The sequence below is a fragment of the Phaenicophaeus curvirostris genome, chromosome 12 (genome assembly GCF_032191515.1).
Source record: "Phaenicophaeus curvirostris isolate KB17595 chromosome 12, BPBGC_Pcur_1.0, whole genome shotgun sequence".
Lineage (NCBI taxonomy): Eukaryota > Metazoa > Chordata > Aves > Cuculiformes > Cuculidae > Phaenicophaeus > Phaenicophaeus curvirostris.
The window spans coordinates 5,242,776-5,531,133 of NC_091403.1; the positions used below are offsets into that span (position 1 = coordinate 5,242,776).

At 40.1% G+C, this 288,358-nt stretch overlaps 1 protein-coding gene across 13 annotated transcripts; it reads left to right on the forward strand.

The window, feature by feature from the left end:
• Positions 1-95,774: 95,774 nt before the first annotated feature.
• Positions 95,775-228,688, forward strand: SEMA6D (semaphorin 6D). Of its 13 annotated transcripts, none has more exons than XM_069867062.1 (19): positions 95,775-95,859; positions 213,715-213,871; positions 214,249-214,360; positions 214,965-215,025; positions 215,128-215,190; positions 215,281-215,382; positions 215,603-215,693; positions 215,970-216,089; positions 216,518-216,606; positions 217,356-217,573; positions 217,683-217,814; positions 218,011-218,166; positions 218,250-218,423; positions 219,159-219,299; positions 219,401-219,478; positions 220,302-220,393; positions 220,741-220,797; positions 222,650-222,817; positions 224,979-228,688. In XM_069867062.1, exons 2-19 carry the CDS (start codon positions 213,763-213,765, stop codon positions 226,280-226,282), a joined length of 3,267 nt encoding a protein of 1,088 aa, XP_069723163.1. In that variant the 5' UTR covers positions 95,775-95,859; positions 213,715-213,762; the 3' UTR covers positions 226,283-228,688. The 13 variants fall into 13 exon arrangements, with proteins under 13 accessions (XP_069723163.1, XP_069723159.1, XP_069723165.1 ...); XM_069867058.1 differs by lacking the exon at positions 95,775-95,859 and adding an exon at positions 196,337-196,392; XM_069867064.1 differs by lacking the exon at positions 95,775-95,859 and adding an exon at positions 196,337-196,392 and having other exon boundaries at positions 220,332-220,393.
• Positions 228,689-288,358: the final 59,670 nt, after the last annotated feature.

A 288,358-nucleotide genomic window follows, 5' to 3' on the forward strand; every position in this document is an offset into this window, starting at 1 on the left:
TTCTACCTCTTCTTCTTTCTAGAAGGATCATGGCAGCACTAATGAAGGTTAAGTAGACTGAGGAATGATTTGTAGAATATCTGTGGGAGATCTCAGATACATGTAGCTTATAAAAAAAGCTTTGTAGCACCTTCCACATCATGTGTCATGTCAGGTGAAAAGAAGTCTTTCTTCAATTCCCCAGGCATTTCAAATATAATTACTCTAAATACAATGGGTGAAGAATTCGATTAGTTACAAGTCAAGTGTTCAAAGGCATTCTTTTCTCTCCTCCTGTTTTATTATATTTGGCTGTTTTTTCACTGTCTTTTTTTTTTAAAAGTGCAATTGTGTTGAGTTCTGTATTGAAATCATAATTAAAACAGAAGCTGTAGGACTGTGTAAGACCTGCAGTGTCCCAGGTCAGTTGACTGCACATGAGCTGGATGACAGGCCTTCCTTCACTAGATATGCAATCCAGGTCTAATCTGCATCTTTGGTGTTAAGAGCAAGACAGCGCCAGGATTCTCTTAGCAGACAAAGGAAAATAAAAAAACATTGACTTTTCCCTATATCTATTCATGGACTTGTCCGAATATGGAACTGAAGAAGGAACTGTGGACTATAAAAGGATTTCAGTAGATTTGGAGTCATCCCGTGAGAATTTATGAGGTGAGCCATGTTGACCTTATTGTGAACTGCAAATAGAGTACAGTTAGCTTAATAGTGAAATGCCTGTAGTGCCCACAGGAAGGAAAATAATAGCTCATGATAGCCATCTCTTTGCAAAGACTTGACTTAAAGGATAATACCAAAACTATTAATTTTGATATTTTTGTTGTGGCTATGAACCCACAAAACTTGTTTTGTCGTGTAATGGAACAAGCCTATGACAGAGACTAACAAAAGACTTTACTGTGGCTGAAGGAAAGACATTTACTTACTGCAGAAAAATGGCTATCGAGAAAGCAAATTAAAACATGATGATTGTTTGAATATGCCTGACAAAGTTAGCTTTGCCTACGTTGCAATCAAGCTGGCGAGGTGTAAGAGGGGCACATATATAATATATATATAATGCAGTCTCAGGAACCTGTGATTATAGTTTTATTTCCACTGCTAATATATATGGTGTTTTGTAATTTAAATGGGTTTTCTGACCAGCATACGTATCTCCTAAATGGAAGAAGTCCACAAGTGCTTGAATTCAGAAGTGTGCATAGTCATATGCATGGTTTGACAGTTTCTTAGCAGTTTTGGCATTTCTTCCCAAAAGAGACAAAAGGTCCGACAGCTGGGGATGGAGGCAATCTGAAAACTCGGAAAGGAAGCATGTCCAGTGAACTGCAGAGCCATAATAGATATGCATCAATTTTATGAGTTCTCTGTAGTGTGTGTTTAGACTCCATCCTGAGCACTTATCTCCAAACCCTAAATGAGGGAAGGAAAGCTAGTTCTCTTGTACATGAGATTTTCGTTAAATTAAAGAAAAAGCAATGCTGCTTTTACCCAGAGCAGGAGAACTTCAACTTTAGAAATTGTGGGCCCACACTTCTAAGAGACTGACATGTCTATTCTTTCCACTGCTGAAAGGAAAGTCATGGACATTATACCAGTATCAAACACTAGGTCAATTTGTGAGAGAAACACACTGATGCCAAAACAAAATCCTTGAAGCTCAGATGCTGGGCAAAATAGTCACATTGGAAGGCAACCTACGAGAGCACTCATAGTAGCTAACAAAAAATTCAAGAGGAATCATATAAAAAAATGGAAAGGATATTTGTAGCAGAAAATATAAATGTAGCAAAATATTAAAAATTGAAAGCCTTATAGCACTAGGACAGGAGGGAGAGTTTTAGAGTCCTATGCAGTCTGGTTGCTAATATATGGCTGTGAGAGCTGGAGCTACCCAAAGTGTAAAATCAAACGCTCCCTAAAAAAGCAGACGTATGTAAAAGATTCAGATTCCAGATAAACATACTTTAAAACAACATGGAAAGATGAGAAATCAAAATCACCATCCAGCAGTTTATCTCCATCACTGTGTACTTCAGATGCCAGGACACAGACACTCACTCAGAGTTGTCAAGTACAAACTTTCCGCTGTTAACGAAAAGAGGCAGTGCAAGAGAAGCCCTTGGAAAACCCTTTAGCAAGCAGGATGCATTAGCAAGGCAGTCACAACTCTGTAGGGCACTTGGAAACAGCAGCAAATCTCACAAGTAGAGAAGACTAGTTTCTGACCTGTTCACTTACATTGGCAAGGAGTTATTAAGCCAAAGAATACATTCATTGAAAGCGACTACATCCTTAGGTCAAAATAGCCAATTTCTTGGTTAATTCAAGTGAACAGAATCTTCTCCTAAGACTTTGAATTCTCTGGCACTTTTAGCTAACCAAAGCTATTTAATAACAGAGGTTTCATTTGCATACAGAGAACAGAACTTGTCAGAAACCTCAGGATCCTTAGATAGTATATAGGAGATTAGCAGATAAGGGCTATGGGTTCAGTGTATCCCAGTTTATTTGCTACATGGATTGTGAAAGGCATTTCCTCCTCATGACTGAGAGATCAGCAATCCCGATGAAAGATCCTAAACGTGACCTTCCCCTTTTACTGTTTTGAAAGCTGGTGGGACGGCTGCTTGGTTCCTATGTGTTGAGAGAGAGAAAATGCCCATCCTGCACTTGGAGAGCTCTGTTGTGACCGTGGCCTCTGTAGGGCAGCTGGAGCAAGAAGGTGGTGTACAGGGAGGACTGCTGTCTGTGGCAGGATGAATAATATATCTACTATAGGTTTGGACACCTGGTCCTAGGTTGCAGAGAGGATACATAGGCTGTAATCCCAAAAGAGAGCGCTTTATTTGAACCTGAGTGCCCTTCATCTCTATAATCCAATGTATTTTCAGTGTCTCCATTAGATGGACAGAAAGATACCCAGTACAAGGCTCGGTTGCTTTTTAGAAGCTGTGCTAAGCAATTCTGCTTTGGTGGAATTTATTCTGAGGAGTAAATAAATAATTAAACCTGACAAACGTGCTTTTCAAAACTCTGAGGAACTGCACATCGCCTGCTGGCACTTCTGAATTTAGAGTGCTGCATATCGAATTGTTTCTGCTCTCCTGTATTTCGCTTCGCTTTCAAAAGCTTTTTCTACTGCAATTTGTAAAACATCTTGTGGGCAATTCCTCTGCTTGCAGCCTTGCCTGTCACATTGCTTTTCCTTCACAAATAGTATAAGTAAATAGAGAACGACTGTCTGGGATGATATGGGTTCTTTTGTTGATATTGCATATGGACAGACTTGTGTTGTAAACTGGTTACCACCTGTTTTCTTCTGAAAACAGAAAAGACATTTTCTTCTTTCTTATAAAATACATGAAACAGCTAATTAATTTTGCTCATATCCACTCATTTACATAATAAATCCTCATAGGACCACATGCCGAACTGTTAGTCACAATCCTCAGTAATCCATTAAGATTTTGCATGTGTTTAATAGCAGTGTTTTGGAAAGGGGCAGGGGGAGGGGTGGCAGGGTAGTGCCACATTGTGATCCTAAGTCCTAGAAGTCCTGCAAAGTGGTCACACTCTGTTTTGGAGTGACATTTCTATTGTATCACTGTGTATGTCCTCGGAGATCAAATCTTACCACTTGAATGTCTGGTACCACTGAGCTGTTCCTCTTGCAGACAGGTTGGGCAGCATTGTTTCCAGTCTTTACACACGTGTTTCTTCCAGGGAATTTGGAGTCTGACACAGGTTGCCCTGTAGAAACTGGGAGGCTGTACTCGAACTTCTGGTTCTGCAAAATCAATGAGATCTGTTGTACAGGGACTGAAGGCTTGTTGATAACTTTTGAAATGTGGAGTTTTCACTCTTTGCTCTTTCATTCTTTACCTCCCAACAGTGCACAAAATGAGAAAATAAATTTCCTTCCTTCTGCCCCATCAAAATGTTACCAACTCTTTCTGTGCTGTCTCAGTAAATTATTAATCATATTGAGAGCTGTGAGACATTTGTGCCACAAACACCATTCTTGCTGTGCTTACTTTTTTATCAGGGAATTATCGAGTCAACAGCATCCCTGTCATGGCCTCACTGGGATGTTGAACAGAATGGCACCACTGAGTGATTTAGCCCCAAAAGAAGTTGAAGCTTAATTGTAACTAAATTTAAAAATTTCAAATTTTCTGTCCTTTCTCAAATCCTTGGCATTTCCTTTATATCCATCAGTCAGTACGTGATTAGGTATGTTCTATTTTCCAGAATCTTGTCAGTTATGATAATAAAATACATGCTCATGAATCTGCCTAGAGGAGGTTTTAAATTAATCCATGCACATTTATAAATTCAGGTGAACGTATAATTCTTAATATCCTGCATAGCTGCGTGATAAATAATTGTCATTGACTTTCCTCATTTTTAATTTCAGTGACAAAAATCTTGTTGCCATACATCTGTGTAGCAGGAAGAGTAGCAAGGCACAGCAGAATACAGCTGTTCATCGTATTTTGAAGGATTTTTTTTATGTTAGCTATCAAATCAATTTTTACACCTTGTTAAGAGCATTTCTCTGTGGAATTTTTAAGGGGAAAACGAATTGTGTAAAATGTTATGTTTAATTATTCTCTTTAGTCAGTGGCACACAGGGAATATGGGTTTGAGGGGTCCCAGACAGATAGTGCAGCCTTGAGGAAAGCCTTGAATGGGTGCAGTTTCTCATGTCCAAGGAAATTGTGTGGTGGTGGGAGCAGAGAGGACTGTCTCTGTCATCTTTTGCCTGGGGCTGATAATGCAGGGGTGCAAACATCCCCTGGGCAGTGGTCTTTGGACTTCAAATGGAACTGGCAATGCTTGGTAGGTCAGTCTGGTTTTGCTCTGGAACAAATCACAGTCTTGCTCAACGAGTTCCTCTATTTCCTACCAAAAGAATCAGCACAGATCCTGAGTTTAGCAGCCATCTTCTGATGTGCCAAGAAAATTATGAAATGGGTGCTAACTATGGTATCTGAGTGCAAGTAAAGGCCTTTAATATCCCATAATATGTAGCTACCCAAAAGTAATTCCAACAAGGTAACAGGTTAATTACATATTTCTATCTAAATACTTGTGTAATTTTAAAGGAGTATTTTTCCCAAGGTGGTCATAAATTGCAAAGGTAGATAGCATTAGGCAATTACCATTTTGAAGAATAGATGTTGTCACCATTAAAAGTGGCTACTTGGGACATATAATAGCAGTGTCACATTCATCACAGCATCTAAGAGACAGGATGCTTAAATGCAGAGAGAAGGCTATTAATGCAGAAAGGTTTTAAAACTGCCATCAGATCTCTTGTAGTCAATACAGGTGCTTTACATAAAAATTGCCTGCACTGATGATAAGGTAACTTGTCTGAGCTCAAATCGTTGGAGAACAATCAAATATGATAAATGATTGCCAGGTGCTGCCATTTTCAAAGCAGAGACGCAAACTTAAGATAATAGAGCTAAGACGATTCACAGAAACTTCAAGGGGTGACCTCTTCAAGTATTGTGTGATTCCTGACACTCAGTCAATGAAAATTATACCTGACTTTTATAGGCAATAACAGGTTTATCTTCAATACATCCATAACCATTTCTATGTGGTAGACACAGTGTATACTTAAAACCAACTCTATACACCTAACAATGAAAATTATTATTTAGAATAGCTACACTCGCTACAGAGACTCGCATAAAATATTATCAGACCATCTGTACTGAGCAATTGCAGATGTTGTTAACTTTGTTTGTGGTCGAGGGTGCGCAGCACTGCTGCAAATGATGCCTGAGTGAAGTTCAAATTCATCACATTAGCAGAGTAGGTATTCCAAGTGAAGTATAATTTTGCTTTTATAATACAAAATTGCGATGAATATTGTATACTTTTATGTTCAGGAAATTTCTGTGAGCTCACATGCAGCAGGCTGAAAATATGCCTTTTTTTTTTTTCAAAAAGAAAGGAAACACCTGTTTCGGGACCAATTATTAACTTCATAGAACTATCAGTCCTAATTACTAAATAGCTGCAGGATTCTCATTTAAGCAAAATTAACCATACTTGAAAACTAAACTTAGAATGTAAATGATGCAATCATTCATAATTCATTCTGCCACAGTACACAAAAGCAAAGCCTAGAGTCGGCTGTTCCTAAGTCCTTTGTGCAAATACAGCCAATACTAGATTTTTAAAAGCTGTTAAGGAGAAATACATCTTTTAAGGGTATTATTCTTTTACCCAATGTTTTAAAACTGGTATTAGATTTGATGTATCTGCTTTAAGAGAAAGAGTTGATAGAAAAGGCAGTGTTATAAGCATTCTGCCTTTGAGCATAGCGATCTGTGTTTGCTGCTCAACAGAATATTAGCTGCTCATTAAAGAATCTTGTATTACCATTTGCAAGACCCATACTTACTGGTAACTGGTAAGTTAAATTTTAAATCTGACAGTAGATAATATCTACTGCCCATACATTAGTGGAATCAATGATCCAAGGTAATCCAAGGATAATTTCTCAGGCAAGCTAACTGAGGGCAAGACCTCAAGATCTCAAATACAGCTACAGCTCTCCTGGGGAAGAAGAGGAGACTCTCAATATCAATCCTTGATTTGCAGGTCTCAGCCTTTTTGCAGGCTAGAGTAACCACACAAATTAGTTGTCCAAGCTCAGACTGAGGTTTGCTGCTGTTACCCTTATCAATGGAAATTCACTATAATAACTGAATATCAATTCATTTTATATGTCATTTTTATGTGAAATTACTTCTTGCACTCAAACAAATAGCAACCTATGCAGACATAAATATTAAACCCACAGAAAGTTGGTTACTCAGTACAATACATTCTAGAGCAGCAATTCTACAGTGTATAGTGTTATTCATGTGCAAAGTTTAGCTGGAGCTCCGAAGTTTAATGTCTGTAGTATTTCTGTGTACCAGTACTAGATAATTTGTAAGACACTATTAATCCTGTGAGTACCTTGGGAAAGAATTTGCAATAAAAACTATATTAATCAAATTTAGTCCTTCTTTCTGTTTTCAAATTGATTGAACAGAATGTAAGATCTTCGTATTTGTTTGCCATCAGTTACGCTTTATCAAATACTACGGTGAGGAGAACTGAGTCACAAATTGTTGGCTGATGTTGTAAATATATATAAATATAATGCACTCCTCCTACATGTACAGTAATTTCATATGTCAGATATCTGTGTGATCCATCACTTCAGAAAACATTATTAAATTCCCTTTACCTTAACCCTTTTTCAACTCAAAATGTTACATTTCTCCAAAATTGCTTTCCACTTACATCCCTCGCGATAAAACTGTTTTTCATGTGTTTCTACACTATCTAACCATTTGCAGTCTATCTCTTTATCTGGCAGTGACAGTGTCCTATCTAGTGGCAATCAGATCCATGCTGGGCTAGCAGTCTCAGTGGTCCCTATGTGTATAGCACTGACAAGATGACTGGATACATATTATCCTGAAACATTCTTTGCCATTTAAGCTGATCTAGAACTTTCTGTTTACTCTTGTTTACTTCTGCTTGTGCAACTTCAGACTGGTAATATCACCTATTGCTTCTGTTTCTTTATTTGCAGTGTAAATGATATTAAATGGGGACTTCTTGCAGGTGGTCCCTGCATGAGCACATCGTTGGTTGAAGATAGATGGTACAAGAGGATGTTATAGATTAGAGCAAACCAGAGATTCTTGTCCTTCCTGTCGTACTGAATACTTGCATAATCATAGAATCATAGAATAGTTTGGTTTGGAAGGGACCTTAAAGATCATCCAGTTCCAACCCCCCTGCCATGGGCAGGGACACCTCCCACTGAATCAGGGGCTCAAACTCCATCTAACCTGACCTTGAACCCCTCCAGGGATGGGGCAGCCACAGCTTCTCTGGGCAACCTGGGCCAGGGCCTCACCACCCTCATGGTGAAGAAATTCTTCCTCATGTCTAGTCTAAATGTGCCCCTCTCCAGTTCATACTCATTCAGGGTTTTGCTTGAAGTAAGGTTTGGGAAGAGCTGAATTCCCTAGAAGGTGTGCTGAGATTTTTAATTTAACTCTGATTACTGCAACAAAGACAATGTATTTGCATTTCGAGAGCAGGAAAAGCAATATTTAAATGAAACTTAATCCCACATTTTGAAAACCTGCAAATGACTTGAACTCTGTTGCTAGTCACTTTAGATTTCATTAAAGAATAATGGCATGAAAAAATAGCAAGCCACAGTATTCCCTCATAATTTGAAAATATAACATTACAGATAATCGAATGTAATTGTCCAGAGGTTCATGGAAATGTTTCCACAGACAATAATTTATGTAACAAGAAAGAAACCCCCACTGTCCTCTTAGAAGGGTTAAAGGTGAGAACGTGGGAATATAAACTATGCTATGCAATCAAATTCTTGACATAATTGCATTTGGGTTTGTGTTTTGTGTGTCAAAGCTGCATGAGAGCATGTGTCCTAAAAGAGGTATTTACTTTAAAGAAATCTTTCTGCAGGTGTATTAGAAAACATGAAAGGAACTATGTAAAAGTTCAAGCATTCAGCATGTTTAACCATTTATGAGTTGTTCATTAATATTTTATTGACTATTGCTCAAAAGAACAGGGAAAATGCTACTCACCAATTCAAAGAATGTAAGTGATCCTTAGTTTAATGATTTAGCGTATAAGCTTTATGAAATTATGAAATGTGTTGGTTGCTATGGTGCATAGGCATTTCTCTGACAGAATAGATGGAAAAGTAACACATTGCCCATTTCATTCTCTTGCATGAAGAATATAATTCCTTTTGGATCCTTTTGAGTCTGTCCAACCTTTTTCTTCTACAGACTTGATTTCCTGTCCTTACTCTTTCTTACTGGATAGTACTCTTTGCTAGTGGCAAAAATGCATCCAGCAATCGAATCACCCCCTTTTCGGAAGTGGGCAACCTTACGATGCACTTTTCTAAAGTATCTGTTGCATTTACAGCAGTTGAACCGTGACAGATTTTGAAAGATTGAGAAAAAATATTGCTATTTTTGCCAGCAGGAAGTGTTTCATGAATGCAAAAGCTGTAGAGAAAATAGAGTTCAAATTCATACCGTAGAGGGTATTTTTACCACCTTGTGTATAATACACTCTACATCATAATCTCTCCCTAATTTCTGTCGTACTCTTTATGATATACACTTCCATGAACCATTCATGATAATAATAACTAAAACAAATAGTGGCTGTTATTTTCACTGTGATTATTTTAAAACGCCAGGTAAGTATAACAGATTGTGCTGGTTGTCTGTATAGACTCTGAAACAGATTCTCGGTAAAAGAGGTACAACTCAAGTTACTGAAACATGTCAAATCATTTGTGCGAATGGAACACTAAAACTGTATTGTAATCTGGTAGAAGAAAATCAGAGGGGACAGCATGCAATAGTAAGGGCATTTCAATGTGTAGACAATTCAGAAGAGAACAGTCTGAGAACATTGCAGATAAATGTGCTAGCAGGAAAATCCAAAGGTGCACCTTTGGCAATATGTACAGATCATCAAGTCCAACCAAAGAAGAGATGAGCAAATCCTCAGCACGTAACTAAACAAAAAAATTAGAGTTTGGGAGAAAAATGCTGAAACTAGCATGCAAATAGTAACAAGAGATCAATAAAGTTCCTCGTAGTTTTCTATTTAAAAGCCAGTTTGCCCCAAATGGGATATTTCTGGTTTTAACCTGAAATTGTCACTCTTGGCAAACCTGATTGGGACAAAAAAAAAAAAAAAAAGACAGAGTATGTGAATGAAAATTCATCATCAAGTGAGGGTAATGTCATGAAGTTTCAGTAGGGCTAAAGGGGAAGCCTGAATCTTTTCTGCAAAGGTGTAGATACATGCATAAAATACCTACCACTAAAACTCATGGGTAAGGCAAAGATTGGGAGAACAGTAACAATGAAGACAGGGTATCCACACAAAAATAATGTAAATAGCCTTTTAAGCTGCCTTAATGAAGTGCTTTAAGACAGGCAGATGCGAAGTTATTCATTCTGAGAACAGAGAATTTTAAGAATTTTCCTTCTCTCTCTGTACTATCTTGTAAAATTTTGCCAAGAATCTTTTAAACTAACTTCATGTCTGGACAGATTTTATTGTAATTTATCAGCATTTACTGTCTGGATTATTATTAAGTGGCAGTGTCTTTTAAAACAAGACAGAATAGTTAGTTGCCCTTTTACTGGTATTTTATGTCCAGGATATGAAATAAGTCTTGACTTCCACTTTCAAGCTCTTTTTTAATCTGAAGCTTTATCACAAGAATAACAAGCCATTGTGTGGCATTATCTGCTTGGAAACAATTCTGCTATTAATGTCTAGTTGTATTCTGCAATCTCAGGCAATTTCATGTGCATTCACTGAGTCTGATTCTCTAGGACTCTGAGTTTGGAATAATATTTTGTGACAATTTTGGTTAAGGGTAAATTAGGGCAGTTAAAGTTAAATAAAACGTACATTAGGAAAGAATCAGACCTTTAAATTTTCTTTGCAAAACCTTGTTATATTCCCCTTATTACAGATATTCTGCCTTCTACTTACTTTTACATATTTGGGTTAATATTGCAACTCTAAGAGCTACACAGTTCAGATTTTTTAAATGGAAGCTTAAATTTTCAGGCATTATTCTGTAAAAAGAATAAAATTTTGTTTCCATTATACCGGAGCACGTAAAGATTCAACTACATGTTGTCTATTCTAAGTTGAAATATTTTAAATGTAAATACTACTTCATCATGACAAAGAATGATACTTGAGACACTGAAATGGCTAATGTAGCTAGAAAGCCACATTCTCGTGAACAATTTATTTCCTGTTACCAACAAGGAGAAGTAATGATGGAATAGACATTTAAGTTTCATACCTAAGAATCCTGCCATCCACATTTAAAAGCGTGGAGATTTTCTAGGTAGAGATTACATTGTCTGCAGGACACCTGCCTTCTGGCTGGAGTAGAGGAGGTTTTGATTGTTTTGGCTTATTGTTAAAGCTAGTACATAAGTTCTAAAGCAAAGCAAAACCAGGCTGGGCTAAATATTGCAGAAAAAGATCACATCAAAACCAACATGCAGTGCAGAAAAGATAAAGCGCCATGCCAAGAAGTTCAGATAGCAGGACATGGACACAAAGCCTAAACCAGTGTATCTGCAGTAGAGAGAAAGAAAACAAATGCTTACAGGAGATGAAGAGTCATGAGGCAAACCCAAGGACTTCATATTCCCACAGCAATAACTATCAGAAATAAAAAAAAGGAGGTGTGGGGAGGGAAATGGCTGAACCTACAGTGCTTAAGAATATTGAGAATTCCAGGGAGTGAGCAAACATCTGCCTTATGACCTTAACTGTTGCACAAATGCTTGATTTAAATGCTCTGCTGGAAAAAAAAAAAATTAAAAAAAAATAGCTGCTATATTTGCAACTGAGCTATTAGATCACAAACCAATTCAATTGCCACTGAATCATGGGACCAGCTGCAATATGAGCCCCAGAAATATTGATAATATTACAAATATTACACTAGAGAAATGTAGCTGAGAGCTGGTGATACACAGTATGTGTACTCTGAGTCCTGTAAGCAAAAACAAGCTGTTAATAAGAAATCTGTGAAACAAGCAACATTATCTCTTGGAGTCTGTAACAGCTGACAGGCAGGAACACCTTGCTGAGCAACAGCGTAGCGTGAAAAAGAGCAATTTGCTCACCAAATGCCATCAAAAACACTGCAAAGTGCAAGAGGGGGGACAACAGCATCCCAGGTTGATGGAGATCATCCACTCCTCCAGCAGCCCTAATAATACAATTGAAGAAGAAACAGGCATCTCTTCAAAGAAAAGGAATTGTTACTTCTGAAACATGCACAGTGTGGATCTGCCTCCCAATAGTGGTGACACAGTTTTCTTGGTAAACTAGAGACTGACAGTGGCTCAGAAACACTTACAACTGGAGAATAGCCTTGCTTGTGAGCAGCCCCTGAGGGGCTCTTGCCTGCTTTGCTGACATTCAGGAGTGGTCGTTTTGTGCTAAATTACACAAGCTCTCCTGACAAAGTTTTCTTCATCCTGTGATAAGGACCTCTGGAAATGAGTAACTATGGATACTTCCAGGAAAGATTCTAGTTTACACTGAACTTAGTTTAAACTGACTGAGGGACTGCCCAGATGTTAAGAGCAGAGCAGATAATAGTTTTATTTCAGGAAATGGAAAGGGCAAGGAAAAAGTTATGCAGTGCTGTGACATTAAGTTACAGTGACTTCTACCTGAGGAAAGTAAGAACGTAAGCCTGAAGGGAGAAAAGCTGATAATAAGTTTCCCTTCTTTGGATAGTCGATTTCTTTGTCCATCCATAACATAAGAAAGGTACCAGGAAACGTATCACCACGAGAGGTAAAAGCACCTTAATGCTATGGGCTCAGATCACTTTCTTGTCAGTGGTTTGCCTCCACATTCCTGTATCCAGGGCGAGAGCCACACACCAGCCTGCAAAGCAGAGCATCACCTTCTCTTGCTGGAGTCTTGTTGAACTCCACGTGGAAATAAGTGCTTATTGAGAAGCACGAGCAGGACTCCAGTCTCCCTCTTCTCACCTGAGAGGAGACTCTGATCTAATTCCTGCTTCAGTTAATGTCATTTGTACATATTGAAATAGTATTGGCAGGAAAAATGTCTTCTCTCTTCTTACACCCCTAAATAACTTAAAACTTAGTAGATCAACAAGGAGAATTCAAATTCACTCAGGCAGAGAACAGAATTAAACCTGGATCTAGTACATGATTTAGCATTTATCTAGCCTTTAAGACAATAGAAGAAAAGTCGATGAAAATTATTCTGGCCCACTTGTGAATTTTATCCTGAAAATACCCAAAAAAACACATTCCGTAAAGATAATCCAAATCTGCAACTATTTGAGGGTACTAAGTGAAACTGCATCTTTGTTGAATCTAATGCATGGAAAAAAATAATTCACGCAGCTTTTATATACATAAGGAGAACTAAGCAAAAATTCTAGGCAATTTAATCACTGACATTATAAGACAGAAACATGCTCACAACTTGAGACGAGATATTCTCAAGAAAGAGCAAGAGAGGGGAGAGCTGCTGTTTTCCAGTAATGAATGTTCAAATGAGATCATTTGTGTGATGGCAAGGGAAGTGCAAAGAGTACAGAGACTGGCAGTAGAAAGAAACTTCTGCCCCATGTGGTCAAGGTGTCACTCCGCAAAGCGGACACAGGATCCAAATGCACAAGCTGACCTGGCTGCGGTACGTTCAGACAAGAATTGTAATCAGAAAACTGAAGATGCTAAAGTCTACTGAAATGCCTTGTTCAGACAACGTTAAACTGGGGTGAGGTATGAATGATTTGTTGCCAAATGGGAATCTCAGTGACAGAAATCTTCTCAGTACCCTTTTCGCCTTCTGCAGAATCAGCAGGAGTGACAGCCAAGAGACGGGTAGTGATGGCAGAATGGATAGAAAAGGATCCCTCTCTTGAGGTACTGGACCGTCACAACACAAAGAAATTTATTACACAGCTTGTGCTGAAACTGATGTGCTCCAAGCAGGATTCTGTTCCCTCTCTGATGACTGTAGCCCCTGTGGTGAGTTGACCTTGTCTGGCTGCCAGCTGCCCACCCAGCCACGCTCTCATTCCTTTCATTAGCAGGACAGGGGAGAAAATAAGATGGAAAATCTTGGAGGCTGTGATAAAGACAGTGGGATCGCTTACCAATTACTGTCATGGACAAAACAAACTTAATTCGGGGAAAATTTATTTAATTTCTTGCCAATTAAAAATAGAGTTGGATAGTGAAAAGCAAAGCCAAAAACCACCTCCATCCCCCCAAGGCTCACTTTGGTGCCTCACCCTTGACTCCTTTACTTCTTCCCCACCTTGAGCTTCTTGACGGGCTCCATGTGGCTGGTCATGTGGCTACTGGGGAGCAGGCTGGGACCAGCTGTGTCCTGCACGGGGCAGCCCTGCTCTCTCCTCACAGAGGCAGCCCCTGTGCTACTGAAACCTAGAGATGTGCACCCAGCTCAGCCTGGAGGAGGAGGATGAAGTCTGCACAAGGCAGACGAGCACGATAAGCAAAGCCGGTGGGCCAGGAGAGGGAGGTGCCAGGTATCCACGCGTGAGCAGGGCGTTATCCAGCATCAACATCCATGCAAAGCAGTGGCCACCATGCCAAGCACGGTCCTCCTAGCTGGGTCTGGTTCATGATAGCAATGACGGGTAAATCAAATGCAATCGCAAAACAACGTCCAACAGTGAGTCCATTCTCAAAATCAAAGACAGAACAGGGAGTCTTAGCACCTCAGCTTGTTTGGAAGAGTAGAAAGACATGGGGTTTGGAAACTTGCAAGACGCCACCAAGAAAAATTGGAACAGCGACAACGCTGAGGCAAATCCCCCACCACAAGTAATAACACAGTGACAGACTGATTCAGCGCGTGTTTTTACAGGAGACGGGGCCCAAACAGAGCGAGAAGGGCTGTGGAAAAGACAAGCCCTCAGGTGGGCTCTGGGCTGGCAGGCAGAGCTCAGCACGACAGGACAAGTGACAAAGGCTGCAGCTGATGGAAAAGGAAGCAGAAAAGATCTTGGAGGAGATAACAGAAAGTCAGCCCCCCTGCCTCTGGCTTGAAGCCAAGCTGCTGTTGCAGAATCTGAGAAACGTGATTGTCACTAGAGGACTTAGCATCCTCCTCCCTGCACAAGTATCACTTTCCTGTCTAGCAACCCCCTTCCTTGTTTGCAGAGGAGCCTGTACCTGGAGAAGGAGGTGATGATTTCCTCAACAGATTATGCTCGAAGATAAGCTGCAAAATAATTACTCTACTGTATATGCTAGCTTCTATTTCTTTCCAAAGGGAGTATCTGGATTCTGAACTCAGATTAGAACTGCCAAAATAATCAATTTAGTAGGTATTTGGTGGCTGCGGAGGTGTTTTTTCTTCAGGGAAAATGACAGTAAAACAAAGAGATTCAAACCAGACATTATGTTGCGGTCCCCCCCCAATTAGATTCTGATAATCAATAGAGGCTGCAAAATTGACCTTATATTTATGTTTCAGTCTCAGATTTAAAGCCAACTCTCTGATGTCGGCCGAGAGGCTTCTGAGAAGTCATTGTCGCAGAACCTCCTAAGAACGCAAACCCAAACCAAAGCAGAGGAGTCGGAGTCAGAGGCTTTTGCTGCTGGACTTGCTGGGTTCTGTGCTCAAGCTCGGTCGCAGGTGCCGGGGAGGAGCGGCGGCACCTGGGAACCCGCAGCTCCTCGGGAGCCGAAAGTTCTCCAGGATGCCAAGCGGGAGAAGTAAACCTTTTTTTTTTTTTTTCACTTTTCACCGGGAAATCTCCGCTCGGTACCCCCTGCCCCCCGCGGCACCGCCGAGCGAGCATCCTCCGGGATAACGGAGCGAGGGGACAAAGGGGCGCGGCGGGGCCGGGGCGGGGGGTCCCCGCGGGGGCTCGGGGTGGGGTGAGGGTCCCCTCGGGGGGTCGGTGGGGGCTCGGTGGGGGGGGGGGGGGGGCAGGTCCGGTCCCCCCGGGGGGGTGCGGGGCGGGGCGCGGGGCGGGGGCTGCGGAGCGCGGGGCGGGGGCGCCGCTCGCCAGCCGCCGAGTTCGCCGCTCGCCCACAGCCGCGCCCGGAGCCGCGTTCCCTCGCCTGCCCCTCCCTCCCTCCCTTTGGCCGCTGTAAGTCTTGTCTGTCCGTCCGTCCGTCCTCCCGGGTCTCGCTCGCGGCGCCGCGGGGCTGGGGGGGCGTCGAGCCGCGGCGTTTCCGAGCATCGCGGCTGCTCTCGGTCCTTCCTCAGCTTGTTTGTGCTTTGCGGTTTCTCCTCTCCGGCTGGAGGCTCGGCTTATCCCTCTCGCCTGTTTCTTTTAAATGACGTTAGCGCCTTCTCGGCTCTCTCGGGGCGGCAGCGGCCGCGCTGCTGTGGGTCTGGGTCTCGGGTTCCATCGCTGAGATGAAGGAGCCGGGTCCCCTGCTCCCCCCCCCCCAGCCTCGCCCCGCACCTGCGAGCGCCTCTCCCGAGCCCTGCCCCGGCGATCACTTTGGTGGCTGCACCCACAAAGGAGTTTTGGGTTTTTTTTTTTATTTTATCTGTGCGAGGTAGCGGGGATTCAAATTATCTCCTATAAGAAATGGGTCCGACTCGTGCCCCTGAGCGCATCCAGCGATGCTGGGGGCTCGTCTCGGACCTGGCCGCCTTCAGTGCTTTGTGTTTGATGGTCTTTGATGGTCCTTGATGGGTTTGTGAAGTGCGTTGGTCTACCAAGCCTCAGAGTTGTTTAGCTCCTGGAGCAGCGCCTCTGCCTAACGTGGAGTTCGATTTCAAAGGGAATAAATCCGTGATACGGAGCTGCTGTTGTAATTATGGGAAGTGATAGGTAATTTCTTGGAAGAAAGCTTGGAGTGGTTTATAAAATGGGGTGTAAGGTTTTCTGCAGGAATGTTTGCGTTATTTATCATCCATGTAGCTATTTAATCCCTTTTCTGCTGTAGAAGCAATTTGTTTTCATTTTCCATTTTTATTGCCCTTTCCATAATGATCTTCTATTGACTGAATTAATTTCTTTCCTGTCACTGTGGGTATTGGTCCCTATTCCAATTCTTAGCAGCACTTGTAACTACAGTTCAGTTTTTGCCTTCATCTTAACAACAACAAGAAAACCCTATAGGCAGTGCGCTTATTCATTTCACAACTCTGAATTTATAGGATGCGTGCACTATTGATCCCTTTATTGTTCGTTTGTCTTCTTTTTCAAATATTAATATAGCTTGGCCCATTTCAGGCAGGTCTTGATTGAGAAGGTGAATTAAAGAATACATTGGTTGCCTTTAATGAGCATTTTAGCTACTCCCATTGTGTGTTCTCCAATTACAATATGATGCGAGTTGTAAGTCTGCACATCTCTTCTCCCCTCCCGCCCCTCCTCACTTATATTTTTTCTCTTTACCAAATACTTCGTAATTAGCAAGCCTAGTTTTCACATAAGAGAAACTTGGTTAAATACGATGCTAAAATACACAGAATTGCTATGAGGTTGTTTTTTTTTTTCCTCCCATAAGAAAATAAGAAGGGAGTTAATATGTGTGTAAGGAAAGGTTTCATAGGCAGGCAGAGAACCAGAGATTTCTTTCTTTTGGAAAAGAACCCTTACCAATGTTTATTGAATTTGCTCCTCTACATGAAGAAAAGAACTGTTGTTTTGTTATCTAGCAGCTGTAGGAAGATTGACAGCTACAAATTGCAAATCTATGAAGGGGATCTGTCCATGACATGATTTTTAGTTCATTTAGATAGTTATCCTACACATCTTGTCATTTGCAAAATTATATAAACAAGATCAGTAAGTTTGTGAAGAAGCTATAAATGCAGTGAATGTGCTGCAAAGATTTTGAAGCTCTTTGGGATAATTAGCAGAGCATGGTCTTGCCTGAAATGACATTAATACGGTTAATTTAAATTCAAATACGAACACACCATTGTAAACATTACATTGTAGAAAAGAAATACATATTTTGAAACATGCTAGCTCTGTCAGAAAAAACATTAAGTGTAATAGTCTTTTTGTTAAGATAAAGAGAACATCATTGATGTTGTGGCGTGCTTTGCATTTTTAAACAGAATCTAATGAATTACAAACATTCATTATGCTACGAGCAATTGCTGAAACTTCTCAGGACCCCAAAATAGAGAGTTATCTGTATACTGATACTCGCATGTTTGCTGATTATGGTTTGGCTGTAAAACCAGAAAGAAATAAAAAAGCTATTGTCTGAAAGGAATTCTCTGCTAGCTCCAAATCCTTTATTGGTCTACTTCTATCTTGTAAATTTATGTTTAAATATCTCAGTGTGTTCAGGTTATGGAACTTTCTGTTGAGAGTGTGGGAAAGCTACAGGATGGGGCTGGGAGCAGTTTTTGGATCTTGGAAGAGTTAAGGGCATATAATCTTCTGCGGAAGGTCAGGTTTACCAAATGCCTGAGAAAGAACATCGCTGAAATTTTCAAAGGTCAAAAACAGTGATGTGATAATTTTAAAGGACATCTTGTATAAATATCGCTTATCTTAACATGTAAAAATATGAAAAAAGAAATTTCTCGGTCTGTGTTTTTATCTCGGTGTTTATTTTAACAATTCACTCATTCTTAAATATGATATTGGTAACACAGTTACTGTTCTTCTTATGCTGTTTCATTCTTTGTGGACTCTAGAATGAGCCCTTAGCAATGGTCTGTATTTATAGGCCCAAGCCAACTTAGAACTTTTGCATGCCTCAATTTGTGACTATTCTTGGCGCTGCACATAGAAGACTATCACTTTCCAAAAATGGATTTCTTTGAAACATGTGGGTCTGTGGAGTTCATTTTCGCTTTCCCTCTTGTTTGGTTCCCGTGTGCGCATGGCAGAGGTCATGGTCATGGTCAGCAGAACGACATAGAGCTCATCTCTGCTGGCTGCCTTGACCACCAGCACTGTAGGTTGAGCTGCTTGTGGTCCAAAAGGCTGCTTGGCTTGGGTCAGCTAAAACTAGATCCTTTTGGGGGTGTATTTGGAGTGGGAGGGTGACATCCTCTGCTGTCCCCACCAAAGACAGGCACTGACAGTTTATTACTGAACTCTGCTGCTATTTACAGCTGGTTTGAATTTATTTTTAAATACTGTCTCTTAATCCTTTATTTATAAAGCACTATAGTTTTAAATTAACTCAAACCTGAGTGGATTAAAAACGCAGGTGACCCTTACTATAAACAACAATATCAATGAGATGACAAAATGCATAGGGAGGAGAATACCTACCAGTTTATCTGTTGGTTTGTGTTGCTTTCCATGTGGTGTTACAGCTGTGCTGATTATCCTGGTGCTCCAGGTGATTCTTCTTGAACTAATTGTGGTGGGACTGAAGCGGGGATTGCAACAGAGTGTACACCTGCAGGAACTCTAGGTCACAAACCAAGACCTAGGTTTGGTCTGAAGGAATCAAGTATTGTTGATCCTCCAAGGAAGTGCTTAGCATTCATCTATTTCCAGATGAGAAAGCAGTCAGTAAGGACGTTTGTTACATGGTGAGTGAAGCTTTAATGGAGAAGAGTCTTTAGCTCGGATTATGGTGATATTACGGATGATTTCATTGTGAACTAATGTAAATGGTGTCTAGAAAACCAGACAGATATTCAAAATGCAATTATAAATCAAAAGTAGAGAAATGAAAAGAAGGATGCAGTATTTTTGAAGGCTGATACCTGGCAGTGATACAGGGCTAGAAACAAATGTTGTTCTATGAAAGAGCTAGGGATTTCTTTTTTTCTGATGGGATAAAACACCTAGTTCTTCCCTTGTAAGCTGAAGATCACTTGACTTCATCATACAATTCAAATGTTAGAGATTGCTTTCTTTGGCAAGGAAGTGTCATTGTATTTCTCAGTGTGTTCTGCTCCTGTGTCAGGCCTGCGAATGCACTAAGTGCTTACGATGCTATTAACCAAGGGACTGTTCCTTTAGGTCAAGTAGGAAAGATCTCCACTTGGAATAGAGGCTTTTGAGTCCTTTCTTCCAGAGTAGGAGGAGTTCCTATCAGTTTTGCGGTAGTATTTTTAAATCGCTTCAATTACATATTCTTAACTTTGTTTCACTAATGGTAGGTCACCTTTCAGTCTCTACGACCTTTTTCAGTGAGGTTATCTTCCTCTGAAGCCACCCTGCCTGTTCTGTTAGGTTGTAATTCCTTTTACAAAGTCATCTTTTGCCTCCCTTTATTCTGTTACTTCTGCTTTTGATCATCTTCCCACAATTCTCAGAAATATTTTGTATTCATTAATCCTTACCTTTCCCACTGACATACCACTTCTGTCTCCCTTAGTCTATCCAAAGAAACCAATTCCTTCTACTCCAAATGTTTGATTTGCTCAATAGCTCTAAGAACTCTTTACACCTACAACTTTTTCTCCCACTTCAAAGCTAGTAATGACAATGTGACAGCACACATTTTCTTTCTCCAGCTGTAGCATGCATCTGTAACTCTAGTATTATACTTCTGAACGTGATTTTTCATGCCACTAACACTGCACATAAAGCTGTCCCCGTGAATAGAGCTCATCCTGACAAGTAGTATTACTGCGGAAATGAGTGAACCATCCATGTTCTTGAAAGCGAGCAGAATTGATGCTTAAGGACTTGTTCCGTGTGTGAGAGCAGAACCGTCACCCGGATCATCTAAGAGACATATGTGATACGAATTTTCTGTGTTAAAAAGTTAACTGACAAACTGCTAATGGGCTCTTATCTATTTGCTCCTAGAACAAAAAGAACCTGTCTTCTCGAGTTAGAAGGCTGTGCCCCTTTACCTTGCTAGTCTTCCAAGGCTCAGAATTCTCTCTTGAGATCCATTCCTTTCTACAGAGCTTCGTTCTTATCTACAACATGTATTAGAAGGCTCTTTGAGAGCCTGAAGTACAGAATTCTGCTATATTGCAGCTGCTCTAGAAAATGCATTCTCTTCATGGATGGTAGCTTCTTGCTAGCTGATCATGGGAAACCTTATTGTAGTTCCAATACTAGCCAAATTTACAAAGTTTACTTGTTGGTAAGGGCTAAGGAAGAGAGTTAGTTGTTTGTAAGGAAAATTACCAGTACAGAGTCAGGCGTAGCCAACCTGAAAATGTCAGATTGTAAAGTTCAGCATTTTTGAATTGGGGTTGAGGTGGGAGAGACCCATTTATACTTTGCCTTTTCAAGCAAGTTTTTTTTTTTCCACTTTCCCATAATTCAAAAAACAGGTGAATGAACCTGTCTGAGGCTGTAAAATTAAAAAGAAAAATCACCTCTGGAAGGAAGACAAACTAACCATTTCAGGAAGCAAAAGATCAAGATGGGATATTTTGACTATAAATAAGAAATTACACAAACATCATTAGCATGAAAATGAGGGTTTAAAGTACAGAGTCCAGTGAAGTGATAAGTTCCTTTGTAATTCACCTTCATCCCAGTTTTGTTTTCCATTCCTAGTTTGCTTCTCCATACATCACTGATTTCTTTTAACAGCCCTCTCCTCCTCTCTCCTCTCCTCCTCTACAGGTTGGCTGATCTCTCTGTTTCTTTATTACTCTCATTTTCACTTCCCATACGATCTTACTAGTCTGCTCTATAGTCTCCTTGCTCCTTTTCTATTCTGGTAGTGAGTCCACTCTTGTTCCCATTTGAAAGCTAATAAAAACCTGCTCTTTTTTCCAAGTTGCTTGAGATTGTGAGGACAGAAGTTTTACCTGCTCGTTGTCTGGGTAGCCAAAGCTGTGCTGGCTCCACCTAATTTAAAACAAAAACCAAAAAAACACCCAAACCCCCAAACAAGCAACAATTTCATGAGAGTTTTGCCATGTCCCTGAACATGTAAGTTAAATTATGTTGAACATGTGCTGAATTTCCAGGAAACACAGCTGCTAAACTCTAAATCCCTATAGAGAATTTCACACACTTATAAAGTAGACAAGCTTCTCTTCTTCTAAGTGAAGAATTCATCTTTTTCATTAGGACACGTTAGAAATGTTATTGTTTCGATCAATAGACAAGTGTTTCCACCAATGCAGGAAAGCATCCAGATTTTCTCAGGAAAGTATGACCATTTTCTCTTGGCATACTATATATAATGAACTGTGAAATTTTGGTGAAGCACTTATTGAAGAAGCTTAAGGAAAAGGCTTTCTCTTTCCCCAGAGTAAAATGTCAGTATGAGGACACTTTTGCAAAACAACACTTAGATGTACTTATAACAGCATCCTGTAATAGGAAATGTTGAGCAGCCCTAGGAAGGCACACAGCTTCCATTCTACCCTTGATGCTTCACGGGTAGTCTGGAATGTTTTTCTGCGTGCACGTCCCCAGGCCTGCTAGGATGTGCCTGTGCTTGCACTGTATTGATATGAAAGCCAGTTAAGTAAGAAAAACAATGTGAACTAGCACAAGCAGAGTGCTCTGCTACTAGATCTCCTCCATAAAGTGTAGTTCAAAAATTCCAAAAAAAAAAAAAATACTTCTGTACACGGTACACCTGTGAGTGTCTTGGTGAATGGAGCTGTATTCTGAAAAGCAATTACATCTGTGGGTATACACCGAGCATGTCTACAGGCGTATGGGTGAGAGGGAGAAAATACGTGATAATGTAGGCGTCAAGTTGGATTGCTACTGAAATCTCTTAGATGACTGCATTACTCACAATTGGAAGAGGTATATACATTGATGGATAGATGCAGAGAGTGAAAGAGATTGGTACGTATGTAGGCATTTATCTGCTTGAAAATAAGATAGAGTGAAGAAGAAATACAGTTAAATCTTAAAGCACTGCAGTCTGAGTAGTAACACTGTTCTGTAATCGTTTTACCCTGTAGAAATGTTCACATAGGTGGTTGAGCTCATTATCTACAAGTACAGAGTTTCTGAAGATGGCAATTAATTTCCAAATAGAGATTTACCTTATTAGGCACTCGATTGCTTAAAAAAAAAAGTTTTACAATTTAATTTTGTATGTGATGAGAGGAAATATGTTATTTTTATGAGGCTTTTAGCTTTACTTAAAATATAAAGGTAGAACTCTTCTTACCTGTGCATCGTTCCAGTGTGCTGTGAGGATCTAACATATATACTCATTGAGAAGTTGTTGAAAATGTTGTTACCACTTTGCTTTCTGGCAGTCTGTGATCCAGTTTGTCAAATGAATTTTCGTGATTGCCTTGCAGCATATGTGGTGTACTTAAAAATGTCATAATCACCTCTCTGAAATGTTGGGGAGGGGAGAAGAACAGAGAGATAAAAGAAAATGGGCAAAAATTCAGCTTTGTATTGCACGTATAATATAAAGAAAATGGTATTGTGTAAAGGCAGCACAAAAAAAATATAACAAATGTTGTAATGAGAGCAATCAAGTCCTTCAAAAGGCTGGATAGTGGTTGTACCAGGGAGGGGGAGGGGAGAGCTCCACAGATTGCTATGTATAACATTGAACGTGTATTTGTTTTTATTCAGCAAGCTAAACTTAAACCAAGGGCTGCACTTGTCTGACTTTCGCTTGAATATAAATATGTGAGTTGTCAGTTCTACAGGAGTTTTAAACGTGGGGTGCTTGCTAAAGTCAGCAGGTGTCCCTCTGCCTCTAAGTTCACTGTTCAAAATTGCTTTAAAGATCAAAAAATACTTCATTTCTACTATTCTGATATTTAATATCTTTTAGAGTGTGTGTAAATAATTGTCAGCTTTGCCTTTCTACAGAATTTACAGCCTGCACCAGGTTTGTTACCTACACTGAATCAGGGAGAAATGTTTTTCCTATGTGTTATTCCGTTTGGGTTATAACTAGTCTTAAGCTATTGTTTCTTCTATGCTAACTTATAGTCTCCTTACCAAAATCACACTTACCGTTTTCATCAGGAATCTGCGGAGGGCAAAGATGTAAACTCTTATCAAACAGAGGGGGTTTCACAGAGAAGTGAGAAAACACTTTGCAAGATTCATGGTATGAATTAAGCTGCTAGTTGATTAGCTTTTGCAGCTATTTTTCCAACAACTCAAGAAAGGCCAATGTGTGGTACGATAAATCTAGAGATCTTAGAGGCTGATATTCCTGTATCTTAGCCTTTTGATTTTCAAATGTCAGTAGTGATTATAAATTAGAAGATTCTGCTTGGCATTCTGGGTCTTGTGCCTTTGAAGCCAGGCTGTGGAGAGAGCACCATGGTTGTTGCCTTTTGGCTGAACCCCTAAGAACTCTCTGCTGAAAAAATTCTCTTATATAGGAAAAGACCTTCTCGGTTTGTTGCCAGGAGGTGTCACTACAGCTCAGGACTAACTATTTTGTCCCTTGAGACACACTTCAGTAGTTTCAAGGTCTCATTTCAGTGCTGGTGTCATCAGGTGCAATAATGTACTGCTCTTTATCATATGTCTGAAGAAGGAATACTGAAATTGTGCAGTCAACTAAGTAATATTAGCATCATCTCTTTACTTGTCTGTGTGTGCTGGATGTGTTGTCCATCAGAAATACCCTTACTACATTGATACCAAAATACGCATGCAATATGATACGTGCACATCCTTCCTTTGGGGAATTAGTGCTTACACAGAGCTATCTGATGCAGTCATTTGTACTCCATCTCTCAGGATTGTAGCAGAATTTCAGCAATCACTGATCGAATGTATTACGCTAGAATTAGCATGGCAAGAGATCTGTTGAAAACAAGGAGGGTGAAAGTGTCAGTCTAAGGGAGATGGAGCCATAAGTAGGTTTGGGAATCATATCCTTAAATGCTACTGATACCTGCCTTTCAAAACAATTTAAATCATTTATTTTAATGCATGAGAAGCTTTTTATTCTCAATCAGTTGCACAGCATATTATATGTATTTTATACAGCCTGCTAATGAGCTGAAGGCTTGTTAATTATATGTGTGTGGAATGACATAGCTGTTGAATTATGCACATTATTTTCCTTTACAACGAAGCCTTCCTATTAACTGTATCCATCCTGGTTAAAAATGTACAGCTCGTGTTGTTATTGTTATTTCTAACTCATCTACTGCCACTTCATTATCATCAGTCTTAAGTTTTTGGTGGTATGAATAGTCAGTCTGAAAGCTGGAAGAGTTGGATAGGTGATAAAAAAGTATAATGTTTAAAAGCAGCTTCCTATGCTGCATAAAACAGCTGTTGGGAATTTATATCCCCTGAAATAAAAGGGAAAAAAAAAAAGTTTATTAAAGGAGAGTGCAATCTGTAATGCTTCACTTAATTTTCTTTCTTTGGCTGTCTGGTTTGTAATTCATTACACTTTCCCTATTCGATATTGTCTTCTTGATGGGGGGGGGGAGGAACCAACCAACCAACCAACCAAAAAAAACCCACAACCCCCTAAAAAACCCAAACCTCCCAACAGCCAAAAAAGAAGTTATACATGTTATTTACAGCAAAATATTCTATTACATTAGATCAACGTTGTGAGCGTTAGAATCTAAGTAGAGAGGTGCACTACGTCCTGAATTTATTACCCTTACAAAGAATATAAAATCTAACAGTGAAGCTGATCAGCTGTTTCTTACCTTGGGTAATTCCAGAGAGCTACAAAAATTTGTGATCCAGGTGATACCAGTTACTTACTAAACAGCACGTTTTTATGTAAACTTGGTGTCTAGGGTAGAATTTAAATCATTATGTGGAAATAAGATTTTCAAAACCTCTCTTTCTTTTTACTATGAATTATTGATATTAACAAATACTGATATCTAGCTTGGTATGCATTGAATGGGGGTGATATTTAATTTATATATATTTGAGGTCATCCTTGTAGATCTAGGGGTAAACATATAGATGATTGAAGTGAACTGGTATACCTTTGCTTTTATCAAGAGGTCTAAGCTCAATTCAGTTAGATTGTGAGGTTGCTGTTGAAGCCTGGCCATGTACTGCTCCTTAGTGTATGTGTGTGATCAGAACAGGGAGAGTGTAACTTTCAAGCCTCCGTTGGTGAGAGATGTGCAAAAATAATGAAGAACTGTATGGAAAACTTTCAAAATGGTCAGTTGAAAGTTAGGAGTGTCTGTCACTACTTTATCTTCCCTTGGTGCTTTCAAGTTTCATTCTGACATTTAAAGTGATGGGTTTGATTTAGGAGCCTTAAGTGGATGGAGATCAGCTTATGTTAGCAGTTTTCTCAAGTCATTATCACACTGCCAGTGTCAGAAGCTCCACATGTTCTGGGACTTGCTGCTCGAGTGTGTTTCCATTAAAGAGCAGTTCCATTTGCCGTGCTATGTCATCATAGTAATATTACACATGCAATAAAAGGATGCACAGCTTTATTTGATATCTTGTATTTTTTAGTTTGTCAGCTTAGATAAGGGAGTTGTATATGGCTAAAATAAGTGGAAGAAAGGCATTGAACTGTCTTGATCACAGGCCCTGGCTCCAACAAATAACGTATTTGTAATACTGTCCCTTGAAAACCAGATTAAAAATTGTGTGTGTTCACACTCAGAGCTTCATTAGTGAATCTGACTAAGGACCTTCAATGTTTTTTCTCTAGTTGTTGAGTATTTTTTATGATTCATAAGCAACCAAAAAGAAAAGCTGCAATGTGTCAGAGTATGTGCATCTTAGACATGTTCTTCTGGGGAGAGGGACTGCCCCAAAACAAAAAAATATCGTAAACTAGTTTGAAGGCTTCTTCAGTCTTCGTTGTTTATGCAAAGTGTGTTCCAGGAGATTTCATCTGTTGCCCTAACATCAGCTTGTTTCAAATAAGCCATGAAATGACTATTAGGCAGATTATCAGCCTTAAAGGATTATATGCATCTTTCATCGTAGGTGCTGCTGCAACATAAACACGGTAACAATAATCAGCTTAGTTAAGTTCATCCAGGTGGTCTAAAGGCAGAAGTGCATTTTCCTTCTATCTTCAACAGCAGAATAGGTGATTATGTAGGCAATAATTAGGAAAATTGCTTAGAGATGTTTTGAAGTCTTATGTTCTAGGTTTTGTTTTCCTCATTTTAATCTACTGATTGTATGACAAGAGCATGAAGAACTTCCATTTTCTTACCTGCTTTGTAAAGGAGAGTGGTGTATCGTGGCAGGATGGTGAGTGGATTTCCATTCCTACCTAGCTGATGACCTTGCAGCCATTCAAGTTTTGTTTAGAAAACCTTCTTTCCTTTCCAATACACAACATTGATGTTTCTCTTCCTGCTGTTGAAACATAGTATTTTTGCAGGTAAAGAGACTCTATGACTGTTCGCTTCCATGGCCTGGAAACTGGAGGGAGCAGTAGAGCTAGGTGGTGGCCAGCTGGTGGCTGGTAGTAGAGTAGCTGGTGGCTCTCAGTGGCTTCTTCATATTCTTTGGGCGAGCTGTCTGCTGCAGAGCCAACGGAGTGCTAAGGATTTATCAGACACGTCACAGCTTTGTAGTTAAGACTGAGGGTCAGGTCCAAAATAACTTTTAACCACTGTACGTTTCCTAGTAACTTGGGATTTGGCCTTCCTTAACAGATCCATTCTGGTTTCCTCGAGTTGTTAAATGTCTAAATTAGTTTGTTTCTTTGAAATAAATTACTTCCTTCAGCGGTAGTAAATGTAGGTTCCAGGTTCTTTAAGGGATTGATACTATACCAAATATTTTTATACATGGAAATAACTGTAAAATCAGAAAAGGAAAATGGAGCTGTGCGATTACTTGCTGGGGTTCGGTGACTGAGTTATCTTTAAGTGTGTCATTATAGGGCTTAATTAACTGCTCGCCAGACTTTGCAGATCAGTGTCAATTATTCATAAACAATATAGCGTACAAATTATTGTACAGTCTTGGAGAAAATTCATGTAACCAAGAAAATGTCTGTGGTAAGCAGTCATTTCTCTTGTCATTTAAATATTTTCCTTTCTCCAGAATTCTCCTGCGTGTTTTCTATGACTGGTATAAACCCACAAGTTTTTATTTTGTCAAAAGGTATTGTTATTAAGAACAGTTATGGCAAAATGCTACAATATAAGGCTACAGAAGTAAACAAGGGAAGTTTTAAGACTTGAAATATTATAAAGCCACAGAAGCTGTGGTTAACTGGAGAGTTTAAAAAAGTGGGGGGTTCTGTTTTCCTTTTTTTTATCATGTATTCAGAGAAGAACTTGTGCAATTTGCATTTCTTGAATGCTCACTCTTGCTAATTTATGTCAGGACAATTTGTTTCTACATTAGGTGGCTTTGTTTAGGACAGTGCTTAGAAGACTATTCAAATCTGAATATTAAACTCTCCACAAAGTAAGTTTCAAAGTAGGAAACCAGGAAGAATGAATAGAATGTTATAAAGCGCCTTCAATAAGCCTGAAGTCTCTCTATACAGCAACAAGATTATTTACTACAATATTTTGAGGTAATTGATTGATTTCATCTGGCTGAGATGAAAGTACATTCAGGACAGTGCATTTTCAGACTTTTTGCCGTGACCTTGTTTTTGATTCCTCTTTATGGATTGTCCAGATAGAGGTGTCAACGTGGTGTTTTATTACAGAGAGCACTGGTATTTAAGAAATGCAGGCGGAAAAAAAAGCTTTATTTTTCCACCCCTAAGCTGTGCCACAAATAAATTGCAAGCAGAATGAGCGAGAGACTGATTCTACTTGAATTGTTGTTGAAGGGGGGCATTTTATGCTTCTCTCTCTCGTGTAAATCCAATTTGATTTTTTGGAAATGAGATGCTGCTTGCCCTCAAAAATCTGTACTAGCTCTCCTCATTGTAATAGGTTTTGCTTATAATAACACACAACATACTCTGTGTTTTGCCGCAGATGGGTCTGCTGGGAATGGAGTGGAAACATAGATTAGTGGGACAATGTAAAGATTTTGCACTTTTCGCTTCTTCTGTAGTGCTTGCGTTTGAGATAAATGACGGACTCCAGGACACCAATTCTCCTCCTCATTTGCACTTTCTCTAGGCACTAAGAGAAAGATTCAGAAGCCTAAACATAGACCTCTAATGCCATTCTAGATGCTTTGGTACCTGAGATATCTGTCAGGGCTAGCAAGTGTGACGGATGACTTAATGCCTTCTTTAGCAGCACTTGAAAGCCATGGTGGGATACCCTCAGGCATCAAATAGCAATAGGTGCCTCTGCTTAGGTACCTGCATTGCTCCTTAATGCTCTGCTGTAAAATGAAGTAAATCGGGTAAAAATGATTTAAACAATTGTACTGGTATGTTTGTATGTGTTTAAGAAATTACCTGGGGTAATTTGGTAGTGAAAGTTAGCAATAAAAATGATATTTAAGCTAAATTTCCTTTCATTTCTGTTTAAATCGTTTTAAAAATTGCTTGTAGTACAATCCCTACAAATTTGCAGTTGTATAACAAGTGAGGTGGAGGCTTTGGTTTTACGTGATCTAGATCGCCACTCATATTAAACTTGGTTTATGCTGAACTACTGAAATTGCTGCTTTATGAAGTAACTAGTGTCAAACTCGCATCACTAGATTCAGGGAGATTTCCAGCAATTTGGATCAAAATGACTGGTGCTGTTGTGGGGCTAAGACTGTAGTTTGTCCGGTGCAACACTGATCAGGCAGAGCCTGTGCCCAGGGGTACTCCTAGTAGTGCCCCTGCGTTGTTGTTAGAGTGTCTTCATACACTTGTACTGTGTGATCCTTCAGATTTTATCACAGACAAAAAAAACAGGGTCTGGGAGAAGTGAGATTCAAGTTCTCTCTTACAGTAGATGAGAAATACGGAGGCTGCCTGCCACCTCAAAGACTGCCTTGGATGTGCTGTCAGTTTAGAAGTAGCAGCACAATTTCTTATTTTGAGGCACTCAATAGCCAGGTAATGTAGATCTTTAAACAGATTCAATAAATTCTAAATAACGGTGTTCTGGAAGTAGTAGTTACCCGTTGAGCTCTATGATCAAAAAGAAATGTTGAGTATTCCAGTATTATATTATGTATTTACATTCTTCGCAGTTGACGTATAGTTAAACAATAAGGCACAACAGGCATTAATCCCTTTGAAATATACTCCTGATGTCAAAGACGTTGTTGGGAATGAGCTAAAGGGTGTGTTACTTTAACTACCTGCCTGGTACAATAATCTTTTATAAATTCATTACCTGGGGCGTCTCATTGCTATTATGAAACGGTAATTTAAATAAATAAATGAAAACCTCAAAGAGTTGCTCTTCAATTTACAGAGGGTTTTAACAGAAGTTTGGCATCACTGGTAACTAGTAAGGAAAGTTAGATTTAAGTTCTGCATTCTGAAGATGTCTCATTCGCACCAAGTCTACCGTGTGGCATGGTCACAGCTACCAGAACTATCAAAAATTCAAAGCAACTGTGGTCAGTAGTTCAAGTAACTTTTCTTATACATGCTATCCATAATTTGTTCCAAGCAAAGCCAGAAATAATTTGTGCTTTAAAAACAGTGAGAGTGCTGAAAACCATAATACAGTGCAAGCCTTTTTGAAGCTTCCCCGTACGGATCATCTAGTTAAACAGTATGTTATTACAAACTACGGGAGGAGCAAACAAAAGTAGGAGCAGACTTCTTGTTACTTTTTTTTGTCTAGTATGCAATCACAGTTAGTACAAGATGTTTTTATTTTAAAATATGGGAGTGTGTATATTCATAGATTTTAACATCTGTTCTTTTCCAATTGTTTTCTTACTAGCTATTCTTAAATATTTCAGAGAAAACCCAAGGGCTTATTAAAATTTTACTAAGAAAGCTTATTTTTTTCAGAGTGCACAAGATGTTACCTCTAAAGAAATATTAGTGAACTACTACTTTCTCTTGACTGTAATGGTTTTATAATTGTACTTCCTCATAAAGGAAATCTGCACAGGCTCATTGTTTTTCAAGTATTTTCTGGGTAAAAGCTAATCTTGCCCTGAAATGTGGACAGATGGGAATAACCATTGCAAGCATTCCTTATGATGTTTTCTGTGCAAAAATTAGTTTTGTGGGTTTTCTTGATTTTTATTTTGAGGAGAAAAACGAAACAACAAGTCCATACACATCCTGCTGTCTTTTGGGTGCTCTCTATGCTGGTAAGCTGGAGAAGGACAGGGCATTTTCATAGGCTGGAAGTGTTGACTGCAGAATTGACATGGAAAAAAAGTGGTGTATTATGAGATTTCAGAATTAAGCAGGCACGGATGTATTCGTGTTACGCTTTTTTTTTTATGGAGTAATATCTTGTCAGATATAGACTCTGGAAAGGTCTTTTCCATTAGGACCACAAGGATCTTTTTCTTGTAGTCTTCACTGTGGTGTATGATTTGTTTCCTAGAGCTGTTTGGAATATTTATTTTAATTGGTTACTTGCACAGGAATAAAAAATACAGACAAACCCAAAGGTTTTGTCCATATAGTGTTTCTGACATTTTAGGTTTTAGTGCTAGTGCTAAAATCCTCTTTATTTTCTTGTTTTAGGATTAAGTTACCTGTAGAATATTTTGTGGTAGGCAAAGGAGCCTGGGGAAGGGGGTCCTCTTGTGGAGCTGGCTTGATAATGTCTGTTTGGAAGCCTGTGCTATCCTATGAATTCAGTTATTTCTCATCGTGCTTTTGTACTCTTGACTAGAGATCCAGTATTTCATAAATATGATTTTTTTTAAAAAAAGCAAAGTAGCGTGCAATAACGTAACTCCTGCAATGCTGAAGAATGTAAGATAGAAATGTTCACGTTAATCTAATGGCAAACAGAAATTCCAAAAGTTTTGCAGTATCTCAAATCGAATGGCTAATCCGAAATAATTAAAATAGAACGGTATGTATTCCTTACCCTTGTCAGCAGACAGCTGACTGAAGTATTAGGAATTCATATATCATCCTTAAATTTATTTATTTATGCTCAGCTGGACAGCAGATACTGTCTGCCTATTTACTTATTTATTTAAATATCTAATCCTCTCCAAGTCCTACTAAGCTCTTGGCTGCAAGTTTTTCTTGTAGGAAACTCCCCAAGTTAGTCATGCGCTGTGCAAAAATACTGCCTTCCCTCTATTTTGCATGTTTTGCCTTCGAATTTTGTTGTATTTCTCCTTTACTCTGTGGGAAATGTCTGATTCAGCTTTTCAGTGCAATTTATTGTTCTGCGTAGCTTCATTATATTAGATCTTGCACATTTGCCTCTTACGGAAACTGGACTGATCTTCAAAGCCTTCTTCTGTGCCTCCAGTCATTTTCACTGCCTCTCCCTGGACCTCTTCAATATTTTCTAGTGTTGATTCGTGTAATTGCATTATCGTATTTTGAATCTTTATTCTATTTCTCTGTGTACTAATGTTTTTTTTCCTGCGTGCTTGCAGTTGAGATTGAAGCTAATGTGTAAGCAAGACTATGCAGCAGCTCGTTCTGGCAAATGGCACTGAACCTCCTTTAATACATGGGTTTAGAAACCATCGTAGCAAGCTCTGCTGCCTTCCAGGTTTTCCATTTGGTTTCTTCATTTTGACTTCAGCCAGGACCCAAAAGCACTTACCTCCAGTGCAGGAGGAGGGATTTTATTCTTGATTCCTAACTCTTAGACCCTGGGGGTGTCACTGGGAAGTCCACCTGCCTCGGAGCTGTCAGGAGGAATCTTCCTAGTCTGGCTTCTCTGCCTCCTCCTGCTCATAAACCCATTGTGAGCTACCTTGAGGACTTAAAGATATGGAAAACTGCCATGTGCAAAAAAAGTGGGGTTTTTCCCATGTTCGTAACGCTGAACTGGCTTAACTGCAGAGGCCGGGGAGGGCTGAATAACCCTATTGACAAGAGCTAGTTGTTAAAGCTTGTGTGGTAGAGCTGCACACAGAGCAGTCCATAGTGTTCCTTCTGGAGTGCCTTGCCTTGCGTGTCAGCTTATTAATTCTTATTAATTTGCTATAGTAGTTTGTGTTACAATATAACATGTCTTCTGTAAAGGCAGGGCAATTCATTATGTTACTCTGCCTTCACCCCATTTTGCCTTGGTAATCATATTATGGGATACTTAGGAAGGGGAAGAAATAGTAGCACCTTTACTGAGGCTCTGAATAGTAAACTAGAAAACTGATTAGGTCATTCAAACTGAGGATTTTTAGTTTAATTTTGTTTTTCTCTCAGTCTTTCCAGTATGAGAATGTAATATCAGTTGCTTCTGCTCCTTTGGTGTAGTTTAGACCTTTCAAATCCTCTTTGAGCTGCATAAGTAGCAGAATTAATGCTTGTAAAACTGGAAATATTTTGTCTTTCATGATGAGAGAAACCAGATAAGTGGAATTCTTTTATAGAATACCTGAGACCTTATTAAAGCCAGCCAGATCTGTAGCTGCAGGAACTCTTCGAGAGGGTAAGCAGTCAAATCAGTTTTATATAAACCTTAAAACCCACATTCCAGTAAACCAGAAGTACTTTTTTGGTAGTTGTGTGTGAAGTCAGTTCAAAATAATTACAAAAAAAAGGCCACTGTAGCGTATATACTGATGCATGTCAAATTAATCCTTTAAACTGCTTGAGGGCTATTAAAATAGTTCTCTGCTTTCCAAATCAGATTTTTCTTTCGGGGAGAAAAAGCATGAAAGACTGAAATTTTTTGAATGTAATTAGCCATCACTTGCAGTGCTAGCTATTTGCTTTTTTTCAGCAAGCTCTAATTCGTTTATTCCACACCCGATAATATTACATACGCTGAAGGAACTTGCAAGGAACTCCCATGTTATTAAGTGTTTGACTGGTGAGAAGTGTTGAAGCATTTAAAAAAGAGGAATTGTGAGAGGAGAAAGCAATTCCTGAGGATTTTTACAAATATGTGGATGCGGATATACAACACAATCCATCAGGTAGTGTTCTGATGTCATTTAACTGTAGAAACAATAACCTGGCACAGTTCTCAAGAGACATGAGAGTTTGTAGGAAGTAATTATTCTTATGTCATGATGCTGCCCTTTCTAAATGGATTTTAAGATGCAAGATACTATACATTATTCCTGCTCTAAGTGTAAAATTATTAACTGTTGGATCTTCACGTTTTGAGAGACGTACTGTTATTTGGCAGTTTCTTTATCATAGAATCATTTGGGTTGGAAGGGACCTTAAAGATCATCTAGTTCCAACCCCCCTCCCATGGACAGGGTTAACTCCAACTCTATCAGGCTGCCCATGACATGAACAGTGGAATCGAGGGACAGGGACACCTTCCACGGGATCAGGTTGCTCAAAGCCTCATCCAAACTGGCCTTGAACACCTCCAGGGTTGACTTCTCTGGGCAACCTGTGCTAGTGCCTCACCACACTCATAGGAAAATATTTGTTCCTAATATTTTATCTAAATCTTTCCTCTTTCAGCTTAAAATGTATGTATGTATGTATTATGTATGTATGTGTGTTAGTGTGTATACAAACAACAAAATTGGAATAATAATTGTGAATAATACACTAGAGGCTTTCTTTTGAGTATGTTATTGCAGTATTTATTGATGTGGGGAACGTACAAAAGTACTTTTAGTCATTGAGTATGAATCTTCCATGTTGTAAGAAAGTCCTCCTGAACTGTGTTTTATTTTGTACGTGTATGTATACATAATACCAGTCTCGCAGAGAAAAGGATTAAAGTATTATTTTAAGCACAGAATAAACTCATATTTTTTCCCTATGGCAAGAATGGATGTTATGGGGGAAAAGGAACCATATTTCAAGTAAGGGAATAGATATTCCATTCTTTTAACTTAGTGCACAGAACTGACCTTTCCTATGAAAACTCAATTCACTGCAGAAATGGCTTATGTGGTTTGCAGGTCTTACACAACACACACACTCTGTTAAACTCATGAAAATTCAGTTACAAACAGGCGACAGCGTGAACTGCTTGGAAACATAATAATTTTTGCATGTGCTGGTCTCGAATGTTTATCAGACTTCCATAGTACTTATTGATCTACTAAAGAACTAATAAAAAGAATTTAGATCCTAGACTAAAATATGGAAATTGTAATCATACCCTTTGCGTGCAATCAATAGATGCCTTTCAACATTTCCTCTATTGCTGAAAGCAAGTCTGCAGTGTAACACAGTTTTAATTCCCCTGCTTAGAGATTGCATTTAGTACAAGCTAGTAAGGAAGCACATTTATAGAGGAAGGGAGCTGAATGCAAAGAGGTTACAGGTGCATTATAAGGTCAGCGTTTTCCTGTGCAAATCACTGCATAGCATTGAGCATTGCCTACTTCATATCCTCCTTTAAGAGGAAATTATGCAGTAAACGTTTAGGTAATGCCTGAAGACAGCAAATCAAAGTCATTGACGTAAGCAGATACGATCCCACTGTGATCTGTCCATTGTGATCTGTAGTTTTGAGGCTTGGTATTAACTCTAAAAGGAGCTAAAAAAAGCGAGATGAGCAAAAAGCAGGGACAGCACATGAAATTGATTTTTGACAAGTGAAAAACTGCTCAAACTGGAAGAACTTCATGTACGCATTGCTTCTTTCTCTTCAGCCTCACGTACAGCAATGCTCCACCATCAGCTTTCTTTCAGGTGATAAATCATTTTGTGGTCTCATCTACTTACTGACTTCTAGTGTATGTGGAATAAGGTAGCAGAACCTATCCTTGGTAAACGTAATTATATCTCTCTGTGACTGTGAGAAATCATCTTTTTGTCTCAGAAAAGATTGCCTGCATCTAAGGCAGACCTATGAAGTCACAAAAAACCCAGGAAGGGAAGGAACAAGCTTGCATGCAGAAGCGTAATGCTGCCATTTTAAGGAATTTGCTCATCCACTTAAGAAGGAACGAGAGGCACTGGCAGTTCTCAATGTCTGTGTCTCCTACTTGGTGTCACAGTAACTTGGAAACATCCAGATATTATCAGAAACCCAGGACCAAGCGTGTCCTATTCTAGTGTACAGAAAATGAGAATTTTAGGGAACTTCAGGCCTTCATTGAAAAGAACATGTCATGTCTTTTATGTCCCGTAAATAATCTTGATTGTATTTGCGAAATAAATTCTGTAGAGTAGCATAGAATATTAAAATCCAAGTTAGATATTATATTTAAGGGGAATGGCAAAACTGACTTCAATTAGGTCATTTTTCACACTGAATCTCTAGGGTGCTAGGAAAAGAAAAATGGTTTGTTGGGGAGGAAAAAAGCCCGTACCCAAAGACGGTACTGAATTTGGAGCCAATGCTGATCCAGTCTTCATGTTTTAACAACTGCTAGAGCTCTGGTACGTTTTATTCTGTGTTTTCTAGGGGATTTTTCCTTTTTTTTTATTTGCCTTTGGCCCTGTCAGTGTGTTGTTTTGAGTGTAGTTTGATGGAATTGTGACTTGCATGTTTGTTTATTGATTGATGTTAACGGTGAGTTAAAATGCAACTGCACAGTGTAAAACATAATATCTTATTAGAATGGAAATTCTGGGGTTTTTTGAATTTTTTTTTTTTTTTCATCTCTCCAGTCCAGGTGTAGCTTTATCTTGTCCTTATGCTTCCACTGGCAGTCATCCCATGCCTGATCTTTGGTCTAATATTGCAGAAGCAAATTGTTACGTTCAAGGGACAAAACAACCTGGTTAATATTGTCAAAACATTTGTCAATTTTTCACATTAGGTGCAAATTAAAAGGAATATTTCACTAAGCAGAGCTACTAATAGGAGCTATATTAATAACGAAAGATAATTTAACAGGATGACTGCACAAGCAGAACAAGCCTTTGAAAAGGTCCGAACTTATGACTGTGACTGAATAAACCCATTAATTCCTTACACATTTCCATTCTCATTCCAGGCAATCAAAATGAAAACATGCAGCCCTTTATTATAGGGAAGGAAGATGTGCTGTATTCAGAATATCACAATACAAACATGGTTGCCTATAAAATGTCATGAAGACAAGCAACACCATATTTTTAGATCAGAAAAAAAAAGCATGTATTCTGTGGTGGATGTTTTGCTTACAGAACTCCCTGTACTGATCATATTTCAGGTGCATCATGCTGAAAATGTTTAACAAATAGTAGCAAATGATTGAAAATTAAGAAAAACGTACAATCTTCCTGATTTCTGATGTGCAATGGGGAAACAAATAGAACTATTGAAGCGTTACAGCTTTTGTTCTGCTCTTGATCTAACTACTTTTGCACATTTTCAGACGTGCCAGTGTAACATTGGAGGAGTCGCTCAAATATAAATATATATATACTTGAGAGAGCTGCTGTGATATGTTGATATGTCACTTTTTGTTGTTTCTTTGTAGACCAATTCTGTCATTAGGCAGTAGACCAGAAAGAATGGGTCTTTCTTAAAAACAAAACAACTGATGAATTACTGGGGCTAGATTTGCAATGAAAGAGTAGGGGTAGATAAAAGGAGCTGTAACTCATTCCCTCATCTTTTGTTGTCCATTTCTGACCTGCTTTAGCTGAACCAAGGTCCTAAATGACTTAAAACATCTGCATAATTGGAATCTGTGTTGCTATTCTCTACCCCTGCTATTTTCTCACAGTGTAACAAGGGGAAAAAAAGTCTAATATAACTCTTCCTTATTGCTCCTTATAGCAATTTTACAAATGAATGGGAATTCTTCTCTTGATCTCCACTGCTGAAAAATATGGTAGGAGTTGTTGCCTGAATACTTGATAGATACAAATAAATTTGATATGAAAGCAAAATATGGAGAAAGAAAATAGTGAACAAGAAGGATTGTCTTAACAGGAGGAACGAGGTATGGGGGGCAAAGGAGACGTAAGAATAGAAAGTTTACAACTGAGGAAGAGAAGATGAGGTAACTAATGGGGGCAATATACTTTTTAAAGGGATGTAGGAAGAATCCTACACTGAAACCTGTACAGTGAAGGAAGGTGAGAAAAAAAAAAAGAGAAATTGAAAGAGGATGGTCATTTCAGTCTCTTAAACTAATAATTTCTCAACTTCTTCCTCTAAAGCTTCTTTTTAATGTCAAGCAAATTAGAGAATACATTGAAAAGGTTTGCTGTGAAAGTGGCTGACAGCAATTGGAAAATTTGGAGGTAATGCTAACACTATCTCTACTAGCTATTGTGCTGCTTTGTTACTGGGGTGGCTTGCACTTGTTGTCCTAATCTTTAATACAAGACTTATTGTGCTTCCTGTCAGAAATAGGACACAATACCCAAATTGGTACACCAATTACTTCTCTTATCATTCCTTGTTTAGACTTTGCTTCGGGTACTTTTATATGAGAATTTCTGAAATCTTGAAATTAAACCTCTAGTTATTAGACATGATGCTTCAGACGGTGTGGAGGGAGTAACTCCTCTTCGTTCTGTGTTTGATAGATGCTTCCCCACATATATACTAGAATGGCCTTGAATTAGTTCATATAGGTTTTTGCCTCGAGGAGAACAACGAGGTTAGGTAGATGAGTATGATTCTTTGTCTATTGACAGTATTTTTAAACATTCCTTCCTTGGGCTGTGGCAAAACACGCTAAATAAATGATAGAAACCATACCTTACAAAGTGCACACCAACCATTTGAGCTACAGAGAGGGCTTCCCAGGTAGTTGAGAGTTTGTGTGTGTGAACTATTTGACTGGGGAGGGCATGAGGGGCTGATGGTGTTATCCTGTGGCCAGTTTTCTCAGACCATTATTCACATACTCGGCAGTGGAGGTGAATAGTGTCCAGTAGTATCTAAAAACAAAACCAATAATCACTACAATTCACATCACACTGTGGCTGAACTGTTAGCTAGTAGCTTGATCCAAAAATGGGAGAAACTACTGGTTTTCCAAGTAGTTGTATTACTAGTCCTTAAGTCTTATCGCAGCAATTTGTAGTGATGAAACATAACATTGTAATGGTAAAAAGTGCTAATTTCATCTCTGATCAAACAGATATACTGACTGATTAAATACTTGGTCAGACTCTTCTAAAGGCCAGTTTTGCTGCATGCTTCCAAAAAACCAGAAAATAATTAGTCAGCGACCTCACCACATATAGGAAAATGAAGAAATAAAGTGGCTTGATTTGATCTTAAACTGTAAAGAGACTATTACTTGTATGCAGGATGTCCTTATTTTTCTATGTATGTCAAAGATAATATGAGATAATATAATTTGCTCACTCACTGCTTTAAGAGCAAAAAGAAATGTTTCAGATGAAATGGTGATAACTGTGTTGTCCTCGTTCTGAAGCTGATCCATTAAACTGTAGGAAAATACCTGTCAGGAGAGGCACTTTGAGAAAGGAGGCACATTGACCAGTTGGGGCTTATGCTGCTGGGAAAACCAGATATGACGATGGAGCTGTTTATCATAGCTGAAATGACTTCTGGGTCTGAAAGGGTTGATTATTCCACAGAATGTCTTCCGTGTTTCATGTTTTCTGCTGTAAATATTTATTACTCTCATATTTTGTTTGTTGTTTCTAAATATAATGAGGTTTTGTAGCATAAGCAACCTCCCTGCTCTGGCAGCCCAAGAAGAGACAGTGAGTGCAAGGGCAGTGTCAGGAGAAACCCAGCAAGCCTGTGATGTGACACTTAGTCTAATATACTGCCATGTTATTCCTGCAGAAGTTTGCTAATTAGTCATTAAACTAAAGCTATCCCTACAATCTTGTCTAAAATGTCACATGAATAACATTCACTCAAAACCAACAGACAAAGATGGTAAATTTCTTTTTTTTTTTCCAAGCTGTCAACATAATTTTGTGTTATTTTATGTGGTGCCTTTCAGTCTCTGAGCGCAGTACGTGCCCTTTTTACCAACTGGCATGAATTTTAAGTGGGTGAAACACTGGGACTTAAGTGCTGGAGCAACAGACTTATGTGTAGCCAGGGTTGCTATATAACTACATATCCTTCGAGCGCTGATGCTTTTTAAAGTGCTTGCTAGACTGGGTGCAAGATCTGTGTGGGGAAATAACTGGGGCAATGCTCTACCCTGGGTGTTTTGGGGTTGGAAAGAGATGGCCTGCATTTCACACTGTCTTCTTCTGTGCCTTTAAATAATGTTATTCAATTATTTTTGTATGGTACTGTAAACAAGTACTGCTTAGGAGGAAGGGGAATATATGTACCAGCCTCTCGTGACCTAGCTGCAGAGAGACTCAGGCTGCGTAGAGATTCAGTAGCAGATGAATGGTGTCTACGCTTAATGGGATTTCTCTCTTTCTGTTTTTAGTGCTATTTTTAACTGAATTAATAGCCAGTTAACTTGCTGCAAGCTACAAAGCTTTGTAGTCTGCCCTAGGGGACAGACATTTGGAGAGTGCCCAGTGAGTAACCTTTAGAGAGATGTTAACTATTCTTAATTATTTGACTGTTACTAAAAATGTAAGACTCGCTGAAGCACTGGGAACCAGCAGGCACCTCTGTGGGACTGGGCATGCAGGCTGCTCTTGTGTCCGGCCAGAAGGTTCTTGTCCCCATAGACTTGTGACCAAACATCTTTCACTGATAACCAGCTCCAGTTTCAGGGCACTGAACTTCAACAGTTGTCTCACAAAGTCTTGCATTTGGCCCAGCTTCATGTACTTTTTTTTCCTGTGAGAAATTATGCTTGAAGTTCCTGTCTCCCAATGTGAAGTTCAGCTGTTCCGTCAGTTGTGCCTTTTCAGTGCTTGGCTGGATGACTACATTTTATGGGTTGAATATGGAAAAGCTGCTAGCTTCTGTTATTTTTTGTTTTGTTTTGTTTTTTAAAAATACAAAAACCAAAATACAATGAAAACCACCCCCCAAAATTGCAGAAATGCCGCCCCTGCAACTGTCATCAGTTGAGGTAATTCTTATCGATGGTTCTGTACTGTATAGGAGCAAGCAGTTATTGTATATGTATTCATTTTTGTTTGGTTTTCTGTTGTTGTTTTTCCCAAAATGAATGCAAAATGTTCAATGGTGCAGTAAAGAACCACAGACCTATTTGAGGAGTGGAGAAAATACCTGCAGTGAGATATTTGATCCACACCAGTGAATTTTATCAAAATTTTATTTGGAGATAACTTGATTAAGATGTCTATATTTGCTGTAGGCAGAAAAACAATGCACAGGAAGAGAAATTTAATGAGGAAGGACAAAGAAAGTTCACATCTGAAAGAGGACTTGGTATTTTCTTTAAATAGAAAATCTGATTAACTATTGAAACAAGATATTGACAGATGCAGTGAATTTTGTAGGTTGTAATGATGTTGATTTGGAAGCTTAGGCTTGAGGAACTTGCCAGACTTTTAAAGTTAGGCTTCTGTTGATACTTTTAAATTCTTAGGGATGACCCTTTCCTCAAACTTGTAATTGAAAATACTCAAAAGATGTTATAATTTAAAAGAAAATCTTGGGCTTTGTAGACTACCTAAGGATTCATTTGTTGTCCTTTTGTAGATCACAGCAGAAGAGCCATTGTGTTACTCAAAATAAGACCTAATTTAGTCAAAAAGCAGCTATTTTGGTTATTGGACTCATAATTGAATTAAATGAAGGTCAGATTTAAATAGCTGGTGATCATTTTGGCTTTAAACTCTTGTAAGATAAGGAATAGTGTTACCCTTCCTAAATCAAAAAAATAACGAGAATGTGAAAGTCCTAAAATCTAGGAAGATCTAAGTGGAAGGACTCTGCAAACTATCTAATGTTCCCTTGGCCGTAGTTACTCAAGCAACTGATAAACACGTTGACAGCAGCCGTGAGCTCTTAGGGTAGAACAGATGTGGCTGAGAGATTGAAACAGATCATTCCGTAGCAAAGAAGTAGAAACCAGCCATTGTTGAGGAGACGTGGAAGTGGTCAGCTTTATATGGGGAAATGTTCATATGAATGAAAACTTTTCTTTTTTTCCAGCAGTATTTGGAGGATGATTCAACAAAACTTGGAGGAGTAAGAAACATCATTTATCTTTTTCCTCTCAGCCTTTCATCAGGAGAGAACAGGATATTGATGTCTGGAGTCTATCTAAGCACCTGTCAGTCAATTAAAATTCACTGACAATCTGCAGACAAAAGCATTTCACTTGACTCTGTGTTGCTGAACTTGCAATATAGTGATGCGGTTGGTGCAGTCAATTCTGACAGCTTGCTTGGGCCGACAGTAGCTTGCCCAGTTTTCTGCTTTCTGGCCTTGTGCCTTTTAGCAGCATCCCATGAGTCTGGCTATGTCAATATTCCCCCCATTTTATCTCCTGAAATAGCTGTTAGTTGCTGATACACCTATTGTGAGTCACTGGAGATGCTAATATTCCTACCGGCCTGTGGTCTCTTGCACTCCGTGTCTTTCATCCAGCGATGGTGCCACACTGGACAAAGGTTCCCTTGCCTGCCATTTACTTCCAGGAAAGCTTCGGTCCAGTAGTTCTGTTTGTAAAAGGAAAACTTTTATAGCTGAATTACTTTTATTTTAAGGCAGTCTCTCTGGTAATAGTATTCCTCTAAGAAAATTGAAACCGAAATCTTGTTTTCAAACCTAGTTTGTTCTTTCATTTTTGTGTGACCTGTATTCAGGTGAGATACCGGCTTTTTCACTGGATCTGACCTCAGGGAAAAAGTTGAGGGTGGCTGTGACTCATATTTTAAGACAAGTTGGATCCTAAAAACTGCTTATGTGAATACTGCTTATGTTGTGGTAGGTGGGGTCTTTATAGAGATTTTAAGATCTGCTGTTGTGGAAAATTTGTGCATTTAACGTGTAATAATGGGAGTTCTATTTCTCAGCACTCTCTGCTACATGTGGTGGGTGGTAGATGTTTGGAGTTTGAGCATCGCATTCAGCAAGAGCAGGATTAGGTCCTTTGTGTGTAAGCATGTCACTAGTTATCAAAAAGCTTGTGGTCGTTTGGTCCCCTGGTTTCAGCAAGTGGTTACGGAATGAGGTGCCTGCAATGCATTTTCAATACTTCTGTCAAAGGCAGATTCAATTTATTGAAGTGACGTACTATGCTTTTTCCACAATGACTTTTGGGCCTCAACCAGCAGCCGTTTAAGTATGTGGAAAGCTCCCATTGACTTTAATTAGGGCTGGCTTAGTTGCACGCTGAAGAAGACTTAATTGCTGTTTGAAGCTAAGACATAACAGTGAGAGGTACTTTATAACTACCAGAGGTAAACAAATGCTATTAGAATGATTTTATTTGTGTGTAAGTAGGAAGTACAATTGTCTGTATAATCCTTCTTACCATTTTTATTATCTTTTATCTAGTAATAAATAAAATAAACTCGCCTTTAAATTGTTGAGTAACTACACCATGATTGCACTTTAGTATGACATGAAAGTGATGCTGTCATACTACCTCATCTTAAGTTTTAAAGATGGAACCCCAAGGCATTATTTTCTTTTGGCTTTGACTGTCTTTGTATTAAATTTTAAGAAGGTGAAATGTGTGTAGCTCTGGGTTCTCCTAAACATGAACTTTTCATCACTTGCATTATTGCTTTTAATGACAGGGTTTTTTATATTAGAAATGTTAAAGAATACAATACATTGCAGTGAAATGGAAGAGAGTGGGAATTCAGAGGAGTTCTCTTAACTAGGTATTCTTAACTAGGTCTGGGATACCTTTTGGATACCATAAAGCCTTCCTCAATTAAATTTTATGAGGAGGATGAGACTTCCCCCAGCATATGACAGTTGAACTGACAGGGGGATATTACGGATGTTAAATTCCTATTAATGTTAATCAGAATTACACGTGCGCATTCTGAAATTAATAAACAAGCTGATATTGCCTCGGATGGCCTCAGTTTATTTCCACATTTTGTAATCCATCCGAAATGCCTCAAGGTTCTGCAAACAGCACCTGTTTCTCCAAAGTGCACATACATGTGGAATTGGATACAGCCAGGAAAGGAAAACCAGGTAGTGAATGCAAAGAATACAGTAGCATGACCAAGGCAAAAGCAAGCAACATTATTTTTCCTGTAGAGCTATTAATAAATAAGTTCAGAGATGGCATATATACACCAGGAAGGGAAATTACACAAAATGGGAATCCAAGCTGGAGTGTTTAGATTAGTGGATGAGAAGCAGCGTGTACTTGATGTTGCATTACATTTGTATGTGACTTGGTTTAGGAAGTGTATTTGGTTGGTAATAACAGATTTTGTCACTTGAGTCAAGGAGGGGATAGATTTTTCTCTCTTGTTGGTTGAAGGGTTCTGGAGCAGAGTAGTTTATTTGTGACCCATTGGGGCAGTTATGGTGACCTCGCCCCCAAGTGTAGAGGTCGCTGTTAAGATCTGGAAGAAGAACGAAAGAGATCTTAGGGTTGAACCATAAGGTTCTTGCGAAAGATGTACTGAAATTTGAGAGGAAGAGAAAATCAGGAGGAAACGGGGCCAAGGGAGGGAAATATATTGAATGGTATATGATCAGTGCTTTTAAGCTAGGTCTGAGGGTGAAACAGGAGGCTAGAATATTGACTGTTACTAAGCTTTTTGCTAAGACTCGTGTTATAATTCTAGGAATGGCCAAGTGTATTGCAAGACAAAAGAGCAGGACATATGTGACCTATTGGGGATAATGGTATGGAGATGGCAATGAGATTGAGGAGAAAAAGTTACTGGGGCAAACTGGGGATAAAATAGGAAGAGTGATGAAAAACTTAGGTCTTCTTGATAGGGAAGAGGTGGAAAACAACAAAGGATGATTTAAGGAAAATCAGCTTACATTTTCATATATTCTCTGAAGGAATCATTAGGTGCACAGATAAAAGAGCAAGACAAGGTTATAAAAGAGAGAGAATAGGTTTCAAAAGAAAAAAGACAAAGATAGCATAAAGAAATCTAGATTTACAAGGATAGCATTCTGCCAGGGTAGAGAATTAGAGTATTTTAGCTAGGAGGATGTCAGAGCTGAAGGGCAAAAGCATTTATAGAGAAAGATGTCAAGTTGGTCAATTCTTTCCTGCCAGGAATGCTCACAGCAACACATAATAACAGAGAACACAGATGCTGTGGATGAATGGGGACTGTAGGCTTGCAAAGCAGGCATTACTTTTGTAGGGAGAGAAGAGAGGATTGTAGTTAGGAGTACAGCCTGGGGAAATTCAGGACACAGAAATAGACCTGAAGAAAACGAGGAAAGAGGATGCTTGGAACAGAAGTCAAGTCAGCATTATGTGTTAGCTGGAAGTCGTTGCGCAGATGTATATGAAAGAAGTGACTGGAAGCATGTCGGATATTAAGAAAGACTTGGTAATTTTGTCAGAGTCTTTCCAATTTTGGGACATGGTGCATGTTAACACACCTCACTCCCCCTTAAAAAAAAAAAAAAAGAAATGTAAAATTGGAACCACATTTATGGGACCCAAAAAAATAGTAGTGTATTGTAGTGAAGATATTTATTTAGTACCTTTTGGCTATATAAAATTGGTTTTGCAGTGTTTTTAGGATTCTTCATAAAATAAAGACTTACTAAATTTGCTTGACAGCTGTGGCGTAAGGTGAATGAACTAAGTTGTGCTTGGGTTTTTGGGGGTTTGTTTTGTTTTATTTTGGGTTTTGTTTTTTTTTTTCCTTTTAAACAACTTTTGGCAGTTCCCTATCTTTTATTTTAAGCAGATTGGACTCAAACCCAATTATTACATTCAAGATCCCTGGAAACTTTGATGGTATCTGGCTATCTTGAGTTTTGTAAGAAGTGTGCTAGGGTCCAGTTTGTGGTCTAATTGAATGTCGGTTTAGCGAGCTGGGTCTGCTCTCTGAGTTACAAGTGGCTGCAGTGGTAATTAAGGCACTGAGAGGTGGCACAGTTTCTCTTTTATTGTGTGACATGGACAGTGAGCCATACTGCGGAGTGTTAATGAGAAGGGAGCTGTGCAGACTGAATTACTGCTGTTGAGCCTTGCGAACTAAACTAATAGAATTCTAAGTAATGGTTAAGTTTTTGAAATGTCACTATTTGGATCCTCTACAGGGACTTTAAACATGAGTGGCTGCATTGACAGGACAAAAATATTTATCTTTCATGGGTTTGGGGGCTTTTTTTTAGCATGATATCTCAGAATGTTTTCATTCAACCTCGAGGGAGTCTCATTGAATTTCACTTTTTCCTTTCTTGTCCCATTTCAAGCCATGGCAGATTCTTTTCCTTTACAAAGAGCAGTTAGCAAGACGTGGTTTATGCACAGGGAACACGCCACTATTTTTTTATTTTGCTAGGGGAGAGGATTGATTTCCTTTCATTTTTTTTCATTAGTTCCCTAATTCTATTCAGCTTTGTTTGCTGACTGTAGTTTTGCTCTCTCTGCTTCTGAATGTGATACAGGAGTTCAGTTACTTTGCTGTGTTGGTGGCTGTAGTTGATGGTTGCTACAGGAATCCGTGCGGCAGCATCACTCAAAGGGTGTCACCAGCCATTTCCAGCAGTACCTGCTGGAATAATATATGCATATTCCTCTTTGTTCTCTTCTCCCTTCCTGTCTAAGGAGCACGTCTTCTGTTTCTTTGTCACTTCATTTGTCATCTTTACCTTCTGACTGAAAGAAAATATTTCATCTGATTTTTGTAGTTGTTTTTTCTCCCCATTGTATGCAAGACTCAGATATTTGGAGTGCCCTGGGTTGACTGAGGGCTGTACTGCAGTAGCAGATTTCTGTTTTGATCTGACTGCTGTCAACCAGTTAAGCGACTATTTTCTTTAAGTACAAAGCAGCCTAGAAATTTCTTTGACGTTAAAAAGTAAAACTTTTGGCGAAGGACTTTAAATGAAGAGGGCATTGTTAGGCTGGAATGAAGCCAATGCTTTGTGATCATAAATGTGATGTATGGAGTTACTGGTTTTCTTTTGCTTGTTCCCAAGTCACTTTCCAAATGCGCTGAGGGCAGGCTCAGCGTTACCATTTACTGCTTCCATGCAAATGCTCATCTTGCATTGATAAAGTCAAATAGAATCAGTAGTAGGACTTTTCTTCTTATCTGCTTTAGCAGTTTGATTGTCTTTCAGCAGTCTTTAATTGTGCTTTCTTCTTTGCCCATCAAGTCTGCCCACTTTACTTTGCTGTTAATTTTATTCTTATTTTTAAGCCCTCTTTTCAAAAGTTTCTGTTATTGCTGTAGACTGTTTTACTCGAAGATATGTTCTTGTGTTGCACTTTTCAAGGGGAATGTAGTTGTCTTCAAAGAGAAATATAGTCTTGGATTTCTTTACAAATGAGAGGAAAATTCACTGAATGCTTGATGTACTTACCAGTGGTCAATTATAAGGAAACTTCTGACAAATTTGATCTGGTCTGTGCTTAGAAATGATTACTTGTTTGCTTATTTATTATAAATTTTAAAATTTCAGACTTGGGCAAGTTGAAAAACTGCCTGCAAGAAGAAACTATGTAAAATAGAAGCCAACAGACTTCTACATTGCTACAACATGTAAATAAATTGCATTGGGTCTGTTATGTTCTATTCATTATGGCTGGAACCTTTCAATATTTATGCCTGTATGTAACTGCTTATTTGAGTAAAGGCTTCCTATTTGTGTGTATACTAGTGAGAAAGACCCTTGGATGTTACAAAAGCTTTACACAACTGTGGTGCAGATCTTGTTACCTTTATCTAAAACTTTAGTTCTCTATTCATTCAATGATAACGTAGTATGTGGCCTAGCTTAATATGTGTGAATTGTTTGGGTATTTTGCTTTCTTAAGAATTAATCTTTTCCAGGTATGACTGAGCATCCCTCATCCTGGAAAAGATTTATCACAGGACAAGTTTAAAGCTTTGTAACTCTATTTTCTATGTGGTTGGCTATTTTGTTCTAGATACTTAAATGTGAGGAGCAAACATAAAGGCAATCTCAGTGAATAATGTCCTCCAGCTCCTGAAGGAAAAAAATCTGAAAACCGTCTAACTTAAATAAGAATGGGATTTTAGGACTAAGTGGATGCTTAAGACAGACAGCATATAATTCAGGAAGGATACTTGTGAGGAAGGAACAGATGTCACAAAAAAGAGGCAGAAAAAAACCCCAAGAAGTGGTAGGAGTGTGGCACTGAGGAGCTGGGACAGTGATGAAGTACTTGATTATACCAAAACATTTGAAGATAGAGCCGCAGTATACCTTAGTAGCATAATGTCCCTATATGTATGCAGCCTTCATAGTAAATATTATGTATGACCTATTAAAAGTGAGAAAGCTTATAGAATGCCCAGTGGAAATCCATCTAGAAATTCAGGCAGTGAAGAAACAATCATCTGGAAATTGCCTGAGATAAGGAAGATTAAAGAAAAATGTTTTTTTTCAAAGGAATCAGGATTTAGTTTTCTCTTTACATAGGCTCATTATGGAGGAAAAGAGGTGCATCTTGTTTCCAATAAAGAGTAATAGTTAAGAAGGTTCATGCTGGGCTCTTTCTCCTCGCCAGTTTATCACCTGACTGTGATGAACTGAGCCATGACCACACAACCATCAAAAAATTTTATCAGCCTAGGACTATGAATGTTCAGAAAGACCAATACATTTATTTGAAAATGAAGAAAAGCACAGTCCTTGCAAGCATGCTGGTCACTTCTTTAGAGTTTAAAAGGATAAAATTAGCTCATAGCAATGTTGATGGGTGGTTCACATGGTACCTTGAGTGTTAGCTGTACCAGTCAGTACACTGTTGTGCCAACACATTGTAAAAAAGGAGTTTTTACATTGAAGAAGGAAGACGTGCAAGTAGCAAATTTGTGTTCAATGAGTCTCCTCTCCTACAAATGTGTTTGTCACTCTTCTGCTTTGGAATGATGGGCAGAGGGAACCTGTTACCTATAGCTGTCACTACGCCAGGTGATTCTGGGCATGTATAATAGGCTAATACCCACCTCTCATGGAGTCTCTCAGAGCAGTTGTTGGTAGCTTACCTTTCCAAGATCACTTGTTCATCCCTTTCTTCTCAGTTCATGCCTTTAATGATGCTGAAGACAATTGGGTTTTGACTGTGTCATTTGGGGATGAAGCAGCAGCACAGAGTAATTGAGGGCCCCGTGGATCTGAGAAGTTTGATGTTAGTAAGACTGGAAGAAGGTAAGTTGACTTTCCTGGTTCAGTTTCATTTTGAGACCAAGCAATTAGTGGATGGAGGAAGGAGGTTGGGGAGCAGTGAGGGGCAGGGAGAGATCACCTTGTTAACCGGTTAGATCTGAACGTTTCTGAGGGACAGTAGGTATAGGGTCATATGTGGCTGTTCTTAAATATTTTTCTGCATGGGACAATACTGCAGTGGTATTCAACATTGAAATTAATGTCTGGATGTGTAAACCTGGATTTCCACAGAGGTTCTGATCTGTTTTGTTCCACATTTAGAATTTGGAGGGTGGGGGTAGGTGTATTACATAAAATTATAATAAACTAAACCTAGAAGTAATGGCAAAAACGTATGGTAGGGAATATACTAACGCAGCAGTATGGAAAGCTAACATTACTACTGGTGTTTACTCTTTTGAGACTTCAAATGTGCAGCTTTATTATTGCATTAACATAGTTTTCTTACTTGACTCCAAAGAGCAGGAAAAAGTTGCCTATACATATTAGTGTAAACTAAGAAAAAATATTAAATGTTCTCTATTGAAATGGGAGCTGAGGTACAGAGAGTTCTGCTGAACTCCAGCCATACTCTTCCATAGAATATCAATTTATACTGGGGGCCGGGGGTGGTGGTGGCACCTGTTTAAGAAACAGCGTCTTTTTTTTTTTTTTTCCCCTCACACAGTGTGTGTAGGTAGCTGAAATATGATAAGCATGAAAAATGTGTGTGTAAACACATCAAACAACGTCGTATTTCTTTCCTCTCACAACACTCCAGGCACATCAAAATTAATCTTGCTCGTGTATCCCAAATTCACGTCAGTGGATCTTGAATGCGTAAAGTATGCAGAGTCAAATCCCCAGTTCAGTCTACAGCTAAATAAAAAAATATCAGTTATAATATTAACAGCCCTGACACTAATGGGTGCAAAAACATGGCAGAACACAAATTTAGATCTTATGACTCCATTGCAGTTTATTAATGTATTGGAAATGATGGTCAGCATCTGTCTTGTCTCTTTTACTGCTAATCAAGTTTGATTTGCAATAGTTGACATTATAAATTAGAAATAAATAAAAGTTTTTCTCATATCTAAATGGGGTCTTCCACATTCTGGAAATGTTTTATGAAAAACAAGTTAAATTGGCTTTTGGCTATTGCATTAAGACCAAGAGGGATCCCAAGAAAACTTTGTCCTTCTTATGGTATAGAAAGCCTAGTAGCTGTATAGCCATATAATACAGGAGTGCAACTCATTGATGCTTGAGTAGGTGAATAGAAAACTACACGAGAAAAAAACATCAATTGAAAAACAACTTTTGTGTCCCTATATAGTTTACAGCAACATATGGAATCCAGAGCTACATGTAATATGTTCTTTTAGAAGACAATAATATATTTCTGTGGTAGTATTTAGATCAAAATGCAAAACTTAGGAGAGAAAATAATCTCTTTTGTTTAAGAGATGTGTAGATAGTGTAGTAAATACCTACACAAACTGTCATCACTTGTAATTTATAAACCTTTGGCAGACAATTATCCTTACAGGGTTTTTTTAGCACCTTCATTTTTCTGTTAACACACATGAACCTAGTAAATTGTAAAGAAGTTTAACTATGAAGAATGGGGAGGAAGCTGAATATACTAAAATGCATTATTATTATTATTTTTTATTATTATTGTTGTTATTATTATTTTGCCCCTAAGTAGAATTGAGAAATCTAATAAAGACTAAGAAATGGAAGATAATGTAGTAGTGTAATTAAGCTTCACAAGTCATGGGTGATCATCTCAAACATACTGATAGAAACCACTGTTCTTCTGAGTTCCCCAAGATATCTCAGTTTACACAAATGTAACGAGATTTTCAATAAGCTTGCAATGAGTGAGCTGTGACAAGTGAGGAATCCTGCACAACAGGAGCTCACAAGGTAACCAGAACCCTTTCAGAGCTCCATATAATTTGCAAGGGAGATGAGGTGATGTCCTGCCTAACCAAATGCTCTGTGGTGTCGGTATAACAGCTGCCCAGGCTGGAATCTGGGTAGGACACTGTGGTGTCAAGACCCTGACTTTCCAGACCAACTCTGTTACATGTAAGCATAGAAGTAAAACCCGACTGCAGTTGGAAACGCTTACTAGTTCGTGCCCTCATTTTTGTACAGGGAGATTCACTGCAACGTATCCTAAATTAAGATTTCCAGCTACATAACATTCATAGATACTGCTGGAATTGGTTCAGGGGCAGAATTGGTTGAGCAGTCAACGGTGAAAGGAGAGCCCTGTGCCTTGAACCATGAGGGATAAAACTAAATGAAATCGGTCCCGCGGGTCCCCAGCATATGAACAGAATTACAGAAGTCACAAAACAATATCTTTCAACGTAATTATTTTATTTACTTCCAAAGCACAGATTTCTAAGGAGAACTGAATTTAGACAAAATTCTTTTTCTTTTTGTGGAAGCAGAGCTGTATTTTAATTTCTAAGAAAAGCAGGTATTTGCTGGTATTGTGGAAACCCAAAGGCTACTTTTCTACAACTAACTACCACTAATGCACGAGTATGTAATCTTTGAAGGCTGCGTTCACTCAAATTAAAGAGCAAATTATGCACGTCCACAATGTTATTCAGTGTAGTTTTGATTGCTTTGGGATATTTATCTTTGACAACAAGAGTAAAGTTGATCAGCACAACCAAGAAACAACAGTTTCTTTAGTTTTATCAGCAGGAGGGCTTTGTTATGGGCAACAACTTTAAAAATTATCTCAGGAGGTGGGATTAATCTGGGGAAATGAAACTAGTTAAACTGACATTTAATGAGGTTCAGGTAAATCAAAGACAGGGAATTATATTATCCTTTCAGATTATGTAGCAGACTGGTACTACAGAACCGGAAAGAAGCATGACTTATCATCTGAATAACCTCGTATTCTCTCAAAAGGCCTGCTTTTTATATTGTTATGTATTAGTTAACAAAAGAAATTATGCAAAAAATAGAGTGCATTAATGCTAGCCAGATAAATTCTTATTGTGTACAGCTGTACAGGAAACAAATCCAAAGTTAATGCTTACATTTATCAGATATTTTCCATTAACTCTCTATGTAACAAATGATCAGCTATTGTATGTAATATCCAATCTCCAGAAGTCTTAATGATCATGAACGTGCGCAGTAGGAGATGAGCATAAAATTAGCACTGATGCAGCTATTGAAAAGTCTCAAAAGATTCTGATATCCTGGTACATAAATTGGTCTGCAGAATATATCTGAACTTTGTCAAAACCCCCAGGCTAGCAGGATTCAGGCATACTTATGTTCCCCTGGGGTGTCATCGCTATCTTCTTAGACCCTGTTTATTGTTTTGTACTAATCTTCAAATTCAACAAAATAATTTATAAAGCTCTAGGGGACATGTTCCCAGCTGACTTATCTTATAGGATCAAACTTTCAAAAGGATTCAAGTTGCTGAGTGAGTCCTGGGCAAGGGTGGATGAAGTGTTTTCATATCCTCTGCATCCTATCGCTACATGTCTCTGGAAAAAGTCCCTCCTCAGCTTTCCAGTAGCCCTTCCAAGTACTGGAAGGTTGCTCTAAGGTCTCCTCGGACACCTTACCCAGGCTCCTGGGAGGCAGCAGGCTTCTATATGAGTAGCTTCTGCTTGACATATTGGACCCTCTGTTCTCTGCAGCAGAGTCACCTACAACTTTGACTTGCATTTTCCTCCTTGTGGCAGCTGTAGTAATATTGGGGTCATTCTGATCTTGGTCCCCCTTCTGGTATAGATGAATCATCACCCACATCGTCCTCTGGTCAGTCTTCCACAGCTACAGCCTTGTATCTATTGTGGAGAGGCACATGGGGAGGCGTGGGCAAGGAGGGGCATTATCACATCATGATTTGATGTTGTCTGGTACTTGCTGTAAATTAATTTTTTTTTAATATAAGAAGAAAACCCAACTATTTAGTGACAATGTCGTGTTTCTGTGACTTTCCTCAACCCAGCTCTTGTCATAGGATCACACTGAATTGCAGCTCTTCCCTGTTTTACGCTACTGAATGCTTCAGTTTTTAAGATATCAAACAGGATTCTCAGAAATCCAAGCATATTTTTAAAAGAATCTGTTAGCCCTGTAGGGAATATCGTCACCAAAATGGAATATTTCCAAGATGAAGCAAACTCCTTAAATAGTCTGAAATTAATTCTGAATTTTTTCGGCACCAGAGTTTGGGATAAAGTGTTTTCTTTCATACTTCTCTGACATCTCTTCAAACTGCCTTGTTTGTCCCTACTGGATACAACTTCCTGCTACTTGCGAAGCAGTAATTATCCTAATTATGCTTCAGCATTTAAAGCCATCTTCTGGAAGATGATTTACAAGAATTACATAAAAGAGATCTATATACAATGACACACTTGCTTGTTTGGCCTGAAGCATTTTATGTTTTCCAGCTTAATCGGAATTCTTATGATGAGCAGAGAAGTTCTAATGAGTTTCTGCATGGGTCTGAGCCTGAAGTTGCATTCAGAACTATACTTGGCCAGTCTTCAGTCTGTGACGAGCTGAGGTGGTAAAGCAAGCCTCTGTATTCCTCTGACTCACCATAAGGTGTTTATTGTGATGATACAAGGTCACAGATCTATCACTATGTTCAAGTTTCTACTAGTTAAAAATGAGAAAATACCAAGTGGAAGCTAAAAATAGTATCAAGAACAAGTAGATTGATACACTGGTGTGAACCAACGTGTGATTATTTTTCCTAAGAGGTGAATTCAAAGAAAATGTGGAACTGAGGTAATCTACAGAAGGCACTGAAGGATTTCTACCTCTGCTTTTTGATATCATAGCTGAAGCCTGGGTCACAGGTCTAGATCTCTGGGCGTTAGGAGGAGATACAGCTTCATGAAATTTTGAGGAAAAAAAATGCTGCCATAGTATCTTCTTCTTTATCAGATACAGTTACCAAAACAGCTGAAAATTGTTGGTGGGACAACAGATGGCAGTAATTTGATTTATGCCTCTTTGGAGTTTTCTAGTTGTACCCAAGATTAGTTGCAACTTTGTTCTTCCTGTGTGTTTTGGAAAGTTTGCCTTTAAAGCATAGACAATGTTTATAGTAACTGATATTCCAAGATAATATAGTAATGAGTGTCATGATTCAGTGAGCTTGAATCAATCCTGAAAAGCCTGCGGGCATGTGACAATATGCTTGATTTAAATTTGAAAACCATTTCAGAACACTCCAGTCGTCCATAGAATGCTTCTAATGCAAAACATATTTTGAGTAATTTTCTAAGTTCCCAAACTCTAATTCTTATATTTCTGAGGTACAGTGCTCACTATGGACTATGGTGCAATACTAAAAGGAAAGGCCAATCTTTAAAAGCTGTTCACTCTTCAGAAATCTCATATGAAAATTCAGAATGCATCCCAATGCCATTATACTTATTACATCTCTATATATGCTTCTAAGAGTATGAATCATTAACATACAGTAGGTTAATATACATTGAAAATTGATTATAGAACTATACAAGAGCTTTGCTTCCCATAGCTTTTGCCTCTACCTCTAAAACAGTGATGAGAAAATGGTCCAGTACAGAAAGTCTAGTGGTTTATCACAGTAAGACTGTTACAACAGAAGTGGTTGTAATAAAGAGGAAAGTAATTGAATCATCTAACATAAGATATTCTACTTTCAAATGCTGGGGTTATGATGATACGCAGTCTAGGTCTATAAAACAGTTAAGTATTTTCTTCAGATGGAACAGGATATGCCAAGCTATTCTATTAAGTGCTCTCCTCGAAGGCCTTACTGTGTGTTACTGCTAGCAATGAGGAATAATTCATAAAGAAAAAAAGATTGCCTGATGATTTCTTAAAATATAACTTTCTTTGAAGCACTTAATTTTTGTAGTTTTTTTTCTCATTGCCTTAAATAGTGAAAAGGGAATTGTGTCTAGTTTTTCACATAGTGCTTATCATCAAATATTAAACTTCTCTCACAGGGCAGATTTTTGAACAGGCATTTTAAGTGAATGTATAGACTACAAAAATACTCTAGCTGCTGACCAAGCAACTGAAAACATTCACCTATGTTTTGGATTGGTCACATCCCATTCTTCCAGACTTACTTAAGTCACTGGATGGAGATACTTTAGAAACTTCTATGTGGTGAAGTTGTGGTCTTGACTGAGTTTCTGAGAGATAGATATCCCTACACCAGGCAAGGATGATGCTACTAATTCTCCAGTCCTATCAATACCTTGTAATAAAGAAAAGTCTGCAAGGTAATTGAGATGTAAGTACTCACATTTCACTTGCGTGGATTTCATCTGGAAACACTCATGTTTTGAGAGGCAAAATGTAAAAGGTGGACTTCTGTCTAGAGGAGGACTTACAAACACTAAAATGGTTTGGGAAAGGATTGGGTCCTCTGATTAGCATGCAATATTCTTCAAGTCAAGCATGACATCAGGAACCTAGCCACCAAATTGCTGGCTTTGATGCTCATGGATATTATTTGCCTACAGTATGTCTAAGTGTCTTGTTTTGTAGAAAAAAATGCGCAAAAAGTAATGAACTTTCAGGTTCTACATTTATTTAGGAAAACTAAGATGGAAGAAGATTGCGTGGCTTAAAGCTCGGTGAGTGGTGAGCATAATGGAAGGTGAAATGTAATATTGACTAATGCAAAGTAATGCACATTAAAATAATTTCAGCAGCTTATAGAGATTTCGGGCATGTCATTAACTGTAATCACTCAGGGAAAAGGCCTAGGTTTCTCTGTGGAAAGGTTAAATAGATATCCCTTTGAAGCAGAACGTGGCAGTCAGGAAAGTTCATAACATTGGATAAGCCTAGAAAATGGGATTTTAGAAAAGAAATCTGAAAATATTGTAATTCTCTATTTGGAATCAATTGTTTATCACAGTTTTAAATGCTGTATTAGGTTCTGATCAGCCATTCTAAAACTGATATGGCAAAGAAGATAAGGATTGGTGGACTGGTATTTAGTGTTGTAGGGTATCATTGCAGCAAAAAGCTTAGCAGGATTCAAGGAAGGATTAGACATTTCCTTTTAAAATGAGAACACCCATGTTTACAAAAAACAAGATAAAAACATTTTGTAAGAAATATACCCTGAAGGTGAAAGACTGAAGTCAGCCATCAACTGGAGGTAAATGGAAAGCAATTTCTCTTAGGGCAGTTTCACTATTGTAGGATTTCTCTTCCATTTACTGTAACTACTCTGGAAAGCAGCAGTAGGGACAACATATTAGTGCTGTTTAGCACAGCAAATACTGTGTGTAACTTTCTTTCTCCCTCTGGTGTAAGAAAGATGCACATCTGTGACAGAATTCTTCTGAATTCTTTACCTTGACTGCAGATATTATATGTTTACGTTTTAAAAAATGGACAGATTCAACATTGCATTCTTCATTCCAGACATTATCAGCACAATCAAAGGAAATCAGAAAGGAGTTAACGTTTCCCAGTGGGTTTTGAGGCCTCTTGCTGAGGTTTCAGTGTTACTAGCACTATAGTTGGACATAAATATTAGAAAAGAGAATTCAACATGAAATCACACAGCCTGGATCCTAGTAAGATTGTTTTTATAAAAAATGTACACCTTTTAATGCTGTAAAGTTTTCCAGAAAATCTCTCCCTGTGTTTCTGTGCTTTCCCACCAATTTTATTTTTTGTCAGGCCTATTTTAATTCTTTTATATTTATAAAAATGTGTATTTTATTTCAGGCAGCAGCAAAACTCAAGAGACAAACAATCTCTGTATTGATGCATTTTTTTAATTGGACTGTTTAGAAATAGTTATGCATTTACTTATTCTTATTGAAGAAATTATCAAGAGACAAAGTTTTAACACTTCTTTATTGTCCTGTTTTTCCCCACCACCTAACTCCCTGTTTTTGAAAGAGACAAGTGATGAGTGTGAGTTTTTTTAGTGATGCATGGTTCATCTAGCTGGAAATAATATCATACCACAGGATATTATAGTTTTGTACTCAGAGCCTGTCTCCATCACTCTGCCAGAAGAGTTCAAAACCACAAGGTTTGTCTGAGCTACAAGTTCCACTGGCACAAAATCCTCAGCCCTTCCCTGAACATGCCAACCTGTCTTTGAAGAGACCAGACGTGGGGAGAGGTGGGGAAGGACAGATGTGGCTATTCCTACGTGCTCTGTTGTCTCCATAGAAGCCTGATGTATTCGAAGAGCTTTGGGGATGGGATCTAAGCCAAAAAAGCACCTTGCTCATCTTTTGTTTCCACCCCAGCCCCCTTTCACCCAGCATATCTAGTCTATAAGGTTCATCCCTTTAGCAAAATCTTTAGCTGCGTATGGCACCAAAAGGTAGGAAGAAGTGGCACCTCTGAAAGGACTATTTCTGCTTGATACCGTGTGAACTCATTAATAATTGGGCCTTAAAGAAGAGCGTGGACCTACTTTACTTGCTTACACTTTTCCTATGGTTTGTTTTTTTCCTGTGACAAACTACCTGTATCAAAGTAGAGATTTTATCACTTAGCATTGCATATTCAGGGAAGGTGGCTGCTTAAATGATCTTTTATAGTGTTTTTATTTATTGTATTCATTCCAATTCATGGAGAACCTTTTTTTTTTGCTGAATTAGCTTTCCTGGAAACAATAAGCAATACTGCCCGTCAATCAGGCAGGAGGTGTTGTTTCCAAGAGTGCTGATTAAGCAACCTATAGGAATCGCTTAGAAAAAAAATTCAATAAGAACATTTTATGAGAACTCTTTTGCTGGGTTTGAGTTTTTAAACGAAGCATGAGAGGAGGACACAAAGGATGGCAATGCTTGAAAGCATAAGAGAAATGAGATAAGAATGGAAAGAGTTCATTTAATCTTTCTCTCCAATTTACTCTTGCGATGTGCAAGTCCTTTTGTCTCAAAACTTGAAATTTCCCATTTCCCCCCTGAAAGCTGTTATGGATTCATATTGTTGCTTTTTCGTTCAGCAATATTGTCATCTTTCTGGAAGTCTATCCGCATCTTGATAACATCACAGCTTGACACCATGCCAGGAATCAATGATGCAGAATTTTTGTAACTTATTTTATGACATGCAAATATATAAGCTGTGGAAAAAGAGGCAGATGCAAACACTACATAGGCACTCCAGTCTTCCAGAAATCTCAGCACCCAGCATCCAGTTTCCAGGAATTGCTTCCAAATATAGAGAGTAACATGAAGAACAACTCTTATGCCATGAATTTTACAGTAATAATAATAATTTTTAAAAAACCAACACCTTAACAAAATGAGCTACTTGTCTTTGTAGAAACTGAAAACTTGCTCACACGGCGACCCGTGTGTAATAGTACTTTTTTTAATTCCATAAGGCCAAGATTATGCTCAATTGTGATACTAAATAAGGACAGCTTTATGGAGCCCTGCTAGGAAATTGCATCTAAATTTTTCAGTATTAGAGCCAGATTTGTCTTTTTAGAGAGAAAGGTAAGATCCTGATCTTTCAAATTGCTTATTGCTTTGGGCCAACTACATTTACCTTCTTACCTTTAAAAACACATCCACATGTTTTCACGTTGCCCTCAAATTTACGTGCCTCAGACATGCACCCACATAAAGCATTTTATCACTCATATTTTGGCCTCGTGCCATAGCTGCTCAAATAGTTTGAAGTGCTGCTCAATGTTGGCACTAGTTTGTAATCACGAAAGCACTTGAAGGCAGCACAAACCAAGAATTTCCAGGATGGGAGGGTGATCATGGCTGTGCCAGGAGCAAGGACAGGGCTCTCAGTGTCACAAATTCAGGTTGGTGTTGAAAGCTTTTGGGGACAGTCAAGGTAAATGGAGATCTTTGCATGCACAGCAGGCAAAGGCCATTGAAGACAGCAACCAAGAGGTTCCACCCATCCAACCTCTTCCACCATTTCTCTATTCTCAGCAATTAGAGAGGTTTGATTTTGTGAGCTGAGCAGCCAGAGCTGATGAAGCTGTAATTTCTTTTGTGCAGGTAGGCTAAGGACTTGTCATAATCTGTACTGCATTGTTTTTTCTTTAGCAGTTTAATGGAGGTGAGATAGGACATGAGACTTGCTGGGGTCGGGATGGGAAGAGGAACTGTTTTCAGCGTTGTGCTGAAGTGGCTTATCGTACAAGTAAAAATGTTGGGCTCTGAGGCTTGTGAAATTAATTGTGGTGAGGGCTTTTCCGAAGCTGAAGGCTTTGGAAAATGCCAGATTTCTGAAGGTTTCATGGAAACCTTCCACTAATTAGACCTTTCAATAGCCAGGAGGGTCACTTTTGTGAAGCCGTGTGTTCCATGTACCTGTAGCTGAACAGCAGAGGGGCTTGATACCTGCTGCATTAAGAAGCACGGGGTTTTCAGAACACAGATTTGTGAAGCATTGTGTAGCAGAGTTCGTCACAATGTGAATCCACAGGCCATCACCCCACCTGCTGTTCACTCAAGGTGTAATTAAAATGAGTGCATTAGACTTCAAAATAAGGTTGATACTGAATATTGCCTGCCTACAACATTGGAGGAAACAAGGAACATCCTTGCTGAGTAAACATCTGAGGCTTTCATTTTCTGCCTTCCCCACAAAGCTAATGCCTTTTCCCAGTTTAAATTTGCAATATCAAATAAATTGCAATTGCCAGAAGCCCAGGCTCTTAAAAACATTTTCAATAAAATCTTGTGAAATTATTAGTAAACAGGATTTCTTTTAAACAGGTTATATGTAATGACTACATTACTTACCCTTGTACATGGAGACTTACTATTTTCCTATTTTCACAGATCAATCTTTTTTTTTTTTCCTGTTTCCTTGGCGGGGAAGAATAGTAGGCGTTTGCTTTTTGGGGAAAAATCAGAACGGTTTCTTGCTCCTTGGATAAAGAACAGCTGATGTCAGATTCATGATGGGTTTGGCCTTAAATGGATAAGGACCCTTGGCTTTTTATTGGGAACTGAAGGAACACAGAACCAGCCTCCAAACCAGGTCCTGATACTGAGTGATAAATGATTCTGTCCAAAGTGCCTGCAGCTTCTCTTATACTTTCGCTGCAGCAACAGAGAGAACATTAATTTTCTGTAAGTGTATTGCTGCAAATATGACTTTAATATAATTCTCAGATGTTTGAGTAAAACCCTAATGTCTTCCTGTAATTCTCTTCTATAATCCTGTGTCAGTGATGATTGTAGACAGTGACAAATGCCAGACCATGGCTGATTGCCATTTTCTTTGTCTTCTGCCTCCAGTTACCTTGCTGGTTTGGATAATGCAATATTCTTTGTTAGGCTGTTCTAAGTTTATTATCCTTAATATAAAAACAGTACAGGCACTTGCTGGATTAGACAGATCTGACAGTAAATGTAGAAAGCTACTAACCACCAGGGAAGGATGGACGTAAAGCTGGAGGCAGTGACCACTGCAGCTGAAGGTATAAATGAATGTGTTCTTGTGGCTTTGTGTGTTTTTTCCCTAAACCATGACTTTGCAGAAGCTAACCTTTTCCATTCCTTTCTTCTTCACGTACTACACAGATATCTTGGTACTGTTCTTGTGCTGCATCACTAAGCTTCATTCCTTTTATTTACATTTCCCATTACAGAAACTGAAATCACGACCCGTGTGCCTTTGTAGAGTCTTGATCTCACCTTGGTATCCAAAGCTGCCCTTGCATTTCCATTCCTTCCCGTACAAGTGTTTCAATGTATGCTTTGTCTCCTTTTTATTCGGTGTCTGTAGCGGCTAAGTAAATGTAGAGGAGGGACGGTTTTGCAATGAGGAGGTTTATCTGCTGTGATTCTTCCATATTTTTTAGCATCCCTGCTGGAGAAAAGTACTCCAAAGTGCTGTATTTGTGGCATTAAACAGTGTTCCACATGCCAGGAAAACACTCTTACTAACTGATTACTATCTACTAGTGTAATTGAATTTGGATTTGTAGGAAATTTTGAAGACTTTCAGGAGTGGTAGTTGGCATTAAATTACTTTGAACATTAGGAATAGGAGCAAGCGCAGCTGACCACTTGCCATTATGAAAAGCCTCTATAAGCAGTACAGCATCCAAGAGCCGCTACTTTATGAAGAAAAAAAAACATTAAAGGGAACAGATTTTCAAATGAAATTGCCACTAATTTCTTAGCTGCTGGGCAGAAAAATAACTGGAACTAAATTTCTGTACAATCATTTGAAGTCAGCAGCTGTGTGAGCACACTACTTCAGAGAATTTAATAATAAATGCTATTTTGATTTTGACCAAAGAAACTAATTTAACTGGCTTAATAAAGAGTGCTGTGCATTTCGCTGTCTGAAGAGGAAAGGAACACTCTTGGGTTACTAGCTTGTTGAGACTGACTGGATTTCTTCAATTATTAAAATAGTTTTGCTATTGGCCTGTAGAATTCTCTGAATCTTCTGTGTGCAGATTGAGCTAAAACAAATAGTTAATTTTGTTTGGTTTCTTTTTTTGTTGTCCTCTGTATTGAAGAGGACCTATTGAGTATGCCAAAGTACATTCAACATGTTTTACATGGATATAGTCTGGATGCCCTTGTTCTCTGGTGGAAGGGCTTGCACGTTGCCCCACTTTTTCATTTCACATCCTGCCACAGTTGCTTGATGAGAGGCACAACATGGCAAGTGTATGGTCCAATAGGCAAAAATACTTGGATGGAAGATAACAGCAAAAGCAGAGTCATCCTGTTGCTGAACTAACGTGTATCGCCACACTAAAGTTGTTCTGTTTTTTTTAGCAACATTTTCCAGTGCTGCTTTTTCCCCATCTCTTCAGAATAGAAGAATAAGGGTGTGAGAGAGGGAATTCAGACCAATCTTGCCAGCAAGGGCATGGCTGTGGTGCAAGAAGAGAGCATAAGAGAATACATAGAGGGCCAGGTGTTCTCTAAAGAGCGAGAATGGGGCTCATGCTGTTTGGAGACATCTTTTCTGTCAACGGCAATCTCTTTCTCACATGCACACAGGAATATACACACACCCTGGCAGGCAGAGTCAAAAGTGAATATATGGGCCCTGGTAGGCAGAAGTCAGAGTAGCTCTAAGCATTGACTGGTGTCGCAGTGCTTTCTGTTGTCAACCTGTTCAAAGCTTGGAATGCAGTACGGACTGCAGTTCATTAAGAAACTGAATGAAATAGATAATCAAATTTCTAATCAGGAAGGACTGTTCCCTTCCTACCTGTTAAAACTGAGAGACGAGGATGCTGTCTTTCCCTTCCAGAATTCTTATGACTAATTCCAGTTTTATGAGTTCATATTTTAGGGATATTTAGGGTTCTTGATAACCCTGGCTTTTTTTAATTGGGAACTGGTTTTGTCTTTATCTAAATGGGCAGTATCTTTTTTTCTGTTCTTGAGATGCTGATCTTGCCAATGTTTTGTGTTGTAGCAGTGTCATGAGATTGAAGGAGTCTGTCACCTTGCTGTTTACAGATTTCCTGATGCTGGTCTTGGTATCTTTGAATGCCTATAGGCATTGTTTTCTAGGCATAGGACTGCTCCCAGAAAAGTGGAACAATCATGCCAGGGTTTAACACAGGTTTCAGTCCCTTAATTGCCATAAGCTGGCAAACAATAGCCCTTTGCAAACTGAGATACGTAATTTAACTCAAAATATATGTTCTGTAGAATTGACATGTACTGTGCAAGAACTGCAGCTGATAATCTTTTGAAAGACAATTCTGGCGACTCTGTGGATGTGTGTACTAATGCTTTCTCCACTCTACTGGGTAGTGTGATTTAATGTGTGTATCCTATTGGATAATTAGATGAATGGGAGTTGAAAGAGCTTTCTTCAGGAGGACTAAGATGGCAGCATCAAGAGCATGGATTAAGCAATGATGCTTCAGGGAGGAGCATTAGAACTTAATATTTGCATTATTGCCACTGAGATAAGTATCTTAAACTAAATTCTCAAAGGTTTGCAAAGGGTTTAACCAAGTGTGCCATTCAGATCAAGGGGAGTCACAGAGCTAAAACCCCATGTAACATTTGGAGAATGGATCTCCTGGGTGTTAATTTCTTCATATAAAACATATAGCATAATAGATAGTTGCTGCATGAATGCAAAGTTTGAAGTCCCTCTAGGGGCTCTGCGAACAGCACGAACCATGAGAGTGTATCTGAGTTGTTTATGATGAGAAGCACAGTCCCAAGAGTGATACACAGCTATAAATTTGCTCCAGTTTGTGCCCATCTATTGTTATTTGTAATAACAGAAAACAGTTTTCCTCTAAAACGGCTTCCTTTAAGAGCTTTAACTGAGGAGCTCTGCTTGAGAATCAGTTCTGGTAGCTGAGGAGCTTTGGAGAAAAGACTCTGTTTTCTCTATCAATGTTTGTGCATTTTATCACACTTCCATATTGTACTTAGTCACGTGAATTGACTAAATAACTGTGACACTTATTTGCAAATAACTTGAAGAATGTATCTTATCTATTTGACCTTATTTGGTAATAGATATTCTATTAAGCCAATTATGTTTTGTTAAAATGTACTGTTAACACACATGCTATAATAACATGCTTAAGAAGCCTCTTTGTACAACCAAAATGTTGTGTTGTGTGCTTTTTCAGTCAGGAATGAGAGATGAGAAGCCTAATGAACTTTTGGAAGGTTCAGTTGCATCCTTTTCCTGACAGCAAATCCAGCTTAGACACAGTTGATTTTGCAAACTAACTGGAAAGGGCCCCATTATCTCCCCATTATTTCTTAAACAAATCATATTCCATTGAAATAAACAAGTGGGCCTAAAATATCATTTTTTAAAAAAAACTTCTTTTGGACCGCTGTGTTTAGTTTGTTGGAGAGAGGTTTTCCTAAAGAGGCTTCTGTGATAGCACTGCAGTTGTGTGTGATGTAGGTAACAGCTCTTTTAGGCTTTTTTTTCCCTCCTGTGAAGAGCAGAGAGTAGAAAAAGTATAAAAACAGTAATTGAAAAGGGCAAGTTGGTATAATACACACTGCAGTATGAAATACATGCAGGGAAGTTTCATATATATCAAGATATTCAGACTGTGCAAAATCAGTAAAGTGAAAAATGTGCCAGGTTTCTTCTTTAGTTTTTCAGACCAGAATCCTCCTCTGCAAATTCAGAGTGTCTAAGTAACCAGGACAGGAGCTATTCTTTAAGTCTTGGCTCCATCTTGCCTAGGATCTTACTTTTACAAAATTTTAGTTATTCAAAGGAGGGCAGCTCAGACCATTCCATTACCAAAGGTGCAGTCAGCAGAAAAAAACATTCAAGTAAGCTGAAGTCTTCCTGTTCACTTCAGTGCTTGTTAGATTAGGCTGTGAGATGTTTGGCATCCTGCCTTTATCCAACCCCAAAGGCAAGGAAATTTCATGAACTTGTAGAAATCACATAATCTTTAAAAATAGTACTTATTTTCAGCTTTGCAGTGTTTCTATGTAGCCACAGCCTTAATGCTCTATTACTGTGCTCTTACCTGCTGGCTGTTGTAGAGGAGACTTTTACTGGAGGCCTCCGTAGAAGTTTTAAAGCATCTAAGTCTCGAGTACCTCCAGCAATGATGTCCAGCTCCCTCATTCCTACAAAACTACCTCCAAGTATTTTTTTGAAAAATAAATAATGTGATACTAGAAGACATCTGTGGCCAACAACATTACGTTATAATACAAAAACTAATCAAAGAGCAAATTTATCCCTATTTTTCTCAGTAGCATCATTTTTGGATGAGAGCTGTGTGTTCAGCCAAGAGCGTTAGGAGGTCTGCAGTCTCTCCTAATACTAAAAACAGCAGCAGGCTACAGGGGCTTCCCTGGCTGTGAGCATCAGGTCTCACAGTTGCCTGCAGGCAAATGAAAGTCCAGAGTCTCCAACGCAAGTTAGGAAGGAAGCAGCACTTGCCCAAACGTGTACATGGGCTATTCGGTGTGGAATGGTTGTGTTCTGTACTTCTCCATACACCATGAAAAGCAATTTTGTGTTTCTTCTTTAAAAGAAGTCTTTCAGCATCTTCGGGGCATGAGGGAAGAAGTGTCTGCTCAGCTCCTGTGCACTCCTGCAAAGTTTGGGAACTGGGCAAAGCAAATAAATTGGACCCGTTAGGGTCCAATAGGCCGTTAGCATAGTGAGAAAGGTTAAGCTGACTATTATGAATAGCAGATCTCTAGAACATGTGTTCCAAAGCCTATTTGAAAGTCTCCAAAATGTGGCTTAAAAGAGTCAATTCATAAAATATTATTGGGTCTGTTTCCACGGGATTCTTTAAGCATTTCCCACTGATAACCATTCTTTGTTTATGGTTTCTAAGACAGTTTTCACTCTCTTGGAGTTCTTCCACAGTCCTTTGTGTGCCTATTTTTAAATAAGCTCCCCTCACCTCCCCCTCTCCCTTTTCTTGAAGGAAAACTCCATTTGAAAATCTGGGAGGAGACAACAGGAGAGAGCATGCAGTGACTTTGGACCTAAAATCAGGATTACTTTTAATTATGGTTGGATTTTTTTTCAAATTTTGCTGGCTGTTGCATGATAACCTTTGTTTTGCACAAGCAATTTACTAATAATTTGGTTAATGAAAGCTTCCAGTAGTATTCAGTACAGTGATTAGTGTGAAACAGTAAATGAAATTGTACCTAGAACTAAAAACTGGCACAGTATTTTCCAATATTCAGTCTTTTGGTTCATCAGACTTAGAAAAAATAATGTTCTGATCTATTACTCATTTCTTTCACGTGACTCTAAAATCTTAAAGAAGATAAATAACTTCATGGGTTTTGGGATTTTTGAACATAGCGGTGCACATCATTTGACAGAAAGGGGGTTGTTGAGAAATATTATCTAGGCATGGGAGCTCATTTCTGCAACAGGAACTTGTTCTGGAAGTAGAAAGTCTGAGGTATTTTTGTAATTTTGTAACTGGGAAAGTTACATTTGAGGAAATTTGCATAATGCTGGACAAACCTTATAAATAAGGACTGAGCATTCTGTGATACCTGTCATACGATTTTCAGTTCTACTTAAGCAATCTTTTTAATGTAAAGAAAGTATCTAGTGTGCAATTATACTTTGCACATAGAATATGCAAAAAAATTACACATCTAAATCATACTTTTTAAAGACCTCTCTTGCCTTCTTTCCTAACTTTTACCAAAAGGACACAGAAAGATCTACCCCAAATATGTTATTTCCTGCTTAAGTGTTGACTAGTAGGATTTGTTATTTATCCAGGAGACGTCTTGTATGGTTGTCATCTGAGATAAAGGCAGATAGTAGTTACAGTTAGAAATGGCTGCCTGCCATTCTGTTTAAAAGAAGAACTTGTGTGATTTTTCTAAAGGGCTTAAAAATCCACATTGAACCAACCTCTAAGGCTGGCAGCATCAGTATAGAAAAGAGAAACCAAGTAGGTTTATTTAACAGTTTAATCTGCCTGAAATGTCTGTGTCCAATTGTCCATCCTTTTGGAATGAAAATGCTCAGAGAACAGGTTCTGAATTCATTCTGAGTTTATCATTGAGATTCTGCACATCCCTTAAAAAATATTTAAGCTAAGAAATAGCAGGGATGAAAGCAAAGTTTGATCCGATTAAATATAGCAAAGGTTTAGATTTTCCCATGAAGAATATTAGAGTCTACCCTGATTTGCTAACTGCTGTTCTATTTTCTCTTCTTTTATGCAGAAATGATCTCAAATATGTGTAAGAGTTGATAAAAAGTAAGTTTGTGATAGAGTTTTGGAGAGCACAAAGTTGTGAGGTTTCTAGTATTAATATTTACACAGAATTAACTCTTCCTTGTGGTTTCTATCAATTTTAAGACTTTCTGTGCTCTTTCACACACACCTCTCCCCCTAGTTCTTCTGGGACAAAAGGAAAATAATTTTATTTCTGCTAGTAAGCAAACTACAGTGGAAATGGAAATAATCAATGACTAGTCAAAGCTTAGCCTAATCTTCACCTGGCTGTAAATGAAGACCATCGAATAAAATGGTCCAAAGATTTTTGTTTAAACATAGGCTGTAAAACAGTGACTTGAAGTAATCCTACTGTTGAAATGTCTAGATATGAGGAAGAAATTATTAGATATTGGGAAGAATTTTTTTCCTGTGAGGGTGGGGAGGCACTGGCCCGGGTTGCCCAAGGAAGTCATGACTGCCCCATCCCTGGAGGTGTTCCAGGCTGGGTTGGATGAGGCTTTGAGCAGCCTGATCCAGTGGTGGGCGTTCCTGACCACGGCAGGGGCGTGAACTAAATGGTCCTTAAGGTCCCTTCCAACCCAAGCATTCTGTGATATCAGAATATCATTTGAGAATGAGAATGAAAAAGCCACAAGCTTTAATTACTCATTCTCACAGGACACTATTTGACTAAATGCTGACAGGTTTTTTCTGGTAAATTATTTTTGATCTATAAGTTTTGGTTATGGTACTGTATTGATGCCGTAGTTTGGATATCTCAGGATGCCACTCCATTAGCATTTCAGTTCAGAAACATGCTTTTCAAGTGAATCTCCTGGTTGTTTTCCATGTGTTTGGATTTGCTGACAGAGTCTTTTGCTTGAAACTAATCAGGGGATGCACTTCAGGAGTAGACCTTATGCCTTTTAACTTCTAGTTGCTCTTTGATCCATGGGACCAGATTAAGACAACTCAAGTAAAACAACCCAAAATACATGATGCGTACATATATTAGATTCCTGCACAAACTTTAGTGTCTGTAGCTCTGATTCTACTTCCATGACTCTAGGTGTATCATGGACTTGTTCCATGGTTGTCTTCTTTCTTGGAACATGCTGACTACCAGGAAGGCTGCACTGAAAAAAATAACAGGTGTAAATGCCCATGTATGTGTCTGTGAATAAAATACTTAAGGTTTCTTGGGTTTTGACAGCTTAAGGAATAAAAAGGCAAAAAGTAGGCTTCTACCAGCAGAAATTTTATTTTGATGAAAATTCAACTTCACAGTTTTGCTGGATCGTTTTTAGCAATCCATCCATTTACACACCAAGTTAAGTGATACTTGGGTACTGCGGTTTTTTACTCATTTCACTACAAATAATAGAAAAACTGGAACTTGTGTAGAGCTTCCTTTAACTGAGTCTTACTGTGAAGACAGTGATATGCATGTATTGTCCTGATTTAGTCAGTTCCCTGGCTTTTCATAATGGGGGCATGTTTGGTTGCTTGGTTACCCATTTGAGATGACTGTATTTTAGATAATCATTGATGGAAATGTTACCTAGAAGGTGAGTGAGCAGCATGATGCACATTTTCAACAGGCCACAAATGTAAAAATAGATCTATGCAAGCAGGAGAGAAATTGTAATGGATATATGTAATTTACATATTTGCTCAGACTTACTGAAGAGTTTTGCGCACTGTTTGTATGTGCCACTGGTTGTTCTTGCATCCTTAAGGTAAATGAAAGCAGAAATTACAGAATTGTATGCTTTAGATCAGCAGGAATAGTGATAATGTATATCCCATAAGACATTGAGAAGAGAAATCAAGAAGGTACATAGAGAATTCAGACTCTTAGAGCTGATCAGAAATATATTTATTCCGAAGTCTACAGCAGCTCAACCATCCTTTATTTTGTAAGGAAAAGTTAATTTGTTTATAAAACATGAGAAGTGCAGTCTTGAGTACGTGAAATAAAAGATTGATTAAAATGTTGTTTCTGATGAGAGGTGCCAGCTGTTTGACATGACATGGGGCAGCAATTTAAGATTAAGCCTGCTTAGAGGTGAAATCATGCTGTACAATACAGTGACACAGAGTGTTTAAATGCCTCACATCTGTTTAATTCTTCTGTTTTTTCTTTTTTAAAAAAAAAATCTAAAATCACTAAACACAGCTGCTTATTTTGCCGTTACAATGGAATTTCCACTGGGATGACTCCAAAGCGTTAGAATTCCATGTGATCATTTAAAATTGCTTCTATTCCAATAAACATCAGAACACCAGTATGACTAACGCTTATGATGGTGGCTTTTTCTTCTTGAAGCATAGTCTCGTAGGTCAGAGTAGTTATTCAGACAACAAAGGAGACTTCTCTTCAATGGCTGAATACAAGTTCTTGAAAAGACAAAACATGACCAGAGGATGGAAAAGTTAAAAGAAAAGAAACTCAGAATAAGTATGATTGATTGATTAAAATGCAATCTCAAAAATTATCTTCTGTCTTTATCTGGCTCATTAAATGCCCATTAATATTTGACCCTTTTATACCTAAGATTATTTTAATCTGAAACTAATTTAGTTTATTTTAATTTTTAAGTTGAAATGCAGGTATTACTAATTTTTTTTTTCCCTACAAATACTGGTCATGAAGAATTGAAGAGTCAGAACGGCAATTTCCAATGCTTTGGTGAGGCCGGAATAGTAGCAACTCCTGTGTTTTCCTTACAGATCTGAGTCTTAGTGTGCTAAGCACTATGACACTATATAGCATAGGATACTCTTATTTGAAAGACTTCGCCATGTGATGAGGGCTCCAGAGCTGGATCTAATACCCCAGATGAGGACTCACCAGAGTGGAGAAGAGAGGCAGAATCACCTCCCTTGACCTGCTGTCCATGCAGATACTGTAGACGAAACAGTCAGAAACTGGAATTTAATATCAGAGTCCAATTGCCCCAAGATCAATGAAAAAATATTCTGGAAGAAGATAAAGAGTCAGATTCTAGGGATGGCTTGATGTAATATGATATATAAGTACTAGGATTAGATCAAAACTGGTTTGTAAGCTCCTTTGAGTACAAACTTCTTGAACTGTAGCTAATACAGCTGTGTACACTTTGATTTTTGTCACCCACTGGGACTAAGTGGTTTCTTGTTGGCAATGTGAGGATAGTTTGTCTGCATTCCATTTCAGGAAGGGATGAAAACAGAGGGTGGCATAAGTTGGAGCTGAATGTAGCCAGCACAATTCATCATCTTCAGATATGTCTGAAGCTTTGTGACTTATTTCTGTTATGTTAATATTTTCTCCTTTCTTGCTTAAAAACATGTCTTCATCAGCATGTGATACCATGTTTTCCTTTCAGTCCTGTACCAAAGCAGCAGGAACAGTTTTGTGTTAAAAACTCATCTCTAGTCATTAGAAACCCTACTGCCATATAGCACCTATTTAGCGTTTTAACTGCAATAGTACTTCTACCTTATAGGTCTTTGTATTGATTTTCCTTGTGGGAAATTTAACTACATCATTCAAGAGTAAATAGTGGAATCAGCTGTTTACAGAGTGAAAGAACAACTTTTCCAACATTAGAAAGGGCAGCACACATTGTGGCTAGCCTCCTGCTAGTCTTATTGATGTGGTTTTAGAGAGTGGTGGCTTTTATGTGCGGATATCGAGGCCAGCAAATAGAATGACTTTGCAAGTGCATCTGATGTGCACTTTACATTATTACATGACCTTGAGTATTATCTTGAAACGAGATTCAGATTGAATCTTGCTGGGTTTTTTTGGTTAAGATGGGCAGCTTTCAGTATTAAGGTTTTTCCTGTTAGAGGCAGTAGAAGTCTTAAGTATTCAGTTATTGTAGACACTGGCCTGGATGTGTGCATGTAGCTATGGAGCACACCAGAAGGGTTTGTGTTACACCAAAAAAAGCAATGAAAAAAATACTTTACTTTTTTTCATTTGTTCTGTCTCTACTAATTATTTTCTATATTAAATATCAATATAATCCTACCTGTTCTAACACTAAGGACTTGTCTGCTAGGGAAGGCTGTGTGGAATATGTTGCGAGCACACCCATTTCCCAGCTGAATGCTCTTGTACCTGCTAAGTTATTATGTATGAAGGCTGTTGACTGTAGACAGATTGTTACATGGGATTTTAGTGCAAGTCTGTAATTTGCAATGCATGGAAATTATTCATTCCACATTAACTATTAGCTACTTAATATAGACAGACTTTGGATTATTTTTAACTATTTGTATGAACAAGAGCTTACAGAAGTCTAACTGGGATTGGTATCCAAATGACCTAGATAACTGTAAAATTATAGTGAACTATGGTCCTCAGTCATAATCACATAAAAGGTAAATGAGTCGTAAAGATAGATGAGCTACAAAGACACCATACAAATTACCTATTCAGAGGTATACTGGAAGATGTGAAATATCCACTAATAGGATTTCAGGTTCCTTTAATGAAGACTGGTGCTGTAGACAGGCTCCTCTTTGCCCTAGATACAAACGACATAGAACATTTGCTTGTGTTGAGTACCAACAGCTTTTCACAGTGGCTTTCTGAAAAAAAAAGAGCCTTGTGAAACCAAACTGTCTGCATCTCTCTGTCCTTCTACCCGAGTTACTCCTGAACCAATGGGCCAATTTCAGTGAAATTATGCAAAGAAGTGGTCAGCTTCAGGGTCAGCTAACTTAGTTCTTCAGATGAATAAAAGAGAGATTCTGTGCCACTCATTGAAAAGCTGTGGCAGGAATTCCTGCTCAAAAGACAGATCTCTCTTTCAGAAGATCAATGCCCTAGTGGATGGGAGAGATCAGTCAGCAGTTGCACCTCACCAGGCAGAGAAAGTTTGAAGACACACATCTGCAGGACAGATTGCCTTAGCTGAAATGCTCAAAACTTCTCTTTGTTTTTAAGCAAATTGATTGTATATATTGTGGACTATTTCAGCCAGATCCTTATGCAGCAGCAGAATGGAATCCTGAGCAAAGGTGTATTTCAGGTGATGCAGGTCCAAATTTCCCTTATCTTGAGGCAGTGAGCTGGGCACAGCCTGTACTGTCCTAATGCTGCATTGTAAGGATAAGTGGAAGTTTCATTTTTTGGATTCCATGATAACTCCAAGAAGAGAAACATGTGGAAACGTGTCACGTGGAATAAGGGGGGAAAGGGCATAGGGACTTTAAAAAATTACTCAAAAGCCAGGTAATCAACCCATAATGACCAGTCCTGAAGCTCCCGTTAAACCAGACATATATACCCTTCTAGCCCAGAGCCACTGTTTCACGTTCCTGCAGATAGGAAAAATTCCAGTGATGAGGATATATTAAACAAGTGATCAGTACTGTGGTGAAAGCGTCCTGGCACAAATTCTCACCAACTTGCTGAAGCATAATGGAGTTGAATGAACATTTTCCAGGAGAGGATGTGTCATGTAATTTAGAGAACTATAAACTGAAAGTGCTCAGTAAAATGAGTAAGGAGACTCTTAATGCCTAACTTGTCTTCCTGTACTCATTTTTTCCAGTTTCTTATTAATCTAGTTAAGTGAATATCCCAAAGAACTATTTTATTCAGTTATAGAAGTAATATTAATAGGGAAAATGTGTGTGACTAATCAGGTAATAAAAACATGGACTCCGAAGTAGCTTCTTCAAGATAACCATCTAAATTATTATTAACAGCTCTACCATTTCTAAGTATTTGTTAAGAAAAGCTTTAGCATCATATAACTGTGTTCAATTTATTTATTTTTATCCTCTGCTATTATTTGCAATTAAATTCTAAAGAGAACAGAAGTTACTGTTCAAAGGCTGAGTGCTAATCTCGTATTTAAAAGGGCTTTTTTGCTTGGCAGTTGACTAAGTTCAGCCAAATGTAGGATGCTATAAAATTTCCAGAGAATCTACTCTATGCCATGGTTTTTGCTTAACTCTGCTCTTATGGGTTTTAAACCTAGAAATGACATGGTGTACATCAAAGAAATTGCTCTATTCAGGGGTATACAGAATGCTAAAATGAACTTGCTGCGGGATTGAATACATGTTGCAGAACTGATACTGCAAGTTTGGTGAGTGTTGGGGAGAGATCTGTTTATATATGAAGTGAATATCTCAGCCCCTTCTATTGTATTGTTCTCTTCATTAAAACTTTTTGTAGTCATACCAGTGCAATGTTTCTAGCCTGCGTGCAATAACCATCACATCACGGTATATGTGTCTTCCACTACTCATGTCAGAATCAGTTTATAGTTACTTTAGACTTCTATTTTGTCTTCTGTAGAGGCACTGTGCTATTACATCTGTGGCTGTCCATAATTATGTAAGCTGCTGTTTCTGGTTCAGCTGGAGTATCATTAACAGATATTTTGGAAATGCCTAAAAAGTTGTAAATAAGATGATTTGCTCTTTCCTGCAGCCCCTTTACAGTTACAGGCTCTTAATCTAGCATGGACCTGAGTGGAAAATTTTGAGGGAATTAAGTTGCTGCCAAGAAAGAATTTTTGTGACCCCTCCATTTCTAACCGACTTAGATCTGCTAATTTTAGAACTGTTCTGTGGTATTCGTGTCTGTCTTTTTCTTGAGGCTTTGGCTCTGCTAGGAGTTACTGAATAACGACCGCTTCTGGATGCTGATTGCAATCTAAACATTTTGGTTAACTTAGGGCATCTCTGAAAGAGAAGGAACAAGCTATAGGCATATTTACAGAGGGAGAGGAGACAGTGGTACCATCTTTTATTTTCTACGCAAGAGAAAGGAAGAGAAGACAGTAACTTTTCATGACATCTAGATTTTAGCATCTCACTCCGTAACTGTTTAGATGTTTTGTATGGAGACAACTGCCTTTCAGAGGACAGCTGGAGGGAAAAGAAAAGCTCCATTCCTCTCTATTATTGTAACATGAGGTCTCAGTTTGTTTCTAGTCCCTGCCTCAAGTCAGGAAAGGAAGAACTTTAATATGGGCTTTCTCCACCCAGCATGATTGCCCTGAGCACTGGCATAAAGCAAATAATGGAAGGAGCCCTGTCTGCACTTCCAGATTTATGGATGATACCTAGATTTGCCATGGGTGGCTAGCAAAGTTAGCTTGAGAAGTCACACTCTGTCTCATGTGCAGCGCAAAGGCACATCACCATCCCCAGAGATCTGTTTTAATTTCTGTGTCTCTGGACTGAACTATACTGGGAAAATCCCAGCACAACTGGAACAGCCTGTGGGCTGCATTCATTGCTCAGAGCGTGGTTCTACTCCTGGAACTGAGGACTTTCAGGCCTGCTGACTGCCTGCAGAAAGTTGATGGCTTGTTTACAGCTCAGAGCTTTGCAGACCTTCTGCTGTGCTTGGTTAGCCCAGCTGTAGGGCAGTGTTGTACTTAGACGGGATGCACAAGTATTCATGTTGAAACTCAGCTGAAGTCTTATCTGGTTACAAATATTTGTTGCTAATATTTATTGTAGATATTGTTGTTGAATTCATAAACATAATTAAGTTGTGGGTGTAGAAATTAGAGCTGATAAGGCCTTCAGCTGAACATGTTTAGGTTACAAACAAATTTTTTTTTTTCCTCATGGGTAGGTCAAGGGATGCAGCGATCTCGTTGTTTCAGAAGTGATGCCAGATCCCTAGATAATGTCTGCCCACATGAAATCAAGATGCATCTGAGCAGGGTAACAACAAAGTGTAGCAGAGATAAAGAATTGATGTGGTTTGAAAAGGATATCTAGTATCATTTTCTAAAAGACTAGATAATGTTAGTTTCAAGCCAAACACCAAAGATAGCAATCTTTTTTAAAACAGGTGACCGTGTGTTTAACAGCTGATCAATTCACTACAATACAAAGAATTAGTGAGAGGAAATTAGGAAAAGTAGAGAAGCTTTGTTGGCTAATACATGTTCTTTTCCTGTGCCTTTCTAATTCAGGTCTTGATTTTATATTACCCTTTATTTCCAATTTGTTGCTCTTTACTGTGCTGTTACCTTTATTTCAATATCCTTAATTTATTTTGATCTTGAGCACAGTTGGCTGCAAACTGCTGTCTCTCTGTTACAAATTGATTGTCCCTTTTAAAAAGAAGGAGACAGACAGAAATGTCAAACTTGTTTCACAACAGATATGTTGAACATAAGAGTTGGCTCCGATACAGTGTCCACCCAGTGGCTCTATGAATAACTGTTTATAGATTGTACTGAGCTTTCTAGCCAGACCCTAGTGTCTCCTATAATTGCTACTGTAGGAAACAAAAATGTTCTACTGGAAAAAACAAACTCTTCATTTGAGCTGTGTAAAGCTATTGTTCTACTTTATGTGTAGTTTGCTTAGGACAATAAACTTACAGAATCACAGAATGGTTTGGGTTGGAAGGGGCCTTAAGGATCATCCAGTTCCAATCCCTTTGCCATGGGCAGGGACACCTCCCACTGGATTTAAAGAATACAGATATACAAGACTGACTCACTGCAGATTTCCTTCCAGCTCCAGTGGTGGTTGACAATAACACTCTGGTTTACTTGGCTTCTTTTTAGGGCACCTTCTGTATTTTGGTAGGGAGTAGAGGTTGGAAGAGGTGATCCGTATGTCAGTCTTGGTGTTTTGTGGGTTTGAGGTCATCTTTTTCTTTCTGAAAAAATATTCTGGGCTTTTTGGTGAAATTCTTTGTTTTGCTCAAAAACTTTCTCTCATCCTCTCTGTTTACATGCATTCTTTCCACTGTTTCTCCTCTTGGCTAAAAAGGTAAAGGAGATTAGTTCCAAAGAAACGGAAAAAAATAATCAGAGAAAAAATTCATAACTATATTGACAAAACTAAACATTTGCAGCAGGCAAAGTAGCCAGGAACAACTATAAAAGATCTATCTGAGAGCTGTTAGAATAACCTACAAAAGCACGTACTTGTGTATAGCAGACAAGATCATGCAAGTGATGATTTTATTTTTTTGTTATTCACATTAAGCAGTTGCACATTTGAGGGTCCATATTGCCGTATTGCTTTAGCTGATTAATATTGGTAATTGCCTGTTGAATGTATCAATATGGGACATACGCTAAATCTTGCACTAGCTCAAAGTTATAATCTCTCAGTAAAACAGTTTCTAAATTGTAAACAGGCAAGAGTCATTAAAAACTCTGAAATACATGTTGTAGAAGCTGGCATTGTTCTACAGTGCAGCTCTGCTGCTGCTTTTTAAATAAGATAGGTCCTACCTAAACACACAAAATGCTATACAGTAAAAAGAGGGCAAAAAATAAAGAAAAATGTGTACTGCCTGCTGATGTGTGAATTGGATAGCAATGCAGGAAATGACATGTGTTAAATTACTCTGATGATAGAAGGAAGAAAAGTTGGGAAGTAAATGATTTATTTTAAAACACTGAATTAGAACGTAGCATGTGTTGAATCTGAAATACAAAAGCTGAATTCAATATAATATTGGGCACTGACATTTAAAGTTTGAGCAAATAAAATGGTTCTAAAATTTCGATACGAAGTAATACTTGGAGAATACTGCTATAATGTATGCAAATGATTTAAGATTATAATTGATTAAATTTGAATCAGAAGCCTGAAAACCTCAAACTCCATTTGTGTAGGAGTATGTGTGCGTGGATGAGTGTACTTGTAGGTATGAATTACTACCAGATTTTTCTAAAGATCCACAGACAATGCACTTGTGGTTTCATATGCCAAGTGTCAGATACAGATCTTTGTGCTGTGCTTTTTATACGCAGGAAAAGTAGTTTTTCTTAACTTTACCATTTCTGTGTGCTATTCAGCACAAAAATTAGAAAGAGAATTCCAGGAGCTAATATACTCATTCATGTAATGTGAGTCCCTCTATTTATATGATCCTTTAATTGAGACATATCATGGTGTGTCCAGAATATCAAGCTCCTGTTTTGTATTAGAAGTATTAATTTCAAAACTTGGCAGCTTCTGACATCATTTCACTAAAGGAGGCAGCCTTGGTCATAAAAAAAACTCTTTTCAAAGTCTGTTTGCTGAGAATTTGTTATGGTGAGGGTGGTAGGGACAGCATATGAAAAAATACAGAAGTTTAAAGTATGACTTGCTTAGGAAGAATGCATTTAGTGGCCAGAAAGCCTCAGGTGTTCTTCCAAGAATGAGAGAAGCTTTGGCTTAAAGGCTACTCTGACTCAGGGCTGAACTGTAGACTGGAGCTGATAAGAAATTAGTAACAAACTTTTTAACAATGGGAAAAAAAAAAAAGTGTAGTAATCCATATGAAAAAGTCATGAAGCAGAAATTTGAAATTGCAAGGCAGGTCTGTCAGGACAACAAATATAGTTGATATAGATGCAAAAAGGGGTAAATTGTGAATGGGTCATATCCTAGCTGTAGTTTTGACCTTTTAATAGACAGGGCTGGCAATATCAATGACAAAATGACAAAGTAAAAACTGAAGTGTGCATTTACCGTTTATTTTCTGTACTGGGAAGGATGCAAGATAATGTCTTTAGATTAGATGAAGAAAGCAAATAGTTGGAAGTCACTTGGTAAACAAGGAAAATATTAACCATCGTTTAGGTCCAAACCACTTATGCAACATCTGTGGATCTGCTATTTGAATGCTTTATCCTGTTCACAGGGTCAAATTTTAAAGCAATGAGGATAAATCAAGGAAGGTGCTGAAAAGAAAGATAAGGTGATTATAGCATTTCCTCTCCGTGTGAGATATTTTTTTCTGTGTAGTTGTTTCATCCAGGAGGTAAAATCATAACAAGAATCATCAGCTGGAAACATAATAAATTCTAATGAGAAATGAAATAGAAGGTGAATGGTGGTGCTGATTAACCTTGAATACACCCAAGGGAGTGCAGAGGTTTTCCAGCTCTTGATAGACTGAGGTCAGGAGTTGGTGCCTTCTGGAAGGTCACACAGAAGATTTTAAGCTTAATACTGGAGCAAGGAATGAAATGTAATGACCTGTGGTATGCAAGAATGAATGCCTTTGACTTAAAATGTTCAATAATCTTGGAGGAGTGAGGGAAGTTGAAACTCTATATTGGTCCCAATAAGACAGTTGGCCAAAGCCAAGAGCTCAGTCATCAAGCTGGAAGCTTGGTCGGGCATCTTCTGTTGAAGAGAGGCAGCAGGGCAGGCTGACACAGTGGCAGCCCAGGGGCAGTGCCATGCCAAGCTGACACTGGAAGGACAATAAGCATCTGGCATTTTGAGGTGTGATCTTCAGAAGACATTCTCTTAGTGGCTGTCCATTGGGGGTTGCTCCTGCTCTCTGACTGCAGCTCTCAGCATAGTGAGAGAGCCGATCTTCTTGTGCATAGTCAGAGTCATAGAAAACTTCAAAACAAACATCTGCCAGCAACACATCATTTCCTGTGGCTGTCGTAGCCATGAATTTTTTACATTGTTCTGCTTTCCCTCTTGCATGTTGCTAATCTCTGATCACGCTTCTTTCTCCTCTCTTTCTCGCTGGAGTCCAGCTCTGCTTTAACGTAGAGACCAGCTTGCACTGCCGATCACTGTGCCTTTTTTTTTCTCTTTCTTTCTTTCTTTCTATTTTTTTCTGAACTGTATGGAAAGAGCAGATCAAGTTGTTACTCCTGCACTGGCTAGTTATGCTCAGAATGTGACATTCCCCTACAGTTGTTCTGATTATGCCACGTCTTACTTCATTCCTCAGACTGTGCACAGAGCCAGATTTGCAATAGTCTCTTTTTCCTATGACTTGTTTTATTTAGACAAGCAGATCTGCCCGTCTTTTTTGGTGGTAAGTACTGACATATCTAGAGCACTAGTAATCGGGCTTTTTACTGCTGTCAGCAGCTGGTAGCATCTAGCACTGTTCTGCTGTGCACTCAGCAATAAGAAAATAAGGAAACCACAGAAATACTGTGTTCCAAGTAACTCTTGTTTACTACCGTGTATAAAAACTCATTGCTTTTTTCTTTAGATACACTTTCTCTCTCTCTCTCTATCTCCAGTATTCTGGTAGCTTCTACAGTAGATCACAGGAAGAGCAGTTTTAATTGTGTAAATAAAACTGATTTTTCAATTTGAGCACATGATCCAAAGTGAAGATTACTTCTGACAAATCAATGTATATATATAAACATACTTTTGCAGGGCTTTTTGAACCCCAAATATAGTATTTTGAGGCATTTTTACCAAAAAAAGTTTGGAAATAAACAGGAATCTCTTGACTGGATTCTGATTTTTCTGGCAGAGTGGTCAAGAAGGTACTCTCCACCCTGTTGAGCTCAGTGGTTTGATGCTTAACCCACAAAACAGAAGGAAAATATAGACAAAGAGACTTTGAAATTCTGTTTATAAAGATACTAGAAGCAAGTCTTGGATGAGTAGGAGGGGGAATGAATTATTTCTTTTTTTTCTCCTTGGGAGCTTGCATCTGAGAAGGAAAGATGGATTGACACTGCGAGAATGGTGTAGCAAGGAATGCATAGCCCTCTGAGGTAGTGAACTCTTAGCATGAGAAGGTGTAAAGGCTAATTAACGAACAGATGGAAATGAGAAACGGATAAAGGAATACAATTGAAAAGCAGGTATGCCAAAACAGTAACAATAACAGTGCTGTCCCAGGGACATGGAAAAGCAAATTGTAACTTTGATACCACCACCAAATTATTGAAATATTGGCTCCAGAAACAGTGGTGGGTTTGGGGGAGGTTTTGGGCTTGGGTTATTTTGTGATGTTTTGTGGTATATTTTGGTTTGGGGTTTTCTGGAGTTGTTGTTTTGGGAGGGAGTGAGGTGGAGAAAATTTTGTGAATCATTCAGATTTCAGTCCACTGTTTTTTTCTGATGGTTTGAAAAAGGTCTTACATGTGGAGACTTTTATTGAAAAGCTGAGGAAGTTGTTGCTTCCTACAAAATGTCCTTGTTTCCTTTTGTTAGTGGCAGAACATGTAGAGTCCTGCATCACAATACTCTGCTCAGGAGGGGGCCTGTGCATCTTAATTTTTTTTAGTACTGTAATGATCCAGCCTGAGATAGCAATACATGTTTAGCAATTCTGATTTAATTTACAACTCAGCTAGAATATAATTATTTTCTGATTATACTTTAGATTTTGTGGTGAGACAGATTGTTTTTAAAGTTTATAGGAAGAGGAAAGACTTAACTTTCTGTAGTCAACATCTATTTCTAGAAAACTGATTTCCTGCCTATGCAGAGTAGGTGATGAATTTTTGAGTTTTACTTATCGTAATGTCAGAATTGATGCCCAGCTGAAGATAGGTAAGGGTTAATGGATCTCTTTACTACAAATTTTAACTCCTAGTGCCTGCACATCAGAGTTCTGTTAATTTGTACTGATGACTGAAAGATTTGCAAATTAGCTAGTAAATATGATTAGAAAAAACCCACAAAATTATGTGTCATAAAGGTTAATGCATTCACTGACAGACACTGCATAGGATTTGGGTGTTTATTACAAAGCTACTGTGTTAGAAAGTATAGAATAAAGACTTCTGAGACATCAGTTTAGTGCTATTTTTCTACTTCAAGCAGATGTTATAGTCCCGTATCTCTACTAGTGCGTATGTTATATGTTTTTTTCTCTAGAGTACTTGCCAGCTGTAGCCCCGAGCGATGCATTCATTCTTATGGACTTTTTGCAGCATACAGAAAATGTGGAAGACCAACAATGCCTCCTCTGTGTTGGCAGCTCTCACCTATCTCTTTGTCCAGGCCTTTTACTGCCTTTGTTGGGACTCTGAAAACTCTATTGCTCTACCATGCAACTCCTCTCCCTTAATCACCGTTACTTTCATATAATTAATATATTCCGTTCCTTTTTCTTCTTTGTAGATCTCATTAGACCTCTGAGAGTATTATCAAGGCCACAAGCCATGTCCTTTCAAAAATGCTGTACCAATTCTAAGCAGATGCTGTGTGCGTTCTCTGGTTCTTGGGCAAAACAGGTATCCCTGGTGACCAAATAGCACATTTATCTGCTAGACAGGAGGCAACAGACAAAATACTAGAACTCCCCGAACGGTTTCTCAGGAGTCAAATGTTCAAGCACAGACTTATTACCTTATGAAAAGCCTGCATCTGCTCTGGCATACCGTCCATCAGTGTGGCTGAGAAATCTTCATCAGAGGAGGTAAAGGACAGATGGATTTTCAGAGGCAGACCCTTCTGAAATATTCCTCTTCTGGGGAATGATTCCTCTTCTCACACTCTGATTATACTGCTGTGCTGGTGCGTGGTAAGAACGGTTGCTGCAGCTCCTGCTCTGAAGCAGTAACCGCTGCTGCCACAAATTCTTGAGACAGCATAGCCTCTTAAAGAGTTAGTTTATCACTGCAATCATATTCCACACGTTGACCTGCAAAAATGAGGAATCATAACACTGACAGACACGTTTCCTGCTCAGAAACCTGATTTCATGCTGCTCTTCTGGCTTAGTGTTGCCTCTGATGCCAGGATTGCAAGTGCTGGACTAGCAGATTCATATACTGACCGAGGAAGTGATGGTGCTTCCCCCGTCTTGTGCACCCTCTGTATCTGCTTTCTCTGTTTCAGCTCTCTTGAGGATGCTCACATGCACCAAGAGCAGCACGTTCCCTGTTGCACTTACCAGTGAACTGGTTTTGACAGCTGACACTGACAAAAAAAAAAAAAAAAAGAATGGAGAGATTGATATAATGTAGCTTGATTTTGTTTTTTGTTCTTTAAACTGATGCAGTTTCTGTATTTACTGGTAAGTCACAGGATGCAGGACAAGAGGCAATGGTGTTGCTCACTGAGGGTTGGTTTAACTCAGTACCTCTAATACTTCAGGTTCCTTGACCTGAAAGGTCTTAGGAGACTCTGAAGCCTCTAAAGCTGCTGCTGGGTTCAGTGAAGATGTGCTCCTGTCACTGTGTGGACAGCTTTATACTTTTCTAATTAGCAGTAGTAGAATATGTGCGTGGATAGTTACCCAAGACTTAGGGCGCAGTTATTTATAATAACTTGCAATTTCTGCAACAGGTATTGACTGCATACCTGTTGCTTGGGGTCTTTAGCACATGAAAATCTGCAGCTGGAAATAGAAGTAGGTTAACAAAGGCATTGGTCATGTTTTTCGCCCTTTGTGCTCTCGGAGGAAAAACAAACAACCAAGATAAACCTTGAGGTATGGCTAGCCACATGGCTCTGAGTTCCACTATGAGACTTGTGCACGTACATTTAAATAACAGCATGATGAAACAGTAGATTGATGATTTACAGCCGTTTTTCTTCAAGCAGGGCAAATTGAGAGCTAGTTTTGGAGCGAGGATTCTTTTATAGCAGTAAATATCTGAGTTACGTGAAGCAGCAGTCTCCTGTGTTTTGGGCCACTGAATAAATTTGAGTTATTTTGCTGTATGGAGTGCAGGGGCTCAGGTGCTGGCAGTGGGGGCTACAGGGACCTCTGAGGGGAGGATGGTGCTGCCCCGCGCTGGACACAGTCCCAGCAGCCCCAGCACCCACCACGACCCATCCAGGAAGGTGGAGGTGCTTCTGTGGACATGTATTCAAAAGCAGGTGAAAGCCCACAGGAGCGGTTTGGTGTGAGGAACAGCCCTGCCCGCACCCAGATCAGAGAAAATACAGTGGGGGAAGGTGTTTTAGTCTTTGTATTTGTTTCTTACCATCTGGCTCTATTTTAATTAGCAACAAATTAAATTCATTTTCCCCAAATTGAATCTGTTCTGCCTGTGATGGTAATTGTTAAGTGATCTCCCTGTCTTTCTTGCATCCCTCAAGAATTTCATCTTATTTTCTTCTCTCCCCTGCTGAGGTGGGGAATGGGAGATTGGCTGGGTGGGCGTCTGGCAACCAGACAAGGTCAGCCAACCACAACTCTTTTGACATGGGCATATAAAATCTCTGTCTTTGCATTAAAGTACGTCCGTGGTTTCTGCTGACACTACAAAGACCGTTGGGGTTTTACAACTTTATTCAACACAAGAGGAAAATGAGTACAACTGGAAAACCCTTATGCTGCTGAACTGTTCTGGGGTGAGAGATCACAAAGGGAACTGCCGTTTGCACAGAGAAATCAGTCTGTCATATCAGATGCAGAAATTTCTGTGTTTGGATCTAGATCTGTTCCATAAGAAGAAAAACCACAGAGTATCAGGGACTAGCACTGTGAGACAAGGGTTTAACAGTAAAACTGGCTTTTGTCTGACCCACTTGAAATGGAATCAGTGACTCCTAGCCTTACGGTTGGATTTGATGATCTCAAAGGTCTTTTCCAACCTAGTGATTCTATGATTCTCTGATAAAAGCAAAAGCTATTGCATCTAAAGAGCCACATTTATGTGCACTAACAACGTGTTTTCTCTGTGAATCGATGCTGAAGGAGACTTGCATGACACCCTAATGGTTTCCTCCAGCACCTCCCCTTCTTGGTCCAACAGAGTTTAGAGGTCACCCTTCAGTGTAATACCCAGTTGCAGAAGCTAAGAGATGGGTTTAGTCATGAGGATGAAGTTCACCCTTGTGCAACACCCAAGTGGAATTTGAAGCCTTTCTTCACAAGGCTGAACTTAGCTCTGGAGGAATAACGACTTCACAGATAATGCTAAACTTCTTTGACTTTTCCAGACCGTATAGTTATTACAGAGAAGCAAATCAGTTAGAAACTGATGGATGAAAACCATGAGCCATGGGTATGGCTATTACATAAAAACTATTTAATAGCTTTGATATGTACATGAGATACAACTTCCTGATGACTCAATAACATAATCCCATGTTTAATTAATAAATGTTTTGAAGAGTATTACAATGTTGTTTGTCATTATAGGTTTCTAATAGCTCCCTAGGGATAGGACAGTGAGTTAGATGAGCCATTCAGTTAGGCTTTCCTCAATTAGGCCCCAATTTCACATCAGTATTAGATTTTCTGTGTTGCAAATATTACTTGTGCCATTCGATCCATGTAAGGAGGAATGCCTAGTCTGCATGTGCTTCCTGTTGATATGGATGGAAAAAGTGTAAGGATTAGAGAGAAAATTTGAGGAAATACTTAACTTTACCATTCATGCAAGCATCTCAGATTTCTTAATTTATGTATTCTTAATAGATAAACTAGATTAAAATTTTCAGTGTAGGACTTTGAATCATATAAACAAGCTGATTTATTAAGTACATATTTACATATTTTAGTGAAATTAATGTCAGTGGGCAAAAAATATCTCCTACAATTGAATACATTACTCTTTTAAAATAATGTTAATTTTCAAAAGAAAAAGTGGAGTAGTAAGAGACATGATGTTAGAAGTTAGTAGATGCAAAAAATACCTTTTATTTCAGTAATGCTAGCCTTTTTCTGTTCCCCTATTTAAAATGGTGGAATTAGATTACTAATGTTCCTCAAAGGATATTTAAACTAATCAGGAAGTATCTGAAAGAGCTTCTGTCTTCCCAAAAGGACCTGATAGGGTTGTCCCATCTGCCATTTGCAATAGCAAAAAAGCTTCTAGGACTACTTAATGAGAAAGGATAATGGAATCATATACATTAATGGTCAAAGCCTGAGTAAGAGCTGATGCCCCTCTAAGACAATTTCCGAATATGTCCTTTGGGAAATATTTCCTGCACAAATAGGTTTCTTAAATGTATGAGGAAAATGTACCAGGCAATACCGCGTCCAGCATTAAGGGGCTCACATGTACTTGTCAGGTGATGAAGGCCAAGTCCTGAGACCTATAGCATCCACAGTCTACAGCTTATACCATATCATTAAAGGCAGAGGGTTTTATTCCAGCTAAATAACAGGATCTAATCTCCTTGTAGATCATAAATCACTACATTTCACTTGGTTACAGCAACATGAGTTTCAATAGCTTTCTTTTAACTGAAACAAATTGCTAAACCATACCTAAACCAATTTGATTGTGAATGCACTGTTCCTCCTTGCTGTTTCTAATGGTTAACTTAAGAGAAAGGGAGCTGTATTCTTAACTTAAATTTGCCTTATTTCAGTTTCTAGTAATTCATTTTCATTATCCCTTTCTTGATGGTATTCAAGAACCTCTTAGTAACAAGTATTCTCTCAGTTATGGTTGCTTCTCATCTTCTTTTGTATAAACTTAACACATAGAGCTCTTGGAATGTTGGAGGCCGAAGACCTTCTCTTCAGACCTCAAAGTATTTCTCTGGTTCTCTTTTGCACTTCTTGATGAAGTGAGGTAGGGTTTCCTAACAATGCATTCGTCATCTTTAAGAGGAAAAATATCTAATTCTTTAGATACACATCATAATACATAAGTCTCTCACACAGTAGAGACTTATCAGAACTTTAGGTGTTCACTAAAGATAAATAATATTTCACCAGGGAATAAATTATCTAAACCAAGAACACTGATTCTCATAGTGGATGTTTCATTATGTTGGTTCAGTTGAGTTCTGTTCTTTTAAAAACATTTTCAGATAGTGAAAGAGCATCAAGGTTACAAAATTAAGCATTTAAAACTGTGTTTTCTTAGGAACAACCAGAGTTACATCCTTAAACACAACCCAAGTTGGATGTTCACCACACCAAAGCTCTTAATTCCATAATTATTTGAAATTTTATTTGTATTGTGACATACTGAAGCAAAAGTAGTTTCAGGAAAAAAAAAAAACCAGCTCTGGGAACAAGCACAATTCCTCCTTCTTTCCCAAAGACAAGGAGTAATGAGTCAAAGACCTGGGTCACTTGGCCCTCCCAAACTAAGAATCGGCTGGATATTTACAGATATAGAACCACAGGCAACAAGATAGTTTTAACACATGTGAAGTTTAGCATTTTCCAAGAGAACTAACAGCTAAATGAGGTTTTTCAGACTTGTGTTTTGGGTGTAGACACCAAAGTCCTTTACAGATTTTAGCATAAGTGTCCTGGAAAAAACCCTGAGAAATTCACATAATCAGCCTTGTAATGAAATTCTAGCTGATAAAGTTATGGATGATTCAAGGCTTTTACAAACCACTTGGCATCCCACAGCTCCTTAGTCATTCATTGTAATTTCAAAGGACAGAAAAAGAATATTTTTCACAAGGGAAACAGTTGATGGAGTCCCAGATGAAATACATAATTAGAGCACCCGTAATGTATACAGTCTGCTGTTCTTTCACCGTTTGTCTACTTCCAAATTGCAATTGGTATGTAAAGTTATTTTCATTTTTAAAATGTTTTCTACATTGTGGCAGTCGATTTGTTCTTTCCCCTTTCTTTCAGAAAAGTTTTAGTGCACTTCAGCTGTGATAGTAGTAGGAGTTATCACAGAACATTTTAAGGAAGGATATCGATTAATTAGTCCTGATACCCAAAAATCATGCAAAAATATCAAGTTTTTGACAGGGATGTATTTTTATGGATTTTATCAATAACTTAACCAGTGATTTCCATTACAAATAGGAGTTTTAAATAAAGATTTCCCAAATTATTGAGGAGTAATTATGTATTTTATTAGAGGTTTTATGAAGTATACTGTTCATTTACTTGTTTAAAACACATATGAACAGTTAGAAGCTTTCATTTGTCCCCTCACTGAATATAACAAATGAACACTTTCTTACAGAGGAAACCAAGGAAAAATAATTCTCAGCATCAGAAACTGGGAAACAATGGAGCTGTGCAGAATGCTTCCATTCTATCAAGCCCTCCCTCTGCATGGATAAAAAACTGCCCCAGTGCAGAAAGTCCCGTAATGATAAATCTTGTTGTGAGGTTTGTCCACCATAAAACCATTCCACTGCTCTCTCTCTGTAATTTGCAATAGCTGCCAAGATTCCCTTTTGCAGTTCGTCCTCCAACCCTTCAATGATGGGGTAGGGAAAATATGGTAAACCTCTTATTTTTCCAAGTTTTGTTTCCCAGGCCAGTATGTGACACTTCATTTTCACTGCCTTGCAAATGTCACATACATCGGTCTCTTTGTGTTGCAAATCTCAAGATTTACATAAGTAAATAGCTTTCAGCATTCTTGAAGCCACAACAATGCAAAAACGTGTTGGAAACTGGTGACCTAAAAATTATATTTGACTGCCCTGTTGTGAATAACGATTTAAAGGATTGAAAATATTATTAATGATTTCAGTGTAATGTCTTCATATTGGGATGATTAGGATGGCAGGTTGACCTGGTATGCTTGAGTTTTGGTCCCTTATTTTCAGTAAGAGCTTCTCCTGAAGGAGTTTGAATGAGGAAGAACAGAATGAAGCAGAGATGTACTTTGCATACTGAATTTACCGAGCAGGTGGTTCAAAGGTTTTCAGGAAAGAAACTTAAATATGTATGGAAGCAAGGCAAGGTAAAGGCTTGTGCCTAGAGCAAAACATAAGTGTCAGCAGAGCTTTAGAAAATCTATCTGTATTTTCCTCTCCGTTTTTCTTCAGTTCTACGATCTTCTGTGCAATTGCCTCTAAATGGTGTTTTACTTCAATAAGAAAGGTGGCTTGGGGTTCCAGCTTGAGTTTCACAGCCTGATTGCAAATACATATGGGAAAGTCTAATAAAAAAGGGTTTCAAGGTTCTCAGTTCTGGTCAGGTCCTGGTGGTTTATCCTGATGATTACCCTGATGGTTGCCTGGTGTCCCTTGAGAAGTCTGGCCCAGCTGCCACGGTTGTGCTACAGCAGTGCAGGTTCTGTGGTAGAGGCAGGATATGAGTCTGCGTATACAGCTAATCTGGCTGGTTTTGCAGCCTGAGATTTTCTGTATATCCTTCTGTTTCTCTGGCTGGGGCAGAAAGAGGCTCAACTAATTCTATTGCTAGTGCTCTCTGTATCCCTAAACAAACTGCAGTGCCTTCATCCATCTGTAACTACCCTGCAGATACGGAGAGAAAGCTGTTGTGAGATAGCCCAGACCCCTCTGATGGCTCATTTTCCTAAAAGGATTAGTCAAAACACTTGATTCTTGCTCAGAAGTTATCGTATGTATTGCTGGTATCTAGGTATTTTCATATTTGCATGTGGAGAAAAAAGAATCTTAAAAGCATATACATTAAGACACAGTATAGTTACCGATAAACCGTTCCTTTGGGTGGAAATATCCACTGCTGCCCAATCATGGCATTTGGCTGTTTTCCTCTGACCTTTCCAGCATCCATCTGTTGCTTTTTTGTCTGTTCTTTAGAAAGTTAATATAAAGGTTGATGTCTTTAATGATTCTCAGAAGGCACCTATCACATACCAGACACTATTAGGTGTAACATATAATGATGATAATCAGCCCCAGAAATTGAAATGACTTGATAGTATATATGAAGCCTGTAGATTCCCAGTACCTCTAAAACCTGACAGTTAGCTTTAATCTCTAAGTAGAAGAGCTGAACTGTGAAGAGAGCTTCATGTAAAAGCTGCAGAATGGACATGAATGCCTGGCTATTAAAATGAATAGGTGTCTAATATCCAAATTATTTCAAGGAGATGAAAAAAAACCCCAACCTGTTGACAAGACTATTTTAGCAGGACACTTACTTAGGCTCACAGTACTTTATCAGTGCCATATATACTAAAACACATGCAAATGTGACCCATATTATGATTTTCCTGGTAATTATTTTCAATTAATTTTCAATTATACATAGCTCTTTACTTAAGCTCTTTGTAAAAATAGAGACCTTTGGAAAAAGTGGGAAGGTAGCAGAAAGGATAAATATATTGTTCTGCAAGTTCAGCCTTTAAGGTAATGTGCAAACCATTGGATTAAAAGCAGTGGGTGTCACAGGTCAACTGCGCTCACTAATCACTGCCTCAGCAAAAGAGATTGACTTCGCTAGCTGGTTGCAGTAAGAATAGTAAATCACTTCATAGACTTTATATTTATTCAGTTCACAGCTTGATCACTACCGTTTCACCTTTCCTCTGAAAAACTGTAATGTTCTTCACTTCGTCCAGGAAATAGAAATTGCTCATGGAATCTCCTAACTATTTGTTTTAAGTGAATGAGCAATACAGCTTATGCCCACTGGTTCCTGAAATGAAGCACTGTCATAGCATGGTGGTTGCAATGAATACTTATATCAAAGAAGGGGGTGCAGGAGGGTTGGTTGGTTTGGTGTTGTTTGGTTGGGTTTGGTTTTATTTTTACTGCCTCTGACAGGTGATTTTGCTGCTTTATGCGTTGCAGTTTCTGTACTTTTGTTATCTGTGAAGACTGCCATAATATAACTTTGCAGGTAGAACTGCAGACAGGCATCTTGTGAAAGATGAGCTTCCTGGGATACTGATTGCATTACCATGCTAAGCAAAATTGCTGTAACAAAAATGTTTAGCCAGATCTCCATAGAAAAGGATAACATTTGCTCAAATGCATTTTCAAAGGGAATCTTCTGAAATGCACAAGTACTTAAATATGCCTTTGAAATAACTAAGTATGCAGAGGGAAGATGAAAAATAAGTGTATGCACACATACTACTCCGCTTTCAAGCTGTAGAGTTTTAATTTTATTAAGCATGAAAGTGATGCCCTGAATACTTATTGACACCAGTGTGTCTCTGTGCCAAAAAGAAAGATCTTCCTGTCTAGAGCCGGGTTTGGAAAGGTAGATTTGGAGAAAGAATTGGGCTTACAGCAAAGAACTGCCATGCTGGGGCACCGGAACAGAGTTTCTCGGGGACATAGACATGCAGGCATGTTCTTGTTAAAGCAAATACTCTTCTCCATGAACTTCATTGGTTTGAGCTCGTGTCTTACAAAAGGAAAAGACTGCCTCAAATGTGCACTTCAGTCAGGTCTATCACACCAAGATTTCTAGCCCGTAGTATAGCCTTCTGTAGCCAGTCACTAGATAAAAATAAATTTAAATGCTTTGCTTTGATTTGGGGTGTTTCTACTCTAGCTCTTAACCTAGTAACTTCTGAGATATAATTTGAATGTGATTACTGTCATCTGGTTATGTCATGACTGTCTTGGAAAGAGAAAGGTATGACTAATTCAGAAGTATTCCAGCTCACAAACTGAGTTTTAGAAGGTGCTGAGTCCTGCTTAAAGACTTCAGATCCTGTTAACAAAGTAACATAATGCTATTAAAGAATGAAATCAAAGGTTTATGATAGCCCTTGGTAAATTAGTGCCAAGAAAAATAGAAGTATAATAAACACACTGTTAATTTAAGCCAGAGCTTCCAAAACTATGTTGCACAAACAGTTGCATTTAAATGAGTATGTTCTAGACATGCAATTAAGTTGGTTGTGGTACAGCTAATGAAATACAAGCATTGGTTTTCACATACATCCTCCTGAGCGTTCAAACTTTAATATTTATTGTGCTTAAGGCAGGGTATTAAAATATGGAGGTTGGAGGAGGAGGAGAGTTGTTATTGCCTGTTAGCCTCAAATGTAGAAAAGCATAATATTGCTATAAAATGCTAAGGATATTTTGATACAGGGGTGATAAAAGAAACGCTGTTCAATTAGCTATTATTTGAAATGATAAATTATAGCATATCACTCTTCCAAAGTAGGCAAGTAATAGCCATTCATAAAAGTGTCATGTGTCATTATTATTGGGGCTTTCATGCTTTTTGTAATCAGCATACCCTTCGCCATTAACTCTCTAAACTGTTTTTTTGAGCATATTGAAGCCCACCCCTTCAAAGTTAGGGTCACTGATTTTAATGTTGTAAAGAAGTTTCTCTGCCTTGGTATTTCAGTGTACTTCCAGGATCCTGACTGATTGCCCTATGAGTCACGTTAAATTTACGTTTTTGGTAGTTAGAAGGTCTGAACTTTGCATCCTTTTGGAATTAGAGGCTTGGGAGAGATGACAGCTAAACAAGCTGCATTATTTTGTAAAGGGCTAACTCTTGGAGAATCGGGGACAGCGATGTGGTGGAAGAGACTACTAATGGGATAATTTTTTGAATGGAAAAGAATACAGCTTCACATAGGTTCAGCTGTACTTGACCTGGGGTAGTAGCTGCTTCATCATGACAGAGACAACATAGCAGAGAATTTGGACGTTGTACCACAGGCAACTGTAATAGATAAACCAAGTACTGGGATAATTTTATGTAGCAATGAATAAGCATCTACTTATTTATGTATCTCTTTATAGATACATAGATAGCGATAGATATGCTTATATTTAAATGTGTTTTTTAAGAATAATGTGGGACATAAGTGCATGAGACGTTTACAGGTGTGTTATAATGAGTATTTAGAATGTGATTCCTACATTTTCTTAGGGATCGTGAATAACTCCAGCCTAATAAAAGCATGCCTAAGGGAAGAAAAGCATCCTTGGAGGGCAGAAGCAGACCTGCTTGTTCCTCTGCATTTCTAGGCTTCTGTCCTGCTGTAGCAGGGTCTAGGGGTGCTGAGACAGTGAAGAGCTGCTATGTGAAATCCTAAAATCCTGTAACTCATTGATGTTTTTCAGGGGAGTCCAGATGTTCCTGTTTAAAGTCTACCTCTGAAAATCACCCCTTTTTCCATAGAGGGACGATAACCATAGCCAATAAAAACCTTTGTCTTGAGGGAAATGGGAGACTTGCTGCTCTCCAGGCGGGAAGAAAAAGTAATCTATAAAATGTTTCCATGGTAGTGGTTTCCCAGCTCTCTTCCAGGCTTATCTGCTTCCACTTCTTCATTTCTTGAGCTAATGTGCATGGAAAATGTTCACTTATCCACCTGGGCTCAATGGAGCTTTGTATACCATATGTATTCCTGTTAAAGGCTGAACTTATTTTTATATTACTTCAGGCTTTCAATTCACCTTGCTTCCACATTTTTCAAATTAAGAGCAATTTAGTGTTAAACAGAACTCACATCTTCTCACACTTCCTCTCCTCCCCCCATAAAACTTTAAACTAGAGCTTTTTTATGCTGTGTAAAGCCTTGTGATATCTGAGTTGCATAACCTATTTGATATTGGATTTATATTATTTCTAGGAAATAACACCAGTGGTAACTTTTTAATGTTTTACTCCACTGCTAGGTGTACTAGCAGGCGTTGCTACACTAAGCTGCATTCTTTCTTAGTGAAGTGTGGTCGTCGATTTTTATTCAAGGCAGAGAGGTAGATGCAGCTTTTTTATGTACTTGTATGCATGTAAACAAATAATGATTTTGGAAAGTTCTGTTAAATTCAATGTGTTTACATGGAAATAGATGAGTAAATTCATGAAGGGAAGGGAAAAAATGGCAAGCAGTCCCATTCTAAAATGTTAAATTTGATGCTACTGGGTTTCTTCTGTTGTCACACAAATATTTCACACAGTCTAATAGATGCAGAAATGAATGAATCTTCTATGGTAATCCATTCAGATAAGTTGACTTAAAATTAAGTTGACGTAAAATTAAGCATTGGGTTCATAGCAGATTTCAGGGCTTTATCAGTTAAACCATTTATTACTTTTTCTTATCACTGAATTTTTGAAAGTGCTTGTCAATATTTGGTCAAGTTTAATGTTTCTCTTGCTGAAGCCTTTGTTTTTGTTGTGCTTGCTACCATTTGAGACATATACTTAGGGAGCTGAAGTCGTGGGTGTCATCACAAACACTTGTGATTTGCAGTATAAATTTCATGTCGACCTCTGTACTTCAATTCTGTCCTCTCAACTAATTGTTCCTCTCTCTATGTACATTTGGATTTCACTTGAAAATGTCTTTTTTTAAAGCTTTTTAACTTAAAATTTTGGCTGTTTTTCTCATTCTCACTCCTTCTAGTCTCAACTACGCTTTGCCAAAACAGTGCTAAATTTCATCCAAATCATTAATGAGAAAATATCTTGACCCCCCAAAAAATCCATTTTCAGTCTCTTACAACAATTTATTGTCACTAAGCTTTCTGGACCGCAAGAGGTGATATTATTCCTAAGCTCTTCCTTGCTACCCAGGACTATAAATTTGTCTCATATAAATTGTAACATTAGCTTTCTCAGACATTGTATTAGCCACTTGTCTGCGAATGCGTTGAGGGGCTTGCTGCCGTCTCTGCTCAAAACTATATGTGATGAAATCCTTCTGCATTACCAGAAACATGATAGGATTGCCAGCATGCATCTTCTATCCCTAGAACGGACTTGACTGTGAATAAAATGGAAATTTCAACCCAAATCATCAATTGTTCATGTTCTCACACTGAACTATGTTCCTTGAATACGAAATAGTTCATAAGTTTTTCCTTAAATCATAGGATTTTTCTGTAATAAAAAGCATAGTGAGACAAACATGCCTGTATCTTCCAGCCAGTTCAGGAGTTGTGTCTGAATGTAAACCAGGTATTCAGAAACCTTTTATGGATCTGCAGCTATTTTTGAAGCACTGCAGCTAAATTAAACTTATCCACATGTCAAGTTCTATTCACCTGTGACAGACACCATGAGAGTTTATAAAAACCCTCTTATGACTTGGTCTAGCAAGGGTGGAAAATACCCAGCAACTTCTTTATTCTCTCTCCTCCCTTGGTCTCCTTGCACAAAAGCAAGCAATGTTCCTGAATTGATCGAGTTCAGCATCTGCCTGCTCTCTGAATCTCTCCAGAGCCATCGAGACCCCCATTCTTAGATACCATCTCTGCTTGTTGCTTTGTGCAAAAGGGCATTTCTGGCAGAAATCCTGTGACCAAGCTGACTTCCTCCACAGCACAGTCATTATTTTTTCCCCCTTCTCAATTCTGTCAGATATCTAACTACTATAATTGAAATCTTCACCCGCACTCATCTCCTCTTCCCCACCTTTAACTCATTCCTCAAAGCCTTTTCACCCACCACAATTTCTTTCTCTGACAAGGATCTTCACAATTTATTCCAAGTGAAAACTGATAAATCTTCATAACTCCTCCTTTCACTCATTGCTCTGTTCCTGAAATCGTCCTCTAGCCTGCCACAAGCCACCAGGTTTTCGAACTGCTGTCCTTCTCTTCTTATCCACTTTATGCAGTGGCCCCATCTTGTCCCTTTTTTCCTCCAGTCTGTCACTCTCCTCCTTTTTTCACACAATTCAAGGTTGCCTTAGTCTTTCACTTCTTCACAATTTCTCAATTTTTGCACCACCTGCCCTTCTAAAATGCTCTCATCCCTGGATGCACGCAGCACACTGCCATCTAATTCTCACTCTTCATAGACAACAGGAGATGCTCAAACCAGTATGTAGTAACTTTCTTCAGTGCTATCAGGTAATTGGTACTCCACCTTTGACCATGTACGCCTATCAGATAGTTCAATATATGTTGAAATGTTGATAAACTTACTGTAATTCACAACTCATTCGTCACTCGAGTTCACCACTCATGACTATCCATCTTGGCTCTTAGATTTCTTGCACAGTAAATTTGTTTTCTCAAATCTTGACAAACTTAATCTTCCCCAATTCAAATAATGCTGTTAGAAAAACCATTTTCCTAGTTACTGATTTTGGCCATGTTGCTTCCTGACCATAACACTCTGGTGATGGGTGGCTCTCCCTTTACTCTTCTAGGAAGATAATTTGTCCTTTCTCCGTGTCGTCTCTTAGTATGAAAATAGTAGTTTCAATCTCAGTTTGAGTCACAATGTCCATTTTCTTCTCAACTCTGTTTTTCAAGCCAGCACCTTTGTGCATTCTCCCATCAAAACTCATCAGACCCTTCTGCAAAACTGTTTCTTCAAATCTCTCTTTAAAATGGGCCTTTACCACGCTGCCAACAAAAACTACTGCTTGTTGTAATGAGTATTATAATCTTTTTTTTCTCTTATTTCCTACTGACCTATTTGCCTTTTGTCCTCAATCCACTGCCTAACTTCTAAGAATGTATTTCCACTGTGCGTTTGGATGGGACTAATACTGTGAAGTCCTGGTCCATGAGTAGAACTCAGGTGCTGTGATAAAGTAAACAGCACTGAAGGGAACAGTAAAGGCCAGGAGGAGTTGAAGTCATGGCTATATCCCCGCAGAATGGGCCTGGCACACGATTCTAACAGTTAATATTTTTGGCAAAAACACAGATATGGAAACTATGTCCATGGCCAGATGTGCACACAGAACTGCCAAAGCAGAGTAGTAGACACTGTAAACCGTGCTGGTTTTCCCAATAACGTATGCAGAGATCCTAGTCCTTACCTTGGAAAAAGTGAAACACTGAATAAACTTTGGGATCTGCAGCTATGGTTCTGGGGTGATTTAAAGTATTGCAAACTGATGCTTAACCAGCTAAGTCATTCCCTCCAGCACCCTTCTGTTGTAATCTCCCTCCAAAGATATTAAAAACACAGAAACCTTGGCCAGGTTGTAGTTGATCTAATTTATAAAACATTTTCTGGATATTAAAAGCTAGGGCAATGCACTAGTAGTTTTTAAATTGTGTTAAATATACTGTAAACTCCTAGAAAGAACCTTTCATTGAAGATTATTGTATGACGATTTGAAGGTTGAAGTGTCTAGATTAAAGATTAATATGAAATGCACTGGGAAATTGTTTGATGTATAAGGACCTATATGGTATATTAATAGCACACTTTTCAGAGCTGCCTGAGGGAATTAGACACCCAGTTCTCTTACATGTCTTTGAAAATCTCTCTCCAAGGAATTTGTTGTTGTATAGTGAAAATGGTAATATTTTCATTGGAAGCTTGAGTAAAAGAGGAAAGGAAAGATGTGGAGACAGTCTGTACTCATCTAGGGCTTGATGTTAGCTTCTTACAGTTTTTTCCTCTTTTGAATTTGCTCTGTTGTGGTACAGAGGCAGCTTGGACTTGAGTGCTATGAGTTCATATAACTGGTCTGACTCAAGAACACTGCTTCACCTGCCTGTGTAATTCTTGTCATCAATTCTGTTTCTTCTTTGCTTTCACTTCAAGATAGTTTTCATGTTCTCGACAGAAGTGATTTGAATAATTTTTAAAATAACCATGTAAATCTTAATGAAACAAATGTATACATGTAGATGTTTGTATTAACAGTATAAGATGGATTAATTCAAAGTAAATAGCAAAAATAATTGTGTTACACATGTATTTTGTAAAATACGAAGTAGGGGTTTTATCAGTCTTCTTTTTTAATAGAAATTTCAATACTTTAATGAAAGACATCTTCCACATATGGTAGAAATTACAAGTTTGCTTGTCCCTGAAGTGCTGCAATACAAATAAGCTGTTAAATGCCAGCTCTGAATGTTATTTTTCAGATGCTAAGAGAGATAATCCTGTACTAAAACTATTAGGAGGCAAATTTGTTTGAACTTCAAAACCTCTTTGATCTGAAATGAAAATGAACTGTGTATGAGAGTATGCTCTATTAATCTGGGGTTAGCCAATTGTGTCCATTTTTGTTTGGTTTTTTTCCCCATGAGGTGTCTTTCTAACACAGTTTATGAAAACTAATAATGCAATATACTGTTATTTTTCCTGGTTAAATCTGTTGCATTTCTTTCATAAAAGGACACTTTCTGTAGAAAATGCCCTGTGGGAATCAATATTCAGGTTTACAGTCATTTGAAAAGTCAACATGCTGATGTGTTGCATTCAGATCTATTTTAGTGGTCTTATCATTAGGCTTGCAGTAGGCAGTTACAAAGTAAGGCTTCCATGGGTACTGGTAAAGTGTGATTAAAAATAATCATCTGTTTGATGAATATTTTCCTCTGACTTTTGGCAGGATCACTCCTCTGATTTTGTGCCAGACTCTACAGGAACACTGATGCCAGCAATCTAAGGATCTTCGCTTTTGGTCTCAGTGGTAAGTTCTAAAGATGTCATAGTGTAAACCACATGAGAATTTAACAGTTTTCTGAAATGTTAGAATGAAAATGAATCTGTGTGAAAAATTATCTCCTCTTGACCAATGCAAGGATAGAGACATAGAAGAACATATATCGATCTGCAAGAGATTGAGCTCAGGACACAGGTTCTAAGCAATCTTTGTAAGACTAAAATCGGAGAGGCCTTTCTTATTGTTCTCCCTGCTAATGTAAATAGTGCCCAAAGGTTTGATGTTGTACATTCCGAGCGTTGTAACCATTTACAGAAGGATGGTGGGCAGGCGCTAAAAAGGGAGTAAAATGCACAGAAATGAAATTCAGTAGTTTCCTTTTGCTGAAAGCTGAACAATAAGTTCTGTTTAATGTAACTAGTCTGATTGCACAAACCTTGAGACAGATTCCTAAATACTGCTGTGGAGACCTTGGTAGGGAAATTAATCTATATACATCTTGAAGCTCAGAATATCTGCTACAGAAATAAATTCTTGGCTTTGGTAAAAGAGAAAAGGAGGAGGGGACCCCTGAGTCTCGTCACACTTTTGCATCAATCTGGAATACATTTAGTAGAAAACAGTAGACGGGTAGCGTGGAGTAATTCTTTAACAAGAAATCATGTTGGTATGTAAGTGTTCTGGAACAGGCTGCCCAGGGAGGTGGTTGAGTCACTTTCCCTGGAGGTGTTTAAGGGACAGGTGGATGAGGTGCTGAGGGACATGGTTTAGTGTTTGATAGGAATGGTTGGACTCGATGATCCGGTGGGTCTCTTCCAACCTGGTTATTCTATGATTCTATATATATTTTTAATCGGATTACACCACAAAACTTAGAACTCTTCTGATATGGAAACAAAACCTGTATTCAGCATTTCTCTAGCAATTTATTGCCATCAACCAAGTAGTTCAATAAAATCTCTGCTTTGGTTTAAAGACATATTCAACAAAAATAGCATTCCCACAGAATGCTCTTTTCAGACAAAAATTAATATAATAATATGTTATTATGAATCCTCAAGACAGATTACATTTCATTATTGCTGAGAAACTTCTATAATGTTGGAATGTTCCTAATAAAGGAAGGTATCTCCCTCAGAGCATGCTGGACTAGTGATGCTATTTATTAGAAATAAAAGAATACAGCGTTTGTATCATGTTACTTGATCACATAAGCAAGGTGCAGAACAACAAATTGTCAGGGTGGATTTTAGGAAATAATGTGATCCTAATAACACTTACTAAAGTTTTCAAATTGTTATTTGACTCTACTGAATTCTGTATGCACTGTAATTTGAAGAGCCAAAAATCAATGCTGTTCTGACAGACAGAATTCTTGGAAGTAAGAAGTAGCTGATAATGAACTACTAGATCTTTTTCCCGTGGAAACAGAAGACTATAATGACCTAGTAAAGGAAAGCGAGAGACCTCCGTTTTTTGTCTTAACTAAGGCAAACGAAAATCCATTATAATTCATCAAAGGCTCATCCCTGTGACAAAACTCCCATTCACTTCAGCAGGAGCAATCTGGGTAATGAGCATCTAACCAGTAAGAAATATAAATGTTTTTAGATTAAGTTCTTTAGGGTCTCTGAGAAAAAAATGGCCAACTATAAACATATACTGGGAGAGAGAGAGAGAGGGTTCCATGTTCATGTGATCAGTAAATATGTAGAATATGCCTCGGTAGGATTAATGACCTTCAGGGCTTAGAGATGACCAGTTCACTCATTCTGCTGTTAGGGAGTCAAAAAATAGTTTAACATTCTGCAAAGTTAAAGTGCGTGTATTAAAGTGAGGAAAAAGAATGTTCCTTTTTACCACATTTCTTTATCTGACCATCCCTTCACACCTCATTTCAGCCTTTATATGGTTTTTGTGTTCATACTTTATTATATTTTCTTGAGGCAAGAAAGGTTTTCAATGAGAATTTGATGAATGTCCATATTGAATTGGATCCCCCTTTTTTAATTAAGTTCATCTAAATTTAATTTTGCAATTTTACTTTAGTAAACTCATCTGACTCCAGATGTTGAAAGTGCTTTTCCTATTTCTGCTCTCACATAATTGTACCTGTGAAAGATTTATGACTTAGAGAGGCATTTCTGAACACCTTCGAGTGTTTTCAGCATATGTTTCATGGGTGGCTACTAACACGACCAATTAGCATCCAAAAATAGTGCTCTGCACCCTGGCTTTCTTTTAGTAGCATGTTGCTTTTATTAGCTTGCACTTTAAACAAATAATCAGTTTAAAAGAAACATCAAAGCATTTCAAATGATACAGAGATATTGTGTTCTACAGAATTTTAAAAGTAAGAGAGAGCTCTTCAGAAGCTACAGGATGCTATAAGAAAAACATAACAAAGAATTAATCACTTTGATTAAAGGAAGGCACAAACAATTTGTGGGGGGTTGGGCTCCTTTCTTTCATTACAGCTGTGGTGGTGAATTGTTTGGTGCTGTCAGGATGTTACTTAAACTTGGTAAACGTGAGAAATATATGCTTGAGTGCTTCTTGGTCTTAAAGATTTCAAAATGCTTTTACTAATTTTACTGCCATGAGCAATGACTCTGCAGATCAACTGTCACCACATACTTTTCATATTCTGTCATGGCTTCTGGATCAGTGTGAATGGCTCTTATTTTAAGAATTATCCGGAATTTGCTCCTTAAATCTCATCGTATCTTACAACATTGTATGCGACACACACGAGGCGTTGTATCATGAAGGCTCTGGTTCTCATCAAAGAAACAGATACTCTAATTGAGCTTTCAGATGATATTAGGAGAATAGTCCAATTTGAAACAAAAAGGTGGTTGTATTTTTTTCCTTCAAACCAAAATCACTTTCCTTGAGATTTTTTGTGGACGTAAGCACTTCTGGTATGTTAATTTGTAATATTTATCCATGCCGTAAACAAATCCTGTTTTGTATGTTTGTATCAATTAAAGGCTCATAGGATGCAAACTGCTCTAGATGTGATTGGCAATCTGTCACTCCAGGGTTTTTTGGAGGTTCCTCCAGAACAAGTGGAATTAGCAGTACTAAATATCAGTAATGCTAACACGAATCAACTTCTCTGTTTTCTTCTTTATATTCCTTCAGGCCTCCATAATATAACTTGGTACTTACAAAAGACTTTAAAGAGGTGATGTTCCTGTGGTCCACGTGGTAGGAAAGGGAAGGAGTAAGTAGGTCCTGTTTGCATGAGAGACGTCAGTGTTAAGGCAAATTATAGAGTAGTGTCTTTAATGACTATCCATAGGCAGTGGAGGAGGCCAGTCTGGGGACCTTCCTCATTCAGAGAAAGACTGTAAGCCCTGGAAATTAGAGTGCTCTTTAGTGCTTAATTCATACCTTTCTAGTGTAAAAGAACCTTCTAGTGAAAATCTCACTTCTGTGAGAGTTAGACGTGGGCACATTTCTCATAACATATTTTATTACCTTTATTCTAGTTCATCTCTAAAAGTTTCTTAAAAGGACTTTTCTCCATTCATCAATAGAGGGTGCCATTTTTGCATCATTTTCATTTCCCCCAGAATTCTTTGTGATGCAGGCTTAAAGTAACTGCAATCCATAATGCAAAGCAAGTATACACTTAGGAAAGTTTTAGCAAAAAGACTCAAGTAGCTAATTTAATTTCTAGCAAAAGAAAGGAACATGGCAATCCTCCATTGGGTGAAACACTTCTGAGCTTTAAAGGCTTCATGTGGGAGTCTGGATGGGACCAAAAGAAGGAACCACTTCAGAATTACAAAATGACACAGTTTATGTTATTGTTAAATTGTCAGGATTTGCTATGTATTTGCTGAGATGGTAACCATACAGGGTGTTTTCAAAGACACTAACTGGAGAAGGGTATGTTAAACCTCCACAGTCTTAAGAATGCCTAATGACTGCCTGCCAATACAGCTGAATCCTGCTGGGTAATGGGGGAATGCCTACCATGTAAATATAAAGGGGGTTATTTAGGAGACCCAGTGAGCTGTGAATTATTGCCTAGGTTGTCACCAAAAAAAAAAAAAAAAAAGGAAAATGAGTTGTGGAGAGGCAAGAACGTGTACTGAGTTCTGAATAGCTTTGTGAGACCTTTTTTGAGATAGATGAGGAAACTTACATACACCCTCTGCAAAAAGAGATATCTGTTTTGCCAGATTTCAGATGTACCAGCCACCGAGATTACTGTGAAAAACCCATTAAAGAAACAAAACTGGTTTATTTTTATGCCTGATAAATGCATGAATAGGAAGAAAACTATATTGTCAACTATATTGTCCAATAACTGAATTTAACATCTGTATTGATCCAGCGTGTGATGAAATCAGTGGGAATGTTTCCACTGGTTTTAATAGGACTTTGGCTGGACCCTTGGGGAATTAAAGAGTTAAGAGTTGGATTGACAGGAAAGGTAGCAGGGAATAGCTTCCAAGTCTGGCTGTTTTGTGCATCCTTGCCACAAAGCACTTGAAACTAATTTTGTCACTTAATGTGCTGAAGCTCATAATCTGAATCCCAAAAGAATAGTCTGAAAATCAATATTGCGTACTTCTATAAGGTTTGTATACGCAAACAAATTTTTAAAAATGGGAAGAATTTCACCTAAATTGTGAAGCTCATCTTTCTTTTCCCCTCACGCACTTTATCAGGCTGAGGCAAAAAATGTCAGGGTAGTAGGATCGAAACAGCGTGCTGTTTCTATTATATTAAATTCATACAATTTCTGTATTTTCTGTTCCATTATACAGTAATAGGAATTTACTTACTTTAATCTTCCTATCTCTTCAAATGGAATTTGTGAGTATGGTGACACAAATAGCATAGGAAAGGAGAGTCACTTATGTCAGCTGTGTTAATTTTTTACAGCTAGTTCTTTTAAGGGTATCTAGCTGGAGATATCGTCTTTTTTTCAAAATTGTAAATAACTTTAAAACTTAAAGGGCTGTTTTGTTTTTTTTTTAAATCCTGCTTTCAGCAGAATAAATAAAATTTTTAGAGGCAATGACTGAATATAAGGGGAAGACTAAGATAACAAGACTGCTAAGACTGCAGGTAATAGTATTTCTTAAGGGGTTGGTCTTGTTTTTCAATACAAGTGTTTGAGATTTTATTGCTGAAAATGAACAGCTGAAATTAACAGGAAAAGTAAATGTTTTTTCATGTACATTTAGAGCTGGCGTAGAATTCTTCAGATCTCTCAGTAATTGTTGGTAAGGACTTTCTCTGCTGAGCTGAAAAATTCTAAATTAAATCATTTGTTTTCAATATGAATAAGATTTTCTGATCAGTCAGCTTACATGTAATCAACTTAAGTGCAGTTTTAGAAAGAGATGAACCATGTCAGTGTAATTCCCAAGATGAGAAATGAATACCTGATGAATTTCATTCTTGTGAGATAAAAAACACTGTTAATTTATAATTTTTTTTTCCTGGTGATTCTGCTAAGTAGGAGTTATTGGGTGGGTTCTTGTTACACAGAGAATATCCTCCATATAATTTATACACATACTTACCCTTCTTCTCTACCACAGTTCCCCAAGTAGTGAAATAACTCCAAATATGTTAAAGGTTCTACCAAAATAACGATTTAAGAACACTGAAAATAAATTCCCCTTTTAACCAAGGTCTGAACTAATGACCCACTGGATATCTGTGTTATGGAGTGATGCGATGCTACTGTATCCCATAAAAATGCACTAATTCTTCATTCATTAGAATTGATAACACACAGTACAGTAAACTCATTATTTTTTCCCTAAATGTTCATCATTAAAGTGCAAACAATCAATAGTAGTTTAAAAAAAGAAAAAGAAAACACCACCATAAACAATCCTCAGAACCCTACTGGTCCTGCAGTTGTATCTGCTACATGCTAGTGCAGAATTACTAATGAGAACATATTTAGGTATAAATAAATCTTTTATCCTCATTATAACTCCGCTGTGTTCCTACAGTGAAGTCATCCACACAGAGCTGCTTATGGCTTGAAAGCTTCAATAGCCTCTTTTATTTATAATAAATATTGCATACTAATGTTAACAATGTCATTGTGTGATGTCTCAATAGAGGATTATGACTTCATGTAACGTTAGCTTGATGTCTCTTCTCTCCTGTAATGGAGTCAATTTTCCTTACAAAGGAGATGAGAATCGTTTATTCGCAAACCTTGTAACAAATATTCTGCGTACATACTATGTTAACTCAATATTAAGGTAGTTCGATGAAGTTCAAAGCCAGGGAACGCAGAGCTAAGGTTAAGTGCTTAATCTTAGTTTACCCATGTTGGGTGCAGTGAAATACTCTTTAAAGTTAGATATCCGTATTTCCCCCAAAATAGTGTTTGAAGTGTGACTTACTCTGTTTTCAGGTGTAATTACATGTAAAGGAGTATGGATATTCCTAAAATATGCACGACTGTAAATAATATAATCATTAAAATGATTTTGTGGTACATCGCTAGTGCAAAGAGAGGATAAGCTGTATTTATATTAATGAGCAAAGCAATCTTCCATCATCTACCAGAGACGAACGGCACGTTGGGGAATAGGGGCCCATCTCTTACAGCACTTATGCACATGCTTAACCTCAATTACGGCGTCAACGGGACTTCAGTACAATCTTAAACACCGGGGGGAAAAGGAACTAATGCATTGGCGTAAAGATCCATATTTATATAATAATGCAAAAATATTAAGTAAACTATAGCACAGTCATTTGTGATGCATGAATATAGATATCTTGTAATATTAACATAATACAAGTGGATGCTTTGCTCCTGAATACCTTCAAAATAATTTATCTGAATGCTCATGAGAGAAGTTCAGGCTAAGATGAAAAGCATAAATCCACCTAACAGCTAACAAATAATTCACATTACTGTCTGAAGACATGTTCAGAATACAGGATTTTATGATAACTAAAGGGCATAATATTCCACCTCTTGTGAAAATACCAACTCTTATTAGTGCAAGCTTGCAATGTACCATGAAAAATAAAACGAAACAAGAATTCTTCTGAACTCAAATAGCAACTGAAACGTTTTTACTGGAATAGGATACTCTTGGTTGGAAACTGTTTCAAAACCAATGCTATCATCCCATTTTTTCACATCTGTGCAAAAAATAGATGTCACATTGCATAGGCCAGTGCCCGTACTGATGGATACTTCCTATGGAGAAAAGAATATGTGAAACAAAGAATTATTTCTCACTTATGCTAAACCCATGTCTGTATTTTCATCAGAATATCGCTTCTAACTGCAGCGTAATCCTGAGTGATTTGTCTGGAGATTGACGTTACGTTAATATTTTTAACAATGTAACATCTGTGTTATTTAAGAGCTATTATTTCATTTAGTAATTTTAGGAACTGTGAGCTAGATGGTCTTTTTTTCTGCCAATATAGATTCAGAGATATTCCACTCGTGTCAGCCGTCAGCTTCACATTTACACTAATGTATCTGTACAGGATCAAGCATTTGCCCTCCAGTCCATGTTTTCTAATTTTAACAGCATATTCATGACTTTATTTGAAGTTTCCTTTTATTTTCATTAGAGGATGTGTTAATTAGAAATAATTTTAAACCACAAAATTATGTGAGTTTGTTAGATTGAACAAAGCAGAGGATGTGCATGACACCCTCTGGCTGGAAGAAATGCTCTGTTCCCGTGTGCACAAAGGAAACTGGATAAGAATCACCTGGTGTTTTAGCTGATAGTCAATGGGATGACATGAACGTGGGTTTGAACTGTGTCTGAAATGAGGGAACATGTGAACAGATGTAGTTTCAGCTTGTATGTTGGCACGATGGGTGGTAGTGGGTATCAGTTTGGAGCAGTGTGCAACGATTTGGTTCTCAGGTGCTGTAGATGTGTTTACCTGCGGAATTTGTTGCCTCTGTGGTGATAGCTCAGCTAAAAAAGTCTAGACTTTGTTCAACTCCAAAAAGCCAGACTTCTGAGCCTGTGCAGGGCTCACTGTAGGATTCGTGGAGTCTTAAAAAAAATTCTGTTATCTCTGACTTAGTTTTGTGTTGCTGTAGTTCAGTGGGGACTGTTCACCTCCTTGCAGTCAGGTATGTTGGAAAAGTCTGCAGCATCGGAGCATTTGATCGTGGCCCTTTGGGATGCTTAGTGCAGAAGGGGTCAGGCGTAACAGTGCCTTGAAGTTTCAGCATGATGTAAATAATCAAGAGAAATGTGAATCTCTAAACTTCAACCAGCTTTTGTGTGATCTTAAGTGTATTTTTAAAACAGGAAAACCCACTATTTTGATTTTATTTTCATAACATAACAAATTCTAAAGGGATTTTCCTTTGAACTTTACAAATGTCTGCTGAAATCATATAACAGCGCAGCACAAAAGCTGCAGGATTTGAGAATTAAAAATTACTGAGAGCAGGGAATTTTTTTTCTGAGATTGTTTCTAGTCTGAGATGCATTTCTAACTGGATTTCCACTTGTCCTAACAAACAAGGGCCAAAACCTCCCCATCTGTGAGGAAATTCCCAATTTATGCAAATTCACTCTGGTTATCTTGGTCTTTAGGACTGTTCGTGTCCCACACTGTTTGTGCAGTAGCCGTTCTGCCTGGCAGCAGTGCCAGCACTGGGCTCAGATTACAGCCTGACTCCACAGCCTCTGTGCAGCAAAAGCTCTGCATTAAAAGATCTGTAAACAGATAATTAACTTCATATTTAATTATATGTCCAAAAATTGTCTGAAAATTGATGTTCCAAAAATTAAAAACTAATTCAAAATTTTTTAGCCGCTCTCACCACACTCATTAGGGAAATCCTCCAAAAATTTGTCTCTTGAATAAATAAGCCTCCACTTACATAAATAAAGGAGCCATATTTAGATTCCAGTTCAATATGCAAGAGAAATTTGGCAAATCTAATGTATTTCAATCAATTTGGTATGTAGTAGGAGAATAATGTCAGTGGAAAGGATACTTTTAAATTTTTTTTGTCTTTAAAAACGTGAAGGAGAAGGAAGAATGTTGGCTTTTGTAAACAGAAAGGCAGTGCTTTAAATAGCTGCAGCAGTGATAAGGCAAAGAGCTTCTAAATAAATGAGGTGTGAAATTTTTTTTTTTAACTCCAAATTGAGTATTCACTGGAACGTCTTTAAATTTTGTGAAACAGGACAGCAATATATTTCAGAGTTTTGAGCAAGGAAGCAGAGTCTTTCCATAATAGAATAGGTACCACATACCTAAAGAAGACAAATAACACTATCTAGAACACTTTCACCTTTACCAAAGAAATTTTATAAGATAGAAGTAATTTTGATTTTGCCACAATAAAAGAATGTAAGAATTTGGAGTTTTGACAAACTGTTCTGATGACTGGGAAGTTTGCCTTTCAACTGTGTTTGATGTGATATTCAGTTCATTTTGCCAAAATATTTTATGCCAAGTATTGCTATTAAATCTTTCATGTTGTAAAGATTTTTGTCAACAGACACACAAGGATTGGGTTTTAAGTGGAGTTAATCATTGAACTTGGAGAAGAGAAACACTGGGGGAGTACTTCACTTACACAAACAAACCACCATGTAAGCTTTAGCCATTTCTGTAATTATTACCCTGTTTTCAGAACGGTGTGGGTAAAACATAAAATCTAGCTCCCCCTCTGATCTCTTTTCATGTTTGTCTTGTAGAACCTATTAGAAGAAACAGATAATTAACACAGAAAACCCATGAATTTGCTGCAGCTGCTGGTGTATCAAATCTTTTGAAGTCTGCTTTAAGCGATTGTATCTGAGCACTTTTGGAAGTGTAAGAAATAACACGGAATTTTCTAAGATATAATTAATCTCTGACTCTTTCAATTCTTTGTAAATACTACATATTGTTATAATGATAGATAAAATGTTAATCCATTTTGCCTTGAAAAAACAAACCTTAAAAGGAAAAAGGATACCCATAGGGTAAAGTAGTGCCCTGCCTTTTCCCCTGTACCCTCCAGTGTGTCCAAAACAGTCACATTTTTAAATAATATTTTTAATTGGTGTTTGTGGCTTCATTTTACTATTTGATTTACATTGCAAATTTGGGCATCTCTTAAATGCAAAGGTAAATATCTATTGTAAAGTTGAGATTCACTGTTTTTATTATTACTGTGCACTCAGCTGTATGTAATCACTGGGCGTAGATTAACCCTGCAATGGGAGCTGCTAATATTTGTAGACATTTGGCAAGTGTTTCCTTTCCATACCAGAGAGGAGATTTAAGGGCACACTTGTGTGTGGATAATATTGAGCAACGTTTAGCAGATATTACTGTGGTATTACTGAAACCCTACCTTACAATTCTTAAAGCAAGATCTACCCTCCATCGCCAAAAGCAATGAGGTGTGGTAGTCAATTGTGATTGGGATGTGGGAGAGAAAATCCGTGGCACAATCCAAGATGAGAAATAGATCAAAGTCTGACAACAGGGCAGCTCATGCTGCCTAATGAAGCTATAGTTCCTAATGAGCTTGTCCTCCTGAACCATAGAAGATAATGGATCTATGCAGTTCTGGACTTCTTTCCCCATTTCACAGAGCCCACGTCCAATGGGGAGGCACTACGGCATAAAAAGATGACTGCCATTTTCTATTGCTGACTTCAGTTAAAATGATTTGTCCTTGTGTTTCTTGTTTTCCATAGTAATCGCTACCATAACTCAGTGTCCAGTGGCATTTGGCTGTGAAAGTGACACCTACACTAGGGAATATGTCTAGAAAATGAGCAGACAACACAACAACTGTTGCTGAAGTAGCATCATCCCCCATGGCTTTGTAGCATTCTATCCCAAACTGACAAAAACTTAGAGCATGGACCACAAAGTTAACATGCTTAGGCCCAGTTTACCAGGGTCAGCTGCAGGCCAGCCCTAATTAAGGTTTTGAAGAAGGTGGTCAGCAGTGATTCTGTCTTCCTTAACGCTTATCTGATCCAAAGGACCATGGAGGGTTGAAGTTCTAGGTGGAATCCCACATATTATTTAGGAACTGGTGGCACGTATCTGATCTGAAGGACCATGGAGGGTTGAAGTTGACAACAGGGTGTGTTGGTTGACAGCCGACTGAATATGAGCCAGCAGTGTGCCCAGGTGGCCAAGAAGGCCAATGGCATCTTGGCTTGTATCAGAAACGGCGTGACCAGCAGGTCCAGGGAGGTTCTTCTCCCTCTGTACTCGGCACTGGTGAGACCGCTCCTCGAATCCTGTGTTCAGTTCTGGGCCCCTCACCACAAGAAGGATGTTGAGGCTCTGGAGCGAGTCCAGAGAAGAGCAACGAAGCTGATGAAGGGGCTGGAGAGCAGGTCTTATGAGGAGCGGCTGAGAGAGCTGGGGTTGTTTAGCCTGGAGAAGAGGAGGCTGAGGGGAGACCTCATTGCTCTCTACAACTACCTGAAAGGAGGTTGTAGAGAGGAGGGAGCTGGGCTCTTCTCCCAAGTGCCAGGGGACAGGACGAGAGGGAATGGCCTCAAGCTCCACCAGGGGAGGTTTAGGCTGGACATTAGGAAAAAATTTTTCACAGAAAGGGTCATTGGGCACTGGAACAGGCTGCCCAGGGAGGGGGTTGAGTCCCCTTCTCTGGAGGTGTTTAAGGCACGGGTGGACGAGGTGCTAAGGGACATGGTTTAGTGTTTGATAGGAATGGTTGGACTCGATGATCCAGTGGGTCTCTTCCAACCTGGTTATTCTATGATTCTGTGATTCTAAGTTCTAGGTGGAATCCTGCGTATTGTTTAGGAACTGGTGGCAGGGCACTACAAAGCAGGCTGATGTTCATTGCTTCCCTTTTGGTATGCCAATAGCTCCTTGATGAAGCTGGCGTGCATTAGAGATGGCTTGGCAGCGCAACACAAAAATCCCAGTATGGATGCCACAAGTAATCTTTCTTCCCAAATGATGAGAGTTTTACAGGAACTGCTCTAGTCTGGCCTGGCAGCACCCAAAATAGTTTTCCCCGCGACTCACTTTGGCTGCTGGTGTTCCTGCTTCAGCTGTAAGGCAGCACGTTAGACAGACAGAGGCTGCACCACTGAGGTCTCTATAGAGCCACAAAGTCAGGCAAAGAGTAAGATATTGGTTCAGAAATTCCCAGGCCACTTGCAGAGCATCCTGGAAATAAAAGAAGAGACATAACAGTGACTCTTCCATGATTCCATTTCTTGTTATTTTGAGGAAGGTGGTGTGACTACCTTTAAACTTCAGGAGTGTGTATAAAATAGCATTAACAACAGCTCTCGCAGCTGTTTTAAACCTTTTAAAGGTTGCAGTAATCACATGGAATTACTGTTAAAAAAAAATAAACCCTTCGAGCAGAGACATGTCTGTTGCGAGTACTTAAAAATAGATCCCAGAGCTGAAATTTCCAAATATAAAGTTTTATTTCAAAATAAAACGGTTTGGCACACATTTTTCTTGAGGAAAGTGATTAATTGGACTCCTTTACTAACCTGCTTCTGCTGTAAGGGCAGTGCATGGTGTGGGAGGGTGGGTGGCTCCAGCAGATGGAGCTGAAGAAAAGCAGGATGAAGGGAGAGATCCTGACTCATCTGTCCACCAGCAGGCAGGAGCTGTGGCTTGTGTGAGCTCTGGGGCTTTAGTTTAAAGAATATTTCTTTGGAGGGGGTTACCCATGGCCTCCTGCAGCCTACATAGAACGACTGTTTGAGTGGCCTGTGTTAAACAGTACAGCCTATGTATTTTTAAAATAAAGGAAAAAAACATTGTAGTTCACTACTCAGTCCTACAGGCATCTGTTTTGGGGACGGTACAAAAGCAGAAGCAAGGAACGTGCAGAAAATACCTGTTTGTTTTAGGTTTTTTTGACCCAGGAGCGTTTTCTTCCACTTACGTGATGTGGTCTTAAAACACTTAAATTAGCCCAAATAGGGAGAGCACGGGGGCACAGCATGTGGCCAAGGCTCCTCCAGCTCTCACTGCTGTGAAAGGAGATGTTTGTGAATGTAATTCCCTGGACTGAAGTCTTGAGAAGCCCAAACAAGTGGCCTTGCTCCCTTGTGGGTCCACAGACATCAAGGCTTGGGTCCATCACTGAGACCTGTTACTGTTATTTTTATTTTTGTCTGTATCCTAACATTCAGATGTCCAGCAGATGTGGCAGTGCCATGCTAGCGTACGTAAGTAAGGAATATTTTTCTGAACAGAAGTGTTAACAGCTGCTCTGTAATGGCTCTGAGTTACCTTTAAACGAAAGCCAGAGAAAATGCAATGTGTCCCTTGCCTGTAAAGTCCCTGTGAGGCTTTAACTTCATGCACATCAAAAGATTTTACTCTCCAAAAATTACTCCTTAGTTAAAAAGAGGAAAGATGCCCTTTGCTGCTTTTGCCTGGAGCCCAATATCTTCTGACATTCCATAGCAGCTGTGGCAATGCTCCACTTAATGCAAAGAACATCTGGGCTGCCTGCAATTCTGGGAGAGAAGTGTCAAAAGTGTCATAGACATCCTTGAGCAAAGAAGGATCTTCATTTTTATTACACAGAAGTGTCAAAAACAGCATTATTGAACATTAGGATGCAATTTGGCACACAGAATAGATGTGACAAAGCTTCTTCTAGGAAATTGCTACTTAGCATTATTTTTTTATAATTGCAAATTAGCATTTAAAAAAAAGAACAAGTGGGGAGCAGCCAGGTAACCCTGACAATGAAAGATCCAAGCATTCTTTTTTTGGTCTTACTTCACAACCTCGTTGCTGTCTACTGAGTGACTGAGATTGATGAAACCATTGTCATCATCAGTGAAATGCACTGCATTGATCCAACCTCACTCACAAATCCAGCCTCTGTGACGCAGCTAATTTGGCATAATTGAAAGTTCCAGCTCCAGAAGGTTACTGAGCTGGACTCAGGACACTAGTTGTGGTTTTATCCTTGGAACGGGGTCAACTCTTATGATCAAATACGATGGCTTTGTGTCACACTCTTAATTGCTTTTTCATGGTTTGTGTAGGATAATCGCAGGCTTTCATATTTTGATTGAATTTTTATGGTGGACAGGAGATAATTATCACCTCTTCATGCTAAGTTTTGAGGTTTTTTTAACACAAAACATGGGATTGACTTCTCATCTCTCACTCAAATACAATTCTGCCAAGAAAATCTTCAAATCAGGACAGCAAACGTCTTTAGATAAGGAAGGCAGTGTGATATAAATTGCTAAGTGTTTAATTTATAGAGGAAAATATGGCACTAGTTAAAAGTTTGTTGGAACGATGTTGGAGGTGATGTCCCTCTCTTCTGTTACCACATCTCTGTTTCCCATCTTCCCCTCTTTATCCGTTTTCTGCTGTTCTCTCCTGGAACCTGGGTTCTGCAGTCAAGATCTCAGGCTGAACCAAGTTTGATACCATGGAGTTAAGTAAACTGAAAGGTCACACAGTCAGAGAACAGAGAGGTCGCAAAAAGTCATGCGGACAGGCATCAAGACTGGATTGTCAGCTTCTTAGTAATGCCAAGTGTTTCAGCTGAAACTCCTCTGAACAGGGTCCAATTTCCTGATGAAAGTTTGTGCCTTCAGGAAAGCGGCCATCAGGCCATTTGCTTCATGCTTTAAGATAGACATCAAAATCCCACACCACTTTCAATACGTGTGGTTTATGTAAGATTTGCAGTATGAATGTGCATGTGTAAAAATAGTTTCTCACACAGAAAAACAAACACTGAAGTGTTTCAAAAAAATTGTTTCTTTATAGAATCCATTGGGCAAAGCTAGGAATTTAGGTAGGTCTTACAAGCTGTGTAATTGCTTTGTTGGCCCTTTGCTCACAGTGAAATCAGCAGCGTATCTTTTATTTCTCCCTGTTTTTTCTATTAGTAAGTCAGCATATCCCAACAGCTCCCACCGCATCCCATTCCAAGTGCAGATCAAAATGCCAGCATTCTAATAGTGAATGTCATGCATAATTTATCATAGAAAAAAATACTTGATAAAATCTCTGCAATAGTTTCTTCTTGCCTTGTTATTCAGATAAAGGGGTTTTTTTTGTATTTTGGGGAGTTGTTGGTTGCTTGAATTTTTGGGGTTTTTTGGAAGCATACCTTCCATCGACTACAAAGCAGGCACCAAAATGTTGATGTACCAGTAAATAAGGTAAAGGACAACTGTGGTATTCTTGTGGGACATTGGCTTGACAAAGCCTTCATGTAATGCGTTAGTACTCCTTAATTTCTGGGTTGTTCAGAAGTGAGGAAGGATTTTCACAAGCAAGCAACATAGAATTGTTATGAGTTGAGTGCTGCGGCATTTTTTATCATGGTGAACAAAATGGTGGGTTAAAATAACTTCCTTATTGAGTGTAAAATGTATAAAAAGCAAATATTTCTATAAAGCTTAAAAAAAATCTAGTGTTTGGACATATGCATAGAAATAGGAGGTAGGTCTATATCAGATACATAACTCTTCAAAAATAGATGTCTACTGTAGGTCAAAGGGAAATGACAAGCCATAATGCAATAGTTCTGGTTGTTTTACATTTTGTAAGTCTTTCAAAAGTTTCATCCTAGCAGCTTTTAAAACAAAACTCGCAACTGACAAATCCCACTGGACTCCTATTTATAGTATACTAATTTTCAAAGAAAGCAAATCAGGCAACTCTTTTTAACATGAATAATATTGCTCCCAGCATTCTGCCCGCAGCCCACACATTGTGTTTTTTGGCATGATTGTGGCAAGTAAAAAAAATAAACAGCTCTTTTTAATATTTTTTTTTATACATAAGCTATTACAGTCAACGCTGACACAGCTGGCAAAGAAACTCAGTGAAAGGTAAACATTCTGCTCAAAATGTAATATAACATATTGTTGTGTTTGGTTGTTAAAATGTAATATTCCTGAAAGAATACTTTAAAAGTAAGTTTATTTCTTTTATTATTTTTTTTCAGAATGTTTGATATATCAGTATCTGATTTAAAAAATAATAACCTTTTAAAGAAATGACACTTACGATACTGGATATTTCAGTCAACAGCTTATTGAATTTTTAAAAATATTCTTACCAAAAATCAGAAAGGAAAATGAAGTATGATGTTTTATCCTTCAGCAGAATGTAATAGTCTGAGCTAGTAAAATCAATTTCTTTTAATAAAATTCTGTCAAAAGCAGGAAGTTCAATAATAAATGTCTTCAACTATTTAAAAGGAAGAAAACTCCAACAGAATCAAGATTAGTCGGTGACTTGTTTCAGCAACAACAAAAGATTGCCTAGTTCCTTGACCTAATTACTAGGAGCATGTATGAAGTGAGACTGTGGAATTACTTATATTTCACCAGAGAAAACACGTGAAGGTAAAGTCCTTTTAGGTAAGGACTATAGGTAAATATTTATGTTGCGTACATCCAGAAGTTCTCGAGGTAGTTTCATTTTTTAAAATCATGACTTTGTGTGATTGGTTATGATTAAGATGCTGCACTTCATAGAATAGTTTGGGTTGGAAGGGACCTTAAAGATCATCTAGTTCCACCACTGCCATGGGCAGGGACACCTCCCACCAGCCCAGGCTGCCCAAGCCCCATCCAACCTGGTCTTGAACCCCTCCAGGGATGGGGCAGCCACAGCTTCCCTGGGCAACCTGGGCCAGGGCCTCACCACCCTCTTGGTGAAGAAATTCTTCCTTATGTCTAGTCTAAATCTGCCCCTCTCCAGGAGGGCTTTACAGGACAGCTTTATCTCGAATATGCTTAAATAAAGAAATGCAGAAAGCACCTAGTATAACCAGCATGGAAGCTTGTGGATGTATTATAACTACATGCGCTCCTTGTTGTACGACAGCTCAGCAGTTATTGAAAATCCTAATTGATGTTTGCTGGCCTGACTTGTAAGAATATGAGAAGTGCGATTTTGTGCTAGCTGGGCAGCTGAACAGCAGTCTGTCCCCAGCCATCTGAGTGTCCACCATAAATGGTGTCCCTGTCAGCTTGCCTGTCATACCTAATTACCTTTGAAAGGAATTTTTGAAAAGATCCAACTTTGCCTTTTACTGATTACCAGTGCTTCCTTGGTATTGGGGTCTTCCAGCTCCCAGTTGTTTCTCCTTCTCTCATTCTGAATTCTGAAAAGGGCAGGTGTGCTGCAAAATAGATATCTGCCCTTTTATTAATCTACTAAGTAGACCTCTGGGTACAGAATTGGTGTATATGGATTTGAGTTTATAAAGGCAACTGAATAGTCATTTTTAATGTAATATAACACAAGATGAAGAGAAACTTTTAAGTTTTAGAGCAGCCTTCAGTAGAGAGGAGTAATTTCTGATGAATCCTATTGTTGATCTTGGAATGTGTTTCAGATGTGAGGTGTGTACTTCATATCACCCTCGGGGCAGTTAATAACAGCTGAACAAGCATTAACTCTGCTGAAGTCAGTGCAGTTCTACCAGTGTGAATCCAGGGGTGGTGTTGCCTTTACGTCTCGGCACAAAATAAGTTCAAAATAATCATGTAGCAAACGCAGTGTAACAGAAGTCCTGAGGACTAATTTTCCAGTCATTTGGGTCTGTTGCACCAGCACAATTGTGACCAGGACAATCGTGAACTTTATTTGTCCTCTCTGACTAGGACAAATATAATGCAAAAGATTTTGATTACAGAAGGTCATCTCTACTTGATATAGTCCCGATAAGCAGATCGTCACTTGTACCTTTTCCCTGAGCTGCTGGTGTGCACGTGCCTGTGGTGGGCTTCCCGTCTAGCCCAAAGTCGATAGGAAAGGAAGTACTATGCTACAAAATAATGTAAATCTTTTGTGATATACGAAACTGTTATTATTATGGACCCTGTATTAGGCCCATGTAAAATGAAGCTAATAATTTTCATCTCCATTTGAAACAAAAGGGGTGGAGGGTGAAGAAAAGAGGGAAAATGCAAGAGATCAATGTTTGCGTAATAGAAAAAGACAGCATCTGTAGGGAGAAAATTGTAATTCCAAGGTTTTTAAGACTATTACAAAGACGAGAGAATAAAAATAGAGGTCAAAAAGCAATAAAAATCTATAAACATTAATCCATAGCATGCCTTTTTTGAAGTATATGACATTTTTTTTCCACATACCCACTAATAGGGTTCTAAATATGAGTAAGAATAGCGAATTGCTTTTTCCATTTCTGAGATCTATAGCTTCACCTTTACACTTGAATAAAAACATTAACCAAGAGGCGATATGTATTTCGTTTATGCTCAGCCTCAGGAATTTTTCAGTTGAAATCAATAATTAAAATGTTTATTAGCCATTGTAAGTGTTACAAATGTAACTCTGTTAATACAGCTGTACATCTATCTCAGAAAACTGAGATATTTATGTCCAGATTTTTTAGATAGGTAACAGAATTTGGGAGGAGAGTCAATGTATAACCTCGTATTTACTCTGTAGGTACTTTAGGAGATTGAGACAATTTGGTATCTTTTCATTTTCTCTGCATAATAGACAGCAGGAGTTGTTCTTAAGAAGAAGAAGATTCCCACAGGGTTTAAGTGTTATAGCAAGCATGGAGTTTAGCATAAAAGCTTCTAAAAGATCACAGAAGAAAGGTACTAAATGATTGCAGGAAGTAAGACTTTTTGTGCAACCAGAACTTCCATGCTCTTCTGAATTAATATAAGTCTCTGGTTAATGAAAAGTACTTACAATATCCATCTGAGGTTGCTTACATAGTTTTATGTACACATATGGAGCCAGCCAATTTGAGTATATATTTGAAAAAAAAAAAAGAGGCCTTAGTATTAAAAAGTATATCTTGACTTGTAGTATCTCTGCTGTTGTCTATCTATTTCTTACTGTTGTCTCTGCTGCTGTCAGTGGTGCTTAGGAAAGAGAAGTGTTATTTTAGAAATTTCATAATGAATTCGCTGAATGCTCTCTCAGTGTCAAATGTGCAAGGTATTAGTACATGAACTGATATTTGAACTGAGTGCGTGTTTTGGATGGAAGAGGGATCGTGTGCTCATACACAATGCTGCGCTGTAGAGGAGCAAAGGTTAAATAGACCCAGCGCTTCTGTTCTCTTCCTGTGGCATCTTGGCCAGGAATGGTTTTATTGCTAAGGAATGAAGACACAGTTCTTGCTTGTTAGACTCTTGGGATTGTAACACTGAGCATAGTTAAATAAGTCTAAAGCTTTTGGAAGCTGAGAAGCTTTTCCTCCGATATCCACAGAAATATAAAACTTTTTATGTTTTTCAAATTTCCCTTAACTGTTCAAATAAATGCAGTTTCCTCTTTTTGCTTCCTCTGAGCATCCCTAGCTCTGAAGTGGAGCTGCACATCCAGCTGGCAAGGTGCTGACATGGGAGTGCCACTGCTCCAGCAAGCTGCTGCTGCCTTTTGTGTTCTGTGGCAGTTCCTTACTGAGAGTCAGTCGAGCTCTGCTGGATTCTTCCTCCCAGCCATAGATCTAAACCCACGAGCAAAATAGCTCAAAATACTGTGTTGGCCCCTTGCTCTTCTCCTTAAACCAGCAGTGCTAGCTTGCAGTACTTCATTCTCACATTCATCTCTATTTTTCACTCCTAGATTTCCTAATAGAATGGCTTCATTTAATGAACAGGTGAAATGCTCCTCTTCTCTGAATATCTCCTCGAAGCAATGTCTGCTGCTCTACCACAAGAAGCCCCTTATACCCAGGGACGGCAGGGTTTCTGTGACAGCCAGAAGGAAAGGTGGAGATTTTGTTAAAAACTTTTAGATTATTTTGGTATTATTAAAATGTGAAATAGCTATTTCATTAGCTTACAACTTTTTCTACGTATATTTCTACTCTTCATCATTCCCTCATTTTGCTTCTCATTGTTGCAGCTTGATTCAGATTAAAGTGTTAAGTCTGAATAAGCCTCATATCTTCTTGCTCACTGACCTAGCACGCTGAAGCCAATGGCAACATCCACATCACTGCAAATCATAATCATCTTCCTCGAAGAAGGCATAGGCAAGCAAAATCCTTCTCAGTGTAATCATCAGACATACGTTTCATACTGTAGTCCAGCATATTTCTTAGGAATTATGTTCTGTGGGCTGTACTTCGATATGCATTTCTTACAACGAAGCTATTATCCTATAGGTCAAATTAATACTTCCGCATTTTAAAAGGAAACTAATCATCTGGATTTAAGTACACAGTCTTATGTTTGCAAGAGTGGAGAAAATTGAGTCTAATAGGAAACCCATGATTGTCTGTCCGGTGTAATAAATGCTAACAACTAATTTCTAAAGGTGATCCAGAACTTGTAGTAATGTGCCCTCTAGTTTGTTCTCATTTATGGAAGTGATTATACAAATAATAAAATTCCTACAGCTCCGTGTGTGGGCTTCACAGAATCATTAGGTTGGAAGAGACCCACAGGATCATCGTGTGATCAGAACTGGCCCTTTGGATTGTATCAATACTAACCTGCCAAAGTTTCTGACTGACAGGGACTTCCTTCAAGTTTTGTGAAGGACTGGTGGACTGGAAGTCTGCTGAACTTCTGCAGTCAAAACCACTTTGTAGTCAATGGCTCCTTGTAGCAATCAGTGATTGGTAGAATTTTGTAACCCTCAATTAGCTTCTGGTTATATTTCTGTAAACTTCTGGAAGGATAAGTTTTAAATTATGGGTATTTTGTTAGAAGCTGAGCATACCAAAATGTGTCCTTCTCTTTGCTTTATTCACTGCTGCAATTTGGAAATAAGTAGCACAGCTAAAAAGTCAGCTATTTTGAGACTGATAAAGGATAATTATCAAGGAAGAACAAGTTATTCTTTCTTTTTTTTTTTCTTTTAATTGCTAAAAAGTTTAGCCAGAAGGAAGAAAAAATATTCATACTATATGAAGGCTGAGAGATGAGTGTTATTTTTAATAAACACTCTTCCTCATTTTTTCATCTCAGCTAGAAAGAACAGGGTCAGTGTATTGAAGGAAAGTGGAAGACTGATAGACTTAACTGTATTCAGGATGTGTTGTATGCAGACCAGCATACAAGCAAAAATATGGCAAAACCAAGAAAAAAAACCCAGATATTCTAACAGTAATTCATCATTAATAATTCTTAGCTAAAGGAAGAAAGCATGTCTGGTGAAACTACGAGTTAGGAAGGGCAGTGCACTTCTGCTCTGCAGGGTGGAAAGAAGATGAGTCTTGGATCTACCATGGCTTTCCGCAATTGGCCTGGAAAGTGCAATGCTGTGTTTGAAACAGCCGATTCGCCGATGCCTTCCCATGGAGGGTCTCACTTGACACTGCACAAAAAGCAAGCCTTTTATTTAAATTAGAAAAAGAAGATAGGAAGTATGGTCAGTTCACCCGATATGTTAGTCTAAGTATATCAGAAATATCATGGGAACTCTTTAGGACAAAAAAAGACTTTTTTTTTTTCTTTTCTCTGAGGGAAGGAACATTAATCCTGAACAATGATGCCCAGTTTTAAGATACCATAGCAGGGAGAAGTTGCTTCCAGCCTAATTTGTCTAGGTTAGCCCCACAGGGGCCTCTGTGCCCTGAACTTCTTGCCCAGCAAGAGTCAATTAAGTTTAAAGATTTTGTAAGGGAGGTACTACTCCTCACAGGGCACTGGTGAGGACTGGGACTTTTCACTATTACAGTAATACAAATAATACATTATGTTAGGAGGCTTTGAAAGAGAAATGTTTGACTGTATTGAGCAAGTAATGATGTTTGATGTACCTCCAAGGTGGCAGTCAGTGGGTGAGCCTTGCAAAACTCAGCTGCTTCTTTCTGAGCAAGTTTCCGCCTTGTAAACAGCACCTTTGTTTTCTGTCTATGTGGGCTCTGACGACTTAGATTTCCCTTTGATGTATGAATGAATCCAGTACTTCAAAACAAAGCTCAAAGTAGAGCTGGAAAAGCATTGAGGGAGAGAAGAAGGAAGGGAAAAGGAAAATATGGTTTTGAAAATCCACATTAATAAGGTTAGTGAAATGATCCGTGTACAGACAGGATAATTGTGTACTTGCTGTTTGTGCCTGTTTGGGGTATTTGAGGCTTGTGGGTATAACTTGAGGTTGCATGAGGCTTTTTCTGTATGCTAGCACCAATGTGTATGTGAGCAAGGGCGACATAAACCAGTGAAAATTATGACCACTGACTCACTGACCAGAGAGAGTCTGATTTGCATGGACTATTTAAAGCGTGCAGTTGTGCAGACAGTGCTTGAACAGCAACAGCGAGCTGTCTGTAAGCAGCTCAGAGGCAGAAGTTTGTTTACGCAAGGCATCTATCAAATCACTCAATGTGGCAACTAATTCAGGTGAAAACAATAATCTGGTCTTGGATAAACTGCAAGCAGACAAATGGGCCAAAGGCTGTGCTGCTGTGACCTGTGTATGGGGGTGTTAAGCAATCTGGCTTCTCCTGGTGGGGAAGAGGGATGCTTCTTTCATAGAATCACCAGGTTGGAAAAGACCCATTGGATCATCGAGTCCAACCGTTCCTATCAAATACTAAACCATGTCCCTCAGCACCTCGTCCACATATCCCTTAAACACCTCCAGGGAAGGTGACTCAACCACCTCCCTGGGCAGCCTGCCTTTCTTTGCACCTGTCCCTTCCATGGCTCTTGATGTCTAAGGATCTTTTAAGTGATTGGTTATCTCATAAAGAAATTGAAAAGAGGGTGTATATATCCTGATTGCTATTGCACTTCTGCCTGTGTGAGAGGGAGAAATGAGGCAGTGTCCACGGTTCAGAGTCTGGAGAGGCTACACAGGGCAGCGTGCAGGACAGGCTGCCCTCAGAGTTGTGAAAAGAGCCCAGTTTTTACCAGTCCTCAGTTTGTCTAATAAAGTTGTGTCCTATAAATGGATCAACCAGCTGCCCTTAATGTCTTAGAGTTGTGAAAAGAGCCCAGCTTTTTACTGGTCGTCGGTTTGTCTAATAAAGTTGTGTCCTATAAATGGATCAACCAGTTGGGACTGGAACTGCAGTCCTCAGGGAACCTTTCAACAAATCTGGTTTGAGTTTCAAGTTGCAGTGAAATATGAAACGAGATAGATTTCAAGGGGTTTCAGGTTTTGATGAAAACTTTTCAACCAGCTCTAGTCAGCAGCTCTTGCTTTTTCAGTTCCTCCCTCTAATGTATCTGATATTTCTAGCTGAATTTGCCTCAAATTAAGGGCAGTTAGGAGGAGGGATGGAAATAAAAGTCCATAAATGTGACTCAGCACGCTGGGAACTGAGGAAGAGTGTGTGGGATGCCCTTTCCTTGTTAAATTCCTCTTTTGGTCCCCCTTCTTGTGGAGTTTTACCAAAACTTCGTTGTCGAATGGAGATTTTTGGCTAGTTTAGCTAGCTGTGATAATAACACTACAGATCACCTCCTAACTGGCTGGGGTGAGTGGAAAAGGAACCCTCCAGACTCGGTTTGGCAAGCGGACAGGAGGCCTGGAAAAGCAGTCGGATTCCCAGCTGGCCCGTGGCACTCGCAGCTGGGAAAGCAGCCTGCACGCTGCCTGCCTCGGAGCCAGGAGGTGCTCCACTTCCCAGCTGGCAAGTGGAGTGTGAGGCCTGGAGAAGTGGGCTGCTTTCTCTTTGGCTTCACGGGTTGAGCGAAAGGCCAAGAAATGAGGTTCAGTTCCCATTAGCCTGTCTGGTTCTTGATTTGCTTCCTCCAGTTGAAAGAGGCAGAGAATACTGATGATGCTTTGCCAGGCACAGGATTGAAGCTGAGTGGCATGGAAGAATAGAGACTTAAATAAGCACAGCTCACTGTCTCCACTTGCTTTTGTCAGTTTGTGTAATAACCTTGCAGCCAGCAACCTTTCTTTCTAAACAGGGGAAAAAACAGGGGTCACTGGGAGGTGATTGTGCAGTTCTACGTTTGGTACTTAGAGTTAGTGTAGATTATTACAGAACCATTTATACCACTAGAAGATCATTCTTAGCCTAGGCAATGTATTGATGGTTTAAAAATCTAGGAAAAGAACAGTATTTAGTGATTCCTTCCCAGTTATATTGGAAATTATACTCAATGGCTTGCCTGTTAAAAGGTAGTTTAAATACTTCATAGGTATTTTATGTGCAGACAATTCAAGCTTCTTCTACTCTGAAAGCATACTTGCAGTATGTTAAATTTTTTAATCCATGGTAGTTATAAGAAGGACAACAATACATCTTCTTTCAATATATGACTAGCTTCATGGTCAAACTTGGTTTTTATTTTTTTCCTTGTCACTGCCTGTAGTTATTCGTTTTGAATTTGTGGCATGTTTTTAAAAATCTTTCCTGATTTCTGTGCCAGTTTTCGCTGAGGTTTGTAATAACACACTGTGGTTTAGGCAGCTCTCTGAAGTCCCATGTGTAAAGTTATCCAAGACAGCCCCATTTTCACTGAATGCAAGTTATTAATATTTTTAAATGACTCCAGATCCATAATTCAGTAAAAGCCAGTGCAACCTGAAATTCAGGGCTCGCATCTGTTACCTCGCTTGCTAACGTGGTGCTAATAGCCAAGACTGTGGCAGCACGTACTTCAGCTGAGAAGCACCCAAAGCTTTTGGAAGGCACGAGCAGCCTAGGCTGAAGTTTATGGTGGTGGATCTTCCCTCTTGGTGTCTGAATCAAACACTGAGTTTTGTCCAGTGCATTTGCAGGTGCAGCCTTCAGTACACATCTGTTCCTAGTGTAGAAACAGCATGAGTCGCTTTTGAGTTTTACTCTAGAGTTTTAGCAGATAACATCCATACATGTACATAACCAGGGCTCTTTTTGTATTTGAACACTCTTTTTATAGTAGGCATACTTCAAAACTAGGCTTCCTGTCTCATCGCTCCACAAGCCAAATCCAGGGCCATGAATGAACTCGCAAATGCAGTGAATTAGTGGGGCACTCCCAATCTGTCAGCACATCTTCAGAACCGTGTGTATCTAAGGACACGTCTCCAGGGCACAACACAGTGTTCTGTGAGATAATCCAAGGTACTTTGGGTGATCAGCTTTCTCTCGCGGTCCCCCTGGACTCATTAATTGCACCGTATCATGTTATTACTGGTCTGTGTGTCCTGAGTGGCCTACTGGGCCATCACATTGGGGAATGAGTCACTGATGAGGAGCTGTAAGTTTATTTATCAAACTCCAATGTCTTGAAGCAGTTTATCAAGAAAACCTGTTCAACCAGCTAGCATCTTCTGAGCTATGGAGGGGTATTGCAGAGTGCCTCAAAATATAACACTGATGAGGCTAAGTAGAAACAAAAGATGGATAATGTACTCATGGCTGTGTTACGGAAAGATGGCCCAGTAATGAGCATAAAGCACAGTCCAAAACAGGCACTTTCAAGCCTTCACTGAACCTAGTCGGTATTTTTTTTATTGAAACACATAACATCCATGAGGTGCAGTGAACAACCTGCCCTTTAAATAGTGCTTCTGGTCGCCTTTTTTGAGGAAGCCAACTCCTGTGGCATTTGAGGAGAGAAGAATGCATTATCCTATCTTCACTCCACTAAGGAGATGGTGTCCTTGCAATACAAAGCACAGTGCAAAGATTCCAAGGGAATATATTCACCAGTTTCGCACTTTGCACCTGAAGCTGGACTATCCCGTCCACTTGGAGAAAAATGGGTTTGTGTATCTCACCGTGTTCTCAGTGCGCAGCTTACCCACATAAGGAAACATGTATTTGGTCTCTCTTGACTGTAACAAAATTCCACTTTTTCCATTATCAGTTTTCATCATAGTATTTATAAGTTGGTTCATTTTACTTTTTTTTTAATAACAGTTGATTGCCACATTATATGGGCAATAACCTATAAACTGGAATTGGTTTACACTCATAAAGGCTTAAAATAGCAAGCCTAATTTGTTTATAAAAAAGTGATAAAAAGAGACAATGCCCCATGCTGAGACTTTGTACACCACCTTTCATTCTGTAGTACATCTTTATAGCTGTGTTATAAACCCCTCGTAAATGGGTTTTGTAGTAAAAATGCTGACACAACTTTAACTATAGAATCTTGAACAGCAGCAACGCAATAAAAGATCAAACTGTAATGCTAGAATATAAAGAAAGAATCATAATATGCAAAAAAGAGCAAAAGGTTTTCAGAAGTAATGGATCCTAATGCAAAGATCCTAGATAAGGACAAAAGAAATAATTGTACAAAGTCTTAAACCAACCCTTGTAACATTTATCATTTAGCTTTTAGACTGCCTGCCTGGGAGGCACTGGTATGCATTGATCAGGTCCAGAGAGCTGCTGAAGCTCAGCTCACTCTAGTGGGTTTCTGTTGTCCATCTCTGGCATGATGAGCTCACTGTTTACCAGCACTAGTCGGTTTGCACTGCACAAAGGGACCCGAGAGAAATGTGCTTTTCGAAGGGGTCTTTAGTGAGGTAAATCCACTGTAAAATGTTCCTGCAGCAATGCAAGCTAGTTGCCATCTATCCATATTCTTGACAGCAACTAAAACAGCATCCAAGTCAATAGCAGCTGTCTGTGTTATAAAAGAATCTTTCTGGGGTACCATAAGCCAAATAAATTTTTACTATTGTTTCACATTTGTCAGTTGAAAGGTCTGTGAATTAGTGGAGATCATGAGGAAAATTATGAGTTTAGCCAAAGAAAGATACGCAACAATTGCATATTGTAATTGAAATGGCTGGGGGGGGTGTTTTGGAAGTGGTCTAGTTATGTCAAGTCACTTTGTTGTTGTTCAACTTGGATACCCCTGTAAATGCAGTGCACCTCATGCAACGGAAAATCAATTTGTTCTCTCTCTATTCCAAGCTACTTCTCAAATTAAGCCCTATGAAACATTTCAAATAGAACAAAGAAAACTGGCTGAAGTAATATTTCATCTTCTGAAATAAGGATTTGTCAAAGCCAGTCACGTTACACGTGGCCAAGGAGGACACTCATTTGAAAGGCTGTTGAGAATCTGAGAGCTCGTAAGTTCAAGTCCATCTGCTGCAGACTTCATGCACTACTAGCTATTACAGTAGCTTGACAATAATCTCACCATCATCTTTTATTCCAGTCACAAAGGGCTGTCAAAAACCAAATAGTAAGAATTACTATAAACAGCAATGATTCAGTCTCAGTGGCAATGGCTCTCTATATTCTAGCAATGTAATCTACTGCTCTACCTTTAAATTGGATATAGCATATGAAGTCCATCAGCCAAGCAGAAAGTGAAAATGTATATTGTCAAGGCCTTTTCTTTCTGTGAAACTGCTGATGAACAGTCACAAAAGGAGTTTTAAATGCCCTAGAAGAAATTCCAAGTAACATTAAAGTCACAAATAGCAAATTTGACAACTCCCTCTGGACTGAGAAACTGCCTTCAAAAGTTTTATATTAGCTTCATGCATCATTGTTATAATTTATTAATGTACAATTTTTAGTTTTTTCAGACTGCATGGCTGGGGAATGGTAACTGTAACTTCTCTTTCATGATAAACAGCTGTTCAAAGATTTGCCAATATTCCCTGCACTTATAATTCAAAAATGCATGCGTTGCTTTTCATATTTCTGTTTCCCCAAAAGCATAATAAGATACTATATTTATTTAATCAATGAAACCTCTTCTCCGTGGATATTGCTACATTGTTTAGTTTGATAATGTGCATATTTGCACCTAATCTATTAAATATCAGATATCATGGCTGTATTATGGCATATATGGGGCAAAAGGCATCTTTAACGCTTTGGCTTTTTCATTTTTCAGTAATTCTCTGGCAATTCCTATTCATCTTTGATTACAATCTCAGGAGCTTGGAAGAAAGAGACAAAATTGATAGGCAGTAAAAATACAGAATTTTGAAAAGGTCACCTGCTAGCAGGATTAAAACTTTGATTCCACCTGCTCGTTATAAAGAATGTAGCAAACATGAAATGGTATAAATTGAATCTGTTCTTCCAGCAGCAACTGGTTTATATGACTAGCAAATGCCATATACCATTCTTATGGCAGTCTGTGTGCAGAGAAACTTTCGCCTTGGCTGATGCACGTGCTATTCTAAGGAAGGACATTTTAGGTTGTCCAGCTGATGAGATTTTTAATGCAGGTCTGTCTTGCTGGTTTGCATCTGACTTTCTCTGTGACCTGTATGACGCTATTTGCAGTGTCCATAGGTGTATAGTATGTGCTTGATCTTTTGTTCATCTCTGTGTGGCGTGACAACTGAAAAAACATGACATTGTTCCTATTAAATATGCTTGAATTACAGGATCCTTAATTTAATCATACAGTAAAACCTCACACCAGAGGCATTTGCAACATTTCTTCAAAAGGAAAGCATTGTTGAGTTATAGGCCTGACTAAAATACTTCATAAGTTAATTAAATGTAATTATCTTCTTAATATTTATTTTAAGCAAATTCTTCATTTGCTATAAAGCAACTCTCAGGATAGATTCAGGTAAATGGGAAGAGAGAAATCATTAGGGAAAAAACTACAATTTTCTATTAAATTCCTTCCAAAGAATTGTAAAGGCTAGATAGTTAACGTGTCAGATTATTCCCACTAAACTCAATGACAAAATTCTTAATTTTATTTCATCTTTTGTGTACCAGTTATTAGGAACAATCTCCTTTTTGGTAATAGTTATTTGAAATCCTTATCTCTGTTTCTGAAATAGAGTGCTGTAGCTGGCAATAGTTGATCCATGCTACAGTGTGATTTAGCTACTGATACAAAAATGTAACACTTTTCTGCTTCCCTGCATCACTGCACATAACACTTTCTGCTTCCTCCTGTGCCTCCCTCAGGATGGATTCTTGTATTCCTGCCCTTACTAGTAAAAGGAGGTTCAGGAGATAGCCCCGAGGGTTCTGCATTGCGCACCTTGTTGTTTGTGTGTAAGCTCATATAACCCTTAAATACGGAGCAAAATTTATCTGTATCAGGGAAGTGCTAGAGAAGAAAGCTTTAAAAACTAATTGAAGGAGAAATGGAGTCACTGCATAAAGAAATGTGCAATGGGAATGTGTGTGAAATATGAAGAGGCTGGCAAATATTTTTCATGACTTATGTGCTTGATTTTAAATAGCTTTCATTTAATGATATCGTCAAAAAAATTAAAAAAAAGGAGGAGGAATAACCCCCACTTTGGGGTTTGACACTAAGTAGTTGTTCTGTAAAAGCAGTTAACTAATATTCCCATCTCCAGGTTCTTCCAGCACATATCATTACAACGTTACTGGAGAACAGAGAAGTCATTTTGGCTCCTGTTCTGCCATAAATGCAACAGTTTGAAATGTTTGTCCTTAGACCAGCACAGTAACTATCTCTATAATTACTCAGGGCAATTTAGGCAACGATACTAATAAGTTACTATAAAATAAAGTAATATATTTTGTTTTCACAGCACCATCCTCGGGAACTGCTGTGAACCGTGCAACTAAATCCTCTACCTGTTCACTCACACTAGTTCATCAGATCTACTCACTTGGCATATGCAGCCATGCTAGCACTTCTGGACAGAGTTTGTGTTCTGCCTACACTGACCCAGATTTGCAATAATCCCATTGATTTCACTGGCCAACAATGATTTGAACTGAATGAACCTTCCAGAAGTTTATCTTCAGATCAGGCACTTGTGAAAAATTCCTGAGATGTATATGGATGTTGCATCCATTAATGCTGGGTCTGGGACTCAGTGAGCTTTACTGAGAGATTAGAGTGAGTAAGTGGGAGAGGAAAGACACCATTTCAAGTCTATTATGTTTTCTTAGAGACTGTGTCTTGGGTGGGGACTACCCAAATCTGAATACAGCATGGAGATCATAAAGGTTTTTAATTATGTCACTGTAAAGCATCCTAGTTAGAAATGGGATTCTTCTGACACTCCAGCTGTGTACGGGTAAATCACAGAGAAGCCAGTAGAGATTCGCAACTGAATTAGGACAGTTTGCCACTTCGTTTTCCACATGTTCTGGCTGTTTATTGTCTTGGACCTCATCACTTCCTTTCTTTCTAGCATATGTTTCTACTTTAGAAGGGCAGGAAGCACAGTCTGCTTTGATATGAGCTCCATTCTGTCTTTATTTTAGAAATTGCTACATCACCAGTGAATACAAAAGAAATGAAAACCATAATCTGTTCACAATTGCAAGTTAAGTACAATGACTGCAATTGTTCATATAAAAGAAGGTGGCTTTGGCCCGATAATAAAGCAATAAAAAAATTAAAGGAAGCGATAGAGAGATTCAGATACTTAGATGACTACATGAAACTTTTATCTGTAGGGATAAAAACAAAAAGTTGCATCAAGTCTATTTTAGTGAAAATAGAATGAGAATCTGAGTTCAACTGACATGAATTCTGGAATCTGTAAGCTAAATTATTCCTTTACTGTCAAAGGAGCATCTGACCCTGCCCCCTTATTTTGCCTCCCACCACCCTCCACCCACTTCCCAAGTAAGACAATGCATAGCTCCCACCTCCACATACCTGGAGGTATAGAACATGTCAGGAATACCCTTAATGCATTGCCGAAACCCTTCTGTACGTATCTGTCACTCTTTAATACGTGTATCCTTCTCTTATGATCACAGAATAAATTATCAAGTGCAGTAATTGGTATTGAGACAATGCTTTTATTTAAATATTTTAAAAAATAACAAGTAGTGCTTTAAGGGTCTTCTTTGGTTCACTCCATGTTCTTTGCCCTCTCACTAAAATCACTTCTGCTGCTTACTCTTCATTTATTTTCTCCTCATCCGCAGTGCTCAGCCTCTTTACTGTCATTCTCATATCTTTATCCCGTTCACTTTGACAGTTGCTGCCCCTCCGTACAGACTCCCTGTGCTGTGCTCCAAGTACTCAGAGCTGCTATATTTTGGCAGTGTGGTTGTGCACATTTACAGTGCAGTTCTTGGGAAGGCCAAGATGAACTGTATTGTCTGTCGCAGGCAGAACTGGATACCTTTTTATCCAAGGTCAGCTGGGTGTCCAGCCTCACAGGTCATTTGAAAGCGAAGTAAAGATTTACATCAAACATGTAGGAATTCTCAAAATAATGATAGTTCTAGGGGACATGGGTTTTCTTAGACAATTCCTTCTTCCACTCAGCTTCTCAGTCCTGATTAATTGAAATCTAGCCACCCATATGGTATGAAGATGTCTGGCTGGGCATAGTTGTATACAGCTGGAAATTGGTTCATCTTTTGTCACTTATTTTCCAGAAGATTCATTCTGATAATGAATAACCCAGGAAAAATCCTAGACCAGGTGAGGGCTTTGAAGGTGAAGAAACAGATGCTCAGGAGGAGCCCTCCTTTATATACTAATGGAACAAAACTTTTCAATGAATTAAATTAAAAGCCCACGTAAACATCAGGGACTAATAATGGTCCAAGAAACGCAATAACTGCCTCGTTGCACATGTAACACAGGGTACAACCACACAGCTCACAGCATTATAGCCAGGATCCTGTCCGGTGAATTCAGCATTCAATAAGAAGCCTTATGATAGTCTCTGCTCTTCGCTTTTCACATTAAGAATTTTCCTTCTTTGTAGTGAGCAGCTAAACCTACTCACATCTTTGGGTCCTTTTTTTCAAGCTTTGTATCAGCGTTACAGACAAGATAGAGGCTGACCATGCCACTGGGAGGAGGTCTGGGCAGGAAATCACTGTTGTATGTCTGATTTCGTGATCTGTCATTTTTCCCCCACCGGCACTAACGTGCCATTGCAAGCAGCTAAAATGATTGCCTGAATGAGCAGACCGATGTCAACTATCCAGAGCTAATTCATAGACGTCCACAGTGCAGTCTTTTTCTGGAGCAAAAGTCAGGCAAGGGAAATGATGATCTCTCTTTACTGAACGATTTTCTAAGAACCGTGGTCCAGAAAAGAATATCACCCAGTTACCCGGCCATAAGCACGTCTTTGGTCGCAATCTCATGGCCTCCCCACCACGTAGGCAAAAAGCTGAGGCATTAAGTGTGGTTTCAAGAGCTGTAAGATTTTAGAGCACTTTGTTCCTTTCCCTATGGTTTTATTCTAGGTGAGTGCACATGAGCAATTACAATTCTTTTGCAGATAATTGGCATTAATGGTATTCTTGGTTGTAATTATGAAGCAGCTCTTTGACTGCTCGTACAATAGCTGTAGGTACAGTAGTGTCAAGAATTCTCTAATCTGGCTCTAAAGCAATTCTTTCAAGCTAAGCTTTCATGATGTCTGTGCCTGTACATTGTTTTCCCGTCTCCTACTCCGTAAAAGGAATCATCTGCGGGACGGTGGTGTTAGTCATTCACAGAGTAAAAAATGCCTTAAATGAATGTAGTTCTTCTGTTAGTTTACAGCATACATTACTCTAACTGTAACTACTTTACTACATTTCAAATGCCTATTTCAGTAGGTATGAATCACAGAAAGTACTGACAACTTGTTAGAATTGGGCCTATAAACAATGCTTTTGTTTCAATCAGGCCTTTGGAGGAGAAGATACAAATAATATGAAGTGAAAGCCCTCTGCAGTTCTTTCTCAGCTTACCCTGAATAATGCCCAAACTAATATCGCTTCTTATTATTTCCAGTTGTTTTACACAAAGGCTGTTATATTTAAGGCCAGAATATGTGCAGCATATGTTAAGCTATTTATAGCTTTACAATTACCTCATCAGACAGAATCAGGCAGATGGTAAACATAACTACTAGGCATAAGTACATTTAGAATCAGACATTTAAATATATTCAGATCTGTCTCAAGCTTATTTAAAGGGTTTTATCTCTTAAGCCATTTGAAGTGTCTGGTTCTGCTGAGTATATTTGTATCACATTCAGATATCAGGCTGTATGACCAACAGCCTATAGATAGCTGTAATCAGATTACATTAATTCTTGTTTTTTGAACCTGACACAGGCAATTGAACTAGTAAGCCAAATTAATTTGAGAATAAAGAAAATAAAACTTTTAGATTGGAAATGACAATGGCTGACTTCTTTTATGGTGTTGAAAGAATATGCATGCTTCAGGGAACATCAAATGGTCTCTCTCTAAAGCTGAAAGACTTCATATAAAGATTAAAAAACTGACAAAGATCCACGCTAGAAAGCCAAATTATAAACTTTCAACTTCAAAGCCCCAGGCTATGGTGGCTTTTCACATGAATCTTACAGTAGAACAAAAATAAGAGTTCAAGCTAGATCTGAGAGTTTAGTGAGCACTTTAGTTGAATGTGATTAAAGTTCTCCCGGACTGCTTAAAAACATTTTGCGTTCTCCAAAAATGTTATTTTTAGGCAATTTATATGTGCAGTTAAATGGTGTTGACAAATGAAACCAAGCAGTCAGAAAAGCAGACTTTGTCACTTGAATTGAGCTATCTGGGGCTTGGGGTTCTTTTTTTAACTGTCAGGACTCATTTTGTGTTTCTCTGAAACTACTCACCTGATGCACTGTTCTACAAACCTGTTAACCTGCTTTTTCCTTGGATGGCAGGGAAAGAATGCATTGATCCAAACACTACCCTTTGTTACTACAGGGCTAATCCAGAGCGATGCAATGAAAGTCAAAGCAGTTTCTTCAAAACAGACGCGTTGGCTTGAGGTCTCTGCAAGACAGTCTGGCCCAAGGGCCCAAAAATACAAACCTAAGGAAATACAAAGTGATGCGTCTAGAAATTCACTCTCTTAAGGTAGATAGCATCTCCCCACATGGTGGTTGCAGGTGTGCAACTTCCACATCAGCACTGCTATTAACATCCTCGTCTGTGCAGCGGCTCGTACAACAGTGTCAGCGAGGTCCTGGGCCACTGGGAGCTCGCCGATAACCTTGGGCAAATTGTTGCAGGCTGCAGGGAAGGAGCTTTTCCAGCAGGGTTTTGGCACCCAGGAGGGACAAGCTCACAGCTGTTTGTCAAAAGTGGCTGTACCAGACCTATGGAAAAGTTTGTGCAGTTACATCTGTTATGTCTGTCTGTGCTACCACAGACAATCCTCTTTTGTTGGCCACATTTCATACTGGTAATTGATCTATAAAATGGATATCCACTAGGATATGCCCACGGGCTGGAAGTATACCCTAAGAAATGTTCAAGTCTCTTGGCCTTTCAAGATACTCTCTGGATTTTTTCAGCGCTGGACTTCATTGTTAAGTTCAAGACGTGCCCCACTCTCTACTTGACAGGTAACGCTTGTACCAGTGTTGCTTTTCTTCAAGTATCTTCTGGGACTCTAGTTACTCTTTGAAAGGCCTCATTGGTATCCTGGAATTATTGGGCACAGAGTAATTCTGCACACCTAGAAGAAAAGTCACAGTGATATATTTGCAGCCATTTCTAAAATGATTATGGTAATTTGCCGTGGTAATTGCTACATAACTGCTGGGGTGTTGTATTTTTTTTTTTTTTTATTTGGCATGTAACTGAATTCCAGAACCTAAGCGTTTTCTTTAAGTCTAAACCTTTAGCTTTTACAGTTGCAAAGTAAATCTTTGAAACACTAAATCTGTCTAAACGTGTAAGATAGTGAGGACTGTTGTGATTGTACAGGTGTTGGTTTGAGAAGGGGGATGAGGAAGAAGAGTATGAGTGGGGCCACTGCTCTTTGATGCAGCAGTCTCTGGATCTCTGCACCTTGCTATGGATGCCCGCAGAACGTTATTGTTAACAATCATAGAGAATCATAGAAAAGCCCAGGTTGGAAGACACCTTGAAAGATCTGGTCCAACCTTTTGTGGGAAAGAGCTTAGATAAGATTTTCTAGCACCTTGTTCAATCACATCTTGAAAATCTCTAGTGATTGGGACTCTGCCACGTCCTGAGGAGGTTGCTCCCATCAATGATTGCACTCACTGTAGAAAATATGTTTATTGTATCAAGATTAAAAATATTCATATTGTATATTGATGATACAGACTGCACAGAACATCAAGCCATCCTAGACACCCTGTGGACTTAAACATTCAACACCAGATACGTATTGTCATCACTCTTTCTGCACAACAACAAACAAGATATCTTTATTTGGTCCATGAGATTGTTAAATCCTAGACAGAATTGAGTCTGAATACAAATAATCTTCATACTGCAGCAGATGATAAATTGTTTGTCCAACACTGTCATATCTATCAACCTCTATTGTTAAAAATACAAAGTAGAGTTAGTGTGAAATGCATTAATGTGTTTAAATGTTATGCTTGGTTTTGTTAAAGGGCTGTTGCAGGTCTGTCTCTGGATATACAGAATTGTCTAGGGACTTGAAACCATTTCATTCCATACAGCATTAATGTGCTAAACCTAATCTCTGCTGCCAAAGATGAAGAGTGAACATAACTCTCTTATTGCAGGTGGCTCAGTCCTCATTTCTTCTTGTTTGAAATTCACTCTGATCTTATATTGCTGTACTTTGAAACTTCCCATTCTTCTTCCATTGCCTTTTTAATAACTGAAACCATATCAGAAAGGGCAAAAAAACCCCCAAATTAATGAAAATTCTATAGATAAAAGAACTAATAATAAGCTTACCTTCAAAAAGCTGCCTGATAGTACAGATAAATAGAGAAATAGAAAGCATAGTGTAGTCTAGTTAATTATAAATGCATTAATACTGCATTTAGTCAAAACCTAAATATTTGGGTTTGCGACCACAGTGAAATGTAATTGCTTCTACTACAGTTTGTTACTACAGAATCAATACGATCACCATGCTAATACACAGAAAACTTTGAGACGTAGTTTTGTAGCGGTCATGTTTTGTAGTGGTCAAGTTATTTCTTATATGAATGCTGCTTTTTCTTTGCTGGTAAGGAAGATCTTGTTAAATAGCTAAACCATCATTTCTTTCTTCATGTAAATATAATAAGCTGTAATTTAGAAAAAGCTGGTCAGGAATATGCAGTCTTGCTTTCGTAAAGCTGTCAAAATAATTACTAAATGTAAGTTAATCATTTAGGTCCTTGATGTGTTTAGCCTGTTTCTTATTAGTTGCTTTAATTTGTTTTTATGTCATTAAGAGCAGGCTACTTTGATCTGAGATTGCTCTATTTCATTCAGTATCTTTAACTTCTAATGAGCATAATTTTAGTGATAAAAGTGGTTCCTAGCCGAAGTGTTGTATCAAAGTCTTTATAAGGAAATAAAGGAATTCACTGTTTCTGAAGAGAGCTAATCTTAGTTTTCTTTATTAATCTGGAAGAGAAAGGAGGGAAGTTGCTGTAGTTTTCAGTAAACTAGCAAGGGCCATTTTGTCTGAGCTTTTGAATAAGAATTCTGAAGAGTGCAGAAAGGAAACTTTCTGTTTATAGTTTCAAAAGTTTTCTGAGCAATGCAGAAAATCTATTCATGCAGCCATTGAAGGAAACATTTGTATTTTATCAAGTCATTACAAATACTTAAAGTAGTTTAGTATCTGGACTATATTCAGTACAATACGCTTATGAAGCGTCCAAAACCAATAACTGTTTTCAAAGGAGTTCAGCTCACTTCTAGGTCCTTAAGCAAGTGGAAAGTTTGGAAATCTGGCCAGTGGTGTCACACTGAAAACTTCAAGTGGCTAAATGCTTTGAAAAATCTGCCCTTAATCCTGTGCCAAGTGGGAGGTAAACTCTTTTGATAATTTGGCCCAGGGTTTGTAGTAAAAAGTTTGGTTGTAAGTCCATTTGGAAAAGTGGCCTTTAATGAATTTCCTAAACTTATTTCCTAAGTTTTCTCTATTACCAAATGCAGTGATGGGAACAGGAAATCTCAAATGTTAGGATTTAAAACTAGGGATGTTGAAATAAGTTGTGGGTTCTTTCAGTGTGTCTTACATGATACACACTGGAAGTGAACTGTTCCGGTGCGGGCAGCAGCAAAATGCGGTGGAGTCATTTTCAAACATCACACATTACCTTCTAAGATTCAAGAAAAACTACTTTTTTCACAATTAATACTGGCTCCATGTGCAGCATAAAGCATAAATCAGGAGAAGAGTTTGCATATTTCGTATGTCAGCTGCAGACATGCAAGAACAATTTACAGAAATTCTGGGACATAAAGCCAGAAAATATACCTTTTGCCTCCAGCAAAAGCGTTTGATTCTAAATGAAAATTGGTAAGAAGAGATGAAGGAACAAGAAAGCTACGAGCAATCTCTTCACACTGTCTGCCACAGAATCTAGGGAAAGTCCCTGGAGATACAAAAAAAGATATTGCATATCTTCGCACTATGCACAGCCTTTTGATTGTTGCTGCTGAAATTCTTGGTCCTATCTTTTTGCCAAAAAAGGTCTTGTACGATAAAAGTGACTTTCTGCTCCCCTACTCACCAAAAATAAGATCGCTTGATGTTGGCAGAAGAAAGCTGGTACTGTGCCATATAGGCGCCTCACGTATGAATTACATTGGATGTGTATGATACAGCGTAGATGAGACAACACTAACTGTGTGCTGAAAAATGTAACATGGCATACACATCAATTTTTAGCAAAAAAAAAGCCTGATGCCATTTCATTTTCAGATGTAGTAACTCATCGTGCAGGTGCAAACCAAATGTTTTTAGTGATAAGAAAACCTGCCCTGGTTTTCAAGGCTGAATGGTAACTTTAAGATTAACAGCATGGCTATCTCCTGAATATATTTCTGTTTATCTTGATATTTCACTGATGCTATTGGAGTCATCAAAAAGGGAAATATTCAGCCTGCCATAAGGAAAACTATGTGACAGGAACATGTCTCCAACAGAGAGAATTCACAGCTGAGAAAAGTTGAGCACAGTTCCCAGAGGCAAGGCTTCTTTTCAGAGGCCTGTGGACTATAAGACTACTGCTTCATGTCCCAGTAAGCTGCACATGCAGCAATAAATTCAGCCCTAGGATGGGTGATTCTGTTAATTGGGATTGGCAGGCGCAATGGGGCTATGATCACAGTCACATTAAAATGATGCATTCTGACTGGGCTGAAAAAACACCCACATCAGGACAAGCCCCTAGTGACATTCCTCATTTTTAAGGATATCTGAGAGGACACAAGTAAATGTATTCCTATGTTTCCATCAAGATTACTAAGCAAGCTAATTAGAAATATTAAAGTAGGCTGTTTGATTGCTAGAGATTTAACAGCACTTGCAAATAATTGTATGAATAAGAGGCATGTGTTAGCCTGCCATATGTAACCAGAAACTTTGCATGCAATATGCAATCAGTGAATTTTAACTGGATAAGGAATTAATGGCTATATTTAAAATGGTCATCAAGAAAAACATAGGCTGGTTTAGGAGCCCATTTTTTATGTACTTTGTTCCATGAGGAAGCCTGAAATGTCCTGATGGTTAGAACAGGCTTCCACATGAGTTTCTCCAGTGTGGTTTTATTTACGACTAAAGTTACTGGGTGACACCCCAAGCATATGTAGCTGTAGAATTTCTGAAGGGGTAGAAATTGCAACATCAAGGTTATGGTGGTTCAGGATATGAGAAGGTGGCAATCTCTGAAGCTAGCCTTGCCTGTAGAACACTGTCACGTGAGGCCCACTCTGAGGCTCAAAGCAAAGTACAGTTTGTCACATGAAAAATGCACGTTTCACTAAACAAAAATCCAAATGTATACTAATACGTCTTGCTTGAAAAAATATAATTTGCAGAGACAGAAACAATAAAATTACAGGTAATTATTTGGAAAGTCAGGCAAAACCGGCTAGTGTATCATGATATTTAGGTAAGTATCATCAAACTGGATCTGCATAGTATAGCTATGTTACAGGATTTATCATAGAATCATAGAATCATCATAGAATAACCAGGTTGGAAGAGACCCACCAGATCATCGAGTCCAACCATTCCTATCAAACACTAAACCATTCCACTTAGGACCTCGTCCACCCGTCCCTTAAACACCTCCAGGGAAGGTGACTCAACCACCTCCCTGGGCAGCCTCTGCCAGTGCCCAATGACCCTTTCTGTGAAGGATTTTTTCCTAATGTCCAGCCTAAACCTCCCCTGGCGGAGCTTGAGGCCATTCCCTCTCGTCCTGTCCCCTGTCACTTGGGAGAAGAGCCCAGCTCCCTCCTCTCCACAACCTCCTTTCAGGTAGTTGTAGAGAGCAATGAGGTCTCTCTTATCTACAGGAAAAAGTAATTTTATAAATAGATCAGTACCATTTCAGTGTTATTACTTGACAGGTGCAGAAATTTGCAGGGAAAGCAGTAAGTTCTCAAGCGATGGCAAATTGTGCCTCTCTGGGAACGTGCATTACAACAGGCCCCTTGCTGCATGATCATCCAATTACTCAACCTAATGTGTGATGCTTGTTCTTACTCTTACTTCACTCTTTAAAGGAAAGGGCCGGCACCTTTTGTAACTTTTGCTTATCCATAAAATCTGTATTAGGTGACCATTTGTGAATGACCTACCGCTGCGCACCTGACTGTTCACCCAACATGATGAGTTGGCCACAAGATGGGGCCTCATCTCAGCTGCTCCTTGTAGGTATTCGTAGCCCTTTAGACCATGTGCACTCTCACAGCCATGGTACAAATGTCATTCCTGGCAATAAAGATGCCCAAAGATGGGTCAGAGCATCAAGGCTAGCGACTAAGAGTATAACATGTATGTAGTCTATGTAGTCTCAGAGGCCAGCTGTCAGCAAACCGTGTGGGATCTGGGATATATCATCAGGTTCTCTGTTAAGCCCAGGGACCTACAGTTCTTCCCACACCAACACAGCCACAAGCAGGAAAGGACCTTGGCTTCTCTAGTATAACATGGCTGTCCTAATATTCTTTTTAGGATTGCAGTTGCACCATAGAATAAGTTAGACCACATTGTAAATTAATCTCGTGCCTAATTGCAAGCACATGAGTAATCCCAGTGAAGATTTCAGTGCTTTGCAAAACTGGCTTCTTAAAGAGGTTTGTTTTTCTGGGAAAGTTTCTGCCATTTCATCTGTAAAGTTAGCTAGAATCACTGATGTGAGAACAATGGAGGAGCTATAACTTATTCCAAGTAAGGACAGCAGTGTATAGTGCACAATCACAATGTGATCTTTAAGCACCAAAGCGATTATGTCAGGGGCTAAAAATCAAGTTGTTCCCATCTATTCCCCCTCCCAAAAAAGATAATTCAAAAGAAGCTGAATGTTATTGCTTCTGCCTTTCTCCAGGCTATGGCCAAGCATGAAAAATTGTAGCATAAAAGGTTTTTTGAAGGTGTTTTAGAATGTGCGAAGTGACAAGGTAAAATGAAAGTGTCTTCTCAGCCTTAACTCTTAAGTCTTTGTTAAGTTACATCTTGAATTTCTTTTTAACTTCTGTTAACTGTAAAGTGTTAGTGTTGCAGTTTTAAATTATAAGTAAAATATTTGGTTTGACATATTTAATAATATCTCATATCAACAGTCTGTCTGAATTGTTAATAGTTACCATAGCAACTTCACAATTTTTCTCTCTATCATTATTTGCAGCCTTTGGTCACATCATTTTAAAAGTTTGGTTTTCCATAGCTTAGTTGCAAATTTATTCATATTACCCTTTCTTTTTTTTAAAGAGCTACCCATTCCTGTCTCTCTGCAGAAGTGTCAAAGTGCCTAGCAGTTAAAAGCAAACTTGGTCTCACTTTTACAGCATTGCCAGGCAGTGGCTAAAATAGTGGTTTGGGACTAGGCAAAAAAAAAAGCTGAGTCCATAGCTGATAACGGGCTTGTGGTTAATTTTGAGAGCCTTGAGAAGGTCCTAAGGCAAGACTGGCTGATTATTAGGTTTAGTCTTTAATGTTTGTAGTTTTCAGTTTTCCATCTATAGCAGATAAATTTTTGTATGGATAACTGTTTTTTTTTTCTCTGTGCTCACAGTTTAAACTGCATATTTCAGAGAAAAAAACAAACAAACCTATCTTCTCTGAATTGGTACAGCACATGCTTCCTGTGGTCCTCACTTCAGCCTCTTCTCTGGGTCCCTCTCTAGGTTCTCCATCTAACAATCCAAGGTCCAACTATCCAAATTACGATTATTTTCTTTTCCTCATGACATTTCATAGCGGTCGAGATAATTTTTGCTGCATACAGCTAATTGTCACAAGTGACTGAAGGGGGGAAGATTTTGAATTAAATAAAAACCACATTTGTAGTGGATTTGCTGAACTGCTTTTGGTTTGGGATCTCTTTCATGTCATCTGAGAGAATTCCTGTTAGTTAATTTTTCTGAGATGTGTCATAGTGAAGATATCTTTTTCTGGGCTATTTTTGATTTTGAAAAAAGGGGTAGGTGAAGGTGGTGGCTCTTTTGTTTGGGTTTTATTTTGGTTTAGTTTTTGTAGGATATTATTGGTAATTATGCTACATTGATTGAAGAAGGAAGGGTTTACTGATTAATCTGTGAGATTCACAAATTTTTCTTTGGGCAGGTGCCAACTGTGAATGGATGGGTGTAACTAAAACCGAATATTTGAAGCAAATAAATGGCACAGTCAGTAAGCTTTGCTTGCTATTTCACCTCAAATGATACTTTCTTTGGCTCTATTCCACTCCTTGGTGTGACAGCACACTCAGTCCCTTTAGTCCTTATATTTTTCAAACTGTACACGCCCTCAGATGTGTTAGTGTGTACATCTAAGTAATACTGTTCTATATACATACTGCTTCTGGCATGTCCCACAAAACCCCTCTGTATTAATTTACTCTTGCCTTTTATTCTGTATCCTTTGATCTATGCCTGCCACGTTCCAATAAGAAGTTCAACATCCATTCACCTCTTCCCTACTCCATTCACTTCTCTCCCAAATATTTTTGTGCTTTTAGACAAAATGATCACAACGTGTATATATAAAGTCTTCCATTCAGCCACATGGGCAATCTTATTCTGATGATCCCAGATTTTCTTTAAAGCTTTGACTTAGTAACATTTTAGCATTTTTATAAGTAGAAATGTACAAAGTCCATAAATAGTTATAAATGCATCGCATTTGCTTTGTATTTTTTCTCTATACATTTGTCTACACAGCAATCTCTTTTTTCTGAGTCTTAAGGTAGGATTAAATCTTTTAATAAGCAGCAGTTGTCTGGCTTGTTTTGACTTCTGTAAGGCACAGAAATAATAAGAAATTTAAATGCTTTCAAGGCACTGTCTCTGCTATATACAATAGCAAATATTTTTATTTTTTAACAAAATGCTCCTAGAGGCATTTGAAGGCAACTCAAATGCCCTGCATTAAATGTACCTCTTAGAACACTTAGCTGTTTTTTATTGCCTCCCACTAACACATTAGAACCAGAATGTGTCCCACTTTACCAAGATTATCAGAACTGAAAGAACAGTTAGGTGCTGCTTCTTAGAAGGGTTTGGTCCTGGAGAGAAAAAGCCCAGAACAACCTTGAACTGCATTGCCTGTTGCTCGCCAGTTCTATTCCTCCCCTGGCAGAAGGCCATCTCAGCATCATTGCAATCTACCAGTGGGTGCTGCTATGGACACGAGCAGAAAAGAACCGAGCGTGAGATAGAGAAAACGCAAAGACAAAAAAAGAGAAGCCCTTGACCGAAACAAAGGGCAAAAATGTGATGGGTGCTATGGGTACTAAAGCAACAGCTCTACAATTTCAGTTTAAGTCCTGCCACAAACAAGATTTTCGACTGCTCTTCCAAATGTGTTGAAAAAAACTCTAGTCTTTAAATAGCTAAATGTTACATCTGCAGATCATATGTAGAAATAATCCATCCATATTTTAAAATGTAGAAGTATTACTCTCATGTATCAAGAACTCAAGCTTTAAACTGTTTTACTGTACAGCTGTATTCTCCTGGTCCTCCAAGAGAACAGCCAAGAGTGAAATGAGTGTAATGAATTTGGGTTCGGTTTGCGTGTATTTTGTTAAGTGCTGCTCTGAGCATAGACATGGGAGAGTATTTGAGTATTTTAACAGACCTGATCTTCTTCCTGAATATCTTCATTCTTACAGCTGCTTTCCCCTGAAAATCCTTATGTAGGAAATGCTTTCCATGCCCATTGAAATCTGTTTCCTTCTGCCTCCTCACTCACAAGCCTTTAAGGGAGTTGCTGGTTAAAAGACTGTGCAGTAATTACTTTTGTTGCTACAGTACTGCGATAGATGAGGTGGTGTGTATCTCCCATACAGATTCACCACGGAAAAGTACTGTTCGTGTTCGAGGACATTTTGAAGATTGTTTTCCAAGTGTAAAATCCCACAGAGTTCCACGTATCAAGTCTTGAAATTTTGTATCTTAAAATAGATTAAAAAAATTTTACATTGCACTACGTGGGAAGGGACTATCAACAGTCTGTTCTACCCTGCCCCCGTGTCAAAATGAATAGAAGGGGCTAGAGTAGCAAGAACAGTCTCAGCTACAGACATCAGCTACGCAGAAGCTGTAGAAACGGGCTGAGCAATTACAGAGCCGCCTGGGCTCCAGCAGTTCCCAGTAGGTCTCCCGTGCCAGTGAGGTCAGGGGACTGCAGCAGGCAGAGTCTCAGGGCACGTGTGGCCAGGGAGGTGGTTGAGTCACCATTGCTGGAGATATTTAAAAGATGGGTGGACGAGGTGCTGAGGGGCATGGTTTAGTGGTTGATAGGAATGGTTGGACTCGATGATCCTGGAGGTCTTTTCCAACTTAGTGATTCTGTGATTCTATTTTGATCCGGAATGGATTAGTGGTATTTTTCAGAAAAGTGTAGGAAATTGATTTGCAAATTAAGGTAAATCAAGCTGGGCTCTTACATTATCCATCATTTTGTGAATAAAGTGGTCATGTATTGATTTACATTGTACCTTCTGGTAGCTCTTTGCAACTCAAAACTCTTTATGTGACTGGATAGTAGTGTCCCGTTCTTGAGGACATGAGTTCTTCTTTAGGCTTTTCATATCTTGTTGTGTTATTGATTGCCTTCTGTCACATCCCTTCATGTTACATCAATTCCTGTGCCAATGTGACTGAAGGTCAGCAAAATAATATTACATAGTGGTAAAACTAGAAGGCAAATACGCCTGTCTTTGGATGAAATATTGTACCTACTATCAGCTCAGATAGTGAACAGTCAATCCCAGTTTAAGGCAGATAGTTAGGATTCTGTTATCTGCTAAAACCGGGTAATTTTCTCTAACCTTGAACCATCCACAGAGACTGAATAGCTGTCCTCTCTGTCTCTAAATGGTGCACTGCAGATGTGGCCAGTAGTTTTGTACATTTTTCCCCCATCAGAAAAGATAAAGGAAAAATAGTTATTGTGTGCCAATAATCATTCCACCTCCTATCCTCACCTTCCCAGGAAGGGACTGAGCACATGTGCAGTACAGCCTAGGCAGCATGATATAAAGGAGGGGGGATCTGTCCCTTTCTGCCACTGAAAGAACAGGAAATTGGACAGAATGGTTATCGTAAATGCATGCTGGAAATAGAAACCAGTTTGCAATGATGCTTCCACCATTAGGCCTCATTCAGGAGCAATCTATAACATGAAAGTCATTTTAGATGATTGCTTACTTATTTTTCTGCCGTGTGTACATTAGCCAGAATTTTTAATGTGTGTGTGTGTGTGCTGGGTTCTTTGGGGCTGGGTTGCTTTCTTTGTGCTCTGCTTTGGTTTGGGTGGGGTTGTTTTTTTTAAGAGGGAAAGGTGTTTGATAGTTTGTTTGCTGTGGCCAGGACTTCAAAATAATGCAGACAAGTCTAATGGACTTATTGGTGTACACATAGGTCCCCAAAGCGCGGGGCCTGTGGGCTGCCTCCCAGCCCAAAAACATCTAACACCACACCTTCAGGAGTCAGACTATTTTTCAAACTTAGTAAAATGTGATTTCAACCTTTTTCCCTCAGCCAAAATCAACTTCACAGAAACCTCCCAGTTTACATGCAGTCGCTCAGCCTTTATAGGAACCTCCTGACCACTTCCCACCTGGACCTGATAATTGAAACAAGCTGGCTGGCCACAAGCCCTGTGGCTCTTCACGAAGCCGACCACAGCCAAAACACATGCCTTTGTCTCAAAACAGCATACGTTTTTCAGAGGGGGAAGTAACTTTTGAATGAAAGATGGCAAACACTATAAAAAATACCAGCCTCCAAAAACATCTGTATATTTTTACAAGCTCTAAGGTCTTCAAAGATGTTTTTTGGGAAGTAGACATCCACAGCATCTGTGCATGTGTATGCATGTATGTACAGGCACCACTGCTTTATTACACTGGTCAGGTTCCTATGAGGAGCCATCAGGTAAAAACGCAGAAATTGTATATTCCCTCCGTGTGTTTCAGACGTACAAATGTGAATCTGCTCATCTCTTTCCATTTTCTACTACTTTAATATAATGTCTTGAAAGGGTTCAGAGATATGGAATCCAAATGATGAAAATTGATGACCTGTCCCACTCACTCCCTCTGTTTCTGACTCTTTCAGAGCACCGATATGGATTGGGAATTCTGATTTTAGGTGGTAAGAGTACAGTATAATCTTCTTTTTTCTAACATAATGATTGCCCCATTTTAGCCTTAGTGTTCTCCTCTTTGTACAGACTTTCATCCCTATGAGGAAAAAACAAAAGCCCAAACTATAATTTCTATATTCAATTTGTAAAATAGAAACATCCACAGTTAGAAAACTCTGAGGTCTTCTGATGCTGGTAATGCTTTGCTAAAATACCCAGGAATTCGAGAAAAGGACAGGTTTAACAAGGCCATTTGCTAAGTCTAAGAATAAAGAAAAGGCAACTAAAAGAGAGAGCACCCAGAAGTCAGTTAAAATCACTTCCAAAGTGCAAAGAAGACAGGAGGTCAGTAGTTAACATAATGACATTTTGGCTGTAAAAGGTCTTTATTGCACCTTGCTTCTGTATCACACGAAGAATCATAAGGGCTCTTTTCAGTGGGAATGTCAGCTTTGCCTCTCTCTCTCCTTTTTTTCACCTTGTTTTAAGTGCCTCTTTACTGTGATTCTTCCATGAAGGGGCCTTGAGTTGTCCCTGATTACTAGCTGATGTAACTTTGCCTCACATCATTTCTTTTCTGGACTGTGAATCCAGAACAACCTTGAGGATATGCGTGAAGATTAAACGACTTTTTCTATCCTTGTTCCCCTTTTCCAGTAATCTAATATTGCATAACGCCTTATGAAGGTATCACAGAGCAGACTTCATTGGGGAGACTCTGTACCAGTAGTGTTTTCTAAGAACAAATTAGTGAGAGAGTAAGTGGGAATATGACAGAGATCTGCAGATAACCCACACTGGCACATCTTGGTTCTCTTTGCTGGCACGATCAACAATGGCCAGTTGTTCCTCCTACTTTTTTTTTTTTTTTCTCCTAAAGGAAATTAAATGTAAAAGATATGTTAGCACAGCCTTAAAGCTGAAATTTAGACATGTTTTCCAGTGTTATGATTCCCACAGCAACTGTAATTCAACTTCACTACATATTCTACTGTAAGGTATAAAAATTAACATCATACTGTATACAGCAGCATATATTACCATAGCACTCTATGAAATACTGTAGCAATTTGAAAACAACATTAGACTGTGTCTACTCCAAGCTCTTGAATGTGTGTGTAACTTTGAACATTAATTTTGAAGTTATTTGATTTTGCCTTACGTTTATAGTCCAGTCTCAGGTTAGCAAGATTTTGTACTTACGTGTAACTTGCTGCACATGATTTTTGATTTTTTCATTTCTTAGGGATTACTCAAGGACTCAAAATCACATGCCAGCTTAAATACCAACCTCCTGAGACCAAGGCCATTTCCGTGCAGGGGTTATTTGAGCAGCTGCTTATATCTTTTGAATCTTTCACTTTCCAAGCAAAAATTTCCCGTCTTTAGTGGCTCTTTTTTTTTTTTTTTACTATGTTTAAAAATTAATTTTACTATAGCTTGAGCAAAAGAATGGTTTATTGTTTTTAAGAATGAGGTGAGGCAAAAAGGTCACTTTTCCCATTATAAAAATTGCGTATCACTGATATTGGACAACTCAAAAGCTACAGCGGTTGGGCTAATAAGCTTAAATTTGGCAGGAAGGCAAGTGTTTGGGGGAAGAGGTGCCTTCAACTGTTCCAGTAAAAATTTATTTTGCTTTGCTGAGCACTAGGAAACCATTGCTCACTCACACTTGGTAGTCCTTTACAGCAGCTTGCTTTCTTTCTTTGCTTATGTTCCAAAAGCAAATGGGCTCCATGGCTAGTGAACAACAAGTCAATTAATGACTATGAGAAAATATGATAAATTCATGTACTAGAAGAAGTAGAGATGTGTGTCATTGTACCCACTTTTACTATTTCTTCAACTCTCCCTTCCACCTTAATCTACTGTGGTATCAGACCTTATACTAAGTACAATTTTACACTACGTAGCCATGCCTGCCGTGTTGCTCCCACTAAAAGGTTATAAGATATTGTAGAATGAAAGTTTCTTGAGATTTAAGCCACTACTGTGCAGCTCTAACAGACTGAAGTTAAAAATACTCTTTCATTCAGCATCAGTAAACTGCATGGTAACTCAGAAGCACAAATATGGTTGTAGACAGCTTGTAGACCAGTTAACGATTTTGTACTTGGTACACAAGATGTGGAAGCCCAGGTTTTTAGAGTAGAGCTTATTATTGCAGCATGTGGAACCAGCTGATGCTCTGCTGAGAAGACTGCTGGTTTCTGCAATTTTATTGTCAGAGAATACATACTGTAGCCAGAAACACCTCTGCCTGGACTAACTCCATTTATTTTTCTGGCCTCTTCATCCTTGAAGTGTATGAATATCCTGGGGATCGTGCACACATGGCAGCTAAGACAGCTGTATGTATGAGTAACACTTGATTGTTAGTCATACTGTCTGTTCCCGGCAGTCCTGGTAGTGACGGAGCCGTGCTGGACCAGCAGCCTCACTAATCGCCTAAAGAGTTTTTTCTGGATCAGCGTGAGGCTCTTTGGGACAGCCTCAGTGGCTCTGAGGACACGGAGAGAGCACAGCCTCTGTGCAATCCGCTGCCAACTGTTTTGCTGGTTGCGAAGACCAAAGATGAGGGAAGGAGCCACAAGGTTTTCTATGATGAGTCTTATGGTAGGCTCAGAACCCTAACCCTGAAAGCACAAGAGGTGGGAATTGTTGAGTCTTGTACAAGCAACATGAACCCTTTCCCACTTGGGAAAGCAACTTCCTCTGTAATGCTTACCTGCAAACAAATAACTCAAATATTTCTTCATGTATTGCTTAGGAAATTAGAGCATTTAATATTAAAATAACAAAGCGAAATATTAAAAGTTTTCAGCTAGATTCCTCTACAACAATGTGGAGGAACAAGCAAAGGGTTTCACCAGTATTTTAGTCCCCCAGTAAACCTACAGACCACAGACTTCCTGAACATATGAACAAATGTTAGTTTTCCACAGTGGAATTAAATGTTTTTGGAATTACAGTAGCATATGAATTTAATATCTCTAAGAATAACACATTTTCATTACTAGGTGGATATAGAAAATCTGAATTTTTCAGTAAGTGCTGAGAACATGATATAGTATAGAAGAACAAACTCAGAAGGAGGTTTGTAGAGCTATAGGCAGTTACCTCTGGAGAATCCACAGAGGTTGCGCCTGACAGTACTGGTAAATATGATATGGTTAAATAAGATGCCAGTTTGAACCCTGCTGAGGCTGATAAAGGTAAATAATTATTGTGATTTGAGTTGTTAACAGACTTATATGCAGCAGGCATCCCCCAGCCTCATGTGCCAAACATCTGTTCAAAGAGCCCAGTGCTCCCAGAGCTCCCAGTGCTCACTGTCAGGAATGAGCCAAGCACATAAGGAAAAGTTTTCCAAGGGAACTCTCACTGTGGCACCCATATAGAACAAACAGGAAGGCTCTGAATTCCACTCAGCTTTCCAGGGGACAAAATCAGAAGACTATAGTCAGGCAAAATAGTTGTGGGTCCAAATGGGAATAGTTTGCAGCTTTAAAACTCAATTTTTCTAACTATTCTGTGATCTCTTATCTCTGCATTGACTGGCAGAAGATTGTTCTATCACAGCATCCTAGATGAGATCAGTAATCCAGTTCTGAAGTTGTTTGAGCAAGGAGTTTCCACATCTAAGAAAAAAAAAACTGTGACATTTCTACTTTTATCATGATTTTTAGCACATTTCTGACGTTAAAATTATAGTTCCTCTCTCCAAACTAGCATCAGGAAACCATGACCAGTAACATTGTCCAAAAAGTCATGTGGAGTTAAAATTGCATGTCTTGAGGGAAGCTGATAAATGAGAATCTTTTGGCCACGTGTATCAGTTCTGTCACAAACCACAACACTTGCAGGCGTCTACTGTTAATGTCCTTCTGTGGGACAGGCATTAAGCTCAAGTAGTACCTCTGCATTGTCGATTTGACTCTTTTGCTTAGAACCTTTCTTGACATACTGGTATTTTGGAGGAATTCCGTCTGAAAGACTTCTTCTAGCAGCACTTATACTCTAAGGCAGCGTTTATTTGGTGATGCTCTAAAATGCGTTGCTATATACAGATTTTTCAAATTTGTGTTTCTTACTAGTGTTGGAAATGCAGTGAGTGGGGCAGACTTGAAATCATTAGATTTAGGGCGTCTTCAATATTCAGACCCCTGAATAAACAGCTGCACTCTTCAGCAGATTATTATAATAATAAATACAGTTTTATGGAACATCTGTGCCCAAAGGCCTCTTCAAAAGCACATTTAAAATGTTAGTGTATTGCAATCTCTTCTGCTTCTCATCACACTGCTTTAGCTGAATTAGGAAAGAACTGCCCCCAAAACAGTCCTGCCAAACTGTCAAAATAATCAGAGTTTACAGGGAAAATGGTAAGGTAAGAGAATAATGGATGGAATATATATGATTACAGAAGATTCTTGGTTTCACTATAAACAACACTATCAATGTATTCTGCTCAAAAATATTGCTAATGTAGGCTTAAGGTTGTGATGTAATGCTCTTGCCTAAGAGCTGCACAGCTGGCTGGAGAGCAAGCAGGACAAGGGAACTGATCTTTCCTTTCTACCTGGCACTTCTGAGGTTGTCTCTGTAATACTGAAGCTTGTTTTAGGGTGCCTGAGGACAGCAGAGAGTCCAGTGGAGAGCCACAAAGATAGTCAGGGGCTGCAACATACAACATATGAGGGTGCTAGGTTTATTTAACCTGGAGAAAAGAAGAATCATAGAATAACCAGGTTGGAAGACACCCACCGGATCATCGAGTCCAACCATTCCTATCAATGTTCAGAGGGGTGTGATCAGAGGGGGTTACAGAAGGGATGGAGCCAGATCCTTCTCAGAAGTTCATTGTGGAAAGACAAGAAGCTATAAACACAAACTGTAACAAGAAAAATGTTAGTTGGATGTAAGGAAATAATTTTTACACAGTGAGACCAGCGCAGCAGGGGAGTAGGCTTCCAAGAGAGGCTGTAGGATCTCCAGGCTTGGAGATTTTTAAAACACAGATGTACAAATCCTTAAGAAACCTGATCCAACTTTGAAGTTAGACTTTCTTTGAACGGCTTTAAACTAGATGATGATCTGCAGTGGTCCCTTTTAACCTCAGTTTTTCCTTTCTATGGGTCAATTCAGTTAAGGTGCAAACCAACCCCCTTATCTGTATGCTCTCTGACGTCCGCTGAAGTGAGACGTCAGAGACTCCCCAACAACTGATCAATAAATGAAGTGTCAAAAAATGCAGAGAAGTAAACAGCATGAACATTCACCATTGCATACGTTGTCTTGAATGCCTGCCTGTAGCTGGGTGACCAGGATATGGAGACTGACACATTCCTCTCTTGAAGGAGTGAGGTTGAGTCCACGGTGTTAGTGGACACGCATAGAGGTGTAGAGGCTGGCAGCAGAGTAAGGCCATTGTGGAGAGTAGTTCCTCTTGGGTTTAGCAAAGGGAAGGGTGGAAGGCAGTGGGATGTGAAGGGAGCAGGCTCGCCATATGAGCATGTGTACTTCCCACTGCCTACAGCGGAGATTTGATTTAGTTAAGAGATGTTAGACTCCATAGTACTCATACTAAATGGAAAATGATGAGTGTTTATTAATTCCCTAGTCTTATCCTAAATGTTGCGATACAGATTTAAGTAACAGTGAACAGTTACAAAATCTTAAAAATTAAGAATTCTTAATTCTTTATTCCCTGATGCCTGAGATTTAAATTTAGAACTATGTGATATGCTGTGAGAACTTGTGGCACGTTAGTGAGCCTTAACTCTGTTGTAATGATGGTTTGTGGAAAGAAGTATAAAAGAAAAGTATGGGAGGGTACTTCAAGCCCATCAGTCATGCCTGACTTTATTCATACTGCTATCTCTTCTACTGCTGTAAATGAAACTCTTTATAGTTTTATTGTGGTTTAGATTGCACTTGTGCAGCTTTCTTTTATGCATAGAAGGATGTAAATATTCCATTTTTTTGAGATTTTGCTGCTGATAACTTCCTACCAGCTAATTTGTTTGCATCTTGACTTCTAAAAATATTCTGTGGCAAGAATAGCTTGTTGGAGTACTGCAACCTATCAAAGTTTTTAGTTCATAGCAGCATTTACTGACTTTTCATTACTATTTTTGTGCTATATCCATGTTAGTAACATAATCACAGAGCAAATTTAACATCACTAGAATAAACTATGCCAAGTATCGTACTTGAGACTGAGAATTAAAGAAGGATGTACATAAGAAGTGATTTTCTAGCAGTCAGTTTTAAGTGACAGTGGAGGATGTTGTCTGCTTTCAAACGTCATGTCCAACGGTGAAGTAAAACTTCAAAATATTTTGAAATTGTCATTGCTAAAATAAAATATTTCTGATCAGCATTGAAAAGAATGTCTGTAATTCATGATGCATATGCCCAAGCTAGTATCAAGCTAACCAGATATGCCTTAAACCCAAAAGGGGCTCCAAACTCAGCCTGGGAGTTGTTCCACTGCTAAATATCCCCTTAATCTGCCACAACACTGCTGTTGGAAATGCTTGTACCCTAAGCAATCTCATACGTGGTTTGTTACATTATGGCCAGTTTACACAGTGTCTGTCAGGAAAAATAAAGATAAATATGCTACAGTAATGCATCTACGTTGCCAACATTTTTAATTGAGTGGGTGATGTTGGTTCTAACCAAAATATTCACGATTTCTCAAATCTTCGGGATAAAAACAGTTAATTATAATTAAGGCTGGATGGACCAACCTCCATCAACTTTGAGATCCCAACTCACCACAACAGTATGCCTTGTAATCTCACTGAAATTAATGTTCAGAGCACTCATTCTGATCTGGTAGCCTTTGACACTCACCTTGCACTGGGATAAATAGCTGCAGTGGCAGGGGGGTGAGTTAGTCTCTCGGTATTTTTTGATGGACTGGAGTTATATAGGGCCATTAAATCAGTTAGCTCAAGAGCCTCTAATTCACTGATACATCCTGTACTTTAGAACATAGCTAGATGAAACTATTGCTTAAAATTTTTAATGTTTACTTAGCTACTTCATACAGTAAATCCCTAATAAAGTAATCACAATGTGATATGCACAAGGAGGAAAACCACTGCCTTTATAAACACAGGAGAGAAAGTACCAAGATATCATCTAAAACTATTACTCTGTGGAAGGCTTGGCAGAGGGGGACGTTTGTTTTTTTTTTAAAAGCACGGCACGTTCCATGTGGCAGCCTGAGTTTTAGGAAGCAATATTGTACCTTCCATTACAGGATGTAGTATTTTCAAACATTCAAATGAAAGCAAACAGGGGCTGAGGATCTGCTTTCTCACTTAGGAAATGAGCTATAGACATGTAGATAAGCTTTTGCTTAAAAATGAAAGGCACGCCTGCTGCCTCATTAAGTATAGCTAGTATAAGCACTGCATTAACTGACTAATGTGCAGCAGAATGCCAAATGGAGTCTAATCAGAGTGGATTCCAATTTATAGAAGAGATGAGCCAGCGACTTGAGGTTGCCCTCATCAAAGAGTGCTGATATTGTCATTAAATCTTATTTACTCATCTCTGACATTAAATTATAATCTGAACTATGTTGTTTTCTCTGTTTTTGTGGAGGGAATCAGATATAGTTTGAAGGTATTATCAGTTTTGATTGTGCTTCCTTGCTGAAAACTGAGTTTATGAACCTCTGATCATAAAACAAAAAGCAGTGGTTGTAGGATCTAGTTAAGGTTTCTGCTTTAACTGCGTAGTTAATTGCACTATGTTGCAATTAACACAAGGTACAAGGATATGTGCACGCTAAGTGCCTACATTAAAGAGTATGAATGAAAGGGAAATGTCTATGAGCAGGGTGCTGGAAAGGACTAGAAATGTGATGCCCATCTTGGATTTTATTTTTGTCCTGGTGTAGTATTACTGGTCACCCAAATTCATCAGTTCATAAATGGTCCCTGTAGCCACAGATATTGAGAGCACGGAATACCTCCTAATGGGTCACGCCAGGCTGTCAGTTTTCCAGTAGGAAAACTTGATTAATCTCTTTTTACATGACACATTATGTTTGCATTATCATGAGCTGTTCAGCAGGCTATGTTGTTACTGCCCTCTTGAGCTATTACTCGACGATATATTTAGTGCATCTTACATGCAAACTTTTACGACTTGAGCTTTACCTTTCATTGAAAAGGTCATGAGTTCATTTCCCAGTGCGAATGACTTTTCAACCCACTTACCTGAAATACAGCGTTGCCATTTTTAGCTGCACTGCCATGTTCATTCCACCAGAGAGAAAAACATCTTGGAAAACCACTTAGAAATAAAACAAAGAGCTGACCTTATCATATTCTGCTTTGTAGGGACTTACCTGGTATCTGTGTAAATGGTCCCTATAGCCACAGCTATTGAGAGCACGGGATACCTCCTAATGGGTCGCGACAGGCTGTCAGGTTTCCAGGAGGATGCTAATTGATTATACAGCTTTCAGACTCACAATATGTTCATCCAAAGCCCAGCATTCTACCTTTTTTTGCGTCTACCACATTTCAACCACACCGTGCTGGGTTTTATGGTTTCAGAGCCAAAAAACAGAAGGAGGTGCTTTTCAGGATTTTTCAAAAGTATATATTATTTGAACCTAAATTACGTGTTTTTACAGTCAGCTGCTGTGAAACTAATTATAAGGAGTCGGTGTGCATTCAGTTCTGCTTCTTTAAACATGCAAATAGCTCCCTTGTCATTATTATGGTTCAGTGAATAGGAACAGGGGTAAGGAGGGAGTTTAGTTATTGATTTTTGCAGGGCAGGAACTTCACTACAGAGCTCTCACTTTTCTGACTTGGGTGGAAATTGTGTAAGACCATGACAGTAATTATTCTGATCTCTGCTACTTCAGCAGTGTTTAAACTTGGGCTTCGTGCTTCCTAATTGCAAAATGGGGACAGTGATCTATGCATCCTGCTGAGGAGGGGTTAGGAATGATGGGTGATTTTTGCGTACGTGCCAGTGGTTACTATTCAGGTGAACAAGGCGGAGCAGGAAACTTAATTACTCAACCTGAAACAGCAGACTATTATATTCTCTGACTAGCTATGTCATAGTAGCGTGTTGCCAATGCTGTCGCTCACCATATACAATCAAAAGATGCTGCAAAGTAAATAAAATCACTGTAGCAGCCACAATTAACTGAATTCATTTCACATATTTATCTGAGAATTTCTTCTAGGGATTTTTATTTTCAGCGGCACCTAACTTTATCATTAACGTCACAAACCTAGCGGGGACCGAAGCGCATGCAGAATTATTGCTGGTCTCTAATAAAGGAGCAAAGCAATGGGAACTAAAGCCTATCCCTGGCTGAGATCCCACACTGCAGGTCTACTTCCTCAGCTGACCCCTTGCATTTTTCAAGTGCTGGGTTTTCCAGTGTGAATTTGTTCAAACCGGGATGGGAATTACTGACCAAGTAATGCCTATTATTGGGAATGAATTGAGGAGCTGCAGTCATGATGGAGAGAGAACTGGTACTGCAGAATGTCCTGGCTTGCCTGCCTGGAGAGAGCCTTTCATATAAAATGCATGTATTTAAAAATCTCTTTCTTGAAATATGTATTCTTAGTGTTGACTGGCACATTTCTTGTGTCACAAAAGAACATGGCACCCCTGTTTTCTCCATCAGGGGATAAAGAGCCTTCCCTGACCCTTTGCATAGGTAGGCAGAGAGCAGAGCAGCCCAGCAGCCCTCCCTGGCGCAGGATTCCTCAGTACTAGACCTACCTGCCACACCACAGGGAAGCTATTATCTAGGGTATCTGCTTGCAGGCCAAGGGCAGAGCAGGTTTTCCTAGAAATTAAGGACTTGTAACTGGCTTCTTGATGGCTAATTACCGAAGTGTATGAGCACAGGATGAGTTCTGATTCAAAATAGTAGAGAAATATTATAGTATATACACATTTAAGGACTTCATTTCTCAGTGACCATTTTTTCTGTGTATCAAGCTAAAGGAAAGTAAAAACCTTATGATAAATACACAATACAGAACGATAGTTAAACCTGAAGAATAAAACCACGTGATCTTTCTTTGAATCCATATTACTAAACGTTCTGAGCTTTGTTTTTTGCATCTGTTTATGTCAGCTCTGAGCTACTGCCTGAAGGAAATCTGATGTGACACGACATAATGTGATGTTCATCTCACCTGGTAATGCACTCTGAAAGGGACCCTGATTTTTTTGAATGTGTTATACTTGGAGATTATTAATTGCGATGCTTAGCTGCTGTGTTGTTTTGCTGCTAGTCAAAAGCTGTAACAAAAGCTTCCAAGATTTTATCGCTAGTACAGTTCAGCTTTAAATTTGTACATTCTATAAATGCCATAACATTGTTATTTTAATCTGTAAATCAGGTTTGTCATGGGCTATATGTTAAAAACGGCTCCTGTGTCCAATATAACTCCTAGCAGCCCCAATTTTGGTAGATAAGTGTTGATTTTAAAAGGACTCTTATGCCCTGAGCTCATCATACTCCTGACTACCACAGAGCACCAATGCTATAGAACATCAAGAGGGAAAAATATTTCTGCTAGAGAAACATTTATACTTGGCAGGCATTGAAACGTAGCTGAATTTTCAGTTCTGCCATTACCCAGAACCAAGGCATAGGTCGTCTTTTTTAAAGCTGAAACAAATGGTGTATCAGTCCAGGCAGTTCCGTGCTATATCATGAAACTCCTTGAGCTCCCCACAAGGTGCTGTGGGGCTGGTGGCACGCCAAAAACACGCCGGTGCTGGCCAGTTGCAACCCAGCTCCACTCTGAAAGGTCTAAGCAGAGAACTAAGCCCGGAGAAACTGGCTTTATTCTAAGGTTGGCACTAACATTGGTGTGAAGCCTGAAGACCAGAGCTGGCCTGAGAGCAGGCAGCCTGCAGCACAGAGCGCGCTGATCTGAGCAGAGTGGCATTCAAGAGCAAAAGCCAAGAAACACCCTTGGTAATTTCAGAGGAACATGGTGCAGAGGAGAGTCAAAAAGAGCAGTATGACACACAAACCCCCTGCGGCAGAGTTCATAGACTGAGGGTGAAAATTCACCCTCCGCTTGCCAGGAGCAAGGCCAAGGAGAGGAGATCTGGATACCGAAAGGAGGGAAGGAGCCAGGGAACACAGGTTAGCTCAGATTGTACAAGCTGCCTTCAAGCCTTGGCACTCTCAGTGCGGCCGCAGGTGGCTGCCCGGCCACAGCAGTGGGTGGGTGGGCGTGTTGGCTGTGTGCTGGGATACAGGACCCGACAAACTGTCACACTGGAGACCTGCAAGAGACAGAAGCTGGCAGGAAAGATAACAAAAGGGCAGGTGCAGCGTGAGGATGTGTTTTTGCTGGTATTATCTGCGTTGCCTGTCCTTAGACAGTTTGACATGCAGGGGTCGCTTCCTCTTGGTTCCTTGTTTTGGCCCATTATTGTCTTGACACTGAGGTCAAGCTAAAGAACAGCAGGTTGAGGCTTCTTGGCTTAGTTAGATGTCATTATATCTGAGAAAGGCAGTGGGAAACGTATCACAGTGTGTGTTACCTGCACTGAGGGATCAGCACTGCCAGAGCTGACTGAGTGGCTGGTGTTCCTTTTTGCCATCAGATCGAGGTGATCACGTCAACAGTTGTTGAGTTTCTTTCAGTTGCCTCCATGAGTATTTTAAGATGCTTCTGAATTCATTTTGCGTAATATCTGTTCAGAAAAGATTACTTATGAGAACAGGCTGGTTCATGGTGAGTTGGTGTGAATAAGAAGTATTGTTCTCACAGTTACGAGCTGATCGTGTATTTTCAAACTGTGAGAGAGACGTGAATTTTGGATAACTTTAGTCTTCGTTTTTCTGTTATTTATGCTACTCCTTTTCTTGTCTTGTCATTAAACAGCAATGCCACCTGGTCAGACCAGCAGCTTTACAGTCTTCTTTTTTTTTAAATAAAGAAAAACAAAAAGAAAAGCATACTTTCTAGCTGATGTTCCTTCTCAAATAAGAGTTATGGAAATGGAAATGTCCTTACTCCCCTGCAAAAGGGGATATTGGGAAACAAAAACTAGTGTAATTTTCCCTTGATTTACTAAGTCTTACATGGCCTAAAAGTTCCACTTAGTTGGATCATTTTTTTCCCTAGAAGGACAAAGAAGGTGTTTTGCAGTTGCTGATGAATGTTGCTCTGGTCACAGCTGAATAGAGCAGGACACCATTCATTTGAGCGGTGAAGCTAATCCTGTTATTCAGGACAAGGGCCCTTCATCACTCCAGCTGAAAGAAGATTCCCCAGACCTTGATTCCTCTCCCACACATACTCACAAGCTGAAGCAGTGGTAGAAACAGGACTCCCTGGCAAGGGCTGGCACCAGATTCAAACCAGGTGCTGCTGCCTGTGCCCGTAAGTGACTCAGTTAGAAGGAGTGGGCATGGCACCACCTTCTTTTCTGCAGGTCTTTTCCACTCAGGCACTGTTTCTCTGGATCAAGACAAAAGCAGGTATTTCTTCCTATATAAATTCATCATTTTTCCAATTTAGATATAATTTCAGCAGCATTGAATGGAGACAAAGTAGCACTTTCAGGGTAGCCTGTTATTGGGAAGGGAAGGAAACAAAACCTGTTCCTAATGCAGGACAGATTTTAGATATTTCCAACTAGAAAAGAACCTGAGTTACCTCTTTGTAACATCTTGAAAACTAAAAATCTGTGCATTCCCAGTAGCCTGCGTTTGCATAGGTTCTGATTGTAAGATGTGGTTGTAATAAAACAGATTGTGCCCTGCCTGTGCACCCAGTTCTCAAATGCTTTAGGATTGTTTTGCTTTCTGATGCCAGCATTCCTTCAGCTAGAAATCTTTCTCCTCCATCCAGATTTCAGAGCAGGATGTAAGACATGGTAGCTCTACTATTAACTCTATTTGCACAGTAGTTTCTTATTGAATGTTTGAATAAGAAATGTGCAGATCTGTTGTGTGATGGTGAAAAATTTTGAATGGGCACATATGGTGTTTGGCCAGAGAAGAGAGCAAGAGAGAGAGTGCCAAAACCCCAAATGTGAGCGTGCTGGCTCGCAGTGTGAGGAAGCCTGTAACCTGCATTGCTCTGCTCTGTAGTCATGATGGTCAAATCTTGTTCCCTTTGACTTAGGTATAATTAACAAGAGCAAAGTTTGGCCTCTGAACTGCAAAACCCCATGTGTGGTAATCTTTTTTAAAAAAACTTCTCGTGTGTATTTGTGGATAATTTTGATATTTTAACACCGTATATTTCTGTGCACCATTACTGGAAGATGTGTCTGACCTTAGCCCTCTAATTGTGCAGTAATTACCGTCTAAATACCATACAGAACTCCCTGCAAATCAACCAATTGGAATATTAATTCTTAATCTAAATATACCCTAAAAAAATTGTAGAAGTGCAAATACAGTCAGTAGAAAACTGCTTCCTCTGCATCTAGTGTTTCTGTGCAGTGAGGTGGTTTGTATTTTGCGTGTGTCCCTAGACACAGGGAAGTGTCTCTCAAACTGGGTGTGAGAGACCTGATGCCTCGCGCTGGTCTCACAGGTTTAGACCCAGAGCCCTGGATGGTGTTATTTTGTATACACACTCCGAGCAAGAAAATCAAGATGTGCATCATATCCAATCTTATATTCCATTATTATTGACCATGACGTATCACAAGTCTTTTTTTGATTATAAGAGCACTGTTAGTAGTAGCGGTACATTTTATCTAGACAGCTTTGTGACAAGTTATAGTCACCAGTACTGATCTCCCAGGATATATCCAGGTAATGAATAATTAAAACCAGGGCTCCTCATCTCACAGACTGTGGAAAGGTTGGGATGTCCTTCCCACTACCTACCCACGAGCTAGAGGAGCTCTCACCTAGTGAGTAGCCCGGCTCCTGTGTAGTCTGGATTCAAAGAATATCACGTCTGCTTTGTTTTAGTACTGGAAAAGGCAAAATTTAATCTAATAATTTCACAAGCAGAGTATTTAAATTCTGCATTTTAGTTCTGATTTCTAAAAAGACAGGCTTTTCAACTGTTCAGACTAAAACTATCAAAGATATGGGAAAAGCAAGGACCTGGGGAAAAAAAATTAACCACAAAGGTGAGTCGCCCTCAGAACAGATAGTTCCTAAAGGGAATTTTCCTCATTGTATGCAAGGTTAATTCAAAAATCTACACTTGAAAACTGAGAGGAAAAAAACCCCACAAATGTCAAAATGTAAATAAGATTATTCTTTTCTATTTCAGGCACATGTTGCTATTTTATCAGGAGATGCCTAGTATTTATTACCGTTTACCTAACACACACACAAAGCTGTGCAAATACATTGATCTATATGTACGTTATGATAATCAGCAAGGTTTGGGAGCTTTGGTCACTTTAATAACGTGATTGTATTTAATATATGCAAGACTGAAAGCTTTGCATCGTCAGTAGCAAAACATGAAATACTATATGAATTAGGAAAAATCCAATAACAAACAGCAGGATGCTCCATGCATACATATCACTGTTGTGGTTGTGAGCAAATGCAAGACTGTACATGATTAACCACGATTTATTCTTACTATAAACTCAGCAGACGGATGCAGAAGACATACTGTAATTGCATACACATTTCCTCCCAGAGCCTAGAACCAATAAAAATATGGTAATTTTGTATAACTTAAGACACATTCTTTACAGTTTTTAAATAAATAATAGGGTTTTAACATGCTTCTGTTGTATCACTTTTTCAGGTTTTGATATAAACTGTGTTTTGAATGCTGATATGTAATGAATTGGAAACAATATTACCTACAGGGACACTGATATTATTGTAGAGAAAGATTTCTGCATTAAACTTAGCAACATATAGGGGTTTTGTTATATACAGTCCCAGCTATTTTAACACTTCATGGTTTATACAGTATTCAGAGTGTTGACTGAAATGGGTTTTTACATCATATTTTGCCATCTCCAGAAAGGATAGTTTCAATTGCACAGTGTCTGTGAATAAAGACAAAACAAATATCCAAGCCAAAATCAGCCTCTGGAGCTCAGAAAGTGGATACAAATTTTGACAGTAATTAAAACTACGGAAACATCAATTGTCTCACTGTTATTTTAAACTAAACATTTCTATACAGAGTCCAAAAGTGTAATAAGAGTTTATCTAAATATACAGTTAATTGCATCAAAATAGCACATCCATCTGTGAGCTTTGTTTTAAGCTTGCTGAGCGAGTTGAAAATAGGGAATGTGATCTGCAAACCGAGCAAGTTACTAAGGAGCTGTGAAAATCTGAAGAAGTTGGTTTGCTGAGGTTTCCCGTTGCAGTTCTCACTGCAGCCATAATGAAGCAATTTCAGGACGGTCTCAACAGATTCAGCCTCCACAATGTAGGTTATTATATGAACTTGACCCTCTTGCCTCTCCTTTCCCCCTTCCAATTTCCTTGAAGATTTTGTCCGCTCGGTAAGGTAAGCACCTCTTGAATATTCATTGCTTTGGGCCAGTGCAGATGAGAAACTTTCATCAGCCACCCATGTCTTTCTGCTGTGACAAAAAGGATCTCTTCACAAGGCATTAGTGTGAGCCTTCTGGAGACCACAAAGTTACTTTTTTGTTGTTTGTGTTTGTGAACTGAGAATCCAAACAAATGAAATGGAATGCTGTTGCTGAATACGCAGATCTTTAGCTGGAGAAAGCCAGTTTTTGTCTTTGGTTTTCCAGTCTGATTAATCCTTTTATGAAACCGAAAGCTGCTAACCTCTGTAGCTGGATCACATGGCAGCGCTATTCTGTGTGCCCCTCTAATGCCGCAGTGCACCTTCAGGATAGCCTGTTCTTCAAGGAGGGTTAAAGCAGGTTGCTTCCACAGATCACTGTAATGTTATATTTTAATTATGGTTTGCAGCGTACTTCAGACACTCCAGCAGGACTGCCTAATTAACAAGGTTGTTCAGCTTTCACATAGTATCAATCAACTAGTTGCTGAAAATGTCTTGATCTCATTTTCTGAGATTAAAGTATAAACGAAGGACACTTTGCTCCATTGTTACTAAACTAAGGCGCTACCATCTGGTTTGCAAATGTGATATTAAAATCTCTGGAAATGTCTGAAGCCCCAACTCAACAAAGCACTAAGCACTTGCTTACCTTTGAATATGTGAGGAGAACCGTTTATTTCAAGGGAATCACATGCTTAAGGTTGAATGTATGCCTATGCATTTTCTTTTAATCAGGATTTCTTAGACTCGTGTTGAAATACAACACCAAACTTTTCGAAATAGACAACAGGGAACTAACCTATTTGTAACATTAGGGAAATCATAGCTCAAATAGCTTAAATAAATTGAATGTCTCCAATAGCTTGTATCATGTAAGGCTTAGTAACAGTGTTTGATAAGATAATGTAATTTTAATTCAAAAATCTTCCACAGTGTTTTATAGAGTCAAACTGTTAAAAAAAAAAGGTAATTGCAAGTTATAGACAGAAAATGAGTGAAAGAAAATTGCTATAATTAGAAACCATTTTTATCCAGAATATATTATATCCAAACATTTACTTTTAATATCTATTTGAAACAGTGAAATTGTGTTGAGGATTGTTATTATACTAACACTCAAGTGATGTTTTAAGTAGATTCAAACGAGGTTTGAGCTGGAGCATAAAACTTACCTCTCCCTTTTCCACTCTCAATTTGCTATGGTATTTGGAAAATTCTTACTTGTGAAATAAAAAAATCTGGAAACAGTTTGTGGATTTGCCCGGAGAGGCAGTGCACTGGATCGGAGGGTGCGTGACGTTGCAGGAAATCAGTCGAGCTCTCAGCACTCAGTGGCTGTAATGGGGAGTTCATGTGCACCTGCAGTGGAGCTTTTGTTGTGGAGAGTCAAAGCTTTTCCCACTGTCCCCGAGCTCCGTACCGTGCAGACAAGGAGAGGAGCTGCAGGGGCAGTGGCAAGAGTAGGAGCCTCCTGCAAGGACCACTCTCTTCTTCCTACTGCAAAGCCCATGCAGTGGGGACAGATGGTGCTTGCTTTCATTGCAGTGCCATCGCATGGCCCTCGAGAGGAGAATGTGATGGCTGCATGAATGCAAAACTGAGGATTTCAATACTAGAAACTCAAATTCACCACTCTACAAAGAGCAGGAGCAAGACCTCTTCCCCACTAACAGACCACTTCAGTTCTGTTGTGATGGCGTATCTGTGAGCTGAAGTGGTGCTCAGGGACAGATTTTACTCATAAAATCATAAATGGATTTCATTAAACCTACATGGTCTTTAATATATCAGACACAGTTGAGCCTCAGGAGTTAAAAAAAAAAAGAAAAGGAAAAAAAAGAAAGAAGAGAAAAAGACATATTGTTTAATTCCCCTCTCACCCATGTATGAATCATAGATATTTCTAAATCAATCCTGAAAAACAGGCAAAATTAGAGTAAGAGCTGCATAAAACCGAGGTGAAGTGGCCTTCCTGGGGAAACAGAAGAAGTTAATATGTGTATGTAGATGCGGTTTCAAATCAGCAGTAATATTATTAAACCTAATTAGAGAAATATATAATCCTTTCCCTTTGAAGCCCTCAAGAAAAGCCAAAACAAGAGTCCACAGAAGGCTGAGTATTCAGTGAAGCAGAGTAGAATATTGTGTTTACTACTTTCACTAGTTTTGAAAATAAATGTTTCAGCATCCTTTTACCTTCAAACCCACTTTTTTCCTTTAAGTGGCATTTACTGTTGGAGTCTTGCAAACCTAGAGCAAAGGCCAAATGCATGTAGTTTCCTTCTTCTTTGTCCTTGTTCTTTGAACAATTTTTTACAAGCATAGCATATGCTTCTGTATTACATTGGTCCTAAAAAAACTGCAAGAATTATTCCTATATTTAATGCATGATTTTGAAAGGAGAGATTTTTCTTATAAACACTGATATTTTATTAATGTTCTGCACATGAATATTGGAGCAAGTACTGGCAGTGGTAATGTTCTGAATAGTTAGTAACTATTTAGGTTAAAAAAACCCTTCTGTGTTTCCATACTGTGGTTATCTTGAAAAGCCACATAGCGGTAAAGCTTTGTGGATTAATGCCTTTGAATCAGCAAAGCTGCTTCAGATTAACAATTCTTTTAGCTGGTGCCATATTTTTTTATTCTATATAATAACAAACATGATTGCACAGAAGTACTATGCTCTCCATAACCTGTTTGTAATTGGGAGAATCTGCAGTATGTATTCTACAGTCCAGCTCACATTGAAGATTGAAGTGTAATTACAGTACAGGCAATCTCATCTCTAGTAATTACGGCTGTCACCATCGATCCAATTAACCAGGGTAACTAACTCTGCTGAGCCAGAGTTGACAAAGCTTTCTGGCTAAACCTAGATTGCTGTATAAGAGTTTTTGTTGTGTTTTTGAGACTTTTTCATTGCCAAAAGACTGGTGCTTGAAAAAGCTGATAAGAAATATTGTGGATTATGTATTAGGAAGCAAAAGGCAAAAATCTGATTTCACTTCGTTCTCAGGACTGAAACTCGTAAACGCACCTTGCAAGGCAAATAATTAAAATGCAAACCAAACCCTTACATAAATGAGCTGAATGTAGAAAGGGTCAGGACTGCATCTTGCTGCATATAGATCAGGGATGTTCTTGGTCCCCACAAGGATTATACAGCGCAAAGTAAGAGACGTTGCCTGCCGGAGGGCAGGTCTTCAGTGTCCAGTGAGAGGTGGGGCAGGGAACCCCAAGCCCATCAGACCTGTAGCCTTGGGCCTTTTACAGCAAAGGTCTGTTACAGTTCAGCTGTAGTGCTGTGTTAGCAGAGCTATACGGTTTCCATTTCATGTGTTAGCCTTACCTTACTGGACAGCATTAAAATGCAGGAGTGTGTCAGCTCAGCTAAAAAGCAGACTGAGGATATCCATGATATCTCCAGCTCTTGGAGAAGATGTACGTGCCTGGTTGATGCTACATCAACTTGAAATCCTGGCCTCGCTGTGCTGGGACTGAGAGCAGAGTCTGGTCCTGCCCATGGACATATACTACCTCTCTCTTCTCTCTCTCTGCACACTAGAGAAGCTTTTAGGTACTCATCTGAAGTACACCGCAATCTAAATCGACTAAAGACGAATACAGACCTCAATGTGTAGGTCAGAGTCCTAACGTATATGTCGTAACCTAGGATGGAAAATAAACCCCAGGAGACTTCTCAGTTCTGACCAGGAGAGGAAATATTCAGGTGCTCCTTCAAAAGCAAATGAATGTTTTATGGAAGTTTAGTAACAAGAATACAACTTCCTCCAGTGTACTGCAGTAGAATTGTTTCCCTTTTGTGCTGTAACCCAAAGGCAGCTCAAAACTTCCCTATACATAGCTTGACTAAGCCACTCCTGTTGATTCTGCTGTGTTACAGACCGTTGCCTTCCCACCTTCTCGGTTGTTGGTGTTCCACATGTAGGACAAGGCTGTGAAATGATGTGTAACTAGGTAACACTTCCTTCACAGGTGTCCAGAGTGAGATGACTGGGACGATTTGAGGTATAAAATACTCTTCTTTGGGTTTAGACTAGATTTTTGATAACAGAGAAGACTTAGACGTTCTTGATGTCAGGCACTTTTCCAAACCCAAGCTGGACTGTTAAAATATGATATAACCAGGCTGTCTGACTTTTTGTATAAACAAGCCATGAAGATGTGAGTGAGCAACAAGGTTTGATACGCGCTTCTTTCAGGAGACTCCACAGCATTCCTACTATGGCAGTCTAAAGTCTTCAGTGTTACGTTTCTGGCTTTTTCAGAAAAAATACAGGTTTTGAGAGAGGGTTCTGTTCTCAAAGATTTTCCTGACAAATCTTACTGAAGTTTGTCTTAAGTGCATGCCACACCATAGGGGTAGCACGGTGAACATGCCACAGGTAGGCAGTTGTAATTGATGCCTTAGAGAATTTTTTTTGAACACACTGGCCATGGAGAAATTCACCTTTCCATGAAAAGACAAAGATATCAGTTTATTCAGTATGCTGTAAGAGAGAATGAATCCACATATCCTAAATCCACAGCATCTTTCACTCCTCACTAAAGCAATATATAGGTACCTTATGTGCAGTTCTTTGCTTTTACTTGTATTTATAGCCCCATTGAAGAAAAAAAGTCTATTGGATGTACTCACCGTGGGACCATATATACTCCAGCATCTGAGTGGGATATAAAATTATCCACCAGATGCAGTGACTGGCTATGCACTACAAATTCCTCTCTGTGTAATGTCAAAAAAAGTAAAATATAAAAAAAGGAATTGTGAAGCCATGTCCCATCAATAATACAAGGTATTGTAAAAGCGCTATAAATTGAGAGGACAGCTTGTTGGTTTGGGCTTTGGTTTTGTTTTGTTTCTTCAGTGAATGTGTTTGTCCAAGAAAAACCTTGCAGTGAATCAGTGTTGTGGTGGTGGCTGTTTTTTAAGAAATGTTTTCTAGCTTTTCTCTGAGCTGTGAAACTAGCAGCCAGGTTTAATGAGTTGGTGTTTTACATCCATTCCAGTCTTTTTGGTTTTCTACATTTGCATATAGAAGACTTCTTATTAGAAGGACATCTTGGAGGTGTGTTTGCTGTCAATTATAAACTGCAGTCTCTCCTTCCTCTGTTCAACCCTTTGCTGTATTGTAGCAACATCAATCAGTGGGTCTTGAAGTCTTTAGAGAACACTGATTAATCTTACCAGAGGAGAAGGATGGCAGCGACTAAAGCATAGGAGCTAGTTGCTCCCATGGAGTTGAGTGGTAGAATTCCCATTGAATTAAGTAGAAATAGAGACATGCTTAGCACGACAGAGTATCCTCTTCCAAATACAAAAACATAGATGCATGAACTTGATCCTTTTCTCAAATGGCTGTACACAGCACGGTGATAGATGGGGTCAAAAAAACACATGTGAAGGATGTGACAACAAAGAGCTGAACCTGTGCTGTTGTCATTTTAAGCACTACCTCTTAGAGATCTCCAGAACAGGTCAGTTCTGACTGTCTTTATTTCCTCTGCTTTAGGTTCTCTTTATTTTACACGGTCTAACCCTGTTCAGTGAGAAGTTTTTCTCATGCTTGAGTGTTTACATATGCATCTGCATCTTAGACATTTTCAGGTACATTCACCGTTCGACATAGCGTTAGTGGAGCGCAACTACCACATTAAACTGCCTCTGAGGTACCGTGCTCCACTGTGCATCTGAACTGCATGTTTTCTGGCCATAGAGCTTAGTATGCATGTTTTATTACTATTCAGAATTAGATCTGTAAATATCTTAACAAATTCTGGGGGGAAAATTGCGGTCCAATATCTCTTTGTTCAGGATTTCATTAGAGAAAAATTCTATGACTTTCCTTTCTCCAAAAATGTAGATCCATAGCCTCTGTGAAAAAATACTGTCTTTCCCTGTTCTGCACAGCTCATTAGCACTTCCCTCTGTACACTTATTTCTGGTGCCATTTATTTCATCTGATATCATATTATGCAAATGTAACACACAGCCTCGCTGTATAAATAAGAAGCCTTCCTTAGCACTTATTTCTTTTTTCAAGCTCTACAAAGTACATTTCACAAGCACAGTTGCTCTATCTAAAACAATTGGATGGATTGGATAACAGATTAAAAATATGTGTGAGAAGAAAATCCCCAAAGAGTTAATTTTAAAGGTCACAGACTAAAGTAGTTTAACTTCATAAAATGGGACCCTGTGTCCTGAAGGCTGGCCAGGAGAACCTTGGAACGTCTTATGTGAGGAGAGGTGAAAATCTTTGCATGCCTAATGGCAGATTTATGGCTAGACAAGCTCTAAGGAAGTCTGTGGTTGTTTTTTGTAATCCTAAACACAGCTGTTTTGTTAATAGGAAAGACCTTTTAATAAAACTGAATGGTGGGTGCTTTTCAAGTAACCCAATTCAGTAACTACATACTTGCTTAAAAGCTGAAGCAGTAATGCTACTTTTCCCAACAGTGTAGATGTTTGGAAACAATTGTTCGGTTTTATACATTTACCAGGACGTGTCAAGATTAGAGCTGCATTTTTCTGCTCTGTCTAGACTGGAAAAAATATATTTAAATGTCAGTCTCAGCTGACACAAAACATTTTGTCTGACCCAAGACCAAGAACTTTATTTTGTAAGAGGGTTATTTACCTTTTTTTCATCCCAAAAACCAGATGGGTCTGTCAGCTTCAAAATGCGATGTCATTTTGGAACAAAAAGTCAAAATATTTCACCTGGAAAATGTCATTGAATAGCATTTATACTTCTCAGATTTTACTCTTTTGGCCAAACTATTTTACAACATGATCTGACTTTCTGAATAGCTTGATTCCCTCTGAAACAGCATATCTGTAAATTTTCTGTACCCTGAAAACATTTGCAACCTCCTCTAGTTAACATGCAGGTACTGCTAAGATTTGCATTAACTTCAATATCACTTTAAAAAGGTCCTCTTTGAGTCATAAAGTCTCACCCAGGCTGCCCAGAGGGGTACGACTGAGGGCAATTGTTAAAACATCTTGTCTGCAGCCGGGCAGGGTCAGGCCCAGGTTAGCATCTCTTGCTTTAAGGATGCATGTTCCAGCTTGTTCTGTAACTCTGATTCTGTTATCTCAGGCCAAAGTTTTGTTTTCGCTCATATCTACACGTATCCTGGAAATTCTTGCTCATACCAGTAAATGTCATTGCCAGGAGATTCCCTTTGAAAGCAAGGCAAGTGTTTCCAAGGTGTCCAGAAGTAGATGGAGACAGGATCAGGCTGACAATCAATACACAAACACTTCTGCAGTCAAACATTGTGTTTGTATATGTTAATCTTTTACAATGTTAAGGAAGCTGTGCTAGAAAAGCTTATTTTCCCTGAAGATTGTCAGCCTTATTAAGAACTAAGAAACTAGAACAAATTCATCATGAATTCTAATGTATTTGAACATATGGCCCTAGGACCTGTTATTACCATATCAGTCAGATAAAGGAGTGGGAGAATGGTTGCAACAGCACAGAAGGAAAAATGTTAACACAGCAAAAGGACTTTTTTAATTTTAAAGAAATAGTCTGTGAATTTAGTTTCCAACTTTAAGAAAGTCGTTTGAATAGTATAAAGTTCTTCCGATTTTTGTTTAAATAGTGTTTTTGTCATCATTGTTGAGGCATTCCTTTTCTGTTTAAATTTGAGGGTTTTCTGTAAATCTACCTTTGAAGTGAATGTGGGTATTTAAAATACTATATTTGCTGGTTGTTCATGGTAGACTCGGAGGGTGAGTAAAATAATCTCAAGCAGAAAGAAGTGAATTCAGGTCAGAGTCCATTTCCAAGGCACATCTGAAAACCTAATCAGTTCATTTATTCTCTGTCCTCCAGCTCTCAAATGTGTATCAGCATAGGCAAATGTACAGTTCCCAGGACTCCAGACAGCAATCAGCTGATGCTGCCAGTTGCATATGTGTGTGAGAGAAGGGGAAATGCATGAAACCATTTAATTGCTATGTATCTGGAGCAAGAACTGAACCTGGGGTTGCTATAAGCTTAACACAAGGTTTAATCAGGTTTACCTGTAACTCAAGATCATCTAGACTTCCAGACTATCATAGGCACTTATAAGGTGGCTTTTTGCTGTTAATTCATTGTAGGCATTATGGTATTTACAGAATCTTTTGAGGACGCAAAAAAAGGCTTTCCAAATGCATTTGATAATTTTATTCAATTTGTCGTAAATCATGGGTGCCTGGCAGCAGGTTAGTGAGTCAGGATAAGAGGTCTGGTTGAGTTTCATGAATGCAGATGGTGCAGATCCAGGATAGATGGCAGTGTCTTGTGATGAACTACTGCCACCACGTTCCAAAGCATATTGCACCATCTGGATTGTGATCGCTTGAAAATTTCTTGGTTTATATGTCATTAAAACATTTCTAAAGCTCTCCTTGAGTTTTATACCAATCTTTCTTGCTAACTCTACAGCTGAGCAAATGTAGAAACATTTTGATAATTGCTCTTAATACTTCCATTAGCTTTCATCAGCTTTTTTACAAAAGCATTTTTCGTTGACAGTGTTCCAGTGTCTTCAGTCTTTCCTTCTGCATATATCCACATAAATAAGTTTGCTTAAGATAGGTAGAATTTGTCCAGTATAGAGGACCATCACAGACTCTAGATTACTTAAGTATCATTTGTCTTTGAAATAAACCTGAAATGACATCTAAATGCAATTTAAGAGTCCTTTTCCATCCAGCTGTGTCTCATCCAGCTTGTTGTTTAAGTGAAGATCAGGTAGAACAGTGCAAAGAGTGGATTATTCCCTGATTCACTGGTTAAGCTGAGAAACTTGAGGCAATCGTTTTGACCAAAGACGGTCTCTTCACATAAAGGACACAGTGGAAAAGCAGTAATATTGAAGGGGCCTGTACCTACTTGGGAAGGGTGCATTTGGGGTTAAAGAACATAACTTTTACACTGAAATAAGCTTGACCAGGCAGTCCTAGCTCTTGTCAATGGGATTTAGGTTTATGTAATAAGGAATGTGATTTTAGCTTAGGAAGGGAAAATGAGAGTTATTTTCTGCTATGCTGAGTGTTACACTGAACAACTAAGCATTTTCTTCTGTTAAGATTTACTCCAACAGGATTCACAACAGGCTGAAACTTCACCCTAGGAAAGACCTTTTGGCTGCAAGCCTGACGTTTTGCTTGTGGCTTAGTTTTGCGGTTAAATCTTTGTACAACGGCCATTGGTTTTGTTGGGCTTTTTTTTTTTTTAATTTGGTGGCACTTTTGTAATGTACATTTACGACTCCATGATGTTTTAAGGAAAAATTTCTCCTTGCCCCACAAAAAAAGGCAGGCATAAACTTCTGTGGAATGCTGAATATGATCGAGCTTAATAATAAGACTAATTGTCACCTAGTGAAAAGAAAGGGATGGAAGCCTGTTCCTCCGTGAAAATTTGTTAACACCTCTTGAGACCTGAATATCCCAAAGACCTGCTAAAAACTTACACATACAAATAATGGATTAATTGCCAAAATGCTTTGCCAAAAGTTTTTGAATTATGAATGAAGCAAAACAAGCTGTAAACTGTTCGCTGACAGATCACAAACAGAACGAGCGGCTAAATTTGTGCACTATAAATTCACTCTAATTTCTTTACTCAGCTTCAGCCAGTTTACAGGTTGTGCTGGAAATCTGCCAGGTCCTGGTAAGCTGAGGCTTGGTAATTCAAGAAGAATCCTTGTTACTGCTTATGATAAGAGGTTCTTGGTACTCCTCATGACGGAAAGTCAAATGAAATGAAAGTAGATCTTGATATACTCCACACTGAATTTCAATACAATACAATTAGATCAAAACATCACCACTGGATGCATGCCACCAGTCCGGCCAGGCTGGAGGGGCAGTATCATATGTCAAACACTAATGTTCAGGAGATAACAATGATACCCACACAGAAGCCACAGAAGCAAGAGCCTGATAACAACCAATGGGCTGGGATGTTTGTTCCCTAGAAGATTGTTGTGGGGCCAGATGCCTCAAGAAAACCATGACCACAAACTGTTGAGAAATTTCTTTTTATGCCCTTGAATCATGCTGGAGAACAGATTGCTGATAATACAGCAGAGGGCAGCAATGGAAAATGACCCTTTGAGATTCCACGCTCAGTGTATTTTGCAAACAATAAACAGGCACAGGGTAAATAAAACATAAAAAGTCCAGACCAGAACCAACCCTAAATAGATCTTCTGGGAGTAATCCTACAAAAGCAGAACATTCAGGCAATGGTACAACTTAGAAAATGTCAGTGTAAATATCATCCTTTTCTCCTTATTCTCAGCCTTAAGCTAATCTTCTGCTAAAGGAGTGGGGTTTTTTTACTGCAGATGTCAGAAAAAGGGGTGCCACTAATCAAACTGGCTCTGGGGCACTTGGAAACCCAGCGGTTCAGTACCAAACTGTTGCATGAAAAATATCATGCGGAAGAGACCATTCAAATTCCATTGTCTAAGCAAGAGAAATTTTAAAAGCATATCCATAGCAATGAGAAACAGAAATTCAGTATTTAACCTCCTTGTATGGTAATAATTGAAGAGGGTGCTAACACAGATGAGTAGTTAATGCAACCTCTGTAGCTCTGGTGGTTTTAATGGCCATTTGCTGAGGAGCTACCCCAGTGTTGTTGCTGTGCCCTTAATAATCCATTGTTTTTAATGAGACAGTGTCCCTTGGTTAATTAAATGAAATTAGGTTTATTCTCACAATCTGTTGAATTCCCATCTGATAAAGTTTCAAAGACACTCCTGTGTCTAAAACCCAGGTTTTTAGGGTTAAACAATTTTCTATGAGTCAGCTAAGAGTAATCTGCTACAATCAGAGCTCTGGATAATGGCTGTATTTCAGACATACATTATGTGCACTTTAAGCAGATAAGTGTTAGAAAAAGAAGTTGAAATAGCCTTCTTGTGAACTGTGCTAATACAGAATGGGAAGGATGGTCTAACTGTGAAACTTGAACAAAGGGGAAAGAGAGATCGTTGGAAAAAACTTAATTCTGAAATGGTAAGTGTGCGTGAGGGACACAGGAAGACAAAATTATTACTGTGTCTGAGCACTTCATGCCCTGCAGAAGCAAAAAAGGGTAATTTGGATGCGTTTTCATTTACCAATCCTGCTTTCTGAAGTGATGGAGTTTGGCAAGGATGTTTATGACTTGTTTAGCAATTACTAAATGAGCCTTTTTGTTAAAAAAAAAATCAACTCACCTTTCTCTTGGACACGACGGCTGTTTGATTGTATCAGATTAAATGATGTCTTGAGACTAGCATAGCCCTCGGAGAACTGTCATTTACAGAATTTAACATTTATTCAATGAACAAAGATTACGCTGATCTAGAAAACAGTAAGCAAAAAAATATCCTGGGTTATTATAAAGATAAGTGTAGCAGTATTTGATTTGGAGAGCTCTGATCTGCCTGGTTTGACGTGCCGTGGAGATTTACACTTTCTCCCCAACTGTTCTTTTGGAGATATTTAGTGCACCTACAGCAGGCTCTGCTGAAACTGCATTCTGAAGGATACGTGTAATGTAATTTGAAATCAATAAGATAACACCAGCGCTTCATTTTGCAGATGAAACTTTATGAATTTTAAACAAATTCGAAGTAAAATACGCTCATGCTGCAAATATTGCATAAGTTGTTCCCCAATTTTATCTTGATTGGATGGCAACTTGTTAGCATCAGTATTTCTCGACACATTTGTTTCATAACTGCATGAATGACGCAGGGAAATTATGATTGTTAAATAAATACATTGATATTTTTTACTTTCTGTTGCTACTTGAAGTAATGTTAAAATATATGCCTCACCTTCAAACACGACAGCTATTTCATTTTGTTTCTTTTTAAGACCTTCAGCTCAGATTAAATTAGTCAGTCTCTGGTGTTATGCAGAAGCTGTCTGTATTTCAGGCTGCTAAAACAAAGAGTATTTTGTATTTAGCATATTAAAGTCAGCATATTAAAAAATCAAGCACAGTATCATCTTTACAATATAAAATGTGTGAATCATTTATGGTTTTTTTGCTGTCAAATGATGTTTGACAATCATCATATGATAATGAAATGTATAATTAATAATAAAAATGCCAACATCTGTTAGCTTGCTATTACAGACTGATTCCAAGTGTACTACTTGGAATATGTCATCATTAACTTAATTAATATTAAAATCCTTTAAATACAATTTGTTTTCATTAGTTGCTAATTTAGGTAGGTAGAAGACATACAGAGGAGGTTCTGGTTTTTTCATTTGTCAATAACCAAATTTCACAAATGCTTTTAAAAATGTTAAATAATGTAAATATGCTGTTAGCAGATGAATCCGGTTAGATGAATGTGCTGTGCTCAACCATGATTGACTCAGCCTTTGCCTTAGCTAGATTTGACTGTGCAGGGGACTGAAAGGGATGTCCTGCCCACTAACCTCTTCAGTTCTTCTTTCTGCTTCCTCGCTGCCAAAGTAAAATACATTCAGGTGCTTGTGCAATTTCATAGCTGCAATATGCAGGCCCTTGAGTTAGTTTTCAGCAGTCATACCATGCATGTTTATAGCCCTGAGATGTTCTCCTGGTTGTTGAGGAGAAATGTTTCGGTGGTCAGGCTCCCCTGGAGGCCTGATCAGCAACAGATGCCTTCACTGAATGAAAAAAAATTCCTCATGAATTTATACATACCTACATGCATATACGTACATATGTGTACACTTAGATACACGCATGCATGTATATGTAGTATATCTGCACTTGCCAAGAGAAATGTTGGACACCTGGAAAATTGTATGGAGAACAGAGTCTGTTGTAGAGAAGAAATTCCTATTTCTTCTATCATGCCATTTGCAGGGAAGGTCCTGCCTGTGGGGCGAACTGTGAGGGACTGCAGCAAAACAACCTATAAGGCAAGTCTGCCTGTCTTTAAACATGCAAATTAAAGTCACCCTCCAGTAGTCTAAAAACACCGTAGGGATTTGCAGAGGCCATCAGAAAGCTGCTAAGCTTCTCAATAATGGGGGTGAAAACATGTGGCCATGGATGAAGATTTCCCAGACACATCCCATTCTTCTGGTCACAGCTGAATTGGGAGGCATTTTGTGACTTTGGTGCTTGGAGTCTGTTGGTGGTGTGTGTATCCCTGTAGTGCTTCTCTGGAAAGTTATTAAGCCTGTTGAAAACAGCAGAACCAGCAGCTCAGCACATAGATGCACTTTGTTTTGCTTTATGAAACTGTTGTCTAAATATTTGTGATGAATGACAATTGTTTTTAAATAATCCCTCCATTTTTGCAAGAGTGGATGTTGCCAATTTTCATATGAACAATGCATTGAGCAAAGATAGATTACATTCTTCTTGTCATGCAATTAAATCTGTCCACAAAAAGTGCCCAGTTCATTTTCTGTCTAGAAAGGGCTTGAGCTAAAATAAGTGAGAAGGCACATTTTTTTTCAAGTCCTTTTTTTCTCTTCATTAAATTCTCCATCTACGATTCTAAGCAGTTCTCCCTTGGTGAATGCAATAGAAAGCAACTATTTTGATGGAGTTATAATATAAAATTCACAATTTAGAATTAATGTATTGTAAAAATATACTAATCTCTCCTACACCAATTAGGAAAGGGACATGTTTAAACAGGCTGCCCAGGGAGGTGGTTGAGTCACCTTCCCTGGAGGGGTTTAAGGCACGGGTGGACGAGGTGCTAAGGGGCATGGGTTAGTGTTTGATAGGAATGGTTGGACTCGATGATCCAGTGGGTCTCTTCCAACCTGGTTATTCTATGATTCTAATTATGAAAATGAAGGAAAAAAAGGACAACCAGTGTTTATGCTGACCGTAGAGATCAGGCAGCTTTCTTTGGTTCCCAATGATGTTAAGGAAATTAAAATCATCTGTGAGGGTTTGTATATAATTAAACAAGAGCAGCAATGCCACATATTCACATGGTCTTTAATAGTTCAGTTTCGTCTAATAGTTCAGTTTCCTCTACTGTCTTATTTTTTTTTGTAGCCTTCTTCCATCTGCAGCAGGAAAAGGCTGATACCTTCTAATACAAAACTTTTCAAGCTAATGTGATTCATCTTGATTGGCATGAATTTGGGGTTGCTCCCACATGTAGCTGAGCTGGTCAGCTTGAGGGGGCAGTGACCTCCAAGAGCGAGAACTTAACAACCAGTGGTATGGGCTGAGGGTGCTCATCTCTTCAGCCAGAAGATTTGGGACCTACATGTCTGTAAAATTCCTTCAACTGAATGTGTCTTTCTGAGTGCCAATAGCTGAAGTTAGGTGAGATGAATGACATTGTTCGTCTTGATCATTCATGTGAAGAGTGACTGATTTCTCCTAACATCACTGAGAGCTGCATATACCCAGCCAAGACAAGTTTAAGACCCAAATAATTTATAACAGCTTTTGTGAACATTAAAACAACAACAACAACAAACCCCAACACTAAAAAGCAAACAAAAGAAATGGATGCAACAAGCAGGTTGCTCCTAGGCTTTGTTTTCACGTGAACAGCTTCTTTGTGGTGTGATTTGTATGTGGCAGTAAGCTGGACTAATATTTTCAGGCAGGCTGATGCTGTGTTATTAGCAGCAGGCCAGAGGTTTGGAGTTGGTTCCACTCCAGAAATTTTTAATACTGGATCGTAATTCAGTCCTGGATATAAAGACTGCCTGATTCAGTGATTATTGAAGCTATTTACTTTAATGAACTTTGGAGTGGATTTTTTATGTGAAAATATGGAGAAGGAATTTTATTTTGCATTTAGTTTGGTTTTTTCACGTCCTGATTTTTTAAAAAAAATCGCAATTCTGGGCACGCATCCGCTACTGCCTCCAGCAGTTTGATACAAGCTGCCCGCAAGAAGTTACTGCTCACTCCAGGCTGCCAGTTGAACTCTTGTGGAAATGCCTCCCTCCTTCCTTTCAGCCAAAGCAAATCCTCACCGTGCAGAGCTGAAGGGTTAGAGCTGGGAGGTGACTGTTGAAGAAGCTCAGCTGGCTGATCAGAGTGAGCCGTTACTCCCTGAACCAGAAATGGGAGCATGTCCATCTCTAAGTGAGCAGACCACAGACATGCTGAGATGTGGTTCTCCCTGTGCCGAGACCAGTTAGTTCCTTTTCCCTCATTCTTCCCCCTCAGACTGAAAATTCTGTCTGAGAAACTCAGCCTAAAATTTGTAAAATCTCTGGTATGGATAATTATACTTCTGGCATATTTGATATAGTACCCTTTAAACGGTTTAGCCAATAAAACTTGCTCATTTCTAATGGAGATGAATGCCCTGTAGCTGACCACATACTTTGTGCTGAGGAGATCTTGATCCCCAGGTGTAAGAAATCAGGAAAGGGAGGCAAGAGACAGGTACCCTGGGAAGAGTAGGAATCTTGCGGGTTGTGTAGGGATGGAGTCAGGAAGGCCAAGGTGCAGCAGAAGCTGAACAAGGAACACAAAGAATAATAAGAAGGGCTTCTTCAGATGTGTCAGTCAGAAGAGAAAGGTCAAAGAAAGTATATTTCCCCAATGAACATGGCTGGCAAACCGGTAACAGTGGACAAGGAGAAGGCTGTGGTACCCAACAAGACCCATTTTCTAGGGCTTTTAGGAATTATCTTTGCTCTGAAAGGAATCAGATCATATGCTTAAGTGGTAAAGGTTCAGCTCTTTTGAGAGATCACACCAAGTCCTACAGAGAGGTGGATGTGAACGCAATCAGGCAAAGAATAGGTACATCAGTGAGATCTGCTAGTGCCAGGCAAAGTTTCTGTCTGGCATCGGCAGTGTGTGTTGCCCCTCAGTGTCTGGACTCAAGGAACTAATCTTAATTCATCTTGTAATTGGAAGAGCCCCTTCTGATCAAATTTTGAAAACCACAGTCCAGTGGTAGCTGCCTGAGTAGATGAGAGGTTGAACGTGTATTAAAATAAGATTTCCTGGGTGTTCTGATGTTTCATAACAAGAGCAGTGAGCGTGGCAAACCACATCAAACTTGTACAGCTAAACCAATTAAAAAGATCAAAAAGTCATCTGTGCACTGAAGTCCCTAAAGGTTAGTGAGGTGAATTATTTCCTCCTGGGCTTTAAAAGGACCGCCACAAATTAGAGGAAACTGGTCAATCTTCATAAAGAGGACATATACTAAGGATAGCTTCTGTATGTCTGAGTTGGCATGGCAGCATGGAGCTGGAAGCAGTGGCTGGAATAAGGAGCAGAGAATGCCAGTTTCATCACTGTGTATTTATTTATTGCTGTGCTAGGCCAATGCACACCCTTCACATGAAAGTGGGATTAAATAAGGGAAGTATTAATCATCTTCTTTGTTTGACATAAGATACGAGTCTGGTCTAAAAGTTTGAGAATAAAGTAAAAACAAATCCATCAAGGCTGCAATTATGGCCACGAATAGCCAAGCAGAATATCATTTAATTGGGCTGTAACTGATGACATATTATATTCCCCTAGCTCCAAAGCTGCATCTTGGGCTATTCACTTGTGATTCAGTCACACATCAGGCTTATGATGACTCTTCAAAGATCAGATAAAGCAGTTAGTATTACTGTATTTTTTGAATTTAAACTTTGTGATTACAGTTGTCTTTAGAGAGTAATATTTTCTATGTAATGTATTCTTTACAACGTATTGGAATTTAAGTACAAAATATACACCTTCATAAGTACAGGCTATTAAAACAATTTACTAGTATGTCAACAAGTACTGATATGTACATAAAATGAGAATAATTTGGTTTGTTTTAATGCAGTGAGCCAATCCAGCAGTGTGCCATCAAGTGCCATTGAGAATCACTTTGCACTAACAGGATGACATGACTGGAATCCTATTCACTGCACATCTTAGTTCTGTTGAATGATCCAGAGTTGAAATGAATGACTGACACTTTGTGAATAAAAGAATAAAACCATTGTGCCATTCACACTGCACTGAAGGTGAGAATTTACTTCCATTATATCGGGTATTAAGATTCAGTATATTAGAGTTCATTAAAGCAGGTGGGAGAATGGGACTCAGTGAATAATTAACAATGTCATTTATTAGGGAAATCTAGTTTTTCTTTCTGCTTGTACAAAATCCATAAGCAGATGACAGCTGCTTCAGAAGTGTTTGCTATTCAAACCTATTTTAGAAATAGGAATTTTTTTTCCAGTTCTTAGCAGTTTAGGTTGTTTGTCATTTGTCTTTGAGGCTATAAAGTACTTGTTATTCACAGAGCATTAATTAGCTATAGTTTGTTATATAGGTGCATGATTATCTGTCTCCCTCATAGCTGGATGTGTTTGCCTGTTTTTCCAGAGTAAATATCAGCATGTACACATGCAAATGTGAATTTGCTCTTCACCAAAATCTCTTCAATGACACTTTGAAGGCCACCTACCATGAATAGTGGTGCCAAAAAAAAATAGGTTCTTTGAATTTCTGTGAAATGTAAGCAAAATATCTGGTGTACGAGTAAATCCATTTGAAATTATCACAATATTTGCTGAGTATTTTTGCAACATTCTACTTTCTTTACTAGGTTGTATCAATGACTATTCAAATTTGAAAAAAAATGAGATGGACAAAGAAGCCAAATAGTCATTAACAATAAGTCTGATGTGCAAGCCATGCAACAGCTAGCAAACATCTGCATTACAGCTTGCAGTGCTTCGCTACAAAACGCACATTTTGATTGTGGGGGCCATGATGATTTTTTTCACAACACTTCTTTGTGTTTATGGCTGAACTGGAGTCATTTTGGCATTAAGTGCAGGAGATCAGTACGTTACCCAATACAATTGACCATTGTCCTTTGTAACAGCGCAGCGTTCTGCAGGCTTTCCCCTTCAAATGATAGGATCCCTCATGCCACATATTTAGTTTTCCTCTAGGAGTAAGTGCCGGTATCTCGTTTGAGATCAGTGGATTAAAAGCTTTACAGGAGTGCTGAGAATTATTATTATCTTAAGTTATCACTATTTTTCAGAAGTATTTCCCAGGAGTGCAGAAACTCTGGGTTTCTAGATTGCAGGGTCAGACAATGCTGAGTGCCTGGCACTACAGTAACAAGAGAATTCATTCAAATCGAAATGGTGGTTGCCTCCTACTAGTTTTGATAGTACTCAGGTAAAGGAAGGGTGTCAGAGGATGCCTGTGGGAAGAGATCCATCTCTAATCAAAAGCCATCCAAAAAGTCAATAAAATTAATTTCTCATTCACAGCTGATAGAGGAAAAAGTACATTTACTGGAAAATAGAGATACTGAATCCTATCCTGTTAGCGAAACATCACACACCTTATCTGTAGAAATATATAAAGCCCTCTTTGAATGCCTTTACAGAGCTCATGTTGCCAACAGTCATGCGTTACCTCTTTTATGTGACAAACATGCCTGCACACCTGGCAAGTAGCGAGCTGTGTTCTCAGGCAGAGGTGGATTGGGTTACAAGGAGGGGGCAGTGCCGGGAAAGTCTCGGGAGGGGTGTCTGAATTATTTTTTAAGAAGAAAAGCTTCAAATGGAAAGTGTAACCTAATGCTTTCTAAACGCGGAGGCATGCTTAAAAGAGCAGTGCTATTTGGTTTCTCTCTACTTTAGAGAAATTTAAGTCCTCAGTAAATAAATCCCGCTCCCCAAGTACGGAACAAATGAAAATTGCCTGATCAAAATTTAGAGAAGCTCCTGCTGCACTTTGCCAGAGCAAGAGGGATGGGGGAAGAAGCCAAACTTGCTAAAGGAGAGCTAAAGCTCAGCTTCTAGCAGCAGAGATTACAAGGAGCTAAATTCTGTCCTTGGGTCAAACTCAGTGGAGCTGGGATAGCCTGGATGTAAGCTGACAGCAGCGCCTCACCTTCCTGGAGGAAGATCACAGCCAAAGCGAATGCGCTTTCCCATAGTAGAAACAGCTGCTTTCAGAATAAAAGAAGAATCTTTCTCACTTTGAAGCCTACATGCATGACAAGCATAGGCTTAGCAAAAATAGACAAGGGGAGAAAAACAGGAAAACAAAAATCTATTGGAAAATTTTTAAAGCGCCTAATGTATGTGGAAAAATTCTTTCATGTTCTTGTGCAGTTGTGATCTCCAGGCACAGGTGTGAGCACAAACACATTCCCCCGCAGTGGAGGCTGTCAGCATGGGAAGGAAGTAAAACTGTTCATGCTGATGAAATGTTCTCCCTAAACGCTGTTGGCTGGGACATGTTCTTATAATATTTTCGCTTGAGTATGATCAGGTCTGTGGTCAGAGAAGTAGCAGGGATGTGGTAGGGCTCGTGCAGAGCAGGTCAAGCCTCTTTCAACAAACAGTTTGGTTTAGGGTTTCTTTCTTTTCTGGAAAGCGTCAGTCAAGCAAAAGCAATCCCAGTCCAGCAGTTCAGCCGTGCCTGTTTGCTTTAAGGAGTCATTGGAGCAGAGACTCAAACCTGCATCAGTGACACTGAAGTTGAATGCTCAGACTTGCTGGACTGTAGAATAATACATCTCTCATTAGGTTTAATGAATATTTAATTATTGCTGCAAATTGGAACAGCTCAGGAGTGACAGAGAAATCTTCTTTATGTGTGCCCAGTTCCTGGTTGTTAGAACACATACGTGGGATGTAAAAGTTCAGATTTTGAGTCCTTGCTTTGACCCAGTAGAGGATCATTTGGAATCTCCCAGATATCTGATAGAAAATCTTTTACAGTCCCCTTGTTCTAGGCAGGAGCACAAGTGCATATTTATACTGAGCACAAGTACGTGCTTCAGGTGCAGGGTAGAGGGCTCAGAAAATGGTTTCTGTATTATTTGCTTCATCTTTAAAGCCAAATCGCTGTTTAACTTTTCCACAGCAAGATCTTTTTCCTCTGCCTCATGCTCCATTTTACCTTCAATAGCAATTCTCTCCATTGTTTTATCTGGTATCACTGTTTAAGCTGAAAATAGTTGGGGATTAAAACCAGAAAAGAAGATGCAGAGGTATATAACACTACTACAAGACATACACAAACCAAATTTATTCTGCATCCTCTCATGGCCCTTAGAGACTATTGAAAGGGGGCCAAAAGAGGTCCCGCAAGAGTAAGGGGCCATTAGTGTATTCTTCATGTTTCTCCCACAGATAATTTGGAAGAAATACAGTGTACTTTTGTATGCCCCCAAAGTAAAATTACAAGCAGCTGATGGAACTATCTCAGCAGCAACAAGAGTCAGCTCAGAAAGGCAGGGTTTGTTGCCAAATAACACAGATTGTTTATAATGAATATAAACAATTACACTGCTGACCAGATTCCCAGTACACTTCCATCCACATAATACACAAAATACTGCTCTGGCACTGGTCTCCCAAATATTTGCCATATATTGAGCATTTTCAATGAATGAAATTCAGTGGGAATGCAACAGAGGGAAATTCACACCACATTGTTCCTATTCCACTGCATTTTTAGTTCTGCGTACTTATTTTTACCTTTCATATTATAATCCTAAATAAGCAAAATGCTTCTTGATCCACCATGATCTCTCCGTAATTCTTTGATCCCACATTGATTTTTCTTGCCTTCTCGTGTAAAAAGTTTAACATTGAGCACAGACAAGAAGACAAGGGGAGATGTGGGACCAGAGACCATCACATTGAAGACTGAGAAGCTTGCTGATTTTCTTACCTCTTTCTCTGTCACATCTCAATGCAGATCCTGACAACGTGACCTGCCTTCCCAGAGCTGAGACCATATGTAAATTGGTGATAGTACAGAAGAAAGGATTTCCACTGTAACATTCACCCAAGCGGACTGAGCCTGGACACTGCCAGGTATTTATCTGAAAGCAGAAATTTAAGAGGTTTCTAGTGTGCTGTAAAATTTAAACCTTCTATGGGACAGTATTGAGGGAACAATAAACAAGAGAAGATTCTTGCAGAAGGAAACTCCTTTCAAATGTCTAGTGATAGAAATATATTATGTATGATGTTAACACAGGTAATTTGCAAGAAAGGTCCATAAATCACAATTTCATTGCGTCATGAACTTCAAACTGTGCATTCAGTTCAGCAGTTTCATTAGAGCAGAATAACCTTATTTCCATATGAAGAACAGTCATAGTGCTAATTCTGAAGTAACAAATGGTTCATTTCCAAACTTATTGAACAGATACGGGAAAAAAAATACAAGAAAAGCTGCCTTTTCCAATGTTGTCCACAGAAGGAAAGTCTAAGATAATGGCCCACTCACTGCAATTTTTTGCTGGCATCAAAGGAGTGTGTTTTGCTAGCAGAAAATAGGTTGTATTAGTTATTACTGGAGTCAAAGGCAAATTCTAAGTAAACAGTTTGGAGCACAACTTCTATCGACTGCTTACAGATTTCAGTACTGTAGTTCCTGACTCACGTTGAGATACAGACACCTTCCAGTACTAGACCACACAACGTCAACTTGCAAAAATAGTAATACTTACCCATAAATGCATCTGATAAAATTTTATACATAATAAACAAGCTAATAATTCCCAGTTGCTCCCTATATAAAATAATCATAGGTTCACACAGAATAGCTGAGGTTGGAAGACACCTCTGGACATCATCTAGTCCAACTGCACTGCTCAGTGCTGGATCAGCAAGAATAGGCAGCCGAAGGACCGTGTCCAGTTGAGGTTTGGGCATCTCCAAGGGTGGAGACTTCACAACCTCCCTGGACTAACTGTGCCAGTGTTTGACCATACTCACAGTTAAAAAAAAAGCGGGGAGATTCTTATGTTTAAATGGAATTTCTTGTATTTCTATTTGTGCCCATTGCCCCTTTTCCTTGAGCACTGCTGGCTCAAGTCTAGCTCTGTTTTCTCTACATCCCACGTCAGGTAATTTATACACACTAGTAAGATCCCCCTCAACCTTATATTCTCTAGGCTGAACAACCTCATCTCCTTTCTTGTCTGGCAGATGCTCTAAGACTTTAATCATCTTCTCTCTCCTTCATTGGACTCAGTCCAGTATGTGTGTCTTCCTTGAACTGCAGACCCCAGCACGGGGTACATCGCTCCAGATGTAGTCTGATCAGTAAAATACATCTGCTAACTACTGTGTCTTTAGACTGTATTCACATATAGTCTCAAATATCTTTCTTCTTTTTCTTTAGAAGGCTGCTTCTCTAGAATGTTTCTCTTAGAAATAAGAATTAGCCTAGCACAATTACACAAAAGATGGCTTTTCTCTGGTATTTCTTCAAACCGCTCCCACCAACTTTGTCACGACTGTTAGACAGCTATCTGAAGGGGGAATTGTAGATTAAAGCTTCATCTGTCTTTCTGGAAAGCTGTATTCCTGATGGTGCCCCATCATCTTACCGCTACCCCTCTACTTGCCCATATCCACTAGCCATCGCATCAGGGTTGAGCAATCAGCAACAGCCTCTGAAGTTCCAACCCTCATCTCAGCTAAACGCACTCTTAATATTGAAGTGGTTTATAAGTTTTCGGTTTTATTGAGGGCAGACCAAGTTGTGCACTTATCAAAGTTGATGGCGTTGACATTGTCTTTATAAAGAACAGGACTGGGCCTGTGATTCTGTGATTAAAGTTTCAGGTGAAGATACAAACTCTCTCGAAAACAATGAACTGTCATACAATATTGAGTGTCAACCAATCAGTCAAGTTATTTTCTTGAGTTCCCTGTAAAGCACTGGACAGCCTTGGATATAACAAATATGAAAGCTAATGACAAAGTATGATGCGTTTGAGTCTGGCCTTGAAAATCTGCAGCTACTGCAGCTGTGGGTGCCTTACACTGCTTCCTCTATATAAACAGCCAGCACAAAAATGTCATTTTTCTGATTTGAAGTCATTTGCTATAGCTGAATATGTATTTCACGGTAAGAAAAGTGTCTGAGCCAGTTAGAATTCATTTCTCTCCCCCTGCAAATAAACAATAATCAGCTCACCCATTGGTGGCAGTGGGTCAGTTTGCATACACTGCTCAGTCTCCCTCCTGCTATGAATATGCAGATCCCTCCACTCTCATTAGCTTCTGGAGCGCCTCTGCTCACCCTGCTCGCTGTAGCTGGCATTTCTGAGCTGTTTGGGTGACAACGCCACAGCTTATCACCCCCTGCTGAAGATAAAGATAACTTTAAAATGTACAGAAAAGAAAAAGAAACATCCTATACCACAAATCAAAGAACTTTGTATCTTAGCAATGGGTTTTTAATTCTAAGAAAGAGTGATAAGTGCAGATGGGTGGGTCTTACCTGTAAGGACTGGATCAGGCAGTAAATTTGTCCCACGCCAATAAACCTGGTGGCGTGGATTTCCAGGGCTACGCCTGAGTAAGGCACATTCTCAGAAACTAAGTTCATTTACTGTGGACACACAGGCTCTTGCCCTCAATGTTATAGTCTGCCTTCACAGCATCAGCTGGTGATAAGCCTTCTACGTTGTTCTGAAGGGGGGTTTTCAATAAAAAATAGTTTAGCAGACTGCATTAAGTTCCAAAGCTTAAGTAAGTTCCAAAAAATATATGTGTGTTATGAAGAAAAACCTTAATCTACAGCTCCTTGTAGGCTTATGTGCAGGCTGCATAAGCAGGATTGTGAAGGGTGTGTACATGCTGATCTTGCAGAGATTTACATCTGAGTGTAACCTCTCTCCTCCCTCTAGTAGTCCCAGAGAAGATGTTGTGAACCCACAGTATCAGTTAACAAACGATTACTGTGGTTTAAGACATTGCTGCTTTTCTTTCCCCAGTTAGCAGTCCAGCATCAGAAGTTTCCTCACATTTATTCCGCAGAACGGTCTCCAAGACTTCTCCCTGGTTTTCCTCTAGGCTATCATGGTTTTAAAACCACAGTAGGTTTAAATAGTTTAAGCAGGTGGTTAAGCCAACTGCCTGATTTTGCCCAGCAAGCACAGGGGGGAGGCACAGGCAGAGTTACGGTGCAGCCAAGGTTGGCAGAGGGGTGGTAAAAAGCAGCTGGCCCTGGTAATGAGCATCGGCACCCAGGAGGGGATGCGTGTGCTCAGCCTGAGCACCTGCTCCTGCACCAGCCCTGGTGCTGGCAGACTCCTCTGCCCAAGCACAACCCCAGCGGCTGCCTGGGACTGGTTTGAAAGTCCTCTGGTGAATCTCATCGCAGGACTGGCAACTCTGGTCTCAGGCAGGGAAGCTGCTTGGATCGTTCCCAATTCCAATGTATGTTAGTGGGTCTTAAAAGCATGTTCGAGGCTTAGCCATCTGCAGATGGAAGGGAACGTGTCTGGGGATTTTAACTAAGCCACAGGACTTTGCAGTGAAGCAGCTACCGAGCGCTCAACACGGTCTCCATCCACTCCTTGGCGGGACGCACCGTCTGACGGGCAGGTGGTAACAAACAGCTTGAGGAAATTGCTGCACCTGCTTTGTTAAGCGAGCATGTGTCTGAGCCCCGAATCCATCTTCCCGTCAAGCTTTTAATGGGAAAATATAATCCTGAAGATGGTATTTCTGCATGGGACCCAGTAAGTTAGGTATGGTTTAGAGTGAAAAACAAAAAATCAAAGTGCTGTAAAAGAGTCACAGGGTGCTGAAAGCAATCGTAATTACACCAGTCAATTATGAAACTGTAAACTCAAGTCTGAAACTGGCCAATCTCCTGTCTAGTTTCACTTGCAAGTTTGCAAGTGAAACTAGAGTCTAGCTTTGAGTCTAGCTTGAACAAAGAAAAGCAACAATAAACCAAAGAAAAATCATGGGGAGACAAGAATCCAGTGTTTAGATTGCCTTTCACTGTGCTGTGCTGAGAGAGACTAGCAAAAAACAAATTTTAAAATACAATCTTATCTTGCTATTCTTCTTTCAGGATTGATGAGTAATAAAAGCAATTAGCCAGAAATGTTTCTAAAACTTGTCAAATGCATTGTTTGACAAATATATTCCTAAATCATGTATCTAGTCACAAACTGTGTAAGCTCTGAAAACTACCTCATCATTTTAAAAGAACTTGAAAATCTCATCTCATCCATTGATGAATCACCTGCCCACATTAGCAATAAACTGGCACAAGCAAGACAAGAGACATTTTTATCTTTTGCATCCTATGAAGTGCATTTCAGGACACTTACACTTTGCTGAATTTGAGCAAAGGCGAAAAAAAGGCACGTGTGTGTTTTGAGACAGCAGATGCACACACATAGGTTTGGGGCAGTTCACTGTATCTGTGCAGGATCCCATTCTGGTTTCTCTGCAGGGATTCTCTTCTACACAGAAAGCTGTGGAGGCCCCTGGGCACAGGGAACACTGAATCAGCCAACCTGCAGCTTGTGAAGGAGGAAAAGACCCATTTAGTCCTTTAGGCACCTAGAAAAAGAAATTATAGGTCAATCTTTACATTCTTAAAAACAGCAACTTTAATCTTAAGCAGCCTGCTCCACGCAGACAGCTCATGCAAAGAACCTTTGTCACCTTCAGCAACCCAACTGCATCTCCTTTAGAAGAGGGCCCTTCCTCCACCCACCCAGATGGCACTCACTGAGGCTGAGAAGCTCATTGCCTGCCCATTCACCTCCTTCCCTCCCTCTCACTGTAGGCCTTGACAACAGCTGAATTTGATCAAAACGGGAAGAACTTTAAATTCCAGATGTAGTTAACTGCGTAATTGCAAGAGTGCTTGTCCTGCACAGTGAACTGACGATGGCTTTTAGACCTGGTGGATGCTTCATCTGGCAGCTGTTTTTTTCTTCATGTGCTGCTTGCGACCATGCATTGTCACTTAATTAGGCTGAAATGAAATAAATGGACCCAATCCCATTGTCCAAGGTTATAGACTCATGGCTGTGTGCTGGACTGAAGTAACTGGTTGCTTTGCGCTGCCAGGGTATATAAATTGTGTGCTCAGTTTGATACCTACGTGGTGTGTGCTGAACTCCTGCGTGCTCCGCAGGGAGTTCCTATACCAAACCCAGCTTCACCAGGTATTTCTCCAAAGACAAGTCAAATTCTCAGTTCCTTGTAGCCTAAAATATAGTCATTCACGATAGATCTCTGAATCATGGTCAGTTCACAGTGCATCTATTATCCTTTATCGGTAAGCTGAATATATTTTTGTGCTTTTTTTTGCTATACACTTAGTAATATTTGTGGATGAGCCAGTTGGAAGTATAATGTCTTGGTGAAGAAGAAAGAGTTCAAAGAGATGCACTTGTTTTCACAAAAATTTCAAGTGGAAAAGACTTGGATATAGGAAGAAGGGAAAGAGAGGAGGAAAAAAATAAGTCCTCTGTTAAAAATCAAATATCCAAAAGCATTGCTTCTGATGCAGAGCTGAGTGGGAACTCACTACTAAGCCTCAGAAGGTGCTGCAAAAAGGAAGTATTGCCTGCTGGATCTTTTTCTCTGTTTCAAAGGCTGAGAATGTCTGGTCTTAGCTGAAAACAAAACCCAGGTCTTCCCAGCTTGAAGTCAAGATACACACTCTCTCGCTTCCTCCTGAGCATTGTTCCAGCTCACCTCTATTAATTCGCAAGAAACCGCACCATATATTAATAGAATTTATTTTGTAGGAGATTTTGTTATTGCCTCATAAACATAGAGCTCCCTTAAATTGTCATCAAAATGCATCACCATAAAATTACTGAAGCAGTAGAATGAAAAAAAAAACCTACGGCACTGCTATACCAAATTCTGTTTCAATATTTTACCGCTTTTCTATGCAATTCACTCTGCTTGCAGGGATATAACGGTTTTACCGTATTCTTTCACTGATATGGGTAGTCCAAAAGAAGCAATCACACTTCCAGCAAAAGAGGATTTAATTTCCATGGGACTGTGGGCTCCAATCTATGGGACCATCTTAACTCTTCTTATATGCAGCCAGCAGTAACTGCTGTTCTTCACTACTTTGCACCTCAGATAGACATTTATGTCTGAGTAAAGTAGCTGTAATTTATATCTGGGTAAAGCAGAGCTCTTGATTTGGAAGCACTTTCTATCCGGTGTAAATGACAAGCCCAAGGCAGCAGCAAATCCAGCCCGGGAGATACAGTTAGTCCATTGCAGGGAGGAGAGGAAATGAGGCTGTGATTGTTGCGATCTGTGCTGGGTAGATGTTAAAAGCTGTGCAAGAGAGGAAAATGTTGGTTTTGCTGAGCCACGGTGCCTCCTTTCCCACGCTTGGTGTGCAACTTTCAGTGCAAGCAGGGAGCCTGGTGCATGCCGCACGTGGAAGTGTTTCTGGGAGGCTTCCTGCACCCCCCTTTGTGAAGGGTTTTGGGAACCTCCTAGGTGTGCAGACGCAGATGATGTTATGATATGAGCACTGCAATTCTCGGTAAATAAACTGTTTGAAAATGGCAATACCAAATTAAATGGCGATAAAGCTTTTGTTGTTTCAGTTTTATGCAGCTTTTAAGACAGAATCTGTGATGAGTTGCATTGCGTTTGCTTGCACCAGAATAAGGAGGGTAGAGTGACATATAAATAAGTATAGCATTAGACCGGTATCTTTTTCAAGTTATGACTTGCTAACGGTTTTACTGAAATTTTATTACAATTTTACTGCATGGAGGACTCTTTTGCTTGTTGCACAGATATCCACCATTTAAATTTTATTTAATTTGTATTGATTTTTCCTGCACTTTCATAAGCAGGCATCACACATCTGAGCACACACAAAAATGATTACTTAAGTGACGATTTAAAAATAATGGATGTACATTAGCACATGAATGATTAATTCCTTTTTGTGAGTACAAGCATCCAGGCTATAGCTGAGTAAAATATTGATGGTACAAAGGAAATGAGCTGTTTCTTAATTTAGTTTTGTTCTGGTAATGTGTAACTAATGTTGTTTCCTTCTAGCAGTATGCATTTAGTGACCCTTTTAAATTTTAATACCTAGCGATAGCTAAACTAATAGCTTCATGGGACATATAAGAGGGGATTTTGAAAAGACGCAGATATAGTTTACATGCACTAATTTGAGACTCTCTGTAACACGTTTTAATACAAAAGGTAGTACAGAAGAACCTAGATAAAGTCTCCATGCGCAGGCTGGCATTTCACTAGAAAGCTGAGGCTTTTTTGCAACAGACGCATCAAAAGGTGGAGATTTCTTTGTCATGTTAGTCTCATGAGGCTGTTGTATATGAATCCCAGTTCATCAAGGCTTGATGCTCTCGTGACGCACTTGAGAGTAGGGGGATTTGTGAGACTAGTACAAAGTGAGAGCTGACTGCTCTTACCAGCATCATTGCTTGGGCATATGTTTACATGGCGTATAGGGAGACCTGAGCACTGAGATTAACTCTGTGCTGACTCCTACAGCCTGAGTCAGAGGTACTTACATTGTGGTTCCTAGCTGTTCCCACAGTTGTTGAGGTATTTCTGAAAGTTTTTGCCATGACTGCAGCGTCCTAAAGTGTTTTCCTGCATATTTGCTGGGAAATTCCACAGTGGGAAGTAAAGCACGGAAATAAAATTGCTACTCACATGGTGCTACTCACAGCTGAGCAGGGCAATGTGGGCTCAAATAGAAACGTTTTAAACACTCTGTAGATGTTGCTGGACAGTAACGCATAGAATCATAGAATAACCAGGTTGGAAGAGACCCACCGGATCATCAAGTCCAACCATTCCTATCAAACACTAAACCATGCCCCTCAGCACCTCGTCCACCCATCCCTTAAACACCTCCAGGGAAGGTGACTCAACCACCTCCCTGGGCAGGACACAGGTTGTGGTAGAGCACAGCTACAGGCTTTGATGTTCTCAGATAGGAATACAACCTTGTTACTCAAGGTTGATATATAGACTGAATAACTAGTGCTGCCTGGGCACTGCCCATCTGTTAGAATGGCACTTTGCCCACTGACGTGGTGACATGCCAGGTTTTATCTGAAGTAGGTGCCTTCTAACAATGGGTTTAGAAAGCAGCCTGTTGAAGACAGCAACTGACACTTCTGTCTCCAATAAGCTATTTTTGGAGTGGGAACACTTGCAGGCAGCAAGTGCAAAGGGCCTAAATCGGCTTCTGTTAGTCAGCTGCAAAAAAAAAAAAAAAAAAAATCCCATTTGCTACAGCAACAGAAGGTTTGGGCTAAAAAGTAAAGTGATTGCTTCCATTTGCAGTTACTGGCCTCGCATGGGTATGTTTATTGTGGTTACTTAATCCCATTTGACCAAACTGCATGGCAATTTGCAGATGAGAAAGGAGAAGGAGGAAGAGGAACAGTATATTGCTTTTGAGACAAGAAAGGGTGCTTTTTTAATTTTAAACCATGATCCTTTGATATTTTCCATTGCTGCATTGGATATTATATGGTAATCCTGCCAGGACATTTTATGTGTGAGGAAGAGTTTGAGGGTTGGCTCCCCAGGATGACATTTGAAAAATATAGTTCACATTTTTTCCCTGGGCAACTGAGAAAAGAGGGATGGATCTTCATGCAATTCCAACAGAAATCAACAGACTTTCTGTCATCAGGGCTTTGAAAGTCCTGGGGAAAACATAGACTTTGGCTCAGTCGAAAGTCCGTGAAGGGGTGTAGATCAGGGAGCAAGTTAACTCATGCAGTTCTCTCGGATGACGTTCTGGATACAGGATCCCTGAAACGTGGGCAGGGTGTAAAACCACACAGCTTTAAGAGCAGCCCAGATGGTCAGCAACCCCAGGAACACATGGACAGGTGCTATCCTGATCCTTCTAGGAAGGATTTTGAATCTAAATTATCGGCCTGACATCAGTGCTGTAACATCAGTGATGGGCAGAAGTGATACGTGATCCACCTTGCAGACAGCTACTCGCTCGGGTCTCCAGCAAGGAGTAATACAGACTAACGTCCCTCTTCTGACTTGTCCAAAGCTCACCTGAGCTTCAGTCCTGGCAGTGTGATGCAATGGGAGTCTGAGCTTGCCAATGGCTCTGATCTGCTCGCAAAACCATCTGCCACCTGGCTTAGCACTGGACGGTCTGCTTTCTTCCCTCTCTGCCTTCACTGTCTTCCCCCAACTCTACTCCCTTCTTCGTCACTCTGCCAGAACAAAGTGCTGTCCTACCTGGCAGTGCCCTTTGAGCCCGGGGCAGTGCAGGGGAACCTGCCAGAAGGCAAGGTGCCAGCTAATCCTGTGCTTTATGCAGCTGGGTTCTACGTTCCTCATATGGAGAGTGTTTCTATACAGTCTGGCTACACAGCGATGTGGAGACCTTTCCATTCCTCTCTGGTTTAGTGTTGAGCTCTTGGCCTGATGCACATACGTGGCTCATGATGACAGGGAGAGGAAGGACCAGCTAGGCATTCTCTCAGCATGCAAAGTACATATGCACAAATTAAACAGTGACTGAGATTCTTGTGGACACAGAAGTTATTCAGGCAGCCTCTGAAGTACTCAGATAAAATACCCAAGTCTGAAACAGATTTTGATATAAAAGCTAAGAATACCCTGTAGTTATCTTTGGCTACTGGACAGTAGAGACTTCATTATAAAATGATTTATTTGCCATAACATGGCTGCTAAAATCCTGGCACCTTGTTATGCAACTAATTAAAAGAAGTTAAATCTATAAAAGGAGCTGGGAAACTTTGGCTGAAGCCACAAATGCTGTTTCTTCCATTGCTTCCCAGAGAGAGAACTACTTTGTGTGCCCTCCTCTTATCCATAAAGACACAGGAAAAGGAGGTCTGTAGCTAACAGCCACAGCAGCTATGACTGCATCACTCCAAGCAGCAGAGGGAACAGCGTGCCTGAAGCAGCCTCTGTGTTTTGCCAAGAATGGAGATGTCATGGTTTACTTTTTTTTTCAAGCCACAACAGATAATAGTGTTGGCATTGCTACCTGAGCCTGTTTTTCCAAGTCAAGCACAGTCCAAAGGACTTAGTAATAATTTGATGACCACTGGTTGCTTCTTTGTTGTATATTTTTGCTATGTGCAAAATATGTGCAGCAGTATGTGCTGCAAATAGTAGGGTTTGGGGGATAGAATAGGTGCCACTGCTAATTTATATTGCCTTGGATCCAAAGTGCTTTCTACACTTTTGACCCCACGCACCCCCCTCTTCTAGACCAAGCCTCCTCCCTGACAGCTCCTTTGCATGACTGTTTCCTGCATGACTTGTCACAGACAATGGTATTTCCCCAGAGTCCATGGAGCTTTGCATCGCTTAAGATTAGTGGGCTGACATGTACAGTCATACAGGCAGACTGTGATCAGCGAAACAGTGTAGGGATGAAATGGGCTACCTATCTCATTGTCACCTACTGTCACCTCAGAGGTGAAAATATGTCATCTTGCACCCACCAAAGAGAAGGAGTAAGATGTGTCCCAGGGTCAGCAATATGAGCTCTCAAACAAGGTGCACCATTTCAAATGTTAATGAGGGGAAAGGAGTAGCAGTAAGTCCGAAGGCTCAAAAGCCACCTGCACTTACTTTCACCTCTTACTTTTGATAATTTGGTGTATATAGAGAATAGTAATTGTTTGTACTCACTCTTCTTCTGTAAGTAGAAATTTTTCTTCTGTACTAACCTGCAAAGCACAGAACAGAGCAAAAGGCTTTCATGGACAGCTCTGTTATCACTACTCAGTAGAAAGGGTTTTGCAGCCCGCAGCCAGCACACAAGAAGGAACACAGAGGTTCAACAAAGCTAGAAGTCATTTTTTCAAACAAACTCTAATATTAGGTAAGGCTGTAAGTTTTGTAAAATAATTAAAGGTATCCACCTATGTCTCTGTTCAACAAAGGCTAGAGTCAGATTCTGAGATGTCAAGGGGCATACGCTAAACAGAAACTCAAGTTAACATGCCAAAGGCAGCAGCTCCTGTCATTACTGATTATATGTGGGCTATGAACTTTCTGTATGTGTCACAGAGGTAAAAGTAAATAGTTTGATCATCTTTCTTCAAACCTAGGATGAAAGTCTACCCTCTTCCTGGATAGGAATGCACTGGAGAAATGCGGTAAGGCTTTATTTCAGAATTCAAGCAGACACAAATTTACAAGCAGTTTGTTTACCTTTCTATTCTTAGTGATTACTGGTATTAACTATTTTCTGAGCGCTCTCCCTACATCAGCCGTGAATAATGTCTGTCTGATCCTTCACAACTGTTTTGCTGTCACTCAAATGAGGTAGGTGTTTGGCTCCTGAGTCAGCGTTGGGCTGGACAGCTGCTTAGCTCTGATAGCCCATGGATCTACCTCAGGCTCGCCCAAGGGAGATTCAGACTGTACTGAATTGCATTCTTAGAGTCATATTTAAAGCTTTAATCCATGGAGTTATATTTAGTGGGCTAGCGAAGGAGCAAGGTTTATGTGTGTCTGGATGTGTCTGAGTCTGTACGTGCACACATGCCTGTTTGCTTGTTTTCTGTAAAACTGAAACCTCCTTGGCTATGAAATGTCATCAGCCGGTACCTGTGGACTCACCTTTGTGCAGGATGTGATTGTTGGTATATGAAGCCAAGCTGATTCCTGTTGGATTATAGGGACTCTGGAATGAGTAACGTGATACTAATCTATAGATAAACTAATCTGCTGGTATTTATAACCAGTGAGCAATTGCCTCACCCCTTAACTGCAAGTTCTGGGATGTCACAGTTATAGTAGATAATAGCTTTACTGTAGCTCTGAGCTGTTTGGGAACCTGTGTGATTGGCTAAGTTTCTAAGGGGATATTTTATTTGCCTTAAAGAAGACATCAGTCTTGTCTTTGGTCATTCTTACTGGTAGGGAGTAATTTTTTATTCTGGGCCGGGACATAAAACACTTAAAATCTGAGCCCAATGAGGTAAATAAAAAGATTAAATTATCATCTGTTCCCATCCTAAATTGTCTTGTAATTTACACATAAATAACAGTGAAATAACAGAACATTTTCAGGCCTGTTCCTGTCCTGAAGGTCACTGGGTCTCCATAGGACAAGGGGGACTTCACCACACAGAATCAATTACAGGATTAGGTAATCCCCTAAAACAGGACTGAAAAGTGATTTTGTGTAACAGAAGTTGCTATATATAATAAAAATAGATAACATTAAGTGTCTTGTCATCCTGTGATTATACACCATGAACGCAGATTTGTTACTAATAGGTCTTTTCGGCTATCTATGCCTGAAAAAGGCAGCAGATTTTACTACAGGTGAGGAAAAGTGTAACTAAACACTGCGGATGGTGAATTTGCACTGGCTGAATAGCAGTATGACAAATGAAAGTTTGGAAATTAAAATTGTAGGCTGCGAAGATCGCCTATTAATCTTGGAAGTATGCCATTAAATCTAATTACAGTGTTTTGCTGATATTACCTTAGATGTTTGAAATGAATTCCCCATCAAATGATAGGCGATGTAATATACCTAACTGAAAAGCTAATCATTGTACAGAAAATGGTGTTTTCTTGGTTTTAATGATTCCAGTAGACATTTAAAGCGCTGAGAGGAGTTAGCAATACCTACCACTCTATACGTGGCCACAAAGGGCACCACGGCAGTGCCTTCTGCTTTGCTTTTCTGTTTCCAGCTCTCTGCCCTGTGCACCTGTACCTCTCTGAGATTTTTTTTTTTACAAGATTATTCTTTTGCAAGGACTAGGAATTAATCACATTTTACTATTGCAATGATCTTTGCAGGAAAGTGCCATGGCCAGAATAGTTGACCTGAAAGAGTTGTTTTTTCAAAGTTGGGTCTGATGAGGAGCTTGCAGGCAGGCAAGACCAGTTTTACAAGACTGTGCCCATTTATGTTTATTGCTTGCATCCCTTTTATTACCTGTGACATACAGTCATCTAGATTTCACTCTAAGCACATTTCAAGTAGTAAAATACACAAGGCAACATATTACAACATATGTCTTTCCTGTCTTTGCTGACACAGGGTTCTCTCTGCCAGCTCCACAGGCTCAGCAGAGGAGGAATTTCTGGTCTTCTACTGCCTCAGGTTCATCCACACAGGATCCCACGTGATCCCGCTGGCTGACCCATGCAGTATAATGCCAAAGCATAAAAAAAAGTATTTGTTTTCCAATTATTCTTATTAATTACTGGCCCATCTACCTCCCCAGAGGTCAATGGGAGAATTGAAGAGCCAGTATATTGCATTTCAGCCAGACTTTTGCCCAAGTAAGAACTGAGAGCAACTATTAGATTTATCACTTAAATATTCAATATAGATGCTATTCTGTACGCCTCTCAAGGTAAACTGAAGTCAGGGGATCATGAGTGGGAATGGAATAGCAGTATGGACCCATTTCTTACACCAGCCAGAAGGATAATTGACAGGAGTGGAAGCAGATGTAGATTCTGATACAGAGCCAGGACAAAGTTGCCAAGTTCGGATGCACAGCCCATCAGTGTTAGCAGAAAATTATCACTGCACCTTCAAGTGATGGTCATATAACCCGAGATTCCTACACATCCCTCTGTATGAGAAGGCAGATTAAAGATATTAAAGATATTTAAAGATATTAAAAAAAAAGATAGAACAATGCTAAATTGAAGCTTTGATAGTCAGAAAAACTTTAAAAACAACTCTCAACACAGAACGCAAGAAGATGCTAAAGAAAGTATTGAAACTGTCTTGTGTCTTCCTATATTTTATGAAAATAATCGTTTAAAAGCAGCTCCTATAATTTTCTGATAACTGACGGGTGAAAAGAAGGGTTTCACGTCATTTGGGAAACAGGAGAAAATTATTTGCTTTAAGCATTATAAAGAAGTACACTTACTTGCTGCCTGAATTGGATACTATTTACAGGGATAAAATTACAGTGTCTTTTCTTAAACTTACCACTCTTTATACAGTACTTGACTTATAACCAATTATTTGTCTGTATCAACCCAGCACAGGCTTGTTATATTAGCAATTTGCTATTTTTAGCCTATTGGTGTAAATCATGAGCGACAATGTTCTGAAATGTCTCACTTCTGACTTGCGTTGATGCTGCTAGAAGCTCAGGACTCGGAGAAGGAAAATGGTTGCCTGGGTTTTAGTGCTTTGCCAGCCAAGCACTGGGATTTTCACCCATATTTCACCAGGCAACAAGGTTTGGGGTGATTGAACAGGGATAAGATCTAAATGCACTCCAGCCAGATTAAAGACCCATCTTCTTGGGATCTGAAACACTGAGGATGGGTGTAAATAAGTGGCTACAAATAGGGTAATGACTGCAGTAAGGGTTCATGGAGACTGGATGCTAAAGGCAGGAACAGCAGCCATCCATCTAACAGAGGAGAGCATTGGAAAACTCTGCCTTGTGAGGCCAAGGTGGTTGGAATACCATAATGAGCTATCAGTTTCAGCTTATGTAGCTTTAACTCTTTTCTGGTGATGAGCTGTGAAGCTTTATAGCTCGAGCTTCCTATTTTCTACATTTATGCTCTTAAAAATACAAAGGACAGAATTCTTCACCAATACATAGCGATGAAATGCCTGTTTTTCTTGACATTTTTTCTACATTTATTCGCATACTCTACATGCTTGCCCTGCCCTGTGCAATGGCTCCCCAGATATTGAGAAGGCACATAAAACCAGAGCTATATGAAAATAACTTTTCTAGGTTGTTAATAGAAACTAATATTATTGGGCAGACTAATATTTACACCTGCTATGGGAGCATTACTCATTGAATAGCACCTTAAATTGTCCAACTAGTTTTATGCACTCATAATAAATAAATTCTGTTCTTTTTTATTATCAAACTTAATTACAGTCAAGGTAAGTCATAACATCCGCACTTTGCAACTTAGATTTAAGGACAGTGAATATGAAAATTGTGCATGTCTACTTCATCGGAAATTATGTATCTGATCTGTGTTTAATTACCTACTGGTTCCTCTATGCAATGCCAAGCATGGGCAGAAGTCTGTATGCATTGGTGAAATGGGGTGCTTTTCGGAGGAATAAAAGAGAAGGGAGGAGGAAAATATTAAGCTAAAATGTAATGACTCTTAGGATATCAGATCATCACATCTTGGCACTGCTGTGATTAGACCATCCTTCTGTAACTGACATTTGCTGGCTTTATTGGAAATGACACAGCTTTAAATGAACATGTCCTCAAAATATATGTTTCGCATTTCATCCAGAGCCCATTGCGTCTGTGCCCTAGTGTGCTGAGTCACTGATTCAGCTTTGGCTCAGGCAGAATGAAACCATTAATACTATTTTCCTCAATGCTTGGTATTTCCTAGGGATGCACCATTTCAGCAAACTTTCCTGGGCAACCATGCTCTGATGTTGGTTTCCAAAAGGTGCAGATTGCCCTGCGCTGTGTCCACTTGCATTTTTTTTTCACCAAATCACCATGTGGCTGAGGTAGTTATTTTAATTATTGCTTCTGCTTGTTGAAATCAATTCAGCTTTGGTTATAAACCCAACGGAGGCATTCAAGCATAATGAAATATCTGGTTTAAAAGCATATTAGTTTAGTGTTATCTGTATTTTAATGAAGCAAAAACTCAATTTGTTCTAACAGATGGTGGTTCTTTTATCTGTATGTAAATTTTGAATATTTTCCTTACATTTTCAGATTTGCGAACAAGTGTTGCTTGAGTCTGTAAAACACTTGGGGGGTGAAAAGTCCTTTAGACAATAGGAATGATCCATAAACTATACCTATGAGATAGGGTGAGTAAGTGTTCTCATTACCGTCTCACACACAGGGACCGTCTCATTGGAGCCAGCGCTGGTGCTCAGGCTGACACTCAGTCCATTTTATTGTGCTTCTGTACTTACAGATTCTGCTGATGTGTTTCTTTTACAAATCAATCATTCTAGGGGTAATTAACATTTAAAAGCCAGGTTTCTTTTAATTCCTTTAGTATATTTGTGACAAGAAATGTGTTGGCAGAATCCAAAGGTTAAGAGTTACAATGAAGAACAAGTTTTAGGATAAATGAAAGCTAAGGCCTAAAATAGCCTGACAATACCCCATTAATCTGCACGCTATTGACACAATAGTGGTCTGTTGTGTCAATGAGGATTTAAGAAGCTTTGCAGCACATGTTACTGATAGTTTATCATATCAATAGGAGCCTGCATATATTTGTGTTTAAAAACCTGTGGCCATGTAATTCCCTGACTGCACACATACTGTAAGTGCACGTACTTTAAATCCTCACATAAAGTGGCTTCTAGCCATGCAGCAAATTTTGGAACTATAATAAACTACCTTACTTAAGCGTAGACACAAGATATTAGTCTTGGCTATACTAAAATCCTCTAAAATGCTGTCCTTCAAATTGAAACCCTTTGCCCTGCAGGAATGTGATCCGATTCTCAATATTGTGTCATCTGCTTAATTGAAGCAGAAGGAGATTTAAACCATATTAATCTCTCAGCCTGATACATGGAAGCCTTGAGTCAGCTTGTGGCTGGGATGGATAGTGGGAAGAATGGTCCCTTCCCAGCGCAGAGGGGACTGAGCAGTCGCAGCGCAAGCAGGTGCCAGAGGCTGTGCCTTGCATCCCATGCCCCGGCTGCAGGGATAACTGGGCAACGTTGCTGAGTAATTTCTACATGCCAGTCACAAAAAAGCCTGTATTGAATGAAAATATGGGTGGCTTTTCTAGGACTGCAGTTTTTCTGGCTGGCACCATCTAAAATCCAAGAAGCAAATCCTGCATTTCTTATGCCCTGGTGTGGGTAGCTCGCAGCGAGGTACCTGTACCCTCTAGAAATCCACACACAGTGGGTCTGCCCCGAGTGTTTGACTCAGAGGAAAGCGCACAGAGCTATTCTGTGAATTGAATCCTCTCTTTGAGGCACGCTGAGCCTTTTTTGTCCTCAGGTTGCAATGTGATTCCTAACCAAGCGAGTAGTCTCCCGCGCTGCGTTTTCGTGCGCTGTGCAAATTTTGATGATTTTCAGATTAAGGCCGTTCCTGAGAAAGAGAAAATAATGTCCTTAACACCTTTAACCAGACACAAGCTCCTGGGGTGCAACATAGCCGCGCTGTGTTTGCTGTGAGGAAGCCCATAATGATCTCGCCTCTAGCCTGTCACCACTAGGAAACATCAGAGCCAGCCAGCCAAGGGACTGAGTTGCCAAAAACGTCCTATTCCCATGGCTGAGAGATTTTGTTGGCACCATCTCTAAAGAGAATTTACTATGGGCCAAATCCTGGCGCCCTTGCTTAGATGAATCAGTTCTCAAGAGGCAACGCTCCCGCTGCGAGTGGTGCGTGCGTGAAAACCTGCTAGATCAGCCCAAAAGATTGCTTGGGAGTATCAAACTCTTGTCTTCCAGAGCGACCTGTGCAAGGACTTACTTGCTGTGGCGGCAGCATGCAGCCAAGGGGCAGGAATCTGGGAATTTCGTGTGGATGACGGAGATGTTTCCCCAATCTCTAAATTGTTTTTACTCAGATTGTTTCTGATTTCCCACCAAACAAGCACAGATGATACAGTTTGGCGAGTAATCCTTTTTTCCCCTCTTGCAGGGGCCATCCAAAATGTTTCGTGGCACTTTAAGCCTTAATTAATTTGTCTTTCATGTGAAGAAAAATTAATTAGTGACAGCTATTTCCTGGACTTCATTTATGGGATTAAACCCTTTTGTTTCTGGAATATCAGGGGTGGGGGGTGGACAGGCACTTAAAAACATGTCATTTCAAGGGCATCCTCCCACCCCCCCACATGCAAAGTTCTCCTCTGCCACATTAGCCTGTGGAATTGAACTACTTGCACACTTATTTTTTGTCTTTCGAAGCAGAAATGAGAATTTCCGGTGATGAGCAAAAAAAAAAACAAACCCAAAACCAACACAACGCCTCTCGGTGGCGGGGCTGGAGCCGGAGGGGAGGTTGGGTGGGATGGGAATAGGATGGGGATAGGGTGGGATGGTGATGGGGTGAGGTGGGGTGGGATGGGGTGCAATGGGATGTGATGGGGATGGGGTGAGATGGGATGCAATGAGGTGGGATGCGATGCAGTTGGATGGGGTGGAGTGGGATGCGGTGGGGTGGAATGGGATGTGATGGGATGGAATGCAGTGGGGTGGGATGGGGTGAGATGGGATGCAGCGGGGTGGGATGGGGATAGGATGGGGATGGGGTGGGATGGGATGGAATGGGATATGGTGGGGTGGGGCGCGGTGGGGTAAGATGGGGTGGGATGGGGTGAGATGGGATGCAGCAGGGTGGGATGGGGATGGGATGCAGTTGGATGGGGTGGGGTGGGATGCGGTGGAGTTGAATGGGATGCAGTGGGGTGGGATGGGATGGGATGCGGTGGGGTTGAGGGGACAGTTACTGCGGGGTTGGGAGGGAGGGAACTGCAGGCGAAGTTTGCCGGGGTGGGGGGTGGGTTTGGGTGCGGTGGGAGCCGCCTGGGGGCAGCGGGAGGAGGCGGGGGGGGGGGGGGCACCGAAAAGTTGTCCGCGGTGCGTGCGCGGGGGCGGAGCGAGAATAAATGCATTAAAGCGAAAGGGAGGGGGGAAGAGAAAAGAGGAAAAAAAAAAAAAAGAAAGGAGAAAAAAAGAAGAAAGGAAAAAAAAAAAGGGGAAAAAAAAAAAAGGCAGGCGGGAAGGGGTGGGCTCTGCGGGGCTCCCTCCCCCGCGCTGGATCGGAGCGCAGAGCCGGGATGGGGCGCCCGGCGGGGCCGGCAGCGGCAGGAGAAGGAGGAGGAAGAGGAGGAAGAGGAGGAGGAGGAGGAGGAGGAGGAGGAGGAGGAGGAGGAGGAGGAGGCAGCAGCCCCGCCGGCGGGCGGCGGCCGCGGGCAGCGCCAGGTACGGAGCGCGGTGCAGACGAGCTGGGTCGCTCCTCCTTCCCTCTCTCCCCTGCTAAAGCGCCCCCCGGGGTGAGTCGGGGGCTGAGACGCTCTCGGCGTGATTTACGGGCTCCCCGGCAGCAGCCGGGGCGCTGGGAAGGCAGAGGGAGCTGTGTTTCAAGCTCCCCCATCAATTATGGATGGAAACAAATAACTCGGAGTCGGTTGTGAAGCCTCCCCGCGCAGAGAGAGGCAGGGATCGCTCCGAGCTCCTCGCCTCCCGCTGAAAACGATGCTCAGGTGCGGAGAAACTTTTCTTTTTGGGGGGTGGGCGGCTGCAGAAGCAGCCGCGGCTGCTTTCGGGGAGCAATTAGCGAGGGTTTAGAGCCTTCTTTATTATTTATAAGCGCCGGCTGGAAAGGAAAGGTCAGGCAGATATTTCTAGGCGTTGTGCTGGCGTTTCAGAGGGGGTTTGGGGGGGGGTTTATGGTTGTCATTGCGCTTTATCTTGTGCGTGGAAAAACGCGATTAAATGTGCTTGAGGTTGATGTGCTGAAAACCCTGTCGTTCCGGTGGAAATCCCACTGGTGAGGGTGACTATAGCTGATCTTAAATAAGTGGGTTCCTGCCTGTCTGTGAGTTGTTTCTTACTTCTGGTCAGGGTTGTGCTTGTATCGCAGGCGTCGGCTCTTGAATAATCTGAGCAGAATCCGGCCCTCAGCGTGTAAAAGTAATTTGTATGTGTGTGTGGCTTAGAATACATTGAGGCTCGAGCAGAGCAGCAGCGATGATGGTTCATAATGCTCACATATGTGGCACTTGCTGTGCAGATGGTATTGTAGCTTCTCCATGTACACACGCTCGCTTCACACATAATGTGCAGGAATTACTGCAAACTTCCTCCAAAATACTGTTCCCTGCTCTGTAAATGTGTGTTTTTCTTTTTTTTCTCCCCCCCCCCCAGTTATTTCCATCTTTATTAGGATACCTCCCTGTTCTAAGTTGTTAGCCTTTCCTTAGTAATGTTGATTATTTTGCTTAAATATTATTTGAAGGAACAGCTTCCCACTGTCTTGGAGGCTTTTACTGTTGGTCTGTTGCTCTCCCATACAAATACTTTTCACAGAGAATTTTCTGAGGTTCCCTCCTTTTTCCAAGACCAACAGGAAGCTCATTGTAAAGCTTTGCAATCACTTTTGTGGCAGAAGAGAATAGACGTTTTTCCTGCTTTATTCACACTATAAAATTCTATGCACCTCTAAAGTCTACTTAAGTTACTATTCAGTAAATTAAGCTGTACGTAATCATGTTTAATGTAGTAAGTGACAGGCATATTTTGTTATGTTGGCAGATATTGTATAAACATTTACTCTGGCTTAGATAAATACAAGCTAGCAGTTGAGTGCTCTGATTCCTTTTTTATATAATCATGAACTTTAATACTTTTTATATTAACTAATACGAAGCTCAAATGTTTTAAAAACAGGAAGAAAAAGTTTGTAGCAGGAATTATTAGCATTCTGAATTATGTAGCTTGGATTTGTTGTTAAAAGGACAGCCAAAAAGTATAACCCAGAGGCTCTAAATTAGTTTATTTAACTGGCTTCTCACTTTCATATGTACCTTTAGTTAGGGTGAACAGCTACCTTCCTCCCTCACGTTCTGCAGTCTGTCACTACCTGTTCTCGTTTATGGTCAAGATGCAACTAAGATAACATCATCTTCTAAACGTGCTTTGTGTGATGCAGGAGTGTGTGCCAGGAATACAGCGATGGCCCTGTCAAAGCTCTACAAACCAGCTGTAGGGCTGCGGGGTTTTTTCCCCCAGCCTCTCGTGCCCTTTGAGCTGGACCATCTGAATCTTTCTACCCCTTTTGCAGGGCTGATCTGAGCCAACTATTAGAGCGGATACTTCAGCCCTTGGAGTCGCCTTAAGTTTGGTGTAGACTTAGGAAGAGCATATATTTAGATGGAATGATTAATTACATATGCAATTAATTCTGACTAAATATGTTTTCAGTCTGATTGGTCCTGTCATATGAGATACATGAAGGTAAAGAAAAATATGTCGTAGAAGCTCTCTTCAGAGCATATATTAGGCATTTGTAATAACATATATTCTGCTCTTACTACAGTCAGTCGTGCATGGGTTGCAGCTCTTGATTTTTATGGGGTTTGAATTCTTTTGCAAACATTATTGCACTTAACATAGGATTCAGAATCCCTTGAAGCCTGGTTAGCTGGACAGGACCTGTACAGAAATGTTGAAATGTTTTGGTTTTGCTTCCTTCTGGGGCAAAAAAAAAAAAGAGAGAAAATTGAAATCTGAAGTCAGGTGGAGATCATATGTGAATACAGTCAGTTTTCATCAAGTGTCATACAAGTGATATGAGAGACTGTTTCAGTTCTTGTCTTTCTTTGTAAGACAAAGGAAACAGTTACATCAACAGCTTATGGACTCCTATAAGCTGATGTTGAGCTTGCTTATGTGGCAGTCTCTGATATTTCTCAAGGAATACAGTACATGTTTGCCTACTGAACAGAGAAGGTGGTGGTTGATTGCGTACTCGTGGGTTAAACGTACCTATAATCCCAGTTAAAAAAAATTAATGTCTTTCTATTGGTGAAAGTAATCATTTGCTCCACAAGTAATTAAGAAAAGATGGAAGGCATATTGCTTGCATTGGGTAGGAAAAGTTATTTTCAGTCTTAGCAGCTTTGTATGTAATTAGAACAGTTCAAATGTTGCTTTCCTGAAAAATGCTGTTAGAACAGATGATCTGTTTTCTTATGCATCAGATAAGCTACTGCAGTTACCCTTAAAATCCATCTAAGCCATTTTATTAAGTTGTTACTCGTTCTGTGAATAGCTGCCAACCTTCAGTTCAGAAGAAAGTAGGTTCTGATTTGTTCCCATGTCACATGCAAGAGGTGTGCAGTGAAAATCGTATTACTGCCCTTCCGATGCTGTTTTCCGGAGCTCTGTGTGTTGTCTGCCGTAGCCCACTTTTCTCTTGTTGTGGTTTGACAGTAATTACAGTACAGCTAATATTAGAAGTTGATTCGGTTTATTCAGACAGGAAGACTGTTGAATTGTCCCACTTCCAAAGTCAAATGTTTGTGTTAATCACAGAGATCGAATCTGTAGTGCACATATATAACATATGAGTAGTGTTTATTTCCCTAGCACTTCTGTTCCGTTCGGCTTTTGTTAACTAACCCAGATTAGCATTTTAACAACCCTGAAGTGAACTTCTGCCATTCTCCCTGCTTGGACAGTGTGTGTAGACCATCCATCATCCTGTCCTTGGCCACAACAGGCTACTGGCTCCATAACCATTTGGAGCTGCACAGAAACCATCCGACTGTGAACAGCACAGCTGGCTACAGCAATTTTTTCTTCCACACCACTGGCAGCATTGTCTGGCTATGGTAACTAAAGTTAACATCCAGAATGTGAAGTTTCTTTAGTGTTGGTGCCCCTGCCCAGCCCCACTGCAGCTCAGCAAGCACACCTGCAGGTGGGCTAAAACACCTGGGAGGAGTGAGGCAACAACCGCAGGACTCTTTTCTTTTCAAGGCTCTAGTTTGGAGATGCCAACCTGTTGTTTGGTGTGAGATTACATTAACTCCCTACTTACTCGAGAGGGAGCTTGCTAGCTGAATCCTGAGCTCTTTCAATTTGTAGATCCGAGTGTGCTCTGAAAGCCACCAGCTAAAGAAACAGAACTTGCTGCTTTAACATTGCTACCCAAACTGCCAAAGAGCATAGGAAGGAATGGAGGATTTCGGCTGTGTATTTCACACATTCTTGTAGAAGCCTTTTTAGTTCCACAACGGAAACCATGTGATTTTACAGGATCTGTGCCCAGATTCTAATACTTGCTACAGATGCTTTCCTTGGTTTGTTTTGCAGATCTCTGAATGCAATAGGAAAGAAGTCGCCACACAATTTATTGTTTTAATTCTGACCTGTGCTATGAATGGCAGGTACACAGCAAGCAGATAGACTCATGGCTCTGTGCTAATTTTACTTCTTGAGATTTTTTGCATAATTTAAATAAATTGGCCTAGCATGGCTGTCTGTCATGTGTGAACCACAGCTTTCTTGCTAGGAGAGAACTCTTGCTTTCAAGAGCAAAGGAGGTCAGGAGGTGTTACCAGGCAGGGAGGGGCTGGGTGGAAACGGAGGAGCGAAGGAGTGGTGGTTGAAGAGGAGGAGCAAGGAGCTCAAGCAGAGGAGTGACATTTGTTCTGTCCAGAATGGTTACAAACCTTGTAAATGAAATCAGTCCCTGGACAGCTTTGATTTATATTCAAACACGGCAGATTGGCCTTGGTCTGCTTGACCTTGGCAGCATTACAGAGGTCGTATTTGCACACAGATACTCTTCTTGCAAAAAGGTTTGTTGTTGCTGTTGTGGTTTGTTTTTTTTTAAACCGTTGCATCTAAGAGCCGAATCGCAGCCCAGGTTTCTAATCCGATAGCACTGGATAAACACAGAATAAAAAGGATGGATCCTGTGCCCCACAATGGATGGTTTAAGAAAAGAGGTGGCAGGTGGATGCTGTCGGGCAGTGGCCTTGGAGCAGGAGAGCTGCATGGACCTGCAGGATCAGCAGCCACATCAGCACAGAGGCCACCTGATGAACAGAGCTGAGGGGCAGTGTCAAGGAAAAGGGTCACGCATGCTCATAGGCTTCAGAGGCAAAGGAGAGCTTTGAAGAGGGTTTGGGGTGAGAGTGAGGAGTTAATTGGCAGAAGGGGCTGGGGGGAGCTCTTCAGGTGCGTGGGGAACAAACAGCAGGGAAGCAAAGACAGAAGTGCCTCTCTGGAAAGGCAAGGGCTGACCAGCAGGGACCAGCATCACAAACTGAACTGCCTCTGAGAGGTGGGGGTGAAACCTCGGGAGAGATGAGGTGATCATCTGCTCACTCAGCTCAGCTGTTACTGCAGTAATAGGCTTTTTTTTTCACATGAGCCTCGTAGTTCCTCTGTCATGCCAAATGGCCATGACAGGTTGGTCTCTCCTTTTCTGAACAGCAGTAAGGTACCACCTCACACCTGCACTGGGTAAGACCTTCCTGGCGGTTTTATCGTGGCACCGAACTACAGGTATTTTTCCCCCCAGTGCTGCTGCCGTGCGTGATCGTGGGCGCTGGTGGTGGGCAGGGACTGCAGCAGCTACAGCACCAACAGGAGGTGTTACTGCTATTTCTGTGTGTCTATCATGACAGATGCGCTTTAGGGTCAAAAGAGAATTTTCACGCTTGTATTTCAAGCCCTCGTTTGTATATCCTTTCACTTGAGTACCCCCTTCCCATGTTGTGCGAACACTTGTGTGTCCTAACGGGCTGTGTAACCATCCTGTTTGGGAAGTCTACAGGCAATTAAAATGCGTATTTAGCTTCCTAAAGCTTCAGCGTATAGCGAGGGCTACAGTATTAAAATGTTAGGTGGTGTTAGAATGTAGTCCAGTGTTAGTAAGGGAGCTGCGACTCTGCCTGTTAGTGTAATGGTAGTTGGAAAAAAAAAGAGAGGGCTGTAAGCTCTCTGTTCGCAGAGCAGTGCAGCACCCAGGTGTTAAATCGGATCACTGCCTGGTAGGTCAGGGAGGCTCAATGTCCCGGGGGAGCAGCGTGAACCAACCGAACAGAAAGGCTGGAGAGGGCCCTCCGGCTTTCCAACAGTTGTCCAAGAGCCAACATTGGCACCCCTTGCAAGTACAGCTCTTTTGTGTATTGCCACCTGGAGATGAGCGCTGAAGAGAAGCGCGAGGATAACAGAGGAAAAGCAGTGGTGTGAAAGCTGTCAGCGGTGTGTGAACAGTGTCCCCAGGTGTCTCATGAAAGGAGTAATAAGGGGGAAAGGAGGGGAGAAAAATAATTTTGCAGAGTTGGGTAGTTTCTTTTAATTTGCAGACTTCTATTCTCTGTGACACTTTCTTTAGCCCAGCACGTGTTTATCAAAGATTAACACTGAAAAAACAGTAATTCGGTTTTTGCTCGGTAAATCATGTTTTCTTAAAGTAAATGCCGTGTGGATATTTTTAGCATTATTTAGTTTTTTTTCTTAATGGTAACCTCAGACAAAAGTAATCAAATCCCATGCTTTGGGGATTAAGCTGATTGCCTGCAAGGGGATGGATAGAATTTTTTTTTTTTGTCTTGTATACCACTACACAGGTTTTTACTGTGAGAGTGGATTATGGCTTTTCCTCCCTCTAAAGCATCAGGTTTTCATTCTTGCCAAAGACATAACAAGCACCACTCATGATGGAGCAGTGGCCTTGCATGGCAGCCTGTGCCAACACAAACTTAAATGAATTTGGTGCAGCTGCAGAGGCAAAAGAGACCTGCAGACAGCTGTAGTGTGTGGGTCAGATGTGGTTATTTAGTCACATTCTTACACTGGCCAAATATTACTAGTGATAACACAAGGAATTAGGGAACCATTGTAGTTGTCTTGGGGGATTTGTAAGGCCAGTATGGAAGGGAGAATGGGACAGGCTGTACTGTGGAGCTTTAATACTCTTAAGTCTCATTGCCTTATTTACCGCAGATTTCTCTGTGACCTTGATTCAGGCATTTTTGGTTCATATGCTACTGATTTTTTTATTTTATTATTTTTTAAATTTTTTTTTCACATTAGGAGGTCTGATCCATAGCTTCTCTGTGGCTCACTAGACCAAGCACCGAAGCAATGGGATGCAAATACTTCCCTGCCTTACAGGAGGAATGTTGTTATTAAGTCACATACCCAAGTGAAAGACGAAGGGAAGGCAGAGCTGTTGTCCAACACGGCTGCATCCTGGTCTAAACAACATGGGGTGAGGGCTCTGCAGGTTGCATTTGGCCCATAGAAATCAGGCAGTTCTGTGATGCAGAACACATGGGACATGGCCAAGCCTGGGGCCGAGAGCAAGATAACCGTGGCTGCACCTTGCACCAATCCTGCCTCCAGCCCCAAACTGTCAACAATATGGGTATAATTTACCTGCCCGCACTTATACAAGTTCAGTAACTTCAGCAGGCTGTAGAGCAAGGAATCGGCTGCATCAAATCTGCACCAATGCATCTGAATTTTAAATAAATAAAAATTAATTTCTCACCGGTACCCCTCCGATTTTGATCGGCTAGGTACTCTGAGAAGACCTTCAGCGCAGACACCCTTGAGACAGACCTCTGCCCCTTCAACTGTCCTCAGGGTCCCACAGCATCAGCACCAACGTGTCATGCCATCCCCTACCCCATCTACACACATGAATATGTATATATGTACATTTACAAATACACAGTCGGAGACTACAAAAGCAGTAAATGTAATAATGCGATCCAACTGCTCAGTGCCAGGCTAGAAAGAAGTGTTTTTCTGCCATTATGTGAAAATTTAGCGTGACTGGAACAGAGTCTGCATTTGATTAGGCAATTTAAGAAAAGTAAGAGACTTCATACTGTAGGGCAGTGCTGCAAAACAATTGCTCGGAACATGTTCTGAAATTGGTTTGCCTTCACCAGATTTCCATGTGTTTCTGCACGACATCTCAAATGAAAATATGAGCAGTCACTTGGTAAGGGACTGCATTTTAGAATTATGGTAAATAAAAGCACCAGTTTAAACAATTATTCCAAGTTCTGAGTAGTCGTTGAGATGAAAAAAAGAAAAAAAACCCACACAAAACAGAAAACTCTCCCTCTGTTTACTTTCCAGCCTGGGAAAGACATTTCATAACACATCCTTTCACTGGCATAGTTAATCTTTAGTGCTTAACAAGATAATAGTAATCGTTAACTTTGAGCTCAGGCTTCCTCCAGGTTTTCATGCCTGCGTTTTGTACATGGAATTGATTGTGCCCAGGAAAGTGGCAGAGCACATGCTTTGCATGTACAAATAGGGAGCTGGGTGGCTGGCTACTACATTTGTCCACGCAGAAAAGCCAAGACTAGTTCAAAACATGTTGCTCCCCACTCTCTAAAGGCAGTATTCCTGTGGGCAGGGTTGGCTGATTGTTCCAGCTCTGAGAGCGGCGTGCTGATAATACCAGTGCGGTGCTTGAAATGCTCTGATGTGTTTCTTGCCAGTTGATGGTCGTCTCCCCTCACATTTTCCAGCAGACATTACTTTCTCTTTGAAGTGAGCGCAGTGGCATACAGTGGCTCTTTTCCCCAGCAGCAGCAACTCGAGCCAGCCAGCCCCATGTTTCAGCAAGGCACAGCGCTGAGATGCTGGAGGGCTGTTTATAGCAGAGGAGAGCAGCGAGTGGGAAGAAGTGATGCTTTCTGGAATGAGGTTGACAGTGACATTGTCTGAGGCACAGCCTGTTGAATAGCAGATGTGCCCTCTCCACAGTGCAAATCCCTTTTTTTTTTCTTCAACTGTCCTGTTGTTGGGGCGTATTCTTTCCCCTAGATTTCTCTTCCATTTCAAAACATCCCAATCACTTCATCCCATAGGCAAACCCTGACCTCCTGGGCTGCAGCCAGGTCTAAACTGGGCAGTGCTTATCTCGGGGATCAGGACTGGAGTACTGCTCAAGGTGAAGGCTGCTTTCTCCACTGCTAGGAGACAGCAGGGCCTGCAGCCAGGACACCCAGGGGTGCCGCCAGCAACTGTGGCTCTGGCGTCAGCTGGACTTGTGAAAGTTGTGCCCGAGACCTTCATTATGTCCTTACCTGTACATACTGGTTTGTTCCTGTCCCAGAGCTGCCTTATCAGATGATGCCTGATCATGCTGAAGCGAGTGGTAGTTTTGCTATGTAAATCGTGTACTGGAGGCTGGCAGGAAGAATCCTTCCTTACTTCCCTGTTGGTGCTCACCCACGTTTTTAGCCAGCCCTCCTAAAGGGAGGAAAAAGTAAAACTTGCCTTAGGTTTGGGGGCAGTTCAGTTGTTTCCAACTGTACGTAATTAGTGCTTCATCATCGTGGTTTGAGAGTTCTCTCCAGTTTTCAGGACCAAAGTATTTCAGACTGAAAAGCAGCAGACACCTGTGCCCCAGCTGTGAGCTGGAGGCACTCAGGAGCTCCCCCGATGAGCCACAGCTGCTCCCCAGCAAGGTGGCTTTGCTGGGCTTGGCCAAGGGTGGGAGCTTCTGCTGCCAGTGCTGCCCACGGCCAGAATTAACGGAGGATCAGTGCTGAGAAGGTAGAACAAGCTCAGAACATCACAGTGTTGACGCTCTCCGCACCAGTCTTTGGATGCTTTCACAAATACGTTTAGTATTTCCTAGGGCAGTCTCAGTTGGGCACAAGCAGTCTGAATTAATAAAATGCAGGCCTGCTAAAGCGGTGAATCCAGAGTACTGTTTAAGTTAAAGTGCCTCGCGCTTTATCACCGATAGCTCGACCCTGGCAGACTTTCAAGGGGAGCATGTCCTGCAGGAGCTTTGTAAAACAGCGCGGAGTCAACCATAGATGTGAGCTGAAATCATGGGTGGTTTCAGCTGGAGGACTTTTCTATCTCCCTGGTGAAGGAAGGTAGTTAACATTCACTCAAAAATTAACTTAAAATAAATATAATTGAAGCAATCACTTACCATTTGCTCAACGTTTTATTTCCTTTCCTGCTGGAACTAACTTGTGTTCAAGTAAATTTTTGATCACAGGAGAATTTAGCCCTCAAAGTGCTTCTAATCAGCCACTAAACACTTACATCTTTAAAAGTCACCCTACCCATTTTGCAAGCGTTCTGTCAGCTCGTTCTGGAGCAAGAGGGGTGCGCTTTCTGTAATGTTAAAAGCCTGCAAACAACTGAAGTGTAACTGGCAGTACCATAAGCCAATTAAGATGAAAGCTGTGATACTCAGTGGTAGGGTTTCATCACTTTAATATTAAACTATCTTTTTTTACTTAGGCATAGATCAAGAGGTGTTAATGCAGAATCCTTAAAAGAAGTGAAGTATTATCTTAAAATAACAGACCTGTTATTTGCACTTTCATGCTCAATTAATATCACGGCTCCAAATATCCTATTTTTTTTTTCTTCAGAGCTGCAGATTTTAAAGTTGGTATAGAAAGTAAGGGTGGCTGGATATACTGCAAGTTTAAATATGAGTGTACCTTTACCAGACAGAGGCAGTTTTTCCTATCAGTTTATTTGTACAAAATCACGCTGTCAGTTTCTAAAAGGGACTACAAGACCGAGGAATGTTTTTGGTTTTGGTTTTTTTTTCTTATAACCACAAATATTTTCCTGTGTTGTTTCACAGTTAGCTGAAACAATTGGTCACCAAGCTCCACAATATGGATTGGTCACATCATAGACAGTCTCTGGGATTTGAATGTACAGTAAATCCCTGTGTCAGGCATTGCCTTCAAGAACTTCACTGAAGTCAGCCTTCATTAGAAGAAACACATTTATACTGAAATGCCGTTTGAAAAGAAAATCATGCTTGCATTGATGCTGGTTGCTGTACCCTTCTTTTGCGAGGACTTACCACAACGTAAAGCAATTGTATCGTTGGAAAACCTATGTATAGATATGACTTCAAATGGAAATTTAATGCCCTGCTTCTCATGTTTAGCCTGGAGAAGAGGAGGCTGAGGGGAGACCTCATTGCTCTCTATAACTACCTGAAAAGAGGTTGTAGAGAGGAGGGAGCTGGGCTCTTCTCCCAAGTGACAGGGGACAGGATGAGAGGGAATGGCCTCAAGCTCCGCCAGGGGAGATTTAGGCTGGACATTAGGAAGAAATTCTTCACAGAAAGGGTCATTGGGCACTGGAACAGGCTGCCCAGGGAGGTGGTTGAGTCACCTTCCCTGGAGGTGTTTAAGGCATGGGTGGATGAGGTGCTAAGGGACATGGTTTAGTGTTTGATAGGAATGGTTGGACTCGATGATCCGGTGGGTCTCTTCCAACCTGGTTATTCTATGATTCTATGTAATAGATACTGGCAGAAATTTTTAAGGCAAATATTGCTTTCTATGTGGAATACTTTCTGGCTTGTGAGCAAACAACTCATACCCCTTTCACAGAGATGTAGGTAAAAGGACCAAGACAAAAACAAAAACACAAACCTCAGAGGTAGGACAAGGAATTGTTTATTCCCTCTCTAGAGTTCAAGCCACCAGACCTTGGGCCATGCTGGTCTTATGTTTTGGCTTGGATGATTCAAGAATGTTGACTACCAAACACACTCTGGCCTGGTTCCCCCACTGTGTGGCTCTGCTCTATCCCATGCACAGCAGGGATAAGGTGCTATTCTGAGTGAATACTCTGGTGCATCCATGATTGCCAACGCATACATTTCTACAACAGGTCTGGGGTACTGCTGAACATGGCCTGTACCGTGTTCATGTGGTTTTTTCTAAATGTTTTATCTCCTGGAAAGATTGACCTTCTTGACAAACAAATTGAACAACTGCCTCCCTGTCTGTACTATGCAGTAGTGAACTGCACCAGCTCCTGCTCTGGCACCTCACTGGAAAGCTGTTCTCTCTGCAACTGGCTCAATAAGTTGAACTTCCTCCACCTGGTAGCAGTTACCATCAGCAAGTATTCACATGTGTGAATCCTTAGCCCCCTAAAGTGGAGTCACTGCCAGCATGCTTTTAATGTTGTGAAGCCCAGAATTTGAACCGTACCCTTTTCGACTAGTGTTTTTCAGCCTGCAGTTGGGGGTCCATAAGTGGTTTGTAGATCAAGAGATAATCCCTGAGGCTGTAGTTTAACCATATTGGAGGAGGGGATGGCAGCTAAACACATACATAAATTCCCATTCAGAGACTAATGTAACTTTTACTTGGTTGCAGCTGAAATCTGTGACTTGCTCTAGCTTGGCCAAGGGACCTTTGTTGTTTGTGTAGCCTTCTGGTTAAGGAGGTACAGAGCACTGACTTGGCCAGTTGCTCAGTGCTCAGAAGCCACTGTCCAAGGACGTGTTGTGATCCTCACCTAGGGGGTTATCTCAAGGGCTGAGATGAGTGGAAGCTGCTGAATGTTGCACAGGATTGGCTTTGCTTTCTGTCAGAAAGAGGAACTGAAGTCTCAGCTGTAGGCTTTGAGAAACTTGGGCATCTGTGAACAGGCAGAAGTAAGGGACTTCTTTGTTTTGTTTTATCTTTTATCTTATTAGAGTGGTTTCATGCTCAAAATTTCAGAAGGTACCATCTCAGAAATGCACTAGTTAGTGCTTTTGCACTCGTTAGTAGCCTTGGGGAGTCATTTGGATGCTAGAAGGAACAGAGGACAACAGGGATTTCCTGATCTGTTGAGCTTCGGTCAACTGGGATTGTTGACACTTAAATCACTTAAAATTACTAAGCTCAGCATATTACTAATCAATTCTGCTTGTCTCCCCTCACCAGTATGCTTAAGCATACCTCCAAGCACAGAGGAGATCCTCGATCGCAACTAACAGCTTGATTTTTGCCTGGTGTGTGATGGTGAAGGAAGACAGTGTCATTTCAGCTTTTTCACATTATGTGCCTGTTTTGAAGCTCTTGCAACCCTTTTCTCCTTTGCTTCACAAAGTTCTCCACTGGTCAACTGACTCTTAGGATGTATCTTTCATTCTGACCTATCTTGAACTGCAGCCTGGTTTTGCCATACCACTCCTGTCTGTGCTTAGCGTTTTGAGCTGCATTTATTGCTTTAAGGAGGTTTTTAAGAATTTTTTTTTAGTGAATAGAAGATATTGCATCAGTCGGGTTTGAAGCTATTTTATGTGTTGCTTCTCTCCAGCTGGCTGAACGCCCTTTCCCTTCCCCCCTCCTCTTTTACGTGGCAGCACACGGGAAGATGATTGATGGAGTGTCACCAGTGCGTTGTCAAAGGCTGGAGTAGATTAATGGGCAAGAAACACCAGCTTGTTCCCCTTCATGTGTGATCGTTTGAAGGAGGGCTCATATTTTAACAGAAATTATATCCTGCTTCTCTGGATTCCCTCAATCAGGAATTGAAGGATGGGATTCGTATCCCAGATTGAAAAGTGCCAGCCAGAGAGCTGGTTTATTAGTTGGGACAACTGCCTGCCTTCCACTTGACCAACAGAAGTCGCCCTAAAGCCCATTTCAGCCAGCCTGCACTCCTCTTTGTGGGTGGGGGTTTGTACCACCAGTTAACATTTATACCTCTATTTTATTTTTTTATTATTTGCAGACGCAACTAGTTATAGTGTAGAGCAAATGGCCAGGTTTCTGATCTATTACTAGCTTTTCCACCTGGGTGACACTGGCCAACTTGCCTGTGGTGCAAGGAATGACCACACATGACCCCAAGCAGCACAGATCCTTTGAAAAGACTTTTTTGGTGTTTGGCCTTGGTCACACGCTTAGCCTTGATCTCTGCCTCGATTCCCTAGCTGCAAAACAGGGATAGCAATATGGTAATTGCCAAACATTGCCCTTGCTGTGAATTGTTTCCTAGCAGAAATGCTAAGAATGCAATTTATAGGAGGAATTAATCAAAGATTGGTCTGAATCCTGGCTGGGGAAAAATAATTACACCCGGAGTAGGATTGTTTTCTGAATTTTCTTGAAGGTAGACATTGCCAGCATTTCATAATCAGCTATTCTAGTCCAAACAGATACTTCAGCGTTGTTATTTGTACTCCCCGGTAGTGGCCTCTATTAAGAGGTTTGAATGTGGCAGGAATTATGTCTTTCACACCATCCTATCTGTGCCTACCAGCAGCATATACCTGGCTGTCGTAAACCCCTATTCCAAGGGCTAGAAAGAGCCCATTTTTCAGATTATCCAGGGAACAGCTGTTCTTCCAAGTTTATTCTCTTTTCAGTGGTTCTCATCTCAAGCCTGTGTCCAACCAGCTAAAAGGTGCATTTAAGTGCCTCTTAAAGCAGGTGCATTTTCTTTTCATATGTAGCTAGAAATTACAACTACTGTTCCTCTTCTTGTAATACTTTAACAAGCAAAATAATAAAGAAATCTGTACTTCCTACCAGTCTAGTAAGAAGTGATTATCTGTGGTTTGCTGATCCAGTCCAGCTCTGTCTGCTTTTCTCTCTTGTCATGACAAAGGTCTGTGTTTCATGCATATGTAGACATTTTCTTTGATAAGAGACCTGTGACAAGTGATGTTTAGTTGAAAGACACTGTTGAACATAACTGTTCCCACCTCTTATGTTCTCAGAGTTCAGCTTGGGGTATATGCAGAGATTTAGGGGTTTTTTTGAGGAAGATATAAGTGTGAGTTTGTTGCTGCTCTGGGTTCAATCTCTAGGGAAATGCATCCAGTGGTTTTATAAATACAAAACATTCATAGAATCATAGAATAACCAGGTTGGAAGAGACCCACCGGATCATCGAGTCCAACCATAAACGTTGCCTTATTTTAGGCTGTATGATTTACCCCCTGAAATATGAATCTGATTGAGAGAACGGGTACTCTCTTTGTTTACCTGGAATATTGGTTGTTCTCTTTTTCTGGTTTTGAGACTGTTTTTTAGGTCACAATTGTTGTGGCCAATACTCTACAAATTGCCCTTTTGTTCTCTGCAGCCATTTCCTCCAGTCCAGAAGGCAGGATCTGCCTTTGTGAGGCAGGTTAACATTTAAGTTTTGTATTTGTTGCCCCAGTAAGTTCTGCCTAGGCAGGATGCTGGAAGGAAAGAGAAGAAAAAAGAAACTTCCTAAGTAACACATGCCCATGCTTGATACTGGCAGAACTCATCCAGTTTGCAGGCTGTACACGTTTTGCTGCCAGGCCAGGGTCTCTTTGAGTCATGATGTGTGGGCCATGAAGAGCCTAATCTTCTATGCTAACTAAAGCCTACATGGCTGGGAGAGCTTCTTGCTCTTTGGCAATTTGTATTCATTTGTTCTCCAAGAAAATGAGGCTTCAGGGAGGACTTTTACTAAGCACCTTACAGATGCTACTGTGCACTGACTCAACGTACAGTTTACGTGCCTCCCCTTTCTCTTCTTTCACTGGGACAACAGTGGGTTGGATCTTTGGAGCCTGCCTTTCTCAGGGAGGGGGGGGAAGAAAAGGCTGAAAAGGAAGAGATTGTGTAACCATTAATGATTTGTTGTTGTGTCTGGGAGCCACTGTGCTGCAGGACTTTGCTCTAATGGCGCTTTCACAAGAAAGAACTAATCTGACTAACTTTATTAATTCCAGTTTGTTTTAAGTTTGCTCATTAGTAATTTAACGCAAGATGCTTCAGCTGAAGAGGCCGTGTCAGGACAAGGAAGAGCAGAGGGAAAGTGCCAGGAATCATTAGTGTTTATTAACCGCTGTACTCATCAATCTTGACTAAGAGCACAGCCCATTCGTTCTGGACTGGTGGACTGAGATACAGAAATATCATTAACAGTGGAAAATGTTTCTTTTCAGGTCAGTCCGTAATGGACAGGCATTCAGACAACACACCCACACCCTCAGCACCAAATATTCTTGGCCTTTAAGCTGGTGGTCTCGCAGTCCAGCCTGAACAGAGCGAGCTCAGCAGCCTTGTGGCAGGAACAAGCCCTGCCCCTAGCCAGTCATAGTGTCAATTAACAAATAAAGTATTTTCGTCCCCAGTAAACATTACTGAAAGGTTAAGTGTTGTTATGAAGGGTTTTTTTTAATTGCTTTTCAAATCATTAAATGATTAATACTCATGTGCTTTGCTGGATCAGGCCTGGCACTTTGTGCTGGCAACGTGTACGTCTCAGTTATTCTTGAAACATTAAAATGGAAAGGCTTCTTTTTTCTGTTTAGACAAAGAGTTTAATAACTGATTTGAGCAACTGTATGGCAGTGAGCTGGTGACTCAAAGCTCTGACCTGTGAATCGTGGCTGAATGAATGCATCCAAAAGGTTGGAGGAGGGAATAGTGCTACATTTGCCAGGTTTCTAATGAGAAATATGATCCCTGCCCAGACCACTTGCGGTCATTAAGGATTGCATTTCACTTTGAGATGTGTCTTCTCGCATCCTACCCAAATTGCAACTCGAGTAGTTACATTCTGCTCGCTAAAATATACTTGTGGTTTAATTGAAGAAGTTGTGTTTCCTTTCCCCTCTTGAAAGCTTTGTTGTGTAATGTTGTGGTGCTATCATAGTATGTGCTGTATAATCTATAGACCGCGCGCACACACAAAAAAGTACCACGCTGTGAAAGTCTCTCTGAAGTTGCTAGCTTTCTACAGTAACAAATAGACTTAAGGGGAAGGTGGCATCTTGGGAACCCAGTTCAGCATTGTAACCCCATTTGAGTCTCTCGCCACCCTTATGAAGTGTGTGACAAGCACTGACACACTGCAACGTTTTTGTATTTGCTTTGCACGTGTGTAAATCACCGCACAAGGCAAAGCATCGAGTGTCTGGTCCGAGACAGCCTTTTGCGAGACCGCTCCTCGAATCCTGTGTTCAGTTCTGGCCCCTCACCACAAGAAGGATGTTGAGGCTCTGGAGCGAGTCCAGAGAAGAGCAATGAAGCTGGTGAGGGGGGCTGGAGAGCAGGTCTTATGAGGAGCGGCTGAAAGAGCTGGGGGTGTTTAGCCTGGAGAAGAGGAGGCTGAGAGGAGACCTCATTGCTCTCTCCAACTACCTGAAAGGAGGTTGTGGAGAGGAGGGAGCTGGGCTCTTCTCCCAAGTGACAGGGGACAGGATGAGAGGGAATGGCCTCAAGCTCCGCCAGGGGAGGTTCAGGCTGGACATTAGGAAAAAATTCTTCACAGAAAGGGTCACTGGGCTCTGGAACAGGCTGCCCAGGGAGGGGGTTGAGTCCCCTTCCCTGGAGGTGTTTAAGGGACGGGTGGACGAGGTGCTAAGGGGCATGGGTTAGTGTTTGATAGGAATGGTTGGACTCGATGATCCGGTGGGTCTCTTCCAACCTGGTTATTCTATGATTCTATGTTAGAGTTACTATTATGATGGCACAGGCTGGAAACAAGCAATCGTTTCAAAACATGGCATGGGTGTTCAGACAGATTGTGTATGTCATGACTTTCTGTGGATAAGATTTAGGTATTTTCTGGGGAAAGGGTTTTATTGGATGACATTCAGTGATAGAGGGGAAGGAAAGAGATTGCAGTTTAATTAAAATTCTAATCCTACGTTTGACAATTTTTCTTGCTAGGTCAGCAGCTTGCATGTTCTGTTTGTGATTCCTGTGAATTAAATGGGCTGACAATCGTCAGCTTCTTCGGAAACGTCTGTAAATCCAGCTAAAAATTAGCAAACATCAATATGTTTCAGAGCAGCTTTGAGTAGGGATATGTCACGCAGCAGTTTTCTATCAGTGTCCATACAGGAGCATTTCATAAGCAGCAGCTTAGTCCACTGCCAGCGGTGCTCAAATACAAAGAGAAAAAACCCCTTCTTCTGCAGTAGGCAGTCACGTTTACTGTCCTGTGCTGCTGAAACCTCACTGGTGTGTTCTCTTTTTCCAGGTAGTTAAATAGTGTTGCCACAAAGGTAGTGCTCATCTTTCACCAGCCATGACGCTTCCTCTGCTTTGTGCCTCCGTGATGCTAATGAGTCTGTCCCAGTGCCGAGCTGTCAGCTTCCCTGAAGATGAGGACCCTATTAACGTTGTTGACTACCACTGTAAGTAATCCGCAAATGGTGCTAACCGCTAGGGAAAAGTTTTAATGTGTTTTGGTTTGTTTTCTTCTTATAACTTAGAAAGTTAAAAAAAAAAAAAAAGTCTGTTTTCTTTCAAATTGAAATGTGTTTACTGGCTTTGTATCTTTAATAGAACACTTAATCATTTTCTTAAAAAAGCAATCAGATTTAAAGCAATAACTTCAGGAAAAAGAACATTTGCTGACATTAGCCATCTTTTTCTCATTTATATTCAAGACATTACTCAAGGAATTTAGTTTAAACCCTTCTACACCTAGTATATACAGCTAATCAATGCCATATATTGATTCTTTAGCTCTATAATCCTGACTGATGGTGTAGCCCATTTTTACTTGCAGATTCAAGGCAATATCCAGTATTTAGAGGACGCCCTTCAGGCAATGAATCTCAGCACAGACTGGACTTCCAACTGATGCTGAAAATTCGAGACACACTTTATATCGCTGGCAGGTAATTTTCCTTCACTCAGTTCATTAGATTAAAATTCTTTTCTCTTCTGGTTTTGCATTAATGTGTAAAATGCATTTAAAAAAATCTGTGGAATATGATAGAAATTAGAATTGGAGGAGGACTTCCCAGAGAAATATACCGTATCTATGGCCAGTGCATGAAAATTGGATTTGAAGGCTGCAGTTACTATAGTTATGCTAAAACCAATGATCAAATACTCTTTTCCTTCTTTTATATCACTGCCCTGATAAAAACCTCTCCTGATCATTTTAAACTTGGACTGACACATGTGGGATATAGGAAGTGAGGATAACACACTTCAATATTTACAGTCCAGATTAGCCTTCAAAAGAATGGAAAGACAGAGATGGATAGCTGGACGCTGTAGGTGCCATCTATCTAAGAACCATGCCAATAAAAATCAAAACCACCTCATGTTGCCCATGACCAGCCTTCTCCAATTTCTATTAAACACAGAAAATCCATAAGCATTTCATAGAAGTTTCTGGTCTAAGAAAACACTCTGAAAATAGGTTGAGCTTATGAAAAAATAAGGCAAGTGAATTAATTAATTTACTTGCATCTTATTACTCTTTGCAAACAGGGACCAAGTTTACACTGTAAACTTAAATGAAGTTCCAAAATCAGAAGTTACTCCAAGCAAGGTGAGTAGATACAGGTGCTGGGGAGGGAGAGGTATTTTCTTTAGTTTTACTTTTTTTTGCTGGAAAGGAAATCTAATATTCTTTTCTGGTTTGCTTTAACAGAAATTAACATGGAGGTCAAGGCAGCAGGACAGAGAGAACTGTGCTATGAAAGGCAAACATAAAGTAAGTTTCACACATACGTTCTAGAAAAACACTACTAATATTTATTATATATGCGAAGTCTGTGATTGATACTTCTTACTCTCTCTTCAGGATGAATGCCATAACTTCATTAAAGTCTTTGTTCCGAGAAATGATGAGATGGTGTTTGTCTGTGGAACAAATGCATTTAACCCTATGTGCAGATACTATCGGGTAAGACCATTGAAAATGTTGTTACTCTGTTAACTGCTTTTCCTTGGACTAATTATGCCACAGCAAATAGATCCAGTGTGACTGGAAAGTGGTTCAAGGTGAAATAAAAACAGACAGAAGCCAGTGTGCTGAATTAAGTTTTCAGGAAAGACAATGTTATGCTTTTGTGCCAGTTTGCAAACAGAAATTACACTCTCACCCATTTATTTTTCTTCTCTAGCTGAATACCTTAGAGTATGATGGGGAGGAAATCAGTGGTTTGGCAAGATGCCCATTTGATGCCAGACAAACCAATGTCGCCCTCTTTGCTGGTAAGAACTTCTGCTTGTAATGAGTCTAAATGATTAATGACACCAAAGGAGCCAGAGAGCTTTTAAAGCAAGCCCAGGAAAGCTAAAGGTGTCGTGGTGCTCCTGCTTTTAAATTTTTTAAAGGGCCTCCAAAGGATTAGAAGCTGACCCGTTAATAAATAGGTTACAGCAATTTGGGCGAGAGTGATAGTAAAGAAATGGAGAAAAGTACAGGTTACTCAGAATTCTGTACGTTATTAAGGCCTCTTAATACCACGTTTTCAACTTCCGTTTTAGATGGAAAATTGTATTCGGCAACAGTAGCAGATTTCCTGGCAAGTGATGCTGTTATTTATCGCAGCATGGGGGATGGATCTGCCCTAAGAACAATAAAGTATGATTCCAAATGGATAAAAGGTAAATTGTGGCATATTTTCCCATACATGTGGCAAATTTAATTCCAGTGGCACAGAGGGTCAGGTAATTCACAGCCAGCCTTTTATATACGTATGCTACAATGTCAGCATATATGTAACTCAATACAGTATGATTACAAAAAGAAAGCAGTTTAATACTCAATGAAGTAAAATTTTTGTTAAATACATCAATGGATGAATCGGCAGTAACATAACACCTTAGCTGAGGCCTTTTTACAGTCCTTTAGCCAACATTAAAGACTTTCAGTTCTTTTAAGCTCCAGAGCATCCCTATTTGGATGTCCTAAAGTATCTAGAAGACTGTAGCTCGTGACCTGTGGAGAAGCCGCCATGTCACACAGAGCAGTCAGTGTCGTATTGCTGATGGATAGTTCTTTGAAGTAACCACTTTCTTCCTCTTCCTTTCAGAGCCACACTTCCTCCACGCCATAGAATATGGGAACTATGTTTATTTCTTCTTCCGAGAAATTGCTGTAGAGCACAATAATTTAGGCAAGGTAGGTAATGTCACAGCGAGCTCTCAAGTAGCCGTTGAGTACTCGCAGAATGAAATCATCCTAAACCAGCATCAGTTACAAGCATGGTTTGCAGTATGAAGTAGAGAGTAGGACAAAGTTTGCACAGTTTTCCCATCATTGTGATTTACAGGGAGGGGAAAAAGAAAAATAGAACAGTGCGTTGTTCAACAAAAAAGTTGTTTCCTTTCCTTATACCTTGCTGTTAGGCGACTTTGCTACAGGTGTCTTTTAGTGTTGCTGTTGCCTTAACACTTGTGGCAAGTAATGGAAGATCTGAGGGTTTTTTCATGCTTATTAAAGAAACAATAGAAAGCAACACAAAAGAAGAGTTTCAAAGAAGTTTCTCTAATGTCCCTGGATACTGAATAATTCAATCAGGCCAGTACAGAGTATAATACTCATGCCTCACCATGGAAGGATATTCTATAATAAATTATTAAATCCTTTACACGTGGTTAATTAAAGTCTTTAAATCTCACTAACAATATGATTTTGAAGGGAAAAAGGGTGGCGACAAGCTGCAGAGTTGCATTTGCTTGGTGATACATTAAGATACCTGTGCACTATGAGCTAAACACTATTTGCTTTCATCCTTTCTGTGCGTATAAATGGCAGCTTCCCATTAGCAAAATTATCTTTGGTATTTTATTAAACGCTCAGAAACGAATACTGTTTGCTTGCATCTCTCGAGCCTTTCTCCTTTTTCCTTGCTTTTTTGCCATTTACAGGCTGTATATTCCCGTGTGGCACGCATATGCAAAAATGACATGGGGGGGTCCCAAAGAGTCCTGGAAAAACACTGGACGTCCTTTCTGAAAGCTCGGCTCAACTGCTCGGTTCCCGGGGATTCATTCTTTTACTTTGATGTTCTGCAGTCTATTACAGACATAATAGAAATCAATGGGGTCCCCACAGTTGTCGGTGTATTCACCACACAGCTTAACAGGTGAGAGATGAGCAACCTCACATCAAAGGTAGTTCTCTGGTTCTCTCTTGCATGGAGATTGTTGCCACTACAGTCTGAGTTCCTGCAACTATTTCTCTTAATTTTACAGCATCCCTGGTTCAGCAGTGTGTGCTTTCAGCATGGATGACATTGAGAAAGTCTTCAAAGGGAGATTTAAAGAACAAAAGACTCCTGACTCTGTTTGGACAGCTGTACCTGAAGACAAAGTACCTAAGCCAAGGTAAGAGGTTCTTATTCATGATGCCATAATATTGTCCTTGTAGAGAGCTACCTTAAATCAGCTGCACTCTTGAGTGTCTTGTCAGGTGAAAACCAAAGCAGAGCTTTGCACTTCAACCATAAGGATGCTCATTAGCAGACTGACTTCTCTCATTAACTGAAACACCAAGAGGAAAACAATGTTGTTCTCCTTTCAGACCTGGCTGCTGTGCAAAACACGGCCTCGCAGAGGCTTACAAAACCTCCATTGATTTCCCAGACGAAACTCTCTCCTTCATCAAATCTCATCCTTTGATGGACTCAGCTGTTCCCTCAGTCATTGAGGAGCCCTGGTTTACCAAAACACGTGTCAGGTATGACACCATTCAAAAATAATGCATGTGAGAAGGAAAACAAGAAAATGTGCTGTTAATTATATGCCTTTTGATCTTGATAGGTACAGACTGACAGCAATTGCTGTAGACCATGCTGCTGGACCCTACCAGAACTACACAGTCATGTTTGTTGGCTCTGAAGCAGGAGTAGTACTTAAAATCTTGGCAAAGACCAGGCCTTTTTCTTTGAATGACAGCGTATTACTGGAAGAGATTGAAGCATATAATCATGCAAAGTAAGTATTGCCAGAACACCCAAGCTCTTTATCTAGTCCTTGGTACCTAGCTAAAAAAAATTATGGTAATTGAAAACCAACGTCACCACTTGTTTGTCATTTCACGGTGCTCCTCTTGTTGAGTAACCTGAAAATTTTTGGTCACTGGCCATTTTGCATGGGTTGAGTGAATATCCTGATTCCACTCCAGTGACGTCAGTGATACAGTCTACTTCCACTGCAAACAGATACACTTCTTCCTGAATATCAAATGTCAGAACTATCTGCTGCTGTTAAAAAGAGATAATGTGAGCTTATCTTGAGTCTTTTTCAAGAGTGACCAATAATGTATAAACTACACCTAATCATTTTAAACTTGTTTATTCTGGTATGAAGTATTTGGGAATGGAAGCATTCCAATTAGACTCTACAGGCATCCAATACAGGACTCCTGTTCTGCTCTGTTGAGTTATTTATGCCAACTGAGAGAACAAAGAAAATGGATTTGGATTTTTTTCCTACATAGTTCAGCGAACTTGTCACCTAGCTGTAAATAAGAACCAGAAGCTGGCATTTGATAACCCGTAGGTTGTTTAGAACTCGCTCAGCAAAGACTACTAAGTCACATTGCTATATGTAAAAAGTCTCTTTTCAGTATCAGACAGACAACAGAAAGACAAAATATTCGTAGTGTATGTGCTGCACAAAGTATTACAATTACTAAACTAGTGGCCTCGTGTTATTTTTGCTGAACAGGTGTAATGGTGAGAGCGAGGAGGACAGAAGAGTGATTTCCCTTCAGCTGGATAGAGACCACCATGCTCTGTTCGTGGCGTTCTCCAGCTGCGTCATTAGAATTCCTCTGAGTCGGTGTGAGCGTCACGGGTCATGCAAAAAGTACGGCCCCGTTCCTGAACTCCCTCTTAAAGGAAGGGCACCAACATCTCTTGGCAAGGAAGTAAAACATGCATGATTTTTTGGGCTTTTTCTCTTGCAAGGGCATGCATTGCTTCACGGGACCCATACTGTGGCTGGTTAGACCATGAGGCATGTGGAAGAGTGACACCAGGCATGCTGTAAGTACTGCTTTTCAAATTACCCCAGCACCTCTACAAATGCTTTATAGACCACATGAACTCATATCCTACGCCTGTTCCCTTGCACTCAGTTAATAAGTCTCCATTTTCTTAGGGATGGTTTTTCAATGTACTCTATATGTAAGAGAACAGAATGCTAAAGTCTGACCCAATTCTGCAATCTCTAGGTGAAGACTTGCTTTCAGAGGGAGTTTTAAATGCGTGTGGGAGGACAAGCAGACCTATAGGAAGAGCAGTTGGAAGCAGGAAGGCAAGAAATTGCTGCCTGCAAACCTGAGCAGCTCAGAGAGGACACTACACAGTCTCCCCTCCCAGTCATGCTTACGGCCAGGGCAGAGTCATTTACAAATATGAAAGCACAGGATTCACAGTGGGAAAGAGTAAGATTTTGCCTTCGTACTGAAGCTTGGGTGATATGTATGCATACCAAAGGTATTTTGCACAAATCAAGTCTGTAATACACAACGCATCAGTAGCTATATCTTAAAGTTTGCATTGGCCTGCTACAAAGGCCTCTTTTTAACTAGTATAATTGGATGGTTGTGTCTCAAACCAGGAACACGCCCAGTGTAGAAGACATGATCAAGTTGCTGAAAAGGATATTTTTTTTTTCTCTATGTCCTGGCATAAGTGTTTAAGTTTTAAAGTTTGGTTATAATTAGCTTGTGTGTTTTGTAAAACAAATTTTTGGGCCGTACACGAGCTCTTGTATATGTTTCCATTTGCTGCTTCCAGGAGAAAAAAAAAAAAAGGAAAAAAAAAAAGTCACCATTTGTTTCCCTACTAATACTGATAATTGCAGGTTTTCTTTGTTTGTTTCATACAACCACAGCACCGGAGGATTTGTACAAGATGTCGAATACGGCAGCACAGCGCAGCTTGGGGACTGCCATGGTAAGGCATAGTCATTGCTGCTCGTTCAGAATGTCTCAGCAGTAGTCTGTGACCACACCTCACTATGGATGTTAAATTTGTGATGATGAGCTTTTCAGTAACATGATGAACACATCACCTGGTGTTACTGTGAATGTTCACAAAGCTGAGCTTTTCGGTCCTGGGTGGCAGAGTTTTGTCTTTCCTTCACCAGTTTACAACGATTTGGGGTCTACGGCAAAGTGTTGAAGAATTTAGTTTTTATAACCAGTAATATTTTAGTTTTTATTTTCCATGTCTCAGGTTTGAGATCTTTTGCTTTCTTTTTGTTACTTTTTACTGATTACTTGTTCCTTTAATTCTTTTAGAAATTTTGCCTACTACAGCTACACCAGATTACAAAATATTTGGCGACTCAACATCTGGTTAGTTTTTTTTAATTTTTTTGAATTAATGACCTTTACTTTCCTTCAGTTCAGCATTTTCAGCCCTTTTTTCCTTCCTTTTGCACAGTTGGCAATCCTCCATTTTTGTGCTTTTACTCATGTTCCCACTGATGGTAAAGATAGTCAGACTCTTCTCACTCAGCACTTCACCCTGTGTAGCCGCATGTTAACAGCTCATTATTTATTGAGACATCTTTTATTAAAGAGCTTGATTAACATAGATGACATCTTCACTGCACGAAAGTCCACTAAGCTTTACTCTTTATCCCCAGCCCATGCATTTGTGAATGCCCCTATTGGTCATCTCTAGTAGATGAATGGCAGAATTTCATCATCTTCCTTCTTACTGCTCCTTTCCTCCTTCCCTTCTTTCCCAGCAAGCTTTTTGCACAAATACACATTTTCTGAAATGTGTATTTCTATATATTTTTGAAATGTTTTAAGTGGTGTTTATGCTAATGGAAAAAAATTTAACATCACAAACTGTGTAGCTGTATGAAGACTTCTGTAGACAAAGGTGGTTTAAAAAAAAACTTTATGCATTATTGTCTGATGAGATTTCGCATCCTTTTCTCCTTCAGTGATTTTTCTAACAGCGTTTTCACTGTCCACCCCTGGTGTTCAGGGAGACGGGACCAGTGCTCCTGTGTTGAACTCAAAAGCAGAACCCATGTGTTAACTTCAACAGGAGCAAGACTGAGCACTTATTTTCCAGTCTTTGCTCTTGGCACTTGGTCTCTGCTTTCAATCCAAGGGCACATCCCTGACTGATAAATGTGAAAATGTTAAATTTGTAAGAGTGCAACAAGAAGGTTATTTTGTGATTTGATTTCTGATGATATGTGCACGTCTGTAACTTGACAAGGAGGTTTGAGACAAATATTTTCCAGATATATTTACCCATAATGTAAGTTAAAGACTTGCTTAGTAAAGGAAAACAAAACAAAATGGCATTACCTGGAAATGCTATGTTGCTTGCATGAGCGTTTACTTTATCAACTGAATTTTCAAAGTGACATTTTAGGAAACAGGTACAACTTAACTCAACCTTATTTTCAAGTCCTGAATGAGTGTGATGTTGAAGTACATGTCTCAGTCAGATCTCAGCCATAGACATTGATGCCTAAAGCTACTGGGATAATGAACACAAAATACTCAAGTGTGCACAGTACAGTTTGGATTGTAAACCCAGTTTGATGTTTCCTCCCTGTGCATTTTCATGTAGGCTACGGTGGTTCCTTTCAGCAAATGTACTGCAGAGGAGCTAAAATCTATGCAACATGGTTCCTTAAAAACCATTACAAAATAGAGGTTAAAAACATTCCTTTGATCCCCACCTGTACTAATAGCTCATTCAGCAGTTCCTGGTCCACCATAATAGCACTAATGGAGCTGATCTGGTTTCTCAGGTGTGACTTGTCATGAGTGTCTATCTTTCCAAGTAACTTCTTTTTTTTTTTTTGAAGATGTTTAAAAGGCAGCCCAAGTACAGCGTCTCCAGCAAAGAATATAGCAATTAAGTAGAACAAGTTGTGCTTTTCACCTCCACCAGTTGCTTACTTTAACGTTCGCACTGCTTTCATATTTGACTTCTCTGGCTTTTTGGCTAGCAGCTTGTCAATGTTTTACTGTATTTTTTTCATACTTAAAGTTTTGAACCAATTGATTTTAATCATCCCTCTGTACTTTTGCAGAGTGTAGGCGGTCACATTTTGCTTTGACATGTAACTCCCATTAAATACTGTCTCCAGCTGTAGCTTAGATGTGCCATAAAACAGTGAGGAAGGCCTGACTGTAATACACATTAATAAAAATCTGTTTGCCACCACAGACATGGAGTTCTCCTCAGCTTCCATTACCACAATGGCAAGTATCCCAGTTATATCACCTAAAGTGATTGGTTCCTGGAAACCTAAAGTGACTGGCTCTCGGAAATTTGTAGTTCAAGATGACCCAAACACTTCTGATTATTCTGATCCATTATCAGGTGTCCCAAAGGGTAAGGCCTTACCAGGGAATACATTGCAGCTGAATGGAAACCTGATAGTCTCAGCATTGTCTAAGGCTTAAATGCAACACCCATGATTGTTGGGCTAGATTTTACACCCATTTCCTGTGAATATGCAGACAGTGCAATCATGTTTTTCATACCTACTTACCCGGTGTGCAAAGTGCTGCTTAGAGCTTATAATGGGGAACACAGATAATAAGCTCAGCCTTTTATTCCTAGGGTGCTCCAAAGCACCCATTAAAAACAGTGGGAGTTCTGGATGCACTGAAAAAAAAAAACCCTACATTCAAGACTTACCTGCACCTCTGGTTGTTGTTTTCAAAGCAGTTTGAAATAAGTTTGGATAAGACTATTAGTCCTCATGAATGGTTGCTTACAAGAGCTTAATGTTTGGGGTTTTTTTTTATTTCATGTGGTTTGTGGGTGGGATTTTTTTTAGGGATGGGAGGGGTAACAAAACAAAGCACAGCTCCATGACAGATCCATGCGCTAAATGGGGCATATTCCAAACTGCCTGCCTGCAGCGTGGTTCTGAAGAACGTGGGTCACATGTGAGTAAAGATGTGCTGATTTTTTTCTCTGGATATGAGCATCAGTTTACAGATTACCTCAGTACATAAAGAGACACACGTACAGGTTTTAAGCCAAACACAAAAAGATATCTATTCTGCGTGTTATCTCATCTTTTTGTAGCCATCCTTTCAGCTAAGCAAACCTTTGATTAGGCTTTTATGGCAACAAAGACTTTAAGTCGGTAGGACTGTTGCAGTCAACCAAAGAATTGAGAAGCTGTAAATCCCACAGCCAAAACTTAACACAAGTCATCATCGGTACGCAAAATAACAAGGTGACAGACATGTTTGCACAATTCTGTATTTACTGAAAATCTCACCAGCCAAAAACCATTTGTGTTTTATTACCATTCACCAAAAACATATCAGGTTTCCTATCAGCCATTATGGCAGTGCATTTGTCATTTTAATTTGTTGCAGTTATTTTCTGTTTTGCTTTATGGTTTTGCTATCATTTGTTCTTGGTTCCGAATCGCATTTTGTGTCATAGCTCTTAGTGAACTTTACTCATGTTTTCTTTCTTCTCTTGCACAGTGCCATTAAAACCTATAACTCTGAACATTAACAATGTTCCAAAGGCCTTGCCTCTAACTAAAGTGAATCTGTTCATTCCCTTTTGCTCTTTCATTTTAACATCACTTGGGATAGTTAACAAACAGAATTACTTTTATTAAAAACTAACTTTGTCTTAGCTGCAAGATGTCTATGGTTGCTTTAAAAAGCTGAAAAAAAACAAAGGAAGCTTGTTAATACAAAATTTAAAAACTACTCCAACCGTCAAGTCCTTGGACTAAGCTAAAAGTTTTCTAAATTTTTTTAACATTCTCTAATAACTTAACCTTGCAAGTTGTTTTTTTTAATGTGATGCAACTGTTTATGTTCATTATTGACTGAAAAAAAAAAAGAAAAATTAGTGCTCTAAAAGAATGACATAATCTTGAACTTCAAACCCTGTGCACATATATAATCCAAGGTGTGTCACTCCAAGGCTAGCAACTTATGGATCTATTAGTTTACAAGTTTTCCACTGTGTTACTTTAACGTGGTTATAACAATGCAGTATGTGCATTATAGAGTTTTACACAACATTTGCATAATCCTGTCTCTCATTGGATAGTGATTTATGAGTTGGGCAGAAAATTGAGAGAGAAATCCATCCATGAGTTATTAATTGCTGTCTGGCCCAGTAGCACCTTCTAACCTCAATTTTCCAGCAGAAATCATTAATGTTGATAACATACAGGCTTGTGTTTGTGAGCCTTAGAGGAAATTTGGGGACAGCCTAACCCAAATGTAGTATGAGGAGAGAAACTTCAACAAGCATTCCTCATTATAAAAGAAAATGGACAGTCTTCATTTAGACTGATCAGTGTTCACACAGTCCTTTTTCTTTATGAAACGCTTTGCATCCATCAGTGCTGTGGATTGCAGGATCCAGCTGAGTTACACTAACACTAGAGCCAGAGCACGCACTTACAAACACTTCGTAGACACTTCCCTGAGGGAGGCGACCTTCTTCTGAAATGTATCAATTTGACGTTCATGTAGATTTATGATATACTGCATGTCTTTTGCAGGTGTAAGGTGGGAAGTACAATCAGGAGAGTCCAACCAAATGGTACATATGAATGTCCTGATCACTTGTGTCTTTGCCGCTTTTGTCCTGGGAGCCTTTATTGCGGGAGTGGCTGTTTACTGTTACCGGGATATATTTGTACGGAAATCCAGAAAAATACACAAAGACGCAGAATCAGCTCAGTCCTGTACTGACTCCAGTGGGAGCTTTGCTAAACTGAATGGGCTGTTTGACAGCCCCGTCAAGGAATATCAACAAAACATCGATTCACCCAAACTTTACACAAACCTGTTGACTAGCAGAAAGGATTTGCCACCAAACGGTGATACGAAGTCCATGATGATGGACCACAGGGGCCAGCCTCCAGAATTAGCTGCACTTCCAACTCCTGAATCTACACCAGTTCTTCAACAGAAGACTCTGCAGGCTATGAAGAGTCAGTCGGACAAAGCGCATAGTAACCTTAATGCTTCACGAAAGGAAACGCCTCTAAAAAGCCCTCAGTTTTTTCCCTCCAGTCCTCCGCCTCACTCTCCTCTAAGTCATGGACATATTCCTAGTGCAATCGTTCTTCCCAATGCTACCCATGATTACAATACATCTTTCTCAAATTCTAATGCGCACAAGGCAGACAAAAAGATGCAACATATTGATCATCCACTTACAAAAACATCCAGCAAAAGAGACCACAGGAGGTCTGTTGATTCCAGGAACACCCTAAATGATTTTCTGAAACACTTAAATGAAACTACTAGCAATCCCAAAGCAATTATGGGAGATATTCAAGTGGCTCACCAGACTTTAATGCTGGATCCAATGGGAAATATGTCTGAGATCCCACCTAAGGTTCCCAATAGGGAGGCATCTTTATACTCTCCTCCGTCAACTCTTCCAAGAAACAGCCCAACAAAACGAGTGGACGTTCCAACCACTCCTGCAGTACCAATGACCTCTTTGGAAAGGCAAAGAGGTTACCACAAAAATTCTTCACAAAGGCATTCAATATCTGCCCTTCCTAAAAACTTAAACTCACCAAATGGTGTTTTGTTATCCAGACAGCCTAGTATTAATCGTGGGGGGTACATGGCTCCCACGGCAGGCACAAAGATGGACTACATGCAAGGGACGCCTGTCAGCGTTCACCTCCAGCCTTCCTTGTCCAGGCAAAGTAGTTACACGAGCAACGGCACCCTTCCTCGTACAGGGATAAAGAGGACATCCTCCTTAAAACCCGACGTGCCACCAAAACCCTCGTTCGTTCCTCAGACAACTTCAGTCAGACCACTGAACAAATACAGTTACTAGGACACGTCTGTGCTAAACATGAGCGTGGCGTTGACCTGTACAGGTTGGGAGATGGTGTTGTGGTAGACACGTAAGACAGAGACTTGCTTGTTGTTAAAGAGAACAAATTGGCCAAAGAAACTGTCTTTACTTCAGCAACATCTGTGTCTTGCCACATGTAGCTACACAGCAAGACTTTGTGTACTTGCTAAGAGCAAACGTAAAAAAAAGAAACAAAGGAAAGTGCTGGTCATTACATTTCTTTTGTTTGGAGCTAAGGAGACATGTAGCACAATGGGGTGGGGGCTACTTTACTGTTCTAAATAGCTAAAAAAAAAAAGTTTTGGGGAAAAAAAAATCAGTACGCAAATACTTGAAAAATGGGTTCCATTTTAGACTGCCATTAAGTGTGGTCCTTCCCATTAAATGTGAACATTTTAATATGTATGCATTCACCTTGCCTCTTGCACAAATGTCAGAAAATGGTAATGTCTCAATGAATAGCTGGGTTAATAATCAATTTGCTGGAATTCAGTCTCTGGCCCAACTGTAGCATTATTATTCTTTTCTCTCCATGTACGTGGCATTTTGTTTGTGCCACAGAAAAAGCTGTGCGTGTGTGTGGATGTGCGTGTGTACCGTACACGCTAGGATGTACTTAGATTCCCATTGCATCTTTTATGCTATGGAATTGTTTACATTGAGCATGACTGAACAAACAGATGACTCTGCCTCCTGCAGCCCTTTGGGTTCAGTTTGGCAAAAGGAGAGGATGAACTGCACATCTGCCAGCCTTCTGAATGATAACAGCTGGATGAAGTAGCCACCCAGTGAAAGAGCACAGATAATGCTTAATTCTTCATAACTCTGTTATGCTGCTATTGATTCAGAGCTGTGCATTTCAAATCTAGTGGTTTGGGCTGGAACGGGGGAGTTTTACTGTGTTTCCACAGTGCCTCCATCCACTACCTGGCCACTGTGAACTCGAGCCCCTGTACTTCTCATTGAGGGCAGCTAATAATCAATTTACTTGGCGAAGGCCTCTGTAACTAGAGGAGGTTACATTTTTGTTGCATTTAATAATGCCCTGCACGCTGATAGACTCTTGTCAATAAAACAGAAGAAACATTAATTGGCTTGGCAGAAGCAGTCTGTGAAAACTCAACAGTAGTGCAATCAATTTGTTTTTGTTGTGTAATGTAAGGTTTTTTTCCAAAGTCATGCAGGTAATGACAATATTCTGTAAATATTATGTGTGAGTTTACCTGAATCTGTGCATTTTGTGCCTTATTCATGCAAATGATAAAAGTACTAAAAAAAAAATAAATCTGTCAAGTGTTCTCACTATAGCACATATGTCCCGAGTGCCAGTTGTAAAACCTCTCAACAGCACCCAAAAAAAAAAAACAGAAGAAAGATAAAAAGCAAGGATAATTAATGGTAACTAAAGGCAGCCTACAATCCAAGAAGACAGCAGCATTAAATCACCTTACCATGATAAACATTCCACTCCGGCTCTCTGAAGGATCAAACAGTTATAATGTGAAATCAAATGAGGTTTCTAGGGTAATGGAACACCTGCTAAAGTTGTGTAAGCTATTTAGTAGGTTTTACAGTATCCACTTGCAGCTGATGTTCAACACAGATGGCTATTTTAGCTTGCAAACTACACACTACCACACTGTTTATTGAACATAACTATAGAAATAACCATGGCAGAGGAATATTCATGAATTAGCAGGACAAATAACTGCAATGGGTTTCAGAGATGGTGGAGATTTATGTTATGTGTTCAAAGGAGAGAAAAGGTTAGTCACTGAAAACTGGATCTCTGTTCCAGAACAAAAAATAAAGGATGGAAGTAGTCATTTTTTCTTGTAAGGCTGTAAGGGACATTTATTTCCCGAGACCTCTAAATCCAAAAATCAATGATCTCTCTTCCTAAACACTTCTGTCTTGCAACTAAAACACTACAGATTAATAACTATTAAATATGTACTCAGTTGTCAAAAGACACAAACTGATCCGAATTCACTTTACGAATATTAATTAATACAGACTTGTGTGAAACCGAAAGATAAATGTATGTGAACCCTGATAACCTCCTGTAACATTGTGCTGCCTTGTAGATGGTAATGTGAGTTCTCTCAGTATTTATGTTGAAATTTCTAACATTCAACCTAGTCCTTATTCTGTTAATTTAATAATAAAAGATGCTTTATCCATTTGTGCAAAGGTAAACGCAGATTGTATCTTTTTTAATGGTACGGCATAAAAAAAAGTAACCCTTAAATGAAAGCTGCTCTATACTATAGAGTACTTTAACATGTATAGATATCTTGTAAACTTGTATTGTGGATGTGTAAATAATACGTTCTTTGGGTTTTTAACACCGCATGTAAAGTCAAAATAAAATATTCCAATGTACTGAGTGTCTAATTTCATTATTGGTGTTTGGGTACATTGTTGTTGGGATTACAATAGAGGAAAAACTGCTTGCCTTTAGTAGCTCTGTGAAGGCAGCACGGCGATCTCACCAGCCTTGCAGGCAGACAGCGATGCACACAGGTGCCCTTCTATCTTCATCGCAGCCACACGTTGCCGTGCATGTTCTTGAGGGAGAGTAAGTGTCTGTAGATGACTTTCAGCCTCCCGAGTTAAATATAAAACATCAAAGTAACAGGCGTGCACTGGGAGAGTGTAGTACGGAGTGAGGGTTGCCCATATGACACACTGAGATGCTCTGAATTTGAAAATGCGGCCACAGAAAGCCTTTATCGGAGCTTGATCCAGGTTTCACCTGATTTTACAAGCCTCCCGTGTGAGGTTAGGGAAAAAAAAATACCAATTTTGGACAAATACACTACAGTTTTGAAGGAAGATAGCGTGTTCCTTCTAAAACATAGACTACAAAAAGCTAGAGAACAAGCTGCAGATCATTCCTGGCAAAATTAATTGCTGATTCTACATAGCAGTACATTCCTAAATACTTACTAATGCTTAATAATTGAAATTCACGTCTCAGGCAGACAGTAAAGCCCAACAGAAATGTACGTGCCATATTTAGTATGTGCCAACATCACACATTAATTTAAAAATAATCGGTGTGATTTGATATCAGCAAACAAATATAATGTATTCTTTTAATTAAAAGTTGATTTTAGACAACGGATAAAAATGATTTGTTAGAAGATTACGCTGTCAAGGTATCATTTGAAATTACTGTGCATGTTATAACAATACAATGGCACCTATTTGAATCTTACCATAAAAACCAAATTCTTTTAAAGGGAAAGGATCAGGGTGCTAAAATAAAAAACCTCCCTAACCTATGATGGGTCAATATAGTTTTTTTTCCTAGTGTACAAGCATATTTAGATTTCTTTTTATTATTTTTTTTCCACTGAATGTCTTATGTATGAAATGAAGACTCAAACACATAGAGTTGTCATATACTGCAAGCCTGTGCTACTTTTCCACTTTAAAATTAACTATGCCAGTGTCAGCCACTATGGGTAAAGGTGTTTCCCTTTGTGAAGGGACAGTGCCTTTTGAAGCACAACTACTAGAACAATTTTCAGTCAGATATTAATGGTTACAATGAAAAATTACAAATAGTTCTTCTATGACATATAAAAGTGCCTCAACCACACGATGCAATATTTTCATTCAGAAAATAACTGTATTTATTCTATCTGAAAGGCGTCAAGTGTTTTCCACAGTTACTTGTTTTGGTCAATGTTGAACCAACCTTCACTTAACCAGTGATGCGATGGCTGGATGAATCTAGTCAAACAATAATCTCTCCTGATACACCCTGCAGGGCTACGTGGTGGGTGCAAACACCACAGAAGTCTATGGAAACAAATATTCACCTTATTTTGTAGAAAAATAAGTACAAGAAAAACTTACCCTTTACTAACAGAGGGGGAACACAGCAGCCAAAGGCTAACCAGGCATAGCAGCAGCTTCTAAACTGCTTTTGATTTTAATGATGATGCCAAAGCAGCCTCCCCATGCAGAAAGGAAACTGCAACAATAAGAAAGCAAGAAGAAAAATGAAAGCAATTTCAGATTTTTTCCTCAGATGTTCTCCTAGGTCACTTGGTTGGTTTTGAGCATCCTGAAGTCTCTCTTGAAGAATACTCTGTAGCCACAGCACTGGCTGCTGAGCATCCTTCCCATGCTCAATCGTGGTGTGGGCACATGAAGGCAGAGGAGAGGCTCCCACTCATCTCTGACTTGCTTTGTTTGTTGTAGGAAAAAAGCATAAATAATTATGAACAGAACACAGAAGTAAAAAAGAGAAAAAAAAAAAAAAAAAGAGGGGGCTGCAGGCCCATAGTAGTGAGATGATTGCAAGAAAACCAATTTGTAAAGCCACGAGTAGTTATCTCTATGACTGTGCTGCCAGTACAAACCTGTGGCCTTTTAAATTGGGGTCTTGAAGTAATCAGAGTAGTTACAGAAATCAGGATGCCTCTTTCTTAGTGCCATCTTGCTAATGACTCACTCTATGACCCTGGCAAGATTATGCTGGGTGCCTTCAATATAATGCATCCTCAGAGCAGTGTTCTTGGTTGGAGTATGTGTAGTTGGTCTGTTTGTAATGTTTTCCACTTACGAAGGTTTTCTTATCTTTCCTTTGCCCTCTGATTCTGAGCACTGGCAAGGACATCTTGCAGGTAAATAAAGGGAAAGAGAAATCCCTTCCCATCTGGGAAAGGTCAGTATTTGCAGGAGTGGGGAGGAGCTGGTTGGTATTTCCCCAGGTGCCTATTAATTTCATGGGATGGAAAAATATTTTTCAAAAATTGATCACGACAAAATATCTCATAAATGCAGCATCTGGACTTCAGCTGGGATGTGCAAGCTTTTCCCATAAGAAGCAGTACCTGGAGACCGACCTACCAAGACTGCATTTGTTGTTCAAATGTCATCATAGCACGGTGTGAAAGAGCAAGAAACCAAAGGATTTGGGAGAGAAAAAAAAAGCAAAAACAAAACCCACATTAAATATTTAATTAGATTCAGCTTGGCTCAGAGAAGTAGATTCTCACCTCTTTATTCAATCATACTAAAGTGCAACTGGTGTTGAGGGCCTGACTCTGGACCAGCCATTGCTTACTGCCTGCAAGCATTTTTTTTAGACATATTGCATTGGCCTGACACACATCTGAAATTATAATCTGTCCTGAACTCTCAACTGAGAAATGGTTTCTACTCTGCCTGAAATGAAATTTATTGGAAGCTCTGATTTTATTAGTGCATTCTGAATTCATCCAATGATCTGATTTATGGTCTGCTTGCTTGCTTTTTTCCTACAGTCACCAACAACTTCTCTGAGCTCTGCTCGTTAAAATCGTAACTAGATCCAAGTCTGTGTCCTACTGTGAAGGCTGCTGACCACAGCGGAGATGCCAGAGGGTGACCACATTTCGGTGAAGTCTGAGAATTCCTTGGGCTGCAGTGGTGATGCTGCGTCCTCTCCGCCAGACTGGTGCCTCTGCCCTTCATCTCAGCCAGGAGGAGTGTTGTTCAAGCTCCTCTGGTGCTTCAAGGGTAGGGAAGTAGGAGACGATCTTCCACATGGACGAGCTGTCCTGCGCACTGTCAGGAACGGTCCTCATCTGTCAACAGAAAAAGGAACTTTACTGCAGGAAAACTTGAATGGCCCCCAAAAAGTCCCACCATCTCCAAACTGACCCGCACGCATCTTGCCGTCGTTATTTTGCAAATCACAGGCTGTTTTTCCAGAGCAGAGTTCCCCTGGCTTGAACGAAAGTGAGCAAAGAGAAACAATTCTCAATAAAAGCCTTGCTGCAGGATCATACCTGGCTGCAATAGCCGTTTTGTAACTTTTTCCAGGAGCTGACCTTAAACATTGGCGAAGGCAGACCCTGAGCTAACTGCTTTGCTCCTGTAGCTCTACGACAGCCTTTAACATAACGTCTATTCCTGCACAGAAAAGAAGGGTGGCAACCGCCTTTTAATTTGGGTCACTTTAAGCACAGGCTTATTTCTCAAATCTTTGATTTACAATACTGGCCCCATGTGAGGACAAAATAATCAAAAATAGATCAGAGCAGATGAATCATAAAAGCAATGCACCAGCTAGCTGTACCTTCCCTTTTTGCGGGATGAATATCCATCTGATTACTCTGATTTCCTCAGGAATACATGCTGGTCAATTAACAGCTCGAGATTTTTTTTGTTACTGCCTAATGGCAGATTTTTATAATCAGGCCGTGCTGTGTAACCGTGAATGGCTATTAGTCACAGGTTATTGTGTCTGGCCAACAATTAGGTGAGCAAGAAGCACTTCCAATATTAACGCCGCGTGTGAGAATTGATTTCTGTGAAAGCTTGTGCGCGCAGCCCTGACATTCAGTCTCTGTCACCCTTAGTGCAGGTGAAATACGGACTCCATCGAGCGAGATGGCAGAGCTGCACGGGGCCAGGCCTTCCCCCTCAATCACTCAGACGTTCCCAGAAAGCAAAATGCTAAGAAGGTGCGAGCTTGGCCAAAGCAAAATGGGTTGCACATCTGTGGAAAACCATTCGCTCTAACAGGAGGCAGCCCCCACATCATCTCTGGCCAACTTTGTTTGGTAAAGGAGATTAAGGCTTCAGAGTAAGAAAAATCCCTCTGAGGGAACAGTTGGCTTTTTCTGGGTTTCGGAAGGTTTTCCAGCAAGTGCTGCATCAGGAGCCGAACAGGCACGCTTAGACCAGCCAACGTTTTATGCGTAGAGTCCTCTCGCCACCCCTGGACCACAGGGCGCATGGTTTTAAGATTGTCTGGTTTTAAACTCACTGGGACACAAGGCACCAAATGTCAAGCTCCCAGGCACAAGAGAAAAGCTACATAAAAGTACCCACTGAGCACATTGAGACTTATCCTATGGGGAGCTACGTGTGCCAACAGAAGCAGAAGAGGGTGTTCTGTGATGTTTGTTTCGCTTCTATTGGTAACACTCAAGGAGTATCAAAATATCAAAATCACAGAATGGCTGAGGCTGGAAGGGACCTCTGGAGATCATCAGCTCCATCTTCCCTGCTCAAGCAGGGACACCGAGAGCTACTCAAGCATTCTGAGCTGAATTAGGGCCCTGAACTGAAAGACAGTAAAAATGATTACTCACTCTGAAAATCCTTTTCAGGAGAACTTTCAGATTAAGCAGGTCTTTTTGCATAAAGGTGACGTCTTCCTTCAACTCAGACTGAGGTGAGTTTGGATATCCAACTACTATTTTTATTGCAGCACTTATTTCTTTCTGACAAGCACAGAGTGCACATCTCAAATAGTCCTTCACTGTTCAGATCCCAGAGGATATCGGCTGATCCTAACACACAACGTACCACTCTCTGTGCGAGTCTTTCATCTGAAGTGACATCGTGATCAAAGGCGAGGTTATACGGAGTGCAGCGCTGGGAGAAACTCACGTGATATTTCAGAGCTGCTTCATTACTGGGATGGATAGTTCAGAAAGCACTTGAAGATGACATTTTACTATACATGATGTGTTCCATATTACAAGCATTCCTTGTCAGTTCCTGCTGCTTCAGTTAAACAACAGTACCTGGTAAAAGGCTGGATTTACTCTTCCACGGGAGCAAAGCTCCAGGTAGAATTTCTTCCCATACTCTGAGGGAGGGGATACGCCTCAAAAGGCTCTAACTACATAAGATATTCTAGGCCAGGAGGGACAAAATACCACCTAGGACACAAAGCAAGATCAGTTGCCAAAAATATACTTTTTGTCACATTTCAGACTAAAACCACTTAGAAACCTGTCATCTCAATTTGACGGGGGAGGGGAGAAAACATTTGCCCTGAAACTGGTTGACAGAACGGACAGCTTTATGATGTTGGCTTCTAACAAACCCTTGCACAAATGCCATACAGCTAACAATGTCGCCAGTTTCTATCTAAATCCAGTACTGGATTATTTTATACGCCGCCTCCAGATTCTCTAAAACATGGTTCTACTTGTCCTACACAGGACAATAACTAACCTGTCTTGAAGCCTCACTTTGATATTTTAGTGCTCGTCTGTTTTTTCATAAGGCTCTTTCAACGCAGGATTCTCCTCTTTCTGGCTGCTGCTTCATGGGGGATTCCCAGCTCCACTTTCTTCTGATTAAGTCAGAGTCAGAGGAGCTTAGCTTCAAAATGCCAGAATGCCACCTGGTCTCACCTGCAAGCACGTCACAGCATGAATGACGAGACAGAAACCTTACCAGTATTCAGGTTCTCTATTAGCCCTGTTCTACTGAGCGTGTGCTCCTCCATCCCATCAATGTAACGTGACATTCATACCTCCAAAAGTTTCCCAATATTCTCCATCAAACACCTGTAAGTGGCTCACCCTCAACAGGGCCAGGGAGAGCAATGGAGAGAGAGATGCACACCAAACCAGGAACCTCAAAGCAAGTTCAGGAAACCAATAGAAACCAGAAGGAGATACATGTCTAAATACCACTCATGCCTTTGAAAATCTCCTCAGCTGTTAGGCCCATTTTATTCTTGCTCTCTGTTCAGACATTAAACGACGCGCCAGCTATGATGTGTATCATTCACACACAGGGACACAGGGAAGAACCGCGGCACCTCTGGAAAGCGTGCCAAATCCCCAACTTTCAACCAGAAGAAGAACAGACACCAACTAGGTAGCATCTCATGATGAAGCTAGGATTTCAAGCAATAACCACAGGCCCATTAAGTCCCTGATATCTACTTATCTTAGTATTTCTGAACTATCCAATGGATTTTTATTTTGGAGATTATTTGGAGATTTTTTATTTTGGAGATTATTTTCCTAGTTGAGTTGCTTTGCTGTTATGGCTGCTGTTTTAAAATAAAGTCATTCTAGAATGTTAATAAGTCTATGTGGATTTTTTTTTTCCTAAGAATATTACAAAAGTCGACATTAAATGTACTAGCCTGAACTCAGTTTCTGTCTGATTTAATAAATTTAGGACAGCCAATCAGCAATATTTCTTTTTAATTAACCCTGGAGGTTAAATGGAAGTTTACTGAAATCAGAATATGTTAAATGAATAATTTCTCTAGGCTTCTTCTCAGGAAGCCTCTCTCTTACCCCAATAATCAGTTCAGCTGCAGAGAGATCAATAAGGTCTTTCAATTCAATGAGTAGAAGGCATACATTAAAAAGTTGGTAACAAACCTGATAGACTGGAGAAGATATTCCAGCCTATTACGGCTTTTTTCGACGCGAAATCTATCTGCTAAAAATTCTTGAGAAAAGGTTACTGCCTATACACTAATGTTGCTAAACAGAATAATTTGTTAGCACTGCCTGAGAAGATTTCCTGGCATTTATCCACAAACACAGGTCTTGTCATTTAAATCCTCATTACAGAAGAAACCAGACTTTTCATCCTGAAACCAAAAATAGATTCAGAAGCCAACCATTGTCGGCTCTTCCCATCCCATAAATGGACAGGGTATAATTGCCTAGACTACAAGGTCCCAGTTACGAATCCTCCCCTTTCCCATTAAGGAGACTCCCAGCCTAACAGCTCACCAGCACAGTGTGCACAGCCCCAAGTATCACTGGACTCATTTCTTTTGTTAGGAAGCTGTCTCCACACAGCAATGGGGTTTTGTTAGCCCCGGGCGTGGTGACTCAAGACAGTTTAGTGCAGGTTATGCTTGTGAGCAAAGACTAAATTCAAGGTGATTTAGTGTCAGTCTCACTGAAGTACACGGAACGGTATAAACCCCTGCAGTTATGGCATCTTTTTGGCTGTAATTATACTGATAGTTTTAGATCATTAACTACAGCCCATCATCATGCTTCTATCAGTCTCTTAAGCCAAATGTGCAGGCTCACATAGAAAACGAGTGAGGTTTTTAAGAGTCTAGCTGTAACAAGAACTCAATAGTGTCCACAGCAGCACACCGGAGCTTGGCTACACAGCTCCCAGTGGAGCACCAAGTGGTTTTACATCCGTCACAGGAGGCAGAGCTAATGTGCTAGAAGAATTTCATTCTGCAGAATCTCCTCCATGGATTTAACCCCTCAGAGAGAAATGCCTTGGCTTATTCTCGTGATGTTTCTGTAGAACAGAAATCACCTGGCAAATTACTTCTGGTCATATTTGGCAGGAATTTACCAGCAGTGGTTCACTTCTCATCACTGTCTCAGAGTTTTCCTTGGTGGCCCCATTTTGTTCTTGTTAAGTAAACAAGACTAGCACTCAGAAAAGTGCTCAAAGTAAAGCGCTTTATATTAGGTGCCTGACTGAAATAAGCATTTCAATTAGATTCATTAAGGAAGTTATTACTTGTTAATTGAATAGCAACAGACTGCTAAGGATCACTTATTGAGGTCTAATAAGTATGTAAGAGCGAAATCTACTCTTCATGTAATTCCATCAGCAATAAACTAGTGTAATTAGCTTCTTGCTAACAAACTTAAATTGTGGGGAATGTTGAGGCAGATAATTGGCACTTAGGAAGATACCTATAGTGAGTTAGTGCAGTATCAATTAACATACTTACAAAATGTCAGTTTAAACTCAGAACAAAGAGTTGATATCAATGGGCTGTAGGTTACTTTGTTAAATGCTATTTAAGTGCTTAAACTTTCATATTCAGAAAAAAATGAAAACAAGTCCTCTAACAGCTCTTTTTAGAAGTTATTTCATATGTTTCCTTTTCAGGTATATAACCTATGGATTATCTGCAATAACCGTCAGTAGGGACTCTGGGGTTGCTGGCTACACGCACGGACGCATGTGGGTGATTCAAGGACTTGTTTACCTAGGCTGCTGCCTGCTCAGGAGCCTGCTTGCCTTAGACCCCTCACTCTCTCACATTCAGTGCAGGTTATTTAGCAACTTATTGTCACAGAACCACACTTCTAAAGGATTGTAAGCCATCTGAGGACCAGCTAATCACTACTTGCGCTTCAGCACACTCATCCAACACAGGACCTCAGTCCCTTTCCATTATGATCAAATTAAGGTTCATACTTCATGATAGGAAGTCTCATTTTATAGGTTAAGACTCTGAGGCACTAAAGCAGTAGCTTTTGTCCAAAGGTGACTCAGAAAGATCACAGCAGCTCTGGGATCAACTCCTCCTCCAGGAGCTAGCACATGTGATACCTTTATACGCTGTTTGGGCTCCATAATCAACCTGAGCTGATAGAACAAGGTAAACATCAGTAACTGGTCAGGAGAAGCAGCAGCAGAACTGACCTTCATGCCTCTAGCCCTGTGACCTTATCACAGCTCCATCTCTTCCTCCAAACATCCTCCAGATGTTCTGGAAAGGCTCTGCCTCCCTCTTTAAAATGGAAATCATTCTGCTCTCTCCTTGACTTAACTTTGGCTGCAGGAAATGAAGCATTTTGCAATGGCACAGAGCTTATGGAGGACTTCTGCTTGTATCAAAGCCTGAGCCTTCATGCCCAGCAGAAGCCTTGGGAGCAGCAGTACGATGGGAAGGTAAGAAACTCAGGCTTCAAGGAGCAGAGTCAGCCCTTGGTGGCAGAAGGGATGGACTGGAGCTTCAGGGAAGGTTTCTGGAGAGGAGGCAGAGGCACAGAGGGAGAAACCAGGCAGCAGAACTGAGGACAGCAGGTCAGAGTCCCCAGCTGGACACACCAGAGTCTGTGGCAGGCAAGGTGGAAGGGCAGGGGAATACGGGGCCACAATCAGAGCCTTATGAGAAGGACACGAGGGCCAGGAAGTGGGAAGCTATTGGCAAGGGCAGTACTTGCCATTTTAAGGGTATCTGTGCAAACCAATTTTAGAAACTTCTATTTTAAAACAAGTTCACCCCTCCTCCTTCCCCACACACAGAAACGCACACTGATCCATCATGTGGAAATACTTCAGATTCATCTATTTAAAAAAATTGACAGCCTACCCCTGTCAGCTAGGAGTGTGATTTTTTTTTCAGCTATGCCAGCAAAAGTCTTAATGTAGACACAGCTGTAATATGAACAAACGGGAAGGAAAAGGTTTCCTTTTTTGCCAATACAGCCTCTTTTGCACAGGCAACAGATACAAGCTACTTTTTTTGCAGGATTTTTTCCTAGTGTAAGCTTCTGCACTCTGAGTGACTGTGCTGTCCGTGCAGCTATGCACTAAGTTCAAAAAAAGTGTCCAGGAGGCCTTAAATTCTGTTGGAGAAAGGACAGCACCGAGCACTGTGAAATCTGGTCAGTGCCTGGAGCTCATAGGTGTGGAGGCAATAAAATACAAAATAATAATGAATTCCGAGCCTAGTTTTCCCAAATTCCAGAGTTACAGCAGCCAAATCCTTCTCACTTCCCCAACCTGTCTAACAAGCAGCTCCAACCGACTGCAGCATTTTAGGTAATCAATGTCTGTTTAGAGTAAATCATATTTCAGAACTTAGAGCTGGCTCAGTGTCCAGAAAGTCCTGGGAAGCTGAGAGGCATAGGAAGGACTTTTCTGCTCTGTATGAATGGAACAAAACTTAAGCATTTAGAGGGAAAGGCAATCTCATATAATAAATAACATAGAAACTCCAACACACCTTTTAAAGCTTCAGTCCCCTTATAATTTAATGTTTGAAATGCTATGCTGTTTCTTTGGAAGCTTTTTCTCCCTCTCCACTGCTGAGGATGGTCATCTTCTCGAGACACTTCAAAAACATCTCTCTCTTCCTCTTGTAACATGATCTTTGACTACTCCTTATGCATAGTAATGCTAATAATCTTGCAGCTTTCTATGACATTTTTCTTTCTTTAAATGAATGCCTGGTTTTATACAGGGCTGTTTTGTTCAGCACCCTGTCTCCTGCACGCCTCTTTCACTGCACAGGCTACCTATGTACATACAAATGTTTATTTACTGCTGCCGATTACGAGCTGTTCATGTTCCATTTAGCAGCATGCAGAAGAATCGGACTAATTGATTACCTATATTGTATAAATTGTAGCAAACCATAAATGATGCAGTCAAGATTAGCTCGCTATTATGTTGAATATTGTACAAATACATATGTAAGCATAATCCCTCCCAAAAGAACTTTTAACATCGTTAATTGTGGACATTTTGCATGTGAAATGGACTTGATACCTGGCAAATTGTACAGTGGATAACACTATGTGCAGTCATGTAGAGGGATATATTTTATACTACCTGATCACCCTGGAGTTTTACAGTTCTTTCTGCACAGAAGATGAATTTGTATTCTATCACCTCCTAAATGTAATAATGTAAATATGGAAGACAGATAAGTATTAAGGTCATTTGTCAAGAGGAACCAGGCACCTCATCTCAGGCCACAAAGCAAGAAAGGACAAGAAACGGACAGAATCCAAAATTTAGCTGTTAGTCCAGTCCTGTAACCGGTAGGGAGCACACTAATGTGCTTTGTGCTTCTAAGTTATTTTTAAGCACCTTCTCAGTCATCATTAAATGTTAAAAGGATCCTGTATCTTTTGGAAAGAGGGCAGTTGAAGATCCTGGCTGTTTCCAAAGCTTCCTGAAATAGAAATCCTCACGTGTAAATGGCCAATATAGGATTTCAAATGCATTTTATATAAATAATTCTGGTAGGAACCCTGGACTAAAATCATTCTGATGGCTTTGATACAAGTGCACAGTTGGTCTGTGAACTTGCAGCCACTGCAAAGAGTAATCACATTAATCTGAACACTATTCCGATGGCAGCTGACAAAGAAATGAACACCAAACTGGCCAGCTCAGTCCCCTCCTGTTTATTAATTGCAGCAGTCCTCCTGCTGCACTTAATATTCTCACTACAAAATCCAGAGACAACTCTTCTGTTTAAATACAGTCTTGAAACAAAGTTGTACACTGCATTCTCAGAAACAGTCACACAGTACTAAACACGAGAAGCAAATTATAAACAAGAGCTTAGAATAAAGGTGAGGCATGCAGACACCTTCAGAACATTGAACATGATTACAGCAAATGCCATCATTCGCTTTTCCTTTGAATCAATGTTAACAAGTAAAGCGTTTTACTTGTCTTTGTTTACCGGGAGAACATAAATACTACATAAACTACATCTTCTTGCCAACTAAGCTTTGTCTACAGGATGGCAGCTTGTTCTAACTACGCTTATACTTTCAAAGAGTTGAAAGCTCAGTGGTTGAGCAGGAGCAATTTGAGGTGCTGTATACATGTGAAATGTGCTTTTTGTTAAATAAGTACTTGAGAAAACCTTAAAAGTCTCAGCCTGAGATTGCCCAAAGATTTGCAACACAGCTCAACAGGAGCTATCTCCAACAAGCATTTCATGAAACATCTAAAGTGCTGTGGGATTCTACATCCTAGTTTGAATAGCAGCTTCATAAGGGATTTAGACCCACCTTTCCCCAGTAGAAATTATGGTGACACCTGGGAAGAGGATCATGAAAGTACTCAGGTGTTTCTGAGTCACTAATGCACTACTACATGGTCCAGCAATGCCCTGCCTGGGCCTTCTATGTGTTCCAGCTTTCCTAATTTTGCCCACAGAAGCCCCTCTCACTCACATGCTGAGTGGCTGCTCAGAGCCCTGCAGACCCTCTTCAGCGAGCCAGCTGCCCCAATACCTCAGTGGTGTCACACCAAACCTCCCAGACCTGGAATCCTGGTGGAGCCTTCCTGTCATAGGTTTATTCTGCTCCAGAAAATAAGCACAGACTGGCAGTGCTGTACTAGCACTTACGGTGCCCTAAGAGCTCTGCAGGGCCACACAGCTCATTTAGGGGAATTTTATATGCAAAAACTTCAAGATGCCTCTGAATGCCAGCACAGCTACAGCAGTAGGTAGGCTCCTTGTGGATATTCTTGCAGAGCAAACATTGAGTGATGTTGCAGGGAAGCATCTTGCAGTATTGTGTGTTATTTAGTGGAACAGAAGAAAAATCCCTGTACTTACTCTTCCAGGAGGCAAGTGTAAGGAATTTTGCCAATTCAGCATGAGCTGATCTAAACTTAAGTGTTTCAATCTGCCTGTGATGGGCTGGTTCTGCCTTCAAAGCTGCAAGCTGGCTGGAGACCCATTGTTAGGACCTACAAATTGAGAGGAAACTGGAACAGTTTCCACTGTTTTATGCAGCAAAGCCTGGCTTACGAAAGAAATGACAGCATAATATCAAAATGTATCTTTCAGTCAGCCCTGGGTGCTTCTGCCTTGCTTGAACACCCAGATCTTGATTTCCCATTCCACATGGAAGCAAATCAAGAAAATGATATGCCTAAGTGTGGTTGCTCTGTCTAATAAAAACTAGGCTGTGCTCCATAGATTACTGAAAGAAATATTAGCATCAAGTACCACCATGCAGTGTGCAACATCTGGAAAAAAAGTTATAGAGCAATTTTCATTATTTTTACAGGAGAGGAGAAAACTGCAACAGTAGAAGGTATAAGAGGGAATTCTAACAGATTGCACATTGCCGGGGACTCTCTTTCCAGCTGTGGCAAACCTGATAATAAAACACACAATCTCCTCAAAGCTCAAACTTCAGCAGAAACAAGGCAGCCCCCATGGAGAGCTTCCATGCAAGAGGGGCTTTCAAAATGGTAGCTCCCCACAGATAAGAAGCAGTCTGGATGCATTTAAAGGATCAAGGTATAGCCTTGAGTGAGATATTCCATTTTTTTTTTCTTTTGGGGAGGTTTTCTTTTTTTGTGCATTAAATAAAAGGGAGAGCAGACACTTTACTTACAAGAATATCCTCGATAAGCATATATTCTTAGGAGACTAAAGCAAAGATCATTAGAAAGCAGAAACAAAGGAGGCAGGAGGAATTTTAGGGACAAAATGTTCTTGACTGGCTATGGAGAAAAAAAAAAATCAAGAGCTGCAAAACAGCAGCTCCTGTTATTTGCAAACACGTACCAAGGAGGCTGAGAATAGATCCAATGACAGCTGCAGCCTAATTGATAGGAGACTCGCCTAACAGGTTGTCAGACTGCTGCGTGGCTTCAATCCAGGCCACGTTGCTGGAGGCATAATGTTAGAAATACTGACAAACGTTTACTAAAAATAAATAAAAAAATATTCCAGGGCAAAGGGAAACATAGCTCCAAGTGACTACTTGCAAAATTGCATTAGATCTCTAGGAAAGAGGAAAGTAAGCGGCAAAACGTGTGAGAGTCCCCCCAGGGCCTGCAGGACAGACACAGGCAGCCTGCCAAGGCACTCCAGGATTGTGCTGCCTGTCAGGAACATTGGCTCTGGGTGTGCTGAGAGCAGACCTCCACCGAGGCAACGAAAATAACCACCAGATCAGCAAAGAGCACAATCAAGAGAGTTGACTAGCTGCAAAAGAAAACGATGTTTGATGTATAGAGATGGATCTGTTCAATGGTAGGAAGGAAAGCACAGGGACAAGTCTTTGAACTATTCTTTTACTTACCAGGAAAAGGATGTACGGCTTCCTCGGCCAGTGGGGCTGGGAAGCACTGTGAGAGAGTTGAAAGCAGCTTAGGCGCAGCCCTCAGCCCGTCCTGTGCAACACGCTCAGCCAGAGAGTCACATTTGGGATTCTTTGAATGTATGCAGCTACATGCTAGGACAGAAGGCTTGAAAGAATCTTTGGTTTTGAGCTCCCAAATCAGCACTGCATCCAAGCAAGCTGCAGAACAGACAGGTGAACGAGAAAGCTATAGTAAAGAGAGGGGGGAGAAAAGAGCGTAACCATATGGATGAAAGCCTGTTAGGACCGTGAAGGCTGCTCTCTTTGAAGGAGATCCAACCTTGGTAAAACTGAGGCTTTAAGTGGGAGGGAAGCAATCTTCTAAAGGTAACACCTAGCACTACAAGCAGCACCTAGGGCAGGACTAGTACTGTGCATACATGCACAGAGAGAGGGACCTTGAACCAGGGGTACACAGTCTCCCTGAATTTACTATCACTATTAAACAGATACGTAGTAAAGCTGATGTCTGAAGAGAGCCCTTCCACAGCAAAGGGAACAGAGTAGAAAAAAACACTGGTGAAACAGTCTGTCTTGAGCTGCTCTTCAGCTCTTCTTGTTGGCTTGAGGTTACTGCACTTGACACCTCTCTGCCAATCTCTGATTAATAGTGAAGATGAACAGCAAATTAACACATTCAGAATTCATTCCTAAAAATACTTCATTAATTTCTATAGAAAGGAACTTCAGAACAAGCACTTTCTTTACTTGGTCACATCATGATATTAATTTCTGTCTCTGAGAATGTCCAAAATTTTATGAATTGTTTATCCACAAACAAGTTTTTTCAGAAATAACCAAGTGATTTGACATAACAAAAAACTCACACAACTCCTTGTCTTTGCACACTGCAGAACAAGAGCAAAATGCACCCAGGAATCGTTTGTTGTTCTCTCCTTTATGGAAAAGTGATTACAATCCCTGAATTAAAACTCAGAGAGCACTTCTTTTAACACAGCAACGTACAGAGGTCTAACACAGGGCCACGATGAAAATTAATGGAGCAGTCACATGGCTAACAGCTCTCTAGGGTGCTGTCGCTACTCCTCAGCCTTTAGCGAATCCATGGGTAGCTACAGGAGGACAAGAAAATGACTCACAAACCAGGGCAGTCTGGATGAGAGGAGTTCACCGCAGCCAAAGGTGCTGCTACATGAGAGTGAGACAGTCAGAAATAGGTTTCAGAAGTAGGTTTCTGCAGCATTCTCTGAAATCCCAGCCTGCTCCTCACCCCCACCCCAGAAGAGCAACTAGTTTAGCAACACAGTTTCCAGTAGGGAAAATAGGGAACAAACAACAAGAAATTCAGAGCAAGGATCATGAAACAAAAAGTTACAAATAAAGGGAGCCAAAAGTCTGGAGAGGCTTGTGCTTGGTGGATTCATGTGTACGTACAAGCACCCAGTTTACCATACACTTGCAGACAGATCAGAAGTACTTCTGGTAATTACAGTAGGAGGTGAGCCTATTTCCAGCTTTACAACCAAGCACCTCTGGATTGTCCAAGTTCTGAGAGCATCAAATTAAGAAAATCAAATCACTCATGTCTCTGCCACACATTCATAGCCCCAGATCTGGCTTAAAATATTAGTCACTCCATCTCCTCTGGACTACAAGGAAAGTAAAATCCTGCTGAAGGTTAGACTTCTGCTTCATAATGACCAGTACTCAATACAGTTCAAGGTGCTTTGTGGGAGAAAAGGCTGTAGACAGAACCACTATTTTAGCATTGTTTACGAAATAAATTCCCTGAGGAGCATACTTACACCACATTACTGCAAGAGTAGAATTACTGCTTGGAAATGAAGCATCTGAATTTTTCATACAGAGACTTTTTTGCCCCCTGTAAAAGAACCTGTAAAAGAAGATTGGGTGAAATTTTGAAGCATGATCCCCTTATTGCCTTTAATAGAAACAGGATAGAGCTCTATAATCAGGTTTTATTTAAGGCTGACATGCTCTTTTCTGCTGTGTTTTTGTAACTTCACTAGACCTTAGAAAGCATTAACCTGTTTTGAATTCACAACACTGCTCCTTAAATAGTGGACTCTCACCCCAGAGACTCAGGACACTGAAACGCTGACCTCCTGCATCCAGTGATTTTGATCATGAGTTTGCATCCCAGAACCACAGGTCAGGTTTAGACCTCAGCTCAGTACATGAGCACATGGTGGGAGTGCAGAGTTATTTTCTAGGGCACGAGTCAAATGCTCCATGCTGATGGAGAGAATGGTATGGTTACTGAATGTAAAGGAGCTGCTGCTTCTTTACAGCCAGCCCACTTCAGCAGAAACCTCTGAAGGAAATAATGTAGTATCACTTTCTTACTCAGCAAACCACTGAAATATCTTTTGCTTATTGACAAGGAGCAAGAGATGAAAGACAGCAGACCGCAGAAATATTCTAATGCAGTTGGGGGTTTTAGAATAAAGACAACTTTCTGCTTTTAAATGGAACAAACTCTAGTTAGCCCATTTCCCCAGACAGCAAAATCAGAATATTTGAAATACCATAAATTATTCATAAGTTGTGTTTGCGTCTTCCCAAGAAGCCCATTGAGCCACAGTTTTCAAAATTCAGAAGAGGACTGAGCATGTCAAAAGAGGATTCAAATCCATAGTGAACTTCAGCAAAGTAGTCCACATTTGAAAGTTCATCCTTTGTTGGAGCATAAATCCCATGCAAAGGCTGCAGGCATCTTCAGCAGGGCTTCAGTACCCAAAATGGCAAACCCACCTTCTGGATAGTTACTTGAATTTTCAGGCACTCACTTGGGCTCCAGCTACGCTGCACCAAACCAAGGCTTGATTCACCTTTAATGTAAAGAAAAGTAGTTCCTACGCTCGTCTCAGTACTTTGGTTTATAATTCACTCATAACTCAAATTCAAGTGATTTGAGTTTCAGTTACTGTTATTCAAGGCTGACATGCCACAGGCATTGGGACCATAGGTTAAGGCCATTTTTTGACTGTTCCTGGTGTTCTCCAGCATAGCAACAGAATTGCTCAAGAAGGTTCTCTTCACACTTTGAGGACTGCGATCACCGTGTTCCCTTAGCAGGGTCACACTTTCCATCTGTTACGACAGAAAAACTCATTTCTGTGGGGCAAGACTGTGTAACCAACTCTCCAGAGCCACAGTGCCTTACACCCCATTGTCTGTACCAAGAGTATTTCTAGCATTAAAAATAAATCCCAGCAGAGAGTAAAAGAGCGACAAAACCCCTCAATTCCCTACTATATTCCCTATGCAGACCTCTGTTTATGCTGAACATTAGGAAAAAAATTTTCACAGAAAGGATCATTGGTCACTGGCAGAGGCTGCCCAGGGAGGGGTTGAGTCACCTTCCCTGGAGGGGTTTAAGGGGTGAGTGGACGAGGCGCTAAGGGGCATGGTTTAGTATTTGATAGGAATGGTTGGATTCGATAATCTGATAGGTCTTTTTCAACCTGGTGATTCTATGATTCTATAATATCTGATACAATTAACGCTTATGGCAGATAACGTTTTCAGGCACTTCTTGGAGGTACATGGAGGAAGAGTAAGAAGGGGTAGAGCAGGGCATCGCTACCATATCCTGCAACATCACTAGCTGAACACTCCACCTCTGTTCATTAGCATTTTTAGCTCACTGCAAAAACAAGCCCAAATCACGCCCCACACCCCCTGCCATTTGCAGGTACGCACCCTTTCTTCCTTGAGGAAGAAGCTCTGTACTACCAAGGATACCAAAAGAAGGGCCCCAGGTGCAGCCCCAGCTGCCAGGCGTCCCACCCAGCACTCCACCCTCTCTACACCACTGCAGTGGTCTCAAAGAAGACAGTGGGCAGTGCTGGAACAAAGCCTTTCTTCATTCAAGTACAGTCCTGTGGGCAACGATTAAAAGTTGTTTATTGCCCATCAATATTTTGGAACCAACTGAAAGGCTGGAGTCAAAGTGCTTTTGTTTGGCCCCTGGTCACCACTCCCCACTTAGTGGTTTTGCTAATCACGTAAATAACAGTTGTTTTGTTTTGTTAAGAAACATTTTTTAATCTCCGTCCATTCAAATAAAGACTTTGCTAATCCTCAAAGCCATGGAAAATAGGCAGGTCAGAACCGTTTCAGGGGAACCTTTTATACTTTAATGCTACTAGGAAGCAATGTATTACCCGAATTAGCCGGCGTTGGAACTCTGACTGTTCAAAGTGTTCAGCTAGGAACTATCTTGCTCACAGGTGCTGCAAGACCAGAGATTACAGGTTGGTTGCAAAATTTGAAATGCCACATAGGAAGATATGTATTAAGCATATGTGCTAAACATCATTTTGTACAACTTAGGTTTTAAAAGATACACCTAACAGCCTATTAATGAACAAGTTGTTACTATTATTATTTACTGAAATCAAACGCTGTGATATGACACAAAAGGAGATAAGATGTACTCCTTGACCCAGTAAGTTACAAAGATTCAATCATTTGGCTTCACTAAAGAACTCAGAGGCTAAAGAAAAAAACGCGGACGCTTGCTGGAAACCATGCACAGAAAATTCAGTGGCCAGCTTGAGAAGTCATAAGGCTAAAAGAACAGAGATGTAAAAGTGGTATTTCTGCTGTAACCTTCAATTTATAGTAACCATAGTCGGTTAGGCTTAACCTGATAAGAAATATGAGGCATTGACAAAACAACAAGCCTGAAACTTTGTGAGAAGACAGATGAGCCCTTGCTGACCTGCCTGATCCAGCTTACTGGCTTTCATAGAATCATAGAATCGTAGAATGACCAGGTTGGAAAAGACCCACCGGATCATCGAGTCCAACCATTCCTATCAAACACTAAACCATTCCCCTTAGCACCTCGTCCACCCGTGCCTTAAACACCTCCAGGGAAGGTGACTCAACCCCCTCCCTGGGCAGCCTGTTCCAGTGCCCAATGACCCTTTCTGTGAAAAAATTATTCCTAATGTCCAGCCTAAACCTTTTGTGATGGCCCAGTTTGACTGACTTTGAAAAGAGCGCTCATGACTTAGGCAGTTGTTAGCCTGTAGTAGAAGAATAACCACAACCACCTAGTTCCCAGCAGGATCACCAGCTATTGTTTGTCTTGGCCCTGTTTCAATAGCATCATCATAGAGAGGAATGGCACAGAGGATTAGCAAGGAAAAGGTGACCAAGACATTGAGGTCCCTTCTGCATGGCCTTGGGAAAGTTCTCTGCCCCTACATGTAGTTTAGTCCCCCACTGGTTAGCAAGGGCCAACAAGAAGGACAGTGTGACGACTCAGGAAGTAAAAGGTCATTTGGAAGACTTGCAGCAGAAGGAAGTATATTGTAACATACCAACTTTAACATACAAAGTTTAATTTTGTTTCAAATGTTTATACTGCCTAGCATAACAATACGATTATGGATCACCACTTTACCACATGATTACATTCCATCACTCTAGATTACAGAAGTAACTTACTATGTATAGTATGACGATTCAGTCATGACTCTCTGAAAATTACGACTGTATTCCCCAGAAAGACTCCTAAAGATGAAAAACCTGTTTATTATTGAAATTATTTTTTCCACATGTGTCAATTCACTTAATCCTGTGTACAATTTAGCAAGCTTTAATCCTTCTGCATATTTCCAATTCAGCAATATCACCCTTTTAGCTACTGCATTTCCTCTTAATAGAAATTTTCCCCTGTGGTTCATTTATATTCAAGAGACTATTCAGGTCACCCAGTGCAAATATTTTTGGATCATTGGCGATGTCATTGTCCAGAATCATATTCACTCTATTTCCTCGATTCCCAGAATGAATTTACTAGGTATGGGATGCTGAAAAAAAGCTCTTGTTCTCATTCATCTCATATTTAACTGAAGAAGCAAAACAGAAAATAAATGAAGTCTGATTTGCATGAAATTGTGCATTCTGTATCCTAGTGTTGAACAAAAGCACAGGCATTCTTTGAGTTCTGTCATGTCTTGTTTCTATATTTAATTTGTCTTATTGTCACCTTCTGTTGGATTAAGGGAATGATACAGTTAGGTTTCTAGAACTTAATATTCACCACTTTATCAGGTTCCTACCCCCACCCTACCAATACTACCTTCCTTCTATCCGCAGAAACTGCATTTGTTTCTCTCAATACTTAGAATCCTTAACAAACAAATCCAGCTTAACCTGTTGAAAAATCCACAGAAAAAGGGAAAGGGAGAACATCCTCCCTGTTGTCTTCCCAGCTGAGATTAGCTCTGCGGCTTCTCCTTGGGAAGACATGGTGCTCCTTTGCTCTTGGCTGCACTTTGATCCCCCAAGCTGAGTAGAGCCTTGCTCAGCCACTTCCAAACTCTGCTACAGAGATAGCTCCAGACAAGCTTGTCTCCAGGATCTGCCCGGTGACAGATCAAAGCCAGAAAATTGCTGTTGTTTCTAACACTCTTCCTGCGTTTAACGCTTTGTGCACTTTCTTCCAGACACCCAAGAGTCCTCCAAGTAAAACCTGGAGCCTGAAGTCCTGTCAGGAGGAGAGGCAGCACCAAACAGACCCCTAAGGACCCAACAATCAGACCACGTGCCAAGGAGCATGAAATTACCCCCCTCGTTTCTCTTAACAGCGACAAAGGAAATGAAAGACAAGCACGAACCAAGACCACGAGCACCCCCCATTCCTTATCGGCCCTCTTCTAGGCATCATTTACAGCAGCACTGGAAGTCTTGGAGCCTGCCTTTTGGAGCTCACTGAAGAAGTCAGTGGGAACCTTTCCAGCCACTCTGTGGCCTTGCTGAAAATTGCTGAGGTTTGTTCCGTGCTCCACTAAGGCTGCAGCGAGAGTATCAGCGGAGGGACACGAGCTAAACGGAAACTGATGCTAAGGGGAGGTGGGGAGCGGGACAGGGAATGGCAGGACTATTCTCAAAGCTGAGAAAATCATATTTAAAAAAAAAAAACCAAAATCCCAAACCTTTCCAAGCAGTATTTCCAACTTTAAAGAGCAGCTGCAGCTGGAGTGATGCCAACTGTGCAGACTCACTCAGCAGACACCGTCTGAACGTCACAATAGCTTTGGATATTGATGGTTTTAAGAAGTGAGGAGTTGGAGGGCAGTCAATGTTTGCTCTTAATAATCCAGCCCTTTAACCCTTATGATGCTGCTGTATTTGCAGAGCCTTAGTTTAGCGTCCCGAGCGTGGGTTGAGGGGTACCTGCTGCCACAAGAAGCACAGATTTAATCCTAGCACAGCCAACTCAGCTCCTCCTCTTGCACAGACAGATAACCTGAACACCACGCAATTCATGGAGCACAGGCTGTTCAGTCACAGCATTAAAAACGGAGTGGAATGTCTTCACAGCACTTTTCTAAGTGTAGCAATTTGCTCTAGTAGTCCTGGGCTAGACACTCCCCTTTCTCTCTGTTCCTTTGTAACACACTGGATGAAATGGTTGCTGTTACTGCCATGCGGCAAATTTCTGTGACCTATAAGGATGAAAACAGCTGTATAAAGGTAAAATGACAGATAATCACAAATGCCTGCAATCTTCAGATAAAGGCAACACACAGAATAATACAACTTGCTTAAATAACACGATTGTGATTTAAAAATGCAGCTTCTTTTCACCTGACACTGCTATTCAGATAGACAAACTATTCAAAGGCAATCTGTTCTTTGTAGGTCCATGCGTGTCCATGTTTTTATTTTAAAAATACCTTTCTTTGCTTAAGTATTCTGGTTTCACCACTCCAGGCCCAAAAGAGGGGTTGCTGGGTCCCACTGTCACCCTGGCATGAGCAAGAACCCTCAAAAATTACTGTATTGGTGGAACAGCACTGCAAGCCCTGCAGCCAGCATGGTCTTTAGCTGCAGGAGGATTTCAGGGGCACGTTAATTAAGTCACTTCAATCAAGGGTGAGTGACACGATGCCATGCTGTTACCCAAAGCCTCTTCCACCCCAGTGAGGCAGGTATCACTAGCACAAGTGCTGCTGGTCTGGTCCGGGCTTCAGTGAAGGGTTTGATATGTGTTTTCCTACTGCAGTCAGACAAACAGGAATAGTATTTCCTCTATCACTTCCTCTGCTTGGAAGATGGTGTGGAATCCTCAGCTGCCTTTTCCTAATAGAAAGAGAGAAGAAAGACAGGGAGAGGAATATCTAGAGAGTTGGCAGATATACAGTAAAGGAATATAACGGCAAGAGTAAGAAAAGAAAGCAGGTGTCCAAGCCAAAAGAAGACTGAATGGCAAAAATGTGCAAAGACAACGGTCAGTAAACTGAACCAGGTACTGTAAAGGTCAAAACAGTTTTGTGTGGTTAACACATGCAACGTAAGGCCCTAAAAGAAAACTGTCATCTACAGGTGGCATTATTTCCTAATTCCAAGGGAACATGAAGAGCTCTGCTGGATAGGGCAGCAAGAAAGCAGAGACATTAGTAAAGACTGCACAAAGCAAAAGGGCAGTGAGGTGGGAGAAGCATATGGATGAGAAAGGGAGTATTATTTTGTAGAGCAATACAATACTTTGCTGGGTCACAGCCAGCCTCTGAATGCACCTTAAACTCTTATTTCCCCTTTTCTCCCAGCTGGAGAGATAATTGCCTGACTATAGAATTATATTCATCTTTTTTATGTCTATGATCTCCAATGCCAGCACAAGGAGTGCTGTTAGAGAAATCTGTCTCTCACCATGGGCTTCAAGAACAGAACAGGACCCCCTTCCCCTCCTGTATTTGAGATCAGTCTCTAAGAACAGCGCAGGAAACATCAGGAATTACTAAGGATCGATGGAGTAAGATATTCCTATGGTGTCAGGCACATATATTGTATTCTTCCCTAAGCCTTTCATACGCAGTCTGATTTATTAGCCTTAGTCAGCATTCTGTCTCGTAGACCTGCCAGAAAAGCACAATGGGATGAAACATCTGGTAAATTTGCTCAAGTTCTATTATGAAATACCTTCAATTTAAGTTTCAATGAAAAGTAAACAAGTCATTGTCTTTAAAAGGTGATTCGCCTTGCTGTCATAAAACATGAGCAATCAGCAGTAGGCATTAGTCGTCCTTTCAGAGCTCTCAAAGGAAAATAGCTCTTTTTGTTAACCAGGAAAAGATCACGTGAATCTTTGCTGGTTCAGAGATATTGAACTTTTTCACCAACATCTACTGTCTTATTGCCAAGCAGTGACAGTTTCTTACATCTTAGGAGCACCGAGGGGACGCGTAGGGAGCATGGGACTCAGCAGGCTTGCATCTCTCCTGCAAAGCAGCGTGCTGCACACACTCCCAGTTCGGTCAGCACTGAACTGATTCCAGCCCTGAATGCAGTTTCGTGATGTATAGTCACATGCCTTCTCAGAGCCGGCATGAGGATTTTTAACATAGCACAGCATGGTGCCCTGGAGATGTTACCGAGTGAGAAAAAGCAAACTGTGGTGGTAAACAGGTACAGCCTGTCAAGCTACAGTCAAGAAAAAGAGGTACCTACAATGCTTTGTATTATATTTCTCTATGCTGGCTCCACACTTATGCAAATCCATTGTCCCAAAACTCCCTGTAGGACAGAGGCCATTATTTCAGTCTCTAATTTGGAACAACACCTACAGAGAAGCCGCTCTTAGTTTCTGCAGGTGAATTCCAGCCCTCCTCAATCGCTTGGGCTGTTTTTGGAGAGGGGTGAATATTCCCTTTCAAAGCAGTGTTCAGCGGTAGTTTAATTTCTATAGAAAGGCATTTCTCACTTACCTTTAATAAGTGGATTTGCTACAGGAAAAGAATCTATTGGTTGGTCAGACTACAGCACTTGACTGCATTCATCTACAGGGGATATTTTTTAATTGGTGAGGAGCCCTTATGGAGCCATCTGACTTTCCTACACACCTGTGGTGCATGGTATATTTGAGATAGATTTAGCTACAAAAGGACAGATCAGAAAGATGGTGAGCACATTACAGATCATTACAGAAAACAGAACCGCACTAAGAACTAGTGCATCTGAAAAGGAGCAGATACGTGCATTTAGGGCAGGTTGTGCACTGGATGTTGGTATAGCAGAGAATATGCTTATCTGTGCAATCCACACAACACGCTGTCTGCAGTCAACACATTCCTACGTGCGCTGGCATGAGCCATTTGAAACTGATTTTCCATTTATACCATTTCTCATGTTACACAGTGCCAGGCTGCTGGAGCTTGGACACTGAATGAGGAAAATCCCTGCCACCCTCTTTGGCTCAGGGTGACTTCGGGACAGCACAAAGTACTTGGAGTAAAACAAGATAAGACATAGAGTGAAAAAAAACCAAAGCAATTAGAAGTGCCATCAGAGCTGGAATTTCTCTGGGAACGTGTGATACAACTGGAGAAGGTTAAAAGTACTGCAGATAGTAACGTGGCTGCCAAAAGGAGAGCAACTGTCAGAGCAGGGAGCTTTTTACAGGCTAGGGCTAGACCTGAAGAAGGTGACATTTTTCACAGTTCTTATTTAAACCGGGCAAAGAAGGCTGAGTGGGGAGAGGTAATGCAGAGATAGAAGCAGAGTAGCAAACACAAAGGATTAAAATATCCAAGACGTGTTTAGAAACAGAGTCTGCAAAAGAGGCTTCTGGTGACAGAGAGAAATTTTGGACCAATGTAATAACAAGGCACCAGTCTCAGCAGTGAGGGGTGCTTCTGAGAAACGCATTTGAACCTGCCAAGCAGAGGAAATCAGTCAGTCCAGACCAGAATTGATGAGGACAGGCCAGTCCTCTTCTGTTGCGGGCAGGAGAGAGAATATAAACTACCATGAAAAAAGAGACTGGAAACGGAAAGGTACAAGTAACTCATAGCTGGAGCTGACTGAAAAACAACTCATCAAGCTACGGACAATGCCTATCATTTGGAGAAGAGGCACAAGAATGTCAAGGAGCTCATTTGAACGAGATCACAGCATGGAAATCACAGCAGTGCCAGAAATAGTGACTTCAGCAATGAAAGACCCACCACAGATAAAAAGTAAATGAGCAAAACCCCCTTCCATTTCCCAAGCAGGACACTGGGCTAATCCCCACGGTGGGAGGATGTGAACTGCATGCTGGAATAAATAATGATCTGGGAAAGGAATATAATGCAATAAATAGTCCCACAGACAAAAATACACACCCCAGGGTAAAACACATGCCAAGGCCCTGGTCTCAACAGGGTGAACCAAATGTGGAGGTAGGGGAGCAGAGCAGCTGGGGAAGTTGCATGGGGCAGGCTATCTGCTGGGCTTGCAGGTGCTTCCAGAACTCTGCTGGAAAGGAGGGACAAAGCGGGGAGGAGGAGGAGAAGGGATGAGATAGATAAGAAAGCCATTGCAGACTAGCTCTGTGGGGAAGAGCCAGGACTGGAGGTGCACTGGTCAGTCGGTACACAAACTAGATGAAAACCTTCTACTTCTCCAGAGAAGTGTGTAACTAAAGTCATCCCAAAGTTAACAGAAAATGGGACTGAAATAGTGCCCATTTCACATTCCAGTGAATTGTGTTTCAAAAGAAGTTTTTTCCCTACAAAAATATTTTCTATAAGAAAATTCATAGCAACTGCTGCATCTACCATCACACAACACTTGAATACAGTACCCTGATCACACTCAGAGGAGGCAGGGCTCTGCATAAGCAGACACTAGCTCCCTGCAAATGTGTAACATAGAGTCCACTTTTGAAATGTTAAAATTAAACAAAGGGGTATTGCCTTGTTCAAGATAACACAATTCCCTTCTGCCAAGGAGTGCTAACAGGGAAGATCGGGCGTATCACCTTCTTGCTAATTCTGATATGGCAAAGGACAGCTGAAATCACACTGCCCCAGGCAGTCTGCAGAAGACTCCCTCTCTCTGTTCATCTTCCTCACCTTTCTGCCCTGTTAGGAAGAAAAGGCCACATGGCAAAACAGCAGAAGGAGTACAAGCTGTCAGATGCCTCCCTCCCAGGGGTCTCAGAATTCATCCTGATCGAATCGATCAGCAGAAATCCAACTTCTTTGGGGCTCAGAGACTCTGGGTACAGAGCAGCCAGGAGAAGGAGATAGACGCAGGGTGGGAAGTGAATAATTGTGAGAAAGTTGGGAGTAGAGGTGTGAAACAGCTTTTTCTGTGGCTCCCGTTGATGTGTGAGTTACCTCCTTACTCCAGTTGCCAGACCAGCACTTGCTCCTTTTTTTTATTGTGTTCTCTAGCTGCTATCTCAACAGAGCATTGTTTTAATTACTTTATCTATAATGGCCATTTATTCTAATCAATAAGGCAAACAATGAATGATCAAGAAAATATATCAGAGAAGAAAGGAAGAAGCCCTTGTCTACTCTGAACAGGCTGCCCAGGGAGGGGGTTGAGTCCCCTTCCCTGGAGGTGTTTAAGGCACGGGTGGACGAGGTGCTGAGGGGCATGGGTTAGTGTTTGATAGGAATGGTTGGACTCGATGATCCAGTGGGTCTCTTCCAACCTGGTTGTTCCATGATTCTATGAATGGCCTTTGGCCATCATGGGCAGACTGCTCAGAAGCCTTTCCCCAGCCCTCAGAAAGCAACTTCTCAGCCATCCCACACCTTCTACTCTTCACTTTCCAGTTTCGTTGTCATCCCAAGCTTGCACAAGCCTCTGATATTGGGCTGTGTGAGTTGTGACAAGATAAGCGGGAGGCAGGATAGAAAACAGAAGGGATGGATGAGCTGTATTTACTCTCCTCTGTCCCTTATAAAGCTACCACTGCCTTGTTCTTCGTCATTTTCTCCCCACTCCTCTATGGCTTAGAAGCAGCAAGATTCGAACAAGAGGGAAAAATATTTTAAAATGCTTTCAGGATATAATCAATATAAATTAATCGGTTTATTTATTTCTTCCCAGGGAAACACAGGCTCTGCACTTCCTTCTGTGTTTCCTTGCAGTCCCAGGCCTTTTGTTCTCTGGCAAAAGCTCCCCATTGAAGTGTGTGGCATTTTCTGGGCACTATAGCTTCAGTATATTCTTTGCAGCAGTGTAATTTTTTTGATAGTCACTTGAATAATCAGCAGTGTTAAAATACAGCATTGTACATTGACACCCCTAACCCCCAGGAAGCAGCAGAAGATGAAGAGGGAAGCCTGCAGTTTTTACTGGCCTCATTTTCTTTCCTTGAGAACTAGCTCTTTCTTTCCTAGACACAAGTATCCCACACAGTTAAAGCCAGCCCTAGTTATCTATGGCCAGCTCTTGTTCCCATTCCTAACATCATACAACTGCAGTATGGGGACCGTTTAAGCCAGGAAGAGAATAATGCGGCTTCTAAAGTTGTTTCAAAAATTAGTCATTTGCACAACGGCTCTCGGTGTTCCTAACCTGAACACATCCTCAGACGTAAATTGATTTGTTTAAACGTTGACCACAAGGCTAGTAAAGCAGCTGGCTGCCTCAGTTCCTACCCTTTCAATACCAGGATGTATTTTACACATATGGGATAGGAGAAATTAAGGAAGGAAATAAAGCAAAGTTTGAAGGAAGGAAAGACTACTCTCTTATCACATCTGAAACCATTTACTTTTGTTACACGGGGCAGAGATCTATATAACTTCCAAATCTTAGGTACTGTGAGAGCAGAGATCCTCCTCAAGTAACCATTCTTATGCTATTTTAGTCTCTCTGGTGCTGTAAGGATCTTACAGGAAAAGTCAGGGTTTGTGTGTGCATACAACAGCTCACAGCTGGTCCCGAGTCTTACCTCAGAGCTGCTGTAGGAAGAACCAACTGCTGAATCCCTTCTCAGTGTTCATAATTCAAGGAGGTATTTCTGGATGTTACAAGGTGGATCAAGCTCCTACGTACTTGCGAGTAGAGTCAGTGACTTGCACTGGCATCATTCACCAGGTGAATGATGAGCAGAGTTAAGCTGCAAACAGAGAAGCACAAGGAGCAAAGCGAGAGTGGGAGTAGCATCTCTAAGATGGGAAAAGGCAAAAATGGTTGGAACTTCATAATCAAACTCTACCCACTGCTCTCTGTGCTCTTTTTTTTTAAAAAAAAGGATTTTGTCTATTTTCTAAAATAACTTAAGGACAGGATATTCACAAGGCACATAAGCACATGCCAAGAAAAGGGCCTTCTCATATATCCTCTCCTTGAGAAAGTTACAAAGTGCCAGGGCTGATGTGCTTTGAACAAACCTCATCTGGATGCTTGTCCCAAAGGACAAACGCAGCCAAATGGCTGTCAACAGTGTGCGTTCTTTGAGCTGCTTATCCCTTTTCTTGTATTCAATCTCATACTCATTTAGCTTTCAAAAACAAATTGTATGGGCATACGGTTGGAATCAGTGTAATGCAGAAGCGTGGAGAACACTGAAGAAATAATATTTTCAAATGCTGATGCTTTCTTCTTAAAAAGCTTGGCTTTTCTTTCTGCTGTCTCTCCAAGCTTCCTGGTAGAACACAAGGTGACCTTTCCATGCTTAATTACCCAAACAAAATACACAGAACATTAATGCCAAAAATGCCCCCTGTGCATTCTACTGCATTTGCAGATGTTTGAGATAATCTAACCTAATCTCTTCTTCTTCAGGTTAGGATGAATGGGGTGCTAAATAACCAAAGAAAGTAAGCAAGACAAATGAAGATGGACAAACACATGGTGACAAGTACAAGTTAAGAAGCAGAGTCTGTGTGTGCATGTACAGTAAACTGCTCCCCTGTTCTGAAACAGATACTTGATGATAGTGCTTGGCCTTTATATAACAATGTTCGTGGAAGCATCTCAAAGCATCCCTCAAACAGTCCTACACAGCACAGTGTGGCGATCAGAAACTACCAGAATGAGCGTTTTGCAGAAGAGTAAATTGGTTCATAAGGTCTGGATTATTTATTCTTGTTCATCACAAAAACTAAGTGAAGAAGCCAGGAGTGCAACACAGCAATCACTTCTCATGAGGCTGTAATTATCACCTGTGCTCTGTGGCCTTCACCTTTCCAGACTGCTAACACTGCACGGTTTGAATTTCTCCCCTTTGTGCCCAGGGAGGTCGCACTCCCTTCCCCAGGAGCGGGCGGCTGCCTGAACCGTGCTCCGAGCACACATTCACTGATGCATCTTTGCTGTCAGGGACTGACGTACTGCAGACTCACCTCGCTACCTGTAATTTGTGGCACGTTCAGTCAACTTCTGGTATTTTAGCATTTCACCTACTGCTCATGTGATAGAATCATAGAATAACCAGGTTGGAAGAAACCCACCGGATGATCGAGTCCAACCATTCCTATCAAACACTAAACCATGCCCCTTAGCACCTCGTCCACCCGTCCCTTAAACACCTCCAGGGAAGGTGACTCAACCCCCTCCCTGGGCAGCCTGTTCCAGTGCCTAATGACCCTTTCCATGAAAAATTTTTTCCTGATGTCCAGCCCGAACCTCCCCTGGTGGAGCTTGAGGCCATTCCCTCTTGTCCTGTCCCCTGTCATTTGGGAGAAGACACCACCACCCTCCTCTCTACAACGTCCTTTCACGTAGTTATAGAGAGCAATGAGGTCTCCCCTCAGCCTCCTCTTCTCCAGGTTGAGGTGATGAGGCTGTTTCACAGGACTGGCAATTTAGCTGTGACGGTGTGGGGACAAGTAGGGCTCCAAATCTATTCTTGCAGGAAGAAGCGAGACTGCGGGTACTGCGACACCCAGCTGGGCCCAACCTGCCTTCATGCCACATTGGAATAGGAGAAATAGGAGCCATTGCCACGTCCCATCTATGGACTACTCCCAGAGATTCCCTGTGTGCAGGTTTCTGAGGCAGATCTGTGACTTGGGGCTCTTGGCTAAATAAAATGTTGGTTGACAGCTCAACACCTCATGCAGATCCTCAGTCAGAGGCCTAAGAAACTCTTCAATAGGCTGGAAGTACAGTAAACCTCAGACACTCTTTGGAGGAGCTAAATTGCGGCAGAGAAAATGTGGCCATTTTTCTATGATAAGGTACTTAAGCAGTTCAGCCTATTAGACTGCTTGACTGGCTGGCATTCCTAACACTATCATTCTGCACACTGTGTGCCTCATGCATGAATGAAGACGGTGTTTGAAGGTTTTGCTTTTCGTCAATGCTTTTATCTTTCTTTGTTGAATAAGCAAGTTCATACTAATTTCCCTAGCACTTTGACTCTCAATGCTCTAGGCACATAATAAATTAAATTACCATTTATTTAGTTACTGTTCGGTTATTTAAGAGCTTGATAACAAACATACGTAGTGACCTGAACTTGAATTACAGAATTCCTCATTAGCAGTTCAGATATCAAGATAGAATAGCTCAGCTTCACTTCACAGCCCTCTAGCCTGGCACCCAAATGGACACAGAAGCGATTGAGATCATTCAAATGGAGATACCCCCCAGGGTGCCATATTAATTCAGAGTTAACAATTGAGAAAGAAGAGGAACATTTAATACAGGGGAAAAAAATGTTCCTTAAGCAAAGGTTTCACTAGGCACTAGGGACTTGTGGGATAGTCCCTTTCCTGCACAAATGATATGATTCAGTCTTCAACTCCCCATTGTTCAAACAGCCCCAGAAGCATTTCTAAACCTTCCCCCTGTCCTACATGCAACAATTAAGATGCTGTTATTATACATATAATTTCTCTTGTCTTTCACCAAAGTATTAGTAATCATTTATATGATGTCTTTCACCAAAGACACTGATAACATATCCAGAGGAAAGCAATCACCATCTCTCTTTCCTGGATAACAAGAGGCATGGAAGGGACAGAACTAGATCACGTGTTACCCTTAGAGTTCTTATGCTGAATTCAAAATAATTAAGGTCGTCTTATTCTGAACAAAGAGGTCTGCATTTACTTAATTCTTAGTCATTTTACAGGGAAATTAAATTTGTCCTAAGTGCTGCACCCAAATTCCCAGAGGAGTTCTTGGGCACACTTGCACGTACAGGTGTACACAGACCTCCTCTATTTCTGCTCTGCGGTGGCTGGGTGAGAGTTTGATCCAATTTAGAAACCAGTTCACAGTAGTTTGATCTACTACATATCACCCTGCAGCAGCACTACTTCTGTGACCCTCAGAGTGTGATGTACTATCAACCAGCTAATGGCTCAGCGATCTACACTAAATACAGCTTTTTTTCCTCTCTGATTGGAATAGTAGCCTTGAAAAACTTAGTTGCTTCATGAGACAATAATCATAGTTTCTGACGTATTCACTGGAGTGACATGGGTCCTAAAGGTGATGATAAATCTCTCCTAATCAATCACTTTCAGATTATCTACAGAAGTTTAAGAATAATAAGCCTGATTAACCTTTGAGTCACTCCATTTCTACATTGGTAAAAAGCCACTGGCTTTGGAACCACTACTGTCTTGGAGCTGGAACAAGGCAGAGCTCTTCTCTGGCATAAATTTGGAACTATATGGAATTTTTGGAAGCGTAGTAAGGAAAAGCATTCAGTCACTGGGGCCAGGATTTAAATGGTCTTATGCCCTTTGAAGGGTCAGAGCCTCACAGAACTGCAGAGGCAGAGGGGACCTCCAGAAGTTACCTCCTGCCCTCCCACATGGAAGGGCCAATACACCTGTGACATGCTTGACAGATGCTTGTCCAATCTGTTCAACAGCACTTCTGATCCAGACGAGGACTTGGTCCTTGACTTTATCTCAATCCCCAAGATAAGTGAGAAATCAGGCATGTTTTCTGTATACACTGACATGTCAGAGAAATTAAAAATGCAATGGATTTTCATATCAGACTGTTGAGGACTAATTACAACAGCACTCTCCAGCAAACCAGTGATTGTAGGCTAATTTTCTGTTATGAAACAGAAACCAGGGTTAATGAGGCTAATTGTGTTTACCAGTGTTTCGAACAAAAAGGAAGCCAACTCAATTTTGAAGCGAGTTCTTTGTCAGGAACAAATTGAGGAAAATTGCTACAGTTGTATCAGCATTTCGCAAAATTGCTTAGTACCATGCTTGAGAAACTACCACTATGGAACACAAGCTAGTGGTACAGAAAATGAAGCTTTTTAGACAGAAACTATATCGAGTTTCAGATGCACGGCTGTGTGATGTACACTGATAGTTGAGCTGTTAAAAGCAATGCAGCAGGGAGTCATTAATAAGTGAGGGACCCTTGTTCCAGCCCTACTGAGGTACTGCAGGAAAAATACAAAAAGAAATCAAGGTGTGCAGCAATGTCTGTCAGAAAAACAAAAGCTTCAAGTTCAACGTCTCATCCATGACTGATTAATTAATTACACAAGCTGGAAGAGCAAAAAATGAACATATTCTTTCCAAGCAAATTTCACAAGCTGTTAAAAGCCCTTCAGAAAAAAAAATATAAATAGTTCAGGCTCTCTTGCAACAAGCTGGTAATAATTACTAAGAGTTAAGTGACTTCAGTGACAAACATATAAGCAATATCAGCAGCGTAGCACAAGCAGCTGGGGAAGCCTCAGCCCTGCCAAATACACCTCAGTGTTAGTGTCCCTGCTATTCCCTTCCCAGTCGTTGTTGAATCCCCAAGCCAGGCCAAACAGCGATGCTTTGGTTTCACGATGTAACCGACTGGAACTAAAATGCAGCCACGCTCATTTGCACGGCAGTGTAGTATCCAAATCAAGTAGCCATGTGCTAGAAAGAATATGAAGCCTTTCAGCTGCAAAATAAACAGGCAAATAGCTGCAGTTTGACCTGACTGCAAAACCCAGGCTGTTTTGCCCCTCTGTGTGCCCAAGGTAGAAACAACCTGGGATTTGCAGGAGGCTCTTGCTCTGCTGCAGGGGTGAGCTTCCGTGGGAGAGATCTAAAGAAAATCCACACCCCTACATATGGCCATGCATAGAGGAGCTCCTTAGGAGGACAGTAAAAGAAAAAAATTATAGCGTGCCAGACAGCAAGGACAGCAAGCAGGAAAACAAACAACTGTAAGAGGACCTGGGGGGGAAAAATGCAGGAAGGAAAGGAATTAATGTGATAATACATCAACAGGAGAGAGAATACAAAACAGATGGAAGAAAGGGGGAATCTGAGGATTAGGATTAAACAGGGAGACATATTGGTTAAAAATGCAACAAAAACGTGCATAACGTTAAAGTCACCAAGTCCTTGGCCTACATTTCCTATCAGAAGATCAGTTCTGGGAGAAAGGGGGTGAAGGGAAGCAAAGGGAGTCTCAGGACAGGAGTGGGGAGCACCTGGCCTATAATCTCAACTTTTATAGCAAAAAGCCCATTTGATGTCTTTCAGTTTAAAGCTACAGCCAGCGGCGATCCAGCTCCAGCAGCTCTGCTGATCTGGGGCCTTTTGCAGACTGTAACATGTTCACTGGAATCGAAGTTTCCCTTTAGAATAATGATGTCTGGCAGCCCTTCTGGTTTGCCAAGATATAGCCTTCACCATGGAAATCAATGCTCTGCTGTCTTGTTGAATCTACAGCCTGAGGTGTGAACACCTCCCATTCATCTTAATGGGATGTTAACCTCAAAGCTTCATTGTGATTCTCCAAATGCTAATACGATATTAAACAAATCATTTAACATACAAATGCTGCGCTTAAGTCACTCACGTTTTCACAGGTGAACTGGATCTGACTTTGGTTTTGCATCTGAGAACCTATAAAAATAGTCTGAACAAAACTAATACCTGAACGTCTTGTCACTGGTCATCTCTGCAAATCAATTTTGTTTTGGTTTAGAGTTGCAGAGAGGAGCTTAGATTTTAATGACTGCTGGTTTTCCCTATTTATCGTCTCCTGATAGGCAAGTGATTCTTATCCTTGCTTTCAGAATTTCTATTCCTTCTCCACAAACCTTTCAATTCACTTTTCTGGGCCAACCTCTGTTGCCTTTATTCATGTTCTCCTTTCTTTAGAAGACCTCAATAAGGACATGAAAGAGCGAGCTCAATGATGAGGCACAGTGGGACCGTCAGAAGGCATCAAGTGCTCTTATGCTTTCACTTGCAGACTAACTAAACTGCTGCGTGGGCAGAGAGAGATCAGATGCCACAAGGCATGTCTCAGAGCAAGGCAAGCATCCCCTCTTCCAGCGTGCACCAGGGGTGAAAACTTCAGCTTTCCAGAAGTGGCTGGAGGCTACACACACAACCATTGTTCAACTCTCTAGAGGAATCACCTGAAAGTTTGGAAACTGCAAATATGCCCCCTGAAAAACCTTTGAAAACCTCACGACTAACCAACATGTCTAGTCCCCAAGTTCAGCAGTATCTCTAGGAAATAGTAGGTAAGAGCCTTACCCCAGTCAAGGCCCTGCACTTTGGCCTTGAATAAAGATTTCAGTACTGGGCTTGCTACCAGAAGTGAACGCACATCCATCAAAAAATAGATCAAAAGACAAATGCTCAGATAAAGCCCTTTTCAAAAAGTTAGAAGGGGGAGGGGAGGACCATGTGAGAGTTTTAAAGAGATGTCTGTTGAAAGATAAAATAAGCAAGATACTGTGATGAAGAAAGTGAACAATGAAACAGAATCCAGTACAGACAGATCAAGTGAAAGAAAACCACTTTACTATTTACAGTAAAGATCACTGTCTAACATGTATAATTAGAAATTCACACACAAAGATAAAAGTGACCAGTGAAAGCTGCTGTAATAAAAAATAAAACACCATTGTATAAATTAAAAAAAAAATCTAACACTCTCCAAAAATAGGAATAATGGGGCTCATTAATAGAGTCTTCACCCGAACTAAACAAGCCCCTTTTATCCACGTTGTAATTTTTCCTAGCCTGCCAGAAGAAACCCTCACGATAAGTCGGCACAGTGTACCCCCTTGCCCCACACATCTGTGCCCAGCTGAAGTTTAGTTGCAGACAGGACAAGGATACCCAAAGAAACCTATTCATATTTCAGAGACTTCTATTTTCACATGAGCTTGTGTTGTTTGGGCTATATCTGAAAATATAGTGCAGCACCTGGGTTTTTCTCATCATGCAAAACAATGGCTCACAGCCCTTCTGCCCTCCACTCGGTGTGCACACGTAACTTTGGTTGAAATACAAATCATAGAATAACCAGGTTGGAAGAGACCCACCGGATCATCGAGTCCAACCATTCCTATCAAACACTATGTGTCTGATATGTGGAGTGAATATGTGGTTGACAGACTACTGTGGAAAATCTTGAAGTGAAGGAGTGATGAGAGGAGTTATTACCATTCCAGTAACATCTGGAAGGTTAAAAATACTTGCTTAGGAAGGTGTCTTTTTTTTTTTTTCCTCTCTCTCTCAAAAAAACCCCAAACAATAAATCCCAACCAGACAAAAACCCCTAAAACCAAACCCCAAACCAAAAAAACCCAGCTTCCAGCAATGGAAGCAATTTCTCTTCTCTTGATTTCTCGGAAGTTTGATAATCCATTATTATTTGCATGCCAGCATCCCAAACAGACACATAGTCAGAGACAGTTATTATTTTGGACTTGGTTAAAGAATCAGACTTCCACGCAGATGACAAGCAAGAGGATTTGTACCTAGCTAGAATCCCAGAAGACTCACTAAAAATTTAGCCATGAAAGCAAGCAAATCTACAAAAGGAGGCATGATCAGGTTGCAGTTATATTATTACGACACCAGAAAATTACAACTTAGTATGCTATTTACTACGATTCCCAAACGTGATAATATAATCACAGTACCTTGTCCTTAATAAGATACTCCCAAGGTCATTCATGACTGCTGTTATTGCACTGTACAGTCTTTACAGAGTGAAATTATTCTGGAAAGGCCATAACCTACTGAGCTGGATTGTTTCTGGCCTCCCTGGACTGTAAACCTACCAGAAACAGTGTGATCTGGAAACCTGTCTCTAAGCCAACTCTTCCTGTTGTGTTATAAAGGACAATAAATATTGCTACATTGCCCTAGATTTATCCTTATTATGTCTCTTAGGTGCCATTTTAAGCCACATGGAAAAACACTCATCGAGAAAAAGGGCTGAAAAAGAAGATGAGATAAAATACCCAGTCTGTGGATTTTAGTTTTACTTTACTCCTTATGCAGGATTTACAGGTTGGTTTTCTTTTTTAAAACGTAAGCATCCAAGTGTTCCGCAGATTCATGTATGGGGCAAAGAGAGATGTCGGTGCTCAACACCTCTGAAAAACGTCTTAAGAACCTAGTTCAAGTCCTACAAGTTTAAGATTACTGAGACTTATTAATGACCCACCCCCCCAAAAAAAAATTATCTTCTTGAGACACTACTATTTTAAACGAAACTTTTTTCCATTCCCTCAAAGCAGTAATCAATTATTGCATCACTAGTATAAAACAGAGGCAAACATAAGACAGGATCTGAAGTCCCCAAACTGTCCCAATATTATATTTATATATCAGTTGTTTTTTATTAAATATACACTATACCTCAGGCACTCTCTATTATTATTATTATTCTTCAAAAGCAGTCAGCCTAACAAATATTCACCAAATTCTCACTTTAAAAAAAAAAAAAAAGAGACAGGAGAGAGGCAGGAAGATAGAATCTATCAGCGGGGCAGGAAAATAGCTTAAAAATGTAATCTTGAATTAAATCTTGAATTAAACATTTTTTTCTGGAAACAAAATAAAAGGAGTTCTTACTTTCGAAAACTGTTTACAGCGTATTAGCAGTTGTCAGCAACCTTCCTCCACAACAAGCTGTTATAAACATTTTCTTCATCTCTGAAATTCCGTGAACCATCTATGGTGAAGCAATGATAAGGTCAAAGGATGACAATCTGTATACGAAGAAGGGCAAGGCAACTTTGCGTGCTCTCCTAACGAAAGAGTTTTACGGAACTGAGTGGGAAACACCTGAAGTTGCATATATGCTCCAAGAATTATAAAATCCAAACAGTAACATATGAAGCATATTTTTTTACTGAAATCAACAATAGTTTTGTCACTGACATCAGTAGGAACAGGACTGGGGCCAAAAAATTACCATAGACACTGCTGAGAGAAGCATTCCCAGCATTTATCTGTAGTGGATTGGATGAGCAGCTCTAAAAGAAGACCTTATTCTTCCAAGTAACCAGCCCTAAAAGTTAAATACGCTCTTTCACTGGAACACAAAAAAAAGGCTCTAAGTCATCAAAATCCCCATCACCAAAAATCAAAAATCTGATTCTCTTTACATTCTTCAGGTTAGAAAAAAGTATGTATTTCAAACAGAAAAAATATTTCAGTCAAATTCATCCGTTAAATTATTTTCATCATCGTGTTGAAACATCTCCCCATGTTGTACTAAATTTACACATACAATGTGACTTTAAATTAGCATATGATCAGTCAACGAATATGTCAAGTGCATTATCAAGATTTGTCAAGTATGAAACACTACGGAGGGGAAAAAAAATTCAAAGAAAACGTAAACTGACCTAGTTTCACAGCCCATTGTTCCAAATTATCAGGATTTTGCTAACAATTGTATTTGTTTCATCTTGTCAGAATGACTTGCAGCTTATTAAGTGCATTGATCTACTGGTGAGAATTAATTGTAGAACCCAGTGACTTCTATCAGAGTAATATGCTTAGTTAAAACCTTTCTGTTGTATATCTTTGTCGGTGAATCCAAAATTAAAATTCAAAACTTAACAAAAGCAGAACTCAAAGAATCAACTGGAACTTCACAATTCTTCCTCATTTTGTATTCCACACTAAACCCAAGGTCAGTTAACAAAATATATTCTGTGAATAAAAGCATAATTATTGGTGTAATTTGCAGTGCAAATGAAAGAAAATCATTACTGCCTAATTAAGAGTCCATACGTCAAGAATTCAGTAAGAAAAATAGGCTCAGAAATAAAATAATAATAATTTTAAAATCTAGAAGCCTTTTATCTTCTGCTCTGAACAGAAACCACAAGCCCTGTATGTTGCCTAATTTCTTTTATAAATAATTCACTCCAAATTGTGGACATTTTCCATAGCAGACATTTAAATCCCAAGAAAGCTTAGAGCTCTAAATAAGAGGAGCTTCATTAATCATTCTTTATTCCTTGAAGCCAATTTTTAACTATGGCTTCTTGGTGAAGAAAACTTAAAAGTTTTGTACGAGAACTTTCAATAACATCTCCTCTAGGATGACTGAGAAACTTTTAGATATTTTTCTTTTTAAAAAATGATAAATGAGTACTTTTTAACAGAGTATTTCTAAAAATACTTTAAAATTTAGTGGGATGCAAGTCTAGTAATGTCAGAGTGTTCTAATGAAGGCTGGACCCAGTTCAGACGGTTCATTCCTCAAGTCTTTGCTACACCGGGATTCCCAGTTACAGCAGCAGCAGCTTAGGAATGAGTATCTGGTTCAGTTCAGGATAGCAGAAAAAAAAAAAAAAAAAGCACACTGGGAGCTGAACAGAGAAGACAGCTTATTATCCAGAGGTAGAATCAGTTACCCAAGCTCTACCCATCTGCTCTGCTGCAAAGCAGCTTAGTTTTCAGCTCTACGTGCCCACGTTGCTCGGAGTTCCTGATCAAGGCAGCGCTGCACCCGGCTATCAGCAAACCCCACCTTCATCAAGGCAACAAACTGCAAAATTAGGGCAACTCAAATCACTGGCTTTTTCAAATCAAAGCCAACAAAACACAGGTGTAAAATTATGACACAAAGGACTAGTACAGGAAGGAGCCCTGTACACTTAGATAAAGAAATACAGTCTGTCAGCAATCTCCTCACAGCAAAGAGAGTGTGTTCAAGGTAAAACTATCTCCAGGATCTGTCACAAAACTGACACACTTAAAATACCCCCAGAATATAGTTTTCAAGTGCATAAAAAAGTGATGGAGCTGGTTCTCTGACAACTTTTGAAAAATAGTATTTTCAGCAGTTGTTTTGTTTCAGGTATCAGAGAAGTTCTTTATATGCAGAGATACACAATTTTTAAACGTTGTCCCAGACACTCTAATGAACAACAAAAAGTTCTAGGCTAAGTCGATCTAATAAAATCCTCAACTTAGAGAGAGGGATCACTATTTTTAAGTTACGGTGAAAGTGTATCAGCAAACAGGTATTATCAAAGATAATCTGTTCCCATCAGCATATCTGTTAATTAAGGCTTGCTTTCCTACCACATCTCCACTGCTACTGAATGCCCTGGGTCCTGCAACACAACACAGGGAGCTGGCCTCTTCTCCCAAAGGACAGGGGACAGGGCAAGAGGGAATGGCCTCAAGCTCCGCCAGGGGAGGTTCAGGCTCAACATAAGGAAAAAATTCCTCACTGAAAGGGTCATTAGGCAATGGAACGGTCTGCCCAGGGAGGTGGTTAACTCGCCTTCCCTGGAGATGTTTAAGGTGCGGGTGGATGATGTACTGATGGGCATGGTTTAGAGATTGGTGGGAGTGGTTGGACTCGATGATCCAGTGGGTCTCTTCCAACCTGATGATTCTATTCAACACCATAGTTGATTGCCCCATCTAGGTAAACGTTTGGAGGCTTTTTTCTATTTTTAGGTTCTCCACTCAACCCCATCAAAAGCTTATATACAGAGAGCGTGAAGAAACCAGAGACAACAGAACGCACAATATAACCATCAGTTCTACAACAAAACGAAGCCTATTTAAAACCACCCACCCAACATCGCCATAACAGATGTGACATGCCACAAAGCAGGGAGAGAGTGCAGACCAAGGGGCAGCTTATAGCAAACTGGCTTGAAGAGGCAATACTCCCCAGGCGAAACCACAGGGTGGCTGTGGATCGTTAAAGCCTTGTGTAGGGATATTGAACTCTTCAGAGGACAGACACAGCATTAAGAATAATTAACTGCATTAACATTCACTACACTGCCAAGCATTGTTCATCCTCTGGTAAAATGAACTTTGGTTTTTTGCCTTGATTAGCCGCCACAATCAAGGAAAACATGTCTGAAATTTGCAGACAATTTTCATGCTTGAGGAGAGAGCGCTGTCTTATTCTGCAGCACAAGTGCTGTATTATCCTTTACTTCTACAGAAGAAGATGTCAGTATAAGACACACTATATGTGACAATTTAAATGTGTGCCCTCGGGCTTAAATCAGCACAGTGCCAAAGTCTGGTGATGCTCGCAATCACAGACAGGCTGACCTCAACTGCAAGACTCAGAAAATAGGCTGCATTTCCTAAATTCTGAGCTGGACAAGGCCTCTTTATAAAAGGTCCTGGGAAGAAGCTCATTTCTTTTTTTAAATTGCATAGTCTCTCAATAGCTTCTCAAAAGCTTGAAAGTAAACAGAATATATTCCTGCCTAAATCAGTTGATTTTCTTCTACTAAAAACTATACTGTTGAACAATTTTTGGATTTTTTCTGTTCAACAAGGTGTAATGTGATAATGCACACGTGACATGCTCAGATACCACAGAGCAGAGAAAGCACAAGATGGGAAGCCAGCTGTTAACCACCACTTGCATTTCTCCAAGAGGCTTTGGAGAGCACGGATGGAAGGAGATGGGTAGGTGAGGCTATCTGAGCAATTCAGTGGTGACCTTTACTAGCATTAATAGCAAACTCCCTATGATTTTGGCAGAAGCCAGGGCTGCAATCACAGCATTGGAGTGCAGAGGGATGGAGCCCTTTGAGCAGCAGCCCATCCCAGTGACTGGCACTCACCACTGCTGCGGTGCAGATCCAGTTTTCATGCATTTGCTCAGTCCACAGACAGTTTCTCTACCAACATAGCTGTTGCAGTTAGGTACGCAATGTGGAGCAGCAGCATAACAACGTCTCCCAGCACAGAAACAGTGCTATATTGATAGAAAAATGGCCTTAAACTGTCATCACAGCTCATTCTTCTCACATGAGCTCTTTAAGAGTGGGATCACCATGTAGACAGACAGTGTTATTAAGGTGGTACAAGGCTTTTAGCACACTTACAACTACGTAGTTACTGCAATATGTTCCAACTATTCTTGCTTGAGAACCAGGTGGTGTCTTTCCACCACAAAGCAAAGCCTTCCTAACTCAGCCAGCCACGTCACACTGTCAGATGGCTGTAATCAAATGCTGATCTTTTTACTTTGCATTTTGAATGAAGCTTGGATGAACCTTTCCCTGTGTTTTCCTCGCGTCTATACTTGCCTGGACCTCAAAGAGGGGATCTGTACCCACCCACGTTATTTCTGTCACAGGCACCACATCACTTCCAATGTGCCAGTCAATGTGCCGATATCCAAGTCCCATTGGCCGTTCCCACCGTGGTGTCTCCCTTTGTTGCCATTAAATAGGTATTTGCAAGTGTTTGTTAAGGAACATCATCTGGGGCCAGCAAAAGAAAATTTGTCATCATAAATCTGCTGCTGTCAACTCCTCATCTATGAAATACGTACAACACAGGGAATCACACTGGAGAAGGGCTCTCTGTCTTGAAAACAACTGCTCTGGATACATACTGTATAAACATGCAAACGCCTGTGCACACGTTTCAACAAAGAGATGAAATCCATTTAGTGCAATCCTTCAACTAGGTACTAGAGCTTACTGACTGTGTTCTGCTTTCACAACCCTCTGAAGCCATTTCTCATGCATGTGCCCATCTCACCAGCCACTGCAAGGACTGACACGCGACTCCACGTTCTGTTGGTTCTTCCCATGCAGGTTTCTGCCATGGACCACGCTCGTCTTTGGCTGCACGGCTATGTGAAATGCTGTTACTGGGGGCACAGTGGTGCTATGGAGCCAACGTGCTCAGCACCTTCCAGAAGAGAGGGATTACTATTCCGTTATTTTCAGACACTGTTCCGCGGGCACGCGATGTCAGCTACTCAGAGGCAAACAGGCTGCCTGCACTGCATTCCTTCTGTTCTCACCAGCCTCTGTCTATCATCCGTTTTCTACTTCATTCCTTTACCTCCCATGTTTTAAAAGCATCTGTAGGGTTGAAAAGTATCCACTGGCTTCCTGATCTGCTGCTGGAAGGAGAGTCGTTTCTTGTAGCCTCTGCCTCCTGCCTTGAGATTTTCCAAGCATCCGCAGTGCCACTGACCTGGCCATGACGTGTGCTCATGGTAAGGCCACAGTGGTCACGGTCACAAGCTGCTGCAAATCACTGAGCTGGGAACGACTCCCTCCTCCCTGCACTCACTGTTGCCCTGAATTCAGCTAAGCAATTTAATTGGTTTTAATTAAAATGATGCAAACTCTTGCATAACGCTCTCACTTTAGTCTAAGAATAGCTTATTTAGATTTACTTTATGCTTGTGCCTAATTGATTAAACCAAAATAAGCCATCTTCATGCTAGAATCAGTGCACAGGTTTAACTAACCCAGAGCTGGTTTGTCCTTTCCAAATGTGTGCAATAACAAAGAGCATAAGAAGGCGTGCAGTGAATATTAGCTTGGACTGTGAAACACAACATTAATCTGTCACCCTCTGACCCTGTGCTGTATTGCCAATACGTCAAACATCTTCACTCTGCTTAGCCCAAGCACATTCCGTGCACCGCGCTCTTTGTCAATAACTGTTCAAATATTTCTCTGCTAGTAGAAGCCACAACACTTTCCTGCCCCCTCCAGCATCAGCAGAGTTTCTTAGCTCTTCATGAAAATTCAAATGAAAAGTATCGACAAGTTTTCATTGCTTTTAAGTGTACACAAAAAGCAACTCCATCTGCTTTTTTCCATTTTTTGCAAAGGGAATGCAGTGCCTGTGGATTTTTAATTCCACCTTCATCTCCAAGTCAGTCTTGAAAAACTGAAAACTTGTTTTTATGCGGGTTTTAGGAGGACAATTTCAAAGCTCCTCAATAACAGCTTAATTGAATTTCAGCAGTCCTACATGTGAACTGTTTTGTGAAGAGCTTTGGGATCCTTCAGCAGAGAAGATGCTCTGCAAATGGACAACATTTATCATTTGCACAATGCACGCACAAACACAAAACTTACAGAAAACTCCTCTTATCCGTAAGACAGGACACTATGCACTCCTGAAGCACAGCTTCTCACCGCTCCTCCTCAGTACACTCTACCCCTTTCTATCAGAGTAAGAAAGCCAGCCTGGATGGGAGAGATGAGGTTAGCTTCCAGCACCTTTTGGCTAGAAAGTACGTTTTTCACTGTTAGTGATCAAGGGATTGAACAGAAAAAAAAGCCCAGCATTATCTGATGCTTTCGCAGCGTGGGGAAACAAGGCAGAAATGCCCTGACAGGATCAAGCCTGGATCCCTGCATATGAAATGCTCCTGCACACTATAGATTGCAGAGGAGTGTATCTCTGGGCAGCTGAATTCCTATCTATGAACACTAGAATTTTAGAAAGCAAATTAAGGAAGTGAAGTATGAGAATATCACAAGAGTAAATTATTTGGGAGGAGGGCTTTTAAGGAGTCTTGATGTTTTTGTTGTTTTGGGGACAAGAGAGGGAACAGGCATGACTTTGGAAGTGCGATGGAACTCCTCATTCTCCACAGCCACTTCCAAATGTAGTCTCACGTTATTTCTGGAACATTCTTCCAGAGGTATTTGGTTTTATTCCTGTTCTAGACCCAGTCCCGTGACAGATGTCTGCAAAGTCATCCTGACTTCAGTGGGACGTGGCAAGAGGGGAGTAGGGGGTAGGGCAACATTTGTGCTGTAAGACTTTGCCCTGGGACAAAGACTCTAGTGAATTATTTGCTCTACTGATGCTATATATAATAATTTCTAAATCAATCATGCAAGTCATTCTGTTCCACAAAGTATTTGCAATTGCAGAGTCATTAATTTCCTTTAACATTCCCTTTGTAAAGGGACAGTTTCTTGAACTTTCTCAATACTTACTGCTCTCAGTCTTGCAGTGTGTTCACAGTATTACTAACTTCAAAGAGGGAGAAGTTATAGTTCCCCTCAACCCCCTGAGTTTTTATTCAAGCTTCCTTAGCTCCACCATTCTATTTCTCACAGGAAGCTTCTTTTTGTCTTTTTCTATGTTTTCCCCCCAAATAGAAACCCTCTCACAGCAGCTTAAGTGGCTCTGCCTTGCATGCTGCCCTCGAGTTTCCAGCCCTGGAATAACTTCTGACTAGCTGTGATTTATCTGGCTGGTCAGAGGTTACTGTACACAGAAATGCAATTTCTTCCTCACACTCGCTCTATCCTTCTTCCACAACTCCAGGTGTCATCAACAATCTGCTGCATGCCATTTCACGGCCTTTCCTCCAGTATTTTATTCAACTGATATCCCTTTTGCTGAGCAACACTGCCTAGAAATGGCTAGAGTCCTTTTCTCTATATGTTATTTAATTAGTGTAACAGCTGATTTATGTACTAAAGAGTTGAAATTTCACTCATAATAGTTTTGTCCTTGCAACAGAGTCAGTGCATTGCTTCATCGTGATGTTTGAAGAAAATGTCTTTTTATTCCTGACTGCATTCAGGTCTGGGATGATGCTCATCTCTGGAAATTACTGTTCGAAATTACCTGGTTTCTCCATAGTTTCCCAATTCCAAGTTACATTAAATACCATTAAGGTTTTGCATTAAGCTTTGAGTTCAGTGCTTTGATGACCCACTTGAGCCAGGCAACTGACAATCTCAAAGGCTTCTCAATTCTAGCAAAATAAATTAATTTTCCCATGCTGATATTGTTTTAAACAAAAGGCAGGAAATATGTATGAAATAAGACTTTACTTTCTTTACAAATTTGTTGATATGCTGCTTCATCTCTTCTCCTGCTTTTTTATCAAGACCTCACGAGAACCTACAGCAAAGCACTCAGATCAGACTCTTATCCGCCTCGGCTGCTTGCTAGTTAAACCTGGTTTGGAGAGAGTCTGCAACACAGCTGAGTCTAGTCCAGAGTCAGAGAAAACACTTGTAATCTTCTTTCTTTTTGATTACTTTTTTTAGAATATTGGCAGTGACAAGGACAAATTGTTGTCTTTTAATTCATTGTATCAGGGAATGGCAGTGCTGCTCTTTCTGCTATAAACTTTTGAAAATATTTCTATCACCAGCCCATGGTTTTAAAGATTAAGAGGAAAAGAGAAAATTAAAAGGACATAAGAGGCAAAGTAGCTTTCATTAAATAATTTCAATCGGGGAAGTGCTGAGTATTTGCAGATTATAAAGAATAGCATGTCACTACAAACACTGCTTTTCTACTGCCTACAATCTAGACCTACGCTCCTGGAAAGATTGAGAATTTTTAGTTATCTTCAATGTGAGAACGATTAGGCTCAGTGTAGTCCAAAATGCAGCACTGATCTATGATCAAAAGGGCAGTTCAGAGTAAGGAAAGGCATTACTCTCAAAGGAAAAAAATAAAGCTTCCATTTTTCTTAGCAGGTGCTCTAAGGTACTCCAAAGACTGATTTATGGCACTCAAGATTTACAGCATTCAAAAATCCTGCGTACCCAAGTACTTTTTTTTTTTAATCGAGTCCTTTTTTCCCTTTCAAATTAAACCAATGTTTGGTTATCATCTGCAGGAAATCCACATGCCAACATTCATTCAATTAGGCCACTAGGTACACTGTTAGCTCATTTTAAAAATTCTTCCAGCTTGCCTAGTGCTTTCACCAAAGCAGATGCACAATAACAGCTTTATAAGGCTGTAAGCATCAAGGACAGAAAATATTGGCCTAACAGAAAGTCAAGAATAATATCGCCTGTCAGTTAGAGCTAGCTGAATAAGAATGAAGGTGGCACAAAGAAGTCAGCCAGCCAGTGATCGCATTAAAGAACATGATCCTGTTACAGGAGCAGATGATGGGAAAAACAGAAACAGGCTCTGAGCACTGCTAAGCCACTGGAGAAACAACAGACAATTCCAGCACTGAATACTATTTTTTAAAATATTTAAATTCAAGCAATTATTTTGCAGGCATGCTCTAATCTGACACGTAATTTACAAAGTCTTTTCCAAGAGGACACACAGAGTTTTCTCTGAGTGAGTCTCCCTAGGAAAACAAAAGGAATAACCCACATAGTATTGGGCACAATCGTGAAGTGGGTCCACAGATAAAGCATGAACAAAGAAAATGTTAACTTCATAACACCCAACACCGAAGTAATATCAATAAATATATTCAGCAATAGGTTCACAAAAAATCTACTCAGAAATGTATACAAAAAGCTTTCTGCACCAAAAATCTCCAAAGAGTGCAAATAATTGCTAGCCAGTGCTGCCACTGCACGGTCACACTTCAGCTGTGTCAAGAGGGATACAATGATTTTTAGTAGATTAGCTGCAGACCCATCCTAAACCAATTAGTATCTTTATTACTAACTCTAATAGAAGCATTTGTCTAGCTTTTGCCCCTCTTCTTTCTCTGTTGTTTTTGTTAGCTTGAACATATGCAGCTCAGACTGCCTGAGGAACTCAGGGCAGTTCCACACAACACTCTATCCAAACCTTTTGCTATGTTCACAGATAATAACTTCAGATTAATATTAAGCACATGATACGTTGGCTCGCATTACATTACCTCAACCATAGTATGTCGCGTTATGTCAGCCAAGGTCAACATTCAACGTGACATGATATGATCTAACACGATGCAGGGTTATTGACTCCTGTGTCAGGAATCTCAGGCTAAGAAACAGAAATAGAACAAGCAGATGCCCGTAACGGATCACTTTATAATACTCCTGGGAAAAAGAATCATTATTATATGCATGGCAAATATTGCCAGTAGCCTCCTTACTGGATTCAGCTGGGCCTTCGAGCTACCACGACAAGTCTTTTTCTTTGTTCTTCTTTTCTTTCTTTTAAAGTAAGACCCAAAGCTCGGCGCGTCAGTCAGATTGGTACACGGACCTCACCACAGGAGGAATTTTAAGTAATTCAGCGGCCTTCACAAGCTCTGATCACTCTACTAATACTTTCTTCTCTCCTACACTTCAGTGACCTCTTTTTCATGAATAATGTGAGCGTCTGTACTGAAAGTCCCAGAGGACCTTGATTCCACTGTACAATGTGGGGGTTTGGCCTGCAGAGTTACAAGCCATAGGAAGGAAACGTTTAGCTGCTGTAGCCTGCTCAGTATGTATCAGCGAAGGCATAAAACTTCGAAAGAACTAATAAGTCTGCTGGAATTTTAACTTGTTTTCACACTGTATAGCTTCCAAGTTACAAGCTCTGTTCCCTTCTCAGTTACACCCACAGAACTGCATCTGTGCTTTGAGGACAGAGCGAGATCAAAGTTAAACTCAGCCATGTGAGTCAAAGGAGCTGGTTATATTCATGCAATTCTGCTGCGTAGTTATAACCTCACTGATTTTGTTCTTTGTGCCTACGATAAGCACAGCCAAGTTGTGCAGCGTAAGGAAGGTAGCATTCGGCTTTACTCATACAAATTCCCAGAAAATAAAGACAGGAAATTCTCGTGTTGGATTAAACCTTTAGTATTAATTTAAAAGTAATAAACTCTCAAGAAGTACAATAGAGTTACCAGTGGCCACTGAGATCATTTAATATCTAGCAAAACCAAGAAGTAGAGCTTTAAGAGCCCATCATGTCTCTGTTACAACACAAGGTTGTATCATTTTTAGAACAAAGGTTAAGCTAATCACAGACAGCTTTCTCTGTTTTCTGTTTGCCTTTGTAAACGTGAAGGTAATGTTTTTCTTTTTAGTATTCTGTGACAACAGAAAACACAAGCATTATTTTATTAACCTTTAAATGCAATTTGGTTGTTCTCTTTCCGTTTCAGCTTCGGAGCTCTGATCTCTGAGTGACATTGAATATACCTCAAGGGCTCAAAAAAAAAGTTCAATAGGCTTCATAGTCTCAGCATAAAATATAGAATAGAGAGAGAAAGTAAATAAATAAGTACATACACGTAAATTTTCCTCTTTTATGACTTTGAAAAGCCACAGCTGTCACTTGGTTCCTCACTTTTTCCTCGGGGTAGAGATCATCTGATGAGATAGGAATGAGCATAGTAAAGTCCTTAGATTGGATGTGGAGAAGCTGATATTTTTACCTAGTCAGTTAGCATGGTAAAATAAAAAACAACAACTAACAAACAAAAAAAAAATCCAAACCACACACAAAAAAAGTCACCTCCAAAGCCTCTAGTTATATCCTCAGATGTACCCAGAGAACTGCTTCCCAGTCCCAGGGACCACTGACACGAGCACTTATTCATACCAGCTGCCTCCCATTTCTGTGTACTGTCCAGAATCCAGCAAAAAAAATGGAATCTTGAACCCAAATTTTCCAAAATTGGGTCAATTTGTGTCAAAATTGACCAAAACCCGAAGCAAACATTAATTCAGGTGAGAAAAAACAATCCTTGGAGTAAAACATACATCATTGTTAATTATTTTGAAACACCTTCAGGATCACAGTGCCAAACCTTAATCCTACATCTAACCCTATAATTATGCCAAAACAACCTCCCAATACAGGAAACAAAATGTAGGTTTAGCCCCCCGTTGACAGCAGACTCTTAAAATGCTGCAAGCAATAACCTGGATCTTTGACCCTTTCAATTTCCAAGTCCCTAACAGATATCCTAAAAAAAAAAAAACCCTAAAATTTTCAATTCAGAAGTGAGATTAGCCATAGAACAGAAGTCAAAATGAGACCCTGGTCTCTACTAACATCGGTTTTCCTGAATTCTGTGACCTGTTGAAGGATAAAATGAGCTCTGCCACCCTAACCTTCAGCATAGCTCCTCATACAGGTTAACAGAGCTACTGCTTTTGCAAAAGACAGTATCAGGCATACCACCACCTGCACTTTTTAACCCATCCCCTCCTTCTACAAGCTCTCTCTGGAGGGCTATTTACTCAGTGGGCTTTTCATACAGCCAGTCTAGCAAACATAAAAATGCCTTTTTTTTTTTCCCCCTTAGCTAACAGATCTTACGCAAACCTGCCTAAGTTTTTGAACAAATATAATATGGTTTGTTATTGCTCTGGATTAAGGCTTGACTAGCAGGACAGTGGAGATACCTCTTGGGTCTTATCATGGCTGGGAACGTTGCTTTGTTGTCTGTGTTGCTGATATACAAAACAGAGCTTATGTTTAGGATATACTATTGCATCCACTCTAAATAAAACGGCACTGGATTGTGTCACGACAGTAGCAAGTCAGTTTATTTTCACAAACAGCACAAGCTCCTGGAATGGGAATAGCAGAGCAGCACAAGCCAGGATGGCAGGTGTCGTTAGAGAAGTGGCAAATCTCCACTGACCCTCCTTTTCTTTGTTTGTATTGTGCTAAAAAAACACCACTTTGATCCTGCCCTTATCGAAACAAACAGAGCCAAGTTAGATATTGCTTGTTCTACTCCGTCATTTGTCAGTCAGCAAAGGCAGAAAGCAAAGCAGCGAGGTGATGTAGTGACTACAACTAATGTTGCTAAATATCACAACTTTTTTAGCAAGTCTGGCTTCTCTCTTCACTACACAAGAGACAGTCACTGAGCCTGGTGACAATGAAGAAAAATCTGCTGCTTTGTGGAGGTGGGTGTATTTCAGTGCCAGAATTATGAAAGATCTAGTATCAGTTAGGTATTCTGATTTAGGCTAAGGCAATTCTCTCCCAAGAGCTGATAAATTCCCAAGTACTGTATACCCAGGCAAAAGATAATGTAAAGGACAGTTCAATATCTTGCAAGGGATTATAGAGAGGAAATGGACATTTACATTTCAACCCCACAGTAATATTCGCTGCATGTCTTTGCTCTCTTGAAAATAAACTTGACAAACACTGTTTTTCTCCCCCAAGGGTTCCACCAGATCTAAGCAGGCTATGATTTTTAAAGAGCACACTGAACCTCTAGAAATGCTTTGTAAATAGCTGGACTATAAAATATTGCTCGGGAAAAACACAGAGCTACAAGAACCAAGATTGAAGCGTAAATGGAAAAAGATCCAGTAAAGAAAAGCTGCAACAGAGGCAAAAGGACCAAAAGCACTGGCTGTCCAAAAGGGAAAAATCCCAATGGCCACATTACCTGCCTTGTTTATCAGGTTTGGCCATGTCAGTGCAGAAGTGAACACGAACGTCACTGTTAAGCACCTTCCTGAATACTTTAGCATACTTAGAATATTCAAAATCCATATCATTTTGAATAAAGAACATTTTTTTAACCTACAGAAGGTTTCAAGAAGAAATGGATAATCATGGTACACTTTGCCTGCAAATAGAATTTTTGGCTCATACACCACATACGCTGAGTGTCTATATTTTCTCATCTGTCAATCTTTATTACAGAAATTTCCATTCAAGCTGAATAGCTGTCTTCCAAGACCTCATCTGCTCATGGCATTGATTCCCCGATTGAAGCCAGGCCTCTGCTGGAGATGTCATCATCATCTGCACACCAAATGGCAATGTCATATGCAAAGGATTATAACTTTAGGTAGGAGACTGGAAGATGGTATGGATGCGCTTTTAAGGAACCTCTTTCCATGTAAATGCCCCAGGCAAATGGACAGTAAGTACAGAGAGATGCAGATCATATAAGCTAATATATGCAGAAGGATTTCAGAATAGATTTGTTTTTCAAAACTACCATGGAAAATGAACAATCTTTAAATAAAGTGCTTGGTATATCATACCTCACTGCAGGCAAAATTTAAATTTAGGGTTTTAGGTTACAGGGAGAGAAAATACAAGAAAAATAAGAGATCATGTATGATTCATATGGAGCTACTCTTGATGGTAATTTGGATGAGGTTATTAGGAAATCATAACGTTATTTTATTCTTGTGGAAGTTGGGGTCCAGTGCTGTCTTTCCAGTCACTAATTGTGCTAAAAAATTTTGATATTGGTTTGACTGATATTTGATGTAATGATCTTCAAAGCAGTATAAAAAAAACATTCTTAACCATGGCTGCTTAAGCAAAGGCGGCATTGTCAGAGGAAATGCTGCAAAGCAGCGACAACCTCAGGGTTATTTCACCTAATGAGGACCATCCCGGAGCAGTAACTAGCCTGGAAAGGGCTGCAGAATGCTGATATGTCGAGAGAACCATCTTGCTGGCCTTGAAGCAGAAAAACTGAAGCAGTGTCACAAACAAGCCTTAGACTGGTGAAAGGGGAGAGAGATGGGTGATTCCAAGAACTGGATTAGCTTTTACAGGAATTGTTTCATATCACCAGGATAGATGTATAAGCAGAAAAACAGCAGTTGGGTAAATTCTGCCAAAAAGCATCCTGCCCTAGTAGCAATCTGCGCAGTAAACTTGACACTCCTGCTTCATCACACATTTTCCAATTCCAGTATCATTAAATAGTAATTGTTCTGCTCTACTTCCTGTTTTGAAAAATGATGCTTTTTGCTCTGCCTTCATAACAGCCTCTTAAGTCCTTTAAGTCTTAATACTCTCACAATGAACGGCTACAAGAGGGAACCTTGCTGAACTGTGTAAATTTATTTCAGGACTTTGAAGATGCCATCGTTTATATTAGTTCATCATTATTGCAGCTGTCGCTTCCAACTGCCTCATAATGCCTTCATGAAAAAGGGAAATATTAAAAGAAAAATTTTCAGAAGGAATCAAAACACCTACTGTGTTTGCTAGATATCACCAGCTACCACATTTAAGTGGCTAACGAAAAGGCAGAGAGCTCTTTTAAGAATATGACCATAAATAACTTGTTCTTATGAACATTTGTACCAGTACTGAGAACAGACTATGCATCCACACCAGTGAAAGGACCATCTTTGAAATCCAACTTCTAACTCATGTAAGGTGGGGAACTGTGATAACAGTTTGTGACATTCCAGCATTTTACTACTACAGGATACAGGTTCCTTATCCAAGTCCAAAACATCAAATGAGAATATGCAGATTCAGGAGCGGGCGACGCTTTAGTTTACAGAAAGCAAAATACATAATATATTCAGAGATGGGAAAAGGAGAAGCAGTAGATGGTAAGAAAATGACACAATAAAAGTAAGACGGATCAAACGAGATAATTCTGATAAGATAGGGAGGAAAGAGAAACAGTAAATATCCAGATGAGTAAGCAATCTTCTACAGCCACCTTAACGTTCAAATACTCTATATGCTGTGTTTTGTACATTTAAGTGGTACTTAATCTATGGTACGTGCAGCTTCCTACCGAGCTCCACTGTATATATGAAGGAGCGTGCTTCTTTGCTGCACTTGATGAAATAAAGCTTTCAATAAATCTAATGCAGTAAAATACATCAAAGAATCGGGCATAGAACAGGAGGGAAAATACACTACAGCTGTGTTATGCTCTCAGTACCCCTCCAGTTGCTCAGCCAGTGTTTTAGAACCTTCACCAGAACAGAAACCAGTGTACAAAAAGATTCCTCACTGCTGTTGCATTCAGGAAATCTATAACCACCTCACAACCATACACAGTTCATAATTATCCTGCTTTGTAGCTCTTTTCTCCAAGTAATATTGGTCAACGAACACACATCAGCACGGTTCATCTTCAATGAGGGAGTGACCATCAGTCCACTCAGAGCAAGCTCTGCCTAGTGACATCTTCACTGCTGATCTTGCCAGCAGTTTGAGCTCCCCCTCGCAAGTTCCACAAAGACAAGGTGGACTTGCTGCTGAGAGGGTTGTTTCACCTGCTTCAGCATCCGATTGCTGGACTAATCACACATTTTTGACAGATAGCTGCCTACTGCTCTGTTACTCACTCCTGTCCTTCCCACTGGACATTCTGTGTCATCCCAACCTGTAGGTTTCAATAAAAAGGCAGAAAGCCCCAAAGCCCTCTTTGGTGACCTTGCTGCACAGACCCTGGCTCGTCAGTGGTGGGTCTGTAACACAATGTAGTTCACAAGGTGCAGAGGAAAGTAAAAAGATCTATCACGGCTGCCCCACAGTCAGAAGCAGGATCGAAAGCTGCAAAAGAGGACCCAGAAGCAGGACCAAAGGCTGCACAACCTGGAACAAGATGTGGGTTATTTACTTGAAAGAATCTATAGACCAAAGGAAAGTTTAAGTTCAGATCACCCCAGGTGTCACTTCAAATCTCAAAGGAATTAACAGCAGTGCATGTGCAGAAACTCACTGAACACCACCACAGCATGCAATAAACCCCTCAGGAGCTTCCAGAACAGGATAATTACCTCAAAATTGGGAAACACTGTCTTCAGCGTGAAGGTCACTGACATTGTGCTGCCATATTTCGCACACAGTGTTTTTAAGAGCCTTTAGTAAGACTAAAAAGCTGTATCACAGACTCTCACATCAGCGCGCTCGCAGAGAAAAGGAAGAGTTGTTAAAAGCCTGCGTGGTGGAAACCTCTCTGCCACAAGGACACTCCACCAAGGCTCCAGTCCCACGCGTGGGGTCCCTGCAGCCACCCTGGCACATAGTGGTCATTCCATCTTTCTCTTAGCTCCCTCACACTATATAGAGTTGGCTACAAACACGTGTTCTTAGAGGTGGTTATGAAGACCAGATTTTATAAAATGTAAGCAGGAGACCCAGACCAAGGTTAATTAATGACCAGATAGCTCTAGAGTTGGGCATTCCACACTTTTGGACACATCTCTCCAGCATCCTCCTGTGCTGGGTTTCAGTGTCCAGGTTTCAGTAGTGGGGTCTGCAGGGGCCACTGTGAATAGAGGCAATTCCCCAATCGCCCCCCCATTATCACAGCCGAGACCATCAGGGAAGATGCTGGTGCCTCTCTGGAAACACATTAAAAGTGGGCAAACCCCCACATCCCCACCCTGGTGGTGAAATGTGAGGGGAAAAAAGAGTGAGCAACAGCCCTTCTAGCACCAAGCTCAGAGGGAGGAGAGGAGGAGGAGATCCAGGTACTGGAACAGGGATTTCCCTGCAGCCCCTGAAGAGCGCATGGTGAAGCAGGTTTATCCTGCCGGACTGCAGCCTGTGGGGCCTGGTTTCTCACCAACCAACTCTATTTTAATTAGCAATATATTAAATTAATTTTCAACAGTGCAAGTGTGTTCTGCCCATGACAGCAATTAGTAAGTGATCTCCCTGCCTTTATCTCAACCCATGAGCGTGTCCATCTTGTTATCAAGGAGGGGAGTAGGAGAGCAGCTGGGTGAGTGGCAGGCAGCTAGACAGGTCAACCTACCACGTTGTGTTTAGTGATTCCAGGGGAAATAGTTAATATATTCGAACGAGAAAAAATATGGATGTGTCATTACATCTACCCAGGAAAAAAAAAAAAACTTTGATCAGTTATTCCTGGAAAACCCAGTTCTGTCAGTGGCAGTAGCACAAATGTGACCGTACATGTGACTATATGCTTCTTGATGGAAGTAAAATACCAAGCTAAAAGAAAACTTGAACTTAAGCAGAGAATTCAACTGAAAACGATGAGACACTAAAAGTGCTAGGAAATCCCTTGTTCTGATATTGAGGGACCTAAAATGAATTCAAGGCTCATTTTATTCTAATTGCTAATAGTGGTTTTCTTCACTAGTATCTCTCATTGTTTTACACATACTCTCAGCCCTGGTTTTATGACAGAACGCTGACCCAGTAAGCAATTTTACTCTCAGAGAGACTTGGACAACAGACATAGATTTGCAGTTTGAAGTCAAATCTAACTGCTAAAGGCAAGCCGGCAGAAAACACCTTCTAAAGCAATAACACAATTGTGAAAAGCATTTTTGTTCAGAAGACAGGCAGACCTCCATAGGCCCCCTCACCTCACTTCTTGGGTCACTGGGAATGAAAGGAGGCAACGAGGCCTCTGAAAGGGCAGAAGAAGTGGGAGAAGAAGGGACGGGGGCGGCAGAACAACCCTAAAGAGAATGGCTCGCTCCCTGCCACTGCTGAGGTGGAAGGTGATGGCAGCTACTACATAGAGATGCTGCTCTTGCTGCTGTCAAACTACTCCACCTTGCCACTCCTTCCCTTCCCCACAGAGGCAGGAAGGGCTGCACAAGCCAAAACAGCCGATCAGCATCTCCTCAGCCCCAGACAGACCTGGCAGGCAGCTGCAGGCTGATGAAGTAGGCAGGGACTTGTTCTTCCAAGGCCCAGAGCTGGCTCTGCTGTTTGCCTCTTGGAAAGCGAGCGCAGACGCCTGAGTGTTAGCAATTAAAATGATGCAATGCATGACACGTATCAGTCAGAAATATCCTAGCAATTGGGTGCTTGCACGTCACACTGCAGATAAGCCAGTGCTGATAACACTTGAACTTCTATGTCTCCTGCTGACATATCTGCCACCACGTCTATTTTGTTCTCTGCTCTTAAACCTGTATGTTAAGTTAGTCCTATCACTGACTGCAGGAATCCTGTACGGAGAGAGGGGATTTGCCAAATCCAGGAATAATGCAGCTTTTGTTTGAAGATGCATTTTCCTGGTTGCTTTCTTTTTTTTTTTTTTTAATTAATCTTGGAAGTTATGCAATATTATTAACAAATGAACCATCCCAAACAGAAGATGCTGACAAGTAAGGCTGACTAGAGGAACAGACACAACCTGGATAACTCCCATTCACAAGCTGTTTGGAGAACTCATTCAGGGTTCTTACAGAAGACAAGAAATTTGCTGGAGTGCTCGCCCCAGAACGGTTTGATACGCTGCTGTGTGAGGTCATGCAAGTCCAGCACCTGGCTGAACAGGAGAGCCAGGTGCTCTTGCAGGTAGATCTATGCTGTGTGACCTGGGGTAGGCAGCTCTTCCTTGCAAAACCAGGTGTGTCTGCACAGTCCAAGGTGGAGCCAAGCAGAGAAACATGACTCAATCTCTGCACAACACATTCACAGCTATCTCAGATCCCAAAAACAACAGTCATGTTAACATGATGCTCCTGCCTGGGCATGGCTAATCAGCTTTCCCAAATATTGTGCAACGTAGCTGTTTCACTGCCTGTTCCACAAGAATCAGTCATACAAACAGATCTTCTTGTTCCCTTATTATGCCTTGTTGGTTTAGGTCTGAAGCACCTTCAGAGAAAGTCCACAGCCACAAGACCGTCAGCTGGGTAAGCCAAAATAAAAATGCAGCCAGGACCCCAACAGCACTCGGTGCAGAAGAGGCTGTACGTGACTTTCTCAGTCTGAGTACAATTAAATTACATGACCCAGAAGCGGTGCAAAAGTTGAAAATAAAGCAATTTTTTAAAAGCATGAAAAACCTCAGATCTGCACGTGAATGGGCAATTATATATCAGAGAAGCAGGTGGCTGAAGAGGTTTCTACAAGCTCTGTAATAAGTGCTTGATTTCTACTAGAGTCACCCGCATAAAACCAGATGTAGGTTCCCTCAGGTCATGTTTACTAGTGTTCCCACTTCAAATAAAACACCCACAACAGGTGTTTTTGGAAACATGTTATCTGTATGTATTTGGTGTCCTACTAGTACTTCACACTTACAAATCTTGGCAACACCTCCTAGTAAAACACAGCTACAGGTCCTACCCAGAAAATCTTCCTTCATGCACAGCCTTACTCATGCTCAGTAGTCACATGGATTTGAATGACATATTTATGTGAGTTAAGGTTCACAGGAAAGGATCTTAAACATGGAAATAGAGCAGTCAGTATTTTCATATTTAATTAAATTAATTTGGAAAGAGATATAAATAAATATAAATAAAATATCAATATGGATAGGATTAGACTATTATTAATACACCAGATAGGCAATGGAAGCATATCTTTTAATTATTATGGAGACTTTGGATAGGATTTAGTCACTGCAGAAATTCTGTACTTTGATATATCGCATGCTGTCAGGGCGGGTTTTGCTTTTTCTTTGCTTGGGTCAACCAACTACATACCATGCTTCTGGCAAAAAGTAGCCATTGAACTGATCACTTCTTAAATTTCAGTTCCTAGTCACACTTAATAACTGTCTATCCCCAAATCCCTCCAAGGGACAGAAGAGTATCACACCAATAGAGAGCTCACATCAATTTCTATGACACTGACTTGGGTCCTGCTGGCACTGGAAACACTCCACTTTGAGGAGGTTCGCCTGCAAGCCCAGAGTACAGTTTAGGGAATATAAGATTAATTAAGGGAACACTAGGGAACTGCGACTCTGCTGTTTATTCAGGCACTATTTGCTGCCTTTTTTTTTTTTTCCAATCTGACTTCAAACATAAGTATCTGATATTTTTAAGGGCATACATAACAAGATACAGGGAAAGGGGCATTATTACTAGATGTGCTCAATACTTACACTTCAGGTGTTTTCTCAAATTCTACAAACCAGATTTTTATTAACCTAGTCACAACTTAGATTCACTTCCTCTTGAAAGTGCTGCATCTAACACTACATCGCTTGCAGGCAGCCTTTAACACATCTTATCAAGTCTGCTGAGTAGGAAAAGCAAGCGATCTTTCCATAGTCCTGAGCAGCAGACAGTGCACTTTGGTAAGGAGAAAATGCTGGCTTTGAATTGAATTTTCTCCTTACTGGTTTATAAAAATTGCATTTTAAATTATTTTAAAATATCTGTCAAATAAAGTAGAAACTACCGATTATCTTCTTCTAACATCATAATAGTGACTTTGCTACAAAAACAAACAGTAAGTCAAGTGTTTCCAGGGAGCACTGGACTATCTTCAAGTAAGTTTGTTGGCAGCTTAAAGGCTTCTGAACATTATGATGTTAATACAGCTGCATTAGCTTGTTCACATTAATAAACACATGTGTGGGAAGGTTTAACTCACTGCACGGCAAAACAGTTCTGCATCTTGAGTTTCCAATGGGACATTGTTTTAGGCTCAGTCCTGAAAGGAGATCAAAGTTGGTGAAAGCCTCAGAGTAGGCGTTCAGTGCCTGCTGGTGGGCTCCGCTTCCAGATGCTGTTACAGAGAAAAGGCATCTTGCAAAGAATTGACACTGTATTTCATCGATGTCATTCATAATCCTTTTTAACAGAATAAAATAATGGGTTGTCTGGTTTTCAAACACAGCATCATCCAATTTGCATGGTCCAGGTCCTCTTCCGCAATGAACGATGGGCTCAGTAAGCGATATTTACCAGTCCGTCATGCCACTGCACTGCAGCTCATATGCACTGAACCTTCAGAAAGGCAGTGTGGAATTAATTCTCAGAAGCAATCAACATTCATTTGACTCCTTTCCTATTTTCCCTCCGCATCTCTGACTCCAGTGATTTCACATCAGGAGAAACAGGCAAACCCTTAAGCACTCTCAGCAAACATCAAAATGTGAACTGCTAGAAGCCTAGAGGGAAACTGCCAAAGGCACCAAATGGCAGCCAGGAATTTAACTTTCACTGATGATCCATGATCCATAAGTCAGCAAGCATGGGATAACTTTGTGGGCATTTTTTATTTTTCAAAATCTCCCCCTGTAGCCACTTGCATGTGTCTGTAGTTCTGCATCGTAAAATGAAATGTCATTCTGGATCGCACACCCATACAAAGGCAAACACGCATCTTACACAGACCCAAAACATAGATCAAATGACTGGTTTTGCCCTCCAGGACTCTCCAGGGCCTTCAACTACTGAAATCAGCCCTTGTCCTTCGTTGCACTCAAGCCCATAGTTTCACAGCACTCCACAGCATCTATGACAACACAGCTATTTAGGTTCCTTAAAATACTGAGGTTTTCGAAAGCCCACTTCAGAATCCACATCGTAAGCGTTCCTCATGACAAGGAGAGCGTATCAGGAACATATGCAACACATAACAAAGAAACCATCACAACTCGTTTGAAGCTGACATCTGCCTGAAGGATCTGCGGATCCCACATTGTGCCAAAACTGACATTTATACAGATAAATGTATTTCTTTAAGTTCTACTTGTTTGTACACACACAGGTAATGCATGCACTGTACTCCCACAGAAAGACTTCCCCGTGGAACAAAAATATTATGAATATAACTGCCATTTCAATGTCAGTGGAGCCAGCTGCTTCCCTGTGATATGTCGTGCACCAACTCTAGTCCAAGGCACAGCCCGCAGCTGCCCCGAGCTTTGCCCCAGGTACCTGCAGTGCAGTCCTGATGCAGCCTAAGGTCTGGGAGTCATGAGGCTGTTGCCGTCCTGTCTGCAGGTAATTCCCCGAGCAGGTGGCAGGGGCGACAGGCGGGATGCTTCCCCGTGCCATACAGATGTGGACGTTTCCCACAGAAAAGAACTTTTTAATCAATCTCACTGAAATAATCAGTGCTTCATTTACATAATTTCAGAACATTGTTGAGACTGAAAGCATCGGCTCTCCAGCTCAAAGGCTCCTGGCTCAGCAACGACTCAGAGGGCTGCTGGGTTCCTCCTGCTCTATCAGCCCCAGTGAACTGACAAGAGCTGGAAGCCCTGGGAGCCATAAGAGAGCAAGAAACCGCAGAGCTTGGGAAGCGCAGCTCCTACGCTTCCAGTTGCGTGGCGTGCTGCCCAGAAGCCCTCATAGCACCCATGGCATATGCCAGGTCTTCAGGGATCTCCAGAGGCATCCAGCATGCCAAGGCTATCCTGGAGCCACAGACCTCAGCTCACCAGAAGTCACGAAATCAGGCATGAAGCCTGTCAGAACCCATCCCGCGTCTTTGCAGAAAGTCACTAAAACTGATGCTTCTGGAAAATATTTTGGTATCAATGAATCCGCCTTTTCTGATGGAAAACTGTTCTGTCAGGAAGCCCCCAGCTAGCTCCAGTCTGTAGATCCTCCAGGCAGGTTAGAAATCAGCAGAGCTGCTACACTCATGTCCAAAGTTCTTGTATAAAATTATTTAGAGAATTAATTTAAAATTGTGCAAAATGTCAGACTTCTATTGAAACATTCAGAAGACACGACTGCCATGTAAACAAGGTGCTAGGCTGGACCTACATTTCATTGTCCACGATCGCATTTGTGTCTTATCTGCAGCCCTGCTGCACT

What these genes read in the sequence shown, in the direction of transcription:
- SEMA6D (XM_069867062.1), top strand. Translation starts at nt 213,763, where the DNA reads ATGACGCTTCCTCTGCTTTGTGCCTCCGTGATGCTAATGAGTCTGTCC. An exon ending in CTATGTGCAGATACTATCGG is followed by an intron (nt 215,383 to 215,602) that starts GTAAGACCATTG and finishes TTTCTTCTCTAG; the next exon opens with CTGAATACCTTAGAGTATGA. An exon ending in AGAGTGACACCAGGCATGCT is followed by an intron (nt 219,479 to 220,301) that starts GTAAGTACTGCT and finishes TGATAATTGCAG; the next exon opens with GTTTTCTTTGTTTGTTTCAT.